General features: G+C 46.7%; 4 protein-coding genes, 1 long non-coding RNA gene and 1 pseudogene across 10 annotated transcripts; 4 read left to right on the forward strand and 2 right to left on the reverse strand.

Moving 5' to 3' along the window:
* The first annotated feature begins 794 nt into the window (after positions 1 to 794).
* On the forward strand, positions 795 to 76,220 carry Mxi1 (MAX interactor 1, dimerization protein). 3 transcript variants are annotated; one of them, XM_006992310.4, is made up of 6 exons: positions 795 to 1,201; positions 28,575 to 28,707; positions 46,060 to 46,089; positions 71,173 to 71,287; positions 71,986 to 72,157; positions 74,512 to 76,220. In XM_006992310.4, exons 1-6 carry the CDS (start codon positions 928 to 930, stop codon positions 74,673 to 74,675), a joined length of 888 nt encoding a protein of 295 aa, XP_006992372.1. In that variant the 5' UTR covers positions 795 to 927; the 3' UTR covers positions 74,676 to 76,220. The 3 variants fall into 3 exon arrangements, with proteins under 3 accessions (XP_006992372.1, XP_006992373.1, XP_042121121.1); XM_006992311.4 differs by lacking the exon at positions 795 to 1,201 and adding an exon at positions 26,908 to 27,134; XM_042265187.2 differs by lacking the exon at positions 795 to 1,201 and adding an exon at positions 27,392 to 27,411.
* Positions 76,221 to 77,917: 1,697 nt separating this feature from the next.
* On the reverse strand, positions 77,918 to 78,746 carry LOC121824462 (signal recognition particle 19 kDa protein pseudogene; annotated as a pseudogene).
* Positions 78,747 to 85,567: 6,821 nt separating this feature from the next.
* Positions 85,568 to 96,959, reverse strand: Smndc1 (survival motor neuron domain containing 1). 2 transcript variants are annotated; one of them, XM_076563289.1, is made up of 7 exons: positions 96,820 to 96,959; positions 95,579 to 95,698; positions 92,759 to 92,948; positions 90,793 to 90,935; positions 90,063 to 90,224; positions 87,888 to 88,041; positions 85,568 to 86,788 (listed from the first exon to the last, which is right to left on the reverse strand). In XM_076563289.1, the coding sequence occupies exons 3-7, from the start codon at positions 92,759 to 92,761 to the stop codon at positions 86,651 to 86,653; spliced, it is 600 nt and encodes a 199-aa protein (XP_076419404.1). In that variant the 5' UTR covers positions 92,762 to 92,948; positions 95,579 to 95,698; positions 96,820 to 96,959; the 3' UTR covers positions 85,568 to 86,650. The 2 variants fall into 2 exon arrangements, with proteins under 2 accessions (XP_076419404.1, XP_006992374.3); XM_006992312.4 differs by lacking the exon at positions 92,759 to 92,948 and having other exon boundaries at positions 96,820 to 96,953.
* On the forward strand, positions 96,204 to 121,826 carry LOC102905636 (uncharacterized). Its single transcript, XM_076563426.1, has 5 exons — positions 96,204 to 96,233; positions 96,352 to 97,434; positions 101,580 to 101,642; positions 106,773 to 106,853; positions 117,455 to 121,826. Exons 1-2 carry the CDS (start codon positions 96,204 to 96,206, stop codon positions 97,078 to 97,080), a joined length of 759 nt encoding a protein of 252 aa, XP_076419541.1. The 3' UTR covers positions 97,081 to 97,434; positions 101,580 to 101,642; positions 106,773 to 106,853; positions 117,455 to 121,826.
* Positions 121,827 to 210,579: 88,753 nt separating this feature from the next.
* Positions 210,580 to 222,052, forward strand: LOC143271178 (uncharacterized). Of its 3 annotated transcripts, XR_013048390.1 has the most exons (4): positions 210,580 to 210,679; positions 211,013 to 211,354; positions 219,494 to 220,116; positions 221,483 to 222,052. It is a non-coding gene; the product is annotated as an uncharacterized LOC143271178 (long non-coding RNA). The 3 variants fall into 3 exon arrangements; XR_013048392.1 differs by lacking the exons at positions 210,580 to 210,679; positions 211,013 to 211,354 and adding an exon at positions 211,513 to 211,599; XR_013048391.1 differs by lacking the exons at positions 210,580 to 210,679; positions 211,013 to 211,354; positions 219,494 to 220,116 and adding an exon at positions 211,390 to 211,599.
* A 26,816-nt stretch (positions 222,053 to 248,868) lies between these two features.
* Positions 248,869 to 261,989, forward strand: Dusp5 (dual specificity phosphatase 5). The gene is made up of 4 exons (XM_006995129.4): positions 248,869 to 249,396; positions 253,601 to 253,749; positions 257,371 to 257,590; positions 260,484 to 261,989. The coding sequence occupies exons 1-4, from the start codon at positions 249,018 to 249,020 to the stop codon at positions 260,888 to 260,890; spliced, it is 1,155 nt and encodes a 384-aa protein (XP_006995191.1). The 5' UTR covers positions 248,869 to 249,017; the 3' UTR covers positions 260,891 to 261,989.
* Positions 261,990 to 287,092: the final 25,103 nt, after the last annotated feature.

Genomic DNA, 287,092 nt, shown 5'->3' on the forward strand with positions numbered 1-287,092 from the left:
CTGAGGAGTGTGGAGAGATGCTCACATCTCCTCCCCCTTCCTGGAAAATAACTTTGCATTTGAAGGGTTGCAAAGGAGTGGGTAATCTGTAACCCAGAGAGGGCAGCCTTGAGATTTCATCGGGCTGTGTGAATGTAAACACAGGTGGGTGCGTGTGTGTGTGTGTGTGTGTGTGTGTGTGTGTGTGTGTGTGTGTTTGCGCGCGTGCGCGTTCATGTGTCAAACGTTTGTGTTGGGAGTTTCTAGTTACATGTGCTGTTTCGATTCTCCCCGTCAGAATTGGACTTTTATTATTTGATTTTGAAAAAAAGTCTTAATATTTAGCTCAGGCTAGCTTTGAACTAGCGATCTTCCTTTCTCAACCTACTGAGAATTGGGTTTTTATCTAAAAATAATAATTTTTAAAAAACCCTAGCAGCTGTCGCTTATTGGGGACCTACTATGTGCCAGGCATTGTGCTGAATTATTTTACTGTGAAGAAAATCATTTTTGTGCAGATGCACCCAGAGACACCCGGAGTATTTTTTTTTCCATTCCTGTTTAAAGTGCAGCGCTCTCTACGCAGCTGGGATTTGGGGAGAGAACGGGAAGGGTGCTGGGATCGGCAAGGGGCGGGCCCTGCCTCCCTAGTCTCCACCATTTATTTTGACCGGTCAGATGGCGACAGACTCGCACTAGGACCCAGGCGCCACAGCGCCTCCGTCTGTCCTGTAGGTTCATTCAATCTCCCATACACACAGACCCACACAGCGAGAGCGACACACACACTCACACTCACAACTGCACGCAGCGAGGCTCGGGAAGTCAGGCCCGCTCCTTGCCCGGGCGCTTCCTCGGCTCCAGCAGGCCGGGTCTCCCAGGGGGCCCGCAGCTCGGCCGGCCGAGCAGCCCCGGACCAGGACCAGCTCGCTGGACCCCCGTGCCTCCATGGGCAAACGCGGGCGGCCGCGCAAGGAGGCGCGCTGCGAGGGCTCGGGGCTGGTCCCCGTCGCGCCCCCGGCCATGCCCCCGGCCGCGGCCGCGCCCCAAGCCCCGGCGCAGCCCGAGGAGCCGGCGGGGGCCAAGCCCCGGTGCCCCTTCTCGGACATTTTCAACACCAGCGAGAACTCGATGGAGAAGCACATCAACACTTTTCTGCAGAACGTGCAGATTCTGCTCGAGGCAGCCAGCTACCTGGAGCAGATCGAGAAAGAAAACAAAAGTAAGTTTGGGGGCCCGGCTGCTCGCCGGCGCCCAGCTCTTTCTTTCGCCCCCTTGGGCGACCCCTGTCGCCTGCTCAGCTCGTCCCCCCCAACACACACGCACGCGCGCGCGCACACGCACACACACACACACACACACACACACACACACACACACACACACATACACACGCACACATGAACCCTCAGCAATAAAGCCGATGACACCGGAGAAAGGACACGCACGCACGCACAAAGCTGCTAAAGATGTAACAAAGACAGCGAGGGGGAGAGGGAGCCTGTCGGTGCCTTGGTCTGTCCGTCTCGAGCAGGCCCGGAGGACGGCCTGGCCGAGGAGTGGGGGAGTGTTGTTGTTTGCTGACAACTGAGCTGCGAGGCTGCGAGCTCGTCCCTCCGAGGTCGCCTTTCTTCCTTTTTTTCCCCTTTTTCTTTCCGGAGCCTTCTCGGGCAGACAAGTGTTGTTTTCTTGTCGCTCGTTTCCAGGGTTGGGTGGGGATTAGAAGCTGAAAGTTGGAAACGGTAAGCAGAGCTCAGGGCTTCCAGAAAGAAAACAGATACACATTACAACAATAACAACCACCACCACCGCCGCCGCGAAACAGCTCTCCACGCCGTGGGCCCTGGCTCCGGCTCTTCCTCCTGCCTACTTCGTTTCTCCTCCCTTCCCGCAGCAGGACTAGGCTCAGGCCATCGTGTCTACTCCATAGTTCCCCTATTCCTCCTTGGCCCTGGGATGCCACGGCCTCTGGTCCCCTCAAAGAAACAGGCCGGTGGAACCAGGCAGCGCCAGCAGCTCTCCCTGGACCTGTGGTCCAGAGCGCGCTGGGTGTGGGGGACTTGGCGAGGGGGATGTGGCTAAAAGCAAACTTTAGGATTCCACAGAAACAATAGTTGGGGAAGAAGGTGTGGGCTGTTGTGTGCGTTTTCTTTATTTTCTGAGAGACGCACAGGGTGAGCAAGGCAAACGCCTTACTGGGTACCGTCTGCCCCCCCCCCCCCGTGGCGACCGATGCTAGGAACCCCACCCCGGCCTGGGCTTCCTTTCTGTATTTGTTTCATTTTTTGTTCCTGCCAGTCGGGGCCCCCAGCTCTCGCCAGGCATTCGACTTAGCACCCTAAGGGGGGCACGCGTGTGCTGCGTCTCCAGCACCGTCCTCAGAATAATAGCTGTGAGAAGGAAGCTTTTATACGGGCCGAGGGGGTAAAGACTCACAGAGAGGAGAAAACCGAGATGTGTAATCTGCCAGAAGAAAGTAGGAAGATCAATGAAAAGGAGCTGATTGCAACGTGTCAGATCTTGCAAGACCCCACCACCACCACCACAACCATCAAAACACAAAAACACCTTCACCAAATACACCCGGGCCTTTAGGGTTAAAGTAACCGAGTGTTGGCAGCGCAATTGTGGGGACTTGGTAAGATCAAAACAAGGATCTGTGTCGGGAGGTCGATGGTGCGATCTTTTCTTTCTCTTGTCGCCTCTTTGCTCCGAGTGCCTGCCTGGATTGCGAGAGGCACATCGCAGTCAGGCTGTGTGGCCGAGTAGCTGAGCGATTATTCATTGGGGTGTGTATAGGGGGGTGCTTTCGTCTGGAGAATAGTTTCTGAAAAGCCCAGGCTAGTGGGGAGCTGGGTGAAGAGGTGGTTTTGTTTGGTGCGTTTGCTTTTGTTGCAGGGGGAGGGGCACGATTTCTTTAGTCGTCCCCCTCCCGGATCCCCTGTCTCTGGAGTCTGTCCCGTGGCGCCGACTCTGACTCGGGGGGTGCACCCAAAGAGGGCACCTTGGCAATACTCAGCGAACCTCGTCCGTCCCCCCCCCCACCCCGTGCAATGAGATATATTAGGAGGTGGTCGGAGATCCCCCAGCGTCTTGTGCCGCCCCCCACTTCATACCCGCAGACAATCGGAGACCTACCTCCCCCCCCCCCCCCCCCGCCGCGCGCACCCTGGCCGCCTCCACCTCCTTGTTTACCCCGTGTCGGGGCTCCGGCGTGGCCACCAGTCACGTAAGCAGAGAGCCGGGCGCGCCCGACTGGGCTGCCCCGCGCGGGGCGGGCCCGTGGTGGCTGAGCCAGGGCTCCAGAGGCCGGCACAGTTGAGGGGCTTCCTCCCGGGCCCTCTCCCGGGGTGTCCGCTCAACAAGCCCACCGGCCCTGGAGAGGGGCTCCAGAGCCTCTGCACCCCAGTCAAAGTCAACTTCATGTGCGTAATCAGCCCCTCGGCCCGCATCCCCCCTCCTCCGACCGGCTCCCCGCGGGAGTATTTTTAGCACTCTCGCGTCTTTTCGCCGCTGCTGTTTGGCTCGAAATGACGTGATGCCAACAGCCCCCAGATTTCCCCGAGAGCGTGGGGCGCTGCGCCGTGCCTGGCTCGGCTGCAGGGACTCAGCTCCAGGCCCTCGCTCCCTCCGCGACAGCTCACGTAGGCGGGGGTGACCCTCCCGCAAACTCGAGGAGACCACCCGTCGGACCCCCCAGATTATTCTAACAGAAGCAGCCCACTCTGCCCACTTTATCCGCTCCACTCTCCTCCTCCCCCTCGCAGTCAGGGTACCCCCCCTCCCCAGTACGGCAAACACCGAGCCAGCCCTACATCTGTCTCGCTTTATTGGGGGCGCTTCTTCGCGCAGCCGGCGCTCGCCGTTGTTTTCTGCTCGCTGCACACAATGCCCGCGCGTCACGGCGGTCCGCGTGTGCACAGCAATAACGCGAGTCGGGGGGCGGGTCGTGCGTGCGCCGGGCTCGGGCACTGCGGGTCGCTCCGCGCGCGCGGGGCTTGTTTTGCTCCAGAGCTCTGCTTTCCGAAACGCTTACATCATTCAGTTGTTGAGGGGGTGGGGGTGGGAGGGGAATCTGGGCGTTCTGATAGGATTCCAGCATTTCCCTGGCCCCTGGCTTTTTGGAAGAAGTAAAGACCCTCCCCACCTATGCTTTGTAGTTATTATGATGGGGGTGGGTGCCCAGGTTTTGTTTGTTATCTGAGTCTTTTTTTTTAGGTCACTACTGCAAAGGGCATGGCTGGCGGGTTCAGGTGCACAACCTCCCCGCCTTCATTTCAGCGAGTTCCCCTGTAATCACTTGATCTCAGTTTCTCCGCCTCCTCCTCCTCCCCCTCCCAGCACTAGACACATGGTTTCCACATGGAGACAAACTTCTTTCCTCCGACTGGACTTGACCTAGCTGCATCGTCCAGCCAATCGGCAGCATCCGCCTCTTCTGACGTCACGCGTTGCTGAGGCCGGAGGCTGGGGGGCGGGGTCAGGACGTGAGCCAGGAAATCACTAGGCGCTGTAGTGCAGCCAGCTGGTCCAGTCTTTTCTTAAAGGGACTCTCTTCTTGGAGACAAGCCGGCCCTTTCGACTCCATTTCGGGTTCCCTGAGCCCTTCCCGAGATGCGCCGATAGTGTCTGATCACGCGTTCACACGTCTGGTTTTCAGTGTTTGCAAAGTACTCACTTAGCTTATTTTCCACTCTAGCCAGAACTACTTTTTATTGCCTCTTTGAGGTTTCCGTACTGGGAGTGTTCACCAAGTTTTGGCCGCAATGATGAATTATTTCCATTAGATGGGGTGATTTTCTTGGGGGAGGAGTTCAAATAGTTACTCAGTGTTGACCATGCACTATGTGCAAGGGAAGGGTTCCCTAGGAAATGCAGGTACAGTCTTCTGAAATGTCACCTGGTGTGAATCTATGAATCTCAAAAGCTTCTAGAAATATTTATCACGTAGGCAGTGACCCTGTTATGACAGACCCAGAAACAGCCTGCGGCGTCATCCCTTGTACACCTGTGGAATCCAGTGGAAGGGTAACAGTTACAGAGTACTACTTAGAAAAAGGTATATCTCTACTGTGGCAAAGCCAAAAACTTACAAAATAATTGTTACCTGAATAAAAACTGGAAGTTGGGGGTTGGAGAGAGGGGTCAGCAGTTGAGTGTGTATTGCTCTTGCAGAGGACCTGAGTTGTGTTCTCAGTACCTATGTGAGCATCTCACAGCCAGCTGTAACTCCAGTTCCAAGGAGAACCAACACTTCTGGCCTCCAAGGGCACTTCCACAGATGCACACATACATACACATATAAATCCTAAAAACAAATAAAACACCTGTAAGCCAGAAAAAGTTAAGGTGTTAGCTAAGGCCCAGAGGAGAAAGACAGCTCCAGTGTTTGGGGCAGGTGCTTTGGAGGCTGCCTCAGCCAGGCACGTGTGACCAGATAACAACAGAAGCCGCAGTTTACTCTCAGGGAGTGGACTGCCTGGGTTGGAGGTAGGGTGTGTTCCTAGGGGCATGGACAGGCCCTGAAGCACCTTCCTCCTGTTGGTATAGAAAGCTTCAGCTGGAAGTTGCTGCTGTGAGGTGTTCTTTGGCCCCACCCTGTCTTCCTGACTTAATCTCCTCTGCTTGGCCATGAAACCTCAACTCCTGTCCAGCAGGTCCACCAGCAAACAGGCTTCACAGTCCTGCCCTTGTGCTTGACTCAGTCAGGACACCCTCACTCTCCTACTCCCCAGGGTTTCTGTGTCCTACCCTTCCTTCATGACTAGGCTAATGCCTACCTCCTCCTTGAGGCCTATGGGCTGTTTCAGCTAGATGGGTGTTAATTCTTGAGTCAGCTTAGTTGAGAGTCTGAAATGCTTTGCAGTCCGAAGGAGCAGAGGTCCAAATTCCTACTCTGTTGTTTGGACACAAGTTACTTAGACTCTCTGAGGCTGCATTTTGTAAGTAGGGCATGTGAACATAATGATACCAAATCCCTTACATCATCGCAGAATGACTGAATCACCAGTTTTGAGCATTTCAAGCATCTGAAATACAGTACATGCTCAATAACTAGTAACTTATGGGGCTGGAGAGATGGCTCAGCAGTTAAGGGCTTGTTGCTCATGCAGAGGATCTGAGTTCTGTTTCTAGCACACACATCCAGAGGCTGACAACTGCCTTGACTCCAGTTCTGGGGATACAGCACCCTCTTTTGGCCTCCTTGGGAGCCTACATGCACTTGAGTCTCACACACACACACACACACACACACACCACACTTTTTTTTTTAATAACTTACCTGAACTTGACAGTCTTCTATTTGTTTCCTATGTGTTAGCTGTATCTTTGCAGGGAAAATAACATCTTGTATGTAGATGAGTGTAGTACATACATTCAGTTGGGTATTGAATGTGTGTGTGCTTCTTTTTGTTGTTGTTTTGGGGTTTTTTGTTTGTTTGTTTGTTTTTGAGACAGGGTTTCTCTGTGTAGTTTTGGTGCCTGTCCTAGATCTCACTCTGTAGACCAGGCTGGCCTCGAACTCACAGAGATCCACCTGGCTCTGCCTTGTGCGTCGCCGGTCGCCACCCCGCTGTGTGTGCTCTGGAGAGGCCAGTGGTATATATATATATCTTTTTTTTGAGACGGTCCCTTTATGAACCTGGAGCTCACCGAGTTGTTCACTAGTTCACTAGAATGGCTGTCCAGTGAACTCCTGGGATTTGCCTGTCTGCCCCCAGCACTAGGGTCACCGATGAGCGACCCCCCACCTGGCTTGTACATGGGTGCTGGGGATCCAAACTCAGGTCCTCACGCTTGAGTGGCAAATGCTTTACTCCCTGAGCTGTCTCCCATTTGTTAGGGTCTCACAGGATCAGGCTGACCGTAATATTCCCATATGTGTCATCCGTACAGTAGGCACTTGCCAGAGATTTCTTGATGGGTTGTGTTTGCCATTCCTTGGCTATGGCATGTGATCCGATTTGGAGGTCAGAGGCATGACCAAACCTGGGAATTCTGAGTTCTGATTGTTTGGGGGCAATAAGTCCAGGGCCTGCCAGGAGATGATGGGTCAGGCCTGGATGACTGAATCTACATTCTGTCAACAGCTGTGATCTGAAGAATGAGTAAGTTCTTGCTTAGAAAGTAGGGGACTAGAATAACTTGTGCTAAAATGGAGGGTGTTAATGTTCAAACAGGTCATATTTCTGCTGAGGAGGCATCTTTGGATGAATCTATTGATTCCATAATAAGCATTGAGTGTCTACTCTATGATTGCTTTTTCCCCTGCAAACACTGTTGGTTGATTCACAATGGGGTGGAGAGGTAGGGGGTTCATTTTCAGAAGAGTTGTGTAAAGATATTTGCTAAACTGAGCCCCCATTTCCTCCATGTTTTAGACTGTCTTCTTGGATTTGATGGGGGTTTAAAATGTGGTAGATGCCAGAGGTAGACTGTTGAGAATATCATTATGGCTTTCAGAACTCCAGAGCTTCCTGGTGCTGGATCCCCTATAGGGGACCCAGGCCATGAAGACAGGACTGAAGGAAGTTAAAGCTGAATTGAGCTGTCGCTGCCGTGGAGGCTTGGGGAGGAGGGTCCATCAGCTACCAAGGCAATTGCTCAAACATCTTCTGTCTTTAACTCAAACATTCTTTCACTGGCACTCCCAGATATGGGGGTCTTCCTTTGGAAATGGCTGAGCCAAAGTCTAGAGGTGAAACAGGGAAATAGAGGTGCCAGCACAGAGCAGCTGTGGCGGCTGATCACACTGCATGATAGCAGTCCCGACGACCAGTTATTGAATACTGAAAATGGTTAGCATGAGACTAGCCGGGTCTTATCTTTCCCAGTCCACAGCCACCCCACAGCACGTGCAGTTTTATTACCTCTAGTTTGCAGTGGGGGTTGAGGGACTGAGGAGTGGGGATGCCGGGTAACTTCCCCAAAGGTCATGAGCTGCGTTTGCCAGCTCCACAGCCCATAGATCTTCACCACATACACGTGGACTCGTTTTACAGCCGAGGAATGAAGTCCAGACAGGTAAAATGACTTGACTAAGGTCGCCCAGCAACACGAAGTGGGGCTGGTATCTGGAACACCCTGTTGGTTTTCCAAAGTCTTCCTGGACACGCCTTGTTTAGAAAAGTGAGACTCAAGACGGAGTAGCCAATCAGAGAGGGTTTTCTTCAATTCCTAGTTATTCAGCTATCCTGGCCTTAAATTCAGGGCTCCTAGGAAACAACTCCCGCTCCCGCTGCCTTTCCCAAGTCTGTCCTCTGGGCATGTTAGAGGACTTGGGGCTGTTGCTATGGTACTGAGGCCAACAGCAGGTTCATCAAATGCTAAGTCTTTTGCCAAAAAAAAAAAAAAGAAAGAAAAAAAGAAAGAAAGAAGGAGAAAAAAAAAAGCTAGGCCCTAAAGAAGCAAATTGGCCACAAAGATTAAGATTTGCGTCCATCGCTGCGGCTTTTTTGTTGTTGTTTTAGAGTTCCCCCGACTCCCCGCCCCCTTCCTATTCCTGCCACCACGACTTTCTATAAATACAGTTGGATAAATATTGATTTAAACTGCATTTCTGGAGGAGAAACACATGCTTGCCCTGGCTTGGTCTTCACTTAGACCCCACCAGCACGTCAGGCCCGACACACCTAACCCCACACGCCCTGGCTCCCAAGTGACCCGTTTTTTTTTGGGGGGGGGGTGAGTTGTGGTTTTGTGGCTTTTCGGTTTCTTTTTCTTTAAGGGAGAGAAGGAAAAAAAAGAAGCAAAAAAGGCACCAGCTGAGTAAGAGAGACATTCTGCCGAACAGGAACCAGCGAGTGGTTCCCAGGGGGCAGGAATCCCGTCCGCTCTTCCCCTCCATTTTCGGTTTTCTGTTTAAAGGAGGCAGGTGGGAAAGCAGCATCTCGGCCACAGGGAGCCCCAGCAGCCACAGGGCGCTCACAGCAAGGAGGCGGAGGTCCAGAGAGGGACGTGGCTTGTCCACAGTGACACAGCAGAGGCAGAACAAGGCCTTTCTGTGCCGTGCTCTTGTCTGTGTGATAGGAGAATGGGTCATAGATAGAGCCCCAAACAGCTTTTGTTTTACAGGTCAGGCGCTTGTAAACCCAGCACTTCTCAAGCCTGGCTTACTGGGCCCAGGGTGTGTCTGGTTATTGCAAAGGTCATTGCAACATTCTCAGTCCTCTTTCAAAATGAAGCTAATTTGACTTTGCTGCCCTAAGAAAACTATTTTCTCATGGATGAGGGCTGGTGGGGAAGGAGAAGACAGTGGTGGCCAGTCTAAGCCTTAACCGAAGGAGGAAAATTCAAGTCTTCCGGAGGGGATCAGGGTGGGGTGTGGTTCCAGACGCAGAGTGGGGGAAGAGAAAGAAAGAAGTAGGGGAGAGAGAAGAGAGAAGCGGCCCAGACCAGTGGGCACCTGCCTCTGTGGTCCTGAGCTAGAGGCTCGGTCTTTGCTTCCTCAACTTGGCAGGATGTTGTGCTGGGCCCCTCATTTGTGAAACTTTTTGAAAGTTCAGGTGACTCTTTAAGTAACAAGTCAGCAGGAGACATATAAACATATTTTAGGTCAGAGAAATTTCTCTTCGAGGCTTTTATTTTATTTGTGATTTCCTTGTAAACAGGTTAGCCTCAAACTCACAGAAATCTGCCTGTCTCTGCGTTCAGAGTGCTGGGATTAAAGGCATGTGTCACCACCGTTTAAAGACTTTTGGGATAAGACACTGAGTTACATTGTGGACTTAATGTGGCAATTCCACAGAGTCCTTCTGATAGTCAAAAGGGATTTATTCTGGGTTAACTCACAATATGCATAAGGGAGTTGGTCGAAGCCTCCAGGAGGGGTGGGGTGCGGTCCAACGAGGTTCTCTGGAGAACTCTGTCTTGGGCCACAGCACCAGCATCCAGCATCCAAGACCACGAGGTGACCAAGAGAGCGAGCATGTGTGCATCCCAGGTATTAAGGGGTCCACCCACGGTCACGGGGTGTGGGGTGGCAGATATACCTAGCAGTTACCTGCTGCCTCCTGGGGTGGTGCTTCCGGGGTAGAGCACAGACAACCACCCCTACATACCGGCAATCTCCCTAAATCAGTTATGTGCATTAGTCCATTTGTGTGTTAAGGTGTTACTTATGGAGCTCGTCTTTGTCTCAAGTTTGGAATGGTGCTAGGTTAGCAGTGCGGTTGTTACCTTCACATAGTGTGAACTCTGTTTCAACATCAGGGTTATAAAATTTAGTTACAAAACAGTCTCATATAGCCCAGGCTAGCCATGAAACTCACTGTGACCTTGAACTTCTGATTAACCTGCCTTTACCTTCCAGTGCTGGGGATTATAGGCTTGCACCACCAAGTCCATTTTATGGGTGCTGGGGATTAAACACAGGCTTCATGGTAGGCAGTCCACCAACTGAGCTACATCTCTATTCAGAAATTCAGTTGTCTCAAAGTGAATCCCAACCATGAGTACAGTATCTGAATTGATATTTGTGTATTTGGCTCTATACCCCAATATGGACAGAATAAAAACTCATCCCAAGGTTCCAAAAGGCATCCCAGCCAGATGTGGTGGCACACACCTTTAATCCCAGCATTCAGGAGGCAGAAGCAATGGAATCTCTGAGTTCGAGGCCAGCCTGCTCTACAAAGCGAGTTCCAGGACAGCCAGGGCTACACAGAGAAGCCCTGTCATGGGGCGGGGTGGGGGTGAGGAGTTCCTTCCTGCCTGCTGCCCCACCCCTGCACACAGCTGAACCCCAAACATTGAAAAAGCTTTATGATTTTGTGTTTGTGTTTCTAACTTCAGCAGATCTAATGGACCCTCCTGCGCTCGGAGGATGATTTCCACCAGGTCACAATACCCAGTCCACAGCCCAGATAACATGCCCTTGGCCACGAAGCACCCGTGTCTCCTAAGAAATTGAAGCACAGCAAAATTAGAAAGATAAACACACTGTCCTGAGGGAGGATGAGATTAGGAGATTCTAATTTGAACCAAGAAGGAGAGATTTGGACTATCTAGTATTTGAAATGTTTTACTTTGTGTATTTATTGTCATTACAAGGCCACAGGACTGAAGATGGCTTGCGAGTTCCGATAGACAGGCTATTGTACCAAAGTAGAGGGCAGGCCCGGGCTAGGTGACTTCTAGCCACACGTGGCAAGCAGGAGCTGGGGTTGTTCTTGTTTTTATCTCTGCAGGGGCCAGAGCTACAGAACAGCCCCCACAGCAGCCTGGCCACCCCTGCCTCGTTAGGCCCTTAAATTCTGAGTGCCATGTGTACAGCTTTCCTTCATCCTTTTTAACCAGCCACGCAAAGAGAAATATCTCAGACGGCCAAGAGCCAAACTCCGTGCTTGGTGCTCTGAGAGTGAAGTGTGTCAGCTCTCCAGGTCAGGTGCATATTCCAGTTCAAGTATTAGCCAGACAGAAACCAATACCCAATTCTAGTCTATCTCCTGGGAGTCTGATAACCAGGCTCCAAGACAGAGCTGACAAGTAAGTGCTCTCTTGGAATGGTGCAAATGCCCCCCTTTTACTGGGCATTTACTATGTGCCAGCTCAATGCTAAGCACGCTGTGTTAAATCCTCACAAACATCCAATCAGCAGGTCTGTAGTTACCTTCAATTTTAGAGCTGCCCAGAGCTTCAGCCTTAGCAAGGCTGGCTCACTTTCCCAAGCCCACATGCTAACAGTAGTGGGTCTGGGACTTAAACCCACTGTTCTTCCTTAGGGGCTTGGGGAGAGCCTTATGAGCTGGAAGTTAACAAGAGGCAAGAAATGGAATCTGGAGTGTTTGTGGTATGGGTTGAAGGCTCCAGGAAGATATCTCCCTCCAGTGACTTCCTTTTTTCTCATCCTAGAGCGGAGAGAAGCAGCTAGAGAGTTCCAGGGTTTCCAGCATTGACACAGAAGCCATTCCCTGGAGACTGATGGTCTGGGGTAGTTTTGCTTGCTTGCTTATGCCACCTTGCTGGCACCCTCTGAGAAACCCGCCCAACCAGTAGGGCACCTGTGGTGCTACAGGTTGGCTGTCAGGGCTGTGGATCCACACCCTGTCAGACTCCAAGACTTCCTGGGACGCCCCAGCTTGTAGGGCAACTGGGCTGGGTGGTGCTTGGCGCCAAGGGCTTCTGCAGAAAGGCAGTGTGGATTTCTTTTTTATTATTAAGGAATTTTTTATTCATTTTACATACCAACCACAGATCCCTCTCTCTTCCCTCCAGACTTCCCCCCACATCCTGCTCCCCATTACCTCCTCCAGCATGGTAAGGCCTTCCATGGAGAGTCAGCAGAGCCTGGTACATTCAGTAGAGGCAAGTCCAAGCCCCTCCCCCTGCTTCAAGGCTGTGCAAGGTGTCCCACCATAGGTAATGAGCTCCAAAAAGCCAGCTCATGCACCAGGGATGGATCTTGATCCTACTGCCAGGGGAACCCTTAAGCAGATCAAGCTATACAACTGTCTCACTTATGCAGAGGGCCTAGTCCAGTCCTGTGGAGGCTCCACAGCTATTGGTCCACAGTTCATGAACTCCCACTAGTTTGGTTTGGTTGTCTCTATAGGTTTCCCCATCATGATCTTGATGCCCCTTGCCCATAGAATCCCTCTTCTCTCTCTTTGACTGGACTCCTGGAGCTCGGCCTGATGCTTGGCTGTGGATCTCTGCATCTGCTTTCATCAGTTACCGGATGAAGGCTCTGTGATGACAGTTAGGGTATTCACTGATCTGATTACTGGGGTAAGCCAGTTCAGGCACCCTCTCCACCACTGCTAGCAGTCTAAGCTGGGGTCATCCTTGGGGATTCCTGGGAACTTCCCTAGCACCCGACTGTGTGAATTTCCGAGATGAGCTTGATGTCCAGTTGTTGCTGGACAGTGTGGGCCAGGTGGTTCCTGTCAGACCGTACAGGCCCAGCCTCCCCTGTCCTGAGCAGAGCTCTGGAAACAGGAGTGGTGTTGACTATGACCGGGTTCATGTCACTCACTTGCTGGAAGCCCTTCCCACCTCACTTAGGATGAAAGCCAAACTCCTTGCCGTAACTTTCATCCCTGCTGTTCCGAGTATAGGGATCTCTAGGACAGGCAGTCTTACCTCCCACATGTCTTAGCTTCCCAGGCTCCATCCCATCTGCCAAGTTAGAATCTGCATTTACCATGGTTCTTTATCATTTAACCCTTAGCCCACTTACCATGATTTACAGTTTTACTTGCTTCTCATCAGTCTGTGTGGCTAGACTATAGGCACCCTGAGGAGAGGGAGCAAGCTCCGTTTTGTTCATCCCTGCATAGCACACAGTGGATATCTAGGGACTGTTTGCTGAATGGATCTAGTCACCGCCTGTATGACTTTCTGGGCCTCATCTGTGAAACAGGAATCTCAGAGATGTGCTGAAAGTTGAAAGAGCTGCCTGGAGAAGCAGTGCCGGTGTGCATACAGTTTGTGGTGGTTTGAATGAAGTGCCCTCACAGGCTCTTAGGAGTGTCACTGGGGGTGGGCTTTGAGGTTTCAGATGCTCAAGCCAGGCCCAGTGTGTCACTGTCTCTTCCTGCTGCCTGCGGATGCAGAGGTAGAACTCTCAGCTACCTCTCTGGCACCAGTGTCTGCCTGCACACAGCCATGCATCCCGTCATGACAATAATGGAAACTGTGCCAACCCCAATGGAACTTTCCTGTGTAAGAGTTGCTGCAAACACTGACTCAGACACAGTTACATGGTAGCAAGTTGGTAAATGGATTCATTTTGTTCTAGGCTCTGTTGAGACTCCTAACATTCTAGAATCAAGGTTGGAGCTCCAAGTGGGGTGAGGCGACATCATCCATATCTTCAGATGAGCAAGAGCCTGCGTTTTTTTTTTTTTTTTTTTTTTTAATTGTAAATGCTGCACCTGAGGCTAAGCCTGAAGACCTGAAGCAGAAGGGGCTAGGTGTGTGACTTAGTGCTATGGCCCTACTATGGCCCTTCACCAGTCTGTGCCATCGGGAAAGGGGTGGTGATATCAACAGAGGGCGGGGGAAGGGCCACTCCTGGCGAGGCTCCTGAAAGGGAAAAAAAGAGAGTGGCCAGACCTAGGGCCATAGCAAGAACGTGAGGCCCAGTCTTAGCAGTGGGGTTGGCCTCTGGCAGAGTTTTAGGTTTAAGTTTAGTTAGTTAGTTTGTTCTTGTTTGAGTCAGGGCCTTATTACATATTCCCCCTGGCCTGGAACTGCTATGTAGATCAGGCTGGCTTCAAATTCACAGAGATGTGTCTGCTTCTGCCTTCTGGAATTAATTCTAGTATTAAAAGTGTGTCCCTTGGGGTTGGGGATTTAGCTCAGTGGTAGAGTGCTTGCCTAGCAAGCTCAAGGCCCTGGGTTCGGTCCTCAGCTCTGTAAAAAAAAAAAAAAAAAAAAAAAAAAAAAAAAAAAAAAGTGTGTCCCAAGACACTCAGCTCTTTTTATTATTTTATTTCATTTATTTATTATTTTTGAAGGCTTTAAAATCAAATTGCTTCTAATCGAGGTGGGGCTAGTCAGTAGGTAATGGCCTGCTGCACAAGCTTAGAGCCAGGGTTCCTTGTGATCCCCAGCACTCAGGTAAAAGTCTGCATGATTGTGACTCCAGCACTGGGTGACTGCAGGAAGACAGAGAAGGGTTGCTGGTTCTGTTGGCCATTCAGCTCGGCTGAGGAGCAGCAAGCTCCAGGTTCCATCGGCGACCTTGTCTCAAGAGGACACGGCAGGGAACAACAAGGCAGGACACCCAGAGTCCTCCTCTGACCTCTGAATGGGCGTGCACTCATATGCACGCGTGTGGACACACACACACATTAATAGGAAGTTAGTTTAAAAAAAACAGGGGAAAAAAAAGAATCTTTACACTAGCAAAACCTGAAAAATGAGCTATCCTGGTATGATGGCACATGCCTGTAATCACAGAACTTGGGGAGGTGGAGGCAGGAGGATCAAGGAGTTCAAGGTCATCCTTGGCTACTTAAAGAGTTTGAGGCTAGCCTGGGCTACATTAGACCCTATCTTAAAACAAGAATTACAATTTATTTATTTGTTTGTTTTTGTGATGTTAGGGATTGAGTCCAGGACCTTGAGAAGGCTGGGCAAGCTCTTGTCACTGAGCCACACCTCAGCCTTTTCTAGTTTATTCCTGTCCTTGAATATAGGCAAAAAATTCTAAATAAAACATAAATTATAGGTTTGAGCAAGGCTCCGAAAAAATAGCATCCCCTGGTTGACCAGGTCATGTGCTCGGGCATCGTTGACTTGGTGAGATCTACCAGCATAAATGACTACAAAAACAAATGACAGGAGATCACATGACACATTGAACAGCAAAGATGAGATCTTGAGCAAAGGACTCCCGGCATTCCTAAGGAAGGCAGCTGTGTCATAGTCAGGGCCCCGGGGTAGGAACTGTATCGCTAGAGAGGGACCCTGAGTGGGTCTGAGGAAAAGTGATTTGGGAGACCCTTTAAGAATGTTACTTAATTGTGACATTTAAAGGACCGAGGTTGGGGCCCCTAGGACCTAAAGGATCTGAAAACTTACTCCACTTCAGAGTGTGTGTGTATCCCTTTTCCTTTGAAACTTGAGTCAATCAGGAAAGAAAATTCTAGAGATGAGAAGGGAGCATACAGCTTAAGGCCTAGGTTTCAGCTCTTTCTCATGGGTACGTCAACTGTGTGGCGTTTGGTATGTTGGTATACTTCTCTGAGCCTGGGTGTTCTGAACTGAAAAAATGGACTCTTGGGCTGAGAAGTCAGTTTAGTGATAGACTTGCAGGACACAGACTATGAAACATTTTGGAGGAACATTCAATTGGCATCAATCTACCCAATCCCTTTTGAATTCCTTACCCCCCCCATGGGGCCCCCCCACCAGGGTTTGGTTTGAGGTGTGTTCTTAGTAAGCAAACTACTTAGAAGTGCACATTAACAGAATCCTGCAATGCAGACTTCTTGGATCCAAGTTCATGCAAAGAAAAAAAAAAAAAAAGGAACAGTTGAGAGATTAGTACACCGTTAAAATCACTGAAATAGGCAGCCGTAATAAGGGCTATTTAATATAATGTAAAAAACCCTTTTCTAAAGCAAGAGATGGGGTCAGGATGGAAGTCAGGTGCAGCTGTCCGAGCCTTTGCCGGTTTTCTGATCTCACCAGAAAAACTGGAGTTAAAAACAACAAACTTCCAGATTCAGCGCTCTGGGATTAACCACTGCCTCCTCTGCCACTACCCCCTCCCCGCCCTCTCCCTTTCTCCCCAGCCTGGGCACCTGGGTCGCTTGGTTCGTTTCCATGTGGTTGGGAAGTCAGCCGGCAGGCAGCCGTGGCGACTGGAGCCCTGGGAGACGGCAGCCACCTCTAGGGTTTAGCATTACGTCATCCCTTTAGACCCAAATTTATCTCGGCTGCACACAGCCCCGCTGCTCCGAGCTGCCGCTGACTTGAGCGCTTATGCTCTAAGTTAGACAAGGCTGACTCACTGGGCACAGCCAAGGCTTTCTGTAGCTCTTCACGTTTGTGGACCCTGGAGGAAGAGGAGGCTGCTGCCTTCATATGGGAGTGGGTGTATCTGTGTGTGGAAAAATGGGTAACTGTTCGTGCAGTTGATTTCTAGGACCTCGGAATTCATGCTCCCCTGTCCAAACCCTGGTTCTCTGAAATCATTACAGATAATTGCTGAAAACTGTGCCTACAAGGTAAGCACTTTGCAGATTCAGAACCCGAACAACCCCAGTGTCCTCAACAACAACGTCTGTGCATTGTAACTGAACTCCACAGACTTTTCCTCCTTTCTCCATCTCACCTGTCTGAGGAGACTGTATGCTAATCAGCCTCCAGGTATGAGTTTGCAATATATCACTTGGGAATTGGCATCTACTAAACTGTACTCAGGGAGTGGAAGGGCAGGAAGGACCCTAAAAGTGAGAGCTTGGACTGCCTCTTCAGAGGCAGACTGTCCCCATCCACCTGCGATTGCGGTAGAGCTGGGGGATTTTTGCTATTTTCAAATGGAGAGGGAGAGGAAGACACACACACACACACGAGAGAGAGAGAGAGAGAGAGACAGAGACAGAGACAGAGAGAGACAGAGAGAGACAGAGAGACAGAGACAGACAGAGAGAGACAGAGACAGAGAGACTGATTCTCTTTAGTGATAGGGTGGACCCAGAGACTGGAAAGATCCCAGTTCTTATGTCTGGGGACATGGAACCCTTGCTTTCCTGTTTGCCAACCATGTTTGTAGTGCAAATTGGCTTCATCTGAACAAAAGCAGAGCCATGGCTGCCTCTGGGCTCCCCCTGGCTAACACAGAGCTCGGAGGGTGCGTGCGTGCGTGCGTGTGTGCATGTGCGTGCATGTGTGGATAGCAGCCTCTTTAATTGCACATGGAAAGGATGGAGGTTTCTGTCCATGTGTCAGCCACTGTCACCATTGACAGTGCTCCTCCACATGTGCAGGTGGCCTTCGGTGACTCTTGTCACAGATGTACCTGCCATTAGGTACAGTAAACTGTCACTTGCTATAAAAGTGACTTAAATTCCCAGAGTTGTGGGAGCCCGTTCTGGGGTTCCTCGTGGCTTTACCCAGCAGGTCCAAATAGAGGATGATCAGGACCACGGGCCTGAGTGCAGGTGTCTGAGATGGTCTGCACTTGGCTGTGCTGGGGGAGGAGGTCTTTTGCTCCACCCCTTGGCGTCTCTATAAAAACCCTGGACCAGAGACAGTCCGGCCCCGTTGGAATAGGTTCCAGGCCCTCTCGAGGCTATCCTTTATTTTCTATCTGTTTATCTCCGCAAGATTCTCCGCTATAAATCCTTCTATCTAATATTTCCTGCTGCTCGCACTCAAGAAAACTCTGGGAAGCTGTGGGGGTGGTGGGTAAACGCCCCACAGAATGGCGCCTGAACAGGGACTAAAGAAAAAAAGGGACTAAAGAAAGGGGAAAAAAAGGGACTAAAGAAAGGGGAAAAAAAGGGACTAAAGAAAGGGGAAAAAAAGGGACTAAAGAAAGGGGAAAAAAAGGGACTAAAGAAAAAAGGGACAAAAAAAGGGGGGACTAAAGACAAATGAACAGGGACTAAAGACAAAGTAATAGGGACTAAAGATAAAGGAAAATAATAGTTTTATTACAGAGTTTTTGGTGAAAGTGCTGAGTCAGCCCTGCCAGTGGAAAGGCATGCCGGTGTTATAGAATATATATATTTTATATATATATATTTTTTGGTGAGGCAGGGGTTTTATCCTCGAGAGAAAAGGAAAGCGGACTGGAAGGATGTCCGATGCTGCAGCGAAATTCTCTTCTGTCAAAATTTTCTATCTTCTATCCCTTTCTCAGTTTCTATCTGTGATAAGTATAAGATATAGGGTAGTAATATAGTTTAGGGAAAACTTAGAAGTGTAAGATTGTGTAGGAAAAAATAAGTAAGGCAACTAGACAGAAAAACTCTTCAATTTTCTAACTTTGGGGGCTTTGAAAGCAAACTGGGGGAAAAAAATCTTTCTTTGGGCTTTACGGGTAGTAAAAAAGCTCTTTGAGCTTATGGGGAAGAAAAAGATTCCTATGGAAGCTTTTGACCTGGGGACAGCTGAAATGCTAAGTCCAATCGGCAGGAGAAAGTAATTTCTCCCTGAGGCAAAAATGGGGGTGTAAGAAGTCAAAGTTTAAAGTTGGGAAGTTTTGGGAAAAGTTGGTCTCTCTCCTGGGGAAAAAAAAAAACTTTCTCTTAAACTAAAGCTTTTCTTGGAAAATTTGGGGGGAAAAATCTCTCTAAAAAGCCTTAATCTTTCTCTCTTAAGAAACTTAAAAACTAAAGCCTCTAACCTCTCTCAGAAAGAGGAGAGTAGAATCACCTGAAGATACTAGTATGGGGACCACCTGTGATTAGCTCTAAGGGAAAACAACAAACTTAAGACAGCAAAACCTCTAAGTTCTCTTTCAAGCTTTAAAAATCATCCCTGCAATGCAGGAGGCAAGGACAAGTTTCTAAAAACCCCTTCTAAGCTCTGTCTCTTCAAGCTAGTAAAAGACAGTGGGTCAGAGTACCCTGAGGGAAACGCTTGGGGAGAGTGTGGGTGAAGAGCTACAGAGAGCCCAAAAAGGGCAGGAAACTTTACCTGAGAAAAGCAAAATCGTCAAGCTTCACAGTTACAGTTGAGCTGAGGCAGCAAAGGTTTTGAGTGAGCATTTCAGAATGAAAAGGTGCTCCTAATCGTCCTATGCAAAGATTCCCTGAAACTGTTAGCATTGTATCCTCGCTTCTGAGCAAAAACCCAGAGGCGACTGGCCAGCGTCTCTGAGTTGGAGTGCATTTCGGGGATACTAGGGTTCCTGCGTTGTAAACTTCCTGGAGCACAGAGCTGAGGCAGGAAGGTGCAGCACCCAGGGGAAGATTGCTAATGAACAAACAAAGCTAAAGCCGGTGGGAACGGCACAGTTGTCCACTTTCCTACAAGTCCCAGGTTGATAGGTCCACAGCTGCAAAAAGAAATCTGAGAAAAAGCTTTCCTATCAGAGTAAGGACCTTTCTGGGAAAACAGTAAAGCTGAACTGTGTCTGAAGCAGTCGTGCTGCCGAGTCAGAACGCTGTCTGGGGAAAGAGCCGAGCCAAGGCAGAACAGAACTATCCAGGGGTAAAGCTTTCTTTTCTGTCAGAGAAAGCACCTCTTTGAGAAAAGCTTTGTTTCAACTGACTCCCATGAGATGAGGGGGAGTGTAGCCCTAAGGGGTGATTGCCTTTGGCATAAGCTCTGTCCTGAGCACCCAGACAAACACAACCCACTGGGGGACTGGGCCAGGTGAAGGCCTGATAGGCAAAACACCTGTCCTAATGGGAGTTTAGAAATGGCGAAAACCTCCCTTATTAGATTTTCAGTCTGTACGCAAACAACACAGACCCCGAAAACAAACGGACAAAAAACCCCTACCTTCAGTAGCAGGGAAAGCCGCCACTGTAGTGTTGGAAACTGTTTCTGGGGTAGAGGGATAAATTGAGACCAAACTGGGAACTGTCTGGGAGAAAGACTCTGAAGAAACAGAGAAGGGACATAATCCTCCCCAGAAAATGCATGACCTGACAAAGCTGCTAGAGTTTGAGGCAGATTCGGGGGGAGAAAAGCCCCTACCTCCAAAGGCAGCTAGCAGAGGTACAGAGCTGCAGACAGATAGCTGAAGCTCTGCACCTGGGGGGGGGAAGGAACAAGCAAAATGAGAATAAGATCAGTGGGAGAAAATCTCTCTGAAGGAGCTATGGAAAAGCTGTTGCAAATGTTTTTGTTTTTCACTGTCTGGCTAAGGCAAGCACAAGCCCCGAGGAAAGTTGCTATCAGAAATGCCAGCCTCAATGCGCGCTAAGGAGGCAGGTGTGGTTCTGATCCGGGGGCCAGTGTCTGATAAAGGAGAGACACCTGTTGAAGCCAGCTGAGAGAATAGAAACCTCCCAATGTGCCATAGCTGAAAATGTAAAATGCTTGTTCAAATCTCCCGTTGCAAAAGCAAGAGACTTTGTTCAAACCTCCCGGGCAAGAATTTGTAAACAAGTCTAGTAAAAGAGAACCAGTGGACTCTCAGACCCAAAAAGAACTATGGGAAATGAATGATATAAGGGAAATGATATAAAGGACTGATATAAGGGACTGATATTATTATGGACTGATATAAGGGAAATGCATTCTGGGAAAGGTAGTTTTTCCACTAAAGATGGCGACATTGCCCTGAAACAGTTTTGTCAGCTCAAAAATACGTTCATGGTAAACTTAAAATACAGCCTTTAAAAAGAATAAGGAGGAAAATCATCTAAGAGTTTGTGTCAGTTCCAATGAAAAATTGAAAGGATACGCAACTAGGTGCTTCGCGGTTTGGGGCTCCGTTGGTAAAATGCCTTATTTACCCTAATAGTTGTGCAAAGTTTTTACGGTAGTTGGATGACAAAAAGCTACCTTTAAGAGCAAACAAGTCACCTTAAAATCCTTAAAGCAAGGGAAAGCAGTTTATACACTGAACGTTGTCTTAGATATGAAGAAACTTACGTTGAAATTAAAAAAGTTCTTTGTCTTTTGGACAAACTGCCTGCCATGAGTAATTCCTTTGCAAATCTAATAAGGAGACAAGGAAACAGGCATTCAAAAAGAAATGACTGCTTTCTAGATGGGAAACAAACTTCAGAAAATCTAGCTGTCTTACAAAAGAGTTGCTTCACCTGAAAGTTCCTTATAAGAAATTAATGCTAAATATCACTGCTGCTAATAACATCAGGAGTTCAAGCTAATGAAGTGAAAATACTAAATCCTGAAACTCAAGTGAAATGGAAAGATCCCTGCCCGGGATTATGGAAGGGTCCCGATCCTGTTTTAATATGGGGTCGAGGACATGTTTGTGTTTTTTCACAAGAGGAGAATGAAGCTCGGTGGTTACCGGAGCGTCTGGTAAGGAGCGTGGAACTAAGAAAAGTCAGCTCCCATGATGTTCCTATAAAGGAAGCGAAATGAAAGTGGCTCGATTAGTATTTCTGAGGTTTTGTCACTGGTTAATGCAAACAGTGAGGAAATAAGAATTCGGAGCTTTGCCGCTTTTGGCTTTACTAGCTGCTTTAGAAAAATACTTTATATCGCCTAATAGCTGTGCAGTATATGGCGAAGAGCTTTACAGCATCTAAATATGATAATTTCACCCTCAGCGTAAAGTTTTTCAGTAGAACAAACCAAAAGTACTGCTGTTGATAGAAACGTTTGTTTGAATTGAAGTTCTTAGGGGAGCCATTATGAATTTGGGTGAAGGGACAGCCTCTAGTTAAAAACTGTCTACCGCTGACAGTGCATCTCTGCCGGTCCGGAACGGCTGAGAGAACTGGCAACTTTGGGGTGTGGCTTTGTCCTGAGAATGTTACAATCCCCTAGCAACAAGTATCACAACTCTATAATGACAACACTCACTAAATCCCAGTGCTTTATAACAAAGCTAACTATGAACTGTAAACTTTAGAAATGATGTACGTACTTCCTGTCTAGTTAAGAGAATCTTTCTGATAGATGGTGATAATAATTAAGAGTAAGAAGTAGAAAGACGAATATAAGATATGTGAGTTTGTAAAAATTCTGTCTTGTTAGATCTGTTAAGAAATCTTTAGGTATTTGCTAAGTTAGATATATGCTAATGGTAGCCTATATAAGTTTGTAAACTAGATCTATAGAGTTCCTTTAAGAATATAAGCTTGTAAGAAGTATCTAAGGTAGTCTTAAGACATGTAGTAATAAACTTGTAAGATGCTAGTTGTAAATGTAAGTTTAAATAAGAAATAAAATGGAATGAATATAAGTATATAAGAATAAATAAGAAATATATTTGCTAAAGTAGTTCTATAGTTTCCTTAAGAATATAAGCTTGTAAGAAGTATCTAAGGTAGTCTTAAGACATGTAGTAATAAGCTTGTAAGATGCTAGTTGTAAGTTTAAATAAGAAATAAGATGGAATGAATATAAGTATATAAGAATTAATAAGAAATATATTTGCTAAAGTAGTTCTATAGTTTCCTTAAAGTATAAATAAGTAGATGTTAATATGTTGTATGTGAGTTTGTAAAAACGTGTAAATGTTGAATGAGTCTAAAAAGCGTAAATGTTAAGTGTGAGTCTATTAATGTATATGGTGAAAACACCTGAGACACAGGAGATAGTGTCCTAGTAGACTGCAAAGTAGGCAGTCTAAATGATTTCAAAAGCTCCAGAAGCCGCTAAGAAGCTAAGAATGGCGGACGCCAGAACCAGCACAAGGCATCCGCAGCTGAGATCCGTGGAATATCAACGCAACACAGAAAAACCTGAGCTAACAGCAAAAACGGTGCGGTTTAAAAATCTTACTAGAACTAAAAAGGTCTGTCTGTGAGAACAAAAGTTGCAGAGACGCTTGTTTGAACAAAAATTATTAACTGCAAAAAGTTTTGGTTGAAAAACGTCTCTTCATATTTGGAAGTAAAAGCCTGATACCAGAATTTATTTGTTTGAACTTTTTGAACTTAAAATGAGATAAAATTACAAAAACATTTTGGTTATGGATTTCTTCAAATTTGGAAGGCTAGTACCAATATTTATCATTTGAATTTTGGTACTTAAATGAAATCAACAATAGAGATTTCATTGCAATGGGACAATTTTGAGCTTACTTATAGTAATGACCTAGGAACGGTTTTCTGGAATTGGGTTAAAAATGGAACTGTTTAAATGAAGAAATGTATTTCTACTTAGAATCAAGATGCAATTTTGTGTATGCATATATGCTTTATTAATTGGAGATTTATGAATTGTTTTGTGGGACTGTTTATTTAAAAATGGGATTACTTATGGAACTGGTTTTGTGTTACAAATGGAACTGTTTAAACAGAAAAGTTTGGGTTTTCTAACTAGGCTTGAGATTTTGCTTAAAAATTATAAAGAAAAGGAGGAGCTATGAGATTGAATTATGTTCTCAGAAACCTACTGATATTAATGCACCCTGGCTTTGTGGAATTGAGGAAATGTTTAAGTTTGAGAATACATCGAAGTTTTTCCTATGTTCTGTTAACAAGAAAATTCAAATGACTGAGTTAAAGTTGTAAGACGGAGAAAATTGTTAACTATATTTAGCACCATATATGCTAATTCTAATGGTTCTGTTAAGAGTTTGCTTTGAGTTGTAAGATTGAGAGAATTGTGACTATGTATAGCAATATTTATGTTAACCTGTTAATGGTAATGATGAAGCTAAGGGATTCTTTAAGTTTGTAGTCCCCTTAAGAGTTTTGGTTTAGAAAGGGCTTGAGGCAGCTAAGACTGCTGTGGTCACCTTGGACCTAATTCAAAAGAGAAATGCCATCTATATCATCCTCTACTCCCATACTGGGAGGTGTAACAGCTATGGAGATTGCTGTAAGCCATTAATAGTTATTTTTTTATATATTAAGAAGGGGGGACCTGTGGGAGCCCGTTCTGGGGTTCCTCGTGGCTTTACCCAGCAGGTCCAAATAGAGGATGATCAGGACCACGGGCCTGAGTGCAGGTGTCTGAGATGGTCTGCACTTGGCTGTGCTGGGGGAGGAGGTCTTTTGCTCCACCCCTTGGCGTCTCTATAAAAACCCTGGACCAGAGACAGTCCGGCCCCGTTGGAATAGGTTCCAGGCCCTCTCGAGGCTATCCTTTATTTTCTATCTGTTTATCTCCGCAAGATTCTCCGCTATAAATCCTTCTATCTAATATTTCCTGCTGCTCGCACTCAAGAAAACTCTGGGAAGCTGTGGGGGTGGTGGGTAAACGCCCCACACAGAGTCCTTGGAATTTGGAGTTGAATTTTTTGGTTTTGTTTTCGTTTTTTGAGACAGAGTTTCTCTGTGTAGCTTTGGGGGTTTTCCTGGAACTCACTCTGTAGCCCAGGCTGGCCTCGAATTCACAGAGATCTGCTTGGCTCTGCCTCCCGAGTGCTGGGATTAAAGGCAAGTGCCACCACCACCGCTGGAGTTGAAAATTTTAAGGGTTTCTGCAAGTGGTAAAAGTGAACTTTTAAACTCATCTTTCTTTTCTCTGCCCCCTCGACCAGACAGGGTCTCACAGTATAACCCTGGTTGACCTGGAACACACTAACTTACTGTGTAGGCCAGGCTAGTCTTGAACTCACAGAAATCCATCTGCCTCTGCCTCCCAAGAGGCTGGAGTTAAAGGATTGTACCACCACAGCTGGCCTTTAACCTTACATGTTTTTTTATTTCCAACTCAGGTGTTCTGAGTGAATGTTTGTTTGTTTGTTTTGTTTTGTTTTGAGACAGGTTCTCTCTATGTATTTCCAGCTGTCCTGGAACTCACTCTGGAGACCAGGCCTGCCTCTATCTCCTGAGTGCCGGGCTTAAAAGTGTGAGCCCACTCACCTGGCAGAGTGAGACACACACACACACACACACACACACACACTTTCTTCTTACCTCTATCCAGTAATGTCCTTGGCTGGGAAGGAAGGGCTATTGTTATCAGTACGCAATGGGAAAACCCTACACCTATCCAACAGCTGAAAAAGCACAGTCCCTTCTTTAAAGTCTAGAAAAGTCCCCCTGCCCCACTGTGGCTTGTGAACGCCTCTCCTTTTGGGTCTCCCTGAATTTGATGATCATCTATTTCTTAAATGTTGTGCCAAGTGTAATATTTAAAAGGGCCTGTGACCTCACTGGAGACACTGCTCATGAAGGAGGAGAGAGAGAGAGAGAGAGAGAGAGAGAGAGAGAGAGAGAGAGAGAGAGAGAGAGAGAGAGAGCATTAAACATACAGCACAAACCCATAACATTTTTGAGAGGGTAAGTGATCCATCCCAAGATGTATTTTTTTGCAGTAGCCATAACATGACCACAAGGAAGGGGACGTCGTCTCATCACCTGGAGGAGCAGGTGAACATGACCAGAGACAGGTCATGGCTGGTTTCCACAGCTCCCACTTGCTCCTGGAGCATGCAGCACTCCAATCATCTTGCTTGCTTTCCCCAGAGTTCTCAGCTGGTGTGGTTTTGTGTCTCATGGGACATGTGGCAATATCTGGAGGCATTTTGGGTTGTCATGCCCAAGGGGTGGTGGTGTGCTACTGGCATCTAGTGGGTAGAGGCCAGGGATGCTGCTGAGCATCCAACGATGCACAGACCAGACCCCAGCTCCCAGGAGGAACCATCCAAGTGTCAATAGTGCCAAGGTCAAGACATCCCTTAGACGGGGGCCTTGGAAAAGAGGGTGGTGGTTGAGAACAGAGTGGCTGGTTTTCAGTGTGCTCCCTGCTTTTTGTTCTTTCCTTTTGGTTTTTTGAGACAGGGTTTCTCTGTGTAGCCCTGGCTGTCCTGGAGCTAGCTCTGTAGACCAGGATGGCCTCCTGAGTGCTGAGTTTAAGTCGTGCACCACTACCTCCTGGCTCTCCCTGTTTTTTGAAGTCCCTATTGTCAGTTACCTTTCAGGAGAAGAGCAGGGGAGGAGCAATCATCATAGTTTCTGTTTACTGAGTGCTTAGAATGTACCTACTGATAGAATTATTTCATTTAGACTTCACAACGAAGCTTACTAAATATATATGTTTCCTGGGAACAAACTCCATGTCTGTTTCTTTCAGTACCATAAACACAAAGTCTGGTTCAGTGCCTGGCACGCTTTTGACCTCAACACCATGCATAAATGGAAGAATTAAACCCGTTTTATATAAGAGGAAAAGGAGCTTCAGAGTCCACACAGCCAGAGCTCCAGTTCGAACTGAGATTAGTATGATTCCAATATCATATCTTTATGTCCTTTCCTTGTAGCATCAGAACAGGTTTTCTGTCTAAAAACACTGAGATACCGAGGAAGAATACAGTCCAAAAAGAAGAGGTTAGAAAGCCTTTTGTCAGCATCGCCGCTGAGGGGGAGGGCCGCATGGACGTCCTCTCTGGCTCTCATTAAATGATCTCAAGTTTCTGAACAGCGATTTTTGGTTCTCAAGTGTATCTGTGACGCAGCCTTTGCAGATACGCTACTTTCCTGTTAGTGGGTGAGGAAACCGAGGCATTAGAGTTCCACAAGAAAGCAGTAGATAGAGGACAGATTCAGTTCAAGAATGAATGCTCTAGGCCCTGAGCATCAGCTAAGAAATGAGTCTCCTTAGGAGCGGACCCAAAGCTCAACCAACTCTTTTTCCTCAGAAGCAAAGTCATGTAAGTTCTTAGTCTTTCCATCCTTGAACGAGAAAACGAAAGCCAAAGAGAGACTACAACTCCCAGAGGCCATCGCGGAGTTTCCCCATGCGCAAGCGCACTGAGGCGGCCCCGTCCCTTGACTCCCGAAGTGCAGTGGCGGCGAGGGGGGGGAACTGGACTACATTTCCCAGGAGGCATTGGAAGGGGCGGTCCTCGCCGCTGCTCGGGTCCCTCCCCCGTGCTCGCGCGGAGAAGTAAACAAACCGCGCGCGGGCTGCAGGCTGCGCGGCGGGCGCGGCGGGCACGGCTAGGGCGGCGGAGAGCGCGCCGAGCCGGGGCCGAGCTGGCCCGCCCGCCCGCCGCACATGTCCCGGGGCGTCGTGGGACTGTAGCCGTTTGTGGCGCCTCCTATCGGCCGGGGGCGGGAGCGCGGAGCCCATGGAGCGGGTGCGGATGATCAACGTGCAGCGCCTGCTGGAGGCCGCCGAGTTTTTGGAGCGCAGGGAGCGAGGTAACGGCTGGGCGACAGCCGCCTCGGGCCCCGCGCGGGAGTGCTGCGCGGCTAGTGAGGGGAGGTGCGCGCGTGTGTGGAAGTGCGTGCACCGGTGAGGGGAGGTACGCGCCCGCGCGCGGCAAGAGGGGCACGCGCGTGTGGGAAGAAGTGTGCGTGTCTGTGTGGTGCGCGCGCGCGCGATGGAGAGAGAGAAGAGGTGCGCGCGCGGGTGGCGAGGTGGGCGCGCCGGTGGCGAGGTGGGCGCGCCGGGAAGGAGCTCTGCTCAGGAGTGCAGGTGAGTTCCCAAGTGGAGGCGTGTAAGAAGCCCGCGAGCGAGGGCCGGCAGGTGTGCTTGCGTGCATGCAAGCGTGCATGCGGTGTGAGCGGGAGCTTGGGCAGAGGAGAGGGGGCTCGAGGGGAGGACCTGCGACTCTGGACTGCGAGGGGCGGACCCGAGGAGAGGTCGGAGGGCGCTGGACGAGAGCTCTGGCAACTTGAGATGAGTGGGTAGGGAGCTGGGGAGGTGTGGGTGCTGGAGGCGGGGCCTGCGAGAGCCCTGGGCAAAAAATGTCCCCCTGGAGAGCTGCGGGAGGGACGCAGCGTTCGACGTGCTGTGAGATGGGATTGCATTAGAGGCGGAGACCGAAGGAGAAATGGAGAGACTGGGGTATTGGGGTGTGAAGAGCAGGAATGCTGTTGTCAGGAGAGAGAGGTCCTTCCTAAGACTTTGTGATCGAAAGAGTTGAGGCACTCAAAAATGCGGAGCCTCATCAAACGAAGGGTTTTTTGTTTGTTTGTTTTTTGTTTTTGTTTTTTATAAGGCAAGTGAAATCTTTTGGGGTGCATGGTAACCGGTGTTAGAAATTAGGATTTTTAAAAAGAATCCTTGGTGCTGGAGAGATGGCCCAGCCGCTTAGAGTCCTTGCTGCTATAATGGGGACCCACATTCGGTTCAGTTCCAGGAGAGCTATCGTTTCTTCGGGCTTCCCAGAAAACATGCATGCATATGGTGCAGGTACATAGACTCCTGCACACTTAAATACACGTCAAAATATTTTCTTTTTAAAGGAATTCTTGGAATAAAATGTTTTGGAGAGAAGGGCGGAATTTGGTTTAGACGAGGTTTCGATATACTCTCTTGGCAGCGGGTTGGGTCTGTGCAAACCACCAGATTGATGTTCAGGCAACGAATGGAATTTGTTCCTTAGGGTAGGGTCTTGTCGTATAACCCAGGCTGGCCTTGGACTCAGGATCTTCTTGTCTCAGCCTCCTGGGATTAAAGGGATGTACCAACATTGGCTGAACACTGGGATTTTATCTCCGATTCAGAAAGAGTAGAAAAATGTTACATTTTCTACTTTCAAAAAATGTGTTATTGCAGGACCTTGGATTTGTAGATCCATGGATTTGGCTGTCTGTATTCCTCTTATACCTTTCCCCCCTTCTTGCTGTTTTTAGAGTGTGAACATGGCTACGCCTCATCGTTCCCCTCCATGCCGAGCCCCCGGCTGCAGCACTCGAAGCCCCCACGGAGGTTGAGCCGGGCACAGAAACACAGCAGTGGGAGCAGCACCACCAGCACTGCCAACAGGTGAGTTTGGGGAGCTGAGGGAAGGGGAGGGAAGGAGCACAGACCGCAGGGCCGGTACCAACCCCAGAGCACTGCCACCCTGGCATTTCCTTTTTAAAAATGAAATGCAGAAACCATACCCTGGCTTTGTGTGGGGAAAAGAAGGAGTAGAATCTTAAAAAATCATCTTCAACCTAGAGGACAGGAAATTGAGACTTGGTAGGCTGTGCCCATGCTTGTAGCCACATGCTAAGAGTAGTCTTGGACCATATTTTATTTTTCTTTCCAAGTTTATGATAGTCCAAGAAGAATTTTTAAAAACCAGAAATAGCCCTGGTGAGATATAAAAGAGAATCAAGGCTTTGTTAAAGAAATGAAAATATTTAGATATGTTAATGGACCTAGTCCATTTGTTAAGGAGGAGGAGGGGAAGGACCATTCGGTGTAACATTTGCATCTTATTTAATGGAAACTGGTTGGTAAGAAGGTTTTAAAGCAAACATAAGGAAGATTCCTGCCCTCTAGGACGGATTTTTTTTCCCCAAAACATGTTTGTCTAGAGGTGCCGAGGCATAATTGACTTCCCCTTTTGGTTAGTGTCTGGCTGACACTTCAGTATTTTGGTTCCAGAAAGCCAGCATATCCCAAGGATTTATGTCGATAGGCAGTTTTCAAGAAACCTTTCTTAAGAGAAGGGTGTTTTTCCATTGATAAGAGGAAGTTAAATGAAACCTTTATTTCTCATCCTGTAAACATTGTCTAGAGAATAAAAAGATTAATTCGTTTGGCCAGGGTTGAGTAACTACAGATCCCTGCAGGCTGTGGGGAGCTCCAGCAAGGTAGCTTAGGTTGAGGAGGTTGACAGAGTAGCATCCAAGCTCTAAATGCAGCAAACCCTAGGTTTCTGGGTTTCTGTAGATAACAGTTGCAAGCCATGAGGTTGAATCTTTCTATTCTGCATTTTGACATCCTTGAGACAAAACTGGATTTATTTCCCCTCTTTAGTCACACCTGTAGAGCTACGTGTTTTCTCAAGACTGATACTTTTTAAAATTAATTTTTAAATGATAAAATTAGCCTTATGTTTAAGATGCTGTATTTGTGAGTCTAGATGTTCTCTTGTGGTATGATGTGTGTGTGTGTGTGTGTGTGTGTGTGTGTGTACATTTAAATATATAATGGTATACATTTAGAACACATACTTGCTTGTCTTTGTAATTTTTCTGGTTATACTGTTAAAAATTAAGATGTATTCAGGAATTTATCTTTCAATCCATATGTAGATTTATCATAGTTACTTTTCTATTCCTGTGATAAGAGCCACAGCCAAGGCAACTTACAGAAGAATTTATTTGGGGTTTCTTTACTGTTTCAGATGAGTCTATGACCATCACGGTGGGGAGCATGGCAGCAAGCAGGCAGGCCTGGTGCTGGAGCCTAGCTGAGAACTTACATCTAATCCATAAGCACAAGGCAGAGAGAGAGAGACATAGACAGAGGGACAGACATACAGACAGACAGAGTGCCTAACTGGGATGGTATGGGCTTTTGAAACCTTCAAGCCTGCTCCTCTCCCCGCCCCCCCCCCCAGTGACACACTCCTCCAATAAAGCCACACCTCTTAATCCTTCCCAAACAGTTCCACCAACTGGGGCCAAGCATTCAGATCACCACAAGATTTAAACAAAATGTAAGATTTTATTTTATTTTTTTTTAAATATATGGAAAGAGTGCCATATAGGAAACTGGGCCTCGGTTCTGTCATATTATGTGTTTGGATCCCTGTCTTCTAGAAATGAGATCTATGACATCATTGCACTTTTCTTCCATCCCTTACTGTTTTCATGTGTAAAATAAGCTGTATTAGATACTCACCAGGTTTCTCCCCCTGAGTGCTGATTGACAGTTCCAGGACCTGGTTACTGTAGGTAATTATGTGTATCACCTCATCATTGCACATATGGCATTTTTACTAAAACCACTCATAGACAGTAGAGACATTCATAAGACACGCATTTCTAAATTTTACTGATAATCATTTTAAAAGTGTTTGTTCAATTTATTTATTTACTTATTTACTTACTTACTTATTTATTTATTTATTTATTTATTTATTATGGTTTTTTGAGACAGGGTTCCTCTGTGTTTTGGTGCCTTTCCTGGAACTTTGTAGCCCAGGCTGGCCTCGAACTCACAGAGATCCATCTGCCTGTGCCTCTCGAGTGCTGGGACTAAAGGCATGTGCCACCACCGCCCAGCCCCTTATTTTTTTTTCACACTTAACACTGGCTAACTTGGGGTTTTGACTGAGATTTTTCATTCATGCTGCTGTTAATTAGGATTCTTGTATATTATATGAAGCTACAGTGTTAATTGTTGTGTCTTAGCATAACATGTCAGATACATTGTAAAACTGTAAGCATTTTAGGTTTCTGATAATATCCAAGAAAAATATATGTACCCTGGACCATTGAAGACTGAGAAGGTTTTTTGTTTCTGTTTTTGTTTTTCAAGATAGGATTTCTCTGTGTAGCCCTGGCTGTCCTGGAAGTAGCTCTGTAGACCAGGCTGTCCTCAAACTCACAGAGATCTGCCTCCTGAGTGCTGGGATTAAAGATGTGCACCACCACTGCCCTGCAAGAAAGGTTTTTTCGTGGGAACTTAAATAACAAGCAAACAAGAAAAAGAAATTGATTTTATAATATATAATCTTAAGGTAGGCCTAGGCCTATGTATGTTAGGTGACCTATGAGAACTAGTTTATTAAAGCAAAACACTAGAAATTATTTCTTCGTAGCCATTTATATAAAGTTTCTGCTCCATGGAGGTAGGGGAGCTAAATATAAATTTCTAATACCAGGTATTTTTGACATGGTCTGTTTGTCAGGGGTACTATAAGCTTCCTGTAATCTTCAAGCCTACCATTAAATCAGATTTTTTTTTATACTGGTGATATGAAACAGAAAGATGATGTGTAGAAATTTCAGTTTATCACCTCAAATGAGAGAACAGAGCACGTATGATACTATTTCCTGCTCAGTTATCTGTGTAGAAGTCGTTCCTTTTTATACAACTTTTATACAAAAGGTTGTTTACCTCTTCTTTTTCCTCTGTGTTTGGTGCTGGGTATTGACCCTCACTTTGCAAAGCTAGCTGAGGGCCCCGCCACTGAGCTGCACCCCCAGCCCAGCACTGATGTCCTGGGTTACCAGTGTTACCATGTGTCATGAGGCAGTATTGCTTTGATATTGTAGCATCTTAGAGATACAGTGGCTGCCTTTCCCCCTAATGTTCTCAGGTATACTGTGATATTCCTGATACAAAATGTTGTCCTATGAATTTATGTTTGGAGTTATTTGACTCACAGCATAAATTCCTCTTCCCCCTAAGTCTTGAAACCATACTTTTACAGAAGTACAAAGGGAAGAAAATGAATGATATAAGGTGGTATTATAAATCTGTACCTTGCAAATGCTAGTAATTTTATCTGGCAGTTGGGAGGGAGTACCTATAATATATAATTATTTTTTAAATACATGCTTGATTTTACTGTAATCTTGGTCATACCTTTTTGGCACATGTTCTAAAATTGAACTTGCTAAGATGTTACTTACTGCCATTAGTGAAACTTGTTACAGTAGAAGTCTGTCTCCTTGGGAGCAACAAAGCTCAGAATCTCGGCATTACTGTTTTGTCTCACAGCTGAGAAAAATCTCACATTTGTCATCTTTAAAACTCTACTAAGTGAGCACTGGTTTATTTTTAAGTATTTCTCAAATACATCTTCTTTTCTCTGGATTTTACTAGAACCCTCCTAGTCTCGACCATCATCTCAACCGAAGAAGTGTGGTAACTGCCTCCCTGGTGTACTTGCAGCTACGATCCTCATGAGTTACGTTGGCTGGCTGTTTTTCAGTCCTTAACATACTGTGTTTCCTTCTACTCCTTGCCTTTGTATAAGCTCTCTTCCCTGTTGGCAGTCATTTTTCTTCCCTCCTTGCCAGATTATCTCTCTCTATTATCAGTCTTCCTTCAGTGTACTCATGACTTCCTCCAGGAAGCCATTCTTCATCTGCTGTAGTAGCAGATCAGGTCTCTTTGAGACAGGGTTTCATGTTGTGTGAGTGGGCATCAAACTTGCTTTGAGGCCAAGGCTGTCCTTGAACTCCTGATTCTCCTGCCTCTGTCTTTCAAGGGCTGAGATTACAGGCATGGGCCAGCATGCTCAGCAGTAGATCAGATCTTTATATATCCCATGACACCCCTGCTTTTCTTTTATAATACCCATTATACTTGTAGAAATACTATCATCTAATTGTTTCTAATATTTGTGGCCCATTTGTTGGGCTAAAACATTCCATAAGGACAAGTGAAATAGGATGTCATGTAACCCAAGATGGCCTCAGATTTCTGATATTCCTGCCTGCACCCCCCACATACTGCTGAGATTATAGGTATGCACTGTTTGCCTGACTTGCTGTAGTATTTATCTCTACTGTCTGTCAACACATAGTAGGTATTACTCAAAGTATGGAAGACAGTCAAACTCCAGGTAGACAGCTTGTAAGGAAACTGAGTATTTTTTATGCCATATTAGACTGGAAGAAAAAACAATGTAAGAAAATGCAACTCCTACTTTGGCAAATTCTTTTATGATTGTGTTGTCAGAAATGTGAAGGATAATATGTTTAGAAAGGTAAATAGTGAAGAGAGATGGCTCAGCAGTTAAGAGCACTGACTGATGTTCCAGAGGAACCGGGTTCAATTCCCAGGTCGCCCGGAGTCTGATCACGCCAGGTTAAATAAATAAATAGAAAGGTAAACAGTATGTAGTATGTGAGGATTAAAAGTCTTCACATTTGAAACAAGTGTATTGTTCTTCCGAACAAGTGTTATTGTAGACTACAGAGTGTCACGTTGGATTTTAAAGAGCACTCATTGTCATCGTCATGAAAAATGCTGTGAGAAGAACTGTCAGTATTGGCAGAAACGTTGGTGTGAACCTGTGACACACGCGTGGTGCTTACATTGTCACTGTTTTAGAGTGAGCTGGAAAGAAGTCACTAGCCAGTTCCTGCTTGAACTTGGAGTTGATGCATGATCTCTTTATTATCATGTGGATATTCAAGAATGCCAAAACACCAGTAGTATTCCAGCTGCAACTGCTAAAATAAAGGACATTTTTAAAAGACCCGTTAGATTTTCCTGTACTTACAGGGTTTGGTTTAACGTTCTTTAAACACAAAGACATTTTTTTGTTCATCTTAATTTAGAAGGAATGATTGTATTTTTCAGCTTTATCTCCCTTCTGATTGTCTTCAGGAGTTTGTAGTTTTTGAGGAGAGTAGGATGATTTTTTGTTTGTTTGTTTTTTTGGAGATAGGGTCTCATTAAGTAGCCCTAGCTAACCTGAAACTCTGTAGACCACAATGGCCTCCAAATCACAGAGATCCACCTGCCTCTGCCTCCTGAGTGTTGGGTCTAACGGTGTATGGCATTATGCCCAGATCATTTTTAAAAAGAGATTTTTTTTAATGTGTATTTTTTTTAAATGCAGGTGTTTTGCCTACATGTATATCTGTGTGTATATACATGTGTGCAGTATCTATGGAGGCCAGATGAGGATGTTAAAAACAGTTACGAGCCACCATGTGGGGCAGCACTGACTTTTATAGAGTAGTTATAGAGGATTTTTCTCAGTGTAGTAACTTGAGTATTTTATCTTTAAGAATGTTCCTGATGTTTGGAGAATTGCATGGAGGCTTATTTTTATGAAATTTCTTTTCTAGTTTTTAGATTTTTCATATTAAAATAGCTTCCAGGTCTTTGTGCTGTAGAAAACTCATAAAGTTTTATGACAAAAATGCAGATTATTAATAGTTATATTCTTAGTGATGTTAACAGTCTTCTTCAGCACTTTCTGCATGCTGAGTGACAAACAGGTCCTTTGACATATGTTTTGTGATACTGTTTTCCACCAAAACAGTTAAATGAAAAATGCTCAAGAATTATGTGTCAGGATTCCCATTCAGTGCTTCACTGAAGCCCAAGTTTGCTCTTAGGTTTCGAAGACTTGAAAGTTTTCTTACAGGTCAGTAGACAACTGCTTCTCCCTGTTTAAAGAGATGTTTCTTTTTTTGTTCAAAACTTAAACATATGACATGGAAGATCACATCTTTAAAAGGTAACCCTAGGTTTTATCTGATACAGTTCTCTGCTTTAAATACATGTGGCCAAGAGATGCTGTAAATGATTTCCTTAAGACTTAGCTATGGCACAGGGAGTGATTAGTGTTAATAATGGAGGAAGAGTGCCTCCCCTAGACATTGTACAATGTCAAATAAAAAGTCCAGTACTGGGTTTAGGTGGCTGTAGTCAGAAGTTTTCCTGTGTCCCGCCTGGTCTCGCAGCTGCTCAGACCCAAGTAAACACAGAGGCTTATATTAATTACGAACTGGATGGCCTATGGCTCAAGCTTCTTACTAGCTAGTTCTTATAACTTAACCCATTTCTACTAACCTGCAAGTTGCCACGTGGCCATGGCATTACCGATCTGCTGGCATCTTGCTGTTCCTTGAGTGGTGGTGTGTAGTCTCTTTCACCCCACCCTTCTCTCTGTATCTCTCTTGGATTCTTCCACCTGGCTCCATCCGCCCTGCCATAGGCCAGTGCAGCTTTATTTATCAACCAGTCAGAGCAACACATATTCACAGCTTACAGAAAGACATCCCACAGCAGGTGATTTCTTCTTGAGTTGTTGGTCAGTGAGGTCCCTAGATTCCCAGCATTACAAGCTGTTACTATTGCTCTTGGTTACCCTTCAAAACTTGATGGTTAGACCTTATTGCTGAAGACACCACAAACTTGAGACATAGGACATGGAGAAATCAAGCAGGTAACTGACCTAAAAGCTTCTTCTCTCCTGGCTAGCTTTCATAAAGCTACAAGTTTCAGCAAATGCTACCAGAGGAAAAAAGTTACCAGCAGTCTTACCCTGATGTGAATCTTGTGAGCTACAATAATGGCTGGCCTAATATGATATGCCCACCTGTATAGTAGTGGCACAAATGTTATGGAAGTGACCAACCACTTTTTCATTGAGATTAAAGCCCATTCTACAAATTGAGCGCATGCCCGGTACTGTTAACTGTGGCTGGGTAGTTCATAAACCTAGGAGAGAACCTAGTCCTATTATTCTGTTAAATGGACATCATATTAAACTGCCCTCTAAGATTAATTCATCTTTCAACCCTCCTCAAAGATGCTTCTTTTTACAGTAGATGGTGACTAATACAGACACTCACAACTGGCTAATATACAGAGAATAAGGAGCCTGGAGTACTCAGCTGTAACTGGGACAGCTGTTCACATCTCTTCCTCCCAGGGCTCAGGAACTGTCACAGAAGGGTGGGAATAAAGGTTTTAAGAGCCAGAGGTAGTAGACATCTGTAGCAAAATAACATGTGAACTTAACATTGGCTGGGACTGCATGCACAAGACCTCCACAAGATCAAGCCAGCCAAAATCCCAGCATGGATGGAGGAGGGGATCAGGAAGTCCCGCCCCTCTCTGAGGAGGTGTTGGCAACTGATTCCTGCTATGGGAGGAAGTCAGTTTTCTTCAGGGTTTCTGACTCTGAGGGACCACCAATAGGCTAGTAGATGGACCCATACCTGAGCACACACCTAAGAATAAATGGATTCAGTGGACATGAAATTAAAAAAATAAAAGCACATGGAGAATTGTGAGGGAAAAGTGAGGGGACAGCAGTGAAATTGGAGAGGAAGGTAGGGAGGTGGATTTGATCAGAACACACTAAGTGCGTGTGTGAATATTAAAGTGTTAATAGCAAGCTGAGTTTCAAGCCATGCCCATCATCGTAACCTGGTAGAGTGGACTGTGATCTGAAGAACGCTTTCTCACCTTGAGTTCTTAGAAGTGAGGCAGCATTGTTCCATCATTTTTGATACACTTGGTCATTTTTTTTCTGGTGAGGGTAAATTTTCTAAATATTAATCTAATCAAAGGGGTTTGATAGTATGACTGACAAACTATATTTCCAGATACTATTTTTAGTTTGTTGTAGAGCTAATGTAATTTAAGGATGCATTATAGAACATCTCTCTCCTCTGGCTCTCGTTTCTTGGTTATGTATATACTTTTTATTTTGATTTCCTACTGCCCTTGCCCACTTTCTGTTGCTGTGATGAAACACCATGACCAAAAGCAACATGGAGAGGACAGGGTTTATTTGACTTACAAGTTACAGTCCATGATCAGGGGAAGTCAAGATAGGCACCGGGGCAGGAACTGACGCAGAGACCACAGAGGAGTGCTGCTTACTGGCCTGCTCAGCTCTCTTTTCTATACAACTCTGGATGAACTGCCCAGAGTTGGCACTGCTTACAGTGGTCTGGGCCCTTCCAATCAATCATGGATCAAGAAAATTACTTAATGACTTGCCTGCCGGCCAGTCTGATGGAGACATTATCTCAATTGAGGTTTCCTCTTCCCAGATGACCCCAGTCTGTGTCAAGTTGGGGGCGAGGGGGAGGTCAGGAATACTAACCAGCACATCTACATTTAAAAATGTTGGCACAGTGTCGGGCAGTGGTGGCGCACACCTTTACTCCCAGTACTCGGGAGGCAGAGGCAGGTGACTCTTGAGTTCGAGGCCAGTCTGGTCTACAGCGCAAGTTTCAAGGCTACACAGAGAAACCTTGTCTCAAAAAAAAAAAAAGCACATCCCCCACTTGGCATATGTAGGTGTATTTGTGTATTTATGTAGACACACTGTATTTCTATTCTCATGAAAATTACTATTGAATGAAAGAAAAACTCATGAATGTGTTACTTCAAATATGACGATGTTTGTCTAGGAAGTACAGAATCCAGTGAGGTTTATAACAAAGGACCTGGGATCTGATCCCCGAGGGAGAGCTTCATGGCGCTGAACCTATTATAACCTTGCTCTTACTTATCCCGAACATATAAAAAACGTACTCTCTTTAAAGGTTTCATACAAGGATGTGTTGTTGTGTGTTGAGTTCCCTCTCCTGTGCCTGCCCACCCAACCTTGGCCTCCCTCTTGCCCCCATTAGTACCTTTGTTTTCCTACAAGTTTCGCTTCTGCCCATGTCAGGCATAAAGATTGTGTGTGTGTGTGTGTGTGTGTGTGTGTGTGTGTGTGTGTGTGTGTGTGTGCATACGTACAGTGTCTAGCAACAACTCAAAGGAAAATATACTTGTCTTTCTGAAACTGGCTTAGTTCAATTACTATGGTATCTACAGTTGCATCCATTTTCCTGTAAGAATTTTCTTTTTCTTTATGGCTGAAAAGTCCTGTTGTTTAAACATTTTTTCATGTTTATGTATCTGTGACACCTTAAGTTACTGTAGGATGTTCTGCTTCATGTGTAGTGGTTGACTAAGCCAGTTGTCTTTTGATGGCATTCAGATAGTCTGAGGTGTTTCTTGTCATTGCAAGCAGGGCTGAATTGTGCTGTACTTTTGTATTTGTAAACATGGAAGCTTAGAATTGTGTGTCAAAGGGTGCGTTCCCGTGGGCACAGGGGTGCATGCCTGTATTCCCAGAAGGCTGAGACAGGAGGATTGTGAATTTTAGGTCAGCTTTGGCTACATAGTAAGACCCCATTTCAGAAAGAAAAAAGGAAAAAAAAAAGGCAGGCTCCATCTTATAAAAACAGTAATAATCATCACTTGCATGTAATATGCTAGTTGTACATTTATAAAGTCCACATCAATATTATCATCTCATTTTGACTTCAGAAAATTGTATGAAGTGAAATTATTTTATTCTACCTTTTTTTTTTTAAAAAAAAAATAAGGATTGTATTTGGATTGTATTTCAGGCAATATCCTAGGTAGAACTACAGGATGAATTAAAGTCCCTAGGCTTGTTTCTCTAGGATTAGCAAAGACTTTTTAGTAGCAATTTACTTGAAAATTAAGACTCAAACCTAGATTTTGTGTGTCAGTGTTGTGCCTTTCCGTCAGACGCCTGAATCACGTGGCCCATGGCTGGTGTCTGTGACGCCTCCCTGCCACCAGTGCTGTTTGGACCTTTATAGTTCATTTTCTTTTTCATTGACTATTGAAACTGCTGAATTTGGTAAAGCCGCAGACTGTCTTGCATTCTGAATTTAATTAACGAACCAATCTAGTAAGTGTTTGAATACTCGAAAGAAAGCACAAGGGCGTGCGCAGTAAGTTTGCCTTGCTATTAGGAAGAAATGTGACTTTCCAGGTGCTTGGGTTTGCCCCCTCCATAGTTCCGCCATCACGTAGGACAAAGTGACCTTTGCCCTTTATAGAAGCTCTGACCAGTGTGTTTTCATCACACTGAACATGCTAAGGTTAGTGTCTGTGTTTGGCCTTACCCTGTGGCCCAGGCTGTTCTAGGACCTGAAGAGATCCTATCAGTTGGGCGTCCCGCATGCTGGGATGACATCATACGTCATCACTCTTGGCAGCAGTGTGAGTTCTTTAACATCTGCACGTTACCCAGCTAGCTGTCCTCCGAAGGCAGCGTCGTTTTGTTTTTGTTGCTATGGTGAAGTACCCTGTCGGTATCAGCTTGGAAGAAAAGGGTTAGCCTGGCTCACAGTTCCAGGTTACGGTCTGTCAGTGCCCAAAAGGCACCGCACGGGCGTGGGACAGCTCAGCCCATCGCATCTGTCAAGAGGTAGTGCAGAGTGATCGAATGCCTGTGTACTGGTGCACAGGTCTCCGTCCTTACACAGGTCAGAATCACCTTCCTAGGGAGTGATGCCTTCCACATTCAGGGTGGGGTTCTCTGCCTCAGTTAACAACATTAATAAACCCCCTCACAGGTTTGTCCACAGGCCAACCTAATCTAGACAATTCCTCATTGAGACCCCTCCCTTCCCAGGTGACTCTGCATTGATTCATTAACAGTCATAACCAACCCTCACAGGCAGCTTATATTCCTGAAAATAGTATCATAAGACAAAGAAAAAATATTCAGTCTCATTTTCCTGTGGAATCATTGTTGATTGAGGATTTTAACATTATCAAAAGTTCCAATCCAATTTTACAAAACCATCTGGGATTCTTAACAGAGACTAAGATTTACTTATATAAAATATAAATATTTCATAATATACTTATCTAACAATATAAGTGTGTAGGGTATGTGGAAGAGGGTCTCACTCTGTAGCGCTGGCTGGCTTGGAACTCACAGAGATCCTCCTGCCTCTGCTGGGATTAAAGGTGTGCACCACCACAGTTGGCTATTTTTATATGTATGAGCATTTTACCTGTGTGTGTATATATTTGTATGTGTACTACATGTGTGCCTGATGCCTTTGGATGCCAGAGAGGTGTCTACTCCCCTGGAGTTGGAGTTGCAGAGGGTTGTGAGCCATCATGTGGGTGATGAAAACAACACAGGTTCTCTGCAAGAACTGCAAGTGCTCTTAACCATGGAGCCTTGTCTCCAGACCTCACAGCTAGTTTCTTTTCCTCTCCTCCTTCCTTCCTTTCCTTTTTTTCCCCTGAGACGGGCTGCAGTGAGTTTCTTACTGAGTCCTGCCTTATTTGCTGTTTTGCAAAGGTCAGAGTAAAATCTGAGCTCAGTGATAGGAGTTCTTTGTATTTTAGAGTACTCCTATAGATATAGATCTCAGGAAACATGGATGTGGTTGTATGCCTGAGCAAGCTCACAGAAAACTGTGGTTTTGTGAGATGCTGACACATCTTTGAGAAGACTTCCAGAGGAACTTAGGCTTAGTTAATTGCTCTACATGAAGGAAATCTAGAAATGTTTAAACATCTTCATTCTGTTTTGTCTTATTTAGCATCTGTGCTCATTGGTGATAGTTCTTTGTTTGTTTGTCTTCCTTTTTTAAACACTTGAAATCCAAAGCCGAGACAGGAGGATTTTTGGGGCTTGCTGGCAAGTCAGTATGGCCAAATAGCCAAGGGCCATGTTCAGTGAGAGACCTTGTCTCAAATGAGAAAGCTACCTCTGACCTCCATATGCACATGTACACACATGTGTGCTTGCACAAACACACATACATACACACAGAAGACCCCAACCTGTAGATTGGTACCATATTTAGGATGTGTTGGCCCATCTGAATAACCTAGTCATAGACGTGCCTGAATTTAAGTGTAAGAGCTAGTCAATAGTTAGCCTGAGCTAATGGCCAAGCATTTATAAATAATATTAAGCCTCTGTGTGTTTATTTGGGTCTGAGCAGCTGCAGGAATGAGGGACCGCAGGAGCCGGGTGGGACCAGGAAAACTTCAGCTACACCTGGGGATTTATCTTCAAGGTGATTCTAGGTCTATCAAGTTGACAGTCAATATAAATCATCACATTAACTTGTTTCTTTTAATGTTTCAAGAAAACATTTGTCTACTAAATACCAGTATGTGTCGCATATTGTTGGCCATTTTCACAATGGTAAAACTTAATGATAAAGTGTAAGAAGAAGGAAGCATAGTCCTTGAAGATGAAGATCTCTTCACTCAGAATGGCCCTAGCATGTCATTCAGAGTCACCAAAGAGCTGTGAGCAGTTGGCATGTCCACCAGCCAGTGAGTGGACCAGGACAGGGGTGATCACACAGTGAGCAGTTGGCATGTCCACCAGCCAATGGGTGGGCCAGGACAGGGGTGATCACACAGTGAGCAGTTGGCATGTCCACCAGCCAGTGAGTGGGCCAGGACAGGGGCAATCACACAGTGAGCAGTTGGCATGTCCACCAGCCAGTGGGTGGGCCAGGACAGGGGCGATCACACAGTGAGCAGTTGGCATGTCCACCAGCCAATGGGTGGGCCAGGACAGGGGCGATCACACAGTGAGCAGTTGGCATGTCCACCAGCCAATGGGTGGGCCAGGACAGGGGCGATCACACAGTGAGCAGTTGGCATGTCCACCAGCCAGTGAGTGGACCAGGACAGGGGCAATCACACAGTGAGCAGTTGGCATGTCCACCAGCCAGTGGGTGGGCCAGGACAGGGGCGATCACACAGTGAGCAGTTGGCATGTCCACCAGCCAATGGGTGGGCCAGGACAGGGGCAATCACACAGTGAGCAGTTGGCATGTCCACCAGCCAGTGGGTGGGCCAGGACAGGGGCGATCACACAGTGAGCAGTTGGCATGTCCACCAGCCAGTGGGTGGGCCAGGACAGGGGCAATCACACAGTGAGCAGTTGGCATGTCCACCAGCCAATGGGTGGGCCAGGACAGGGGTGATCACACAGTTAATTGCTGTGCTGGTTGTGGATTTTGTTATTAAGGAAAACATGAGACCCCCCCTCCAAATTTACAAAATTCAAAATTTGTCATCTTTAATGTCTTTTACTACCTTCTCTAAGAAATTAGATATATCTTTAGTGGAAACATGAAGAAAAATACTCTAAAAAAAGTAAAAACTGGGTGTAGTACATTAAAAAAACAGTAAATAGTAATAATAAGTATACTTTGAAGTTTTGCTCCACTGATCCCTGTAATTTTCCTTGTCAACCCTTTTTGGATGTAACTTCAGAGACCGCTTCACCATACTACAGCTGCAGGTCTCCAATTTTCTGGAAAAAAAAAAAAATATATATATATATATATATATATATGGGTTATAGACTGTAAGTTATGAGTTAGAAGATACTTATTTGACTTCATAGATAATATTTACCTCATTGCATGGGAGCAACTTGAAGGAGTTCATTGCATGGGAGTACTTCAAGGTTTGGAAAGCAAATGAAACAAAATGTGAACTAATTGAAGGTTGGTTCATTAGTGAACCAGCATCTGTCTCCTTTGCTCTGGTAACGGAGACTTTGTTTTCCTTTCTTGGCAGTGATACTCTGGAGTCGAACGTGACCGTTTTATGTAGGTTCATTTCTCTCATCTGTCCTGTGACTGCACCACACTGCACCCTAAATACTGAAGAGTTTGTGTGTTAGAGTGTAGTCAGAGAGAACACAGGGATCTACTTGAGATAATGGTGCCTGTTCAGATATGGGCTACACAGAGTGTCTCTCTTAAAGTGATGTTACTAATAAAGATTACCTATGATTCAGTGTGAAACTGAAGATGCTTTTCCATCCACCGAAGTTGATTAAGCAGAGGAGAGGCGTCTGAAAGGAGGAGTTCACTGGTGTTTGCTCTCAGAGTTGAATTTTATTTGAAGGAGGACATCAGCTAACCAGGCGAACAGCTGAACCTTGTGGAGAGCTTGGAATTGAATGTCTCGTGACACATCGTAAGGGCTTGGCTGGACACATAGGTTGTCAGAGAAGCACCAGGGTTGTTTGGGAGTGTGTTCATATGGAGTAGATTAATTTATTCAGTTATTACTATCATCATCTGAGCTACTGTTTTCTGTGTGTATATATAACCAGGCATCTTTCTCTGTCTCATACTGCTGAACCTTGTATCATCCGCATAGTTGGCTAAATAACCAAGTGTCTTTCTGTTTCTCTTTTCTTTGTTAGGATTGTTTATTTCCAGGCAGACTTCATGGGTCACTGAACACTTGTCAGTTTGTCTTGTTTAGAGTAATATATTTTTAGTTTTGTGAAAAAATAAATTACTGGGGCTGGACAGATGATTCAGTGGTTCAGTGTGTTGGCTGTTTTTCCAGAGCACCAGGGCTCAAGTTCCAGCACCCATGTGGTGGCTCACAACTGTCTGTAACCTTAGTTCCTGGGGACCTAATGCCGTTTTCTGGTCTCTGAGGGCACCAGGCACATAGGTGGTACACACACATACATGCAGGCAAAACACTCATACACATAAAATGTTTTTTAAAAATTACCAAGACAGAGTGGTACAACCTGTAGTTGTAGCATCTGGGAGGCTGAGGCAGGCAGATCAGGAGTTTCAGGCCAGGCTGGGCTTCATAGTGAGACCATGCCTCAAAACAATAAGGAGCTAATATTTCCTGAAAACTTACTAAGTTCCAAATGCTTTTGCATGTTTGTTTTTTTCCCCCTCTAGTTCTCCCTACAACCTAGCTAAGGCGTGATGATATTTGAGTTTTACAGAACTGAACCAGGTTAACTAATCCTCCCCAAGGTCACACAGCTAGTTTAAGTGACAGAGTTAGTACTGAGTGCAAGGTTTGTTGTCGTCTGACCCTGTGTGTCCGTGTGACTCCTGTACAGTGTGGGTCCCTGGTGTCTCTGCACTTCTCCACGTGGCTTGTTTCCTGTTCCTGTAATACTGTAAATAATCCCTCTAAGTAGGCTCCATGCTTTACTGATACCAGATATACTCATCATTTAAGCCCCACGTCAAATGCTACCTTCCCCCAGATTTTCTCAGTAGCCCCCTATGGAAGTAAACCCGCTGTCTTTAAACTCCCGTGACAGTGTGTATCTTTCTTTGTGAACTTATTTTACCTTTAGTTGCAATGACTCCCACACATGTGTGAATTTACCAGCCAGAAACCCTTTCATTCGCTGTATTCTAAGTCAGTGTTGAACGCTGAAAGCATTTAGTATTTGCTGTCTTAATATTATATGTAAAAGCCAAACAAAACAGGAGTAAACAAGGAAGAGCAAGGCAGTGTGGAAATATTAGTGGGTTTGTGATCGTTTGTTTCTTCTTATTTAGAATCATGTTAAATTCTGTGGTGGTATAACGAGATGTGTCATGGATTTCCTACTTTAGTGAGAAGGTTCAGATTCTTAGCATTTTGTTTTTTTTTTTTTCCTTTTAATAAGACAAATAATAAGTCTGTTCAGGAGAGGCAGAAGGGCCCTGCTGTTTTAATTTTGTTCACAGCAGTGGGTCCGATCCTGCTCCTTTGGTCCTAGCTTTTTATAATAGGCTCAATGTAGTACTGGAATTCCACCATTGGTTATCATTGAATGTATTATCCTTTGCGTTTATGGCCACCAGTGGGATTGCCAAATAGTTTAGAATAAGTTTATGGTAAACTGGCATCTACTCTTCCACAAATATAACATTGCTGTTGATGGTATACTATGGAATTTTATAGAGAGATTGTCTCTTATTCTGCTTGCTCTCAGTTTTATGTTTTAGAGGAAGGCAACTAAACCCAAACTTCCCTTGCCAAAAGGGCACAGGAAGTCTCACCAAAAGTTAAATTTCTAAAGTGCGCCTTAGGGGATTGCTGAGATGGCTTTCGCTGTGGAAGCGTGGTCTCCTGAGTTTGGTCTCTGGAACCCACATTAAGGTGGACAGAGAAAGCCTACTCCACAAGTTATTCTCTGGCTTCCATGTGTGCCAGGGCTCGTGTGCCCACACGTGCACACATGTATAGCATTAATAATGGTAAATAATTACATATGTCAATTTCCTTTTTAACTCTTCTGCTTGAGCATTTCACGCAAACAAAAAAAGCTTTGAATAAACACAGAGTGGTAGAGGTTTCGTTGTAACTTACTGAGCTTTAAGTGCTGAGTTGTTGAGTTACAAGTTGTGTGCTTTTCTAGTTTCTTCTGCCCGAACTGTCCATGTATTTCCTGCTCATTTAGCTGAACTCTTGAACCCCTGAGATATCCTGAGATTCTTCTTACTTTTTTTTTTTTTTGAGAGAGAAGTGCTTTTATTAAGATAATCTCTTTGAAATGACTGTCAGTCTTTTTAATCATGTGGAACTTCATGAAATTGCCAGTAAAGCAAAAGGTAGATAGACAGTAACTCAGTCCTCTGACTGTTGAACTCAAGACAGTAGTAAGTAGATTCTCACAAATTGAGAGGCTCACAAAAATACTCAATTTGTTAAGATTTATGGATCTAGCATTAAATATCCATAGGGGAGGGGGGGATAAAATTAAAGCTGTCAGTAATGTAATATTTTGAAAGCATTTAACATTAACAGGGGTATGTAAAATGATACATGGGGGTTGAAGATCATCTGGAGAGTGCTTGCCTAGCATGCGTGAGATTGTGGGTTTGGTCTCCGCGCCACATAAAACCAGGTGGGATGGTACATGCTTGTAATCCCAGCATTTGGGAGGTTCCTAGTTACACTGTGAATTGGAGGCTTCCAGGACTGCCTGAAACACACAGGCACTCACGCAATGTAAAATGATCAGTTTTAGTTCTCATAATAAAAACTTAAGTTCTCCTTTATCAAAGTCATATTTTAAATTCTGGATTATTACAATAGTAGCATACTTATTTAAGGGAACTAGTATAAGGTAATTCTGATACTTGCTAACTAGCTCATTGTATTTTGCTTTTTTATATAGATTTGTTAGCCCTTGTAACAGTCATTTGAGGCAAGTATAATGACTCAAGTCAGATGGATCGAGCTGTACAAGTCTGTACATTGAATTCACTGGTTGTGATATGATGAAGTTATTAACAAGCCTGGCTAATGCTCTCTCTTTTTTTCTCCTTTTAGATCTACACACAATGAGTTGGAAAAGAACCGGTGAGTCAGTGATGAGGTGCAGCTTTCATCTGTTTGAAAGCAAACTTACTGTTTTACCTGGAAATTAAAGTGATTGATAGTGTATATATAGTTGTTATTTTTAAGATGCATAGATTATTGATTTTGATATATTGTATTTTCTGGAAGAAATGATATATGAGGTAAACATGTTACTAAGCTCACTTGAATTTGAGTTTATGAGATGGCTTCTTTTCTGTCTTAGAGAACAGATTGACTGATAGGTTCATGGAGTAAAACATGGTCTTGCTAAAGGATCAGGTTTCTGGATTAAGTAAATAGTGCATTGAATCTGCAGTTTACTTATTTGTTTTCTTATTCATTCAATAAATGTTTATCAATCATGAACTATAACACCTCATTGCGAGACACACTGAGTAGTTTGCGTAGAAAATAGAAGAATGGTTTAGGCCATTTTTGTCCTTAAGGAACTCAAGTTTTGTGGGTGATGGAGAAACAGAAGGTACTTACTACAAGATCATTTGGGAAGGCTCTTCATAAGACAGTGAGTGAGCATTGACTACTCAGAAGACTGCGAGGTCGGTCCGGTGTGAGCATAAAGACGGTGGCATGCATGAGGCCCGGGTTCCTTCGGTAGCACTGCAATCAAAGAAAACAAAAACTTAGAGCACAGAGTGCCAGGCATGGTGGCACACATCTGAAAATCCCAGCGTTTGAGAATCTGAGGCATAGGAAGATCTTGAGTTCAAGGTTAATGTAGGCTATGTAATAAATTCAAAACCAGCCTGACCTGTTTCAAAGCGAGATCCTGTCTCAAAAACAAAATGGGATTGGAGAGATGGCTTAGCAGTTAAAAGAGGGCCCAGGTTCAGTTCCCAGCATCCACAACCACACATTACTCCAGTTTCAGGGAATCTGAAGCCCTATTCTGACCTCCATAGATACCAGGCACACACATGGTGCACATACATATATTCAGGGAAAACACTCAAACACAAAATAATACAAAAACAACAAAACAATAAGAAAATTAGAATATATTGTGGGCCACATGGGTTAAATACTGATAAACCAGTGGATTTTGTAATGATTTAATCCATATGGATATGATTCTCACTCAGTAGGCATCCATTAGAAACCTGGCAAAAAGTTTTTAACGTGAGTAAAGAGAGTCTTTAGTAACTATATGGGTGAGAACTTTCAAAGTCTTGAGTAAATTTTATTTATTAATGCATGTCATCTCTGACTTAATCACAGCATAAAAATGTGAAGATGGTGTTTGTCCGTTGTGGTATTGCTTTGCTATACCCTGTGAGTTATTTAACCAGTGTCCTGCTGTGACTCGGGTATGGCTTTGCAGAAGTCTCCTGCTAGGACCTTATTTGGGGTATGCTCCGTGGTCGCGCAAATGCTGACAGACAGCCTTCATTTCTTTTTTCTCTGATTATTTTTCCCCTTTCATGCTGTTGTTTATCTGCTTGCTTTATTCTCTTCCCCCATTCCCGGGGGGCCACTGTGAGGTAATACAGTAACCTTTCCAAGACATGTTCTCAAAGGATTCTTATCATTAGAAATACAGTTGTCAGCTGGGCAGTGCTGACTCACGCCTTTAATCCCAGCACTCAGGAGGCAGAGGCAGGCAGATCTCTATGAGTTCGAGGCCAGCCTGGGCTATGGAGTGAGTTCCAGGAAAGGCTCCAAAGCTACACAGAGAAATCCTGTCTCAGAAAAACAAAACAAAACAAAACAAACAAACAACAAAGAAGAAAAAAAAAAGAAAATTGTCATTTAGCAGCGTGTATAAGAGGACCAATGCTAAAAGAAAAATCAAATTTAATAACTTATGCCCTATTTCTGGAAAGCTACCAGCAAGACACAGCAAGGCAGCACAGGAACATGTAAAAGCTCAGCCCATATTCTTATATATTTTTAGCCCCTACCAAGTATTATTTAATATTTGTTATTTCCAAAGTACAGCTCTTATTTACACTGTTAATTTAAAATTATGGTCAGCCTGGGTTTTGAATCTTTTGAGGTAAGTTAATTCTGGCTTTACTTGTCATCGGCCTTAGAACATGCTCTCAGTGAGGAAAGTAACTCAGTATCCAAGCAGCAGTTCAGTGTGTGTTCATCCTGAAAAGGTATTCTTGGAGTAATTTGTATTCTTGAAATTTTGCCACTTTATATATATTATATTTATGTCAGAAAAAAAGTTTTCTTCTTAGTTCATGCTAAACTCTTGACATAAAGCTCTTGGAGTTGGTGTTTTTTTAACTGGGGCAAATGCAGTGAGAGCACCAGTATGTGGTGTGCAGTGTTAATGAACAGTAGAGAAGTGTCCGATGGTTCTCTTAAAACCCCGAGTTTGCCGAAGCTTGGGTTCTGGCCGTGAAGAGATAATAGCTAACAAATGTTGAGGTTCGTGCTCCTGGAGACTTGGGGCCAGGGACACCCATAGTACTTTGTTTAAACCTATCATTACCCAGATGCCTATAACTCACTCACTATGGAGCTTTCGGTAGTCTCAAACACTTTTCGGGAGGTCTCTGGAGCTGGTTTCCTCTTAGCACCGTGTTGGGCAACCTGAGCTGGTGCAGAGCTCGTTACTTGTGGAGTATCCCTGTTGTGTCGTCTCCACACAGGCCCTGACAGGTCCAGCAAGTGCACAGTCGGTGGCTCTGTTCCTCGGGAACCTGTGTGAATTAGCTCACGGTAAACCTAACGAGTCTCCGAGAGCCAGGTATTAGGGTTTACTTTGTCCGTTGGCTTATCCTAGGAGTTTGGTCCTCTGGCAGAGAAGAGACTGTTGAGTGCAGATTTGGATGCCACTTCACTGGTTTTCATTTTCTTAATTCAAATTACTGGTGATGTTTTCAACAGAGTCAACAACTTTAGCAGGACTTGAATGGTCAAGAACCTGAGTGCTGACTGCAGGGGAGGCCATTCAACCTTAGTAGCCGCCTTCGACTGAGACACAAGGCTCACCCTTGTTACCGCTTTGGCGAAGCTGGGAGGGGCCAATGAGGACACTGGACTAAGAAGATGCTTGCTAGGCAGAGGGGGAATGTCTGTGATAAAGAGAATTAAGTCCAGTGGATGGCAATAGGTGTCCTCCATACATAAAGACACTCACATCCTCCTGAGAGAAAGATGGTGTAAAAATTTATGGTTTTTATGGTTTATGTTGCACAAATCCTAATGGACCTTTTAATGAAAATCTCGAAGCCAGATACTGGGGTAAACACTGAAAGATCAGAGAGACAAAGGAATAAGACACTAGAGAAACTTCTCACCACTACCGAATCCTCAGGCCGAATGGAAGGCGAGCTCCTATCTCCACAAAGCCTCTGACTGAATTCCCGAGTCCTCAGCTTAAAAAGCTTCAGCTCTAGTTCCTGCCTCCTCACGCCTTATATGCCTTTCTCCACCCAGCTATATCACTTCCCAGTGCTGGGATTAAAGGCATGTGTGCTTCCCAAATACAGGCAGCAAAGGCATGAGATCTCAAGTACTGGGATTAAAGGTGTGTGCCACCACTGCCTGGCCTCTATGTTTAATCCAGTGGCTTGTTCATTCTCTGATCTTCAGGAAAGCTTTATTAGAGTACAACAGAATATCACCACGGAGTGCCTACTGTGCTCCCCATCACACAGTGCTCTTCTATGATTCCAGAAGATAGGAAAACAAAAACTGTGGGTCATAGTGTCTTTGAAAACTGGCTATCACAATAATTTGAAACAAGATGGATATGAGCATAAAACAATCCTGACCATGATCCTGTCTAATCATAAATATGATGGCTATGTTTATTATTAATCTTTTTCTTTAGTGATAATTAACAAATACTTGGCATTGTGATACATAAAATGAAGATATGATTCAAGCTTTATCCTATATCCTTAAGGTTAAAATCATCATGGTTTGGTATTCACAGGTTTATTTTCTAATGACAAGATCTAGTTTAGTGACCTGTTAATGTCTGGAAAGGAACACTAACGGTGTGTTCAAAATGAAAACTGAAACCCATTAGTAGTGTGTGATTTAGTGAGTCACTGTGAAGAGAAAATATAGTAGAAACTCTAGTTACATTTCCTTAAATAAATGTAGAATTGTAAAACCTGTTTAAACTCGGTCATGATGTTAAAATGCTGTATGGTATAGTAAGAGAGACTGCTGGGTCACCAAGAGGAATGTGTGCTGATCTGTGAGGCCTTAGGAAAATGGTCAGTGTGAGCAGATCTACAGAAGCAGGACACTGGCACAGAAAATTGTGTCCACGGGCCCGTGCGATGGCTCAGTGGCTACCAGTGCCTCCCAGGCACAAATCTGACAGCGTGTCCTCAAGTCCAGAATCCCACTGTGGAAGGACAGAACTTTGTCTCCCAGCACAACCTCTGACCTTCCCATGCACACCGTGGCACATGTACCCACACTCTCTCATGTACACAATGAGAGTTACGTCCAGAAAGGAAAAGACCACATTAAGTGGGGGAAGAGCAGAGTCTGTCACATTAGCGATGGCCGCTAAGACCAGAAAGGTAGTTTGCGATTGGACTGTGGAATGGTATTTGTACTTCATTTTGTTGGCAGTGATATTTGAGGCCTTTGTTTGTTTTTGTAGTATTGGGAATTGGACCCCAGGACCCCAGGTTAGGTAAGTGTGCCACTGAAATAATCACCCAACCAAGAAGACTTGAGGTTTTGTAGGAAAGATGAAGGCATGATTGGAGCATTGGCGGAGGAGGGGCCCTACCAGCTGGTGATATGTGCTTAAAATCCCTGCACTTGGAAGGTAGAGGCAGAAGGATCAGGACTTGGAAGCCAGCCCCTACTACGTAGCCAATTTTAGGCGAGCCTTGGGTACATGAGACCAGTTAGGACTAAATGATGAAATAAAATGTAGCTATAGAAGATGGGAGACTAGTTTGGGTGCTTTTGTTTTTTTTTTTTTTTTTTTTTTTTTGGTTTTTCGAGACAGGGTTTCTCTGTGTAGTTTTGCGCCTTTCCTGGGACTCACTTGGTAGCCCAGGCTGGCCTCGAACTCACAGAGATCCGCCTGGCTCTGCCTCCCGAGTGCTGGGATTAAAGGCGTGCGCCACCACCGCCCGGCATGCTTTTGAAGTGGTCCGTGAAGTAAAGGACATCAGAGCCAGCACTCAGAGGTCTGGGGACAGCAGAGGACAGGGTGAAAAGCACTAAAAGGAGAGTGTTGTTAACTGCTGCTAGTCTTTTCCTTCCCAGAGCAGTAAGTGCAATTTTCCTGAGTATAGTGTAGACCATGACATTTCTCTGTGTGCAGTCCTTCACATGCTTCCTAATTAAATGATGTAAAACCCGTGGCCTGCGAGTCCCACTACTCTGTCCCAGAGGAGAGTCCTCATCTCCTGTGGTCCACCCCCACCCCACAGAAGCACTGCCCTTGCTTCTGTCTTAGGACTTTGGTGCTTGCTATTTCTTCTGTTGTGACGCTTCCCTCGTTCTTAGTCATGGTGGAGTTCTTGTGTCATCTCCTCAGTGGTGGAATTCTTATCTGTCATGTGTGAGGCCCCGGGTTCAAACATACAGGCGTACTCTGTCTACCTAGTCAATATATCAAAATATAGTTATTAATGAAAACTGAGGAATATAGAAAAGACTCTTGAGATCTCAGCAGGAGTAATAATTTCATAGAGGGAAATGGAGAACTTAATGAAGTATTAAAATGTAAACAGATTATATGATCTAAATTTATAGGTGGGAACATTTTAAGGGATTTTTACCTGGCTGAAAATGTGTCACTTTTTTTTTAGATGCTTGGTGCCTCTTTTTGTGCACTGTGGTATGTGTTATGTACTCCACAAATAAGGACCAGTTATAGATAAAAGGAACCAATGTCCCTGATAAAGTTTATACTCTGCAAGATCTTACTCATTTTTTATTCTGTTTGCAGATGGCTAAATTTTGGTTTTTGGTTTTTCAAGACAGGGTTTCTTTTCTGTAGCTTTGGAGCCTGTCCTGGAACTCACTCTGTAGACCAGGCTGGCCTCGAACTCACAAAGATCCTCCTGCCTCTGCCTCTCAAGTGCTGGGATCAAAGGCGTGCGCCACCACCGCCCGGCTGCAAATGGCTAAGTATTTTTATGAAGAAAATCTGCATATGTATATTAAAAGTATAAAAATCCCAGAAATGATTTTAACTTTTCTCTTAATTTTTTAAATTTTTTTTTTTTTATTTTTGTCTTTTAGAGATGGTCTCACTCTGTACCCCTGGCTCGGCTGGAGCTCACAGAGATCCATTTGCCTCTGCCTCCCAAGTGCTGAGATGAAAGGCATGTTAGAATTTTTGATGTGTTCTGTTTATTACAAATGTTTGATAATGAGTAAGTTTTCTTCTGGACACTATCGTGTCCCCAAGGACATTTAGATAAATTTGATTTTTCTTTTGGCACTGGCTCTCTTTGTGCATGCTGCTAAATTAGAATTTTATTTCTAGAGCCCGTGGATCTGGACATTTCAACCAAGTGATTGTTTTGATCTGCCTTCATCATCTGACTGTTCAGGATCCCTCGGTGGGAAAAGCATTTCTTAACTGGTTTTAGCTATAGGTTCTTATGTGACATTTGTTAAAAAAAAAAAGACTGTACACTTACACACAGCAAACATTCTGGAAAAGTGAACACTTGTTTTATTACAGAACTTTGAGTAGTGCCTCGACTAATAGTATTTAAAGCAGAGTGAAAGTGGATTTCTCTAGTTCTTGTCATGTTTGCCTCACAAAGCAAAATGACGTGTTTGTGTATTTAAATTATGTATTGTGTATTGAGGAAGGCGCATGACTGAAAAGGACACTTGTCCAGCGGCACTCCTGTTAATGGGGGATACCATGCAGGCTTTGTTTTTGGTTGGAGTCCTCGTAGCAAGGCTACCTTAGTTGTGAACCTGTGTGTGTGTGTGTGTGTGTGTGTGTGTGTGTGTGTGTGTGTGTGTGTGTGTGTGGTTTTTAAAAGGCATCAGTAGTAAACCTATCCATACATCTCCCTAGATTATCAAGCTAAAAGGGGTGTTAGGAAACCGGCCGGCTGAGACTAGACCTCAGAGCCTAAGTCCCTCTTGACTACCCGCCCCACCAAGCTGGAGAAGGACAAGCTAGGGTGGAAACCTAGCTTCCTAGTCCCCAAGCTAGAGCTTACTCATGCCACCTTCCAGGCGTGTGTGAAATACGTGTTTTTCAGGAAGCCTTTCCTGGCTGCACATGGCGGCCTCCGCCCTCCTGAAAGTCGCCTTCTGGCTTGCTTCTTTGACGAGTAACCTGCGCCACTTCATCTTGTGGAGAGCACATGTATCCCTTCCAGACTGGACACACCCCGCGGGAGCACAGGCTCTCTCTGACAACACGGTACCTTGCACTCAGTTTTCAGGTGCCTTGACTGACAGGTACCCAGTGAATCAATAACTTTCCATAGCAGGTTACATCTCTTGTTAGATGAAGAGAAAAAGTTAAATGTCAAGTCAGATTTAGCTGTGCCTCCTCCTTTCTTCCTTTTCTTGCTCCTCCTCTTCATGAATCCTGCTCTTCAAGATAGAAAATATTTTAGGAAGACACAAAGTGAGATATTTGCAACCCTGCAAACATCTTCCCCTTCTAAAAAAATAGTTTTGTTCTCTGCTCCTGCTTCAGAGAGAACAGTGTGTCCCCATAGGGTATTCTAGGTAATATGACCCACTTAGGAGATGTGTGGTGACTGTGCTTCATAATGGGACCTCTGCTAAAGCGGACGTATCATGGGACAGTGCCTCTTGAGTGGGATGGCTTTACAGATGCCGTGGTACATTTCATGTTTCAATTGTAGAGCTGACCAAGTACTCAGTTCTAATTTGACTTTTACTATAAATGGCATAAAAACCAAGACTCATCTTTTTTGCTCTGAAAAAAAAAACCACACATACACATCTGTTCACATTATTTTATTTTTTTTGAATCAAGTCCAATTATATAGCATAGGTTGGCTTTAAAGCCATTATTTAGCCTAACAGCAGTTAAGTGTTTGGCTCATTTAAAAATTGATAGATTAATTTGTTTAAGATGAATTAGTATGGCTCAGTGGTTAAGACTCTTCCAGAGGATCTGGGTTCTGTTTAAAGCACACAAATCAGGTGACTGAAAATTGCCTGAGACTCCAGCTTTAGAGGGATCATGTGCTTTTGGTCTCTCTGGGCACCAGCACTCACGTGCACATTGTCATACACACACACACACACACACACACACACACAATTAGAATATTTTTTTAAATGAATTGGCATTTACCTATCATTTTACAGATTTTAACTGGACACTGGGAAGATAGCTGTGCAGGTAAAGGCACGTGTCTGCAAGCCTGACAACCTGAGTTCAATCCCCAGGACCCACGGGTTGTCTCTGACCTCCACATGCATGGCACGTGTGCACTCCACACAACACAGAAAAAAAGGGAACAAAATCAGTTGTAATTGGTCTTAGAGTTTACCACAGTAAAATAATGAAATTCCTTTTGTTTAAAAGTTGTCAGTGAAGTAGATGACCAGGTGGTTCAGCAGTGAAAAGCACTTGCTGAGAACTAAACTCAGATCTCCATGGTTGTACAGCAAGAGCTCTTAACCCGTGTGTGCGTGTGTGTGTGTGTGTGTGTGTGTGTGTGTGTGTGTGTGTGTGTACACACATATGCATACACGTGCCAATGAGCTTCAGGTATCCATTTGTCTCTGCCCACTTCTTCAAGCAAGGCTGGAGTTACAGGCATCTGCCACCATGCCCAACTCTTAACATGGGTTCTGCAGACCTGAATTCAGTGCCTTGTGCTTGAGCAGCGGGCATGTAAACCAAGCCATCTCCCAGACACCCTGGTGTTTAACATTTTTGTTATGTGTGTGTGTGTGTGTGTGTGTGTGTGTGTGTGTGTGTGTGTGTATGCATGCCATGGTGGATGTGTGGAGAACAACTTTCAGGAGTTAGTTCCCTCCTTCTGCCGTGGATTATGGAGGTCAGACTCGGGTCATCAAAGGAATAAGGTGGAAAATGATAGAGGAGAACACCTGATACCTTCCCATGGCCTCCACACATGCACAGGCATGTGCACCAGTACACACGTGTGCACGTAAACACACATGTCAGTATTTCATTTCATAACATTCTGGTGAAATAGAAATGTTTTTAAACATTAACTTGAGAAGAGAGCCGCTTAGCACTTCAGTTCTAAAATACTGTTTTTCAGAGGACGGCTTTTTATTGAAGAAACTTGTGGAAATGGTATAAAGATCTCTATTTTACTTCTGTCTAGGATTTTTTAATTTAAATTTGGGAAATCTGGATTGCAAACATGTCTGAATTTCACTTTGCAAAATGAACCCATATTTCTTGTGAAGTGGAGCTTCACTATCCAGGCTTTCTCAGGACTCTTGAGAGCTTGGAATCGTTGATTACAGAGAGGTTGGATGTCACTACAGGCCAGCAATGGGAAGCAGGAAAACAGAACTTTTCTGTTCCCAGTAAATACAGTTTGGTCTCTGCACCCAATTCCTGCCTTCACATTGACAGGTGCAGTCAGTAGGAAATACTAAAACTGCAGGTTTAAGGTTTTTCTCAGACTTCTTGGGTTTGTTTTGAACCTCCTTTGAACACTTCATCTATGATGACTAATAACAGGTAGTTGTCAGATGTCTGTGCTAGTGACTCCTGTATACCATTAACCTCAGGGTTGTGTTTTCTGATTTGAAATCTCTGGTGGAATAGGAGTTCATTTGAAGTGGTTTAGTTCCTGGCACCGACAGACTCCTCAGGGTAATTACAAATCAACCGACAAGCACTTATTAGGCATTGGACTCGGCCAGTTACTAGAGAGAGAATAAAACGAGAAGTCCTGGGTCCTACTCTTGATTATAACCTAACTAGGTAGAAGACAAAGATATTATTACAGAGCCCTTTTAGAGAGTGTAATTAAGTGCTGAGTTGTGTGTGTGGCAGATGGGAGTTACGGTAAACTCATTGTGGGGGGCTATTGTGAACTAAAGCTGCTGTGAACAGCCTGGTCATGCATACTTACTTCTGTGATCTGCATGGTATTCCACTAGTTTGCCAGAACTGGCCTGTGTGTCCAGTAGGTTTGTTTGAATTCAAGTGTAGTTTGCCACTTGCGCTGAGGTGAAGTCAAACCATCCAGCATGGGTAACATAGACAGGCGCCTGAGTATTTTCAGAGCGGTGCAGCCTTTTATCCCTTTAGTTTACAGTTGCTTCCTGCTGTGTCTGGGTCAGCTAAATACAGTCTTCTGGTTTTCTGAGACAGAGTACCACTGTGTAGCCAACAGTGGCCTTGAACTTGACATCTTCAGGCCTCAGCTTTCCAAGTGCTGGGATTATACTTTACTTATCTTTATTTTATGAGCATCAGTGTTTGGCCTGCATGTATGTCTGTGTGAGGATGCCGGATCCCCTGGAACTGGAGTTATAGACAGTTGTGAGCTGCTGTGTGTGTGCTGGGAATTGAACCTAGGTCCTCTAGAAGAACAGCCAGTGCTCTTAACCACTGAGCTCTCTCTCCTGCCCCCCAAGTACTGGAATTAAAGATGCTGTCATCACACTAAGTTTATACAGTGTCATTTTGTAATTGAAAATAAAATTATTCTGGTCATGGTTTCTCCTCCCTCATCTCCTCTCAGATCTTCCCCACCCTCCCAACTCCATGCCTTCTTTCTCTTTCTGTTAAGAAAACAGGCAAGCAAATAAAAAAGACAAACAAGGATAAAACAAAAGAAACAGCACAGAACTGCAGCACACACACACACATGTGCGCGCACACACACACATGTGCGCACACACGTGCACACACGCGCACACACGTGCACACACACACACGCACACACAAACTCAACGCAAAAGCAACGTACAAGCAAAACCTATCAAAACATAGAAGAGACCCATCAAAAGGCAAAAATCAAAAGACCGTGATATATAGGCAAAAGACAGTAAGTTTAAAACAGACAAACAAACAAACCCAGACAGAATATTATGAGGTAAAAAGAAAATCTCAAAAAATACCATTGAGTTTGCTTTGTGTTGGCCGTCTGGTGCCGGGCATGGGGCCTGTCCTTAAGTGTGGTCTGAATCTCTAGCAAGATTCCCTTGGAGGAACTAATTTTCCTTTGCAGGTGGTTGCAGTGTCATTTTTAATAGTTGCAGTTTTCCTGTGAAGAGTTCTCCTTGTTTTTGTGGTGGGAACGTTGGTGAAGGCCCAAATATCTTGTGAAAATAAACAAAAACTTGAGATTGCTACACTCCACTTGAAGATTTTAGTTCTTGGGACTTACTAGAATAAAATTAACATTTACAGCACTACTCCGAAACAGAATGATATTTAAGAGATGCTGGAGAACCAAGGAAGAGGGTAAACACGTATAATGGGGACTTGCCTCAGCCCCTAGAGTCTCCTGAGGACCGTTCTGTGTCAGACTAGTGGTGAAGATATTCATTTGAATCTGCAAGCCCTACATGATAGGGATTTGTAACTTAAAAACATGTCCAAACTTCTCTCTTAAGGAGTTTGCCTAAGAACTGATGTTGGCATGAGATGTAACATCAGAAACACACACACATTCACATAGAGAGACTCAAACACAGACACAGACACAGACACACACACACACACACACACACACATTCACATAGAGAGGTTCACGCGCACGCGCGTACACACACCACAGAATGCTCTGCTTTTCAGTACTTTGATCCAGGAGTAGTCAGAGCAAGTCTGGCTCATTTAAAAGATCCCAAAACTACACAAGAAAGATTTCCTAATCTAGAAATGCAAAGACTACATTAGAATATGTGAGTAATCCATAAATTGTAAAAGTACACATAGATTTCCTCACCAAAACCATGACTAAATTCAGAAAACTTTAAAACCTAAAGGAGAAATTTCAGATTTTTTTTAAAGGACAGTCCTACTTAATATAATGTATGTTAACTATAAAGGGTCTTATTACCACAAATAAAAACATTTAAATCCATTTTTAAACAATGTTTTTGGGCTTTATAAGAAGATGGACAGGTATATGTGATGTTTGGGTCATGGCCAGGTAGAAGCCTTTCTGAGCAGTCCCATCCATTGGTGCCACCGAAAAGTGCCAGACTCTTGAGCAATTGGATCATTGCTGTGAGTAGGATGATAATGTCTATGTCTTTAAACTCTTTGGCTCATTTTAGTCTAGCACAGTTCACAGTTACTCCTTTATAGATGGTTGTGAGCCACCATGTGGTTGCTGGGAATTGAACTCAAGACTTCTGAAAGAGCAGCCAGTGCTCTTAACTGCTGAGCCATCTCTCCAGCCCCCACAACTATTCCTTTGTAGAACAGCTTGTATTTTGCAAAACTAAAAAAAAACTTCAGTCACTTCCAAGTAAGTTTCTTTTTCAATTAGAAATTCCACCTTGACTGTCAAACATAGTGCAGGTCAGGTAGAGCCGAGTGACTTGTAAAGGAGAAGGCTCTTCCTAGAGCGGTTGGATGCTGTGTTCCTATAAATCTCTTGAAAGCATTTTTTTATTGCTGTATGTTGAGTCATATGAGGAGGAACGTAGTTTTCTTAGCTTGCAATGTTAAATTCTGGTGTTTTTTAAAGAAAAATTAAATAAATATTGAGTATTATCTTTTACCATATCAAAGGATCCTGTACGTATCTTTTGAAAATAAGAGCTGTTGGTAACCCCGAATGCTGTTTCAGGACTTTGATCCTGCATTATTTGAAAGGAAATACAGACAGTCTTGACAAACAGTCTCCAAAGCCTGTTGGCTTCTTTCGTGGGAACAATAGTTTTCCTTTCTTGTTGTAGTGGTATGTGTAGACCAGGTTACCGTCTCATCTGCTCTGCTGAAGTGAGCATTTCACCGGTAACGGGAAAGTGGAGCAACTTCCCTGCCACTTGGCTTTTCCTTTTTTCTCAGATCCGTGGAATTACATGAATTTTTCTAAGTTGTTCTCCAGAATTATTGATGTAATCAAAGTGTACAGTTATTATTTGTCAACTAAAAGTAAATAAAACCAAGGAAAATAGTACTCATAAAGGAAACTGTGTGTGGAAAATTAACAACATTGAGCTAAGAATGGAGTAACACAAGATTAATACTAGAGTTCCCTTCCCTCTCTCATTCTTATGCTCCCTGAGCTTTTCCAGAAGAGTCAAAATAAGATTCAGACATATGAAAAATAGAAGCAGGTCAGAATGCAGGGTTATGACAGAATGCTTTAAACCAGCTTCTTTGCCTTGAATCTTTTAGGGAATCATTAGTTCAGTGAACACCTTCCTCTTTTCAGAAAAAGCTTTTAAAAATACAGTTTTTAGGGCTGGAGAGATGGCTCAGTGGTTAAGGGAAGGCTGCTCTTCCAGAGGTTGTGAGTTCAATTCCCAGCAACCACATGGTGGCTCACAACCATCCGTAATGAGATCTGGTGCCCTCTTCTGGCCTGTAGGCAAACACGCAGGCAGAACACTGTATATGGAATGAATGAGTAAATAAATAAATCTTTTTTAGAAATAGCAGTTTTAAAAATACTCTTCTTAAGGCATATTCCATTCTATTTGCTTTAGAAGGGTTTTTTGGTCCGTCCCTGATACAACACTGGAAAACTTAACCAAAGGGGTGCTCCAGATTGGCACCAGGCGAGGCTCTGCTATGCTAGGCTAACTCCAAAAGAAATTCAGAAACTGTTTTTCATTTGGGCTCTTTGTGGTCAGGACACACACACACACACACACACACACACACACACACACACACACGACATAGGGTCATGGAAGACAAAACTCAGACAGTTACGTAATTTAGAAATAAGACAATATATCAACATATCGGTTCTATGCCATTAGCAGGGCTGTGGCATATCTTACATTCTGTGAATTTTATTTTCCCAGAGGTTCTAAATGGCCAGTTAAGTTTGTGAAGCAAAACACATTGGCCAGCATTTGTTCTGTGTTGTCCTTTTCCTGCCCCAAATTTCATCACCCCTCCTCTTCCCCAAACAAAACCACAACATTCTGATTTGGGGAAAATTACGATAAAATGGGACTTTAAAAATAATCCCTAGCTAGCTTGACTGAACTGGCGGGTGTCCAGCAGTGTCAAACCATTTGCCATCTGCTGAGAGTGAGCACGATTCCCATTGTTAGCCACTCAGCTCTCCATCTCAGGCTTCTCTTCCTCAGGGCAAGTCTAAGAATTAATGCATCCACGTTTTCAGGATGCATTAATTCTTAGACTTGCTCTTGTTCATTTAATAAATCTTGTCTTTCCTCCTACATGTATACACCCCCTCAGAATGAGCTGTTAAACTAACACATCTGAGAAGTGGGGCCGTTTTAAAGGACACAGGCTTCTGTTGCCATTGCTAGCTTCTGAACAGTTAGTTATAAAGCAGCCTTCCAGGTTGTCTGAGCATGTAAGGTCACTATTTTACTGAGTTCTGTAACAGAACTTGACTTCTCTGTCATTCTGCACGGTCATTTGATTACAGTAAAACGGTCGTGCCTGCCTCCGGACTGGAGTGGCAGTGTGAGAGTTAGATGTGAACCTGTGCAGATGAGACTTAGTTCTTGTATGCGTCTTGTGTGAGGAAATAAGTCAGTGTCTCACAGCAGCTTATCGCTGTGTCTGCCATCTGATTTGCCAGCACGTAGGAAGTTTGTTTTGGTTTCAAAAATGTCCTTTACCCCTTGGTTGCTGGCAGGGTACAGTCCTATTGGCATCACTGTGTTTCAGATAGAAAATTAACAAGTAGCTACTGTTGTGATTGCAGACTGCTTTCCCAGCCCCTGTGAGAGAATGCTTTTTCCTCTGGACAGTAATACTTCTCAGCCCCTTGGTACCATTAAATCAGCCAATGGGGGCTGCCAGAAAAGGGATGAACACCCACAAAAGACTGAAGAATAGAAAACTGTTAATAAGGCAGAAGTCTTTAATCTGTTTCCAAACTGATGTGAAAGATAATTTAAAAAAAAAAATCTCCTCCCCCTCCCCAGCTAAGTTTTGACAGTAGTCCAGGTCCAGAGCTTGATCCCTCCAGAGAGCACTATCCTTTCCCTCCACCGAAACCCTGGAGGCTTGCCAAAAGAAAATAAGCTATTTTGTATTTAGAACAAATTGCCACTGTTTTCTCCAGCGATGTAGCCCTATTTCCCAGACCTTGAAACCTGGAATACAGAAAGTTCTTGTGTGACTGAAGAAATATGCTGAATGAATGATGAAGCTAGTTTTTGTTTTTGTTTAAAGAAAAAAAGAAAAGGGAAAAAAAAAAACCCAACAACCCCAAATCCTTATAAACAGGTAGAGAGCGGCCGCATGCCTAGAAACTAGTTTTAGCACAGAATGCACACGAGTGAGCAGTTCCTTAAGTCCTCAGCTCCGGAGACTCCTGTTGGAGTTCCAGTGAAGAGCATTTGCTTCTAGAACAAGATCTTAATGATTTTTTTTTAAATGAGGGAGGCTGTCTAAAGTGAAATCTTGAGCCAGGCATGATGGCTCAAGTCTGTAAACTGAGCTGCTGTGAGATGGTGGTGGTGATGGTGAGTTCCAGGACAGCCTACGTAATGAGATTCCCAGTTTTTTTTTTTAAGTTAATTTTTCTTTAGAGATGAATACAGAACATTAAAAAAATAATCATTTATGTGTTCTCCCTGCCAGTCTTGTAAACTCCATGTAAAGCTAATGTCATCTGGGAGTGGTGGTGCATGCTGTTACTGTCAGCACTCGGGAGGAGGCAGAGACAGGTGGATCTGTTGAGTTTGAGGCCAGCCTGGTCTACAGAGAGAGTTCCAGGAAAGCCAGTGCTATGTAGAGAGACCCTGTCTCAAACAAAGTAAAACATAAGAAATAAAGATAAGATTAAAGCTATCAGGGTCTTATTATTGTTTTCTTCCTTTGCATCATGTAATATGAACTTTTAGACTTCTTTCTTATACCTGGGTTTCTGAGCTATTTGTGTTCTATGTTTTTCTTCATGGTTGCCTTTCTGCCATTATACTTGTAATTATTACTAGTACTTGAACTTAAAATTCTTTTAAAAATATGTTTCTTTTCATCATTGGTGTATGAGTCTTTCGCTTGCATGTATGTCTTTGCATCACATGCATGCCCGATGCCCATGGAACTAAATAAACCCTGTGTCCTCCGCAAGAGCAACAAGTGCTCTTAACAGCCGAGCCATCCCTCCAGCCCTTGAACTTAAAATTTTAAAGTTAAGTCCAATTTTCTGCTTTCTAGAAAATATAACGTCAGAAACGTGAAATTGACCCAAAATGGACTTTAGCAGACTTTAGTTTCTAAATTTCATTTGGCTTTGTTGTGCTAGCCTTATATCACTGTCAGTACTTTGATGGTCGTTCTATTCATGGGTGCTGTTTTCAAAGTAAGTGTGTGTGTGTGTGTGTGTGTGTGTGTGTGTGTGTGAGAGAGAGAGAGAGAGAGAGAGAGAGAGAGAGAGAGAGGGAGAGAGGGAGAGAGGGAGAGAGGGAGAGAGGGAGAGAGGGAGAGGGGAGAGGGAGGGAGTGAATGCGAATGCGAATGTGAATGCGAATGCGATGTGAATGTGGGCACCCACAGTAATCAGAAGGGAGCATTGGATCCCTGGGAGCTGGAGTTAAGGGCATGCATGAACTACCCAGTGCAGATGCTGGGATCTGAGCTCCTGGTCCTCTCATAGAGCAGTAAGCTCTCTTAGCTGCTAAACATTTCTCCAGTCCCTGTCATGAGTCCTGTTCTTAAACCTTCTACTGCTTTTTTTTTTTTTTTTTTTTTTTTTTTTGGTTTTTCGAGACAGGGTTTCTCTGTGTAGCTTTGCGCCTTTCCTGGAACTCGCTATGGAGACCAGACTGGCCTCGAACTCACAGAGATCCGCCTGCCTCTGCCTCCCGAGTGCTGGGATTAAAGGCGTGCGCCACCACCGCCCGGCTTTCTACTGCTTATTAAAAGAGATCTCAACTGTAATCAGGAGTTAGGTTGAAGATTGTCAGTTTCTCATGTCTTTGGTAAATCACATCTTAACATGTATGGTGATTATAATTGCATCAGAAATAACGCAGGTGTCTAGAGTTCTGGCATTTAGAAGCAGATCTCACAAATGCTGGCCTAACATCTAATTATACTGTTTATAGACTCTAGAATTGATTATTGGGTCAACTTTAGTGAGATAGAGCATTCCAGGTACATTTCCTAGAAATTATATTTCTTCTCCTTTCTATGTGTTCATTCTGTTTAATATTGGAAAAATTGAAATAATAAAAAGTATAAATTTAATCTCAACTAGAATATAATATGATTGGGGCTGGAAAGATGGCTTAGTGGTTAAGAGCACTTGGTGCTCTTACAGAGGACTGGAGTTTGGTTCCCAGCATCCACACGGTCTGGATCATAATGGTCTGTAACTCCAGACCCAGGAAGTCTGATGCCGTCTTCCAGCCTCTGTGGGCATTGCACAGGCATGGTGGTGCACTTACATACATGCAGGCAACGTACACACACAATCATCTCTTAAAAAACAGTGGAATTAATATAAAAACCTAGTATTAGTTATTGAAGTCATATGTAAAGGAAAGTCTCGCAAGGGAAACATTAGTTTGACTGTGAGTTGAAAATTATAACAGATGGCTGGGTGTGGTGGCACACCTATAATCCCAACACTCAGGAGACTAGGAACTGAGAGAGGTCACTGTGGTTTACATAGCAAGATTTAAAAAACAAAATCATATTAGATATTCACCATGTGGACAGTGGCGATGAGGGCTGTTCAGGTAATGGACAGGGATAAAAGCATGTTTGGGTGTGGATTAGATATATAGGGTGTGAATATGGGGAATGTGGGAAGGAGAGAACAGTTACATCTTCAGAGGAGCAAAGATTACTGTTGGCAACTTTAAAAATCTGTATAGTATCTAGCTCACGGCATGGCAGGTGGGGCTTCCTGCTTCTTGATGATCATTGTTTTTGACTCACTGGCACTTTAGGTTCTTCTTACCTCTGAATTATATAATGGCTAAGTAACATTGCAGCCTCCATGCACTCTTTCTTGAAAAAGAATATGTTTGTCAGTACTCAGATATCACTTCCTTTACACACACACACACACACACACACACACACACACACGCAACCCACACTCTTACCTGGTCTCTTTCTCATATCTTCTTAACTGTGCTCCACTGTCCATTCTTTTCTACTTTCCAGATCTTTGGGATACATAGTCTCCAAATACATTGGTCCAAAATGACATTTTCAAGTCCAAAACTTCACTTTAGCAGCTTGAATTTTTTTTTTATTAAGAGATTTTCTATTCATTTTACATATCAACCACAGATTCCCCTGTCCTCCCTCCTCCCACCCCCCAGCCTTCCCCCCCAAACCCATCTCCCATTTCCACCCCCTCCAAGGCAAGGTCTCCCATGGGAGTCAGCAGGGCCTGGTACATTCAGCTGAGGCAGGTCCAAGCCCCTCCTCCCTGCACCAAGGCTGCACAAAGTATCTCACCACAGGCACTAGGCTCCAAAAAGCCAGCTCATGCACTAGGGACAGATCCCGGTCTCACTGTCTGGGGGCCCCACAAACAATTCAAGCTAAACAACTGTCTCGCTTATCCAGAGGGCCTAGTCCAGTATAATGGGGGCTCCTCAGCTATTGGGTTCATGTGTTTCCACTAGTTTGGCTAGCTGTCTCTTTACTTTTTCCAATCACGGTCTCAATATCTCTTGCTCATATGATCCCTCCCTCCCTCCCTCCCTCCCTCCCTCCCTCCCTCCCTCCCTCTCTCTCTCTCTCTCTCTCTCTTGTCAACTGGATTCCCAGAGTTCCACCTGGAACCCGGCCGTGGATCTCTGCATCTGCTTCCGTCAGTCACTGAATGAGGGCTCTGTGGTGACAGTTAGGATATTCAGCCATCCAATCACCAGAGTAGGTCAGCTCAGGCACCCTCTAGACCATTGCCAGTAGTCTATGGTGGAGCCATCCTTGTGGATTCCTGGGAACCTCCCTAGCCCTCTGTTTCTCCCTATTCCCATGATGTCTTCATTTATCATGGTATCTCTTTCTTTGTTCTCTCGCTCTGTTCCCATTCCAGCTTGAACCTCCTGCTCCCCTAAGCTCTCATTCCCCTGTCTCTTGCCCTCCATTAACCCCTCTCACCCCCAGTTTGCTCATGTAGATCTCATCTATTTCTCCATCACTGGGTGATCCATGTGCCCTTCCTAGGGTCCTCCTTACTAGCTAGCCTCCCTGGAGCTGTGGGTTGCAGTCTGGTTATCCTTTGCTTTACATCTAGTATCTACTTATGAGTGACTAAATACCATGTTTGTCCTTCTGAGTCTGGGTTATCTCACTCAGGATGATATTTTCTAATTCTATCCATTTGCCTGCAAACCTCATGATGTTTGTTTTTCTCTGCTGAGTAGTACTCCATTGTGTATATGTACCACATTTTCTTTATCCATTCTTTAGTTGCTGTTACAAATAGTGCTGATATGAACATAGTTGAGCATGTGTCCTTGTGGTATGATTGAGCACTCCTTGGGTATATGCCCAAGAGTAGTGTACCCGATCTCTATGTGTGGGTATGTACACATGAATGCAGGTGCTCTTGGAGGACAGAAGACAGCATTAGGTCTTCGGAAGCTGAACTTAAAGGTGCTGGAGCAACATGACATGGGTCCTGGGAATTGAGCTCTAGTCCTGCAAGAGCAGTTTGCACTGTCAACTCCCTTAACCCCCGAGCCAGCTCTCCGGCCCCACTTCTTTTTTCATTGCATTTTGTATTATGTCTACTTATTTGTATATAAAATAATGTCTTCCTAGATTTTTTTTAAAGAAAAATATGACTTCTGGAAGACACCATGTTTAACCTTAGGTCTTCAAATACCTTCTGACTCAATGAGCAGTACCTCCAGGGGTGTACATACCTACCCTTTGAACTGCTTGCATTTACTGGGGGCAAGTGGTTGAAAGACTTTCCAGTAGGTATAGTGGTTACCCTTAGTGGGATCGGGAGAGGAGAACAGAAAGGTCATGAATTTAAGGCTAGCCCAGCTGCATTGCAAATTCCAGTGTATATAGATAAGTCCTTTCATGCCAAAATTGACAATATGGTATGTGTGTGCGTGCGCATGCGCATGCTTGTGCACACATGTTACAATTTCATTGTGACACTTGTTGATATTTTTATGTGATTATTTTATGATACCAGCTGAGAAGAATATGGAGTAAAAGCAGTTTCTTTCTGAGAAGCATGAAGAGGGTCCCAGCTCTTCTGTTTTTATTTCTGGTGTCATTGAGCCCCACGACCACCATAGTCGAGTATCACACTAGGGAAAGGCCACTTGCCAGGTTGCTACCTGGGTGTGAAGTAGAGCTGTGAGCTGTAAGTGAACCACAGTCACCAGATACTGGCTTACCGGAGCAGCTTGTTGAGCATCCTTGGTTCATAAACAGAATAAGGTGAACAGAATATGATCATATATGTTTTCATAAATAAATGCATGAGCAGAAGCAGTGTGCTTCATTTATCTGGGTCCATTTTTAATGCTTTTTTTAAAGTAAGCAGACAGATTTTTGTCTATCTTTAGAGATTCTCAATACATTAAATTGTAGAGAAACTTGGGTATATAGAATGTGTGGGATAGCAGCTAACTGCTGTCATATGCAGGAGTGTGTAGGGAGTGAGCACCTGGCCACTAGCCAGCGTAGCTTGAAGAAGGGGGCTCATGGAGGACTCCCAGCCCATTGCATAACGTCCGGCTGCGGCGGAGAGGAACATGCAAGCACTGTCCCTGTCACTCCACTTGGTTTCTGCTTTGATTTCGTTACTTGGCACGGTCTTGGCATCCCGTAATGGAAGAGTGAAGGGCTGTGCCTCCAAGGGCATCGAGCAGTGCTGGGTGTGGGCCAGGCCGGGTTAGGTCTCTTTGTGATTGCTGGGCAGGGGTTCGAGCTTCCAGAGAGGACTCAAGCACCAGAATCGAAAGCCCTGCCGTGGGATGTTGGGTGGTTGTTTCTGAAAGGGGATTCCTTCTTCTCCCAGCAGTGTGTGCTGCTGCTAGTTGACGCACCTGCCCCTTCAAGTGCCCTGTTTGGTAGGAAGTCCCTCCCGTGTTTTGTGGTACCCTGGTCAGCACTGAAGTTTATGTACGGCTTGAAATAAAAAAACGACATTGATTCTTCAGGGAAAAAAAAAAAAAAGGATCCCACCTGGCCAAAATAAAGGCAGACAGATACCCGCTGCTGCTGTTGGTTTGTTTGTGTTTCCCTGTGAGGGGAGGGCTTGCCCATTTGGAAGATGTGGGCAGTTTTGAATAGGACCTTTCTAATAGAGTTGTTGGCTAGGAATTGCTACTTGAAAAATCTCATTTTAAAACAGAGTTCAAAGTGCCTTTGAAAACAAGAGTACATTGTATCTCCCCGTCCTAGCAAGCAGCCTGAATTCCCCCCCCCCCAGCTGCCCCTTGTTGCGGTATCTGTCTCTCACCTTGCTATATGCTCTCATTCATGCTGGCTTACCAGAGATTTGAAACATTATAGTTTGGGGCTAACCATGTGTTAACAGAGTATCCGTGTGTTAAATAAAAGTTAAGTAAGTGCTAACCAGGAAGTTAACATTAAAAACAGCAACAAAGAAAAAACACCCGACATTTTCCATCAAGTCTAAGTCCATCAATTTTATAATGTGACATACAGGACCATACCTTTTACAAAACCTTATTCTGGATATCAGTTCTTAGACTTTGAAAAACATCGTTATATATTTGGTTTTCCTCAGTGAGTATGGATTTTCAAATCAAAGCAGACCTTCTGTGTCTCTGGTGGCCCACAATTTGGCAACCCCTAACAGGAGGTTTCTGAGCCACCAGTCCCAGGGGAGTGGAGCAAGAAAAGACCAGATGGCATCAAAAGATAGGCCTGTCTAGGTCGTTGGTGGCTAAGCTTGCAGTCTGGTACCAACAGAGACACAGGGTAAAGGGTACAGAGAGGCAGCATGGCAAGCTGGAGATGGGATAGCCATGAGGTCTTCGGGAATGTGCTGTAGAGAGAAAACTTACGCAGCAAGGAAGAGGTGACTCATGTTTATAACCGGAGAGTGTCCACTGCGCTTAGAAGGAAGTGGCATGTAAACATATGTGCAGTTCTGAAAAGCACATCTCCTGCTTGGTCAGCTGGTGTCCCTCAGCTGCCGCTGACTCTGTTACTTACTTTCCAGATGTCTGCTTCACTTTGAAGTACAGGAACTAGAACAGATGATGCTTAGCTTCCACAGATATGTCTCTTCCCATAGGAACGAGCATCCTTCATGCAGATACTTCCTTTGCAGAGCTGTATTCACCAGGCGTGGAGAACGCTGCCCTGGCCCATGGACCAGGCGTCTCTGAGTATGCTTTCTTGGCATATGCTCATCTTGGAGTGTATTTATAATTACTTGACTGAAGAAATAATGGCTATGAAAAGAACATTTTCAGAATGGAATCTTGTCTTCCCTGTTCATTTTGGGCATCAAACTTTGACTCTTGGCTTATTACTTAATAAATTTAATTTATTAAGATTGAGATTGTTGAACATAGTTGGTGCTTCCTTATAGAATACCTCCTCAGCTGTTTTCTCTTGTATGAAAGAAGTGAAGGCATTTATAATCGTACAGGTTTTATTTTGTATGGGTTTGTATGTTTAGCTGTTTTCAACCTTGGGGATTCAACCAGGGTCTGGTGTATGGTTGGTGGTCACTTTTATCACTGATCCTTGTCTCCAGCCCATAATCTCAGCCTATATACTTAGGTCCTTTTCCCTCCTTTTAATTACCTGGAAAAATCCTTGCTTCTTCATAGACAGATTGAATATCCTTAAATTCCCAAAACCAAGTTTCAACTTCTTTTAAAGGTCTACCACGCCCTGCAGTAAATCTCCCCATGTTCAGATTGTTTGCTTGGTGTTTCTGTAACTCTTTCAGTACGAGCTAAGTGGAACACTCTGGAGTCGGGACTAAAAACCCCTCAACGTTTTCATTTTATTTTAAGTTATTATTATAATTATTTTGCTTTCCTCAACCAAAGAAATGTCTGAAATAGTGCTGAATACATAAAAGTAACACAGTAAATAAACAATTGAATACATTTTAAAAAGAGGGGAAGATGAAAGTGTCTTTGAACTCTTCATTTAAACATATTAATATTAGCCCTTTTCCTGTTTTTCCCCTTTACATTTTGATGTTCTGGAGTGGCACTTCACTACTGAGTTATAGCCTCGGTTTTGTTATTTTCAATGTAGGTCTCAGCATGAAAAAACAGGGATTTTGCTTGTCCTTTGTTATTCAGTATAAAACTAGCTTTAAAACTAAAACATGAAAATTTGCTGCTTGCACCAGATTTCTGGCGTTGAGTAATTTAAACAGAACCAGCAGAGCTGTTCTCTGACATGCTTCCTGAATTTTACTAGTTGTTTTGTTTACTTTTGAAGAAGGCTAACTTCAGAGCAGAGCCTCTAATTATTAAGAAAGCCACTGGCCTCCAGTGCACCCTTGAGCCAGGTCACTCGAAGATACTGCTAGGTGGGCCCCACAGCCATCCCGCTGAAGCGTTTAAAGGCGTCCTCACCTTGTTCGTGGTTTTGATCTGGATTTGGTCTCCTTCGCAAGACGAGTCAGCTCATGTGCAGATCCTCCCCTGAGAGATTTAGGTAGTTAGCATAGTAGAGTAACTTTGAAATGGTTAAACATAGGGAGCTACAGACATTCCTTTATCTGCACTAAGTCTGTCCAGTTGCAGCCTAGCGTCAAGTATTATACTTAACATGATGAGCTCAGGCAGAGGATTTGGAATTCTCTTCAGATTGTTTGATAATTGTAGCTGGGTCTGTGGGTACTGAGACGGCCTGGCAGTTCATCAGCCCGACCTCTGCCTCACTACCCTTGATGGCCTCTGCTCTCGGACACAACGGCCATGCATCACCTTTTCTTACCCTTCTTTCGAGTTGCTGCCTTGGGAATTCTCACTTGACATTATCTCTTGTATGTTGAGACCCAGTGAACTAATGGAACTATTTAGTCCCCTTTGAGAGGAAAGTGGAGGGCTCATTTTATTTCTGGTACTGAGACTGTTGCAAAAAGTTCAGTTCCAGCCCCAAAGGAGTCCACACCCTGCACAGCTGAACTGTTACGCTTGGTAGAGCACAGACTCAGACATGGAGAGCAGTGGCATTTTAACGTCTCCAGTATGTGCATGCTCATAGTTCGAGAAGGTAAATCCATGAGGCTCCGGTAGCATTTCCAGGAAAAATTCCCTCTGATTTTCCCAGAGAGTGGTCTGTCAGAGAGTGAGGACTTTATAGTAAATAATTCTGCCGCCTCTTCTTCTTGTGTAGAAAATGTAGGGTCAGTCATGAGAATAGAAGAGAAAAACAGTTAAGCTAATGTCCACTCAAGATAGGAAGTGGAGGCCTTCAGTTTTGGAGTGTGAAACCCACGCACTCCGTCCTACTTAGTCACATAGTTCGGTTGTTTCTGTTGTGCTGGATCATATGAAATTGCCGTTTTTAGAAGTACTGAAATGTTTGAAGATCAGGAAGTGTTCATGTGGCTCCACCTACTACATAAACAACATCTAACCCCATAGGACGGCTACAACTACTGAGTAGTGCAGGTGTGTGTGTGTGTGTGTGTGTGTGTGTGTGTGTGTGTGTGTGTGTGTAGGTAATTAAAAGTTTGAAGGAAATGGAAACTGGGTGCATTTTATATCTCCTTGAGGTGCCATAGCTGGAACCCCTGCTCCAGCCTGTGTTTTTAATCATTCAGAAATCAAGTTCAATTGCTTTAATATCCTTATTCACTTTAACAATACAGTAGGAGTTCTGTGGAGTGGACTAGAGAACACACTATTCCATGGGGGTGGCAGCACATAATATAAAGCAACCATGCCTACAGAGAACAGAAGTGGTGGAGAGACTGGAAATCAGGCGCCCCTACGCTTAGTGATGAGGAGTGAACTGTGGTCGTTGGTTGGATAACTGAGAGTGACTGTCTTTAAACTGTGTGTCCAGTGGATACCTAGGCTGTGCTAATTTGATCGTGTCTTTCTTAGACGAGCTCACCTGCGCCTGTGTTTGGAACGCTTGAAAGTTCTGATCCCGCTGGGCCCAGACTGCACCAGGCATACAACACTCGGTTTGCTCAACAAAGCCAAAGCACACATCAAGGTGAGCCTCTCCACTCCAGCGCTGAGCCAGACTCGGGGTCCCGGGTTAATTATTAGCAGTGATTCCTAATGGGTGTTTGTGTACCACTCAGTAGACCATCCTCCTTCCTAACTGACCTCCAGAGAAACTTGTAAAAATCTCACTAGCCGATCCGGTGGAGCAGTGTAACATGATTCAATGAAATTATCTTTTTGACAGTATGGCTGGCTATTTAGACCTGGGAACACTAGGGCATGATACCCAGAAGGAAGGCCATTGTGCCCTCTTGTGGAGATGACGTTATTTGTTTGTGTATCTCAGTATTTTTCCATCAAATACCACACTGTGGGAGGTTTCTCTTTTGTGGAGGTTACCTCATAGACTTTTATAGTTCCATCTTGTTCAAATAATGTATGCAGCATTCATACACAAAAAGACACTATTTTTATGTTAAAAAAATAAATGCTTATCCATATTTACATACAAGGGTACATAAATAACCATATATGTATGTGTGTGTGTGCCATATTAATATATACAAGGGTACATAAATGCTGTGTGCCATATTTATATATACAAGGGTACATAAATACCTATATATATGTATGTGTGTGTGTGTCCATTCATACTTTCTCTGCCAAAGAAAAATGTTAAGCAGAAATCAGTTTTATTGGTTTAGACTGGACTGTATACAAATAAATAACATTTCATCGTCTTAGAAACTTGAAGAAGCTGAAAGGAAGAGCCAGCACCAGCTTGAGAACTTGGAGCGAGAACAGAGATTTTTAAAGCGGCGACTGGAACAGCTGCAGGGCCCTCAGGAGATGGAGCGAATACGAATGGACAGCATTGGATCAGCTATCTCTTCAGATCGCTCTGATTCAGAGCGAGGTAGGCAGTGTCTCTCTTCTGAGGACTCTAGAATCAGGGAGGGGGGCCTGCAGGCAGCGGGCGTTTGCTGTCATTCACCAGCACTGTTGTGGTGCTGGAGACCAACGCCAAGGGTAGCATGTGTGAGGACAGTCAGTAGGAATGACTCTGCCGTGGTGACACCTCTGACTCCCAGCTGAGGTCTGTGCAGCAGACACGGCCTGCTGCAGACAGACATTTCCTGTGTGTACATGTGCACTTTCTACTTAGAAAGAACGTTAGACTTCCAGAAAATGCCGAGTTCTCCCTTACGGTACAGTCAATGAAAGCACGATGCTGACATTGAGAAAATGCTAGGCTTCATCCAGATTTTATTAGGTTTGCCACTAATGTCTTTTGATGTATTTTGAATACTGACCAGTCTCTTTGTATAGCATTCTTCAATTAGAATTTTTTTTTTGGAGGGGGGGTGGTTATGTGCATTGGTGTTTTGCCATGGGTGTCAGGCCCCCAGGAACTGGAGTTACAGACAGTTGTGAGCTGTCATGTAGGTGCTGGGAATTAAACCTGGGTCCTGTGGAAGAGCAGGCGGTGCTTTTAAATCACTGAGCCATCTCTCTAGCCCCTGAAAATTTTTTTAATGGTTTCAAATAATTAGATTCAGAAGAAGAAACACCACAGGAATGATACTGTACCCTTCCATTCATTGTCAGGAAGAGACATTGCTGTTTTGTTGTTCATGATACTAATTTTTATCTGCATATTTTAGAGTATCACACCATTTCTCTTCCCATGTGTTCTAGAACATTTGTCTTTGACAAAATTCAGAACAGAAATCACCCATAAAAGGTTTGAATTTTACTGATCTGTTCATATCTTCAGCCACCTCAGCCTTACGCCACAAACTCCTAGAATTGAATACTAATTTTGTCTGTTTATTTTTGTTTTTCGAGACAGGGTTTCTCTGTGTAGCTCTGGCTGTCCTAGAACTCACTCTGTAGATCAGGCTGCCCTTGACCTTGAGATCCTCCTGCCTCTGTGCCCTGTGTGCTAGGCATTTGCCACTGCTGCCTGGTTGAATGCCAATTTTTTTGTTTTTTGTTTTTCAAGACAGGATTTCTCTGTGTAGCTTTGGAGCCTGTCCTGGAACTCACTTTGTAAACCAGGCTGGCCTTGAACTCACAGAGATCTGCCTGCCTCTGCCTGCCAAGTACTGGGATTAAAGGCGTACACCACCACCACCCGGCTTTTTATACTGATGATTTTTAACTTTACATTTGGAAAAGTAGAGCTCATGAAATCTTGAAAATTTTTAAGTAACCTTTTTTTGAAGATGGATTTCTTTTTCGCTTTTTTAATGGAAACTTCCACACATACTCAGAAATACAGAACAGACAATAATCAAACTCCCGAGTGTGTACCCATCAGCTGATGATAACAGATGTTAGCATTCTGCCATTATTGTTTTATGATTGAATGTAAAACAGCAGGCTTTGACAAATAAGACTATTGAAAAGTCCTGAGCTTTTAATTCTTCTTTAGGGGAAAAACAATATTTGACTTCCTTTTGTTTTTAAAATATGTGTTGCTATATATTATTATTATGAGTGTGACCATGGTTATATACCGTTTATTTCAGGTTGTGTTTGAGGACTGTGCACTTGATTGTCTTGAGACATTCGGTCCAGTTCCGAGCATCATGCGCGCGCGTGCACACACACACAGATATACACACCACACACAAGAGACACAGACACACACACTCTCACACACACAGACGTACACACAGATATACACACCACACACAAAGACTCACACACAGGGAAGGAGATGGCTTGAAATTATATTTGATGCAAGAAAATCAAAAGCAAGTCTCTCAAACTTAATGGTTGACTTATTTTAGTTACTAAGTACATAGAATTCCTTATGATCAATTGTAGAAATCTATAGAATCATTTGTAGAGTGATACAACCAAAAATTTGGATGCATAAACATTAATTTTCTGTCTTTAATTTCTCTCCACCCCACCCCCCTTTCTAAAGCAACTCTGATTAATAAACAACACTGTGAATTAGTTTTTGGTTTAATGTGAAACAGATGTTGTTAAACCACTTGGGTTGGGATCTTTTAATATTAAGCACTAATTCTCAAATAGGCCAAGTGCTTTCAGTGGGAGGTCCAGACGGACTGGCGTCAGAGGGTTTTAGTAAACTTGCTTCCTAAAATAAGACCACCTCTGTATACTAGAATCCCCTTTACAGAAGAGCCCTGCTTCCCAGAGATCTCTGATATCCTCCCTGAATAGCCCTTTTAACTTTTGAAAATGCACGTACAGATTATTGATGTCCCCCCCTTTCTTTCTTCCTTTTTGCAGAGGAGATTGAAGTGGATGTTGAAAGCACAGAGTTCTCCCATGGAGAAGTGGACAATATAAGTACCACCAGCATCAGTGACATTGATGACCACAGCAGCCTGCAGAGTATTGGGAGTGACGAGGGTTACTCCAGTGCCAGTGTCAAACTTTCCTTCACTTCCTAGAGCCCAGCATGACAAGAGTGCAGGGCGAGATACCCACTGGGCCAATTCAGTACCGTCTCTTCAATTGGGTTCCTGACGCAGTCTCCTTCAAAACTAACCAAAACTATACTTGAACAGAAGGGTCAGAAGACCTGTATTTAAGCAAATACTTAACAAAAGTGGGGTAGAGCCTCCCCAATAGAACAAATATTCACATATTGGAAAGTTCGTGACAGCGGCTGAAAACTTGGGTGTAATTATCTTGAGTTGACTTAGTTGACTTAAAAGAGGACAATGGAGACTCCATTCTCCATTTCTAGTTTGCTCACGCCTGTTGAGTAGACAGCTAAGGACGGGGTTATGAACCCTTCCTGAGCTTCTTGGCCCTAGAAACAAAATCAGACTTAGAGTAAGGAAAAGACAGGATAATCAGGCATTAATCTTGGATAGCTAAAGAGCTATTAAAACTCAGCCTCAGTTTATCATGAAGCCTGTGGATGATCAATTCTTTTAAAAAATGAATTTTTAAAAAGCTCATTTCGTGCTCTACAAAAGGAGAGACTCCCATGAAGCCTTTGGAAAGAGATCATCACGCAGCTCAGCTTTCTGTTGGATTCCATGCTAAGCCAGCTAACCTTACCTGCATTGTTAGCACTAGGGCACCTGCCCACCCACCCGCCCGCCCGCCCACTCGCAGCCCTCCGGCAACATAGGGCAGCCCATGCATGACAGCCTGTATCACAGAAGGAAAAGCTCCATGCGCCTCTGTGTCTGCGCCCATCTGAAGAGCTGTGCACGCAGTATAGCAGGCCAAGGTCTGAGCCACGGCAGCATTTTTATTTGAGATTTTGATAACTGTTTATATGTGTTGAAAACCAAAATGACATCTTTTTAAAGCTTGTCCATAAGTAAACATAGATGTCTTTTATAGTGGAAAAAAACATGTGGGGGAAAAAATCATCTATTTTGATGCAGCATTTGATAATGATAAAACACCTCATGCCTCACTCTTTATAGTGCACAGAATGAATGAGGTCTGGGCTGGGTAGACAAAGGTCAATGCTGTTTTTGTTTTCTTTTAGGATCATTCCCTTTTACCAGCTTTTAACCATCTACTATCCATAGTAGGCATCCTGTCTTAGTTAACATAGTTCGGTTCAGCACTTGTCTCGTTTACCGTAAGCCTTGCATTTCCACAGGCAGTCTCCTTCCTCACACACCCTCTGTGCAGGTGCTATTGTTGCTCTTTAAATATTTTCAGAAATGTTATCTTCTAAGTGAATTCTAGCCTGCACTTTGATGTCCTGTGTTCCCTTTGTCTTTCAGACTCTGAGGTTTCCCTCTGGGCCTCTGCTGTGCTCTGGAGACCTTACCCCCAGCTGTTTTGACTTTGTATTCTTTAAATAATTTAACTACCCTTAATTACTTTAAAAAAAAGCTTTATGATTTTCATAACTTATTGCTGATTTTAATGGGTTGTTAATTTCAGTCCTGTAGTTTTATTTTATGTTTAGATAGGGCTGGGCAAGGAAAAAGAAAATAAAAACAACCATATTTAGCAGTGCAGTCGAGTTGTGTGTTAATGTCATGGCTATCTTCTTGTGAATAGCCTGTTTCCTTACATGAAATGTACCATCGTGGTCTCATAAGGCCTCAGTACACACACAACCCATGTTCTTCCTGTCCTCCAAGAGCGCTTCTTCCTTGGGTGTGCTGTTTGGGCGAAGTTCTCTGAAGCAGACGCGGGTGAAACTGCATGTCCCAGATACTCAGTGTGAAACCTGCTGTACTTCAGTTGCAGGGGTTTCCTTCAGTCACTCCCAGCCTGTGTATTTGCCGCCTTTGGATTTCTCTTTAGTTGAATTGTGTCCTTACCTTGGAAAGTAAGTGGAAGCCATTGAGTGGCTTCTTTCTGTGTGTGTGTGTGTGTGTGTGTGTGTGTGTGTGTGTGTGTGTGTGTGTGTGTGTGTGTGTGTGTGTGTGTGTGTGTTGGAACTTGCTCTGTAGCCCAGGCTGGCCTCTAACTCAGAGATTGTCGACCTCTGCCTCCCAAGTGCTGGGATTAAAGGCATGTGCCCTCACACCTAACTATAGCTTCATTCTTCCGTTCCTATGGTGATGACTGGCATCATCTTGGGCCAGGACTGGAATCTGGAACATCACTCAGGCAGACTTTGCTTTGTGTATGTACAGGATGATGGGCGGTGAAGCCTTCGTCACAAACCTAGTGCCATATGTCAACGGGATGGTCCAACACTGCTCCTTCCCCAGGTTTGCTCTTGGGGACGGAGGATGCAGTAGATTGTGTGATCAGGTATTAACTCGACAAGACAAATTAACTTAAAGACAAGTTATTCGAGAAATAAAAACCAAATAATGAATACCCAAGTTATTTTTGTTAGTACCCTTCTCTGTGAAGGCAAAATAACTTGAGTGCCCACATCTTCAGGTAATTATCTCCTAAATGCATATCAGAAATGTAGAGGTAACAGCAGTGTGTATTAAAGCTGTTCCTGTTGTACAGTTTTAACAGGTGTCTGCCCCAGCTCCACAGCTCGACTGTAGTTCTTTCCTGGCATGATAATGGCTTTCAAGCGTCACAAAGATGTCCTCTTGGGGATCTCTGCAGCCACCGTATGCAAACTGAAGCCTGCCAGATCTCACTGAGCCATTGACCTTTAGGGTATTCTGATGCCTGTAAATTTTTTATTTTTTGAGACTGGCTGGCCTCAGAGAATGCCTGCCTCTGCCTGTGTTTTTATATGAAGAGATGCAGGTCACTCCCATACCTGTTTACATACCAAAGGGGCCTGACAAATTTTTGCCTTGGTTTCTGGTTAGCGGAGGGAAGGAAAGTTTGTTTTTTCCTCAAGTCTTCATGGCAGTTGCACCACCACCACCCAGTTTAGGATTACAAAAATTTTTTTTTTTTTTTTTTTTGTTTTTTGTTTTTTGAGACAGGATTTCCCTGTATAGTTTTGGTGCCTGTCCTGGATCTCACTCTGTAGACCAGGCTGGCCTGGAACTCAACAGAGATCCACCTGGCTCTGCCTCCTGAGTGCTGGGATTAAAGGCCGGTGCCACAGCTGCCTGGCAAATTACAAAGATTTTTTTTTTCCACCTTAAATTATTTCATTAACTTAAAAGGTGAACAAAATGTGTATTTCAAATTTTATTAAACTTATTTACCTGAAATATATGTTTACATGAAGGACAAACAGATACAGGATTTCAAGTAACTTATGGGACAGTCATTATCTGTTAAAAAATATTCTTCCGCACACACACCTTTCCTTTTAACAGTATAAAAGCTAGATGCAAACTTTTGATGTATCTCATTGTTAACTGTTGATGCAGATGGGAGACACATTGTTCAGTTAGTTAATTGACAGATGCAGAAAGCTGTTCCCTCAGACACAAAGATGCCCAGGTCTCTCACAGCAGAACTGCATGCTTCACGTTCACACCACATCATTTCTTCCCCTTCCCCTTTTACTTTCCTCTCCTTGCTGAAGACTTGGGTCAGCACCGCCTGTTTGGTTTTGTGTGTGTGTGTGTGTGTGTGTGTGTGTGTGTGTGTGTGTGTGTGTGTGTGTGTGTGTGTGTGTGTCCATGTCCTTGTTTTTAGCTTGGGAATCATTTCTGCTACATACAGCATCACTGACTTCCGCGATGGGAACTGTACATGACAGAGGCTGCCATCTTCCTGTTTGAGCTGTACCCGACTCTGCCTCTGTTCTGAACATCATGGTTCTATTCTCTGGAGTACATTTTGGTTTTCTCCAGAAATGCATTCAGTCCAACTGCTGAGCAGACGTCCTGAATCTCAGCAGCGGTAGGGTTTTCTACAGCCTTACTTACGGGAATCCACCTCCCCTCTGCTATGGTCTTATTATTATTAAAGTAAGCGGGGTAGATACAAATAAACCTGCCCTGGTCGGCTGGGGACAGGGCCGCTGCGCAAGCCATCTCCGCGGGAGTCCACACAGCCCCGCCAGCGCGCCAGGCTGAACACCTACAAAGATTTTTAAGAGCTAAGACTTGAGGCAGAGCCCTTAACTCTGGGCCATAATGTTTCCTGGTTCAACTATCCTGAGGGATGATTTAGCCTGAAACACTCTTAATGGTTTTGTTTCTTTCACTTTACCCCTCCACCTAAAAAAGTCCCAGGACAGCAGGGCGGTGGTGGCACACACCTTTAATCTCAGCACTCAGGAGGCAGAGGCAGGCGAATCTCTGAGTTCGAGGCCAGCCCGGGCTAGAGAGAGTTCCAGAAAGGCGCAAAGCTACACAGGGAAACCCGGTCTCAAAGAAAAAAAAAAAAAGTCCCAGGACAAAACCAAAGTAGTATCCCCAACATATCTACCAAACCAGCGTGACACAAGATATACAAGTGCTTTATTTACATTTTACTCTCGGTTCCAACCTGGGATAGACCCTGGGGCAAATGACTTGTTTCTCCATGGAGCCCATTTCCTACTACAGTTACTAATTTACTGTCTTGGTCTTGAGATGGCAGGGTTTAAACCGACATGTAAATTACTTCCATGCCGTAGAAGCTGTAATGTTAAAAGGAAACCAAGAGGTGATCATGTGCATATGTGTGTGGGTGTGTGCAGTTGTTTGTAAGCCATGCAACTTTGAGCACCATTTTTTTTTTTTTACTTTTATGTGCATTGGTGTTTTGCCTGCAGGTCAGATCTTTGAGATATAGGCAGTTGTTAGCTGCCATGTGGGTGCTGGGATTTAAACCCTGGTCCTTTGGGAGAGCAGTCAGTGCCCTTAACCACTGAGCCATCTTTCCAGCCCCTTGAGCACCATTCTTTAGGCACCATATATTTTTATTTTTTGAGACTTTGCCCCTCACTGGCTTGGAACTTACCAAATACACAAGGCTAGCTAGCTAGCAAGCCCCAGGATCCTCTCGTCTCCAACTCCTTGGTGCTGGGATTACTAACAATCCCCCATGCATGCGTGCATACAACATATGTGTGTGTGTGTGTGTATACATGTATGTGTGTATATGTATATATATATATATATATATATATATATATATATATATATATATATGAAATGTGTGTTTCCTTACATGTATGCGTGGTACCCATAAAGGCCAGAAAAGGGCATCAGATTCCGTGGAACCAGAGTTTCAGATGATTGTGAACAACTATGTGGATGCTGAGAATTGAACTTCAGTCCTCCAGAAGAACATCCAAGTATTCCTAACGGCTGAGCCATCTTCTCCAACCTTCTCCAGCCTACTGGCTTTTTAAAATTTTAATGAAAGTGTCTTTGAGATGGGGTCTCACTATTGGCTGTCCTGGAACTTGCTATGTAGACCAGGCTGGCCCAGAACTCAGAGATCTACCTGCCTCTGCCTCCCAAAGTACTGGGATTAAAGATGTGTGCCACCATGTCGGGCTCCCTGGATTTTTTAAATATGTGAAGATGGGGCTTGAACTTGAGTCCCTCTGCTTGCAAGGGAAACAGTTCACCAGCTGAGCTATCTCCCCAGCCTACCCACCTTTTCTGATAAATGCAACCTATTTTCTCCATCCCTAATGTCAACTTTTGTTATTTTGACTCAGTTTTACAGAAAAATCCAATTCCTTAAATATTGGTTCACACAGAAAACCTGAACTTGTATTTAGTTCAAATGATTCACCTCAACCTCCCAAGCAGATGTGACTATAGACTGTACTTCACCTGGCTTAATTTTTTATATCTTAAATACTTTTTAAAAGGCTATGTATGTAAAATAAATTTATTACATTTTAGTGATCATTTTTTTAAAAATCCAACCTGAGGCTGAGAATACAGTGATAATGACCACTGCATAACCGAATGTGCCTAGTTAATATTTAGTGACGTTTGGCTATAAAAGAAAACTGTCTTCTTGGCCTATGCACCAGATCTAACAATAAACTGCTTTTCTGGCTTTTTTGTCTTGTGATGCTAGGGAGTTGAACCTGGGTCTTTTAACACATATTATGTCAATGCTCCTCCACTAAATACATTGTACAGTTCCAAGGATATTTACTACCAATTTTACTTGGTTATTTTACCCTTTTCCAGCTGTAATTTATCATTAACAATAGCACAAGTAAAACACTACACTTTTATAGACTGCCAACTGGACTGTGTAAAATGCTTGCATAGTATGTACAAACCGCTGGGCTTGATTCCCCAGCATCCCATAAACTGGGTGGGATGATGTAGACCTGTGATCCCAGCACTTGTGAGGAGACAGCAGGATAATCAAAAGCTTACTTGTTTTCTGGATAGTGAGTTTGAGACAAGCCTGGGCTACATAGTACCGTCTGAACAAAGGAATCGACCAACAGACTTAACTGGAGTTTCTTCTGTTTCTTTACTAAGGAGAATGATTAGAAATCCCACTAAGGCAATAATTGGGATACTTTCAGTGTCCACAACAGGCACAAAAAAGCAGCATTGTTTAAAAAATGTAGCATAAGCCATAAAGGGTTTCTAAGACATACATTAAGAGAACTCTGAGAGGTGGTCTGTTTATAAGTGAATAGACAAGTGTCTCACACTTTTGAAGTTAAGTCCAACAAACCTACTGCTTTTGGAGGAACAAATTATAGGCAGAACCAAAGGGATACTCATTCCTCTGCTATCTGAGCCGTGAAAAACTGGACAGTTATCACCTATTAAAACTAGCCTAGCTGCTTAACTAGGGCTTAACTCTAGATTTTTGGCTGTATATATTATATATACTTATTGGATAGTTTTTCTTGTATTAGTTATAAGCTTTCTTTAATTTTAGACAAAAAGAGAGGAAATGTGGTGGTATTGTGTTCCCCAAAATATTGTGTACCTTAATAAATTTATAGGGCTTAACTCTAGATTTCCAGGATACAGGAGTCACTGTTTCCTCCAAGCCTAAATTGTAGCTATTTCTCTGGTCCCACCCAGTCCCAAGGTCCTGCAGCCGCTTATAATCATTCAGAGGCTTAATATTAATTACCAATTCTATGGCTCAGACATATTAGCTAGCTCTTATAACTTAACCCGTAACTATTAATCTATGTATCGCCACATGGTCCATGGCTTTACCTGCATTCCACTACATACTGCTCCTTGGATAGTGGTTTGGTGTCTCCTTTCATTCTCTTCGTTTTCCCATCAGGCTCCATCCTGCCCTGCCATAGTCCAATGCAGCTTCATTTATTAGCCAATGGGAGTAACACATATTCACAGCATACAGAAAGATATCCCACAGCACTGAATCCTTTTTCTTGGGTCAGAAATTCCACTGCATCTTTAGGATGGGTGTGGTGATGCAGGCCTCTAATTCCAGCCCTCGAAGAAAGAGACAGGCAGATTCTGAGGCTAGCCTGGTCTACATAGTGAGTTCCTACACCGCCAAAGAACACAGACTACAGAGAAACCTTCTCTCAACAAAACAAAAACTCTGCATAAAGTAAATACAGGGGCTAGAGAGATGGCTCAGAGGTTAAGAGCACTGACTGTTCTTCCATAGGTCCTGAGTTCAATTCCCAGCAACCACATGGTGGCTCACAACCATCTGTAATGAGATCTCGTGCCCTCTTCTGGCCTGTAGTCATACATGCTGTATACATAATAAATAAATCTAAAAAAAAATTTTTAAGTTTAAAAAAAATAAATACAGGGCTTTGAAGGAGGTGGGGACGAACAGCACATCAGTTTCACTAAGAAATGGGAACTGAACTAGCAAAATGACATGATTTTGCGCCTCAAGCTGAAAAAGTAGCTCTTAAAACAAGAAGTCAACCTTTCTAATGATTTTAACCACAGCTCATTTAGCTATGTTCTTAAAAGACTAATTTGGGCTGGGCAGTGGTGGCACATGCTGTGAATTTGAGGCCAGCCTGCTCTACAGAGCCAGCTCAAGGACAGGCTTCAAAGCTACACGAAGAAACCCTGTCTTGAAAAACAAAAAACAAACAAACAAAAAGACTAATTTGGGACACAAATTAAAAATTAAATATTCCAATGACTTATAGTGTGTTCATAAAATGAACTGTTAAGGTGCACAGTAGAAGCTAGCTACCAATGTTTACTGTGGAACTAAATGCCTAAGGTCTAAGGTAACAGTATGGTTATTTTTATTATTAAAATTAGTTTTTTTGCCGGGCGTTGGTGGCGCACGCCTTTAATCCCAGCACTCGGGAGGCAGAGCCAGGCGGATCTCTGTGAGTTCGAGGCCAGCCTGGGCTACCAAGTGAGCTCCAGGAAAGGCGCAAAGCTACACAGAGAAACCCTGTCTCGAAAAACCAAAAAAAAAAAAAAAAAAAAAAAATTAGTTTTTTTATTTTATTATTAAATTTTATTATTTTTTATTTTATTATTTTTTATTTTTTATTTTATTATTTTTTATTATTATTTTTATTTTTATTATTTTTATTTTATTATTATTATTTTTATTATTTTTTATTTTATTATTAAATTTTATTATTAAAATTAGTTATTTTAAGTTGTCAACCACTACAAACCTATTCTCAGAACTGCACTGGGCCACTCAAGAACCACCTTCGGGTAAGCTCAGAAGGCAACAGGAAAACCTCACAGAAGCGAAACCTTGTCTTTATTGAACACTGGCTAGACCAGACAAGTGTTTACAATGTCCCATCAGTAGTATCGGTTTCAGAACCACTTATATCTACACCTACACACGTATGTATGTGTGTGTGCTTCTTTAAAATAACAGGAAAGGAACAAGATTATTGGGTTCCTTGTTTGTTAAAACTACTCGATTCCCTGTTGTGCTCTCCCACCCACTGCAGTACGAGGTTTAATTTGCAACTCAAAAATCTTAGATAAAAAGAATATTTACATTTACTCTTGGATTTATAAATTACTACTTACACTGACTGCTCCATAGTACAAATAATACAACTGAGCAGATACTTGTTCAAACTCTGTAAGGATTTTAAACAAATACAAAACCTTGTTGGTTCAAACATACTTCTTCCTTTTTAGTATTTCAGTTATTATCCAAGCTAGGTAAAAATCCAAATCAAACTCTGAATAAATTTTTAGCTGATTTACATCATATTCCTCACCTCTGAAATGTCTGGTTGTAAACTGTGAAATCCTAACCCAAGTCATAAGACAGTCACCTGTCCTGTTACATAAGAGGTGCCCCTTGGTATTTTCAAGGGAAATAAACTCAGCACTCAACACTAGAACCATACTACACTGGACGGACACGCACCCTTCACAACAAAACAAGTCCTTTTAAAATTTGAGTTACAATAATTTGATGCCTTTTGATTTGGTACCTAGTCTTCATAACTAGACTAATTAAAAACACCACTAAATGTACTTTAAATTGTTCTTCAGAAATCAAAACTATTATATATTTAACCTACAGCAGTTCTCCGGCTAAGGATGCACAGCAGAATCATCTACAGTGTTTGTTACAGACTTATTTGGCCTGTAAGTCTGGGATAATACCTAGGCAGGAATTCTTTAGTTTGTTCTAGTGTGAAAATTAAGTCAGGATTTACTTGATGATGCTTCAGTAGTAGTTTTATGTACTGCTACTGTTTAAGGAAGTCAGACATTCACTGTCATTCCACAGTCAATGGCAGACATCCCTATAGCATCACCCCTACATCAGATACTGTTCCTCTTAATACACATTAGCTCGATTCTTGAAGAAAATGAGAAGTTACACATAGGTAGTAAGTGGTGAGTCAGGATGCAAACAGCCTGGTTTTAGTCTTAGCTCTTCTTTTATGTTCTATAGGTCTTGCCACATGTTATTTAAAACAGCATTTGCTAATTGTGATTATTGTTAAATTTCTGGTTACTAATTTTTAAGACTATTAGGTCAACTTCAAAAGTCAATCAGGTTTTGAGAAGATACTTGCAATCAGTATTTGAATTCCAGTTTGTCAGTTTCTGTTTTATATCACTTTGTAAGAACTCCACACTAAATTTTGTAACAAAACACAATACACCTAGGGTTCCTATTTAATTTTACAACATAGAAAGCTTAAGCACTTTCATTTGGAACGTGGTCTTTTTAACAGCCAATTCCTCACCTCCCCTGGTCCTAACTTTCAGTTTAGTCCAAAGAAACCAACATCATCAGTGCAAATTAGGATGTCCCCAAGGGCCACGTTTCATCGGACACTGAGCTGCTGCTTTTATGTCCACCTATTTTCAGAACACTTCTATTCCTTTCCTAAGACACAGCCCTTAAGGAAAAGAAACACAGAAAGGAACGTTGTTTAAGGCAGATGGCCCAGTTACAGCCAAACTGACAATATAAGCACCAAGTACAGTACTGTCTTAACATGGCAAGGCCCCAGCAAACCACACAATTACACCAAGTGACTTAGTTTTCACCAAGTGAAATTTTCTTGCCACTGTTACTGCACTACTTAAGACATCTGTTACAACAGCAAGATTAATTTAAAATTTCTCATTTAGGAGTGCTCATGCTTTAGGTACTTCTCAGCCCGCAAGCCACGGGTAGTGGGGATCTAACTGAAGGTCTTAAACACGCTAGGCAAACATTACCACTGTCCTAGGCCCAAGCAGCCCTTTTTCTGTTCTAACACGTGTCTTTCTTTTTGTCATAGGTATTTATGAAGAATATCCTGACCTCTTGAGTTAGGGAGGAAAAGAAGAATTCTACCTCACCACTGTCAGAAAAATTTCAGCTTACCAAGACAAAATTTGTGAAATCATTTAATTTACAAATAGTTTCATACACACCCATTAATCCTTTAGGATTCAATTTCTTATATTCAATGAAGGAATTCTTAAGGATTTATGAAGCATTTTCAGACTCCACATTCTCCTCCCTGATAGTTCTGTGCACAAGCCCAAGGCTCATTACACCAGAGCTGGCAGCTACAGACGCCACCCCTTTGTTAACACACTGGAGATTTTAAAAACACTTTATTTATTAAAGTTAAACATACAAAACTGAAATTAACACACACCCTAAAAATTGTCTTCTTCCAGTAACAGGAAGACCCTTTTTCTATCTGTGTTTTTGGCTTAAACTCAACTTGGATAACTGTGGTGCTCACTTATACCAACAAATGCTGGCAACTTGATCTAGTTAATAAAAAGTACAAACTCGGCTACATGAACATAATATACAGGGGAATTATGGTCATATTAATGCACAAGAAATACAGGAAAAATTTAATCATGAAACATTCAGTACTCTTGTTCATTAATTTAGCCTTGGTTTTTTACAAAAATAGTATCTACATTGTATACAGGGCTATACATCAGCTTTTTGTTTTCCCATATAAACATTACACATCCCCAAAATGGTACCACTACTACAAGTGAAAAATCAACAAAAGAAAAAAAAATACAAAACACCAAATAAACACCAGAGAAGGGGAGCGTATCCTAAACATGGTTTGTTTGTTTTTTAATATAAAATTCAAACTCAATGACAAAAAAATACAAGGTGAGTCAATTGTAGAAGTGACCTAACAGGCCCGGGAAACAAGTAATTCAAGGAATAACCTCAAAATAAACTTTGCCATTTATAAATTAACCTATACTCGGGCTTGTCTGGACAATGGCCAGGTTATCAAACTGAAGATGTTTTTAGCAGGCTGGCATTTTGCCATGATGTTCCAATAAAATGATGGGATATGTCAAGTGCAAAGCACCTGAAAACTCCAAATTAGGACTTATAAAATATCTACTTAACATTAGTTAAGTGGGGACCTGAAGTTCAGTAAGTCATCTAAGTGCTGATTTAAGCAGCATCTACCTAGAAAAGTTGTCTTGTTCAACAAACTCTGAGGAACTGTGGTAAGTAGTAATGAAAAGTTAAATGATAGCAGTTATCAAATGTCTTCAAGTTTCATTCTACCAAAGCCAAACAATGACAACAATGTATCTTCCTTACTCATCTAGCAAATAATTTACCTTTAGAAAAATATAAGGATAAAAAGGTAAATGTAAAGCCCTGCAGAGATGAAATCCAACAGTTCTTCTGATTACTGAGGCATCAAATGCCTGACATTGTATTTAGATGTATCTTGATACTGTGTCATAGGCTTGTCAGCAATTCCACAAGTTCCTACTCCAACTTTGCCTGTTACACTTTCTGGCGAAGCAAAAATACTCCTCTTTACCTGGGAACAAAAGGAAAACCATTTTTGATCAGTGTGTGAAAACAAATCTAAACCTTTTTAATGTTAAAATATATTGAAGTTCCAATATTTATAAAACACGTGGCTTTTGTAGAAAATACCACTACATACTAATATAAAGCTACCTGTCTCAAAATGTGAGGTTTTTCACTCCCAAATTCCTATTTAAAGCATGGGCTCTCTATTTTGGTCTAACAGAACTCTGGCTGTAAATGAATTCTATGGTGAAACATGCTCTGGTTCCCTGCCCTCTGCCACACATATGATATACTAACAAACTTTGCCCAAGGATCAGAGGACAGAGCCAGCCTAGATAGAGGCTAGGCAGTGGTGGCACACACCTTTCATCCCAGCACTTGGAAAGCAGAGATCCATCTGGATCTCTGTGAGTTCAAAGCCACCCTGGTCTACATGAGATTAACTCAGTCCAGGAGAGAAACAAGAGCCAGGCAGTGGTGGCACACACCTTTAATCCCAGTTCTTGAGATCTCCTGCCTCTGCTACGGTATTTGAGAAGCACACATGCCTTTAATCCTAGCGCTAGGAAAGAATATGGCTGGGCGGAGAAAGGTATATAAGGCGTGAGGAGACAGGAACTAAGGCCGCCTTTCAGCTGAGAAAGCCCTTTGTGGCTGAAGCCCCTTTGGCTAGAGGCCTTTTCAGCTGGAACTCTTCTGCTGAGGACTCAGAGGCATTAAGTCAGAGGATCGTGGAGCTGGTGAGGTGAGAAGTGGCAGTGCCTTGTTCTTTCAGTATTACCCTACTATCTAGCTCCGGATTTTTTATTAAAAGACCAATTTAGCAATTTGTTACAGAGCAGCTATCTTGACAACAGTGAAAACCAAGCTATGGGTAAGCATCAGGTCATCCTTATATCGAGTATATGAAATCTACAGTTATTTTCTACCCAACAAAGCATACCAAGAGAACTGATAAGCTCATTTTTTATTGCAGAAAGTGACTAATGATTTTGATAAATCAAGAATTGGCCCTTTGGAAAATCCACACTCCTTTCTTACTCTGAAGTCACTTTACCGACAGCTGCACTTTCAGATGAACCCAGTGATGAGGAGGTGCTCACCTGGCCCTTCTTGTTTTTGGAGTAAGCCCTGTTGTTGAACTGCTGCCACTTCACCTTCTGGTCCTCTCTTTCCTGCTCAAGCTCTTTTATTCTCTGCGCTTTTTTCAAAGCTTTTTTCTTTTTATATTCACGTTGCTGGGCAATCATTTCTTTTCTGTGTGGAAAACCCAGACATAAATACCAATAATTAACATTTACAATATGACTTCCTTGTAAGTGTACAATCAAAACTTACATACTAATTTATTAACAAAAGCACAACTTTTCATTAAAAATCAATGCCAAAATCTGGGTGTGGTGGCATGCCTGTAACCCTAGGTGGAAATAGGAGGATCAGAAGTTCAGAGTCCTCCTTGGCAAGCTGGAAGTCAATCTGGGATACACCAGATCCTGTCTTAAAGAAAGAAAAACAGAACTAAAGAGAAATGGCTCAGCATGTAAAGGTATCTGCCACCAAGCCATGCCTCATGAGCTAACCTGAGTTTGACCCTGAGAACCGGAAGGCAGAAGGAAAATCAACCCCTTCAAGTCCTCCTCTAGCCTCTACTCATGCTGTAGTGCACATAAATCCACACAATAAATAAATGTAAAACAGACAACGCCACTCACTGAGTACTAAGACACTTTCTTTTATAAAAGAAGGCCAGAAGTGACCTACTACTTGGGAGATGGAGGCAGATGGATCTGGAATTTAAGTTGTGCCTCTGCTACAGAGTTCAAGGTCAGCATAGGCTGCATGAAACCCAGTCTTACAAACAAATGAAAAAAACAATAAAATCAACATTAATGGCTGGCTAACCCTTTACCAATTTCTAAAAATACAGCTAGTGTACTGTATGCAACACCTGGGATGTAATGCAGATAAACTATTTCATCAATACTGAAGGAAGACAGCACAACCAACACTCTCTGTGATGAACAGCAAAAACCTGGGTTTCCCAAGCTAGGATTCTAAGTAGAACCAGGGCCTAAACTACCAATAACCTCCACTTGCTGACACCAACTGACAAGAAGAAGGGTTTTAAAGAAGGCTAAGTGGTCTTTGACAGAGAAGGCAAGAGTAAAACAATCTGATTTTCTTATTCAGGGAGTTTAAATGCTGGTATTTTTCTAAATTCAACATTTATGTAGCAACTTAAATTTTAATTCTTCCAAAATCATAAACATATTTATTAGACACACACAAATAAACAACAAAAAAGAGAAGACCAGACAGCGGTCTCAGCAGGTTGTGTTTACACACAAATAAGCACTTGGACTCAGAAGTGACTAAGTGTTGACCTTGTCTTCTGCTATCTAATATCTACTTTCTGGTCCCTAGTTTTTAACCCCAAGATTTTGTTACTTCTGTACCTCCCACTTTTTTTTCCCCCCTAAATCAGAACTGCCTCTAGGAAACTTATTGAAAAGTCTAAGAACCGTTACACACTATTTCACAGATCAGGCAGATGTTAGTTTGTTCAACATCAATTAGGGAGACAAGTCAAGCAAAAGTACCTACATAACCAATGTCACAGTGCTTTCATTGCGTACTTTGTTAACCCTTGTTTCTACTGTTAGTTTAGATGTTATTTTCCTAAGGAAACTGTCCTGGTAACCATAGTACCTTTTTTTTGTCCCCTTAAAACTACTGCCATATCCCTTCACAACTTCCACACTGGACTGTTTATGCCCCCCTCCCCCACCCCAAACCTTTTGTGGTACTAGGTTCAAGTATACTAGTTAGGCAAAGGCTCCACACCTAAGCTACATCCCCAGCCCTAGGACACTTCCTTGATTATGTGGTTTTTTTCTAAATACAGATTCAGCAGGGACAAGGCTCAAGGTGGTCTTCACTGTGGTCTAACCTTAGGACCTGACTTACAAAAATAGTGGATGCTCTTAGTGTAGTGCCTCTTTATTGATTACATTAGTATGAACAGTATCCACTTTACCTAGGCACACATACTGACCTGATGTAGCCAATGTTATAATGTTATAACCTCACTCCATGCAGCCTGCATGGATTCTCTTTGCAGATTACTTCAACTACCCAAATGGGAAACCCTAACATGATACATTCAAGTCAGTTACTTAAGCCAGACGTAGTGATTCAGAAGACCGAGGTAAGACTGAGGAGTCCAAGCTAGCCTGTGCACAGTGCGTTGTCTGTCCTGGGAAAAACACGTCACTTACTTTGACATGGGTTTGTTGCCACTGTCCTCTTTAGCCTTCCTTCCTTCTTCTACGGGTTTAAGGTTCAACAATGGTGTCACTTCGGCATTGCCATAACCAGCAAAGGTGATTGCAGCGGTGCCATTTTCTTCGTCTATCTCCTCAATCTCCGCTTCATAACACCTGTAAAGATATCATGGCTGTAAGCAGGTGAGTAAAGATCTAGTACTCAGCCTACAAGACTTATACTGTAGTGACTCAATTATCATGTCTCTAAAATAAACTTCTGCAATCAAATGGCCCTTTTGGCAAAAGAATAACCTGGTATCAAATGCCCTAATTAAAATTTCCACCACAAAAATCTCTTAAACATCTACTCACTGTACTTAATCTCTTTGAGAAAAGCTAATTCTTAAATGATTAATTTCAATGTATGCACCTGAGTGCAATGAGATTACCAGCCATTCACTTTTTAACTTGAGGAGACATCAATTTGGAACATTTAGAAACATTAGAAAACAGTCATTCATCTTTCTTTCCTTTAGGATCCAAACCACTCTTCTCCCAAATTTTAAACTAAACCTAAAATGAAGCTGTGTTAATGGCAACCACCCAAGAATTACACTAGTTTTATAAATCACATTACCGACACAGATGATTGAAATAGGGCAGTCCAAACTGAATAAAAACATCTTACCATTGTATCTTATTAATTCATGTTATAGTTAGAGGGTTGTTTTTCTACACTTACTGTCCATCTTCACTCCAGATTGCCATACATTTGTCCCCTACTTTCCATGAATGAGTGGGCTGAGTAGAAGCAAAACTGTCTGAACTTGCAAGAGTTTCTGAAGGTTGAGTTGACAGAAGATCTTTGGTCAATTCTATAACTTCCTAAAAAAGAAAGCAAAAGCCGTAACACTTGTAATTTAATACTGTCAACTACTTTCTGGTTTTATAATATTAGTAGTTCTCATACCACAAAGCAGTTATGCATGCTACATGTACAGTTCATAGCTACTGAGAAGACTGAGGAACAGCACTAGAGACTAATAGTGAAGCTGTGATCTAAGCCTACACAGGCACCTTCAACTTAACTGTAAAAACCATTAGAAATCACAGTAGACAAGTTTCTGCCGTGACTGACTTCTAAATGCCTTTTGTGACTGAACAGATTTCTCTACAGATGAGAAATAGAGACTGATTTTGATTCAAGGTTACTTTTATAACCATCTTGTATCTTTTATGCAACTAGTTTTATAGGGCATTACTTGGCAGAAATATCAACTGTGTAACCAACATACTTCTCCTCTATGAAGTCCCCAAAACACTGGAAACAGTCTCATTAGCACACAATGTTTCCACTTATACCCATTTCTACTAAAATACTGTAAAGCATAAATAAAAGTAACCAGGAATTTTTCACCCCATTTAAGTACTAATCATCAAGTTAGATTCAAAACTGTCTACACCTATTTATCAAGCACAGTAGCACAGCTTCATTTTAAAGGAAAAAATACAGGTAACCCACAGAAGCAGGTAGTGCTTCTCTGTATGGCAGATACCTTTCTAATTCAGGCTTCTCTGTATTAGTTTGACTGAGTGTGTTAGGGATGGTTAAAAACTTGCCAAAAATATAAACAGGTACTTAATTACTTATCTGCTACATTCTTACTCTAATGCAGACATACATTATCCATTACCTGATTTTCAAAGAATTTGCCTACTAGTTTCCCACGCAGTTGCATTTAAAATATATTCTATGTTTGGGGACAAATATAGCAAAATTAAACTCTTAGTTTCTTCAGGCATCCATTGAGTTATTGTAATAGTTGTTTTGGTTCAGTAGCCAAGGAAAGTTAAATATTAGTCTCCTAAAGATTCTAAATCTTCCTGGCTACTTTTAAAAAACTAGTGTTTGTACCAAAAAAAAAAAAAGAAAGAAAGGAAGAAAGGGGGGGAGAGTATTAAGTACCCGGAGAAAGGTCAGTTTTGTGAATTAAAAAAAAAAAAAAAAAAAAAAAAAAAAAAAAGCCAGTAAGCCTCGGATTTAGTTAAGAACTCAACAGAAAGCTACCTCTAAGGTTTGCCATGTAGACATCTTTTTCTTTTCTAAGTCACGGGAGGTGATGCACGGCTTTATATTCATTAGTTCTGCAACACTAGAGACTGAAACTAGGACCTTGTGCAAACCAGAGAGCGCTTCAAATATTTTTTAATTAGACAATTCTACGTAAATAAAGGAGCATTTCCAATAATAGTAATACAAAAAGAAGAGTAAATTACCCAATTTTGTTCTCAGTTAACCACCTCCAGAGCCAGGACTATAAACAGGCCTGACCTCACAAAGTCTTTGTCATTAAATGCCTGCATCTCCTTCCAGGGATTGTGTTTAAAGCACAAACATGTGTTCTACCTCTGTAAGAAGTCTCAGATTTGAGAGAACATTTCCCCACCACTTTCGAAAGGAAATATATTCAAAGAAAAGAATCCCGAAAAGCTGTGCATAATTTTCAAAATCCTGTGCCATGATGGCCTGTCTTATAAACAACAAAGTACAGAGCATTTACTCCTCAAGTCCTGTAACTCTTGTTATTCCACATGTCCCTCCCAGTAATTTCTAAAGAACCTTCTCAATTTTTGTCTTCACATGTGTCTATGGACCAAAGTATCAGAAAAACTATTTTATGTATGAGGGGGTTCTTGAAGGTACATACCATTAATTACTTTTCCTCCCCCAAGTCTGAGTTCTGAAACTGCTCCTTCATTGACAGATGGGCAGCAGTTACAGTAATCGGCAATTCCAGGAAGCATCAGGAGTTGTGATCTACATATCAGCAGGTCAAAGGGGGTGCACTCAAGCACTCTGCTTACTGAAGGAAGGCGTTTCGGGGATGCAGAGAGCCACTGTAATATATGAGACAAGTGACTTGACCCCTGCCTCCTTTAGAACCAGTTTATTCAGCAATACAGCCCAATAAATTGACCATTTTTGTGATTACTAGAAACTGCCCGGGGAACTAAAGGGCTAGTCTGATTTTACTATACCTACTTTTTCTTCTAAGAGAAAAAACGAATTTTTTATTCTATATGAAAGTCAGAAACATGGAAACCTTACTGAAAAAATAAACATAAGGAATTATGTTTATTTAGGAATTATGTTATTAAGGAAGCCATTATGATGCCCCCCTCAAAAAGAAAATGTAAAAGCCACAAGCTTAATAATCACCCTAAAGATTTAAGTAACAAGACATATGTCCCTAAGAGCAGCAAGTAGGTAAAAGGGAGACCCATACCAAAACAGAAGCTATTTCCTAGTCTCAATGCAAACAACCAGGCTGGAAGCATATATCCGAATATTTTTCTAATTTTACCTAATCTTAAGTGATGATTTCCATCTTTCAATAGTTTTCAGTTCAAACCATACCTAGGTAACCAAAATCAAACTTCTCATAATGGAGTAAGAGGGAAAGAAAAAAAGAAAAAAAAAATGATGAAAATTGGTCAAAGAATTCTATCCTGTCAATATTTATGTTACACTTAAGCTTCTAAATCTGCACCATCCAGAATTTAATCAATGGTAGTTATTTGCCAACAAAAAATGTTAGCTCCTCAGTTACCCTAGCCATATTTCAATTCTTCAGTAGCTATGTGTGGCTAGTGGCTGTGGCACTGAACAGCAGACAAAGAACACAGTTACCATCGCAGAGGCAAGTTCTAACAGACAGTGCTGTTCTAACTGGCTAAAGAAAAACTGTATATAAAGGACTTCAAAGTCGTTATTGCTTTGGGTTTTTTATTGAGACAGTCTCCCTAAGTCACCATGGCTGGCCTGGAACTCTACAGACCAGGTTGGCCTCAAACACATAGAAATCTGCCTGCCTCTGCTTGATTTGCTTTTTGTATTTTGTTGACTTTTCCCCACCCAGTGCTGGGAATTGAACCACAGGGTGTTGTGTATTCTAAGCAGTTACATCCTCAGCCTCCAGATCATTAACTGAGCCCCAGATAAGCCTTTTAGGTAAATACTGTATCTACCATAACGTTCTCCCTATCATACTTTCCATTATAGATTTCATATCAAAATAGCTGAGCCCATACTCTAAGACAATTGACCCTAAAAACATTAAAAAGACCTGGTAATAACGCTGTTGGAAACCCCCCCCCCCCCAGTTCCACACAGACCTCCCACTGCCCAGGAGGCACACAGAAGTGTTGTTCTTCAGAGACAAGGATAGGACTGTTTCTAAGTCAGCAGAGGTCTATGGAGCAGGTTAATTTGCTCTGTCACCTCAGGCAGACTCAGTGCAGGTGAGCAGATCCAGTGAGTAGGGAGGAGACACTGGGTTGTTGTCTACACAAGAGCTGGGGGTAAGAGAGGCTGTTTTCTAAATGCCTCTTCTTACTGAACGGCAAATGCACTCCACAGGCCTGGCTTCCAAGCACTGAAGGCGAGTCTTCTTCAAAGTAAAATTATCCCACATACTTTCTGTTTTTAAAAATAACATTTACACTATTGTAAGTCTAGAATCTGAGTTTGAAAATGTCCAACTCATTTTAAATTACAAATAAGATCTTTCAGACTTTCAAACCTATTAAGCCCTCTCAAGTAAGTTACATTTGAAACTTTGTGGAGGTTTCTGTTTTGAGATAGGGTCTCACTATGTAGCCCTGGATGGCCTGGGACTCAAAGCTCTGCCTACTTCTGCTTCCTGAGTACACTTCCTAAAGGTGTATAAAGCTGGCAAAATCTAATGATATTAATGGCCCTCAAGAAGGTAAAGGGAAGGACTGTTTAGATGGGGCATAGAACAAGCAGAGATCACCAAAACACCATGAAAACTTCTAAAGGTTCAGGTTCAGAATTTTTTTTTTTTTTTTTAGTTTTCTTCGAGACAGGGTTTCTCTGTGTAGCTTTGCGCCTTTCCTGGAACTCACTTGGTAGCCCAGGCTGGCCTCGAACTCACAGAGATCCGCCTGGCTCTGCCTCCCGAGTGCTGGGATTAAGGCGTGTGCCACCACTGCCCGGCTGGCATTTTTCTTAACCTGGTGTTCTGAGAAGCAACAGATACTGAGTTTGTCCTGAAGCCCCAGTGCATGTCCTTACAAGTTTCCTACTTCCTATCCTCCATGAAAAGTTAGATCTCCTTTTCACACCAATTCAACTTAGACAAGGCTCAACAACTACAAAGCCTAGTCTGAAGTTCAAATACTTATGTAACACCTACACAGACAGAATGTTATCTCTGTACACATTTTATGTACACACATTGTGAGTGCTGAAAAATAAGGTCCCATGTTATTTTCAAATAATCCTGTGTCACTAAAAAGGACCTTAATCTGGTTACACATTCCTCCTTTAATAGTGTTACCTTTTCAACTAAGTTTCCTTGTCAAATTTTTAAAAATAAAAGCATGTTGTAAGGAGTACCTTCTTCATGGGTGCTTTGAGTGCCTATGGATTCTGAACAATGCATGTTAAAAAGACAAATATTCTTTTCAAACCACATCAACTACAACTGTCCATCTATACTTACTTGCAAATCCTTCTTCAATTTCAGCAGATCTTCATTTTCTCCGTTTCCAGACAAAGCAGCTTCTACTTGCTGGAGTTGAGCTTTGTAGCTAGCCAACTGTTTTGCTAGATCCTCTGACATCTGAGGGACACGAAAGACCATACAAACTGAGTCAAATATCAAATTACAAAAATGTTCCTCTAACCTGCCTAAATTAATCATTTTTGCTCCCAACTCGAAGTTTTATTCGTCATCATTTTTACTTTCTTCAGATTTAGTCACAAACTTCAAAGGAATAAATTACAAACATGCCAGATAAATTCTATACAAAAAGATCTCCCAGAAAGTCTAAAGGAAAGGAAAGTTCTTTTAACTAACATAGGAAGGCAGTGAGTGTGTGGCTCAACAATACTTTGACATATTCTTTTTTTTTTTCAAGACAGGGTCTCTCTGTATAGCTCTGGCTGTCCTGGATCTCCCTCTGTAGCCCAGGTTGGCCTTGAACTCACAGAGATCCGCCTGGCTCTGCCTCCCCAGTGCTGGGATTAAAGGCGTGCACCACCACTGCCCGGCCAACAGTTGGAAAGGTCAAAATCACAAACATTAGCACGGACGAGCACTTCCAAAGTCAGATAAAACTACACAAATGACTACTTCTACATTCAACTCTCTAAGTGTGCGCAGCTCCTCGGAACACACATACTGTTCACATACAGGCAATCTTAGGAACCCGCCTTTGACAAGCGCAGCTCAATGTCCTAAAAAGTGAGCACCAGCTACACCCTCCCTAAAAGTGGACGCAAACATACGGGTCCGAGGACCATCCCCAGAACATTCCGGCCCACCGGAAGCCTGGAACCCGGGCAGCCACCTCCAGTCTGAAGGGTTCACACAAGGCAAGCGGCTCTCCTCCCAGTGACCCGGCCCCCCGAAGCCCGCCACCATTCTGCCCATCGTTTCAGGCCAGGAGACTCAAAGCCTCTCAGCTTCCATGGAAACTGCGGAGCCCCGCATCCTCACAGTGGACCTCTCGGAACGGCGCGGGCGGCTCCCCGACCCGACGGGTTCCCTGGGACGGCCACGTTCGCCGCCTCGGCCCGGAAGCCTCCCCGCCGGCCAGGGCCGCCCACTCGGGGTGCCAGAGCAGCCGGCTCCACACAGCGCCCGCGCCAGGACCCCGCTGCCAGGCCGGGGCTTTGGGCCTCCGTCTCACGCCAGGCCGCGGCCCGGCGAGGCCTGACCCTCCCGCAGAGGCTCGTTACCTTGGGCGGGGTTGGGGACGGGACGGCGGGCAGGGGTCGGGGACGCGAGCCCAGCGGCGGCAAGGGCAGCTGCAGCAGGGGAAAATACCCACGACGACGAGAAGATTCGGGCGGAGAAGGGAAAACGCCGCCGGCGGCCAGGGGGGAGGGGAGAGAAGCCGGGCTCCGGCAAGAGGGGAAGACAAGGCGAGGGAGCTCTCGCGAGACACACGAACTCTCGCGAAATGGCGCTTGGGTCACGTGACTCCCGGCGTCCTCTAAGCTGCCAGCGTCTGCGGCCTCAGGAGGCAGAGTGGGTGTGGCCTAGCCGGCAGGAAGTGACGTACCTGGGCTGCGCCAGGCGCAGCCGGCAGGCTCGTCTTACGTCAGTTCCGCCTTGTGGTGGGAGCGGCGAGCGGGTGGCTGGGCTGGGTGCGGGCCTCAGGTTCCCGGGGGCGTAGGCTCGCGAGCCTTCCCGGCCAGGCGTGATGAGATGAGGAAGGGATTCGAAAATGGGTCGGGCGTGATGGCGCCCGCGGTCCGCCCCCGGGCAGGCAGGGGCAGGCGGATCTGGAGCTGAGGCCAGTCTGGTCCGCTTAGCGAGTTTCAGGCCAGCCACGACTGCCTGAAGACCTTGTAAGTCAAGAGAAGGGAAGTGTTGTTGTTGTTGTACACGAAATAAACAGCCAATAAGGGTGGATGGAGTGATAGAACGGGAAAAGTGGCTATTCGAGGTGCTTAGACAACACCCATAGACGCTACAAAGCCAAGTGCTGAAAGGGAGGTTGTTTAGAGACAAGGTATCACACACAAGTATGAAGCATCATATCCCACAGATGATTAGTAATTACAGTGAAGAAATCTGGCGTTAACCTACTTACCCAGTGATCAACTTCAGCACCACCAATTGTGAGACAACCTGACTTTATGCACCTCTTGACTGATACACCGTGAGTGACTGTCACCTGTGAAGGACTATAATCAAGCCGTCCAGTTTAAAGGAAATAGATGCACAAAGGAACATGTTGAGTGGCTGTGAGGAAAGAACCACAGGTCCAGAATGTGGATGTTCTATTGACTCAAATTATTCAAGAGTAATGTGGATTTTTGTTTTTGTTTTTAGATTTATTTATTTACTATGTATACAGTGTTCTGCCTGCATGTGTGTTTGCACACCAGAAGAAGCCACCAGATTTCATTACAGATGGTTGTGAGCCACCATGTGGTTGCTGGGAATTGAACTCAGGACCTCTGGAAGAGCGGCCAGTGCTCTTAACCTGAGCCATCTCTCCAGCCTGAGTAAAGTGGTTTTTTAATGGAAAATATTTTCCATCGTCGTGGGCATTTGAACACTTGGTCTCCAGTGCTGTCTGTAGTGGGTTAGAGGTGCTTCCTGGAGAAGCATGCCACTGAAGCAGGCTTTGAGAGTTTAAAGACTTACATGCCACTTCTGGTTTGAGCTCTCTGCTCTGAGCTTGCAGTTTATGATGCCAGCTCTCAACAAACTGCTCCAGCCACCATGCCAGAGGCAGAGGTAGGAGAATCGACAGAAGTTTGGAGACCGCTGGGACTGGTTAGTGTGTTCCAGGTCTGCCAGGGCTACATAGCAAGAGCCTATCTGAAGAACCAACCAACCAAAAAGAGAAATAATAATGTGGTGTGTAAATGTTGACTGGACAGGCCAGGCTAGCGATGTTAGCACAGGTAGTGTGTTCACTGAGAAGCACGAGGTCCTGGCATCACCACCACCCACCCCCACCTACTCGCCACCCATCCCCATCCCCCCAAAAAAACCATATGTGTGGAAATTTGAACAGACAGTATTAGATGATGATTGGATCCACTGTTATATGATGTTAAATTGCTAGTTTTATCAGGTGTGAAATTTATAGTTACTGAGGGAAAGGCCCACGTTTAGATATTAAAATACTATATTACATGGCTGGGTGTGGCGGCACAGGCCTATAATCCCAACACCTGGCGGAGGGAGTTATGAGAAGGAAGCCGAAGCTAGCCTCAGCATTGTAGTGAGTTCAGTTAGCCTAGGCTACATGAGACTCTCAAAGAACAAAAATTATGTAAAATGTTTACACTACTTGTATATCCATATATATGAACATAACATATGTATGAGTGTTCACATGAAATTTAAAAAGCAAAATGTTAGCAGTTACTGAATTTAATAGAGAATGTGTTATAGTTCAGTTCATGGTACTAACCTCAACTTTGCTGTATATTTGACAATTTTCAAAATACAAATATGGGGAAAAGTATTCATAGCCTGGCTAGAATAGATGTTGAATGGTTTTGTGTGTGTGTGTGTGTGTGTGTGTGTGTGTGTGTGTGTGTGTGTGTGCGTGTTGGTAATGATAGAGAATGGAGGAAAACTCTGGGTGATAGCCACTGCTTGTTAAGAACAGATATAATGTGAGATTACAGATGCCCACATGGCCCTTAGAAACAAAAGACAGCAGAAAGTGCTAATCCCATTGGTCGAAAAGAACACCTCTACCACAGTTTAGAGCCAAATTAAATACTGGCCAGGTGGATGGGATCTGGCCAGGTCCATAGCCAGCTTCTTGGGAAATGGTCCCAAATTAAGTTTTGCAGGGGCTTAAAAAGGAAAACCCGTAATTCATTGCATTTCCCATCAGGTCCAATCAGGGACAAGCATACATCCTGATATATTTACTTGCTACATACCTCCCACCCACATGTGATCAAACAGCCAGTGTAGATGAGTCAAACTTGTTTAGGGGAATGAAAACATGTAGCTTGTTACCTCCCATAAATAGTACCCTCCAAGATCTGTAGCATGAATCTTAAAAGTTCTTATTAATGAAATCAAACCTGAGCCAGATATTGGGGTGAACTGGAAGATCAGAGAACCGGAACAAGCCACAGCTACCTCACCTGGCCAGATCCTCAGCTGTTCTTGTTTCCTCAGACTGGAGGCCTCTAAGTCCTCATCCAGAATGGGTCTCAGCTGAACTGCTGCTAGAAACCTGAAAGCTTAACCAGCCAAATGCTTAACCAGGCCAAATGCTTCTAGTTTCTGGTCCTCACGCCTTATATATCTTTCTGCTTTCTGCCTCACTCCCTGGGATTAAAGGCTCACTCTCTGGGATTAAAGGCGTGAGTCACCATGCTTGGCTGTATCCTTGAACAGAAACATGGATTTCTGCCTCTGGAATGCTAGGATTAAAGGCGTGTGCTACCACTGCCTATCCTCTATGTTTAATATTGTAGCTGTTCTGTCTCTGACCCCAGATAAGTTTATTAGGGTGCACAGTATTTTGGGGAACACAATACCACCTTAAAGATCTATCTTTCCTTGGGCAAGGGGCTTGCAGATCAGAAACATTTTTGTTTCATGAATCTCTAAGGCATAGTAATTAAAACTTCAAATGTAACTTTGGCTCTCACAAAAGGATGCGTCAGACATAGCAAGAAAGATGCAAAGAGTGGGAAGAAAAGCATGAGTAAGCCGGTAAAGCGTTACTTAGCCTTGCACTCAGGCAGGAGAGCCAGGTGGGCCTCACTGGCCCACTGCTGTATGCTGGGGCTCTGTGGCTTTCTGCTGTAGCCGTGGCAGTGGTCTTAAAGTGGTCTTTGTTTTTTTAATGTGTACGGGTGTTCTGCTTGCATGTGTCCCTACCATCTGCATACACTGCCCATGGATACCAGAGAGGGCGTTGGATCCCCTGGGACTTGAATTACAGATACTTATAAGCTGTCTGTGTGGGGGCTAGGAATTGAACCCCAGGCCTCTGGAAGAGCACCTAGTGCTCTTAACCGCGGAGCCATCTCCAGCTCCTTAAGATGGCCTTTGAAGGTGGAGTCACTGTATTCCTCTGCTATAGCTTATTTCTCTTAGAACAAAGACAAAAGGGAAAAATACTTCACATAATTTTTACTGCATGATATATAACAGGACAATCAATTTTTTAGAATTATTTGAACTGATCAACCACAAGTGACAGTGGATATGCTTTCTCACATAGAAAGGGAAAAAGGAGCCACTTGACTTTTGTTTTTTAATTTGTGTGTGTGCGCACACGCTTGAGTGTTTGAGTGTGTGTGTTTGGGTGGAAAGGGAGGCACACGAGGCATAGCATACATGTGGAGATCAGAAAGGCCTCAGGCGATAGTCCCGGTCTCCCGCTATGTTTGAGACAGTCTTTTGTTCACTTCGAAGCACCAGTCTTCCTGGCTGGCTTGATAATTTCCAACATTTTCCTGTCCTGGTCTCCCATCTTGTTAGGGAAGCATTGGGATTGAAGATTTGCTACCATGCCCAGCTCCACATAGGTTCTAGGAATCTGAATTCTGGCCATTGTATTTTCATGACAAATGATTTGCCCACTAGGCAAGCAGTTCTCAACCTTTGGGTCACATAGCATATATTTACATTACCATTCATAACAGTAGCAAGATTACAGTTATAAAGTAGCAATGAAAATAATTTTATGGTTGGGGTCACTACAACATGAGGAACTGTATTAAAGAGTCGCAGCATATGAAGGTTGAGAACCACCGCACTAAGCAGTCTCCCAAGACCATAGAAACTCTGATATTTACAAAAACCAAAATGAGCTCCAGAGTTTCACTCTTTAGAGATCAGTAGCCCATAATTTGATATGGCCATATTTAGCTATTTTGGTGAAAATAAAACAATTATGGGTACATTAATACTCAAAAATTCCACTAGGTGGCAGTCAGGATCCAGACATCTATATCTGATACTGATATATTTTTTTTTAATTTTTATTTTTTAACAGTGATGAAGCCATGGTGCAGAAACATTACCAAAGAGAGGTCTGGAGGAAGACGAGGAAAGAAAAGTAAATAACTATACTAACTATGGCCCAATAATAATAATAAACAAGTAACCAAATGATGAAGGACTACACACTACCTGTACTCATCTCTGATTGTAGTTTAATACACAGGTTTTTATGTGTGCTTGTTGTGATCCTTCAATGCATTTATGAATTCTTTCATGAAACCTTTCAGATCACCATGTATGGTTCATACCTTTGCGTTGTTAAAATATACACAGGAACCAGGCAGTGGTGGCAAACACCTTTAATCCCGGCACAGAAGCAGAAGTAGGCAGATCTCTGAGTTCAAGGCCTGTCTGGTCTAATGAGTTCCAGAACAGCCAGGGCTACACAGAGAAACCAAGGCTACACAGAGAAATGTGTGTATGTGAAACGTGGCTCACTTTGAGACCCTAATACATCTAGTACATTTAACACCTATGAGTCATATCTCCTGTAGAGGACCTGAGTTCAGTTCCCCTGCACCCATGGTGGGCAGCTCACAACCATGTATACCCTGATGCCCTCTACCTGGCACCTGCACTTATGTGCACATACCCCCATTCATATAATTAAAGGACTAAATCTTTTTTTAAAAAAAGAAATTGTGAAAGACATCTCCTTTTGTCATGTTTCCTTGAGTTCAAGCTGATGGGGAATGGCTGTCAGCTCCTGCCGATGACGCTGTTTGGTTCACAGCGGTCTCTGGTCTGTGGCTGTGCAGTAGAGGAGCTTGCTTGTGTATAAGCACCTCAGCTACGAAAATTAAGCATTTCCTCTGTTGAAGGATTTTCTTATTTTTAAACATAATTGGTGCTTGCCATCTTTGCTTTGTTTTGTTCTTTTGAGAAGGAGCCTTGATGTGTAGCCCTGGCTGGCCTGGAACTCACTATGTAGACCAAGCTGGCTTTGAACTCCAGAGACCCCCCTGCCTCTGCCTGACTGGGTGCTGAGATTAAATACATGTGCCATCACACCCAGTCTATGGTGGTGATCACTTCCTCTAGCATACCAAAGGCTGTGAGAGTGAGTTTTATGTTTTAAAGGGTGGGGAGCAATCAACTTTGTCTGAAAGCACCTTCTTGGCAGGTAGTAAATGTATGACTGACCATTTATTTAAAAGACTCTAAAACTTTTGTCTGTCTTTGGCTTCCCTTCTGTCCTGTTACCAATGATACTTTTCCTGATTTCTCTTTTTCCAATTTCAGCAGAGGGGACTGCCCCCACGACTCTAGTGAGCCCTAAAGGTCTCTTGCATGCATCCCTTCTCCTGTGCTCCACGATAGGCCATCAGCCTTTCCCACTTGGCCTGATGGTGTGTCCTCCACATTTGGTTGTCAGATTGACCTTCTGGAAACACCTGTTCGAGACATGCTTGCACCTGTTATATCACAGTTTGTGAGCCCAGCACATAGGCCATCAGTGATGTGGCCATGGGTTTAGCACACACAGGCCGTGTACTCCATTTGCAAGCCTACCCTGTCCCTTTGTGTCTTCCTACCTTTGCCTCTGATGTGTATTCTACCTCATATGCCTGGAAGAATGTCTTGAAATTTAGATGGACAAGGAATCCAGTGCACTGAGCTTCAAAGCTTGAGTTCCCACTCTGCTCCCTTGGGCATTTACATTTATTACAAGCACACTCAGTTATCAGTAGTAGAAGCAGGCCCCTCTACGCCTCATCTGTGGGGTAGTAATCACACTCCATTCTCTCAGCCCCTGTGAGTTCGAGGCCAACCTGGTCTAAAGAGCGAGATCCAGGACAGGAACCAAAACTACACAGAGAAACCCTGTCTTGAAAAACAAAACAGACAAAAAAATGTTGAAAAAACATGACTGGTGTGGTACATGACTGGTTTGGTTTGAATGCCCCCACCAAAACTTGTGTTGACATTCAATTCGCACTGTGTGGGGCCAGATGAACCTTGGACAATGATTAGGTTGTGAGGATTCTACCCTTGTGAATTAATGAACTACTGAGTTCTCTCTCCACTTGGTCTGTTGTAGAAGCCAGTTTGGCCCTCTCCATTGGATGAGCCCTTCTTACCATGTGATGCTTTGTTTCGCATCAGGATTCTGCAGAATCCCACTAAGACCAGCACCTACTCAGGCCCTTGAAGTCGGCCCTCCCACGCTCCAGAACCGTGGGGTTAATACACTGTCACCCTTTGTAAATCTCCAAGTCTGTATTGTTGAGTTAGGTAGCAGCAAGAACAGACTGAGGAAGGCTGGAGAGAAGGCTCAGTGGGTAAAAGTGCTCACTGTCAAGAATGAAGCCCCAAGTTCAGATCTCCAGCGTCCACATGGCCACACACATCTGTAACCCCAGCAGTGGAGGCGAGGGAGGAAAGCAAGAGGTCAGATCGCTGGGACTTGCTGGCCACCAGCTTAGCTGAAAACCTGTGAGCTCCAGAGTCCCTGTGTCAAGAGAATAACCCAGTGCACATGCACACACATCATACCACATGACACCACACACACACACACACACACACACACACATAAAAAACAGATTGTTGAAGACAAGTCAGAATCATGAGAATATATTTGTAATAAAAATTACTAACTGTAGGCCAGGCATGCTGGTACACACCTTTAATCCCAGTACTATGGAGGGAGAGGCACATGGATCTCTATGAGTTTGAGACCAGCCTGGTCTACATAGTGAGTTGCTGTCTCAAAAATTTTGCTAACCATAATAGTGTTAATTTAAATTTTTTATATAACAATAAGAACCTCAAATGGCCAAAAAACATGAAAAAATACTCAAATTTATACATAATCAATGCCATTCCAGCCAAAATATCATCCTCCAAATGGGAGAAGGTATGAATGGCAACATACAGACCCTAATGAGAGTACATGGGGCTGTGGTGGTTTTGTGCTCCCCAAAATATTGTGAACTCTAATAAATTTATCTGGGGTCAGAGAACAGACAGCCACTAGATACAAAGGCTAGAAAATGGTGGCACTCACACCTTTAATCCTAGCATTCCAGAGATAGAAATCCCTCTGGATCTCTGTGAGTTCAAGGCCACATTGGAAATAGCCAAGCATGGTGACACACGCCTTTAATCCCAGAAAGCCAGCCTTTAATCCCAGGGAGTGGTGGTAGAAAGCAAAAAGATATATAAGGCGTGAGGACCAGAAACTAGAAGATTTTGGCTGGTTAAGCATTCAGGCTTTTGAGCAGTAATTCAGCTGAGACCCATTCTGGATGAGGACTCAGAGGCTTCCAGTCTGAGGAAACAGGACCAGCTGAGGAATTGGCAAGGTGAGATAGCTGTGGCTTGTTCTATCTCTCTGATCTACCAGCATTGACCCCAATAACTGGCCTCGGGTTTGCTTTTATTAATAAGAACTTTTAAGATTCCTGCTACATGGGGCTCTAGAGAGCATGTTGATATTAACTAGTGAAGCTGAAGGGACCCAGAAATTGTACTCTACAACATTCTTGTCTATGTAATAAGGAGGCTCATAGAACTTATTACTCTCTTGATTTTAAAAACAAACAGCCTGAGTGATGTCTTCAGAAGAATAGAAGAGAAGGTGTGGTGTATTTATTCACTGTCTTCTTGATACCAAAATGAATGAAAATGAATAAACCAGAGGCTCATTTATCAACGTAGTTAAATGTCAACAGTGTTCAGCATAAAGACCAATTGCAGGGGAATGCATGCAGTAAGAGACCACGTGTGTAAAGTCATGCAATAGTAATTTATATTCTAATGAAAGTAAAAGACTAAGCATGAGAACGAAAACTCCCGAATTTGGAATAGTGGCTGTCTCCAGGGAAATGAATGGACATGGGACAGGGAGACGGCAATACAGGCAGCTTTTCACTCTGCCTCTCACAGGTATATGTGTGAGTGCATGTCCGTACATCTGCCTAACACGCACAAGGGGTGTGTGTGTGTGTACATACAACTGCCTAACATGCACAGGGAGTGTGTGTACCCTTGTGCACATACATCTGCCTAGCATGTTTAAGAGGAGGACTATCTTACTAGAATCTTCATCGTTATTTACCTAAAACATGTGAGTTCTAAATAAAGCCTTTCCCTAGATTGTAGGAAAAGGCACCCCTCCAGCAGATGTCCCCACCCCATATGCTGTATGTACTACAGTAGACAACCACACTCTGCTCCAGGTCCTGTGACTTGAGGACAGAAGGCTCCTGTTGGTCAGGAGGTGGCCTACAGGACATAGTCAGGACAGCCGTATGTAGCAGCCCTGACTGCAGCAAGCAGGCTGAGCCCTATTCTCTCCTTTTTGCCTCAGAGTCAAAACCCGAACTCTCCTCTGAGCTCATCACATCCAGTCTTGCCTCTACTCAGTGTGTTCTCAGGGCTTCAGCCTTGACTCCTATCTCACCCTTTCTTCCAGCCTCTGACTCTAAGTTCCTGCCGGACGTCACTTCATAGCCAGCTGTGGTCTGGCTTCTTCTGCTGCATCACCAAAATAATGTCACACTCAAAGTCACCAGTTCACTTAACTCCCCACGGCAGAAAGCCACTGCAGAAAGCCACCTCGGCCAATGTTCTGAATATTTTACATCTTCCTTTTGGATTGTGGTTTCTGTGACATTAATCTCTCCTAGACCTTTGGCTGTGGGGCTTCTGTCCATATTATAAGACCTAGTTCCACTGGGTGTTGGTGGCGCACACCTTTAATCCCAGCACTCAGGAGGCAGAGGCAGGTGGAGCTCTGTGAGTTCGAGGCCAGCCTGGTCTATAGCATGAGTTCTGGAACAGCCATGGCTGTTACATAGGGACTGTCTCAGGGGAAAAAAAGACCTTTTTCCTCCCTCACCAGGGGTCTCTGTCTCTGTCTGCCTGTCTCTCTGTCTGTCTATCTCTCTATCTTTCTGTCTGTCTCTCTTCCCATCCCTTCTTTCTTAGACAAGATTTCTCTCTCTCTCTCTCTCTCTCTCTCTCTCTCTCTCTCTCTCTCTCTCTCTCTCGATATATATATATATATCCCTGGTTGGCCTAGAACTTGCTATGTAGATTATGGTAGCCTTGAACTCACAGAGATCTATCTGCCTTGAGAGTGCTAACCTTAAAGGTTATTTAATAAAATAAAATTTAATAAAAGGTCATTTAATAAAAAAAATACTTACTGAACACCTAAGCTCTGCTCTTTTCTCAGGTCTGAGGCACAGCGTTGGAAAGGCCATATCTCAGAGATCTTACACTTCATGAGGGGAGAAACCAAAAGTTTTAAAAACAGGTCTGTAATCATTAGCAAACAAGTGTCATAGAGAAAAATGAAACTGTAGTAAGAGAGGGAGAGGTTGTAGAAAAGGAGCAAATAGGCTATATTCATTTTATAGCAAATAGGAAAGTCTCATCCAAACAATGACTGGGGATGAGACTTGGGTAAGAATTAAGAGCCAAGTGGCTGCTGGTGAAGGGCCAGCCTGTGCAGGAAGGTCAGCCCATGCAAAGCTGGGAGGTAAGAGTGCTGGCTTCTGATAGGTCAGTTTTGAAAGGCCTGTGATCAAATGGAAGTCAGAGCACATGGGGAAGATGGTAGATGGATGGTGGGTGGATGGACAGATGGATGGACGGATACAGACAGATAGAAAGATACTTGAGGAAGAGCAGGTATGCTGGAAGTGGGAAGTAGGAGAAAGAGAGACAATCCAAGGTTTAGCTTAGTCCTGGCTAGATTAAGTGTGTGGTAGCTACTAGAAGTAAGTAGAAATATAAAGTAGGATTGAATTTATCCAACAAATATTTATTGAGAACCTGGAATCCTATGTTTGTTAACAACAGAGTGGCTCATACTGGTTTAACTTTTCTGCAGATAACAACAGTGAACTCTGGAGGAGAAAATAATCCCAAGAAATCGAAGAGTAGACAGATAAGAAACAGGGAGTTGACATGTGAAGTAAAGGCAGGGCCTGGAGCCAGAGATGGCTGGTGAGGTTCAGATAGGCAAACAGGTGGCTGGTCAGCAGTTGAATAGTGCATGTCCACGGTGGGAGAGTGAGCTGAGCCGAAGCCCCGGAGACAGTCAGGAGTCCTCCGTCCTTGGTTTGCACATAGCTATGTCAGGTGGTGGGTTGGCGTGGGATCTGCTGTTGCAAGGTTAGGTGTCTGTCACTTTATGGGGCCCAGGTGATGGAGTTACTAACACTTTTCTTGGTGTCACTTCCAATAAGTTTCAAAATATGATTTTAATAGACTCATGGTGTGCCTACAATCTCAGTTCATCTGGTGGCTCCCTTTCTACTCCCAGGAATGAGTCACTGATCAATCACCCTGTGCCTGCTTGGCGGCACATGACAGATGGTACAATTTCTGGCTTCACCTAGGAATTCAGTCGCCTTGCTCACTCAAAGTGGAATCAAAAGCTGCTGTGGGATGGTCTGTATGTCAAATTGCTCTGATTGGTCAATAAATAAGCCACTGATTGGCCAGTGGCCAGGCAGGAAGTAGGTAGGACAAGGAGAGAGGAGAATTCTGGGAAGCGGAAGGCTGAGGCGGAGAGACACTGCAGCCGCTGCCATGACCAGCAGCATGTGAAGACGCCGGTAAGCCACCAGCCACGTGGCAAGGTATAGATTTATGGAAATAGATTAATTTAAGCTAAAAGAACAGTTAGCAAGAAGCCTGCCACGGCCATACAGTTTGTAAGCAATATAAGTCTCTGTGTTTACTTGGTTGGGTCTGAGCGGCTGTGGGACTGGCGGGTGACAAAGATTTGTCCTGACTGTGGGCAAAGCAGGAAAACTCTAGCTACAAAAAGCTGCTTGTAAAATGGAGCCTCTTAGGGCAGGGCACAGCCTGAAAAACCACTGTGTGTATAATATGGAGTAACTTAGAGTCAGACATCACCTGATCCCAACATTAACTGTTCAGTAAAACAAATTTGAAGCTCTTCAGAAGAATGTTAAAGGAAACTGTAGTCTATATATTAATCATGATGTGGAGATCACAATCTTTTTGTTTTGTTTTGTTTTTGTTGTTGTTGTTTTGTTTGTTTGTTTTTTGAGACAGAGTTTCCCTGTGTAGCCCTGGCTGTCATGGAACTCACTCTGGAGACCTGACTGGTCTCAAACTCACAGAGATCCATCTGGCTCTGCCTCCCAAGTGCTGGGATTAAAGGTGTGCACCACCACCGCCTGCCTTAGAATTATTTTAAAGTAACTACAGTAAACCAGATGGTGAAGGTGCATACCTTTAATCCCGGCCCTTGGAAAACAGAGGCAGGAAGGTCTCTATGAATTTGAGGCCAGCCTGGTTTACAGAGTGAGATCCAGGACAGCCAGTGCCACACAGAGAAACCCTGTCTTGAAAAACCAAATAAATAAGTAAATAAATAAAATAGCCACAGCAGCTCTGCTCAAAAACATGAATGAAACTATGTTCATCGCTACTGAACAAGGGAACTTCTGCAGAAGATCAGAACTTAAAAAAAGAAAAGAAATTCTAGAAGCAAAAACAGACTTAAGTTTTGGCAGTTTAGTGTGCCATGGAAGGTCCTTCCAGCTCAGCCCTGCCAATACTCCCAGCCTCAGCCACACCCCTGGGCTTCTTAGTGTCACCCTCTGTGGCTGTGCTAATGTTGATCAGCTTTTCTTTTCCCCTTGTTTTTCTGACTAATCTGTACTCACCCCTCAGCTCAAGAATCATGTCATTTTGGAAAGTACTCCCGAGGTGCCACCCTGGGAGTCCGTGTCCTCGCTGCCCCTCTTGGCTGAGGCTGTGATGTCCCTCACTTGCTCGCTCCTGCTGTGTCTGGTGTTCTGTTACCCTCTCCAGTGGTGTTCCTTTAGGTCGTGTTCATCTGTGGTGCTTCCAAACATGGCAGACAGAAGGTGATGGAGTTTGCTGAATGTGTGAGTCTAACAGAGATGGAACTGGCCCCCAGAAGGAACCTCTCCAGTTCTTAGCCACTAACTTCTGCTACCATAATCCTTCCCAGATCAAAATGCCCAGGTGAGAAAACCAGAAAAGAACCTGGACCTGCAGCCTAGAGAGGGGAGCCTTGCACATGTGCTTAGGAATTTCTTCAGTTCCTTCCCTTCTTTCCCACTTCCTCCCGATGACAGCCGACTCTCACAGAGATTAGGTTATGTCCCTTACTTGAAAGATACTCACATGGTTTCTTTTTATTTCCGAAGCTAATTGTCCCTCCAGTGCTCTCTGTAGTTTCCTTTTGACTAAGAGTTCTTACTTCATACATAATGCAAGCAAGGATCTTGAAATGTGGGAGAGACTCTATTCCTCTAGGTCAGTGGTTCTCAACCTTCCTAATGCTGTGACTCTTGAATACAGCTCCTCATGTTGTGGTGACCCCCAACCACAAACTTATTCTAGTAGTAACTTTGCTGCTGTTATGAATCATAATGTAAAAATCTGATATGCAGATGGTCTTAGGTGACCCCTGAGCATTCAACAACCCACAGGGGTCACGACCCACAGGTTGAGAACTACTGCTCTATCAAGTCCAGCCCATGCCACACACGGAGTGCCGGTTGTCACTCTTGTCTTTCTTAGCTGCAGGCAGACCCCTTCGTGGTTCACTAACCTGCAATTTATTATCTGCCACAGTAGCACCAACACAGCTAAGCCAAGGACGGAAGTCAGTTGCCAAGAACAGTGAGTAATGGTGGAGCTCAAAAAATCAATATCTGTCCACATATTTCTATGAATGGGGCGCATCCATCAAAATGAGTGGGTGACATTTGTCCCAGCCTAGCTGACATGAATCACTTTCAGTGTTATCGGCAAAGCTGGTCCCTGCCTGGTGGTTGGCATGCTCACTCACTGATGGGATCTCTGATCCGAGTCTGAACTAACTGAATCCTAAAGTGGAATCCAGGCACTAACGATGTACCAATGCCCCACACTCTCAGGTTGTTCCCAGCATCCTTCCTAATCACTTCTGTAGCCTTCTGGTTTTGACTGTTTATCTTTGTTGGTCATGCCTCCTAGTCTGAGAAGTGATTGGGTAGCATGCAGAGGTAACCTCACGGGGTTTTTCCACTCAGTGGATGGGATTTTAGAAACATGGGTGTGTGAAAGCCCCGGGTTGCCTTTTAAAACCCCCTTGTGCTCAAAGAGGAAGCTTAGTGAACAGTTTCACCAAAGCGTCAGGAATCTCAGAGAATGCTGAGTCACTGGGCTCTGGAAATGAACCTCAGTTTCTCTAGTTGTTGGTTCAAGATGAACAAACTTCCCTTTCCCATGAACTAATATGCCAACGAGCCAGAGATCAGCTCGTCCTCTGACACAGATAACAGAGGAATGTGACAAACGTTCCATCTCTTCCCTCCCTACTCATACTGTGTCTTTCTGGCGACACACTCCCCTGTGTCTTGCTCACTTCTGCGGTCCCGCCGTCTCCAAGCTCCTTCCTCTGTATTTGCCCAGTGGGGAGCTTTTCCTCTGAACTCCTTGAACATCTCTCAAAATCTCTTCATTGAGATTTGCTGTAGATGTTTCAGGGACTGTACTAGCTCCCACGTGCACACCCATTGGATGGTGCTGCCTAGCTGGCAGCAGAACCCCAGTGTGGCTCTTCCAAACCACGAATGTCCAGCCCCCATCACTCCGGAGAGTGATTTGGACTACCCACCGGGAGGAGAACCACTGCTTTTCTGTCACCGGGTGGATCACCCTACTTAACTACAGACATGCCAAACAAACCAACCTGGATCTCTAGATGTAATTCTAAACGGTCTTATTAAATAAGAAACACAGAGCCAAATAAAGAGTTAAAAGCCCAGAGATCAGACCAGTAGCCAAGAGCTAAGACCACCTTATCTTACCACTTGCTGCTGTCCTTCCCCTCAGAGAGAGACCTTCTTCCTGTGTCCTGCCTTTTTATTGACTTCCTGTTCTGTCTTCTCATTGGCTCTAAACCCAACCACATGACTTCCTCATCACTGCTTATCCATACAGACCTCCAGGCCTCTGTGGTTGGTACTGGGGTCACCATGCTGGCTGTGTCCTTGAACACACAGAGACTCTGCCTGCCATGTGATCGGATTAAGGGCATGTACTACCACTGCCAGACTTCTGCTTAATGATCTCCAGGCAACTTTATTTATTAACATACAAATAAAATCACATTTCAGCACAAATAAAATATCACCATACGGGTCCTAAATGGTGACTTGAGCAAACACCTGGGCTGTCTAAATTTGGCTGTCTTTTTGTAGGTGCTAATGCCAAGTTGATTACATTAGTCCTGTTACTTGTAGCCAAAATGTCTTCCTGGCTACCTTTTCTCCCATTCCTCTTATTTCAGGTGTTAACTGAAAGTGTTCTGCTTGAGAAAGACATGAATGAATGAATGAATGAATGAATGAATGAATGAATGAATGAATGAATTCAGTCATTGAGTGTGTCAGTATACTGAGGACTGAGGCTATCGTATTGACTGAATAAGGTCCCCGTCCCTGTAGATTCTATGTTCTTGTGAGAATAAAACTTCTCTTGAAGGTCAGATTAGCAACTTCTCTAGATAGATAAGTTTATGTCTCTCCAATTACAAGTAGGTCCCACCAGTATGAGAGGTTAGAATAGGAACCCTCGGGCCACAGGCTCGCTGTTCAGGAATTCCCCTGACTATCAGGATAACTTTCTTTAGTCAAAGAAAAAGGAAATGGCAACTGAGAGCTTGAAGAAAACTTTGTCTCCTGAGTTTATGACTCAGGAAAAGCTACAGTGTGCCTGAGGCAACATCTCTGTTCCCAGACCTAAGACAAGGAACTGTGGAACAGATTGGGGGCCACAACATGAAAGAGTTAAAAAAAACTTTGTTTCTTTTTACTTCACTTATGTTATTTTAATGTTTTGAGACAGGGTCATGTCAATGAGGTTGGCCTTTAACTCACTATGTAGCCAAGGCTGGTCTTGAACTCCTAATTTTCCTGCCTCTGTTTCTTAAGTACTGGGATTACAGGCTTATGCTACTACTACACCTGACTCTGGAAAACCTCAGATTTAATAAATGAGTGACACTGGGAGCAAAGGAAACTATTGGCCAGTCAGTGTTGATATTTGAGTCCATGTGAAGCTATCAGGAGTGATAGGCCCAACTCATGCTCAGGTCTTCCAGCTGCAGGAAAGCCGCCAGCATGAAGATGCCTTCTACTTAAAGATCATCCAGTCCCCCCTTAAACTAAGTGATGATCTCCCTTAGGGAGAACTGTACTTGGGACTCTTTTTAATTTTTTTTTAACTTTTTTATTTTTATTTTATGTGCATTGGTATTTTGCCATGGGTGTCTGGTACCCTGGAACTGGAGTTACAGACAGTTGTGAGCTGTCATGTGGGTGCTAGGAATTGAACCCAGGTCCTCTGGGAGAGCAGTCAGTGCTCTTTTTTTTTTTTTTAAAGATTTATTTATTTATTATGTATACATTGTTCTGTCTGTACATATCCCCACAGGCCAGAAGAAGGCACCAGATCTCATTACAGATGGTTGTGAGCCACCATGTGGTTGCTGGGAATTGAACTCAGGACCTTTGGAAGAGCAAGCAGTGCTCTTAACCTCTGAGCCATCTCTCCAGGTCCTACTTATGACTCTTATTTAATATCACTCTACCACATACTGTTTGCATAAGAGATGGGAGGGCCCGCTTGTCACATTTCCAAGGAACAGCAGATAGGAAAGTGTTCACCACTGGGATGAAGGAAGACTCACCTGGGAAGTGAGCCTATGAAGTGAAGGCAGGTCTGGTGGACCAGAGAGCAGATTCCAAGGAGCAGGGCCGGAAGGAGAGATCAACAATGGTGCAAGGCACTGGCTAAGGTCCAGCTGTGAAGCCTAGGCACTGGAGAAGCCAAGGTCTTTGACCTGGTCCTGATAGCCCGCTCTTGTCATAAAACTCAGCGTCAGCTGACGGAAAGGAGCCTGAAAAAGGTGACCTCTACAAGAGTAGGTGTCTGATAAACCTTGTGTGACACACCACACAGATGTTTTTCCATCTCAGAGTTGTTAAAGTCCAGCTTGTCCGCTTTACAGTGCTTTTTTGCTACAAGATGCTGGCCCGAGCTTGGCAGAGAGGAGGGTCCCTGCCCTCAAGGAACTTATATTTCAGTAGGAGAAGACTGTCATTTACAAGTCAGCAGTAAATTCATAGGAAAGATTTAGATCTGAGAATGAGCTATCAAGATTGATGAGGAGGAGCTGGAGACAAGGCTCAGTGGTTAAGAGTGCTTGCTGTTCTCCTGGAGGTCCTGGGTTCAATTCCCTGCATGTGCATGTCAGCTCACAACCATCTGTAACTCTAGTTCCAGGAGATCTGATGCCCTCTTTTGACTTTCAGGGATGTACACATGGTGCACAGAGATATATCCAGGCAAAAACAGTCATATAAATAGAATAAAAATAAATAAATTTTCAAACAAACAAATGATTGACCAGAGACACCTGTCAAAGCAGGGAGGTTTTCTCTATGGAAGTGAGTTTAAGTTGGGGCTGTAGCCATGTGACGAGAAGAGACAGCTGTTCAAACGGGCAGGGCACCCCAAGCAGACGGAAGACTCCAAAGCAGGAACAAGAGCAGACTGAGTAGGGCACAGAGAGAAGCCCTGTGACTACAGCACCGTGAATGAGGAGACAAGGAGAGAGACCAGGCGAGGGTCTGCAGAGGAGGTCACCTAGATGCTGTGAGAGTCGAGAGAACTCTGAACGCAGTGGGTCCTCAGTGTGTGGCGAGGACCTCGGTTATCTCTGGAAGCATGAGCCGGGCCAGAAGGTGAGGGTTGCACTGAAGACGGGGACGGGAGCAGGGGAGGGCTTGGGAGAGGTGGTAAGACATGGTGGACCAATGCCCGGCAGTGGTGGCGCACGCCTTTAATCCCAGCACTCGGGAGGCAGAGCTAGGCAGATCTCTGTGAGTTCGAGGCCAGCCTGGGCTACCAAGTGAGCTCCAGGAAAGGCGCAAAGCTACGCAGAGAAACCCTGTCTCAAAAAACCAAAAAAAAAAAAAAAAAAAAGACATGATGGACCAGAGCTGGGACAGGACAGATGGATGTGTTCAGGACACACTGGAGCAAAGGAAATGGGAGGGACTATGGGTTAGAAGTGAGGTGTGAGGAAGGAGATGATTCAAACATGACTCAATTTTAGCCTGAGCAGTTAAATGAGTACCAATGTCATTTACAAAATGAGAAGGCCCTCGCTGGGGTAGGAAGGAATTCATACTATCTCTCTCAGCCGTGTGAGACATCCAAGCCGAGATGACAAATGGCCATAGGACAGAGCATGCCTGGAGTACAGGGGTGGTGTTTAGTCTAGTACTGCTTATTTGGAAGGCATAGACAGAGATAGAGATGGATGGAATGAGGTTACCCAGTTAAAGGGCAGAGGGGATACAGTTACAGAGCCCTGAGTACTGCCCATTCTGAAAAGAAGAGAAGAAGAATGAGGAAGGGCTGTGGGCCCCAGATTCAATCCCTGGTATCTCCACCAAGATAAGAGAGTTTTTTCTCTAAATTTGCCAAATGCAAATGGGCTGGATATTGTAACTGTAATTCTTATATAACTATCTTGTTATATATAGTTTTACTATGTTGTGGTTAAAACCTTCCTTTTTAATTAGACAAAAAGGGGGAAATGTAATATTCCTATACACTGTGAATATATGCCACTATGAGTGGTTTAATAAAGAAGCTGACTGGCCAATAGCTGAACAGGATAAAGTTAGGCAGGAGAGCCAGACTAGGAGAATGCTGGGAGGAAGAAGGGTGGAATCTGGAGTCACTAGCCAGACTCAGAGGGAGCAAGAGGTGAATGTGCCATGCTATTAAAGGTACCGACACGTGGCAGAGCATAGATAAGGAATATGGGTTAACTTAAAATGTAAGAGCTATTTAGTAATAAGCCCGAGCTATTGGCTGAGCATTTGTAATTAATATTAAGCCTCTGGGTGATTATTAGAAAACAGCTTCAGGACAGGAAAACTGCCCACAAAGGGCCCATGAGGAAGGAAGAAAAACAGACTGCTATGGTGTCACAAAAGCCCAGATGTGTATCCAGAACAAGGGAGTTGTTACCCAGAGGGAATATTGCTCACTGGTTGGCTAAGAGGAGGATAGAGACCTAATCATGACCTTTGGCAAGATAACCCTGATAGGGTCCTGCTTGGTGGAAGGTTGAAGATAACAGCCATGTGCAAGAAGAGAGCCCAGGAAGGCAGCTTGTGGATCTCAGAAGACTTCCTGGCCAGGCCCTGCGGAGTCCTTAAGTCTGGGATGCACTGATGGTTCCTGGCAGAGATTAGCCATCATTTTCCAAGAGTGGGGTATTTTCAGTTTTCTTAGTTTAAATTTACAAACAATGAAACACATGTCTTAAGTGATGAGATTTTCTTTGAATTGAAATGAAATTTGCATAACACAGAATTACTCATTTAAAAGTAAACGTCTCGTGGGATCCAGTACATTGGCAGCATGATGCATTCACCACTTCTATCTATTCCAAAGCATTTCTGTCTTCCTGGAGACAGTCCCTCCTTACTAGGCATAGGGCTTTCTTTGAGGACATGCTTTTATGTGACTTGATTTTATTTTGTATTGAGGCACCGGGGAATGTACCTAGTATTACACACTGTAAATAATTGCTGAACCCTGAGCCCTGTCCCCACTGCAGCATGCTATCTTAGTGCCCCACCCACTCCAACGTGCTGTCTACGTGCTGGCTTTAATATGTTTCGTGACATATCTCCTCTGTAGAGGGAGAGGCCCAGTCCGTTCCACAGTAGTCTCTCCCACGTGTGCTGATGAAACGCAGCTGAGACATTCCCTGACCTTGGCAGAATCCGAGTCCGGCCTCCTTCCTGTCCCTCCTCTCAGAAACTAACGGTTGCAACTGACTTCTCTGTGGCCCCACTGTCCCCAGCAAGGCAGCTGTGAATTAATGACAGGGCAAACAAAAAGCTGGTGATAATTAGCGCTCTGATGTTCAAGCGTTATTGTTATTCTGGAAAAAAAATCAATTAGCTGAATAAGAAAGTACCCCTGAGACAAACATTAATTTTTCTCCCAGCATGGCTCCAGCTGGGTAGGTCAGGTCCAGAAGGCAAAAAGGTGTTTCTAGTGTAATAGAACTTTATATATATAAACTTTATTTGATGTGCATTGGTGTTTTGCCATGGGTGTCAGGCCCCCTGGAACTGGAGTTACAGACAGTTGTGAGCTGTCATGTGGGTGCTGGGAAATGAACCTGGGTCCTCTGGGAGAGCAGGCGGTGCTGTTAACCACTGAGCCATCTCTCCAGCCCCTTAAAGTATATTTTTAGGTGTCTGAGAGATGATGGGGGCTTTGGGGAGTTTGTTTGTTGTTCTGTGGAAGGGCTGGGGGTGTAGCTCCGTTGGTAGAGTGCTTGCCTGGCAGGGATGAAGCCTTGGATTCCATCTCAAGCAAGGGTGCACAATCCCTGTAACCCCAGCTTTTGAGATGGGAAGTGGAAGGTCAGAAGTTTGACAAAACAAGTCCTTATATGCTTGGCTATATAAGGAGTTTGAGGGCAACCTGGGCTACAGACCCTGTTATTGTTTTGTTGGGGGAAGAGTGTAAGACAGGGTTTCTCTGTGTAGCCGTGACTGTTCTGGAACTCCCTCTGTAGACTAGGCTGGCCTCGAACTCATAGATCCATCTGCTTCTGCCTCCTGAGTGCTGGAATTGAAGGCATGTGCTACTACCACCCAGTTTAGACCCTGCTTTAAAAACAAAACATCAAAATAAAAACAAGTTTCTGTGTATGTGTATGGGGGGTGCATTTGCCCATTTGGGTACATGTGGAGGTCAGAGGTTTTGTATTGGAATGGCTTCTTCAATAACTTCTCCCTTTATTTTTTGATACAGGGTGTCCTCATTAAAACCAGAGCTTTGGCAGTGGTGGCACATGGATCTCTGTGAGTTTGAGGCCAGCCTGATCTACAGAGCAAGATCCAGGACAGACACCAAAACTACACAGAGAAACCCTGTCTCGAAAAACAAAACAAAAACAAACAACCAACCCCAGAGCTTTGCTGTTTGGCTTAGACTGGCTTGCTGGCCAGCCCCCAGGGATTCACCTGTCTCTGTTTTCCTACCCACCCTGCACTGGAGTTACAAAAGCGCTCAGATTTGATGTGGAAGCTGGGGATCCAAACTCAGGTCCTCATGCTGACAGCCAACACTTGACCTACTGAGCCATCTCCCCAGACCCAACCCCCAAAGTTCCCTGGGGGTGGGGGTTCGTGATCCCAGAGCAATCATTTATTATCTGCACTCTGTCCCCTTGCTAACAGTGAGGCAACCCCTTTTCCTTGTTGGTAGTCACTAAAGTGCTCGGAGGCAGCCTGGGCCTGTGCATCTGTCAGGAGTGCCATCTCTGGAATGGAACCTTGATGGTGTAGAGAAAAACACAAATGAAGCGATTTCTCTTCACGTGCTCGTTAGTCAAACACCGGAACTCAGCCAAGCGGATATTCTCTCTCCTAAGGTTGTACATCGTGTTGTGTGTGTGTGAATAAGACGACAACACAGGAAGCCTCCTCCCAGTGCCTGGCCTGTAACAGGAACTCAGTAAATATTATCTGTTTCTGCTCCTTACAGCTCGGAGAAGGGGCCAGGCCAGGTGAAGCAGCGTGAAGTAGGTCTAACTGCACCTTCAGGGGGACTTTGGGGTCTCCTGCAGCTGAGGACTTGACCATTCTGCCTCCCCAAGACTCCAGCAGGCCTCTTAGCCTTCTGTGTTTATCAGCTTTCTGTCCTTGCTTGGGCTCTTAGAATCACAAATAGCCTCAGCAGAGGGAGTCAGATGTTCTGAATCTCCCTGTGCTGATGGATGGTCACCACACCCCCTGCCACCACAGCCGGTGACAAGGCCTTCAGCATAATGGAAGGCATTTGCGGATCTATTTTTCTCTCCTGGCAGAGAGCATTACTCACCTACTCCTGTGTGTCACAAGGAAGGAGAGCAGAAAACACAATAAACCACCAAGGATGAGTCAAATTTCAATAGAGGGGCTCAGCTCCAAGGCAGGAGGCAGGCTGTTTCTTCTGCATTCCTGAGATTCAAATGCAAGGAGTCCTGAACCTTCTGCTCCCTTCTTCTTCCCAGGAAGAGTGGCAAATGGAACGCAGCTCCATTGTGCTGCTTCAAGGTCAGAGAAAAGAGAAAGAAAGTGATGCTCAGAGAACTGGATCCTTAGGGCCGGAAGGCTGGATGGGAAGCAGGGAGGCCGGCTTCACTGTCCCCCCTCTCAGCTCTTTGTCTTTGTCCTTTCTTCCTTGGTGCTGGTGGGTTTTCAGCCACCTGTAAGTCGGAGTGTGGGAACCGCCTAAGGCCCTTCCAGCAAGCAGCCAAAACAGGCTGTGTTCATCAGGGGAGACTGGTCTCCCTGGAAGGGGCTCCACCACTGGCCTCTGGACGTCCTGAAAAGCTCTCTTCTTAAGGTGACCTGAGGATTTCCCCCAGAAGATGCCAAGAAAAAATTTTATGGCCATTTGGTGTTACTTTTACATTTTCATATAATTTTTTTTTCAATAGAAGGATCAGAAGAGGTAGAGGCAGCCACATATCTGAATTCTAGGGCAGCCTGATCTACATAGCAAGCTACAGTCCAGCCAGGGCTACATAGTGAGACCCTGTCTCAATAACAACAACCAAACCAAACCAGAAAGATCTGAAGAAGGTTGGGTTGGGTGTAAGATAGAGACAGATAACACATGCCTTGGAGGAGTTAGCCAGCTTCTGCCCTACATGAGGCACATTGTATTTGCACAGGCCACTGGAATAAACACCATAGAAAATACACATTTTGACATGATTGGCATACCGGAGGCCAGTAGTCCCCAAATTTGGGCATGACAGTCACAGTGAGCTTGCAGTACTATAAGCTCTTGCTATGTTCTAAGGAATTCTGGGCTCCTGGGTGTTGTATGGAAATCTCTGTTTTAGAAATCTCCCCAACTGGTTCTGATGACTACTGACTTGGGGAGCTATGGCAGAGGCCATGTTTTGAAAGGAAGAGATCACATGTCAGCTCCTATTCCCTGGGCCATTCATTTATTTTTTTAAAAATTGGTTGTTTGAGAGGCTGTCTCACAAAAACAAAAGTTGCTAAATTTAGTGTCTAGAGACTCCTTGGTCAAATATGTGCTTCTCTTGTAGAAGACCTCTAGCTCACAGGGGCCTGTCACTCCAGCTCTCGGGTCTGATGACCAATTCTGGCTTCTGTGAGCACCTGAACACACATGGCATACAGAGAGAGAGAGAGAGAGAGAGAGAGAGAGAGAGAGAGAGAGAGAGAGAGAGAGAGAGAGAGAGAGAGAATCAGTCTTTTAAAAATTAGAAACTTGCCAGACGGTGGTGGTACACACCTTTAACACAGCACTCAGGAGGCAGAGGCAAGTGGATCTCTGTGAGTTCGAGGCCAGCCTGGTCTATAGAGAGAGTTCCAGAACAGTCAGGGATACACGGAGAAACTGTGTCTCGAAAAAAAAAAAATTAGAAACTATTACATTTTCTTATTTATCTGTGTGTAGAGGGGTTGGTGGCATGTAAGCCATAACTCATATGTGGAGATCAGAGGGAAATTTATGAGATTTTTCCACTATGTGAGTCTCAGGGACTGAACTGAGGCTTGCTGTCAAAAGCCTTTATCCCCTGAGTCATGTCAATGGACCCTAAGCAGTTTTATTTTTAACTTGAAAGTGGGGAGGTGGTCTTTGTGCAACATGAAGATAGTAGTTGTGAGAGCAGCCCTGATGCCTTTGCTTTTACCAAGCAGTAAGAAGTCTTTCAATTAGGAATGCAGTCTTTTTTGGACCAAACTGCAAACCAAACAGAAGAAAGTTGTCTCTAGTCCAGCCCTTGGATTCCAGAAACGTGCAACCTACAGTGAGCGACTTAATCCCTTTGTGTTTGCCACACACATTTCTACATTTGTAGGCACACTTTCCACAGATCCACACACATGCACACACTCCACATTCAGTGACACACACTCACACCCAGACATTTCATACACATTTGAAACACCATCAATACAGAGTTAGACAGCTTAGTCCACCCACCTACCCACACACTGTCACCCACACTCAGCAGATACACATGTGCAACAGACACGTTCCAGACATAGGCTGCCCAACATACAACATTCTTGCAGAAGGTCACAGTCTCTGAATCTGTGATGCTGGGATTTCTTTGACTTTATTACCCAGCAATCTGAAAAGGTGACAACCTGTAAGGAGCCGGGAAGGACTACTGCCCTCTATGATGTTGATTTCATGTCTTATCTGCCCAGAGACTGATGGAAAGGATATAGGACAAGCAACAGTTCCTATATGTGAAGATGTAACCTGCCCTGTGAGTTCTCTTTTTCTACCTACCCCTTTCTGCCTCCATCTTTGATTATGGGAAAATTGACCCACTTAGCTCAACAAAAAGTTAACATGTACTATGGCTTTTAAAGGAGAAATGGGTCGTTCTGAGTTATCTCTCTCAGAGCTTAACAGTTTAGACAATATTCCAGAAGCTGCCTGACCATTTGAACAAATTAATTGACGTCAGCTGTTATAAACCCAGAATTCAACAAAGAACCCTGTTAGCAAGTGGAATCGATGGTCTTGTCATATCTAAAATTAATTTGCTTTTGTATCTGAGCTCTGACGTTAGCAACATTCTTCAAAAAAGAAAAATTTAAAAGCCCCAGAGAATTCTGGGTAATGGCATGCAAATGAAGAAGATCGCGGTGTTCAGTGTTCGCTCCTGGCTGGCACAAGGTTCTGGGACCATCTCATATGGCGAGAACTGTGCTGGGTAGAATGCATCCCCCTTAGTCGGCTGTTGTCAGAGTCTGCTGGCGAGGACTTGTTGTCCTTACCACGTTCCTCTTCACGAGCCTGCCAGCTTGCTCTCTTTTCTTTCAGCTCCATTTTCAGCATTCCAGGCCTGCGTGATATTTTGATCCTCTCCATTCTAGACTCTAAGCATCTGTTGAGTATGCAAATGTGTCTGAGGCAAAGGTGCTTCACTTCAAGAAAACCCAGGAAAGTCACATGGTTTCCATGGTGATTTAGTACTTTGTGTTGCTTTTAGTTTTCATATTGTATTTATTTTAACATCTTATTACATGTTACAACATACCAGTCTGCCACTATGGAAATTAGAATAGTAAACAAAGACAGGGATCTGTCACGTGATACGGTTTGAAAAACAATAAAATAGATGTTAAAAATGTAAAAATTCTTTCTATGAAAAGATGAGAAATGATGAGTGGAGATTTGTGATACACGAGTTGTCCAGGGAGGAGGGGGAAGGGAAGGGCAGGAGTGGAGGGAAGGAAGGGAAGGGACTCAAACAAAGTGGATAAAAACCAGGAACAGACACTGCAGGAAGAAGGAAGTCCTAATGCCTGGTGAGCTTCACTATATCTGAGAAAAGGGCTGGGGGGCACAGCTCAGTGGTGGAGTGCTTGTGTGGGTCAGGGCTGGGGGGCACAGCTCAGTGGTGGAGTGCTTGTGTGGGTCAGGGCTGGGGGGCACAGCTCAGTGGTGGAGTGCTTGTGTGGGTCAGGGCTGGGGGCACAGCTCAGTGGTGGAGTGCTTGTGTGGGTCAGGGCTGGGGGGCACAGCTCAGTGGTGGAGTGCTTGTGTGGGTCAGGGCTGGGGGGCACAGCTCAGTGGTGGAGTGCTTGTGTGGGTCAGGGCTGGGGGGCACAGCTCAGTGGTGGAGTGCTTGTGTGGGTCAGGGCTGGGGGCACAGCTCAGTGGTGGAGTGCTTGTGTGGGTCAGGGCTGGGGGTCAGAGCTCAGTGGTGGAGTGCTTGTGTGGGTCAGGGCTGGGGGCCACAGCTCAGTGGTGGAGTGCTTGTGTGTCGTGGGTCAGGGCTGGGGGCACAGCTCAGTGGTGGAGTGCTTGTGTGGGTCAGGGCTGGGGGCACAGCTCAGTGGTGGAGTGCTTGTGTGGGTCAGGGCTGGGGGCACAGCTCAGTGGTGGAGTGCTTGTGTGGGTCAGGGCTGGGGGCACAGCTCAGTGGTGGAGTGCTTGTGTGGGTCAGGGCTGGGGGCACAGCTCAGTGGTGGAGCGCTTGTGTGGCGCGGGTCAGGGCTGGGGGTCAGTTCGAGCCCCTCCAAACCAAGCCACCCACAACGGTAGCATTTTGGGATAAGGACAGCACGAAGCCAGAGCCTTGGGAGGAATGCTTGTGTTGGTATGGTAGTGGTGTAGTTGGTTCATTAAATCCAGCCCCTTTCCTCAACTTAACTTCCCACAGTGTCTCAGTGACTTGCAGGTCTCTGCATCATCTGTTCCCTTCCCGCTGGGTCTTAAGTCTCACTGGGCCCACCACATCCAGGCAGAAGTTCCCCAGTCTCCAGGAGCCCTTTGACTGGACTCTCCTGTTCTTAGCCTCTGCTAAGCTTCCTGCCCCCACTCTCTTCGAATTCCTTCCCCTGTGCTCTTGTGGAGACCCTCCCCATAGTTCTTTCTTTGAGCCCTGACCTCAAATCACTGACATTTAGTTGGATAGGGAAAATGGCTTTCCAAGGTAAGTTTTCTTTTCTCTTCTTTTCTCGTTTCTTTTCTTTTCTTTTCTTTTTTTTTTTTGGTTTGTATTGTTTGAGATTTAAATGGATCCATTGATTTTTCTGACCTACTCAGGAACATTGCTATTTTTAAATAAAAGTGGGATGTACCAAGTAATAGCAATCGGAAACCATCTCCACTGGTGAAAGTGACCTCCAGGACTGGCCACCTTCTAGGGCTGTGACAGTGATTAGAGAGACTCCATTCTGTGTATAGGAGATCTGGGGCTGGGCTACTCTATGCCAGCCCCTGACTGTAGCATCGTCAATGTCCATCACTGCCTTTCTCTGTACCCTTCTCATATGATCTATGAACTGCTCACCAGCTGACTCATGCGGGTCCCCTGAGTGCAGGGTTGATGGGAGTTGACTTTTTTCTCTGCAACGAAGCCCTGGAAATGTCCAGAGCATGGGTCATCATGTGGTAGAGTCTGGGTTTGCCCTTGCCTCTATAGGAGATGATCACCAGTCCTGTCTGTTAGGGGTGCACCAGGAAATAGCCAGAGAGGCAGCTGTTTGCATTCTGTAAGGGCTCAATACGAGCACACAATTCGTTTCTACCCGCCAGGCCTGATGCTCGGGGCAGGGCTAAGAGTAGGATGGAGGAATTTTCTGCATTCAGTGGATGTTCCACACTCCAGCTCCTGTCACTGATGACTAGAACACCTCAGGATAGTCAAATGTGATCTTTCTGTTCCCTGAACCCTACCAGGGCAATATGTTAATCCTTTCAGGGACATAGCTCGTCAATCCTTAGATATCCTCCAACCTCAGGGGTGCACACCACACTAAAACAGGAGAAATTCCTGCAAGAGTCACAGGTCCAGGGACACTCACAGCCTAGAAAATTAATAATAAGATGCCAGATTAATGCATCCCGGGAACAGACCACTAGGATCCATTCACCATGACCCCTAGAAAATAATGGCAATCACCCAGAGAAGCCGCGAGCTTTCTGGGGGCTCTGTGTTAGGCATGAGGAGAAACCGTGGTAGACCATCAGATGGAATGCAGGACTCCATGAGCAACTGGCAAGTCAAATCCATGTGTGTTTTCAAAATACCTACGAGGCAAGTAAGTCAAAACATTCTAAACCCATTTTGAAGGTGGATAAACTAGGGCTCCAGACCCCAGACTTGACTTTCCTTCTTTTTTTATTTTTGTGAGAGAAAAAAAAAATCTCATTTATTCCAGGCCGAATGAGGATGACTTTAAACTTCTGGTCCTCCTGCTTCCATCTACCCAGCCCTGTGGTATGCACCACTGTGGCCCATTCTATGTGATGCTAGCTAGTGACAGAACCCAGACCCAGACCTTGAACTTGGGTTTTTGCCATTTCACTAAGACCAGTGTCTGAGCGGAGGTTCAGGGTATTGTAGCAGGAATCTTAAAAGTTCTTATTAATAAAATCAAACCTGAGGCCAGTTATTGGGGTCCATGCTGGTAGATCAGAGAGACAGAACAAGCCACAGCTATCTCACCTTGCCAATTCCTCAGCTGGTTTTGTTTCCTCAGACTGGAAGCCTCTGAGTCCTCATCCAGAATGAATCTCAGCTGAACTGTATTGCTCCAAAGCCTGAAAGCTTAACCAGCCAAATGCTTAACCAGGCCAAATGCTTAACCAGGCCGAATGCTTAACCAGCCAAATGCTTCTAGTTTCTGGTCCTCACTCCTTATTTACCTTTCTGCTTTCTACCACCACTCCCTGGGATTAAAGGCTTGCTTTCTGAGATTAAAGGCGTGAGTCACCATGCTTGGCTGTATCCTTGAACACATGGATTTCTGCCTCTGGAATGCTAGGATTAAAGGCATGTGCTACCACTGCCTATCCTAAGTATCTAGTGGCTTTTCTGTTCTCTGACCCCAGATAAGTTTATTAGCATGCACAATATTTGGGGGAATACAATACCACAGGGTATGCAAAGTGAAGCTGCATGTCAGGGGTCTCTGTAGCTGGAGAGTTTTCTCTCCGGTTCCACCAAGCCCTGGCAGTCTGACAGCCTACTTATAAAATAAACACACAGATGTTTATATTATTTAAACTGTTTGGCCTAATGGCTCAGGCTTCTAGCTATCTAGATCTTACATCTTAAATTAATCCATTTCTATAAACCTATACCTTGCCACATGGCTCGTGGCTTACCGGTGTCTTCACATGCTGCTTGTCACAGGCTGGCAGTGTTTCTCTGCCTTCCTGTTCTCTCCATTCTCCTCTCTGTTAGTCCCACCTATACTTCCTGCCTGGCTACTGGCCAATCAGTGTTTTATTTATTGACCAATCAGAGCAACACATTTGACATACAGACCGTCCCACAGCAGGTCTCGGCAGGTTTCTTAGGAGAGGTAGTGTAAAGCAGATCTGGGAACAGGGTTCTATGGGATATACCATGCTAGCAGCAAAGATGGGCCAACAGAAAAGGTGGAACTCAGAAGAAATACTTAAACGTCTAGAAGGAAGTTGATTTCCGTGCAGATATTTCCTAGCTTCCGTTTTAGCTTTTTTTGTGTGTTGTATCACTGCTATGAGCAAGTGGAAATAGACTAAGAATTTCTTCCCAGTTTTAATCCGCAAATTCCCACTTCGTCATTTTCTCTTAGAGTAGGCAAACATTCAGACCCAAAGTCAAGTTTTATGCCAGAGGAGTCTGGTAAAGAAAGGATGGGAAACAGTGTTTGTACAAGTAGGGGTTGGCAAACTATGGCTTGGACAAACCTGGCCTGCTTTCTGTTTTTGTAAATAAAGTTTTATTAGAGCATAGCTTCTTTTATCATTTCCATCCCATCTGTGGCCACTCCACACTCCAACAGGAGAGCTGGGTAGTTGGGGTGGAAATTGAGACCTGTAAAACCTGAAAGGTTTGATGTTTGACTTGCTGCCCTCTCCACTAGATGGCTCCACTGGGGGCCGAGGAGTGGATGTCCACAAGGGAAGGAAAACGGGGCTTGGACAGATGGCTCAGTGGTTAAAAGCACATTCTGCTCTTGCAGACCTGAGTTCAGCTGCCAGCAGCTCACGACTGCCTGTGACTCCAGCTCCAGAACTCAACATCTCTGGTCTCCACAGGCATACACACATGCATATGTGCACATACCCACACATACATACATACTTAAAAAGAATGAAAATAGGTGCTGGAGAGATGGCTCAGCTGCTATGAGCACTTGCTAGTCCTCCAGAGGACCTGAGTTCAGTTCCCAGCATTCATATGACACCTCATAACTGCCTGTAACTCCAATTCCAGATCTGATGGCCTCTTCTGGCTTCCTTGGGCATTGCATTATACACATATATAGTACATATACATGCATGTAGACCAAACATTCATTCACATAAATTAATCTTGGGGGTTTTTGTTTGTTTGTTTGTTTTTTCTTTTCTTTTGTTTTTTAAGTCAGGGTTTCTCTTGTAGCCCTAGTTGTCCTAGAACTCACTATGTAGACCAGGCTGTCCTTCAACTTATCTACCTGTTGCTGCCTCCCAAGTGCTGGGATTAAAGATAGGCACCACCATACTCAGCCACATAAATAAATCTTTTAAAAAGAAAAACTTTTTTTGGAAAAGAAAAAAAAAAAAGAATCACACTCCTAGTTACAAGCAATGAGAAACTCTTCAGTGACTGTTAAATGTTCCCAACAGTAAATCCTACACAGTGTTCACTGAGTGCCAGCCAACACTTTAAATGTTTTACACATAAGAATTATTTATTATTATGATCACTCCATGCTATTCATGAGGAAACTAGGGATTCCAAGAGATCAAGTACTGGAGTTCCCACAACTAGTGACACGTAGCAGACAGAGAGAGGATTTCCCACTGGTCTGTCTAAGGCACCCTAGTGCCTCTATGTCTCTTACGCTTAGGAATCCTAGGCATTCAATAGTTCCTTCCACAAGACGGTGGGGAGCCATGCTGGATGCAGCCCAGTGTGGAATGCTGTAACAAAGAACCGACTGTTTCTTTCTAGGTAGGCATTTTCATCGCAGCGACCAACACACACGATATGTGACGCCTGCCACTCACCTAGGAACACAACTATTTACAGGGTGCTGACTCTCTTTTGATGCACTGGCCCCGGGAGGAGGAGAGCTATGACAGAGCAAAGCCTCTTCCGGAACAGAGACAAAGTGCTCGAGCCACGGCGCGGTGATCTAAGACGGAGTCACCAGCTGAGTAAGGTGGGGAGGGACGTTGTGGGTCGCTATCACGATGCTCAGGGACTAGTCAGCCAGGCCTTGAGGATGGCTCACGTCTACCCAGGCTGCAGGACTCTGCTTAAAGCCTCTCGTGATTAACTAGAGAGGCTACGACATGGGCAGTACACGCCCCGCTCCCATCAGCACCAATCAGCTGTCTTCGACTGCCTGAATATCTAATCACAGCTAATTTCTCATCCTCCTGCAAAGGTGCTTGGTGCAAGAAAATCAAAGACTTGGTATCCGCCAAGAGGCAAAAAAAACTTCCATGCTGATCATTCCACCTGAGGTGGGCGGGAGGAAGGAAGCGCTGTGCGGGAGCACACTGAAGAGGAGTCAGGTAGCGCCTAGGAGCAGACACCTACCTACTGAACTAAACTCACTTGCCCCCTGCACTTACTGTTCCCAGTTATCCGGACTCAGACTCCACCTCCCGCTGCTGGGGACCTGGGAGAGGAGAGAAGCCGACAGCTAAGAGGAGGCTGGCCCCCAGCAGTTGGTATCATCACTCTCCGCCCACACGCCCCCTCCCAGGTTCCGGAGAATACAGGCTGTACCTCAGTGCTTTCTTTGCGGCATAAATCTCTCACCTCCCCACTCCCACAATCCAGTACGGAGAAAAATAAGAGGAAGAAAGATAAAGAATATTTGGTCAGGGTTCCCTTACTCGTGAGAGAAAGTTATACATAGCAGCTGTCTTGGAGTTGCGGGTGTCAGGTTAAAAAAAAAAAAAGAATATATTCCACCCCAAATTAAATGGGGGGAGCGGAGGGGAAAAGGACCATTTGTGAATAACAGGCTGCTCTCTGCACAGCTCCATTATTTGGAGATGAGCCAGGAAGGCAGAAGGACCTGTTTTTAAGTTCCTTAATCATGCCTTAGCGCCTGTATCCCTAGGGGAAACCCATGCATATAGCCTTGACTGACAGCCCCAGCCCAGTAGCTAGTAGGCGGGTGGGGTGGGGGTGCGGCAAAGTGCCCCATAGTTCCAATGGCTGTTAAAAAAGAGCAGAAGACCTAGAACTCCAGAGAGTCCAGTTTGGAGGTCTGTCCTTGCTGGATGGAGCCTCTGCTTTGAGGGGCTGGGTACCAGTCACCATTCTCTGTGCTCTGGGTATGGAAGCAAGCACCCAGCTGCATTCAGGCCTGTCTAAGATTTCAGAAATGAGGAGTGGAGGGCATTCATTCCAAGAGCCAAAGCCCAAACCACATGTCTTAGTTAGCTTTAACTGCCAACTTGACACAGCCTAGAGTCACCCAAGAAGGGAGTCTCAGTTGAGAGACTGCCCAAATCATATTGGCTGTAGTCATGTCTGTGAGGGATTGTCTTGATTGTTAATTGGCAAAGAAGGACCCAGCCCTTTGTGGGCAGTATCATTCCCTGGCAGGTGGGTCTTGGGATGAATAAGAAAGCTCAGTTAAGAATGAGCCAGCAAGCAGCCTTCCTCCATGGTTTCTGCTTCACGTTCCTGCTTGAGTTCCTGCCCTGACTTGACTCCAAGATGGACCTGAAAGTGTAAGCCAAGTAAATCCTTCCCTCCACTGAGTTGCCTTTGGTCAGAGTGTTTTATCACAGCAACAGGAGGAAACTAGAACTCTGTTCCACGCCATCATTAGTGAGTGACTGTGGAGAGCACCCCGTGCCAGGCCAAAGACACCAGGGACCCAGGCCTTGCCACACAGAGCTTCACGTCCGACAGGGCACACGGGCCTGGAACCAATAGATACAAAACTGAAAGTCACTTTACTGTGACGGAAGAGGACCAGGTGGCAAGGGTGAGGTCCCAGAAGATCTTAGCTAGTGGCTTAGAGGAAATGGGCAGATCTGGGGAGGGGAGGGGTGGGCTGGAGGAGGGGAAGGAGTTCTCAGCACACCTGCAGAGCACACCGCATGAGCACCAAAGGCTCCCCAACCACCCACCCACACTGGGGAGGAGGGAAGAGAGCACAGGACTCAGCTTCAACTCTCCTGGGACTTCCCCAGGGCTAAGGTCTTTCTCTGCAGAGTTGTTTGTTGTTACCCGCCTCCCCCAGGCACTCTCATCTCTTAACATGTTCATAGACACAGGGGCATTCCTGTTTCCTGTCTGTGTGTTTCCATGCCATCATTTGTGCCCTCGGCATTACATCGGGCAAAGATGCAAGTCTGAAGAAGAGAACAGAAGACACAAGAAAGACCTTCTGAGGGGAGAGGGTCTATTTGAGATAATCTTTCCTCAGAGACCTCACTCTGCTTGGTGCTAAAGGCAGGGCAGAGGGGATGGAGCCAGGGTCCAATACCATCTTGATTATTGTATCCAAGCCTACTGGGTCACCTTGACCAAGTCGGGTGTGTACACACACACACACACACACACACACACACACGGTATGTGTTGCCTCGTGTGGCAGGAAAGGAATGTACTAACTAGGTTAAGGTTACCTACATTGGACCCACAGATATGCTTTAGAGGGCCTAAGGAACCCTCAAACTGTATGTGGAACAGTGGCCTCCAGGAAGGGGTCCATAGGTGTGGTTCAGCTCCCATGGAGAGTGAGGAACACCTCTCAGTGTGGTGATATCCACAAGCCCACAATGTTCAGGTCTCTGACTGTGGCATCATAAGTGCATTTACTGAAGAGATATGAGTGATGGGGCCTCAGGCAGCACGAAGGGGCAGAGGTGTCCTGCGGAAGGAACGTCATTTCCAAACAGGAAGTATAACTCTTTCGCTTGCAGTAAATACCTTCAGAGACATGCAAGTGAAACGATGTGATCTAAGGTGGCTGTGCTTTGCCTCCCTTCCCCTCCCCCGTCCGCAATAAATATTCGTTTAGCTTGCTTTGTTTCCATGATATATATTTATATATATATTATATGTTATATATAGATAAATTTTTTTTTTTTTTTTTTTTTTGGTTTTTCGAGACAGGGTTTCTCTGTGTAGCTTTGCGCCTTTCCTGGGACTCACTTGGTAGCCCAGGCTGGCCTCGAACTCACAGAGATCCGCCTGCCTCTGCCTCCCGAGTGCTGGGATTAAAGGCGTGCGCCACCACCGCCCGGCTTGGTTTTTTTTTTTTTTTTTTTTGATAAAATTTTAATTAAAGGATGGTTCAAACTGCAAGTCTTTGGACTTCATGAAACCTGTAACATCTACTCCTGGATCTGGGACTCAACTCAGGCCAAGTTCACAGAGGATGCCTGCCCAGGCTGTGGAGCCTGTCATGTCCTGTTCCTCTTCCTTTCCTTCCCTAACCCCTCCTTTCTTTTTCTTTTTCCTTTTCATGTGTATTTCAGAGACTGGGGAGGAAATGACCTGAGTGAACGGCCAGGGCCAGTGGGACAATGGGCCGGTACTGGGTGCTGACATGGGAGTGGCGCTCGCTCTGACTCAAGCCAGGTCAGCCCGAGCCCACACCTCCCAGCAACTCGGTCTTCTTTTCCGGCGGCCCATCTGCGTTCTGCATGACCGAATCCGACACCTCTCACTTCCCCCACAAACGGAACTCGGTGTTTGGATGACGTGCGAGACAGGTCGTTTGTGTAAAAGACCAGACTCCACCTCAGTCTTCAACCCCAACCCCAAACCCTGAAAAAGAAAAGAAACAAAAGCAACATCGGAAGGAGCTGGGCTTCAAGTACAGACTTTCTGAGTGCCGGTAGAGACTCGGGGACCATTCGAACCTTAAGCCACGCCCCCGTCTGTGTGACTTAGGCCGTTCTCCTTAGCATCTCGGGCCTTGAAGAGGCAACGCCATGCATGTTTTTATATGGGAAAACTGGAGCAGCACCAGGAGATACCGTGAATCGCCTTCTTCTCGGGGCACAAGATGGTGTAGACCACTGGCTCTGCTCTAGGGTGGAAATGCCACCTGCTGGCACCTTCACCCACTACATGACAGATTGGCCAATCGTCTATGCTCTGTCCCACTCTGAGAGCGACTGAGTCTCCCATACTGGAGGAAAGCTCAGTTTCACAAGAGTCCTGGGCTCCCAGCTCTCTAACTTCTCAAGACACACCCGAAATAGAAGAGTTCATCTCTGAGTCTGCCCATTTGCTTCCTGCTCACGGGCTCCGTAACTGGATTCCGTTTAATGAATACACCACCCAGGAATGATGCTCCTTTGCTGTTCTTGGCTGCGTTAAACAAAGCAGAAGGGACGTCATCTGCAAGCTCTGTGAGACAGCATTGGTTTGTATCGTCTGATTCAATGACCTGGAGTTCTGCCCCCCAGGTTTGATTTGTGAGGAGATGTTTGAAGATAAACAGGTGATGTGATAAAGAATTTGAAGTCAGAGTTCTAGAGCCTTCATATCCGGACTGTCTGAGCTTGGGTATGTCGTGGATACTCTTTGGACTCTGTTCCTGGTTAGGGGTGACCTCAAGGCCCACTTCAGAGACAGTTGGACATCAAAGTGAAGTCTTCTTACTAGAATGCCTGGCACTAATAGGTTGTTCATGAGGACTCAAAGCTCATCCTTTTCTTGCACTACCTCCTGGGATAGCAAAGTTTACCCTCTGGTTCCCCACCAGAACTGACCAGTGGACTACGCCGCGCCTCCCCCCCCCCCCCCCCCCCGCCACCGCTGCCCATATGCACATGGGACATCCTGGGGGACTGTGCATATTCATTCTGTGAGTCTCATTTCCTGTCCCCTTTGTATACAAGGGATGCTTTCAATGCCCCTGCAGCACAGTGGAAACTACAAGCCGTGCTTGGCTGTATCGGGGACGGTGTCTTCCCTGTATACACGACAGTTCAAATTAGAAATGATAAGAGATCAACAATGCAACCTGTAGTAAAATAGGGCAATTATAACAATATATTACAATAAATTATTTGAAACTATAAGTTGTTTATTTTTGGAATTTTGTTTTTAATATTTCTGGATCAGAGTGGACCTCAGATAACTGAACCTGTGGAAAACCCACAGCTGAGGCACACTACTGACTATTATCTATGTTTTTATAGAAGGAAACTGAGGCACAGATAGCCCTGGTGACTCGCTTGTGTTCAAACAGTACAAGTGAGGTGTCAGAGCTCCAAGCTGGCTCTGTGCTACTGGACGTTCTGCTTGGTTGTGGACTTGGCTGTTGGTTTACGTAGCTGCTCTCTCCCCGTGCACTGTGAGCTCAGGGCTCTTCTCAGCTTGGGACCTGTAGACCTACCTTGAGGTCAGTTCCCCAATTGCTCTGAAAGCCCCAGCTGAAGGCTGCAGCGGCTGTGAACCTGCTGTCACCACAGAGAATCTCCAAGAGTCCTCAGTGTACCAGGAGAGCGCACCAGTCCACAAAGTCAGCTGAGCCCATGGACTTCCTCAAGAGGAAGAGGATGAGGACCAGAAGGAGAAGGAACATAGGAGGGACCATCAATTTTGGAGGCTTGCTCCTAGGATGATCTGGAGGAAGGATCAGAACTCTGTCTTCAGTAGCCTTGTGCGAGACCTGAGGTGGATGAAGTCCCCATCTCCTCCACTCTCAGTCCGCCCTCTCCTGTCATCCATCACCTCAAGGTGGCTGTGAGCATACCTAGTGCTTCTTGTACCCTGCAGCAACCTCAGGCAAGGCTGTCTAGTATTAAGGCCACGGGGCTGACCTTGAGGAATGTGCTCCCTGCCTTCTGGAACTCTCTTCCAGTTTGAAGTTTCTGCCAAGAAAGCCTGTTTCAGCCCCTGCTCTTCTTCACAGTGAGGCTGGCCCAGGTGGCTGCCCTTTGGGTGATGGGTCCCTGGGCCACCAGCTACACTCTCCCAGCGGACATGTCTCCAAGACAGAGGTCAGGCTGAGGATACAGGGTGTAGCTAGGATTGATACTACAGCAATGGTGAGCAGCGGCTGGTAACCTTGACACAGCACATCCCACAAGTCAGGCTCGGAGCCGGCCCAATCCATTCAGGATCTAACTTAATCCAAGGAACCAACAGGACATTGACAACCCATGTTAACACCTGAGAGACAGGTGTTGTACAAGCACGGAACCACTGGCCAGAGGCCGCCCAGTGGCAGAGCCTCCGGGCCAGGCAGACAGGTGCCTTCTAACACTCATGGAAATGGGACGAAGCCGATTCTGAGCCCACACAGCAGTTAGAACAGCAGGTTTAATCAGCACAAATGGCTGAATGTGTTTGAGCAAGGCTGCCAGCAGTCTGTGGAGAGATTCCCCTCCACCACAACTCCAGGTGGAAAAATAAAAGGGAGGGATCACACTACTCCTAAGCCTGCCCCTCCCAGCACCCCCATTCCAACCCACTTTACTCTCCCACATGTCTTCCAACTGCCCTCCTGTCCTCTTCCATCTTCACCCCCCCAGAGGAAGAGAGAGCCAAGCTCACTCTCAAGCTAGTTTTTCTTTGTTGTCTGTTTAATGTGCTTTGAGATTGAGTGATGTTCCCATTTTGTAGATGGAGAAGTTGAGGCTTGGGAAAGAAAAGAAGTTGTATAAGAGGATGGTTTGGTTGGCAGAACTGGCCTTGAGATGGGAGACAGAAATGAACCCCTTAGGAGTTTTGGAAATAACTTTGGAACCTTGGCAAGCAGGACTGAGTCTGGCTGAGAGGGAAGGGATCGATGGTCTAAGGACACATTTGTCCTCTACTTGGCATAGCCCAGCCCAGACCTGTCCTTCTAACCAGCCAGTGTTCATTGTCACCACTAGAGAGAAAGATACTGTCCCTCTCATAAACAGACACCTGCAGGGTGAGCTCACCCACTGGCCACCCCTATGAGACACTAAGTGCAAGATACCAGGACACACTTACATAATAGGCTTCCAGATGCCACCAGCCCACAGGCCCGAGAGTGCTTGGCATCTTGCAACCTTGGGTGGCACACCTGTCATCCATGAAGATATCCTGCAACTCATAGAGCAGGTCAGAGGTTCCCACAGCCAAGCCGTTGGGTCCGACCTTGTGACCTCCCTTTGCCTTGCCTGGGGCCTCCCAGACTACAGGTGGCTCCTGTTGCCTCTTGGTGTAGAAACCGAGGTAGACAGGGACAGCCACCAGGGACAGATTCCAGGGAGCTCGAAAACCTGCAAGGAGGTGCACATAGCTGTGGCACTGGGAGGCTCGGGTTAAATCCTAGCACCTCCTCTCAAGAGTCACATGACCTGGGAAAAAGCATGGCACCTTTTCAACTCTGTTGATGCTTGTAGAAAAGAATCAATCATACTCCTTTAGTCCTTTTGATAGACCCAGAGAATGTACACAGTGTCCATCTTGCTGACGGTTGGATGCGGACTGTCCCCCAAATGTGCACGTGCTGGGGGGCTGGCTCCCAGTGTGTAGATGCAGAAGTGGCGGCGGCGGCGGTGGGAGTTTAGCAGAGAGTAAATCGATAAAGGGGACCGGGACCGACCCTCTTTCATTAATGATCAATGTCCGGACACAGGAGTGGGTCAGGTAGAATTTCTCTTTTACCTCCATTCTCCGCCCACTCCAGTCAAAGGGCAAAGGTACCCTTGGGAGAGAATTAGGCAGTCTAAGCCCTGGAACCTGTGAAGTGGAGGAAAAGTCGCCCCAGAACAGTTACTGCTGCATGAAGGGGAACATTCTCCTTGTGTCTTTATATGTCTTGGGCCAGTGAGGTGGTTCATGTAGTAACGATTCTTGTCACCAAGCCTGATGGTGTGACTTTGACTCTTGGAACCCATGTAGTAGAACGAGAGAACTGACTTCACTAGCTTGTGCATACATGTTTGCATGCATGAACACATGTGCATGAGCAGACACACACACACAGACACACACACATCTTTTGTCTGATTTCACCCTAATCTGGAAGGCTTGAAGTCTCAAGTCTTTTGGGTTTTTTTGTTTTTGTTTTTAGATTTTTTAAAAAATTTTATATGTCTGCATCTGTCCAACACTTGTGCATTTGGTATCCAAGGAGGTGGTGAGTCTCCATGGGTGCTTGGAATCAAACCCTGGTCTCCCACAAGAACAGTAATGCCTTTAACCACTGAGCCTACTCTTCAGCCCACAAGTCTTTTTGTTTGTTTGTTTGTTTTTTTGAGATAGGCTTTCTCTATTTTGTTTTGTGCATGTCCTGGATCTCGCTCTGTAGACCAGGCTGGACTTGAACTCATAGAGATCCACCTGGTTCTCTCCTGAGTGCTGGGATTAAAGGTGTGTGCCAGCGCTGCCCAGCAGAAGCCTCAAGTCTTAATGCTTCCTCGCTGCACAACTTTGGATGAGTTATAGAGCTGCCTCTGGGCCTCAGTTTCTCTCTAAAATGGCAGGTGACTATGTGAGCATTCAGATTCTGGGAGCCCGTGTATCGGGCCAGCCCTCTTATTTTGTAGATGAAGAAAATGACATTCAGGAACACTGTATTGTTCATGGTCAAATGCATAGAGACCTTTGACAGATCTACTAACTACTAAAATGCAGCTCCTCTGATTTCAGAATATGGCCCTAGCATCCATGAGCTTCATGGATTAAAAGCATTGCTTCCTCGTGCAGAGGGTAAGATGAGTGTGTAGGGGCCTGGTCCCCAACATGTGCCATTGAGTGAGCAAGCCAATTGTCTTCTCTGTAAATAACAGCCTACCAAGATGTGACTCTCCCACCAAAGCAGCACAACCCACAGAAACAGAAGAAGCTAACTGGCTCTTTCGAGACCGTGGAGAATGTGAGGGTGCTGAACTGTGTGCTAGTCAGTGGCAGGATGCTGGGACAGAGGACTGTAAATGCCACTCCAGGATGTGTTAATGAAGGCTCTGCATGCACAACACGAGAGGCAATTATCCTGTTCTCCCTGGCACTGGCTCCTCCTGGCAGGAGAGCTGCCCACAAGGCTGGAAGAAGTTCAGCAGAAAGTTCACCAAGAGAGCCAGATGGAGAAAGAACAGAACTCGCTGTCTGGATCTGCCGTCCCCAAACAGAGAGAGAGCTTGTCTGCACTCTCCTGATCCTGGAGGACATGAGGAGGAGGCAACGAGAGGAGGAGGCAGCCTCAGCTGTGATGGAGGGGAATCTAGGCTGCTTCTCTAAGGGTTTAGGGCTGCTCACCTTCATGGCTGCAGATGTCATTAAGATAGGGTGTGGAGGCCAGACATGGCACAGAACTCTAATGGCAGCACCCGGGAGGTTAGAGAAGAAGGGTTACACATTCAAGGCTAGCCTGGGCCACAGAGAAATAAGAAGAGGAAGAGGAAGAGAATAAAAGGAAAGATAGATGATAGATAGATAGATGGATGGATAGATAGATGGATGGATGGATGAATAGATGGATAGATAGAGGATAGATAGAGAGATATGAGGTACTGAAAGTCATTTCAGGAAAGACATGGCCATGCAGTTGAGTCAGGAGTGGTGGGGTGATGTGTGGTTATCACTTTGTAGATGTCTGTGTGGAGTTCCCTTCCTGGTGGTCCCAAACTCTTCCCAGGTTCCTGCAGAAGACTCTTCAAAGTTCCAGGAAAGAAGACTCTGCCTCCTTCCTCTTCCGGCTAGGACCAGGCCTACTAATGGAACTGTGTAGGCAAATCCTGTCCACTCCACCCAGATCAGATGAAGTCAGGTTAAAATAGTGCAGGGGGGGTGGGGGGGTGGAGAAGTGGCTCAGGGGGTAGGAGCACTTGGTGTGCAAGCACAAGCACCTAGCTGGACCCCCCAGCACTCGTGTGAAAAGCCAAGCATGGCTGCATGTGCCTGAGACCCCAGCCCTGGCCCAGGGGAGGTTTGCAGGGTAGAGAAACCGAGGGGATTGATCCTGAGCTTGCCGGCCAGCCTAGCGGAGATGATGAACTTCCACTGGTCCTTAGGATGGATCGGGGCAAGTCCTGGCCGTAGGAACACTGCCCCAGACCTCATGTAAGGACTATCAGTGAGCTAGACAGCCCAGGCTGGGACTGGGAAGCCGAATGGCTAGGCCCCAGCTAACACCGGCAAAGAGTGCAGACAGTGCCAGGGGCTTGAGGAGCTGGCCAAAGGACACAGAAGGAATTCCGCCCCTCAGCATATTTCCCAGGACCCCAGCTGCCAGGGCCTTCTTGTCTCATGTTCCACCCATCCCTTGTCTCCACACAGTAGACACTGACGCACACACAAGCGGGAGGCTTCACATTTATATGCGTAAGAACCACCTGAAAGATTGCAGTGGCCCGTTCTTCGAGGTTCTGATCCAGTGAGTTTGAGCAGGACCCTAGACATCATGTTTTGATCAGTCTTGGGAGATGCCACACAGGTGGTTTCTGGACTTCGCTGTGAGTGAGAGCGCTGCTCTCACAGCTCAGTGTGCAGACCTCTGAAGCCAGAGCAGAGCCTAAATCCCAGCTCTGACAGTCCGCAGCTGCAGGACCTCTAACTCTGTTCCCGATCTGTGAAATGGCAATGGGGCCATCCTCTTCCTCTTGCTGTAGGAATTAAATGAGATTCAGCAGAGGCCCAGCAGGCTGCCAGGGATTCAGCCTTGCTGACTACTGCTGGCAGAATCCCTGCTAGCCCCTGCTCCCAGCCCCTCCCCCACCACAGGAACTCAGCAGGCAATGAGAGGCATATGTGGCTCAAACTCAAAATTGTCTTCACACATGCTAGGCAAGTGCTCTATCACCGAGCTGTCGCTCAATCCCACCCTCCCCTTTTAGATTTAATTCTTTTAAAACAATTACTGGGAATTGAACCTAGGACCTTGGACATGATGATTAAGCACTCTGCTGCTGAGCTATATCCATCCACCAACAGTTTAATTTCATATATATGTGTAGATATGAATATATGAATGATATCACTAAGTTACTGAGGCTGGCCTCAAACTCGTGATTCTTCCTCACTGAGGCCTCTGATTCAGACCTCTGAGGCTGATCTAATTCCCCCTTAGAGAGCAAGGCCTCGTTACCGCCCTATTTTCTTACCCCAAGTAGAAATGAAATCACTTGCTGCACCGTTTCCTCATGAAGAAAGAGAAAAGACTGTTTCCTGCCCAGCCAGAATGAGTGCTGGGCAAGTCTCTGGCAGCCCCACGTCTCATTTATCGTTAAAAGGAAACAGAAAGCTGCTGGTTGACTACTAGACTTACCGTTATCTTAGAACTTGGTGGGTTGGGTGGAGTCGGGATATGTCAGGGACCTGGGAAAAAGATGAGGTCTCCCCGCAGGGCTGCTTGTAGCCGGGCCCTTCCTAGTCTGGGTTCTGTGGGCCGTTGTCCTTAAGCAAATGGAACTTCTGGGTAGCAGATTCACCGTCTCTGGGCCTCTGAAGCCACTGGCTCAGCTCTTCTTTATCCTCTCTGAGCTTTCGGGGTCCTCGTCTGCGACATGGGCTCCTCTCTGGGTTCTGGTGGGGATCAAGTGGAAAGCCTCCGTGGGATGTGCTGAACTCCAGGCTGTCTTCATGAAGGGCAAGCATGCCACCATGCCCGCCACCTAGCCAGCCTCCTTTCCCTTCAGTTCCCGTTCAACATCCACTCAGTTCAGCCCAATTTATTTCTACGTGATGGAAAAAGAAGAGGCCAACACTTGAGAAACATTCACGAAGGGCCTTGGTTTTCCGGCATTGTGTGTCATACACTGGAAGCCCCTGGAGGAACAGCTCAGGGTTGTTCGTGGGTGGCATTTACTGTGGAGGGAGTTATTTCTCCTCAGGAGAAAGGCTGTGTGAAGTGCCTTCTTCTCTTCCCCCTCATGTCTCAGGGAAGTGACATAGAGGAGCAATTCTCGGGTGAGTCCAGAGCTGGGTCATCACTGGCAGATCTCTAGGCTGACTCAGATTCAGGGCAGGAGCAGTCCCCTGAGAAGCTAGCTGCCCTTTTATAGAAACCCCCTGTGGGTGTGAGAAAAGTAAGCCGTGTGAGGGGAAATAGAAGCTCCTGGGTTTCTGCCTGATTTGTTACAGGTTCTCTCTTCAGGTTGAGGCTCCTTGAACATTATCTGTTCCTTCTGTCACCATATGTGCTTAGGACTTACTGTGCACATAAAAACACACAGAGGAAATGGATGGGTGGATGGAAGATGGGTGGGTGGATGGATGATGGGTGGGTGGGTGGATGATGGGTGGGTGGATGGATGATGGGTGGGTGGGTGGGTGGATGATGGGTGGGTGGATGGATGATGGGTGGGTGGATGGATGATGGGTGGGTGGATGGATGGATGGGTGGGTGGATGGATGGATGGGTGGATGATGGGTGGGTGGATGGGTAGGTAGATTGGGTGGTGGATGAGTGGGTGGGTGGGTGAATGAATGGCTGGCTGGCTGGATGAATGGGTGGATGGATAGATGGATGCACAGGTAGAGGAGTCTGCTGTTTCTCACAAAGAAGTCAGCCTCAGAAACCTGCTGCAGTCAGTTATGGGCTCGGCGAAGCCCTAGGGTGTTACCAGTCCCTAACCCCAGCACTTGAGAAACTGAGGCAAGAGGGTCACAAGCTCAAGACCAGCCTTGGGCTACAACACTTGTCAGTTTGGGTCATACACAGCAAGACCCTCTCCCAGCCCACTACTCCTAAAGCCACAGATTTCAGAGCATAGAGACCACACAGAGTTGCACTTTCTATAGTCGGAGGACTATGAGAATCATTCCCATTGCCCTTCTCCACACAAGGCAAAAGGAGGCCATGTGTGGCCATGTGCCTGGAATCCCAGCACTCAGGAGACTAAGCAGAGATTTCAAACTGCAGGCTGGCACGAAAGGCTGCCTGAAACAAAGAAATAAGAAACAAAGAAAGGAGGGAAAGAAAGAAAGCTCAGGATAAGTAAACATAACCGGAAGGAAGGAAGGAAGGAAGGAGAGAGGGAAAGAAGGAAGGAAGGAAGACCCTTTTCAATGGTTTCTACTAGACAGAGAATTTGAAGCCGACCCAGACCGCATGAGATCTCACCAGCCGAAAAGGAATGAATGCACTTTCCTCATTCCCACTCCGGGTCTGAATCTTGGTTTTGCTACATGTCAGCCATGGCACCTAATCGAGTTTCTTAGGCTCTCTCCTTCAGCTTTGATTTTCTCGTCTGTATCTAAAAAGTTATGTGACAGTTGGGCACCATGAGAGGACACCCTTGGGTGCTTGGCACTGAGCCTGGCATGCAGCAGTGAGTGACAGCGGCACCGTCCCGTGAAGATGGCAGCGCTTCCACCCACACTGGAACAAGCGGTCGTGGCAGGGGTTGGCACTAGCGGCCTCCAGCTGCCCCCTGCTTGGAGGGAGAAGCTGTGGTTGCCCTTCGCTTGGTTCTTCCAGCAAACCAAGGAGGCTTTTACATCTCTGTCTTCTCTTCCCTCCCCTCGGCCTCCTCCACCCACTCTTTCTCCCTCCCCTCCTCCCTTCCACCGTTCTTCCTTCCCTTCCTTTTCATTCTTGACAGGGTTTCCCTATACAGCTCAGGTCTTGAGTCAAGACCCCCACTCCTGCCAAATGCTAAGAACACCATGCTTGGCTAGACCATATCTCTTGGTATTCAGGGCAGTGGTGAGGGTCCAAAAGGGTGATGGACACGGAATGCCCATGAAGCTGTAATGACCTGCAGCCAGACCTGTTCAGATCCTTAGTGGCTCCCACTGCTGGCAGGAGCAGAACTTTTCATTGACACCGCTAAAGGAAGCAGAGGAGAAGAGAAGCCATCGCCCCAGGAATGCCCAGGCATGTTGCAATGGCCCCCACAGCGGGAACACAGGACAGCCTCAGTCTCTCCCTAGGAGAGTGTAAAGGGCCGAGATAGAGCAGAACTGGAGTTGAGGACATTCTGCCAAGACCTGGAAAAGTCTCCCAAGGCTCCCACCTCCCCCTTGCCCTCCACCCCCACCTCCCATAGTCACCGGCTAATGTACCAGAAGGCGCCTCCCCTTAGGAAGGGGTCTCCAGGGCTCACACCTTGTCACGTGTTCAATCCTGTTCCTGATGGTGTTTGCTTTGTTTTGTTTTATCCAAGGAGGGTGTGTAACCCTGGCTGCCCTGGAACTTATTCTGGAGACCAGGCTGGCCTGGAACTTACAGAGATCTGCCTGCCTCTACCTCCAGAGCGCTGGGATTAAAGGTGTGCACCACCACAACCCAGCTCCATGATGGTAGGTTTTTTTTGTTTTTGTTTTTGTGTTTTAAGATAGCGTAGAGAATCCAGGTTTTAAAAATGATTTACTTAACATATGTGTATGGGTGTAGGCATGCCATGGCTTGCATGCAGGAATCGGTTTTTTTTCTTTCCACCGCTGGTTCCAGGGATCAAACTCAGGCCATCAGGCTTGGCAACAAGTGCCTTTACCTGCTGAGCCGCCTCACCTGCTCAGAGCCAGGGCCAGATTTTTAAGTTTCCTGTTTTGTATTCGTAGAATGTTACAGATTAACGGGGCAGGAAGCAGCACTGGGAATTTGTTATCTATACAGGTCTCTGGTTGATGAAGTGGCCTCATTCAAGGGGCAGGTAAGAGATCTTCCAAGGAGGTAGGAAGATTGGGGTTACCGGCCTGATGTGGGAGGGCCTCTCTCTCCACTGCTAACCTGGACTTGTGCATTCAAGCTCTAAGAGCTGGTGAAACACCCCCCAGGGACAAGCCCACTGCCCCTGCTCTGACCACGTGTCTGAGCAGGGACACAAACAACCCTTAGAATAAGTGTCAGCCATCATTTCCCATGTATTGGCTCATTTCTTTTTCACAGTAGCATATTACCTTTATTTTGCACACAAGGAGACTGCAGCATAAAGATCTTAAGAAAGTAGTCCAAGATCGTGTGGCGGTCGGGTGGTATCCAGGCTCAATGAGCCCAGGACAACAAGTTGAGTGTTCACGTAATTGGCCGTTCTGAGGGCCTGTCCGGCAAGAGACACTCTTGTTACTGAAGCAGGCAGGAGGCATGAAGCCCTTGCAAACACAAAAGCAGCCATGGTGAGAACTCTAGAGGCATTCCCTGAGCTCTTAGTTAGTCTTAGCTGGCTCACCAACACTGTGATAGAGTAGGTACTACTGATATCATTGAGAAGACCATCCATCTGTGATGGTTAGTTTGTCAACTTGACACAACCTAATCACCTGGGAAAAGAATCTCATCGAGGATTGTCTACATTGGGCTGATCTGTGGGCATGTCTGTGGTGACATTAAGTTACTTGATGTGGGAAGATCCCACCCACTGTGGGAGGCACCGTTACCTAAGCAGAGGTCCTAAACTGTATAAGAAGGGAGAAATTGAGCTGAGTGCAAGCCAGCAAGCAGCTCTTGATTGTGGATGTGATATGAGTAGTTATTTGAAGTGCCTGCCTTGACTTCCCCACGGTGATGGACTATAACCTGGAATTATAAACTGAAATAAACCCCTTTAGCTCTAAGTTGCTTTTTGCCAGGGTATTTTTATCACAGCAACAGAAATGAAAATAGAACATATCCATGCAGCCCTCCATCCACCCATCTACCCATCTACCCACCCATCCACACATCTATCCATCCATCCATCCATCCATCCATCCATCCATCCATCCATCCATCCATCCATCCATTCAGTTCTTCATCTAACTATCCACCCATCCACCCATCTACCCATCCATCCACCCATCTACCCATCCATCCACCCATCTACCCATCCATCCACACATCTACCCACCCACCCATCCATCCATTCATTTCTTCATCCAACTATCCACCCACCCACTCATCCATCCACCCATCCACCCATCCATCCACCCATCTACCCATCTATCCACACATCCACCCACCCACCATCCATCCATCCACATCCATCCATCCATCCATCCATCCATCCATCCATCCATCCATCCATCCATTTTTTCATCCAACTATCCATCCACCAACCCACCTACCCATCCATCCATGCATTCATCCAGTCATCCACCTACCCACCCACCCACCCACTAATCCATCATCCATCTATCCATTTCTTCATTCATCTATTATCCATCCATTTCTCCATCTATCCACCACCTGCCGCTTCTGGAGCTCACACAGTATGGTTCCTCCTGAACTGTGGTCCAGATACCCAGAAAAACCTGCTCTGCCCTGGCCCAAGTTCATTAAAAAGGACCTTCTGTTGGCCACTTCATAGTGGGTGGCCTCGGTTGCTCAAAGCCCCAGCTGCACCTCCGTCCTTGCTCTTTCTAGGCTAACTGTCCTCCTAGCTCTGAGGCTCCCTATAGCTGAGCACTGTTGTCAGAGCATACCCTACCTGCACAGCCTGCTCACCTGTAGTATGTATGGGCCAACAGCTTCATCCAGCCAGGCTAGCCAAGAAAGACTAAAGGCACATGGGAAGGCTTGGGGTCAAGGGTCAGATGGACCTCACCTCCATGTCTAGCACATGTACCTGCAAAACAACTTGTGCTTAGGCTTTGGGCCAGGTCCAGAAATAAGGCCCGAAGAGACTGTTGCCCGAGCCACATTATGGTTCCCGTTCCCCGGGCTCAGTGTCCCAGTGTCTGTCCAGGAAACGTGTCCTTCTTCTCTGGGCAGCTTGGCCTTGATCAGGGAGCATCCCACAGTGTGATTTCCGGCCCACTTTGTCTCCTGACTGCTAAGCCATGCAACACCACCCTCCACCCCACTCCTGCCCCTGACACCCTTCAAGGCCGCTTCCCCTGCCACCTTCCTGCTCCGGGAGGACAGTCATTCCCACACAGCCAGCCCGCTCTCCCTTCCTCCCTGTCTCCTCGTCCCTCCCACTTTCCGGGAAGGAAGGCAGGCTCCACAGTTGATTAAGAGCCCAGCTTTCACTGATAATTCCTCACTGAAGGCCCACAGCACAAAGCTTTGAGTAAACACAGCGATTTGCTTTAAATAAACATCCTCCTCACAAAGTGAAGTTGAACCTGCAGGCCGTCTGACCCAGAGACCATTTTCACCTCTGTGTCCTGCTCCATGGCATGTGTGTGGGAGGGAACAGCCTGAGAATCAGAATCCTCCACGGACCCTCTTTCTATCTCACTATGACTGCCCTGTACCCCCTTTTCTGCCTATGGAAGTTTCACCTCTGACCCGTCTGCCACCTCTTACTGACTTCTCCTCAGTACTCGTCAATGGCTCCTTTAATTGGTCCCACCCCAAACCCACCCCCGCCCCCAGCAAAGGGCAGATCAGACCAGCCCTGTGTTCCTCCCTTTTGATCTCCGACCTCTGACTTCGGATCTCCGGCCTCCACCCTACTCCAACTCCATGATGGATTTGGACCCCACTTCCCCACTTCGACTCTTGTGGCTTAAGTTTGACAACATCTCTCCCAGTTCTGTGCCGGCATCAGACATGGAGTGGAGGCCTGGGAATCTGCAGCACCAAGTAGGAACCAATGCCACCAGTGCAGGGACATGTGGAGGACCAGTGCCTGCTGCACCAGCTCGTAAGACTCAGCTATTGAGTGGACATACTGAAGAACAGGGTGGCCCTGTGCCTGTGGCCTATCAGGGACCCTGGAGTCGGGCTGTCGCCCTGTGGTCTTATGCTGAGCCCATCACATCAGTTACTACAGGATAAGTCACAAGGCAGGGTATTTTGAAATCTCTTTCTTTCTTTCTTTCTTTCTTTCTTTCTTTCTTTCTTTCTTTCTTTCTTTCTTTCTTTCTTTCTTTCCTTCCTTCCTTCCTTCCTTCCTTCCTTCCTTCCTTCCTTCCTTCCTTCCTTCTCTCTCTCTCTCTCTCTCTCTCTCTCTCTCTCTCTCTCTCTCTCTCTCTCTCCTCTCTCTCTCTGCATCTCCATTTCCTCTCTCAGAGCAGGAGTACTTTGAGAGTCTTGCTGGGTCTTTGGCTGCAAAGATGAAGGACACCTCAGGGATTTGCAGAGCAGATAAACAGATTTACTAGGATGAACACAAACTTGGGGGTGGGGTGGGGGATGGGGGACAGTTTTCCCAGCATTCCCCTGCTGTGAGACCAGAAAGCTCCCCTGGCAGGAGATGGGAATGTCCCCAGCAGTTGCTCTCCAGGGCCACTTCCTGCAGGGTGTGTGCAGTCAGCAAGACCCAAGGAGTCGCCCCCATGGTCCATCCTTAGTGCAGGGTCTCTGGCTTTGAGAGACTTAACCAGACAGGGCCAGTGGCACCTCGGCACACTTGGTGGAACCTGGAAGCTAACTCACTCTTGGCTCAGTGTATTGCCTTGGAGTGTCTTGCAGTCTTAAAAATGACTGGAGATGGGCTGACATTTCTACTTCAGAGGGTTGGGGCTCAGAGTTAGATGTGAGCTTTGCTTGCAGAAAACAAACAAACAAATGCCCCCTTGAATTCAGGGTGTGGTGGTACATGCCTGTAATCCTCAACACTCAAGAAGTAAAAGGAAGATGTGCAAGGCCCTGGGTTCTATTCCCAGGACTGCAAGAAGAAAAGAAGGAGAGGAGGAGGAGAGGGAAAGGAAGGAAGGAAGGAAGGAAGGGAGGGAGGGAGGGAGGGAGGGAGGGAGAGAGGGAGGGAGGGAGGGAGGGAGAGAGGGAGGGAGGGAAGGAAAAACGATATTAGTAAGACAGCCTGTGTTATATAGAGAAACTGTCCAAAACAAATAAACAAAAACAAACAACAACTCCCCCAAAACAGACTGGGTGTGGCAGTCCATGCCTATAATCCCAGTATTTAGGAAGCTGAGGTAGGAGGATTGCTACAACTTTGAGGTCAGTCTGGGATACACAGTGAGTTCCAGGCGAGGCTGAGCTTTAGTCTTTTTTTTTTTTAATTTTTAAAAATTTAGCATAATTCCTTTATTGATTCTTTGGGAATTTTACATCATGGACCCTAATTCTACTCATCTCCCATCCCCCCCATATCCTCTCCTTACCCCTGCAGCACCCCCAAAAGAAAATTTTTAAAAATCAAAACAAAACAAGCAAGCAAAACCAAAACCAAAACAAACAAAAACATCTTCGGTCCTCCATCTTTCCCGCCTCTCCAATGCCTCTTCATTCATCCTGCATTGGGAGTCCAGGTGAATACACAGTAGACCCTTTTGTCCAATCAGCTTAGTAGCCAATGTTCATTGCAATAAACTGACCAAATGCTCATTGGTCTGGTTCAAGACCTCTGGTTTCTAGTACACCGTCAATACTGAATCCTCACTGAAACTCTTCTCAGATATCCCTTGGCCACCCTGAATCATGGAGATCCTGCGGGTATCGTTCTACAGGACCAGCCCCTTCATGAGCTCCAGCAGGTCTTAGATTGTGGGAGCCCGTTCAGGGGTTCCTCGTGGCTTTACCCAGCAGGTCCGAATAGAGGATGATCAGGACCACGGGCCTGAGTGCAGGTGTCTGAGATGGTCTGCACTTGGCTGTGCTGGGGGAGGAGGTCTTTTGCTCCACCCTTTGGCGTCTCTATAAAAACCCTGGACCAGAGACAGTCGGGGCCCGTTGGAATAGGTTCCAGGCCCTCTTGAGGCTATCCTTTATTTTCTATCTGTTTATCTCCACAAGATTCTCCGCTATAAATCCTTCTATCTAATATTTCCTGCTGCTCGCACTCAAGAAAACTCTGGGAAGCTGTGGGGGTGGTGGGTAAACGCCCCACAGAATGGCGCCATGAACAGGGACTAAAGAAAAAAGAAAAAGGGACTAAAGAAAAAAAGGGACTAAAGAAAAAAAGGGACTAAGGAAAAAAAGGGACTAAGGAAAAAAAGGGACTAAGGAAAAAAAGGGACTAAAGAAAAAAGGGATAAAAAAAGGGGGGACTAAAGACAAATGAACAGGGACTAAAGACAAAGTAATAGGGACTAAAGATAAAGGAAAATAATAGTTTTATTACAGAGTTTTTGGTGAAAGTGCTGAGTCAGCCCTGCCAGTGGAAAGGCATGCCGGTGTTATGGAATATATATATTTATATATATATATTTGGTGAGGCAGGGGTTTTATCCTCGAGAGAAAAAGAAAGCGGACTGGAAGGATGTCCGATGCTGCAGCGAAATTCTCTTCTGTCAAAATTTTCTATCTTCTATCCCTTTCTCAATTTCTATCTGTGATAAGTATAAGATATAGGGTAGTAATATAGTTTAGGAAAAACTTAGAAGTATAAGATTGTGTAGGAAAAAATAAGTAAGGCAACTAGACAGAAAAACTCAATTTTCTAACTTTGGGGCCTTTGAAAGCAAACTGGGGAAAAAAATCTTTCTTTGGGCTTTTCGGGTAGTAAAAAAGCTCTTCTTTGAGCTTATGGGGAAGAAAAAGTTTCCTATGGAAGCTTTTGACCTGGGGACAGCTGAAATGCTAAGTCCAAGCGGCAGGAGAAAGTAATTTCTCCCTGAGGCAAAAATGGGGGTGTAAGAAGTCAAAGTTTAAAGTTGGGAAGTTTTGGGAAAAGTTGGTCTTTCTCCTGGGGGGAAAAATCTTTCTCTTAAACTATAAAGCTTTTCTTGGAAAATTTGGCGGAAAAAATCTCTCTAAAAAGCCTTAATCTTTCTCAAAAGCTCTCTTAAACTTAAAAACTAAATTTGTCCTTCTGGGAGATGACAAAAATTAGAATCACCTGAAGATATTAGTATGGGGACCACCTGTGATTAGCTCTAAGGGAAAACAGCAAACCTCTTAAGACAGCAAAACCTTTAAGTTCTCTTTTAAGCTTTAAAAATCCTCCCTGCAATGCAGGAGGCAGGGACAGTTTCCTAAAAACCTCTTCTAAGCTCTGTCTCTTCAAGCTAGTAAAAGACAGTGGGTCAGAGTACCCTGAGGGAAAATCTTGGGAGAGTGGGTGAAGAACTATAGAGAGCCCAAAAGGGCAGGAAACTTTACCTGAGAAAAGCAAAATAGTCAAGCTTCACAGTTACAGCTGAGCTGAGGCAGCAAAGGTTTTGAGTGAGCATTTCAGAATGAAAAGGTGCTCCTAATCCTCCTAATGCAAAGATTCCCTGAAGCAATGCAAACTGTTAGCATTGAATCCTCCCTTCTGACCAAAAACCCAGAGGTGACTGGCCAGCATCTGAGTTGGAGTGCATTTCGGGGATACTAGGGTTCCTGCAGTTGTAAACTTCCTGGAGCACAGAGCTGAGGCAGGAAGGTGCAGGACCCAGGGGAAGATTGCTAATGAACAAAACAAAGCTAAAGCCAGTGGGAACGGCACAGTTGTCCACTTTCCTACAAGTCCCGGGTTGTTAGGTCCACAGCTGCAAAAAGAAATCTGAGAAAAGCTTTCCTATCAGAGAAAGGACCTTTCTGGGAAAACAGTAAATCTGAACTGTGTCTGAAGCAGTTGTGCTGCTGAGTCAGAACGCTGTCTGGGGAAAGAGCCCAGCCAGGGCAGAACAGAACTATCCAGGAGTAAAGCTTTCTTTCTGTCAGAGAAAGCATCTCTTTGAGAAAAGCTTTGTTTCAACTGACTCCCTGAGATGAGGGAGTGTAGCCCTAAGGGGTGATGGCCTCTGACATAAGCTCTGTCCTTGAGCACCCAGACAAGCAAACACAACCCACTGGGGGGGACTGGGCCAGGTGAAGGCCTGATGAGGCAAAGCACCTGTCCTAATGGGAGTTTAGAAATGACAAAAACCTCCCTTGTTGGATTTTCAGTCTGTACGCTAACCGCACAGACCCCGAAAACAAACGGACAAAAAAGCCCCTACCTTCAGTAGCAGGGAAAGCCGCCGCTGTAGTGTCGGAAACTGTTTCTGGGGTAGAGGGGATAAACTGAGACCAAACTGGGAACTGTCTGGGAGAAAGACTCTGAAGCAACAGAGGGGACAGATTCCTCCCCAGAAAAAATATGACCTGAAAAAGCTGCTAGAGTTTGAGGCAGATTCGGGGGGAGAAAAAAAGCCCCTACCTCCAAAGGCAGCTAGCAGAGGTACAGAGCCGCAGATAGATACCTGAAGCTCTGCATCTGGGGGGGAAGGAACAAGCAAAATGAGAATAAGATCAGTGGGAGAAAATCTCTGAAGGAGCTATGGAAAAGCTGTTGTAAATGATCTTGTTTTTCACTGACTGGCTAAAACAAACACAAGCCCCGAGGAAAGTTGCTATCAGAAATGCCAGCCTCAATGCGCGCTAACGAGGCAGGTGTGGATCTGATCCGGGGGCCAGTGTCTGATGAAGGAGAGACACCTGTTGAAGCCAGCTGAGAGACCAGAAACCTCCCAATGTCCCATAACTGAAAATGTAAAATGCTTGTTCAAATCTCCCATTGCAAAAGCGAAAAACTTTGTTCAAACCTCCCGGGCAAGAATTTGTAAGCAAGTCTAGTAAAAGAGAACCAGTTGACTCTCAGACCTGAAAAGAACTATGGGAAATGACAGATATAAGGGAAATGATATAAAGGACTGATATAAGGGACTGATATTATTATGGACTGATGTAAAGGAAATGCATTCTGGGAAATGTAGTTTTTCCGCTAAAGATGGCGACATTGCCCTGAAACACTTTTGTCAGCTCTAAGCTTAAAATACAGCTTTTAAAAATAAGGAGGAAAATCGTCTAAGGGTTTAAGTGTCAGTTCCGATGAAAAATTGAAAGGATACGGAACCTAGGTGCTTCGCGGTTTGGGGCTCCATTGGTAAAATGCCTTATTTACCCTAATAGCTGTGCAAAGTTTTTACGGTAGTTGGATGACAACAAGCTACCTTTAAGAGCAAACAAGCCACTTTAAAATCCTTAAAACAAGGGAAAGCAGTTTATACACTGAATGTTGTCTTAGATATGAAGAAACATGTTGAAATTAAAGTTCTTTGCCTTTTGAACAAACTGCCTGCAATGAGTAATTCCTTTGCAAATCTAATAAGGAGACATGGAAACAGGCATTCAAAAAAGAAATGACTGCTTTATAGATGGGAAACAAACTTCAGAAAATCTAACTGTCTTACAAAAGAGTTGCTTCACCTGAAAGTTCCTTATAAGAAATCAATGCTAAATATCACCGCTGCTAATAACATCAGGAGTTAAAGCTAACGAAGTGAAAATACTAAATCCTGAAACTCAAGTGAAATGGAAAGAATCCCTGCTTGGGATTTGGAAGGGTCCGGATCCTGTTTTAATAGGGGGTTGAGGACATGTATGTGTTTTTTTCACAAGAGGAGAATGAAGCTCAGTGGTTACCGGAGCATCTGGTAAGGAGCGTGGAACTAAGGAAGGTCAGCTCCAATGATGTTCCTATAAAGGAACCAGAATGAAAGTGGCTCGATTGGTGTTTCTGAGGTTTTGTCACTGGTTAATGCAAACAGTGAGGAAATAAGAATTTGGAGCTGTGCCCCTTTTGGCTTTACTAGCTTCTTTGGAAAAATGCTTTATATCACCTAATAGCTATGCAGTATTTGGCGAAGAGCTTTACAGAAGCTAAATACAGTAATTTCACCCTCAGCATAAAGTTTTTCAGTAGAACAAACCAAATGTACTGCTGTGATGGAAACGTTTGTTTGAATTGAAGCATTTAGGGGAACTATTATGAATTTGGGTGAAGGGACAGCCTCTAGTTAAAAACCGTTTACCGCTGACAGTACATCTCTGCCGGTCCGGAAAGGCTGAGAGAACTGGCAACTTTGGGATGTGGCTTCATCCCGAGAATGTTTCAGTCCCCTAGCAACAAGTATCACAACTCTATAATGACAACACTCACTAAATCCCAGTGCTTTATAACAAAGCTGACTATAAACTCTAAACTTTAGAAATGATGTACGTACTTCCTGTCTAGTTAAGAGAATCTTTCTAATAGAGATGGTGATAATTAAGAGTAAGAAGTAGAAAGACAAAAATAAGATATGTGAGTTTGTAAAAAATTCTGTCTTGTTAGATCTGTGTTAAGAAATCTTTAGGTGTTTGCTAAGTTAGATATATGCTAATGGTAACCTATATAAGTTTGTAAAATAGATCTATAGAGTTCCTTTAAGAATATAAGCTTGTAAGAAGTATCTAAGGTAGTCTTAAGACATGTAGTAATAAGCTTGTAAGATGCTAGTTGTAAATGTAAGTTTAAATAAGAAATAAGATGGAATGAATATAAGTATATAAGAATTAATAAGAAATATATTTGCTAAAGTAGTTCTATAGTTTCCTTAAAGTATAAATAAGTAGATGTTAATATGTGAGTTTGTAAAAATGTGTAAATGTTGAGTGAGTTTATGCTTAAGCACATGTTATGTGAGTTTGTAAAGTGTAAATGTTAAGTGTGAGTCTATTAATGTATATGGTGAAAACACCTGAGACACAGGAGATAGTGTCCTAGTAGACTGCAAAGTAGGCAGTCTGAATGGTTTAAAAATCTCCAGAAGCAGCTAAGAAGCTAAGAATGGCGGACGCCAGAACCAGCACAAGGCATCCGCAGCTGAGATCCGTAGAATATCAATGCAGCACAGAAAAACCTGAGCTAACAGCAAAAACGGTGCGGTTTAAAATATTACTATAACTAAAAAGTTCTGTCTGTGAGAACAAAAGTTGCAGAGACGCTTGTTTGAACAAAAATTATTAACTGCAAAAAGTTTTGGTTGAAAAACATCTCTTCATATTTGGAAGTGAAAGCCTGATACCAGAATTTATTTCTTGTTTGAACCTTTTGAACTTAAAATGAAGAAATGTATTTCTACTTAGAATCAAGATGCAATTTTGTATATGCATATATGCTTTATTAATTGGAGATTTATGAATTGTTTTATGAAACTGTTTATGTAAAAATGGAATTACTTATGGAACTGGTTTTGTGTTACAAATGGAACTGTTTAAACAGAAAAGTTTGGGTTTTCTAACTAGGCTTGAGATTTTGCTTAAAATTATAAAGAAAAGGAGGAGCTATGAGATTGAATTATGTTCGCAGAAACCTATTGATATTAATGCACCCTGGTTTTGTGGAGTTAAGAAAATATTTAAGTTTGATGTAAATACATCGAAGTTTTTCCTATGTTAACAAGAAAATTCAAATGATTGAGTTAAGGTTGTAAGACGGAGAAAATTGTTAACTATATATAGCACCATATACGCTAATTCAAATGGTTCTGTTAAGAGTTTGCTTTGAGTTGTAAGATTGAGAGAATTGTGACTATGTATGGCAATATTTGTTAACCTGTTAATGGTAATGATGAAGCTAAGGGATTCTTGAAGTTTGTAGTCACCGAGTTTTGGTTTAGAAAGGGCTTGAGGCAGCTAAGACTGCTGTAGTCACCTTGGACCTAATTCAAAAGAGAAATGCCATCTATATCATCCTCTACTCCCATACTGGGAGGTGTAACAGCTATGGAGATTGCTGTAAGCCATTAATAGTTATTTTTTTATATATTAAGAAGGGGGGACCTGTGGGAGCCCGTTCAGGGGTTCCTCGTGGCTTTACCCAGCAGGTCCGAATAGAGGATGATCAGGACCACGGGCCTGAGTGCAGGTGTCTGAGATGGTCTGCACTTGGCTGTGCTGGGGGAGGAGGTCTTTTGCTCCACCCTTTGGCGTCTCTATAAAAACCCTGGACCAGAGACAGTCGGGGCCCGTTGGAATAGGTTCCAGGCCCTCTTGAGGCTATCCTTTATTTTCTATCTGTTTATCTCCACAAGATTCTCCGCTATAAATCCTTCTATCTAATATTTCCTGCTGCTCGCACTCAAGAAAACTCTGGGAAGCTGTGGGGGTGGTGGGTAAACGCCCCACATTAGATGCAGTAGATGTTAGCGTGGGTCAACCCAAGGCCTGGCTGTGGGTATAGGTGGTAGCTGAGGTGATCAGTCCAGGCCACTGGACCGCCCCCCGCCCCACTCAGATGATGGGCAGAACCAGCTACCCTACACCCATGCCATCAAGTCAGTTCTACATCGTCCATGGTGAGGGTGGGGCCATCTCTGGGGGGGCAGGGATGCAGCTCTCCTGTAAGGGGCAGGGTCATCTCTCTTGTGCAGTGTCTAATGAGGGCAGGACCAGCTATTTCAGGGCCAGTGAAGGGCAGAGCCGGCTCAGCGTGGCCCTCTGATTTCATCACGCATGGTTCCTATGGCCCCTGAGGTGACACAGGCCACAGACATCATCACAGACCCCAGCTGCAGCAGGACCACAGACCCAGACATGGCCCTCAGCAGCAGCTAGGGCCCAGATGACATCCTGGAAGCTCTGGCCACTCAGATCATGATGTCTCTGGCTGCAGCCCGGCCCCCAGACACCAACAAGGCCATAGGTTGTGGCCCCAACCTTGGGCTTCTGTGTGACCTTTGGTGGCAACACAGGCCTAGGACTTCAACACAGACCCCAGCTGCAGTAGGACCATGGGCCCAGATGTGGTCCTTGGCAGCAGCACAGGTCTGGATGTCACCATGGCCCCAGGTGGCAGCAAAGGCCACCCAGATTAGCATGGCCCTAGCAAGGCTTTAGAGTCTTAAAACACACACACACACACACACACACACACACACACACACACACACACACACAAGACCAGAAACCTTGTAGTTGCCAGAGTGACATTATTTTCCCCCTTTATGCTGGACATTCCACATTGTTCCCTCCATCTAGAAAGCCCGTCCTCCCCAGTTCATTCACTGACTCCTGATGGCCCCTGGCCATCTGGTTCAGGTGGTTCCTTCTCTTTAAGAAATACCCACAGAGGCATGAAAGCCCAGGCCCTGAGTGCTGCAAGTATGTCAACATGACATAAGCTATATTGTCATCTGGGAAGAGGGATTTCAACTGAGAAATGTCCCCAATACATCGGCCTGTGAAGCATTTTCTTGACTAATGATTGCTGTGGGAGGGCCCAGCTCACTTTGGTGGTGCCACACCAGGGCTGGTGGTCCTGGGTGCTATCAGAAAGCAGGCTGAGCAAGTCCAGGAACAAGTCAGTAAACAGCACCCCTCCATGGCCTCTGCTTCACTTCCTGCCTTGATTTCCCTTAGTGACAGTGTGATCAGGACATGTGAGATGAAATAATCCCTCTCCTCCCCAAGTTGCTTTTGGTCATGATGTTTATCACAAAAACAGAAACCTAAGATACCCTGCTCCCCACTCTGTGTGCTACTTTTCCTCCACATGGTTATTTTTATATTTTGTATGTTTCTGTATCTTTTCTTTGCATTAAGATGCAACTCATAGAACACAACACTTGCTCTTTTTAGTATGCAGTCCAGCGTTTTCAGCATAGCCAAAAACTTGCACAGCCATTACCCTACCTAATTGCAGAGCAGGTTTATCATCCCCTAAGCAAACCCAGAACCACTAAGCAGTCACCCATCTTTTCCTTCACCCATAGACACCAGCCACCACTAACTTAGTTATCACATGACGAAGAATAACCACTGTTTTGGGATGTGGCTCAATGGTAGAACACTTGCCTAGCTGGTGCAGGGCTCTAGGTTCCAGACCCAGCACTACAAGAAGAAAAAAAGAGGAAGAGAGAAAAACAGTAAATTCTTACTGAATAACAAGTTACTCTTATTTAGCAGGTGTTACTTTTATAGACAAACTATGTAGGACAAAGTGCTGTGGGATGGTCTGTATGTCATATTGCTCTGATTGGTCAATAAATAAAACACTGATTGTCCAGTGGCTAAGCAGGAAGTATAGGCGGGACTAACAGAGAGGAGAAATGAGAGAACAGGAAGGTGGGTGGAGACACTGCCAGCCGCCACCATGACAAGCAGCATGTGAAGATGCCAGTAAGCCACGAGCCATGTGGTAAAGTATAGATTTATGGAAATGGATTAATTTAAACTATTAGAACAGTTAGCAAGAAGCCTGCCACGGCCATACAGTTTGTAAGCAATATAAGTCTCTGTGTTTACTTGGTTGGGTCTGAGCGGCTGTGGGACTGGCAGGTGACAGAGATTTATCCTGACTGTGGGCAAGGCAGGAAAACTCTAGCTACAATGAAGTGCTAAACGGTCTTATTAATAAAAACCTGGAGCCAGATATTGAGGTAAAAAGCTGAGAGATCAGAAAAGCAGAAAGAAGACAGCCATGTTCTCATCACTTAGAGATCCTCCACCAAAGAGAACTACTTCCTGTGTACCCAAGCCTATATGCCTTTCTGTTCTGCATCTCACTTCCTCCCTCCACCCAGCTACATCATTTCCTCTTCCTGCCCAGCTCTGTCACTTCCTGTCTCTCTATACAGACCTCCAGACCTTTATGGTTAACTAGTGTTGGAATTTAAGGCATGTGCCACCATGCCTGGCTCTGTTCCCAGTGTGGCTTTGAACTCACAGAGATCCAGACAGATCCTTGCCTACCGAGTGATAGGATTAAAGGCGTGTGCTACCATCGCCTGACTTCTAGGTTTAATATAGTGGCTGGCTTTTTCCTCTGATCCTCAGATAAACTTTATTGAGGAACACAGATAAAATATCACCAAAAAACGAAACATCACACTCAAGTTTACACATCATTGCCCACCGTTTTACCCTTTTTAACAAAGGCAACAGTTTCCTTGTTGTTGGTTTGGTTTGGTTTTGTTTTTGCTGTCCATAGAGTCGGTGAGATTGTTAACAAGCAGGGTGCAATCCGAATTCCTGGAAACTGCTCCTGATTTTGAGGTCCGGCCTCTTGTTTGCACATGTCTTGTTCTCTGGGCATTAGTCAGCAATACGCTTCCTCGTGCATTTCTGAATCCATCTTTTTCTGAATCTTACAGGCAGGATGTACAGAAGACAGGACATGTTTGTTTATAGTTAAATAAATTAAAGTATAATAAAAAAAATCTAGTGCAGTTTGCATGTATTTAGTGTATAGACTGAATAAATAGCGATTTTTAAGGATTATACCTCATTTTCTTCTGCCAAAAAGAAAACCAATGCATTGGAACGTAAAGTCTTTGATTTTGTTTCTTTTCAGAACTCTAACTCATTTGTAATTTTCATTTCCTGTTTTTTTAAACTTTCATTTTAAGAGGTAACTGTTGATCACAGCTGCTTCTTTTATATGGCCACCAGCTGTGTGTGAGAATTCCAACATCCCCACCTTTCCTGGCAGTTGTCAGAATCCGTCCGTTCTTGACTGGTGGGCTTGAAGAGGTGTGTCACTGTGGTTCGGTTTGGATTTGCATTTCCCTGTTGAATAATGTTGCCTGCCTCTTTTTACATACTTACTGGACATTTATATATCTTTGGGGGAATGTCTATTTGAATTCCAGCCACTTCTAAGTTCGGGTTTTTTGGTTTGTTTTTTATTGTTCAGGTGTCTGAGTATGTTTCCATACATATACTACTCACTGTTCAGTGGTCCATTTTTACATGTCTGAGTTCCCAGTTACACTTTGGCCAAATGTGGACAGAGCCCAGGTCAGACCCAAGCCCTCCTCTTGAGCCCGGTGCGCTGCCTGGCAAATGAGTGGGCTGGACACCCGGGCTTTTGATGCTATCCGGTGTTTCCTTCCGAGGCCTTTTTAAGTGCCCACGTTTCCGGTCACCTCTATGTGGAGGACCGTGGTGGATATAAGGGGACTTCCCAATGAAACTTAGCTAAAAAGTCTGAATTCTGGAATATTCTGGCATGCTACCTAAAGAACCCCTCCCTTCCTCCTCCCCGGAGCACTCAGTCTCCCCTCTCCTCTTCTTTGGTGGGGCTCGTGGGAATTAGCAATGGTTACTTTCAAGCCAAGGTGGACACAGCTTGGGAAGGGTTGGTGTCCATCTGCTTTCAGAGAAAGGTGGGATACTTTAACTGGTTTCCATAGAAACTGCCAAAAATATTGATGCCCTTGCAGTACGTGACCACCGCCTTCTGCTCAGCATACTTTGCTTGGCCTCAATGGCTGCCAGGTGACCTGGAACACAAAGCTAGAATCTGCCCTGCCATCTTCCTAGCCCTCAAGCATGACCTTTAGAACATTCTTCTCTGTCCATACCTGGAAATGGAGTGCAGGACCCTACAATAATTCTATTTCATTTCTTTTCTTCCTTCCTTCATTTCTTAAAGAAAAATACTGTATTATATGGAGGTAGTCACTTCCACCCCCACCAGCAGTGCCCGGGGCATCCTGCCAGCACTGGTTATCTCTTTTTAAAAGATAGCTCGTGATGGGTGTGAAGTAGTATCTAATTGTAGGTTTGATTTGCATTTCTCCTGTGAATCATGCGTTGAGTTCATGGTTATTGGCCCTCTTTATGACTTGCAGAGAAAAATATCAAGTCATTGCTTATGTTTGAGTTGGCTTGCTTTGGTTTTTGTTGCTGTTGGCGGTGGTGACTTGTAGGAGTTCTTTGTATATCCTGGATATTAGTCCTTTATCAGATACACAATTTGCAAATATTTTCTCCCACTCTGTGTGTGGCCTCTTTACTCCATGGATCACTTTTTAATGAACAAAGTTGACATTTTAATGACATATAGCTCATCTAATGGAATGACCTAAAATATTTAAATAAAGCATACGGAAGATAATGAAAGGAAAAGAAAACAACAAAAATGACTTCTGCGTTTGCCCCCTCGAGCTGATGACGTCCTTTGCTCTGGGGAAGCCCCAGCTGATAAAAGGGAGGACTTGGGAACTAGCACCACGTGTGCTATTTCAAGTCCCAGGAAGAAGCCTACCCGATACCCGATACCTGGGCCCGGGTGTGGGTGTGGGGAACGGGGGCGGTGCTGTGGCGGCGGGGTTTCCCTGAGATCTGTGAAGGGGTGTGGTGAGTGGGCTCAAAGGCAGGAAGTTCGCTGTCGGGAAAGCAGTGGGCACAGCCACCTGCCTCTCAAGCCTCTTTGTCCCTGTAGGTCAGATAGCAGCCCCAGAGGCAGGTTCTGAAGAACGCTGCCTCTCAAGCCTCTTTGTCCCTGTAGGTCAGATAGCAGCCCCAGAGGCAGGTTCTGAAGAACGGCTGCCTCTCCGCCCTTTGCTCCCTGTAAATCTTTCACCACCTTTATTTTGTTTCGTGAGATTTTTTTTTTCCTGATTCTAAAAATAATTATGCCGATATCCAACTGACTGAAGTATAAAAGGAAAACATTAGCCATCAGCCCACCCCCGGGGTGGCAGTAGCAACAGTGATCATTCATTAAACACGATTGTGTCAGAAATTAGGCTTCATGTTCCCCTAGAGAACCCCAACCACCCACAGCCCTTCACATCCCTACCCAGCAAGGACTCTGAGCTCTTTAGGGAAGGGCTAGTTCGAGCACAACTGGGCTCGATCTGTCTGATTTCAGATCTGTCTGATTTCAAAGCCCATTTCTACTACAGTCTCTATTCTGCAACCATTAATCTTAGCAATATACTAGCTAGCCGGGCAGTGGTGGCACACACCCTTAATCCCAGCACTTGGGAGGCAGGCGGATCTCTGTGAGTTCGAGGCCAGCCTGGTCTACAGAGTGAGATCCAGGACAGGCACCAAAACTACACAGGGAAACCCTGTCTCGGAAAAAAGAAAAAAAAAAAAGATATGCTATCTATGGTTTCATTTTCTCATAAAATGATCTCATGGGTGCTACTACCACAGTTTTTGATTTTTTTGTTTGTTTTTTGAGACAGGGTTTCTCTGTATGTAGCCCTGGCTGTCCTGGACCTCACTCAGTAGACCAGACTGGGCTGGACTGGAACTCACAGATATCCACCTGCCTCTGCCTCCCAAGTGCTGGGATTAAAGCATGTGCCACCACTGCTGCTGGGCTGCTACTACCGTGGTTTTAACACAGGCATCGCCTTAGGCTGCTGTGTTTGCGCCCGCCCCACCCCTGCCTGCTGGTCACCTTGAACGGCCCTCCCACTTCCCATACTTGAGCAGCTCAGCCAGGTTTGGGCTTTTCTGATTGCCAGTAATAAAATGACACCCCCTTTTCCCTTCACCTTCTAAAAAGGAATGACAAACGGCTTCTCCAGCGACTGCTGGCAGGGTAAGCACTACTGGACCACATTCCCACCTTCATCTCCAGACAAGGGTCTGTGGACAATCCCAAACCATCAGTGTCTGCCTTGGTTCAGAGCTAGCGACCCTACTTGTCACCCCAGATTTGAGAAGGGACAGAGGACACGGTGATGGTTAACCTCAGCTGCCAACTTAGTGAGACCTAGGATTACCTGAGAGATGGCCTCTGGGCACACATGTGGCATGCGGGAGGTCATCTTGATCAGGTTAATTGAGATGAGAAGACCTGCCCGTTATGGGTGGCACCACTCCCTGGCCTCGGACCATGTGAAAATAGAAAGGGAGCTGAGCACAGGCGTTCATCGCTCTCTGCTTCCTGACTGAAGATGTGGCGTGAGCAGCTGCTTCAAGCTCCTGTTCTTTGATTTCCACACTGAAATGGTGCATGCCTTAAACTGTGAGCCAAATAAACCTTCCTTCCTGAAACTGCTTTTGTTGGGATGTGTTGTCACGGTAACAGGAAGTAACTGGGATAGATACCCACTCCCAAGACTAGGGATGAGACCCCATTTCTCCCTTACTACATGAATAGCATATATAAAAAGGTTAAATGAGATTCCTCTGCAATCTCCCGACTCATGACCCCAATACATGTGTTTTGTGGTACTTATATGTATACATATATGTGTTTTAAAAAAATGAAAACATACTGTGAGTACCTTTTTCTTACTTGCATCTCTCTTAGCAAAGTTACTGGCTTCATTGTAGCTACTAGCTGTATCACCTTGGTTATATTAAACTCTGTGCCTCAGTTTCTTCACAGAGACAGTGGGGATGCAGTGGAAGTTATTGTGTGTGAAACACTCCGACCTGGGCCTGGATCTTGTGTTCTCTATTTGGTTCTTACTTTTGTTCTTACTCATTTTCTTAGCTGTTTTTCTATTGCTGTGCAGAGACATCATGACCAAGGCAACTTTAAAAGAAGTGTTTCATTGGGGCCTTGCTTACAGTTTCAGAGGTTTAATCCATGATCACCACGGCTGGAAGCAGAGCGGCAGACAAGCAAGGACGGCACTGGAGCCATAGCTAAGAGCTCACATCTGACCCAGAAGTTCTTGGCAGAAAGAGAGAAAATGACTGCACCTTGCATGGGCTCACCCTCAGCGACACACCTCCTCCAACAAGGCCATACCCCCAATCCTTCCTAAACAGTTCCACTGAACATTCAAACACCTGAGCCTGGGGGAGCCTTCTTACTCAGACCACTCATCATTCTTTTTGTTTTTAATCTTCATTTTGCTTTTAGATAGGGTCTCAAACTATAGCCCAGGCTAGCTTATAACTCACTATGTAGCCCAAGCTGGCCTTGATCTCAAAGCAATCCCACTGCCTCAGCCTCCTGAGTGCTACGTTACTGCTTTGAGCCATCATAACCAGCTTGAAACACTCTCCATACCCAGACTTCTGCCATACACACCATTGGCTCTGGTAGTTTGTCCCGGAGCCATGTGTGGGGACAGTTTTGGTTGTCCAGCAGGTGGGCAGGCAGCTATTGGCAGTTAGCTGATGGAGTTACTTAGGTTAAGTATCCTACAAGGCCCAGGCAGGCCCCACAAACCCCAGCATTGAGACAGAGTGAACCCAGTGGTTCTGTGTTTCCTTAGTCAGCTCCCTCCCTGTGGCATATCTTCTCTGGCTTGAGTGTTCTCACACTGCACTGCATTGAGATACACACCAGCGGAGATCTTAGGCGAGACCGAGACATGGTCCTGGACAGAGAAATGTGACAGGGTAGCGCACACAACAGATCGAGGTGCACAGTGGATAGGCGCAGTGGTACACATGTATGACTGTCCCTATTTTCAACTCCGGACAGTGGGGCGGGAAGGAGTCCGAGACTGGTGGCCCTCAAGACATCTTGCACCTCCTGTGACCTTTTAGCAACTGTAAACAAGGCTCCATTGTGTCACTGGTGGTAAAGTGCCCGGGTTAAGGAGCCTGTGTGTTTGTCAGGGAGGGGACCTACTGTCATGCTGGCCCAGAGATGTCTGGGCGAGATTAAAGGGTCCTTTATGTTAGGCCTCTGGTGCGCCCACAGAGGCAGTGGTAAGTCTTCCCCAGTTTTGTCTCCAGATCATAAACTGAAAAACCCTTGAGATTGACCTAAAGACACACTGCAATGACTAGCTTTGCTTACTGTTCAGAGGAGACCAGCGTTATTGTGAAGAGTGCTAAGAGGCTTTCCACCCAGTTTCAGAGAGCATGGTCTCGCTGGTGAAGGAGGGAGACACTTACTGCTGGCCCGCGGGGTTATACCTCCCAGACCCCTCCATCACTGGAGCTACTTGCTGCACGCCTTCTGCAGGACAGCGACCCTGCCTACAACATGGGACAGCTTGTTCTCTTGCTGTCTGGCTCTATGGGCCCAGGCTTCTCTGCAGCAGGCACTGGGACAAAATCAGGAGGACAAAATAAGATAAGCCACAGACTCTAGACATGGAAGCAAACCAGAAGCCGTCCCCTATCCCACAAGCTCTGCAGCTAGTCAGAGCACAGATCTGTCTATGGACCTGGAGACCCCTGAAGCCCAGCAAGTCTGAAGAGCAGCCTGGCTCGGTTCTGTAGCCAGCTACTGCTTCGGGGGTGCCTGCCGCGAGTCCGGATTCCTGCTGTTTGATAGGCTTTGGGTCTTGTCTTCGACTTCTAGCCCGGCTCTCTGGCGCACAAGCTGAGTCTTTGCTCTCTCCTCCACGACCATCCCCAGTGAAGTTGGCTTTTCCAGCATCCCGGCTGGAAAAGATGCCTCAGAGAGCTCATCATGTGCTCCGGGGCTCAGGTCTCCTAACACCCACACAGCGGTCCAGCATCCAGAGGACAGACTCTCCCTGACTCTTACTAATGTTTTTTCCTAAGAGGTGGGCAGTCTATGGGAGGGCTCTGGCCCTGAGCTGCTGAGGTGCCAGCCTCAGCACAGGGGTTCCAGGTATCTGTGAGCTTGGCAGAGTTTCCTGCTTTCTCTTCTAAACAGAGGTGATAATAGCATCCTTAAGATGTGCCTAAGCGCTGCTTAACAGTATTTGGCACAAAAGCAAATAGTAAATGTTGCTATTATTTTATGAGCCACTGGAAAGCTAGCCTGAGTCGATCTACAGGGTACTGAGAGGAAATTTATTTCCTCAGTTTCCCTCAATGGAACTTGAGAGGGGAAAGGCATCTGGCATCGCTTTGTCCAGAAAGACAGCAATGGTGATGGACAGGCAGCCTTCTTTGCCAAGCTGGACTCTGTGTGTTAAGAAGTGGGACTGGAATCCCTATAAGTCACAGTAGCATTTCTTGTTCTGGTGTTGACCATCCCTCCCAGGTGAGATCCCGTCTCTCTTTCTTGGCAAGGGTCTGTCCCTGGCTGAGGATGAAGGGATGGAGCACGGTAGGAATGATACATTGGAGGATCTGCGGCAAGCTGTCACACACTTCTGGCAGTGGAGCTCTTCGTTCTAGCCTTGCTGGTCCCAAGAAGATGAGCAGACCTAGAAGTCAGGCACAGGTGTCCAGCCGTCTGCCTGCCGTGTCCTGGCGGAGGCTTCCTGGTTGAGTGTATAAACTCTTCCACTTCCCTAGACTGAGAAGACACACAGTCCTGCCTCATCTGTGGGCGGCACGAGCCATGTCTCCGTGTCTCTGACAGGGAGCCTCCTCATTCCCCCTTCCTCCCTGCACCTTCCCCCTTCCTCACTGCCTTGCAGACTCAGCCAAAGCTCTGAAACACGTGATGCTATTATTCTGACATTCCCCAGATTCATAACAAGAGTGCTGAGGAATCCTCAGAGGCTCCGCAGTGATGGTCTTGGTGTAAGGATACATCTGAACTAAAAGCTGCTGTCTGGGAGTGGAGGGCAGAAATGTCACCAGCGATTTTATCTCTTTTAAAAAAAGTGGCAAGTGCAATCCAGGGGCTTTGTGCTTCCAAGCGGCTGGCAGCTTCTTCCGCTCTGAGAAGACAGTTGACTGGGAGGAAGGAGTTCACAGGGGCAAACAGACTCTCCTAGGTGTGGATATTACCCATGATGAACTGGGAATTAACCAAAGGACAATCTGAGTTCTGGGATAGGAAATCCTGCCTTTGGGGTAGATGGTGAGACAATGGCCTGACTCTGGAAGGACTCAATTTGCCCATCTGCTTATTGGGCACACATTTGACACCCTACCACCACATTACTGGGAGGGCTTACTCCTCCCCTCCCACCTCTGTTATCTTGACATATACATGGATCTCACCACCAGCAAAATCCTTCCATGGCTCACATAAAGCGCCACCATCAGTTTGCCACACTTATGCCAAAACAGACTCTTGGGTGGGGCTGGGGGTGCAGCTCAGCGGGTAGAGTGCTTGCCCAGTGTGCAGGAAGCCCTCGATGTGAGCCCCACCACTAAACAAACTGGCCGTGGTAGAGTGCACCTGTAACCTCCATGCCCTGAAAGTGAAGTCAGGAGGAGACGTTCCAGGTCCACCTCGGACACACAGCGAGTTTGAAGGAGCCTGGGATGTGGGAGACCCTGTTTCAGAAACAGCAACACACTGAGGCAACCTCCCAGACTCTCGGAGATAGTATCTCCCATTCGCAAGCCCCATCCCTGACACAGACATGAACGTACACAGACCAGTCCCACAGGCAGCAGGATTCTCCGCTCAGACATCCCATAGTGCACTCACATAGTGGGTTCATAGATGTGAGGGCCACTCCTGACTTGCTCTCTCACACAGTCAGCCTGTAGTTCTCTCAGCTCTCACAGTTTACACCCACCAGCTTCACATGGAGCATATCTTTCTCTCACTCCCTCACACAGACACATAGAGGAGGGCACTGCACACACAGCCATAGGTATTCACACTCAGGTCTGGATCCTCTGGGTCCCTCACTCACAGAACTCCAGGTCCAGCCTTATGGAAGGAGGTGTTCTGACTCTCCCTGGCCACATCCATTGCCCACCCACCATCCCTGCTTGTTCGGGTGCAGGCTACAGAAGCCTCAGAGAATAGGGTGGCCAGCTCATCTGGATATGCCAGCGTCCTGGAACCTCTTTAGTCTTAATAAAACCCAGAGGTCGGTTACTCTCTAGGGACCTAATTTCAGCCCCGCTGTGCCCAAGGAACACCCAGCTAATGAGCAGCACATTTTCTGAGGCAGCTGTTTTCTGAGGTGCCCTGAACAGACACCCCGGGCTCCGGCCTCTGCTCAGCCACTGGTCACTGCCTCCTCTCTCTTCAGACTTCCAGCCGGAAAAGGATGCTGCTTAGGCACAAAGCCTGAGGGCTGGGCAGAAAACCCAAGACAGGCAGAGCCTGGATTCCAGAAAACACTTCCCCGTGTCTGCTTTGAAGGGGAGTGCAGGCAGGACCACCTACCAGAAAGGCTGTCCTTGGCCAACTGCCCCACCTTAGGGCTCTGGTGTGTAGGTTTTGATTTTAGCCATCATGTGCCATCCCTCACCCCTATCCACCCTTTCAGGGGGGCATGACACCACATAGATGTACCCTGCCTGGTTAGACCTACCTCCCGTCCACCTCATTCAGGCGGTCACCACGTAAGTGCTGTTCTTCAGGTCTTAACAAGGATTGGGGGGGGGGGTGGCAAAGGGTCAGTCTGTGAAGGGGAAGATGAAGCTGGAAGCTCAAAAGGTGTGAGCAGGAGGAACTTTCTCTGGCTGTAGCACGTGGCAGCGCACGTCCCAGCGTAAGCGCATCCTGGATTGGCTGTCGTGGTAACCAACGCGGCCCCCAGCTCAGGCTTCCATCCTAAACTGTGGAAGGATACGCATGAAGCCAGCACCTTTGGCCCTAAGCTCTGCAAGTGAGTACCAAAGGCCATCGGAGCCAATTTAAGAGTAGATCAGTCCCTATGCTGTGCCTGGAGCTAGAGTTGGGGGAGATGCACAATCCTCTTAGAGGAAATAAAACCTCCCCCTCCCACCAGAGGACTGGAATAGACCCAGGACAGCCAGAACAATGCCCCAGAAGTAGCGCTCTTCAAATTTTAATGAGTGCACAAATCTCTTGGGGTTATTGTTAAAATACATATTCTAGTTTAATAGTTCTTGGACAAGGCCCAAGAGTCAGCTTTTTAAAACACACACATTTATTCATTTATTTTTTGGAGGTGGGGGCATGGGTGCATGTATGTAAGTGTAGGTCAGAGGGCGAATTTCTCCATAGTCCGTTCTCTCCTTCTGCCCTGTGGATTCTGAGGGGATTGAACTCAGGGCATTGAGTTTGACAGCAAATGCCTTTACCACTGAGCCATCTCACCAGCCCCCGAGAATCAGAACTGTTTGCACCACTCCATGCTGGTACCGCCCACTTGGGAACCACATCGGGGTACCGAGGATCTCACAGCTAACACCTCTTCCCAGATGCCTGTAATGCTTGTGCAGTAAGGAAGGGCAAGCCAAGGAGCTGATGGGGCTCAGTGCCACAAGCCTTCCCGCACCCCAAGGCCGGTGGCGCCTCGGACTGGTCCTCCCTGGGTCATGCGGCAGGCGGGGCAGAAGCTCCTTCTCATCCCTATTGTACAGATGAGAGAGTGGAGGCTCAAACAAGCGTGTGGCCTCCCTGAATCACCCAGCTGTTTTGAAAGACAGTACAGGGACAGGCAGGACTACATCAAAAGTCCTCACGGGTCCCCCTCCAGGCTTCTGGAAGCTTCTGAAGGTCTGCCAGGAAAGGAGAAAGAGAAGTAAACCACACATATGGTCACACTTCCCCAGGGCTGGAAATTTCCAGGGTGCCAGCAGAGAGCTGCGTCATCAAGACCTAGTGACCTTCTGGCCCTGCTGTTTGAAAACCAAAGTCGCAAAGGCCAAAGGTCATCTAGGCACACTCCACCTACCCCTGCTGCCGGGGCTATTTTTAACCTTCTGTCCCTCCTGGGTTCACCCCTCCGTGATCTCCCAATGGCTGTTCTTCACAGTTACCCTCTCACCCAGGGTGGGGCCAGTCACACACCTGAGCAGCAAGTAAGATAATGTGCTGCACCCCCCACCCCCACCCCCCACCCCCCACCCCCACCCTGCTGCCCTGCACCTCCTCAAAGGGCTGGGTGGGACAATTGCAAGTAATTTTCAGGAGGACTCCTTGGGGATCTCTGGGCAGGCATAAGAAGATTATGTGTAAGATCCAAATGTGGAACCGGCTTCTGGAGGCGGAACCTTAATTCACAGACTGAACTCCTAGCCCTCGGCACCTCAGAATGCAGCCTGGCTTGGAGACAGGGTCTTTGCAGATGTGGTTGGTTAAGAGGAGAACAGGACACTAACCAATTGCCTGACTTCTCTATGAAGAAGACAAACACAGGGGCACACACTCCAAGGACAAAGACAGAGTGCCGGTGATGGCAGAGAGAACACACTGACATAATGCATCTCATTAATGTTTCAACGCAGAACCTAACTGCTGGCCAATCAGCAGAAGCAAGCCGGGAGTGTAAAACAGTCTCCCTCAGAGCCCAGAGGGAACCAGCCCTGGGGCCATCTTGACCTCAGCCTCCCGACCTCCAGAGCTCCGAGACACTTCGCTTCAGTTGTTCAAATCTTCCATCTTGTTTGGCTTAGCTGTCCTTTTGAAAGTCCTGGTGAACCAAGGGAGACTCACAATTGGACATTTAATTGCTCCTCCAATTGTGCTGTTGCTGTGATTGCGGTTTTAGGTGTCTTGAGGACTAGGCTGTCTCTCGTTTTCTTTGGTCTGAGAATCCCAGACCTATTTACTTAGACAACAAGCCTGCATTGGCTTGGCCAGACTTCATGCAAGTGTGGGTTAAAGGCACATGCAGGTTAATTTATTGACACACACCTCCCAGAAGTACACTGAGAGGTATCCTCCAGGCAGCAGAATCCCCGGCTCACACTGAAGTAATTGTACTTCAAAGCCAGCTCAGGAGAGTAGAGTTTCTAGAACTTTCCAGAAAAAAAAATAAAAGTTCAGAAGCTGGGTGAAGAGGGGTTTTCAGCCATAGGTGAGGAAGGTACTGAGTTATGATTACTGTGAGTCCGTATGTAGTTCCCAAGGTAAGATTTGGGGTTGGCAGGAGACTGGAGCCCCCTCCTCTCTCTGTCTCTCTCTCTTGCCTAGATGACATTTTCTGACTTGTTTACAAGTTGCACCCCGATAGTGGCTGGGCAGGCTGGGAAGGGTAATGAATCACCAGCACCTCCATGGGAAATACACCACACAGCCCAGCCCAGCCACTCCTAACGCCTGGACCCCACCCCTCAGCACACACACATCAGCTGAGCCATGAAGCCGCGGAGCCTGGCCCAGGAAGAGGACTGCTGAAATGACATGTCCTGTGGGCATACAGAGCCTTGCCCCCTCCTGCTTCGGTAGCTCGCTCCTCTCTTCCCACCAGCTCTCTGACTACGATGTTCGCCACCCAGAGTCTGAGGGCAGCAGTTGCTCCCCACAGCAGTTCTGAGGTTCACACCCACAAATCTTCCCTGCTCCTCACTAATACCCTGCCCCTGATCTATGTCTCCCAGGCTGGCCCCAAACTCACTATACAGCCGATAATGACCTTAATTAAACTTCTGGTCTTCCTCCCTCTGCTCACCGAGTTTCGGAACACAGCATGGGGACATTGTGCCCAGTCTATGCAGTTCTGGGGATAAGCCTGGGACTCTGCATGCTAGGCAAGCATTCCACCAACTGAGCTACAAACATCTCCAGTGCTCCACCTGCCCTCTTCTCCTATGCAGGTACAGATCTAGATTTGCACCTGACTCTGGCATTGACTGGTTGTGTGGCCTTTGAGAAGTTACCCTCTTTGGGCCTCAAATTCCTTAGCTATAAAAGAAGGCCAGCCATAAATACGCAGCCCGTCCTGCTGCGATGGCGTTTACATGAGACGGCTTACGTCGTCGCCATGCTTGGCACAGTGAGGCTTCTCTCAAGCACACATACCGTTGTTCTGTGGTGGCAGGTGATGAATATCCTGGGCTTGTATAGAGTGGCAGAATGCTCATTGGCAAACCGGAATGGACATTCCAATCTATTGCAGAGCTCGGAGATATGACATCAGTTTTACCTGCTTTATTGAAATTTCACAGCCTGTGACTTTTTGCTGAGGAATTTGCACTGATACAAGGCGACTCATTCATTCTCCAAATATGTTCTGAGCACCTGCTAAGGAGGTGACGTGTTCTTGGCAATTCTTAGAGCAGAACTGGAGGATGTGAAGGAGAAGCAGTGACTGGCAGTCGCCCAAACTCACGAAGCTTCCTTTTAAGCTTTTTCCTAGGTAATGGCAGATTCTTCACCTACCTCCACAGACTGGCCTAGCATTGCCTCAGGGAATGCCCAAGAAGCCAAGGCAGGAAAGGCCTGTGCCAGGGAGTTGGGCCAGCCTTGGAGCTGGGATCCCGACTTTTTTTTTCTCCTAACTCTTGTGACCATAGGAAAGCCAATTATCCCCATGGAAACTCAGTTTCCTTTGCTAAATAACTTCATACCTAGGGCAGACTTTCTAGGCTGCTTTCATTTCTATAGCTGCCTCTTGGTAACCGTTTTTCATCCATTCATTTATCCTTCAAATATCCTCCTAACCATCCAACATTGTTTGGATGACTATGTTTTGGGAACTACAGAAGGGGTTGAGGGGATAAGGGAACACCGAGAAACGCTCCCTCTAGGACCCCAGAATGCAACATTGAAGAAGCCTCAGTTTCCCTTACACTCTTCCATGTGCCGGTGTGAGTCCAGCACTCAGAAGCGATTGGACATGATCCTGGCAGGGGCTGGCCCTTTCTCAGCCCAACTTAGATGATATGGGACTCCTAGGATCCAAGCAGCATGTAGCCCTGCCCCTGGGCAGGTGCTCGAGGCAGACTTCCCTCTTCTCTGAGATCACAGCCAACCGGGACCCAGCCCTTCTACCTGAGCTCATGACCCTGTGTTTCCTGTCTCAGTAGGAGATGGGCTCTTAGGGGGCTGGGTGGGCTCCCCAGGGCAAACTCTCAGTTCAGAAAGGAAGTAGGTGGGAGACCTCCCAGGCACATCCCACCCTTTGCTTTGGAGCAGCAGGGCTTTGTACCAGTCTCCCCCGCAGATCTCTGCTTAGTGCTTTGGGGACAGAAGTAGAAGAAGTGGCCACTTCTAGCTGCAAGGAAGCCTGGGGGAAAGAGAGAAGTATCTGGTAACTAGCCTAGGTCAAAGGTCAGAAAACTTTTTTCTGGAAATGGCTAAAAAGTAAATACATTGTTTTCTACTCAATGTAAGCCACACCTGCTCCCCTCTGCCTCTGTGGGTTGGCAAGAGCCATATGTAAACATGTGTGGCTTGCTTCAATAAGTGTTTATGAACATACACACACTTGAATGTCTGGTAGTTCCCATGAGTCACAAAATATTAACTTTCTTCAAAAATTTAAGTAATGTTAAAAATCTCTTTCCTGTGGCTAGAGAGATGGCTCCCTTCTGGAGGACCCAAGTTTTATCCCCAGCACCCACCCATCTGGTGGTTTATAACCTTCTGTACCTCCAGTTCCAAGAGATCCCATGTCCTCCGCAGGGCACTGAACACACATGGTGCACAAACATACATTTTGGCAAAACACTCATACACATAAAAAAAAATCTAAATATAAAAAACCCCTGTTTTCAGGGTCTGAGGCATGGCTCAGTTGGTAATGTGCTGGTCTAGCATGCACAAGGACCTGAGTTCCATCCACAGTGTCACATAAACATAAATGGGGTATGATGGCACAGCAGGTAACCCTCAGCTACGTAGGAATATGAAGCCAACCTGGAGCAAAAAAATAATAATAATAATAAATAAAAAATAAAAGGCTGTTTCTTGGGTGTAGAGAGGTGTACAAAAGGAGCATTGGGCTGTGGATGAGCAGATCAGGCTTCATTCTGTTAATGGACTGGACATTGTTAATGTAATTCTTGACTGTATATATTGTATATACTTTATCTTATATTAGTTATAAGCTTCTTTTATTATTTAGACAAAAAAGGGGAAATGTGTCCCCCAATATATTGTACACCCTAATAAACTTATCTGGGGTCAGAGAACAGAACAGCCACTAGATATAGAGGCCAGAAAATGGTGGCACTCACACCTTTAATCCTAGCCTTCTGGAGGCAGAGATCTCTCCAGATCACTGTGAGTTCAAAGCCACACTGGAAACAACCAGGCATGATGGCACACGCCTTTAATCCCAGCACTTGAGATCTTATGTCTTGCTTGGGAAAGACACACGCCTTTAAGCTCAGGAAGTGATGGCAGGAAGCAGAAAGGTATATAAGGTGTGAGGACCAGGAACTAGAAACTTTCAAGCTTTTAGGCTTTTAGCAGCAGTTCAGCTGAGGTCCAGAGGCTTTCAGTCTGAGGAAACAAGATCAGCTGAGAAGTTGGCAAGGTGAGGTTGGATGTGGCCTGTTCTGTCTCTCTGATCTTTCAGTGTTCACCCCAATACCTGACTACCTGGTTTGTTTTTATTTAACAAGACCTTTTAAGATTCGTGCTACATCATTCCACGACTTAGGACTTAAATTCTTCCCAGCTTTGGTTTTTCATTCTTAAGCGAGACTCTCCATCCGAGGCTCTCGCTTACCCAGGGATCCTTGCTCTTCTTTCTCTCTCCCGGCGTAGCTGGGCAAACCACCACTCTCCACACACCACACACCAGCATCTAGCTGGAGAGCCAGGCATCCCCACCCACACAGCATTCTAGAAATACATTGTTCTCCATGCCCAAGAAGAACCCCCAAACTTTCCCTGTACATCCTGTTCTCCCTGTCACTTTCAATCTGGGTAATTAAACTCAACACCTCAAAGGTGATTAAAAATTAATTTGGCATTCAACAGGCCCGGAAATGAAATTCAGGAGGAAGCACACTTGGAGAGCCGGGCTAGAAGTAATTAGAAAAATGGTCCTGCTGGGTGAGAAGAGTAACTAAGTCATTGCCACAGCCACGGAGGGGACAGTGGAGAGGCAAATGGTGACTGCTGAGGTTACACGGTAACAGGTCACTTCCCAGGCCTTCACGGGTGAGCCTTCACGGGTGAGCCTTCACGGTGGGTGCCGCTTCTGCCCAAGCCTGTGTGCCTCCCCACTCGGCTCTCCTGCAGGTCCTGTCTGCCCCGCCCCCACCCCAGCAGCTGTTGTTACCTCTTCCCCTCCTTCAGTCTTCCTGTTTGCACACGTCCCCCTGCGCTTTGGAACCTGGCACTGGTCCAGCATTCCCTCACCTTTTGCTCCGTGTCCAGTGCAGCCTGCTTATCTTTTTCTGTGGTCTGTAACTACTGCCCTCCAAGAATGGCTCTTGATGTAGCCCCCACCCTACCCTGGGTGTTCTTTCCTGTTCCTTGTCTCCCAGGCAACAGTCCCACTGCTTGAGATGCCAGCCTGGAAGCTGATATTCCAGGATGCTGCAAAAGGGCATTTCCTTTTCCCATCTCGGAAGCCACCAGGGGCCTTCACACCTCCAGTACCATCCAACTTTCCCATCTGGTGTCTTTGAACATTGTGAGCAGCAGGAAATAGCTAGTTAACCCTCGAGGGCCAGAACATCTTTTTGGTGGAGCTCAGGAGCCTACTGGGGAAACTGTTTCACTCAAGAAGATCCCTGAACCCATTGCAAACTACTTTTAATGAGATGATGCAACTCCTGGGTCTTTCTATGGCCTTCTAAAAGACTGGGTTGTCATTAGCTAAGTGTGGTTACTGAATTTAAATTTAAATTGAATAAAATGAAAATCTCAGTTCCTTGGCTGTTTTGGTGGCCAATGGCAACCGTGCTAGGGAATGCAGATAAAACACATTCTTACCAGAAAGTTCTACTGGCTGGCTGGCGCTCTGCTAGAGGATATGTTTAAGAGCATGGGCTTAGAGGTCTGACAGATGTCTGTGGCCCTGGGCAACTCAATTTCCTGAAGCCTCCCTGGTTTCTCATCTGTAACTGTAGCTATCTCAGTGAGTCATGAAGTCCAGAAAAGGCGATCCAGGTGAGTGCTCGTTCTGTGCAGTGTTGTATAAAGAGAGACCTGCTAAGAGCATCTCTTGACGTCAGAGAATGGGCTGAAGGAGAGTGACCCCCTCCCTCTCTGTGAGGCATGCCTGAAGGCTGTAATCTGTACATCACTACTTCTTAAACAATAAATAAATAAATAAATAAATAAATAAATAAATAAATAAATAAATAAATAAATCAGCAAAAAAAATCAAGATGACACGAACTGGAAAACTCTGGAACAGATCCCTCCCATCCCCCTTGCCTGAGTTCCAGGCATTTCAAGTGCCTAGTGAGTAACTCCAGGCAGATGCTCTTCAGTGTCCCATAGTCAAGAACCCCAAATGCAGTGGAGCATCTTGCTTCCTAAATCCCCCTGCTCTCCCTTCATGTCCTAGCTTAGAAGTAGGGCCCGGTTTCTAAGAAACCAGAAATTATATTTGCTTGATCTCCAGAATTTTTAATGCTATGATTTACTGCTCTATAGACAAGAAAGCTGGCTTCACAAAGACGAGGGATCACGAAGGACCTTGCTGCCTAACACATCTACCCACCCACAAAGACACCTCCCCGTATCTGCTCCGTTCCCTTTTCTCCAATTCTATGCCCAACACACTATTATGGCCACATCATCTCCTGTCTGGATCACAGCAAAATCCCTCTATTGTTCCTTGGTGTCCAGCCAGGCTCCTTCCCACATCCTCCCCAAGCCATGGTCCTCTGGAAGAGCTAGGTATTAAATGTCACCACTTTTCTGGTCAAAGTCCCCAAAAGTGTTGTTCCCCTGGGTGTCTCTGAAACCTAGCACATCATGAACAATCCCCAAACACTTAGCTACGTGAATGCATGAATCTCTTAGAACACCTCAACCTAAGAGACATCCAGAAGTCTGTGATAGAGGTGAATGGGGGACACCTAGACTCTAAATTTGGGTGCCACCTCTGAATGGAGAGATGGAAGACTTACTGTAACTGAGAAAACGTGGGCTGATAAGTAACCCAGGGTTCCTTCTGAGAAATGATGTGTCCATGAGGATGGAGGAAACAGATTGCTCTACAAGGTTCCTGGGAAGGAAACCCGGCCACAGCATGGGGCACGGTGCTTCCCCAGCTGTGTGGGCAAAGGTGTGCGGAGTGGTTCCATGGAAGAAGAGAGGTCTGTTCCAGCCAGTTCCACACCCACTACCATCAAGCCAAGGGTCCCAGTTTTCAACTTGGCCAGTGTCCAACAAGTTCAAGGTGGAAATTGCTTCTGGGTTCCCTCATTTACTTTTTTTTTTTTTTTTTTTTTGGTTTTTCGAGACAGGGTTTCTCTGTGTAGCTTTGCGCCTTTCCTGGAACTCGCTTTGGAGACCAGGCTGGCCTCGAACTCACAGAGATCCGCCTGGCTCTGCCTCCCGAGTGCTGGGATTAATGGCGTGCGCCACCACCGCCCATCAAATTACAGATGGCTGTGAGCCACCATGTGGTTGCCGGGAATTGAACTCAGGACCTCAGGAAGAACAGCCAGTGGTCTTAACCTCTGAGCCATCTCTCCAGCTGGGTTCCCTCATTCATCAAGTCTGGTTATGCTTCAGGGAATGCACCCTGAGGCGTGGGCTCTTTCAGAGTATAATGTCAGTTCTCCACCTTCCTGGGCTGCCAGTCTGGGAGCCAGCAACAGGTAATGGGTTCTCAGACAGGTCAGTTCAATTCTTTGAGCCTCAATTTTCCCTTCAGAATACTGGGACTAGAAGACTCCTGTTTTAGTCTATTTTCTGTTACTTTAAAGAAAAAGAAAGAAAAAAAAAAAAGAAAATGGGGTGAGGGGCGCATTACTGCGGCACGCCTTTAGTCCCAGCAGTCGGGAGGCAGAGGCAGGAGAATCTCTGTGAGTTTGGGGCCAGCCTGGGCTACATCAAAGCTCTAAGACAGCCAGGACTACATTGAGAGGCCCTGTCTAAAAACAAAACAAAACAACAAAAAACCTCAACTAAATTAAAATGTTTTCTTTCTCTTTTGAGAAAAAGAAAAGGAAAAAAACCTGGAGAGTGGGCATTTTATAACTAGAAGTTGATTTGTCTTGTGGTTCTGGAGCCTGGGTATCTAAGACAAAGGTGCAAGCACGTCTCAGCATCCATCCGGAGAGCGCTGCTGCCCCAACACTGCAGAAAACCTCCAAGGTAAGACAGAGTTGCTGTGCCAGCTTCGATCTCTTCCTCATCCAATAAAGCTGCCGAGGTTGTCCTGAGGACCACACACGGTGACCACTAATTCATAGATTACATCTGCCTGCGCTTGTAGACTGGGTCAGCTATGGGCACCTGCTCAAGTCAGCACAGTCAGAGACACCGTGACCCTATTCCAAGTGTAATCCTGAGCAACTGAGGAGCACTGAGAGCTGAAGCTGTGTGTCCTTCTGCTCTGTGGAGCCTAAAGCCCCAGCCTGAAAAGGTTTCTTTGTGTAGACCCGAGATCTAGAGAGAAACCACATAACAGCATTATTTGAGCTCTAAATCCAGCCTTACATGAGACAAGATCATCTGGGTGTAGAGGCCACTTGAACCAAAAATCTCCATTTATTTATTTATTTGTTTGTTTGTTTATATTTTCCTTTAAACCTGCTTAGGACAGAGGTTTCTTGTACTTACAAGTGAAAAGTATCCCCAGTTCAGAAAGTGTCCTGGAGGAGATGTGAAGGAGGAGACCCAAGATAACTGATGGATCCAAGCCAGGGAGGGAGGCACAAGGACATTCCAGGTGGAAAAGGACATATCGACCAGGTTCCCATCTGGATGTGATGGCTGGGCCTCCCTCCATTCCATGCTGTCTGTACAGCCCAGTGGCTTCTTAACACTGCCCTCCTCCCACGCCTAGCCACAGCGGCTCTTCAGTCATGGGAGATAAACGGTATCACCCTCACAGGCTTTGAAGCTCAAGATGGGTCCTGTCAGGCGATGGTGGCTCCCAACACGTGATTGCTTAAACATACAGTCACTTTCATGGAGGGAGATGAGGTATGGTGAACAGATGGGAAGGTCTGTCGGAACCCTTCCCTGGGCTCTTTGCCTCTTCTCTCAGTCTTCATAACAACCATGTAGGACACTGGCACTGGGATTTAGAGGAGGAAGTAGCCTGTCCAACATCAGAGCCAACAATCAGCGCTGTAACCTATATCCAGGTTGTTTCAAATGCGTGTTTTTTTCTACCACTGTGGCTATTCCGAGGACTGAGGTTTGGGCCTCTGTCAGCTGAGCACAAACGACTGTGAATAGGGGCAGGCTGCCTGGCCAGCACAATTATGGAAAGGAGAGCATCCATGAATGAACACGAGGCCAAGCATGGCAGAGAAAAGGCTCTCCAAGCAGCCAACTGTCCAAGATTCAGAGTCCAACGTCACACAAAGCCCTCCCTGGGTAGGGGACAGAGGGATCCCAGGATTGAAACATCATGAATCCGAGCCACCCACAGAAGCTGGAGGAGACCAGGGTCTTGGAGACTTAACTACATTCTCATAAACATGCCGTACTTGCCCACTGTGCCTTGCAGGGTGGGCTACATGGAGAGGCCAGCGAGGTATACGATGGAAGAATGAGAGAGCACTCCTCCAGAGCAGAGGGAGGACGACGGTCCTCTGATCTGTGCCTGCCTGTGGGAGGAGGTTGTGTTGTGGTTCATGTGAGCCTTTCTGTCTCCTTTTAACTTCTCTCTGTCCATGACTAGTAGGGCCTGTGCAGCCTCTGCCTGCCTGGTCCCTTCCTCCGACTCAGTGACAAGTGTAAGGATATTCCAGAGAGCCACTCACAGCGGGAGCTAGGCTCCCGGATTCTCTCCACACCTACTTTCAAGCTCCCTGGCTCAGCCTCATTCCCAAGCAGGTGGGAGGTGTCACTCAAGTTTTATAGAGAAGTGAAGGCCTGGAGAAGGAGTCAGATTGCCCGAGGTCTGGAGTAGGGAGTGGTCTGGGATGTCTGGAATGAGCCCCAGGCTGAGGTTCTTTCCATGCAGTCCATTAATATCCCTGTGGCAGTACCTGAGTGCTCCCGTCTGAGAAGATTTCTTGGCTAACTCAGCCCTTAGTCTGCCTGGGCACTCTGGAAGCCCCCTGGCCACCGGACACACCTCACGGCCAGTGTGTTCTTGCTTCTACTCTTTATTCATGTTCTCTGCTAAGGCAGGGACTTTTGCCTCTTTCTTCCCATGTCTGAGATAGTCTACATCTAAAGTCCTTGCTTCTCAGAGTTGATACCTCGTGCTGGCCGGTGTGGCCTGCCCTTGCCACCGTGAAACAGTTATGTGCTCTCCACAGAAAGACAGCAGACTCTTCTACCTTATCTGTCTCCCATTTTGCAAGCAGGTCCCAGAGAAGCCAAGCTACGTCGGAGCAGGGACTTGATAAAAGAAAGCTTGTAAGTAGGGTACCCCGGTCCATTGGTTCGCTGGCAGAACTTGTAAAGGTCCTGTGAAATACCGGGCTATGGGGTGCTGCTAAGCGGCCACTGTGATTGGTATCTAAGGAGCATGGGACCAAGTCTGACTACAAAGGTGGGTAAGTTAAGCCTTGAGTGAGGGAGAGAAGGTCCAAGGGCTGGAATCTCTAGCATCCCAGAAATACAGCCAGGACCAATGGGGAGGTGCTGACTGCTCAGTGGACCGTCACCCCAAAAAGCAGGGCCAATGGGCTCAGAGCCGAGTGAGACACAGCCTTCTGGTACCAGGACTTCAAGAAAAGCCAGAAGATGAAGACCGTGCTGGAGAAACAAAGCCTCATTCATGGGAAATGGCCGGAAGTGGGGGAGCTTACCAGTCGTTGGCGCTGTCTGGAGAGTCCCGGCGATCTGATAGGTGGGAAAGTAGACCTGTTGCAGGCAGACCAGGTTCCAGGGTCCTGGCGCGTCTCAGACTGCGACTGCCGGGAGAGCCTACCTGAGTCAAGTCACCAAAAGCTGTAATTTAAAAGTGACTCGAAGGAGTCAAACCACACAACAGGGTTTTACTGAGGGGAGGGGAGAGAAGGGGCAAAGAAGGGGACAGAGACCAGTCCCTGGGGACAAGAGCGAAGGGAGAGAAAGAGAGAGGGATGGGGAGGTGGGCAAGGCCTGTTATGATATATTGGGGGGCGCGGAGGGGGGCGGGGAGGACAGGACACCCTGGCTGACCAGGGTATCCTACGTGTGCAGGGAAGCATGCTGGCATGCCGGGCAGATGCAGTGGCTGGCTGGCTGGAGACTCACTCCATGCAGGCAAGGCGGTGGGCGGTGGGTGGACATTCACAGCCCAGAAGCTGCATCCGCGGGGAAATGGTTTATCATAATAGAGAGACAAAGAGAAGATGGGAAAGAGGGAGAGAGGGAAAAGAAAGAGAGGAAGAGAGACAGGGAGAAGGGGAGAGGGTGAACACCTCGTGGGAGGAAAAGCAGAAGAGAGAGAGGGGGAGGGGAGGGCTTTCCCTTAAAATGAAGCTTTTGCATCAGGACGCCGGGCAGCGCCGAGGGGCGGGTCAGAACACTAACACTGGTTTTCAAGGGCTGGGTCAGAATATCGACAATGCCCTCCTTCAATAAGGAAATGTTCCGAATGCGCACAGGGGGTGCTCTTAGTGACTGTAGCTGAGATATATCCTGTCAGGACCCTAAGGGCAGGCCAGTACAGATGCCTAAATGCTAACACCCCAACTTTTCTTAGCGCCCTCCTCTCTAAGCGGAGGGGAGGAAGGGGCCAGAAAGGAGCCTGCCCCTGCTTACACATCTGAGGTAAACGCCTCAACTCAGTTCTGACATGCTCTGTGATTAAACTCTTGCTGTATACCCCTCTCTGCACTCTCCTGGGGGCAGATCAGGAGATGCCAAAATCATCTGCCTACATCAGGGATTGAAGGGATGGAAAAGTGTCAGGTCGGTCACAGCCAAATGGAACCGGGTGTTGTATTACAGACGTGAGTCCGTCCTCCATCCTGGCAAAGACTGGGAAGCCTGCACCTTCCGTGTGCATCTGGCCCCCGTGGCGTGGAACTAGCCCGAGACAGAGCTGTCTCTGGAGAAGAGCTGAAGTAAAAGGCCACAGGGAACAGGAGATCTTGGGGACATTGTTCCTCCCCCCACCCCCATGGAGCTAAAACTGGCCACACCCCTTAGACTTCAGTTTCAAGGCCGATAGCTTCTGTTGTTACTTTAGACAACAAACAGAAAGGCGCTCTTTCAGCTGCAATCAAACATCCAGGCGTAGCATTTGGAGGCCTCGCTTCCCTCCCACATCATCCCTACCCTTTCACCAGACTTCCTCCTCAGAGGCCCATCTACCCACATGCAAACTGACCGGTAAGCAGACACCGAGGCTGCCCGGGACGAGCTCATGGGCATCTTTGTGTGGTAACAGCCATGTGTACTATACAGAAAACTGGTCCTGAATTCAGTCCACATTTGAGTTAGTGAGGAGACAAGAGGGGAGAGACAAGAAAGAGAGTCAAGAGGACGAGGCCCAACAGTAAACGGGTGCCCTCCCCATCCCCATGCAAAGTTATTCCGAGCCCCATATAATTCTGTGTCTCTGGAGAGATGGTGCCCACACCACGCCCAGCCAAAAAGGGCTTCCACTCTGACTTAATTTTTGGAAGTTCTTTTTGTGCCAATTGAAAGGGTGGCCTGGAAGAGAGGAGAGACCTCTGACCACGTTGCTGTTTGTTTGTTGATTGATTATTTTTTTTAAATTGGCCGCTGGCCCAGGATGATTAATCCTTGAGCTAAGAGGCCTCTTGCATACTTTGACCTCACTTCATCTTTCACCCTTTTCCTGCCTCAGCAGGGTCTAGATGAGGGTGATTCAGGCCTGCGTTCTCCTCACGACCGCTGCACTGTTCAGCCCTTCCCTTGGCCTGCATGTCCTATGGGCCCATGTCATGTACAGCCTAGGTTGTTCCCACCACCAACTCAGTCGGTGTCCCTGGGTGTGTTGGGGAGGTAGATGGCTCAGTTCCTAGTGTCTCCTGACAGAGCCAAGGCCTCAGAGTATGACTACTGGGCTTCGTCCCTGATGTATCAAAAAGACATCCCTGGGCCTCACGTTCTTCCCTGGGTATCGGCTTCATTTTTGTCTTTCCCAAAGAAGAGGATGAAAATTGGAGAATGCCTACTGTCCACGGGCCCCACCAGAACTCAGAGTTCTGGCCATAATCTTCAGCAAGGTCACCATTAGCCACCAAACAGAACCACAGGGTGACCCAGCCCAGGCTGTTTACATCCCCCTTCCAAACTCTCTGCCCACGACAGCGGAGAGTCCAGTCCCCTCTCTCTATCTTTACCCCATAAACTTTTATTCAAACTGGAGGCGGCCAGGCCACCAGCCAAACATAAATTCTTTGGTTCTTTCAGGTCTAAATCAAGCTGTGCTGAGCAAGAACCTCCCACCATGGGCCTCCAGCCATATTTGGAAGTAGGGCCGGGAGCCAGATAGGAAATGGTTACCTGTGCTTACAGGCCAGCCATCCAGCAAGTGCTGACTCACAAAGAGGGAGCTCCGTGCACCCATGCCCCTAGGCCCCCGAGCAAGGAGACCAGAAAGAGAATAAAGTGGAGGGACTGTCTGCCCTGGAGCAGGGCAGAAGCCTACACAAGACGGTCACTCTCTATCTGCTTTTGAAAGAATATGCGTTATTATTGCTGTTGTTGTAGTTCATAGTAGTAGTGCTCTGACGTTGTGGATCAAATGTGGAGGCATACTCTATTTTAAAATAAACAAAAACTAAGGGGACATGGGAGACTATGAGGGACTCTAGGGAGCATTCTCTGGGAGGGAACTCCACGAGAAAGAGGTTTTTAGAGTCAAGCCATTCAGGTTGGGGATGGTGGCTGAGCAAAAGCATACCTCAGCCTCTGACCCAGGGCCTCAGCTCTCCAGTGCAGAGTCTCCAGGATATTAGCGGGGACTCTGGACCATCCAGATCTCGGAACAAGTCCAGCCTGATGGTGACTGAAGTCTGACCTGACTCTGACCTGTAGACCTTGTAGGAATAGTTCTCAGTTCAGTACCCCACCCTTCTGCCCTGTGACCGCACCAAACACCTGTTTACCCCAGGGCACTGAATCTATTGGTATTTATTTCTGTTTCTTTATTTCCAGTCCCCTGCACAAACCATGAACTGGATGGAGGCAAGAATTGGATTTTTTGGGTTCTATGCAGCATAGCGGGAGTTAACTGTGGACTTGAAGCTTACACAGCCTTCTCTCCACTCCCTGTTCCTTACTCACATGTCCTTTGACCTTAAGCACGTGACTCCTTTTCCTTGGCTTCAGTGTTTCCCTCTAAAAGCAGAGATTAGAATTAATAACTACATCACATGGTTGGCACAAGGAACAAATGAAGATGTACATAACACTTGACATTGTCCTTGGCACATAGGAAATAGTTAATAGATGTTAGAGAAAACCACTTCCAAAACGTAGTAGCTAAAAATGAAACAAGAAATAAGCAAACAAACAAAAACGCTCAGTGTAACCAGGGCTGGGGATATGACTCAGCCAATAAGGCACTTGCCTCGCAAGGGTGAGGAGCTGGGTTCTGGTTCCTAGAATCCACATAAACATTCAGGTGTAGTGGTGCACATCTGTAATCCCAGCAATGGCAAGATGGGAGACAGAGACAGGCAGGGCCTTGGAAGCTCACAGGTTAGTTAGCCTGATGTGCCTGGCAAAGTTCCAGGCCAATGGAAGCCCCTGTGCCTGAGGACCCACACCTAAGGTTAATATCCGACCTCTTTATGCATGCACCATGTGCATGCTCCTCTACCCACACACATAAAACAAACAAACTGTAGTCACTTCATTTTTCACAGTTCTATGGCTGACACCTTGTTCAAGGCTCACCAGGGCGGCTCATCTCTGCTTCAAGCAATTTAGGCTGAACTCACTCAGAGTTTTGGTCTATTGGCTCGTCTGTGGGACTATGATCTCAGTCTTTCAGCTGGTCACTGGTTGAGGTTATCACTTGGGACACCACCATTCTCCACGTGCCTTCTCCAGCAGGCTAGCTAGGGCTTCCAGAAAGCCAAGTATCACTTTCACAGCATTAGTCAAAGCAGGTCAGTCCAGGGACTAAACACGAAGAAATGTGGCAGCTTTTATAAGAAGACAGTACCAAGACTGTAGGATGACATCACCACCACCACCACCACCACCACCAACACCAACACCACCATCACCACCATCATTACCATCATTGTGTATGGGAGAGAGTAGTGTGGGCACATATATCGTGGGCGTATGTGTGGGTAGCATACAGGACAACTCTTGAGAGTCCATCCATCATAGGATCCAGTGATAGAACGCAAAGTCATCAAACGTAAGTGGTAAGTGCTTATACAACCAGCCATCTCTCGGGCTCCATATATGTGTGATTTTTTTCTTTCTTTTTTTCTTAACTGTTTTTAATTACATGTAGATGCATGTGGATATGTGCTTGTCAGTGCAGGTGTCTGGGGAGACCAGGTGAAAGTGTTGGATTTTCTGTGATGTGCCTGATGTGGGTGCTGAAAATTGAACCCTGGGCCCTCAGGAAAAGCAGCCAGTGCTCTTACCGCAGAGCCATCTCTCCAACTTACATAGGTATTTCTTTTCCTTTCTTCTTTCTGGTTTCTCAAGACAGGGTTTCTCTGTGTAGCCCTGGCTGTCCTAGAACTCACTCTGTAGCCCAGGCTGGCTTCAGACTCACAGAGATCCACCTGCCTCTGCCTCCCGAGAGCTGGGATTAAAGGAGTACGCCGCCGCCGCCAGCCTGGCTGCCTGTTTCGTCTTCCATAGTTGTTGTTTTCCCGCCTCTAGTAAATATACATAGGTACCTGGCCCAGTATGCATTAAATTCATTTTTATTGAAAAGATAAGTAGAGATAGATATATAATCCTAGCACTTGTGGGATAGAGGTAAGAGGATCTGGAGTTCAAGGTCAAGGTGAACTCATATCAAGAGCAAGTCTCAAAAATACAATACAGGGCTGGGCATGTAATTTAGTTGTAGCAGATCATTGTATAATATTCTAGGTTCGATCCCTAGCTACAGAAAAGGAAAAGAAAATGACAAGTAAGTAGGAAAATGGAGGAGAAACTAGAGACCAGAGAGAAGAATTGCCTTGTTCAAGGTCACATGACAAGAAGTAGCAGAGTTAAGACCATAAATTAAGTTCCTCGGTGCTCAGCATAGCCTCTTCTCAGGGTGCCAGCCTCTCTCTCTGGACAGCTGCTGAGATGAGGTGAAGATCCATTCTCCGAATAGTTGCCCTGCTCCTCAGCTTCTGTCGAGGCCCCAGAAAAATACCTGGCACCCAAGATAGTGCTGCTTTCCAGAGTCCAGGGTAAAGAGAAGGGAGTGTTTCTCATTCCCCAGGGCACAGAACAGCCCAGAGCAGGATCAGAGCAACAGCGACCCACCTCAGTGCCCACTGTCCATGGGTGGGAGCCAGGGAGGGAGGTCAGAGACCAAGGCAGTCCTCGGGATGGCCACTGTACAGCCTGCTTATTTCCTCACCGCCAGATCTGTACAGACGCATGGGCACTTTCATAAATACACACGTGCACACAGAGGCATGCTCCCTTGGTCCTCTCTTTAACCTCTCTCTGTCAGTTAGATGGTGGACTGTTCAGCTCCGGGTTGGCAAAAGCAGAAATTTCATGGTTTTGGAACTCTTGGTCTGGGGAGCAGAGCATGAGAAAGTCAGCCAGCTGGCTCAGGAAGTTGTGAAACGAAGCGACATTTCTGTTATCAGTCTCTTCCTGTTGTTGTGGCACCTGGGGGGAAACCAGAGCCCTTGAGAACCCCACTTCCTCCTAGCAGAAGTCGGGCTGCTGAGTCACCTGCTGGGGGGAACACACCTATTTTCAGCCTGAGGTAGATGAACTCTGACAGTCACCTCGAGCACATTCTCTTGAGTCTTTTCATCATTGCTGGTGTGACTGGGTGAAGCCCATAAAGTAGAGGCTCCCATCCCCCCTTCTCTTTTCTCAGAGTAGCTTTCTTTGTGAGGAAGTCACTCACAGGACCACAGGAAAGAGTGTGGCAGGGCAACCATGGGTGTCCTATAAGATGGAGGCGCAGTGGGAGCAGCCCAACCCTTGGAGCTGAGTCTTTCATGATTTAATTGTGGGGGCATTGCTCTAGTTAATTTATTATTATTTATAGTTTTCCTGTAGACCATAAGCCCTCTTATTATGCCTGGGTGGACCATTGACGGTCCTGATCTTGGATGATATCACTGTTTGGGAGCTAAGATCATAGTGGCCTTGGAGCTAAGTAGCCTGGCTAAAGGTAAGCTTAACCATAGTGAGTAACTTGGGCCAGACTCTGAATTCCTCTAAGATATGGCCTCCTAGCTCCTGGGCTCTACCCAAGTCTCAGAGGCAGGGCAGTTGATTCCTAGGATATCAAAGCAAGGGGAACAGCTAGATGTCCTTAAATCTAACCCCTAACCACACACACACACACACACACACACACACACACACACACACACACATACATACACACACACACACACACACACACACACACACACACACACACACACTTTAGTGATGGGAAAATGGAAAAGGAGGAAGGATCAGGGATTCACCTGAATCCAGTACCCAAAGACCCCTCCAGCACATTTTTCAGCCAGAACTACCTCTTAGGTAAAACCAATGAAAAGTAGGTGCAGGATAGGGATGGGAACAGGAAGGAACAGGTGGCAGGGGGCTTGGAGGGAGAGAGTATTGGGATAGACGACTCGAACGGAGGGGCATTTCAGGGGCACGGTAGAAACCTAGAGCAATAGAAATTCCCAGGAATCTATAGGGTGACTAGGGAAAACTCATAGTAATGGGGGATACAGAGCCTAAAATGGTCATCTTCTGTAACCAGGCAAGGCTTCCAGTGGAGGGATTGGGACACCAACCCAGCCACAAAACCTTTGATCTACAATTTGTCCTGTCTGCAAGATGTGCTGAGGTAAAGGTGGCATAGACTTGTGGGAGTGGCCAACCAATGACTGGTCCAGCCTGAGACCCATGCTATGAGAGGGAGCCCATGCTTGACACTGCCTGGAGGACTAGCACCCAGAGGCTGGACAGCCCAGAGACCTAGGCTAGAATATATCTGCCCCCCCCCCCCCAAAAAAAGTCAATGAAATGATTCCTAATGACATTCTTCTATACTTGTAGATTGTTACCTGGTCCAATTGTCGTCAGAGAGGCTTCACCCAGCAACTGATGGGAGCAAATGCAGACACCCACAGCTAAATATTAGGTGGAGCTTGGGGAATCCCACAGAAGATGGGTAGAAAGGATTGTAGGAGGCAGAGGAGTCAAGGACAGCACAAGAAAATCCACAGAATCAACTAACCTGGGCTCACACCAGCTCACAGAGACTGGACTGGCAATCAGGAAGCCTGCATGGGTCTGACCTAGGTCTTCTGCATATGCTATGGTTATGCAACTTGGTGTTCTTTTTTTTTTTTTTTTCAAGACAGGGTTTTTCTGTGTAGTTTTGGTACCTGTCCTGGATCTTACTCTGTAGACCAGGCTGGCCTCGAACTCACAGAGTTCCCCCTGCCTCTGCCTCCCAAGTGCTGGCAACTTGCTGTTCTTGTGGGACTCTTAACAGTGGGAGTAGGGGCTGTCTCTGACTGTTTTACCTGTTTTGGGGACCCTTTTTCTCCTATTGGGTTTGTCTCATCCAGTCTTAATATGAGGGGATGTGCCTAGTTTTATTACACATTATATGCCATGTTTGGTTGATTAAAAAAAATGACAAAAGTGGGTTCTAATAAGAAGATCTCTATGGATCAAGACAACTTAAACCTTTGTATCTCAGTACCTGCAAGACAGCACAACACAGTGATGTACTCCAAAGAGTGTGGTTTGGGGACCATTTGCACCCATTGCCCCAAAGATTTACAAATACAAGGAGAGAAATGGAAGTGTAAAATTCCTTGTGTAGATATGAAGCACACGTGCATTTAAGAGTGGATGTAAAGCATGGAGTCCACAGGTTGGAAATGAGTCATTAGTACAGGCAGTCCTCCATGTCTGTAGGTTCTGCATCAGTGTATTCAAACAGCCTCAAGCTGATCAGACTTGGGGAACTAGGTCCAATCTGCAATAAAGAGGTATAGATATTTTTTCTCACTATTACTCCCCAAACAACACATTTTACAAATACTTACATTATGATTTGAATACAGAATACCCCCCTTCCCAACATAGGCTCATTTGTTAAAGATTTTCAGATGGCGGTAGTTTTGAGAAATGGAAATTTCAGGAGATGGGGTCTAGCGGGAGAAGTATGTCGCTTGGGTAGTCCTCTTTTCTTGCTTTCTAATTCTTGTCCAGCATGAGGTAAAGAAACTCCTCTGTCATATGCTTCTGTTATCATGACGTTCTACGTGTGTGGGAGACTAAGAAACCACAGACTGGACCCTCAGAAGCCATGGGCAGAATATTCCTCCCGTAAATTGTTGCCCAGGTGATTTGGTCATACTAATGGAAAATCAGGACCAGGAGTGGGGTGCTGCTGTTGCTAGTCCTAAGCATGTAGTACTTAAGCCTTTGGAATTAGTTTGTTTTAGAAATGTAGAAACATTTGGAGACACATGCTGGAAAAAGCCTAGGATGCTATAAGCAGAGCTCAGTGCTGTCCTACTGGGGGCCGGGAACATGAGAGTTCTGTTGGAAATGTGGACAGTGGGGATTTCGTACTCGGCGTTCAGGTGAAAATGAGGAATACATTGGGAATTGAACTAGAGGCCATTCGTGTTACATTTTGGCAAAGGAGTAATAGGAAAAATGGCTGGAGGGTATCTCAGGAATTGTCTGTATCCAATTGTCTCCATCCAACCCAGGATGGAGAGGGTAAAGGTAGCCAGATTAATGCAATTAGATCACATAGATCTCTGAGTTCAAAGGCAACCTAGCAAATTCTAGGACAACCAGTGTTGCACAGTCAGACCCTGTCTGAAATAAATAAATAAATAAATAAATAAATAAATAAATAAATAAATAAATAAATAAAGGAAGGGAGAGAGAGAGAGAGAGAGAGAGAGAGAGAGAGAGAGAGAGAGAGAAAGAGAGAGAGAGAGAAAGAGAGAAAGAGAGAAAGAAAATATAGACTTTAAGAAGGCTTTTTGACTTGGCAAGAGAGCTCTCAGGGTCCCTACATATAGGGCGGATGCCAAGGGAAGTGTTTCCCAAGCTGAGCTGTCCAGGCATTCAGAGGCAACTGTTCAGGGACTGCAGCTCCATCTTAAGCTGGTGGCAGTGCTAGTTTTTCAGACCTGCAGAATGCAAGAGGTGGAGGATGATTTCCAAAGGAAGGCCTGGGAATGCATGGTCAGAAGTAGATGTTATAGCTTGCCTGTGCAGGAAGCTGTAACAGAGCAGGTAAAGTTTCAGCATACAGCCCAGAATGTTGGAGATGTCAAACGCATGAACTGTCTTTGAGGAATAAGGACAATGAGTGAAACCAGACCAGGAGAGAGGCCCTGAGGGTGGCAAGCCAGAAAGGCTACTGAGGTGGGCTTGCCTAAAGCCTTGGTAACTCATATTACACCACAGTGTGTCCCCAGTGCTGCATATGAAACCTCAGGGTTAAATGTTTACCCTGCTAGATTTGATTTTTATTTGGTCCCATTCTCCTATGCTCCCATTCCCCATTTTTGGAATGGGAGTATTTATTCTATACCACTGTGTTTTGGAAGTATAGAAATTATTATTATGATGGTGCTTGCTTGTTTTGAGTCTTTGAACTTAACTTTTGAACAACTTGGAATTGTTGACTTTGGAGGTGGACTAAATGCTTTTAGAATCATAATAGCTTTGTGGGTCATGGTCAGAAGCAGATGTTATGACTTGACTATGAATGTCCCCTGTAGGCTCGTGTACCGAGTATCATCCATTGCTGGCACCTTTGAAGGAAGTGGGGCGCCTGGCTGGAGGGAGCAGATCACCAGGAGTATGTCTTCGGGGCAGCGTCATGTCCGAGGCACTGCTATCTCTCACACTTGTCTCGCTTTCCCTCCTGTTCCCTGCTTCTTGACAATCATGAGATAGAGAACTCCTCTGCCGTGTGCTTCTGCCCATGTGCATGGGGCTGAGCGAAGGCTGAACCCTCCGGAACCATGAGCCAAAGTCAACCTTTCCTCCCCCAAGTTGGCTCAGGCATTTTGGTCACAATGACAACAAAACTGAAGGGTGTAGTTTTCACAGTCATCATAAACCATCAAAAACAGCCTCAAGTATACAGGAATGGTCTGTCTGCTGTAGATAAATATTAGGCCATTTGTGGGGGTTTGAATAGGAATGGCCCCCATAGTCTCCTGGGTTTGAATGCTTGGCCCACCCAAAGTGGCACTATGAGAGGTGTGGCCTTGTTGGAGTAGGTGTAGCTTTGTTGGAGGAAGTGTCACTGTGGAGGCGGGCTTTGAGGTCTTATATGCTCAAGCTACACTCAGCATTGTAGCTAGAGTTTTCCTGCCTGGCCCACGGTCAGGACAAATCTCTCTCACCCGCCAGTCCCGAAGCCACTCAGACCCAACCAAGTAAACACACAGAGACTTATATTGCTTACAGACTGTATGGCCCTGGCAGGCTTCCTACTAACTGTTCTTATATCTTAAATTAACCCATTTCTATTCATCTATAAGTTGCCACGTGGTTCGTGGCTTACCAGTATCTTAACATCTTCTCATGGTGGTGGCTGGCAGTGTCTCTCTGACTCAGCCTTCCACTTTCCAGAATTCTCCTCTCTCCTTGTCCTGTCTATACTTCCTGCCTGGCTACTGGCCTATCAGTGTTTTATTTATTAACCAATCAGAGCAACACATTTAACATACAGAACATCTCATAGCACAGCGTGGCTCACAGTCTCTCCCTATTGCTTGTGGATCAAGATGTAGGACTCTCAGCTCCTTCTATAGCACCATGTCTGCCTGTATGTCACCATGTCTTACCATGATGATAGTGGACTAAATCTCTGAAATATAAGTGAGCCTCAATGAAATGTTTTCCTTTGTAAGAATTGCTGTGGTCATGGTGTCTCTTCACAGCAATAGAAATCTTAACTAAGACACCGTTTTATACAAAGAACTTGAGCCTCTGCACAGGGTATTTTTGGCCCTGGTCAATCCCTTGTAGATAGAGGGATATCTATACACAGAGAAATAGCTGTATTTATTTCCTATCCTAAGACCTTGGTGACTACCTGATGGCTCCAGAAAGTTCCTAGAAGAATTGGTTTCATTTGCTGTGGTACTAAAATCAGGTCTTACTGTGGTGATATGTTGTTTACCCCAATAAAGCTTGCCTGGGGATCAGAGGGCAAAGCCAGCCACTGTATTAAACATAGAGGTCAGGCAGTGGTAGCACACACCTTTAATCCTAGCATTTGGGAGGCAGAGATCCATCCAGATCTCTGTGAGTTTAAGGCCACACTGGAAACAGAGCCAGGCATGGTGGCACACACCTTTAATCCCAGCACTAGGAAGGAAGTAAGAAGGCAGAAAGGTATATAAGGCATGAGTAAACAGAAAGTCTCTCTCTTGAGGCTGAGGATTTCATAGAGGTAAGAACATGGCTGGCTTGTTCTGTTTCTCTGATCTTTCAGCTTTCACCCCAATATCTGGCTCTGTGGTTTTTTTTTTTAATTAATAAGACAGTTTAGCAATTCCTGCTACACCCTACCTCTTCCAGAGCAGGCCTGTAGCCCTCATCTGTTCCCAGCAGTTTCAAGGATGAGATGGCAGAAACATTGTGACAAAAGCCAGGAGACACCTTTGCAGGTGGCCAGGACTTGTAGTAGGTCTGAGGTCAGGTTGATGGCTCCCTAAGTCCTAAACACCCAGGGCAATGGAAACGGAAGGCCACTGAGCCCCACGTCCCCAGCCAGCCCAGCCTGGTGACTGTGTGCAGCTCCTGACTAGGAGCAGGAGGAGCAATACTGGGTTTGTTTTGCCTCTACTTTAGCTGCTTAATTTCAGGGAAATTATTATTTTTATTTTTTGTATTAGTTATTTAAGAGTTCCACACAACATGTTTTGATCATATTCACTCCTTACCCAGTTCTTTCTATTCACCTCCACCACACCTACTCAGCTTTGTGTTCTTCTCTCTCTCTCTCTCTCTCTCTCTCTCTCTCTCTCTCTCTCTCTCTCCTTCAAGACTGTTTTGTGCTGTCCAAATATTCTTGCATGTGTGGGTTTCCATTGGAGAGTAGTCAACTTATCTTAGAGAGATCTTGGCAAAGTCTTACTTGTGAAAATTACCTGAATTCTTCAGTACTTTGACATCCCAAGACTCCAAGGAAAGGGAAAGTATTACCTTTTTTTTGGGGGGGGGGGATAGTAAATGAGATCATTTCCAAGGAAAGGAAAAGAATTATCATCATGCCAATTTTACCCTGGGATGGCAATGTGTTGGAGTCTGTCCTGGTCATCTTTTCCTGGCCAGAACCAATTGGCTGAGTCAACCTGGGTCAAGGGGCACTTCCCACCCTAAGAGAGGTGCCTAGTAAAGGTGTCTCAAGTCCCTATGTCAACAGGTGATGGTCCACCTTCTCCAAGGAGCAGCCATCCCACCGTATGTGAAGAGCCAGAAGTGGGGACTGCTGGTGAGGACTCCTGCTGGGAACCTGCACCACAAGCCTCAGTAGACCTACATCCTGGCTGAGTGGGTCCAAGTCCACCTGCAGGGGTGGCATTGAGGGGTCTTGTTAGGTCCCCCTCAGGAAGTTTTCTTTTCTTCCCTTCCTTCCTTCCTTCCTTCCTTCCTTCCTTCCTTCCTTCCTTCCTTCCTTCCTTCCTTCCTTTTTCTTAATTCCTATCTTTTTTTTTTTTCTGAGACAAGGTTCCTCTGTGTACCCCTAGCTGTCCTGAAACTCACTACGTAGACCAGACTGACCTTGAACTCAGAGATCTGCTGGCCTCTCCCTCCCAAGTGCTGGGATTAAAGGTGTGCACCACCACATGAGACCTTAGCTTTAAAATACATATCAACGGAACCTCATCATCCTAACACAGAGCTAACCTCACCTCGACAACTCCTCATCGGATCCTGTTTCCATGAATCCTCAGACTGAAAGCTTCTGAGTCCTCACCCGAATGGATCTCAGCTGAACTGCTAAAAGCCTAAAAGCTTAAAAATCTAAAGTTCCTGGTCCTAATGCCTTATATACCTTAATGCTTCCTGCCATCACATCTTGGGATTAAAGGCATGTGTCACATGCCTGGCTGTTTCCAGTGTGGCCTTGAACTCACAGAGATCTGGATGGATCTATTCCTCCAGAAGGCTAGGATTAAAGGCATGTGCTACCACTGCCTGACCTCAATGTTTAATATAGTGGCTGTTCTGTTCTCTGATCCCCAGATAAGTTAATGGGGTGCACAATATATCAACCACAGAGCTTTGTTTTGTTTGGGTCACAGGACATTTAAAGACAGAGGAAAAAGTCAGAGACTCAAGCAAAGGTGGTGACCGATGGCGTGTCCACCTCGGTTAGACTGCTTTCCTTGTCTTAGGACTCAGAGTGTGGGGGTGGGGTGTGGCTCAGTTAGTGGGGTGCTTGCCTACTCCACAAACCCCAAATTTGACCCCTAGCACCGCATGAGGTCAGCATGGTGGTGTATGCCTGTAACCCCAGCACTCCGTAGGGAGAAGCAGGAGAATCAGAGTTCAGATTCTCCTCAGAGTCTTAGTTTGTACACAGCCAGGGATGCATGAGAACTGCCTAAAAAACAAAAACAGATTTTGTCAGGGAATTTTTGCCCATCTGGCTTCCCCTCCTTCACCCTCTTCAGCCATCTGCCCACCTTTCATTTTATGGCATATTCCCTTAGACCTCTGGGTCTGGGCTAATTGCTAATAGGAAGGCATTGGGGGAACACAAAGAGGAGGTAAGGAGCAGGCTCAAACCTACCCTCCTCAGGCCCGTGTTCAACAGGAAGACAATCACGTAAGGAATGACGTAACAACGCACAGTGTTGGGGTTTGGATATGAATATGAGTCTGCCATAGATGCATGTGTTTGACCATTTGGTCCTCAAACGGATGGTGCTGTTTTGGGAGCGTGTGGAAATTTGGGGACATAGGACCTAGCTCGTGGACAGAGGCCACTAGAGGCCAGCCCTGCTTCAAGTTCCCTGCCTGTTTCCTGATTTGCCAACATGTAATCAAGTCACAGAGAGTGACCACTGCAGATGCTGTAGCCATGGTGCCCTCTAAAATCAACCCCCACTCACTGAAGCTGATGCTGTGCCTGTCTGATTCACTTTTCTATTGCTGTGACAAATCACCGTGACCAAAGCCACTTATAGAAGTGGAGGCTTTGCTTGGGGCTAAGGGTTCCAGAATAGGCTCCCCTCACCATCATGGTGGGAAGCAGGGCCACAGCCGGCAGGCATGGAGCTAAAACCACAGCTGAGCGCTCACATCCACATACAGGGAGCAGAGAGCACACAGGAGAGTCATGTGCCTTTTGTTGTCTTTTAACTATTATTTGTATTTATTTTTCTTTGTTGTTGTTTTTCTGGAGCTGAGGACCGAACCCAGGGCCTTGCGCTTGCTAGACAAGCGCTCTACCACTGAGCTAAATTCCCAACCCCTTTATTTTCCTTTTTATTAAGAAAATAGATTTTTTTCTACACAATATAATCTGTTGATGGCTTCCCCTCCACCTCCAGATCCTCCCCACTTCCTCATCCACTCAAGTCCACCTCCCCCTCCTCAGAAGAAACAAGCAGGCATCTAAAAAATAAAATAAGAACCAGAATAGGACAAAACAAACAAACGAACAAATAGAAAATAAAAGAGTCAAAGAAAAAGCACAAGAAACACATACAGGCACAGAGACACATATATTCACACACAGAAATCCCATAGAGACACAAAATGGAAGCCATAATCTATAAGGAAAAGATCTGTAAGGAAAAAACAACAACAAAAACCACCAGACAAAGCATAGTGAGACAAAAAAATAAAAAAAAAAAAACCTCCAAAAATATCTCTGAGCTCCTTTTGTGGTGGCCATGTACTGCCGGACACATTCCTGCCCTTGAGTGTGGTTTATATACCCAGTGAGATTGCCCTGGAGAAAACTAATTTTTCCATTGAGAGCAGTTATCATTGGAGACAGCTTCTGGATTAGGGATGGGGGCTGGAGTCCACTTCCCCTTCTCAGTGCTGGGGCCCCCCTGTGGCTTAGACCTGTGAGGGGGGGTGGCTATGCATGCTGCCATAGTCTCTGAGTCCATCTGCCCGTCAGTCCTGCTGTGTTTAGAAGGCCCTGTTTCTTTAGGCTTTCTTCCCCCTGGCTCTTAGAACCTTTCTACCTCCTCTTCCTCAGGGTTCCCTGAGTCCTGAGGGGAGGGATTTGATGGAGACAATGGAGACATCCCTTTAAGGGCTGTGTTCCAAGGTCCCTCACTCTGCACATTGCCAGTTGTGCGTCTCTGCATTTGTTCCCATCTGCTGCAGGAGAAGCCCCTCTGAGGATGGCTGGGCTGGCCCGAGTCCTTTGAAACCTCAAAACCCACCCCTCGTCTAACAAAGCCGTACTTCCTAATTCTTCCCAAACCAACCCCAAGTATGCAAACATATGGGCCTGTGGGGACCCTTCTCATTCAAACCACCACACATACCCAAAAGAACCTGGAAAGTTAGCCATATGCACTAGAGATTTCTCACTAAGAGAAAGCGGGGCAGGAGTCCAAACAGGGCAGGAACCTGGAGTCAGGAACTGATGCAGAGGCCCTGGAGGATGCTGCTTACTGGCTTGTTTTCCATGGCTTGTTCGGCCTATTTTTTTTTTCTTCTTTTTTTTTGGGGGTGGGGTGGGGTGGGGTGGGGGTTGAGATAGGGTTTCTTTGTGTAGTCCTGGTGGTCCTAGAATTCATTCTGTAGACCCAGCTGGCCTCAAACTCAGGGATCTGCCTGACTTTGCCTTCCAAGTGCTGGGACTAAAGGCGTGCGCCACCATGACCAGCTTCAGCCTGCTTTCTTATACCACCCACCCTAGGGGTAACACTACACAGAGAGCTGGGCCTTCTCACATCTGTCTCAATCAAGAAAATGCCCCATAATCTTGTCTACAGCCCAATCTGGTGGGGGCATTTTCTCTATTGAGTTTTCCTCTTCCTAAATGACACCAGCCTGTGTCAAGTTAACACAAACCGGCCAGCACAGCCTCTAGCATGCCTTGGTTAGCTATTCCACCTAGTTCTCCACTCCCAGCCTTGTGAGTAATCAGGGACTTGATACTTAATGTCCACCCATCCATGAACATCACAATGTATCAAACACTGGGAGACAAAGCAAGGAAAAGCCCCTGCTCCCCTCTAGTAGCTGGGTTTGAGTTAGATGATCTTGGGAAGCAAGCCCATAACATAAATGTAGACAGAAAGTTCCACAGTGCTAACAGAAGGAGCTTTCCCACAGGCTGGGCTCTCTCAGAGACCTCTCTGAAGCAGGAGCCCAGACCTGAAGGAAGAGCAGGATCTCAGGTGAGCAGCATTTCCAGCACAAAGGCAAAAGGTAAGAGGAGAGGTGAGGAGAGGAGAGGAGAGGAGAGGAGAGGAGAGGAGAGGAGAGGAGAGGAGAGGAGAGGAGAGGAGAGGAGAGGAGAGGAGAGGGCCGTCAAGGGTAGGACAGGCTCAAGCACTGTGACTGAGGGTCAGCTGGCTGTAGACATCTTCTATTGGCCAAGAGAAACTATCCTCTTTGTTAAAACCACCATAGTAGCAGCCCAGCAGTGGTGGCACATGCTTTAATTCCAGCATTTGGGAGGCAGAGGCACGAGGATATCTGTGAGTTCCAGTCCAGTCTGGTCTACTGAGTGAATTCCAGGACAGCCAGGGCTATATACAGAGAAACCCTGTCTCGAAAAACAAACAAACAAACAAAAACACCCAAACCCAAAAACTGTGGTAGTAGCATCCGTGAGATCATTTTATGAGGAAATGAAACCATAGATAGCATATCTTACTGTTGCTAAGATTAATGGTTGCCGTCAGCCCACCCCCGGGGTGGCAGTAGCAACAGTGATCATTCATTAAACACGATTGTGTCAGAAATTAGGCTTCATGTTCCCCTAGAGAACCCCAACCACCCACAGCCCTTCACATCCGTACCCAGCAAGGACTCTGAACTCTTTAGGGAAGGGCTAGTTCCTGCCCAGCTGGGCTCAGTTCAGATCTGTCTGATTTCAGCGCCCATTTCTGCTACAGTTTCCATTCTGCAACCATTGTGAGCCCGTCAAACAACACTGCCGATGTGTGACTGGTGTGGGCAGACTTCCACCCCATGTTGCTGACATTTTTTTAAAGTGGTTTTTTTAGATGTATTTGTTTTTATTTTATGTGTATGGATGTTTTGCACAATGCCCAAGGAGGTGAGAAGAGGGAGTTGGATCCCTTGAAACTGGAGTTACAGATGGTTGTGAGCCACCTTGTGGGTGCTGGGAATCAAACCTGGGTCCTCTGGACGAGCAGCCAGTGCTCTTAACTTCTGAGCCATCTCTCCAGCCCCCGGACATTTTTTAAATAGTGGGTTTGCTCTGCTTTTGCTGTTACAAAAACTGATAGGATGAGTGTTGGGGATGTAGCTGAGTGGGTAGACTGCTTGCTTAGCATACACCAAGCCCTGGGTTCAATCCCTACCACCGCATAAACCAAACATGGTAATACAGCCTGTAATCCCAGAACTCAGCAGTCAGAAGTTCTAGGTCATCTTTGAGTACACAAAGCATTCTATTGTGAGCACACAAACCTGAGATATATGAAATCCCGTCTCACAAATACAGATATGGGTTATAAAGCTGTTAAGGCTGATTAACCCGAAGAACAGTTTAGGTCATGGGTGCAGTAAGGCCTGAGAGCCGCTGTGAGTATGAATTGTGCTCAGACAGGTGCGGCGGGGTGGAAGTGGGCTTTGGGCCGGAAAGCTGCATTTAGGATATACTGCCTCTGTCCCCTGGGAGGGTACATCTCTGTGTTTCCTCCGTGCCTGGAGAACCCGATCTTCCAAAATGTCCAAGAGAAGAGGGAGGATGAAAGGAGAAAAGCCAACCCAGTATCAGCAGGAGCCTAGGCCACCTCCCATCCGGTCCTACCTCCCGCTCTGAGCATCCCTGGTCGCTGCTTCTCTCCAGGGAGCCTTGCTCTCAGAGGGGAGTGCTCTGTTGACAGTGCTCAGCAACCAGGGCTGAGAATCAGCGGGAGGCTGGAGTGGAGTCCCCAAGAGGAAGGTCCTGCTAAAGAAGTTCCCAGCCCCATGGCTCAGAGGGATACGGAGAGGAGCCTAGGGTTGAGTCTTTAGCAGGTGCTCCATATCTCCGCACACACAGCCTGGGAGTCTGCCTTCACCTCCAACAGCGTGGAGCCTTGCAGGGCAACCCCGGGCGGATGGGGGAGTAGAGTGGGATCCCCATGTATCCTTTTCCTGGATCCCGTGGCCAGCAATGGATTGTTCCCTGGGAAGGAAGCCAGTGTTCCTCAGAGGACCCAGAAGAGCGGGAGGCGTCCAGCAAAACGTCCACTCGAGCAGGGCAGGGTTTAGGCCACTGGGCGCATTATGCTTTCCTCGGGGCCCCCAAGCAGACAAGGGCAGAGCAGTCAGATCTCAGATAGCGGAGGTTATGGAAAGAAGTTTAGGCAAGGCTCAGGCATCTCTCAGACCAGTCTCTTCACTTGGAAAGTGGGGTGGTAGAGCCTCTGCCTCTCACCGAGGCTTCTGGGACCCGATGGGTTAACTGGGAGCCTGCTGCATGGCTCCCCTCCCCCACCCTGTGACCTATTGCCTGTACTACACTCCACCCACACCTTTCCAATGTCTAGAGACCTCAGCTCAGGGAACAGTCTCTAAGTAGGTCACTTCCCTCTCTGGATTCCAGGTTCCTTGTTTTCCGAAACTGAGACTCTGTGCAAAGGTCAGAGGCAGCGAGCGGTTCAGGCCTTATGGGAGATGGGAGGAACGCAGACCTGGGCCAGGACTGACAGCAGTTGGAGGAAGGGTTGGGGATACTGAGGAGGCCAGGGAGTGTCATCATCTGGAGGGCTAAACATCCCACAGTAGTTCTCAACTTTCCTAACGCTTTCACCCTTTAGCATAATTCTTCATGTTGTGGTGACCCCCCAACTATAAGGGGGTCACCTTATTTTTGTTGCTACTTCATAACTGCAGTGTTGCTACTGTTAAGAATTGTAATGTAAATATTTCTAGAAATAGAGGTTTGTCCAAGGGGTCATGACCCCCAGGCTGAGAATCACCACGAGAGCTCCATCGGGGGTAACTTCTGAACTGTCCTCCTCATCTTCATGCTGCCGACATCTTCCTAGGTTTCTGTTCAAAAACGTTGGCACAAGCATGCAGAGATACACCCCAGAACATATGCACCCCAAGCCAGGGACCCCTGGTTAAAATGGAAAACTGGGGGCAGGAACAAATACAGCACACTGCAGAGGTGTTGAGATAAGTCTGTCTGTGGAATGGTAGGATGCGGAAAAGCAAGTCTCGGAGAGGAAGGTCTTCTGTGATCTCATCTGTCACTATACATGTCTCACATACACGTTCTACAGGCAAGTGTGACATCTGCACCATACACACATTTTGAAGCCTAGAAGTGAAAATCCTGAGTTGCCTGTGCTAATGGAAATAACCCCTTACCCATGCTTATGTGAGCAAGTCTAGTTGAACTTCCTGGGTCACCAAAACAGACAAGAAGCATGAAGGTAGGAGAGAGCAGGCTGGGGAGACGGCTCAGCTGGTAAAGTGCTTGATGGACAAGGTCAATGGCACCTATGTGAAAACCAGGCACGGCACCACGTGTCTACCACACCAGAGCCCGGGGACAAGACAGGCAGACCCCAAGCGGTCTCTGGGCAGACAGTCTAGCCTAAACAGGGGACTCTAGATTCAGTAAGAAGCACTGGAAAAATAAAAGGAGAGCAGTTGAGGAAGACACCATGGTGCAGCCTCTGACCTTCACTCAGGCCTGCACATGTACACATACATACATGCATGAATGCACACATGCACGTGCATGAAGAAGAAGATGGGAGAAGAGGAAAGAGGTAATTTTTGGATTGGAAGTAACAAGAGAGGGAAATAGGGTGAATATCATCAAGGTATACTATCTACATGTATGAAAGTGTTATAAAAAACCCATCATTACACCTAATCAATATATGGTAATACATTTTTTTTGAAGACAGGTCTCATTATACAACCTAACTGACCTGGAACTCATTATGAAGACCTGACTGTCCTTGAACTCACAGACATTCTCCTGCCTCTGCCTCCCAAGTGCTGAGATTAAAGGTGTTCACCGTAGTATCTGACCCCAAAGTCTTTATTTTTTTTTTCTTTTTTCTTTTTTGTTTTTTGGTTTTTCGATACAGGGTTTCTCTGCGTAGCTGTGCGCCTTTCCTGGAGCTCACTTGGTAGCCCAGGCTGGCCTCGAACTCACAGAGATCCACCTGGCTCTGCCTCCCGAGTGCTGGGATTAAAGGCATGCGCCACCACCGTCCGGCCAAAGTCTTTATTTTTATTTGTTTGTTTGTTGGGTTTGGTTTGTTTTTGAGACAGGGTTCCTCTGTGTAGCCTTGGCTGTCCTGGAACTTGATCTATAGACAAGGCTGGCCTCAAGCTCAGAGATCTGCTTGCCTTTGCTTCCCAAATGCTGGGATTAAAGGTGTGCACCATCACCACCTGGCAAATCTTTATTTTTAATTGAAGAAAAAGAAAATCTTGGAAAGGTACATAGCCCTTGTTGAGAGTAATTTTCTCTAAGGTGGAAAACATGTGAAATCTTATTTTTTACATTTCCTCACTCCTTGATTTTCTTAGATCTAGCACGTATTTTCCCTGAATTAAAGGAGTCAAATTGTCAACATTCTCCTTATAGCCACAGGAAGAAAGTGACACTAAAGACAGAGATGTGACAAGGATGACCAGTCCCTTTCCCTGGTGGTCAGTGTCTCTGTTCATCCACATGTCTACTTTGCTGTGCCTGGCTGAGACCTCAGCAACTCCTGCACTGGGAGAAGACGGCCCAGGTGCGCTGGACTCTCAGACATGGACAGATGACATCTTTGGAAGTCCTGAACAACTTGAAGCATGCTCTTTGTGCATTCTGGGATACTCACTAGAGAAGTTCCTATGAGCAAGGAACCCTACACCATGCTGATACCCAGACTGCCATATTCTCCACATCACATATCACTTATGTCGTCCTGTTTTACCTCAGTACTGAGAAGTAAGTGGCTCCGACCTTTAATTCTGCCTTGTAAATAAGGAAGCTGAGGCTTGGGGTGGGGGGAGGATGTGCAACTTGCTGAAGGTCACATAGCCACAGAGGGCAGAGGCTGAGTTCACACCACTCCCCCTGATTCTGGAATCCACCCGAGAGCCCCCATTTAGTGGTCTCCTGGGACACATACAGCAAGGATGTATGAGCAATGTTTTTAGACCATAACTTCTTGCTGAGCTATCATTAGCCTGACCACAAATGCTTCTCTGGAAGAGGCCGAGGAGTTGGAGGTGCAGGGAGCATGAGAGGTCCCTAGGTTCCATTCTTGGCACTGAGAGGGTAGGAGAAAGAGAGGAGAAGATGGAAGAGGAGGAGAAGGGGAGGGGAATCGAGAAAGAAGTAAGGATTGGTGATGTCTGTGACTGCAGGCAGTTGAGCCATATTTGGGGGATAATACTGACCTTGAGTGACAACCGTCTAAGCAGATGTAATTGTTTAAACATTTTGTGTGTGTGTGGGGGGCACCATTCATAGTACAAACTTTTCCTGTGCTCACCTGGCACCAAAGTCCCACAGCCACTTATAAAATTCCTGTGTCCTGCCTGGTCCTGCAACCACTCAGACCCAAGTAAACACACAGAGGCTTATATTATTTTTAAACTATGGCCACGGCAGGGTTTTTGCTAGCTAGCTCTTACATCTTAAATTAACCCATTTCTATAAATCTATGCTTTGCTACATGGCTTGTGGCTTACATCTTGCTTCTCCTGGCAGTGGCTGCCAGCGTCTCCTCTGCTCTGTCTTTCTCTTTCCTCTTTCTCTAGTTAGAATGTTGGGCCTAACCTTATTCTTCCTCACCATTGGCCAAACAGTGTTATTTATCAACCAATCAGAGCAACACATTTTCATAGCATATAGAACAACATTCACCCTTGTGTGTGTGTGTGTGTGTGTGTGTGTGTGTGTGTGTGTGTGTGTGTGTTCAGGCCATAACACACATGTGGAGGTCAGATACAACTGTGGGAGTCAGTCCTCTCCTTCAATCATGTGGGTCTCAGATACTGAACTCAGGCTTGGAAGCAAGTACCTTACTCACAGAGTCCTGTCACAGGCCTGAGAGCTGCCTAACTAGAGAGGAAAGGTGGGGAAAAAATCCCAGTCTACCATGTAGCTCAGCTCACCAGGGTTTGTGTGATTCTAAAAGGTCAGCACTGAGCCAGCATGCTGGTCCTCGGTGGGCTGGGGAAGGAGGGTCAGACCTGAAGGCCAAGGCCGGTCTAAGCTACTTCTGGAGACCTTCTCTAAAACAACAAACAACCCAAGGAGTTGAAAGTAGCTACTTCTGGAGAAGGATCAGTCACTCATGAATAACTTTGATCTGTGCTCATATATAACTTTGATTTACATTGGAAATTAAACAAAATCCAACGTAAAATCAAAAGAATTCTGGCTCCAGCCAGGGAGGAAGGGAAGTGACCTGGTGAAGAGAATGGAGACCTAGGAGGTAAGTCGTCTTTGTTCATCACACAAAGGGCCAGGCTAGCCGGGCCTGAAGCAGGAGTTGGCACTGGTGGCCAGGACATTAGAGTGGAGAGTCCTGGGCTGGGAACGTAGCTCGAATGATACATGTCCCCCTATTTTCAAGGTCCTCCTGGGATCAGTCCTCAACATGGTAGAAAACTGGACACAGCAGCAAATGCCTCCAACCCCAGCACTCGGGACGGAGCAGCAAGGGGTAGGGATAAGGTCATCCTTGATACACAGTAAGTTTGAGGCCAGCCTGGACCACACAAGATGGATTCAGGAGAATAAAGGGAATCTGGGGAGATGGCTCCGTAGGAAAGTGCTTGCTGCATAGGTGTGAGGACCTGAGTTCTGATCCACAGTACCCACAGCAAAGCCAGCCTCAGCAATACGCTCCAGGACTCTCAGAGCTGAGAAGGCAAAAAATGAGAGATCTCTGGAACTCAACAGGCAAACCAGTGAGCCTAGTGAGAGACTCTGTCTCAAAAAATAAGAGAATGATAGGGGAGACACCTAACGCCAATGTCTAGCCTCCATGAATGAATATGTGTACCTGCACACACACACACACACACACACACACACACACACACACACACACACACACACACACACAAGCTTCCCTTAGTACTGATGAGGAGAGTTGAAATAGTGTGTGTGTGTGTGTGGGGGGGAAGGGCTATTCAAAGAAGAACCAATTGGAGAGCTGAAGAGAAGGCCTGGTTATTCCAGAGCCAAGGACAAGCTTCCTTGAGTTCCAAACAGTCAAGTGGGCCTTCTTGAGCACAAATGTAAAACAAAACTGTGGGCTCCTCTCCAAGGGGCAGTTTCCACCATAAAACTGTGCTTTCATTGAGCAAGGTTAATGGCTGGTCAGACCCGCACTTTGGATACCTGGGGGCAGTGGGGCAAGGGTGTGGCGTCTGTCTGTTCTTGTGAGCGATTTTGTGTTTGGAGGAGGGTGCACACACGCACACAGGCCACAGTGACGCTCAAGAGTCGGTCTTCTCCTTCCACTGCCGGTCCCGAGGGTTAGACTCCAGTCATCAGGCTTGCACGCTTTACCCACTGGGCCATCTTGCTAGGTCTATAGGCCCTTGTTTTATACTAGGCTCCTGAACTGGGCCCAACAGATTGAATTAAAATAAAAACTGAATCACCCAGGCTGAATAAACTTCTGTGTCCTGTGAAACCCAGTTTCCAAGAAAGCAAGAGAATGAGAAAACCGAATTCTCCCAATGGCTGGCTGGTGTGGCCGAGGAGCCCCCAATATTATAACCTTTCATCCTCTAATCTCTACAAAATGCAGCCAGATGCCAACCATCCAGTTCTCTATTGTTCTGTCTTCCTGTCCCAGCCCTACAAGGAAGGTATCTTGCAGATGAGCAATCTGGTCTTTGTTTTTTGTTTCTGCCTCTTCAGCCGGTCAATCCGTGAGACCAGCCTGGCGGCCCCAACAGAACCCTTACCGCAGTCTGTGGAATACAGTGTCGCCCGACTCTAGAATCACAAAGACAGTCAGGATCTTCAAAGCTGCGTAGTCTTGTCCTTTGACAGTGGTGTGTAGAGAAGTCGGGCTTTAGATCCAGGCCTGAGGCGTGGAAGGGCCGTCGCAGCCTTCACTGTGTCATATTCCTCAGATGGGCTGCAGTGTCCTCTAAGACAGAGCTCCCAGAGCTCAGCACACTAAGAAACTCGTTATGTAAGGGCAAGGCGTATGCCGGTGAGCTCACCAGGGAGCATCTCTGGCAGAGGAGTGTCATGCTGTCGGAGGGACAGGCACTCCAGGCCCAAGGGTTGCTCATTCCTAAGGGGTGGATTTTCTAGAGAGGCTCAGGGTTTGCTGCTGAGAGAGAGAGTCCAGTTCCTTCCTCCTACACAAATTCCTTCCTTGGGAGCTCTGGATTCAACGTGGACCTTGTGGGGAGAGAGGACAATGCCTGGGTGTTGAATAGCAAGACAGTCAGTCAGAGGAGGCCCAGGGCTCTGTCCTGATGTGTAGGCGGGTGTTTGGTCCTCACAGGCCTGGAGGAGCACACCCAGTGTTGAGACCCTCTAGGAAGATAGCACAGGAGCAATTCCTGGCAAGGCATACATTTAGATTGTACACACCCCAAGGTCCTCTGGACGTGCCCCTGTTTCGGGAGCCCAGGAAGCCTGAGCTCTGCTGGTTACAATTTCTTCCTTAATCATCTCTGGTCTGGAGAAGAGGCTGGGATGGGTTGGACAAGACACCAAGGTGCTGATTCACCATCGGCACTGTGAGGATGGATGGGAACCAGAATCTGCCCACTGGGCCCTTTCGGGGGGAGAAGCAGATGCATCTGTGGGTCTTGAAGCCCTGGAAAGAGTCCCCTGCCTCTTCTCAGTTCAAATGTAGATACCTCTGGGGAACTAAACCTCTTCTATGCAGGACATATATTTTCTGTAATGCCTCTGTGTCTTGTAGCCATGCCACTGGAATCTCCAGCTAGCGTGCCTTATGGTCACACGGTGCCTACCACCCACCTACCCCCTTTCTGATTCTGCTCACCAACACTTTTTCCATTTCTCTTTTTGTTTTATCTTCACAGAAACCTGGGGCAGATATTGGGTAGAATCAGTAGTCACCATTTTAAAAACGAACAAACTGACCCAGAGTAGAGTGACTCCCTGGGTTGTCCCCAGGTCCAGTCATCTCCTAACTCAGCTTCCGCCAAATCTATCCAGCCTGTCCCCACCCCCCAAAGTCAGATCAGCCTTCTTGTTTTCATGTTGGATTTCCCAGGCTGCTCCCCAATGCCCACTGAGCAAAGGAGCCACACAACCCTTTCCTGTGTCCCCAAGCACACCCTACACTGTGACCACGAGACCACCTGCTGTTCCTGCCACATTTCCCCACTTCCGTGGCTTCCCCCAAGCTGTGTCCTCTGGTAAGCGTTCTTATTTGTTGGCGGACATTTAAACACACGCTTCACTTTTTCCTTCTCAGAATGTCAAAACAGAACTTGACCTATCTGAGTCCAGCTCAAGCACTGGCCCCTTTTTAGCCCAGCATCTGAGTACCTTTCTCTGCACCTGCTGAGGGCTTTGCTTTTATCTTTCCTGATGCTTCCAGTCCATTCTGCCCCAAGCTAGTCAGTCTCTTCAGGGTCTATGAGCCTTTGCAGAAACCCAAACCAGGTGGAGTATCAACTCAGTCACTTTTCCCTATGACCTTGGGGGGCAAGTTGACCTTTCCTGGCTGTAAAGCTGGGGTGGCACCTGCTTTACTGGGCTAGGTGAGGATTAAGTGAAACACCTAACCCTATGCCTCAGGTACACACGGGGAGAATAATGAAGTAATGATTGTGAGAGGAGCTGGTTGGGACCAGTGTGGCTGGGTCTGTTGAGTCCAGGAAACTCAATGCTCCTATTTACCTCCTCCCCAAATGCCTAACACCCACCTAGAGAAATTAGATTGTTGGGAGTGTGTGTGTGTGTGTGTGTGTGTGTGTGTGTGTGTGTGTGTGTGTACCTCCCTGCCGGTCTGAAACTTATGCTCTGCCTCTGCCTTCAGGGGTGGAGATGGCAGGTGTGTACCACCATGCCCAGCTTGCTATTGAGCTTAAAGGCAGCTAAGCCTTGGAGTCATAGGCAACCTGTTGCATAAGTTCCCCTTGGGCAGCTTGCTGAAATACAAATTGCTGAGCCCCACCCTGGACCTTCTGAATTAGATTTCCCTCAATGAGGCCAAGGAAGCTGCATTTAAAAATTAGATATATTTATTATATTTTATGTGCATGAGTATTTTGCCTGTATGTGTATATGTGCACCATGTAAATGCCTGGTGTCTCAGGGGGTCAGAGGAGGGCATTGGATCTCCTGGAACTGGAGTTACAGGTGGTTGTGAGCCACCATGTGGGTGCTAGTAGTTGAACTCTGGTCCTTTGCAAAAGTAAGTGCTTATCATCACCGGACCAGCACAGGAACTTTCATTTTTAAACAAGTCTGGAAGGAGGGAGCTGAGGCAACAGACCTAGCCACACTGGGCAGTGGGAAACATGGAGGGCAACCGAGATGGGACCAGAAGGACCAGCCTTCCCCTTGAGTGCAATGGAGGTGAAGCTGAAGGATGACAGTGTCTGTGAAGAGTCCCACTTCAGCTCATCGACCTGCTTCTCTTTGAGCCTTGGCCTAAGAGTAGATAGAGAGCCAGTCAGCAGCCAGACCGGGTGACCAGATTCACTCTCGGCTCTCTCCGGTCATTGACATTCAGCAAATATTTGTTGAACCAAGTGAATTTCTGAAGGGCCATCTCTGACAGAAGACCAGAACCCAGCCTGCTGCCCCAGATTCCAACTCCTGCTTTTCCCTCTGGGCCTGAACCAATGGGATTGCTTGACTATTCATGGGGGCGGGGCGGGGGTAGGAAAAATGTACAGAGAAGCACATTGGTCCTCAGCCCAGGGAGCCATGTCATGAAGAAAGAAAGCTGGGGATGGGAGTGAAACTCTGAGGGTCCTTTCTCTGCCCTTGTCTATCAGCAGCACAGTTGGACATCAGGCATCAAGGGTTCACTGAACTGAGAGCAGATGGTCTGCTTCTGAGCTCTGCCACAGTATCTCAGCCCCAGACTCACACAGAAGAATATCTCAGGTTTGAAAGATTCCATGCTCAGGCCACCCACCTTCTGAGCAACGGAGTTCAGAGGTCAGAGGTCAGGGTGACAGCTATAAAACAACACAAGTGAGTCTGTTGCCTGTGTAGCTGAAAAATTGCCTGGTTGGCCCAATTTTTCTTCTCCTTTTGCCTCCTAATGCTTGCATCCTGATGATCCCAGAAATTTAATCTTAACAATCACAGCTAATAATTAGTGAGGGCCTATGCATCTGGCAATGGCCTTCACCAAAGCCACAGGCTGCTGGGGAAGACAGACTAGGAAACAAGTAGTTATGATGCATGGCATGGGAGTGTCTGGGAACAGCCCCCACCTCAGACCCTGGGGGTCAGCAGGAAAGGAAAGAGGTCTCTGGAGACATGGAGTCTGAATGGAGGGTGGATGGACAGACGGAAGAGTGGGAGGGAGCCTGGGGAGACATGAGGGGGGAGGGGGAGGGAGGGAGGCCTTAGAGAGAAGAAAGTAAGCAGTCCTTGCACAAGGAAGGGGAAATGAGTGCAGAGACCCACCCTAACCAAACAGCTGTTTGCAACTGACCCTGTCAGGAAAGGGAAAATCCGTTCTCTCCAGTGGAGTGTCACTGTGTGTATCAACCACTCCAGGGCAGGCCACTCGTCCAGGAGCCACTGGCCAGCACAAACATGGACTCCATACTTCTGTGCACTTTTTGTTTTGATTTTGGTGGTTTTTGTCTTCTTGGCCTATTTGTTTTGTTTTGCTTTCCTGTTGTTGTTTGAGAGAGAGAGAGAGAGAGAGAGAGAGAGAGAGAGAGAGAGAGAGAGAGAGAACATGAAGTTGGGTGGGTAGGGAAGTAGGGAGGATCTGGGAAGATTTGGGAGAAGGGAAAGAATATGGTCAAAATATATTGTTCGAAAAAAAATAAAAGCAAAGCAAACAAGAAATAGTTGGATTTGTGGAAGGGGTGAAAAAGGTTAAGGCTACCTTCCACAGGAGGAGGGGGATTCACACGAGAGACCCTCATGATGGAAGAGGGGAGGGCTAGACGCAGGGTTTGTAATCCACGTTAAGGAGGCCAGTCTTGATCTGAACACGTAGAAGCATCCAGGGATAGATCTGCAAGATGGGTGAGTAGAGACTGATTTGAGTCACTCCGTAAGTTCTTCTAGTCGGGACTCCAGGAGATGAGGGACACCCGAGCTTGTGGACAGTGGAAGGACGTAGATGCTTCAAGAGACACAGAGGAAGTGGTGTGCACAGGACTTAGTGATTCATAGGCTAAGAAGTAGAGCAGGGGTGTCCATCACTGTGGCATGTCCTCTGTGTTAGTCAGGCTGATGACTGTTATGACAAATACCTGAGAGACAGCTTAAAGGGAGGATTCATGCTGGCCCAGAGTTGGAGAGATTTAAGTCTGTTGCTGTGGGTCTGTGACGAGGCAGACCATCATGGCGGTTTGAGAGGAAGCTTGGCAGGCAGGAGAAAGAATGTCAGAATGTACTGGGGACGGGGTATGTCTTTCTGCAGTGTGCTCACAGTGACCTTCTTCCATTACCACACCCTAACAGTCCACTGAAGTTTTGAATCCATCACTGAAGGCCAAATCCAATCCAAAGTGTTACCCCTGAACTAAGCTTCAAAACATGAGCCTTTTCAAGGAGTGTTTCATATTCAAGCCACAACACACACTCCCAAATTCACAAATTGGAATTCTAATCTGCAGTACCCCAAATACCACTGTATTTGTGCTTAAAAGAGACAGTTCAGTTAAAACGAGGCTGCTATTGGGCTCTAACCCAGCCCAGCTGGCATTCTTACAGGCAGAAGCTTGGGTGCAGAGAGACGTGACGCATATTCATGTGCAGAGAGAACACCACGAGGAAGCAACAAAGACGAGGCTGAGGTTGGAGGACTTAGGAGAAACCCACTTGCTAATGCCTGGACCTGGGACTTCCAGTCTCCCAAAGACGATGACACACACTTCTGTTGTTTAATCCAGCCAGTCTGTGGTCTCATCAAGGCTACATTACCAGGCCTAGTCCCTGCATGGTGCTTGAGTGTCTGTTTGCACAGCCAGGTGGGTGGGGGCCAGGTATTACGTCATGAAAATGTGCTAGAGGAGGAAGGAGATGGGCAGAGTTGGAAACCTGTGGAGTTTGAGAGGTTTGCCACTACAAGGGCTATAGCTGTGTCCCACCTGACAGGAGCGGGCAGGGACGAGTGGGAATGAGAGGCCATGGTCTCCGTCCTCCCTGAAGCACTGTGTGGCCTTGGACCTGCCCTGTACCTTCTCAAAGTCCCTCTGGAACACAGGGCTGGCCTTCCAGGTCCCAGGGGCAGTTTACTTCAGAGACTGAGCCTACCAGGGTGCTCTTGGGACTGTGCCTCAGTGCCTAGGGGAAGACATTGTTGTTCTTGGGCCTCCCATCCAGGATGTTAACCAGGAAGGGGGCCTGGTCCGCAGGGTGTTCATGAAGTGCAAACAACTTAGAGTTGGCAGTAATGCCCTGCTCCTCCTGAAGGGCCTCCCTCTGAGAGGCAGGTTCCAACAGGGCCCTGAGCAACCTCACTTCAGACCCAAGAGGTTCTGAGAGCCCAGTGCCAGGGCCCAGGGAAGGCTGGAACACCCCAGGAACACCGGCTCCTGGTCCTGGTTGGGCCTTCTCCTTCCCACACCCACCCCATCTTTCTTTCTTACATGCCCCAGAGACAAGAATACCAGATTTAAGAGGAAAACAAGCTGGATGGTAGTAGCTCACACCTATAATCCCAGCACTAGAGAGACATAAACAGGTGGATCTCTGTGAGTTCTAGGCCAGCCTGGTCTACAAAGGGAGTTCCAGGACAGCCAGTGCTGTTACACAGAGAAACCTTGTCTCAAAAAAAAAAAAAAAAAAAAAAAAAAAGGAAAACAAATAAATAGTTGGATTTGAATATTTAGGGCATACTTATAATTATTCAGTATTTGTCTGAAATCCAAATGTATCAGGGAATTCTGTACTTTGTCTGGCAACCTTACCTGGAAGAGACCCCAGGATCCAGCCAGCTATCCTAAAGGAAGACAGAGATGTTTTCTCCGCCCCACGCTGCTTTGCTTGCTCCTCCAACCAGAGGCTGAGGAGAACCTGCCATTGCCCAATTCCCCGGCAAGCTGTAGCCTCGTCAGACATTGGTGCTGGCATTGGAGCCATAGGATCTTTGGAAGAGTGTTGCATCTAATTAATCTAATAAGTAGGTTGTAAGCTCTGACCGGAAGTGGCAGAGGATTCGCCCTGACAGATGGGCAGGAGCAGGCCACACCTGCTTCAGGCACCTGCCAACAAGCCGCTGGCTGCAGCCTGTGGGAGAGTTAATAGGGTGCTTTGGCTCCACATCAGATACGTGACAAACAGAAGTCACACCAGCATCATATTAACAGTGTCATAGCTGCTGTTTATGGAGCCCTTGCTGTACACCAAGCACTGAGCAAGCATTATCTCATTTAACCCCTGTAACAATTCCAGCTGGCAGAAGCTACTATTATCCCCATTTAACATATGACAAAACTGAGGCCTAGAAGGTTGAACAGGCTGCCTAAGGTCACACAGCCAGAGTAGGATAGAGATGAGGATTCAAACTCAGTCATTCAAACTCTGGAATCTGTGCTTTCTGCTGGAAACTCTTGGTTCCTTCCTCTCACCCCAAACCATTTCATGTTGGTGAATGGCATATATTCAAGAGACAGAAGGACACACCATGTATCCCATGAACTTTATCAAGTGTTTTCTGTATGTGGCCCAAGCCTTGATCTTAGAGATATTATGGCCTGGGGAGAAAAATTGATCTCAATAAATTATTGTTAAAGAAGTACAACAGAGGACTGATGATGTAACTCAGTGACAGGACTCTTAACTGCATGTCCAAGGCTCTGGGTTACATCCCCAACAAATCCCTCTCCTCTGTCCCGAAGCATGGTGACAGCTGTGGCATGATATTGCGATTGAGACAATGGAACTTGGCAATCAAACGCCTGGTTCCCGAGCCTCCCTGTAGTAGGTGTTAGATTCGAGGTCCATTACATTGTTTCTTCATGCCTCTGTGTTTCAAAGTGAGACTATTACCCATTTCATAATGTTGTTAGAATTAAATGACTAATGCTTCAAAAGCACAGTAGCAAGATTGTTCAGCAGGTAAAGGCACTGTAAACCTGACGGCCTGAGTAGGATCACTGGAACCCATGCAAAGACAGAAAGAGAAAACTGCTCTGTAAGACTATCCTATGACTTCTGTAATCAAGTGGAGGAACATGTAAACCTCCCATCACACACACACACACACACACACACACACACACACACACACACACACACACAGAGTCTTAAAACACTTGAAAAGCATACATAGTAAACATTTTATTTAACAAATACTTAGCAACTGCCAGGGATGCACCAATCACTGATCAGGCTACTGAGATGATTTTGGTTTTAAAAATTGACAAAAATACCTGCCCTTGTATGATTTGTGCTGTGGCTTATAGTCTAATGATAGCAATTATTTTAAGGAAACTATTATTACATAAGTAATGCTAGCTGTTAGTGTTTTAGAATTACAGTTGGCCAGCCTGATCAACAGAGTAAAATAAATAAATAAATAAATAAATAAATAAATAAATAAATAAATAAATAAATAGTGTGATTGAAAATGATCAATCATCACTTACTAAATCATCTTCTTGACCTAAAGGGACACAAAGCAGGGAGTGTTTCACTTGGAATTGACCCACAGATATTTCCTGTAGTTTCAGAGATGAGTGACTTTCTTTAAATTCACACTGGGTTTGGGGATGGCTTTTGATGATCATGACAGCCTTGGGATGACAGCATGACTGTAGTCTGGGTCATCTATAGACCCTGTGAGAAGATGTCATTTTTGGAGATTACTCTAAAAATCTGGTCCATGAAAAAACCTGGCTTTTTCAGAGTCACCAGCTGAAGTTCCTAAGAGCAAAGTAGAGTACAGATCTGACCCTGGGGCAGGGAAGGAAGGAAAACCAGCCAGCCGTGGACCCATAACATCTCAAGGTCCTTCTAGGAACTCCCACCCAGCCTTAGCCTCCTGGTGCTGCTCCAAGCCATGGGGCACACTAGTTCTAGAGAGAATAACTTTTGCTGTTTCAGATTAGTGTTTGGAGGTAGGCTCTCATGTAGCCCAGGCTGACCCCAAATGTTAGCTGAGGGTGACTCTGAACTCTTGATCCTTCTGCCTTTACCTTTCAGGTATTAGGACTGTGGGTGTGAACCACCATGCCACTGTACTGTACCACTGTGCTGGGACTCAAAGCAGGCTGTCATGCATCCTAGGAAAGCGTTCTACCAACTGCTGCACCCAGAACCCTGACTTTTCATTGGTCATTTGCGATGCTGCCTACCCGCTCCAGGGAATGGGGAGAGACTTGAAAGTCCCATGAGAAAGATGGGGCTGTTGTGATATTGAAGGAGATAAAGAAAATGGGGCAAGAATCATCCCAGGAAGCCTGGAAGATACAAGAGCAGTTGCTGGCCCCTAATATTCTCATTGTCCAGTGGAAAAACGGTACTGGCTGAATATAAGCTGAAGCATGTGTCTAGCAGGGCCACCCTCCCACAATGTGTTCAAATTTAGGGTCTCCTGGTCCTGACTTCAGGGTGTTTAGTTTTAGTCACTGGGATCCAGGAAGTCTCCTGGGGATTGTTTATATCCAGGAACACACATTTAACCTTTCAATGTCCTTGGGTCAGGGTATGGGATAAATTCTAGTTCAGCCCCACAAAAGTCATCTACCTTGACTCTTTAATGCCTGCATATCTCTCTCTATCTTGGTAGGCATGTCTATGTGTGTGTCTGCTGTATATGAGTCACATATCTTCACATATATGAATGTGGCTTGTGTCTATAGGGGTAGGCATGGGGGGCATTTGATGGAACAAGTCAGAAAAAATCGATTATCTGGGGTGACCTCTCAGTAGGCCTCTTAGAGAGGGTGGCCTCTTGGAGAGGGCTCTCTTTGCTCTGTGAACCCCTGCTTCACAGTCTGATGGGCAGGCTATACTAGCTGGTCTTGGGGACTCTGAGAGAGCTGGTTTCTTAATGTCTTGGCCTGGAGTCTAGAGAGGATCTGGGACTCAGGGAGCCTCAGCAGGAGGCAACTCATGACTAACTAATTGATCCCTTGGCACCACTCTGAGGCACCATCACCTTGGCACTGTGGTGACTGTTCCCTGCCATGCCCTCTCAGCTTATGTTGCAATGTGTACAGGAGTGCTCTGTCAACTCTAGAGGCCACGCTGTCCACCAGCAGCCAGGCCAATGGAGCAGTATGCAGTAGTCCGCCTGCCTACCAGCTGCAGTGGTCCTGTCTGTTGGAGCCAGCCTGAGACTCCCTGATCTAGTGGTGAGAAATGGCTGTTTTCTAAGAACATGCCTGGGATGCCCGCAAACTGCAAGGGGGCCCCCTGAGTCTATTTTTCTAAGCAAGGTCTGCAAAAGCAAGACAGACAGTCCACGCCACCCCTCTTCCCTGCTCAGGTTTCCTCTGCCTTCATCTCTCCCTTTCATTTCCCACTGGAAAACCCCTGGTGCAATGTGGCTGCTAGACCTTTCTGTGATGACGGACACACTCAGTCTGCCTGTGTGCTAGCCACCAGCCACATACAGCAAGTGCATACATGAAATGTGACTGAGGTGACTCTAGAACTGGATTCTAAATTGAGTTTGGTTTCTCCAGGTACCACTGAAGAGACCATCAATGATGTCATCATAGAGAGGCACTTATTTGACATTCGGCTGGTGACAAAACCTGTTTGTGTCCATGGGTCCCTGGAACTTCTTAGCAGCTCTTCCAAAGGACAGGGCAGGACAGAACCCACTGCACAGCACACAGGCAGGTCCTCCAAGGCCTCCCAGACAGCAGGAGGAGGAGCTGAGACTGCAGCCCAGGTCTCGAAACTCCGAAGTTGGCCTTGACACACCATCCTTTTCTCAGTCCTGCAGCCTGAGAGCTCGGCAAAAAGCAATGGCTGAAGCTTGGATTTTAGGTCCACACTTGACCTGTGGGAAGGTTTTAGAGGTGAGTGGTGTAATCATTCATTGGAGCCCGAAGTTGCTCACTCTGTTTGCTGTGGGATGGTCTGTATGTCAAATTGCTCTGATTGGTCAATAAATAAAACACTGGCCAGTAGCCAGACAGGAAGTATAGGCGGGACTAACAGAGAGGAGAATTAAGGAGACAGGGAGGCAGAGAGAGACACTGCCAGCCACCACCATGACAAGCAGCATGTGAAGACGCCGGTAAGCCACGTGCCACGTGGCAAGGTATAGATTCACGTAAATGGATTTATTTAAGCTATAAGAACAGTTAGCAAGAAGCCTGCCACGGCCATACAGTTTGAAAGCAATATAAGTCTCTATGTTTACTTGGTTGGGTCTGAGTGGCTGTGGGACTGGCGGGTGACAGAGATTTGTCCTTACTGTGGGCAAGGCAGGAAAACTCTAACTACATCTGTTTGTAGGTAAGAAAAGGACAATATGTTGACATGTGCCGACACATATATACTAGGCAGTGTGTTTGTTTTTGCACAAATGGGTTTTTATTCACCTTCATAGGGTTGGGTGATTCCTCCTCAGTTTGTTTTCTGAGACTGTATATATATTGAGAGAGAGAGAGAGAGAGAGAGAGAGAGAGAGAGAGAGAGAGAGAGAGAGAGGTTTTGAACTCACTATGTAGCCCAAGCTGCCTCAAACTTGAAATCCTCCTGCATCAGCTTCCAAAGTGCTGGGGTCACAGGGCTTTACCACTCTGCCCAGCATGTAATTCTCCTTTTAGAGATAAGGAAATAAAAGGCTCAGAGAAGTGGCTTGAGTGTCCAAACCCACACAGCAAACACGTGGTAGAACTAGGGTTTGAACCAGGCGCTTCGGCTATGAGGTTCTCTACCTCCAAGTGGCTTGGGATGAGAAGGAGGCAGCTACAGCACCTGCCAGACTCTAGTGGAAGCCGTACAGCAGCAGAGAGGACTCAGGTTCCTCAGCCTTGGCTCCAGGGAACCCGATACTAGGTCTCTGGAAATAGACATGTGTGGTTATTAATGGTGGCCGAGGGGCTGTGGGATGACTCAGTATGGAAAGGTGCTTGCCACATTCACTTGGTGATCTTAGTTCAATCCCTGGACCCATATAAAAGTGGAAGGAGAGAATCTACTCTACAAAGTTGTCCTCTAATGTCTACAGACACACTCTGACACATGCTCCCTTCCCTCATTATGCATAACACATACAGACATTTTTTTTTTTAAACAGGACTGTAGGCAGAGTTTTCTGTCCCATAGCAGCTCTCAAATAAACACACTGAGGCTTATATTAATTACAAATGCTTGGCCAGTAGCTCAGGCTTATTATTAACTAACTCTTACATTTTAAGTTAACCCATATTCCTTATTTATGCTCTGCCATGTGGCGGTACCTTTATTAGCATGGCACATTCATCTCCTGCTTCCTCTGCATTGAGCTGCATTTCCCTCCACTGACTCTGCCCTTCCTCATCCCATCATTCTCAGTTTGGCTTTCCCACCTAATTTTATCCTGCTCAGCTATTGGCCAGTCATCTTGTTTATTGAACCAATCATAGCTACATCTATTCACACAGTGTACAGAAGGATTATTCCACAGCATAGGACTGGACAGAGAAGAGTGATGAGATTGGGAAGGGTGAGTGAGAGGCACCACCCAGGAAGGTTTACTTGACAAAGAGAACAGCATTCTGTGGTGATATTTCCTTTGTGCACCCCAATAAAGTTTATCTGAGGATCAGAGGAAAAAGCCAGCCATTGTAATAAACATAGAGGTCAGGCAGTGGTAGCACACGCCTTTAATCCTATCACTCGGGAGGCAGAGATCCATCTGGATCTCTCTGAGTTCAAGGCCACACTGGGAACAGAGCCAGGCATGGTGGCACATGCCTTAAATTCCAACACTAGTTAACCATAAAGGTCTGGAGGTCTGTATAGAGAGACAGGAAGTGATGTAGCTGGGTGGAGAGAGGAAATGAGATGGCAGAACAGAAAGGCATATAGGTGTGGGTCTCTTTGGAGACTGAGGTGTCAAATGAGGTGAGGTTGTCTGTGGCTTGTCCTATTTCTCTGATGTCTCAGATAAACTTTATTAGGGGGCACAATATATTGAGAGACACAATACATCACCACAGCATTCTGGACTGGGCTTCCTTCTGTGGATGCTTTCATTTACTGAGTATCACTAAGGCCATTTCCCCTGTTTCAGTATCAACTGCTTCATTAAAACACCCCAAAACTTTGTGGCTTCAAGCAAGTATGTGTCCACGATTCTGCCACCTGCACAGTGAGCTCACTTCTGCTTCCTGTGCTGTTACCTGGGTGGTCTTCCTGCTTCCTTTTTCTGGGACCCTCAAGTGGCTGCATGTGGCTGGCTGGAGGGCCAGCTCAGGCCAGAGCTCCGCTGGAACATGGCATGGATAGGCTTCTGTTCCCTTCCGTCAAGGCCACCTGCTCTGCATATGACTTTTTCCAGCAGAGAGACTGGATGGCTAACCCAGAAGCTCCAGGCTTGGCAAGGACAGTGTAAGGCCTTCACAGTGAGACCTGAACAGAGAGAGCAGCAGTGTGAATCTCAGGTTGCTTGGAAGGACACAGCCTCTCTGAACTGGTTCCCAGGCACGGCCCGGGCCTCTGTGTCCCAGTCCCTCACCCAGAATTCTAGCTTGATGTGCCACAGAGCCCTGAGGACACGTATGGTTTAGGGAGGCCCATCCCCACCCCACCCCCAGGGTAGGCCGGCCATCCCTTCTGTTGCTCATGGCAACCTGGCTTACCTCTCTGAACCTCACTTGTCCTTATCGGCTAAGTGAGAGTGAAGTTGGAACAGCCGAGTAGATGGTTACCTGTAAGGTCCAGCATTGTAGCTGACGCTCTCCACCGTGCATCCCAGGCCACCTCTGCTGTCTCCGCTGCACCAGTCTGCTCCAGCCAAGGTCTGATTCCTTGCTCTGACTTCTTCATAGGGCAGGGCATAGCTCTGCTGGCAATAACCGGGCTACCGTCTGGACCCAGAAGATGCTGAAGACCTTTGCTATGACCCCATGCCCAAATGCTGGGGTCACACGGGTGTTAAAATCGGAGACCAGTGACAAAAAGGGAGGGTAACTGGGCCCATTTATCATCAGGGACCTCTCTAAGCCAGGGACAGATGGAGTCAGTCTTAGAGTCTGGACTGCTGAGGGTTGGGTGTGACCCTGTCATCTCCCGTCAGGGGACTCGATACTCTCCTTTCTGTAGCTGGAAAACTGCAAGTGTCACTCTGAGGGACAGCTATTGGCAGGCCATTCCGTGACATCTATTTAGAGCTGGCAGCCCCTCCCCCACACGTAGGGGTGAGGGCAATGCTCCAAGAACCAGAGCTGATGTGAGGCCAGCCCCTTTCAGGTCCCCATCACTGAGCCCTGAAAATGATGACTTTCACAGTGAGAAAGGCTGAGGCCAGAAGGAGGTAAAGAAGCCAACTGCTGAGTCTCAGCTGGTCTGAGGCAGCAGGCAGCCCCAGAAAGTGGGTTCTTCCTACATTTCAGTCATGACAGGACAAAAAAGCATAAAGCTACATTATCAACGCAGAGAGAACCACTCTGGAAGAGCCTTTTAAGAATAGGAAGTACCTCATACATTTATAATGTTGATAAATGCATTAAGTATTTTCTGGAGGGCACTGTATAGGAAACCGCTAACAGCAGGAACTGGGAGGAGAGGCATGGGAGTGGATGGAAGCAGCGAGAAAAGTTTACCTCCCATCCTGTTCTCTCCAGACCACTTGAATTGTTCTCCAGATGCATTTGGAAAACGAAAATGGGGGCTTATCTGATGGTAGGAGGATCATTCTCATTCTCCACACATCTGGCTCTTTCACTGACCTGCTACTCAACCGTTTGACTAGGCTGGGATAGCAGTCATCGGGGACCACATCCGGCTTCTGTGTGGGCGCTGGAGATCCAAACTCAGGTCCTTATGCTTGAGTGGTAAGAAATTTGTCAACCAAGCCAAATCCCCAGACCTAAAAGAATTACATTTAAAAACAAACAAACAAACCAAAAACCCCCTGAAGGGGCCAAGGAGATAGTTCAATCAGTGAGGTGCTTGCCACACAGTTTGGGGACCTGAGTTCAATCCCCAGGATCCATGTAAAAGATGTGTGGTGGTCTGTAATCCCAGTACAGTTTCGGGGAGGTAAGTCAGGAGAAGCTCTGGAATTCTCTGGCCAACCAAGCCTACTCTAACCAGCAAGCACCAGGTCCTAGTGAGATCCTGCCTCAAAACACGGGGTAGATGGTTGCCTGAGGAATGATGTGTGAGGCTGACTTCTGACCACCCACCCATGCACGTGCATGCACCAGCACCTACAAACACACCCACTACATGAACGTGCACCCACATGTACACACACACACACACACACACACACACACACACACACACACACACACACACACTACTGTCGGCTAATCCCAATAACTTTTCAGAAATACGTTTATTTATGTAGTTAAGAAATCTTCCTGGGAAGCCGAGCCCCAGCAAGAGCTGCATGACTGGAGGTCGGAGACACTCTGATACCTATATTGAGACACTGCTATCAGTGATTTAAAGAGAAAATCGAAAACCTGTGTTGGCGTGGTTTCCGGAAGGGAGTATCTAATTTGGCTTTGAGCTCTGTGCCTTATACGGAGAGCTGACCACACTAAATGCTCACAACGGTTCCTGTGCTAATGGATATTAGGTTTGGCTCTCGTGGATCCTGAAGCAGGTGCCTGTCAACACTCAGCAACAGAAACCAGTAATCAAACGCCACTGTCCCTGGACATGGCTGGGAGTACAGACGGGCACAGGACCTCTTTGTGAGACTGGGGCTCCCGTCCCCCACACCAGGGCAAGGGTGACTGAGCACCAACCCACCGCTGCTGGGGGTCTGGAAGGGGTGAACATGGGCAGGGGCCTCCTCTCTTGATTGCAGAGGGTGCAGGCACAGGGCCTCACCATTTTCTACACAACCTGGGCATCCTGCCCTCTGGGTATAGAAGCAAGCCAAGCCAGGGATGAAACTGTTCCCAGCATCTCCTTAGGAGCCGGGATCCACCCCCAGAGAATTTCTTCCCTCAGACCTAGGGTGTGAGACGCTGCCCAGAACATTCCAAGTGCCACTTTGACTCAGAGGTGATGTGTCTCCACGGGGCATGACATTTTCCTGTAAACCAGATGACTTCCAGCTCTTCCTAGCTCCTGTTTCTCTTTCTCTCTCTCTTAAAATTAATTGTTTGGTTATCATACAAAGAAATGGGATTCACTGTGACATTTTCTCATATATATATATATATATATATGTATATATGTATATGTATAAGTATATATACATGGTATATATACTTATAAGTATATATACATGTATAAGTATATATACATGTATATAAGTATATATACATGGTATATAACTGCTCTTGCACGTTCCCGCTTTCCTGTCCCCTCTGTGAATCCCCTTCCTCCTCAATAGCCTGTGGTGATATTGTGTTCCCCAAAATATTGTGTACCTTAATAAACTTATTTGGGGTCAGAGAACAGAAAAACCACTAGTTAGGCAGTGATAGCACACGCCTTTAATCCTAGCATTCCAGAGGCAGAAATCCATCTGTTCAAGGATACAGACAGGCATGGTGACTCATCACACCTTTAATCCCAGAAAGTGAGCCTTTAATCCCAGGGAGTGGTGGTAGAAAGCAGAAAGGTATGTAAGGCGTGAGGACCAGGAACTAGAAGCATTTGGCTGGTTAAGCTTCAGGCTTTTGAGCAGCACAGTTCAGCTGAGATTCATTCTGGATGAGGACTCAGAGGCTTTCCTCAGGTTGGCCTGAGGAAACAAGACCAGCTGAGAAGTTGACCAGGTGAGATAGCTGTGGTTTGTTCTGTCTCTCTGATCTACCAGCATTCAGCCCAATAACTCGCCTCAGGTTTGATTTTATTAATAAGAACTTTGAAGATTCCTGCTACAATAGCCCCTTCTCCTTTCATGACATGTAAATCCATTTAACCCCTCTTGCCCATCTCTTTAGGCCTTTTCCTCTCTTTTAGTCCTACTTTCATGTTCTGCGCACACACACACACACACACACACACACACACACACACACACACACACCTAGGTTTTCCATATGAGGAAAAGTACACATTATCTGTCTTTCTGAATGGTTTATTTGCTGAACTTAATTATCTCCAGTTCTATCCATCTTCCTGCACATGTCATCATTTCTTCCTTTACTGAATAGAAATCCATTGTATTTATGTTCCATGTTTTCTTTATCCATTCATCTGCTGGTGCATATCTCAGCTGGCTCCATATCTCAGTTGACAATGAACATGGGTGGGTGGGAATGCTGACCTAGAACCCTTCCGGTTATCCAGGAGTGGTGTAACTGGGCCAAATGATAGTTCTGGTTCTATTTTTTTTTTTTAGGAGGACATCCATACTGGTTCCCACAGCGATTACACCAGTTTGCATTCCTGTTAGTGATGTACAATGGTCCCTCTTAGTAGAGTATGGTGGCTTGTGCCTCGGGAGACTAAGGCAGGAGGATTTCTATGAGTTTTAGGCCAGCTTAGTCTACAGAATTAGACTGTGTCTCAAACAATCAAAGGAACAAAAACAAATAAAAACTGTGTGTGACTAAGGAGGCAGAGGCAGGTGGATCTCTGTGAGTTCAAGGCTAGCCTGGTCTACAGAGCGAGTTCCGGAACAGCCAGGGCTACACAGAGAAACCCTATCTTCAAAACCAAAGAAACAAAAAACAAAAGAAAACTGGGGAGGTGGTGGTGGTGGTGGTGGTGGTGGTGGTGGTGGTGGTGGTGGTGGAGGTGGTGGTGGTGGGGGAGGTGGTGGTGGTGGTGGGTGGGGGAGGTGGTGGTGGTGGTGGTGGTGGAGGTGGTGGTGGTGGAGGTGGTGATGGAGGTGGTGGGTGGGGGAGGTGGTGGTGGTGGTGGGTGGGGGAGGTGGTGGTGGTGGTGGTGGTGGAGGTGGTGGTGGAGGTGGTGGTGGTGGAGGTGGGGGTGGAGGAGGTGGTGGTGGTGGTGGTGGTGGAGGTGGGGGAGGTGGGGGTGGTGGTGGTGGTGGTGGTGGTGGTGGAGGAGGTGGTGGAGGAGGTGGTGGAGGAGGTGGTGGTGGGGGAGGTGGTGGTGGGGGAGGTGGTGGTGGTGGTGGTGGTGGTCGGGGAGGTGGTGGTGGAGGAGGTGGTGGTGGGGGAGGTGGTGGTGGGGGAGGTGGTGGTGGAGGTGGTGGTGGTGGAGGTGGTGGGGGAGGTGGTGGAGGTGGTGGTGGTGGTGGTGGGTGGGGGAGGAGGTGGTGGTGGTGGAGGTGGTGGTGGTGGGGGGGTGGGGGTGGAGGTGGAGGTGGTGGTGGTGGAGGTGGGGGAGGTGGTGGGGGAGGTGGTGGTGGTGGTGGGTGGGGGAGGAGGTGGTGGTGGAGGAGGTGGAGGTGGTGGGGGAGGTGGTGGTGGAGGAGGTGGAGGTGGTGGGGGAGGTGGAGGTGGGGGGGGGGAGGAGGTGGGGGGGGGAGGAGGTGGTGGGGGAGGAGGTGGTGGGGGAGGAGGTGGTGGGGTGGGGGGGGAGGAGGTGGAGGTGGGGGGGGAGGAGGTGGAGGTGGTGGGGGGGAGGAGGTGGTGGGGGAGGAGGTGGTGGGGGAGGAGGTGGTGGGGGAGGAGGTGGTGGGGGAGGAGGTGGTGGGGTGGGGGGGGAGGAGGTGGAGGTGGGGGGGGAGGAGGTGGAGGTGGTGGGGGGGGAGGAGGTGGAGGTGGGGGGGGGAGGAGGTGGTGGGGGAGGAGGTGGTGGGGGAGGAGGTGGTGGGGTGGGGGGGGAGGAGGTGGAGGTGGGGGGGGAGGAGGTGGTGGAGGTGGTGGAGGTGGTGGGGGGGGAGGTGGTGGTGGAGGTGGTGGTGGGGGAGGCTGCTCCTCTTCCCACATCCTCACCAACATTTGTTGTTGTCTCATTTCTTGATGACATCCGTTCTGACTGGGATGAGATAGACTCTCAACGTAGTTTTGATTTGCATTTCTCTAATGGCTAAAGGTGTTGAACCCTTTCTCAACTATTTGAGTCATCTGTGTTTCCCTATTTGAGATCCATTCACCTCATTAGCCCTTTCCTTCCTGCAGGGTCCTGAAACATCTGGTAGCTTCCTGGTGCCTTTAGGATGGAGTTTCACCTGCTCACCAGCGTTCACTTAATTTAACCACTCCTATAATGTTAATCATACCACAATCATGGTAGCACACCCCAGTGATCTCCACACTTAGGAGGCAGAGGGAGGAGGATCAGAAGTTCAAGGTCATCCTAAGCAACATAGCGAGTTTAAAGCCAACCTGGGCTATAAGAGACCCTGTCTAAACAAACAAATGAAAGTTAGTGTAGCAAGAATCGTTAGGTTTTATTAATAAAAACAAACCCAGAGCCAGGTATTGGGGTGAACGCTGAAAGATCAGAGAGACAGAACCAGCCACAGCTAACCTCACCTCGCCAACTTCTCAGCCGATCCTGTTTCCTCAAACTGGAAGCCTCTGAGTCCTCATTCAAATGGATCTCAGCTGAATTGATGCTAAAAGCCTAAAAGCTTAACCAGGCTCTAGTTCCTGGTCCTCACACCTTATATACCTTTCTGCTTCCTGCCATCACTTCCTGGGATTAAAGGCGTGTGTCACCATGCCTGGCTGTTTCCAATGTGGCTTTGAACTAACAGAGGTCCAGATGGATCTCTGCCTTCAGAATGCTAGGATTAAAGGTGTGTGTGCCACCATTTTCTGGCCTCTATGTCTATCTAGTGGCTGTTCTGTTCTCTGACCCTAGATAAGTTTATTAGGGTTGTTCTCTGGTCCCTTTCAGCTCATGAGTTCTGTTAAATACATAGAGAATGCCTCCCCCAACTCCTTTTCTCCTGCTAATCCCCAGCCTCTGTCAAGGTTAAATTCCTTTCATCTGCCCTGTGCCCTCCACATACTCCCAAGCCCTGACCTAAGACTGGGACTGTAGTCTGTGATGTCAAACACTGCATGTGGTCCTGAGAGACTCTATCTTCCCTGAGGCCAAAGACACAGCAGTTGCAATTCCTTCATCTGTACCCGCCCCCCAATAGCCACTGGCAGAGAGAGCTGGAGGGCCTGATGATAGAGGTTACCCCAAGCAGGGACAAGAGTTAGTCAGCTAGGGTAGGGTTTGGGTTCTCTGGGGCAGGACCAGCAAGGCCCTCTCTACCTCCTGGTCTCCCATCTCTGACCCTTAGGAAGCTGCTGGTACTCTGGCTGCCTCATCTGAGCTAGGCACTGGTGCCTCGGGATGCTTTTATTCCAAGGTACAGGGCAGATGCTAGTCCTCAGGAAGGAGTCACTTTCTCTTTGCAGCCTTTCCTGACTCTCTCCTAGTGGCAGCTTTCCTTCCTCTCCTGACACTGGTTCTTCCGCTTTAAGTACCTATCAGTTCCTTTAGATGTTTGACTTAGGATTACCACGCAGTTATGAAATACCGTGACCAAACCTCAGGAGGAAAGGTTTTATTCGGCTTATGCTTCCACATCACAGCTCTTCACTGAAGGAAGTCAGGACAGGAACTCAAGCAGGGCAGGATCCTGGAGGCAGGGGCTGATGCAGAAGCCATGGAGAGATGCTGATTACTAGCTTGCTCTCCATGGCTTGCTCAGCATGCTTTCTTATTAGAATCCAGGACCACTAGGCCAGGGAAGGCACCACCCACAGTGATTCCCCATCAATCACTAATTAGAAAATGCCCTACAGGCTTACCTACAGCCAGATCTTACAGAGGCATTTAACTGAGGCTCCCGCCTTCCTCTCTGATGTCTCTAACTTGTGTCGAGTTGACATAAAACTAACCAGGACACTATTTATTCTTACCCTGTTTCCCGGTTGCTTTACCACTCCACCTAGAATACAAGTTTTATAAGTTGCGTCTCCCTAGCAATCCCCGGAATCCAGTTAAATTTACCACACTCACCAGTTTGTTGAATGAAGGAACACAGATAAGGCTGGGTACGATGGTGACTGAGCTCTAGTTCCAGCAACTCTGAGACAAAGACAGGGGTAGCGAGTTCAAGGGAAAAGTGTACAAAGGCCCTCTCTCCCCCTTCCCTCCTCCAGCCCGCCATGACAGTGATGCTTTCCATCCTGATGAAGAAGGGAACTGACTCCCAAATTCTCCATTGTAAATGAGAAGATCCATTAGAAGACCTGGAGGATGTAGTGCTTGCTTGTAATACCAGCTACTTGGAGCTTGAGCCAGGAAGATTGGAAGTTCAAGACCAACTTAGTCAACTTGTCAAGCCCTATCTCAAAGTAAAAGTTAAAAAGAAGAAGAAGAAGAAGAAGAAGAAGAAGAAGAAGAAGAAGAAGAAGAAGAAGAAGAAGAAGAAGAAGAAGAAGAAGAAGAAGAAGAATCGGGGAGCCCAGTGGCAGACTTGCCTAGCATGTATGAGTCCTTCGATTCAGTCCACAGAATTGGAAAAGAAGAGGCACTCAACTTGCAACTACCATTTCAATTTTGGGGGCGGGCACTGTGACACACTTCCTCCAACAAGGCCATACCCACTCCAACAAAGCCACACCTCCTAATAGTGCCACTCCCCGTGAGATTATATTGGCCGATTACATTCAAACTACCACAGAGTGTGACCTGAGAGTTATAAGTCAAATAAACCTTTTTCTCCCCAAGTTGCTTTTGGTCCCAGTGTTTTAGCACACCAATAGAAACCCTAACTAAGACAGGCCCCTATTCATCTTTCTACCAGGCTCTCACTATTGAGAACATTATAAGTAAATGTTCGATCTTGGAAATATGGCAGACTCATGCCCTCCCCTAGAAGTGATGCTGAGCACAGAATATCACCTGTCTAGACACAGACTAGAGGGAGCCAAAGAAAAAGAGGGTTGAGAGAGGCAGGTAGCAATGCAGTGTTCCTGGTTCACAGCACCCCCAAACTCCTCTCCTTCCAAGACCTCAGAACTTGGCCTCGTTTTGGAAGTAGGTTCATTGCTGATGTGATTGCCCTTAACGCCACATGACTGGTATCCTTTATCTTAAAAAAGGAGATGCTGGGATGCTGAGCCGGCTCAGTGGGCAAAGCTGCTGACTGCCAAGCCTGAGGACCAAGTTCAATCCATATACCAACATGGTGGAAGGAGAGAACTGACTCTATTAAGTTGTCCTCTGATCTGCATGGCCACGCTGCCGTGGATACGCATCCTCCCTACACACACTAGATAAACACACAAACAAACAAAGGGAGTAAAAAGAAAAGGAGTTGCTGGGGGAAGAAGGCTATGGGAAGATGGAAGCAGAGGTTGGATGTCCAACCAAGAAAAAACACAGATTTCTGGCAGCCATCGGAAGCCAGTATAGTGTCATGGCGTTCTTCCTGGGCCTCCGAAAGGAACCAAGGATGAATGCACCAGAATTGGGAGAGTATTTCTATTGTGTTAAGCCACCCAGCTTGTGGCAGCTTGTTACTGTAGTATGCCACTTGTGGTGGCAAAGGGCAGATGTCAACAGTGCTTCTGAGAGCCCGGAGTCCCCTGAGTCGCCAACTCCCAGACGCTGCAAAGGCTGGGCCTCTTTGGGTCAGAGTCCAGTGCTGTATCCTGTGTCCCCTGCTCCTTGGAGGCTGTGCTCACTCAGGTGTGCAGACAGCTCCCAGCTGGAGAGACTTCCCCTCATGAACAGCCAAACCAAACACGGTCCCTTCCTAGGTCCCAAGTCACCTGCCACTTGGCAGTGAGTGGACGTCAGCCCAGTTCCTGGCTGGCAGCATTGACAGGCGCCCATCTGCTCCGGAAGAGCGTGGCCTGGATAAACAGAGCCAGGTTCTGCCTCCCACAGCCAGCCCAGCTTGGTGGGCGGAAGCCCTGGGCATCGGGCTGCAGGCCCCACGTCTTTTCCATCCTTCTCCACTCCAATCCGGCCACGGCTGGTTGCTGCAGCAGTGACAAGCTTCCTTGGGAATGGGAGTGAGACAGTAGAAAGGAAGAGTTGCTTGTAGCAGGACTTGGCCTACCTCCCAGGTCACCTCTTTGAATCCCTGCTGGGTCCAAGGCCACTGCCCCCTCCATCTGCCTCTCTCACCCCCAACTCTACTCAGAGCCATCTGTCACTCTCACCCCCGGCAGGCACCACGGTCTTATGACTCAGCACCCAGCCTGAGCTGCTCTGTGGGTGGCCACTCTGGAACTCTGAACAGGAGGGGAGGAGGGTTAGGAAGGGGCACGAGTTAGGAGTAGGCAAAGGGAGAAGGCGCGTGCAAACCCCAGCTGGCCTTTCCCAGAGCACCAGGCCCTGACAGTACTGGCTTCATCCAGTCTTAAAGCAGACCAACTCCCAGGCAGAGATGTAGCCTCGCCTCAAATGCCAGAGCCTAATGAAGTACACCCAATTCTCACCTCTCCACCCCTCTACCCCAGCCTGCCTCTGCCAGATTCCACCACCTGCTCTGCAGGTCTAGACCCCAGGCTGGATGGTGTGTCTCTCTGATCCTTCAGTTCATGTTTCTTCCTGTGTTCTCAGCTCCTGCAGCATATTCACTCCTCCCACGCCCACCCCGAACTCCACTCCCCACCCCCTCCGTCTCACCGTGTAGCTCCGGTTGGCCTCAAATTTACAGAGATCTGCCAGGACTAAGGCTGAGCACCACAATATCCAAGTCACCCACACGTTGTTTTGAGTAGGACATAGAGATTCCATGTCACCTCTAATGAGACACCACCCCAGTGCTCACTTCAGTGGATTAGGGAGTGATGAGGGATTAGGGAAAGGAGAGAATGTCACCACCACCATCACCCCGGTGATGGCTAGAGTCTGGTCCCCCAAGCTGGCATCCTGAGGAAATGGCTCCCAGTCTGTCTTGAGTTAGAAGCTCCTTGTACCTGTGGCTCCCATTCAAAGTATTTGACTTTCCAAGGAAACCTTGCAGGCTGGGCTTGTCCTGCAGTTAGAAGATCAGGAATTGAGGCCAGGCCCCAAGCCCAGGGTGGGTGCTGTGGGATGTTCTGTATGCTGTGAATGTGCTGCTCTGATTGGTTGATAGGTAAAAAGCTGATTAGCCAGCAGCCAGGCAGGACATATAGGCGGGACAAGCAGAGAGAATTCTGGGAAGAGGAAGGCTGAGTCAGGGGAGACACCAGCCCGCCATCCAGGGAGCAGCATGTAATGGCACACAGGTAAAGCCACGGAACATGTGGCAACATATAGATTAACGAAAATGGGCTGAGTTTAAATATAAGAGCTAGTTAGTGGCCGGGCGGTGGTGGCGCACGCCTTTAATCCCAGCACTCGGGAGGCAGAGGCAGGCGGATCTCTGTGAGTTCGAGGCCAGCCTGGTCTCCAAAGCGAGTTCCAGGAAAGGCGCAAAGCTACACAGAGAAACCCTGTCTCGAAAAAACCAACCAACCAACAAACAAACAAACAAACAAAAAAAAAAAAAAAAAAGAGCTAGTTAGTGGTAGGCCTGAGCTAATGGCTGAGCAGTTTTAATTAATATAAGCTTCTGAGTGATTGTTTTATAAGTGGCTGCGGGGTCTGTGGGGCTGGGCAGGACCAGAGAAAACTTCAGCTACAGCAGTCCCTGTCCTGCAGGAGCCTGCCTGGGAAGATGGCTTCATTCTGTTCCTACTGAGTTCTCCAGAGCTGAGGCCTCTCAAGCCTAATCCCACCACTGCCTGGCTTCAGAGCAACTTGAGACTTATCCTGGTTCTCTCCCTTCCTGGGTGGCCCTTGTGGGGTCCATCTTAGATCCCCTCACAGACATTAGTGGCCCTACTGCTTCGTGGCCCCATTGTCCCCAAATTAACCCGCAATACCCTCTCTTTTCTTTGTGGTTGTTTTATTTTTGGTAACCACCAGGAAATAAGGCAGGGCTAACCAAAATAAAGAATCCTGGGAAGGTCCTAGAAGCCTCAAAATTGTAGCAGAAAAACCTGAGTATGATTGCATCCTCTGTAGCTGAGTGAGACCTTGGCATGATCCCTTCCTGGGCCCAGGTCCTCTCGACCAGAAGAAGGGCATGACAAGAGTATTTGCCCAAGCTGGGAAAGCTGGCACGTCCCGATAGTCTCAGCTGCTTGGAAAGCTGAGGTGAAAGGATTGCTAGAGCCCAGGAGTTCAAGACCATCTTGATAACATAGCTAGACCTTGTCACAGGCAGGAGGATGGGGGGGGGGGAGGTTATAGAAGGTAAATGAGGCAGAGAATGCGGTCTGAGGTAGTCTGGCTTGTTCCATTGGAAATGGACAAAACCCGTTTATACCTTCTATGGTATGATCATGGTGACCAGCCATTCACGTCCTCTGTGTGCATACAGTGAGTTTGGGCACAGGATTGAGGGGTTCACCTGAACCAGATTTCCTGATGTCTGTCTTCTCTGGTCTAATCTTTCACCTTTTTCTAGAGAGGTCACCTCTCCCGAAAGCATCCCTTCCCCTCCTCTCCATCTTCCCTCTCCCCCTTCCCAGGCACTGGGCTATTTTTCCTGGCCAACCCTTTCTCCAGGGAGAGTCTTTCCCAAGAACATGTGTTACTTCCCAGAACAGGAAGGTGGGCAGGAGACAGCCCCCGCTGGAAAGCCAGAGGACGCGCTTCTGCACAACTTGAGAATAACAGACTTGTAGCAGAGCTGCTGTTGCTCCCCGCAGCTTGCCCTGTTTCCCAGCTTCAGAACATGTGATTTTCCCCAGAGGCACACAATGAGCAGCCGAGATTCTGCCGACACGGAGCACCTGCTGAGTGCTCCATGTGGTTACCACCCATGCCAGTGACATCCTCTCCAGGCACAGGTCAGGGCCCTGAAACACATTCATGAATGTTCTAGAAATAAACCGGGAGTAGTCAGAACAGAAATAACTTACACGCCTTTCCTTTCCTTTTTTAAAATATTGGTTTGTTTGTGAGAAAGATTCTCCAAAATGTAGCCCAGGCTGGCCTTGAACTCTCTGTCCTCTGGCCTCCACCTCATGGGTGTTGAGATTATAAGTATACATCAGCACACCAGGCCTGCTCACTCTCTTTTTCCATTTTAAAATTTTGTTTACACCGAATATATCCTCATGATAAAAGTTTCAATGTACAAGGGCACACAGTTTCAAACACTCTTTCCAATCCTATCCCCTCCCTGGAAAACATTCTCTGCTTCCTGCTTATTTTTCAGTTGTTTCCAGAAATAATCTCAGGGTATGCACACACACACACACACACACACACACACACACACACACACACACACACTCACACTTACCATAAAAATTCCCTGAAATCACTTGCCATCAGCCCATAGCTGTCCCGCGGACAGAGGCCAGACCCAGCACTGCTGCAGCGACCCACTCACCCTATCAGAAGAAGAGCATTTTCATGGTTTCCAGTTCCTGCTATGTCACCAACACTGTTGCAACAAAGACATGTGCCTCTTTGTTCTCTCTCCTGGCTGAATTCCTAGAAGGAGGATTCCTTGTTCCAGGATAATTATATTATATTTTCTGCTTTGATAAGTGTTGATCCATTGCTCTTTTGGGGGGCAGGGAGCCTGTTCTCTCCCTCCCCTAACCCCAGCTTGCTGAGAGAGGCATTCACTGTGTCAGTAGGAGCCCTGAATAGATGTTTCGTCTGTGCCGTTCCATAACCTTAAACTTGCACTTTTTAGTGTGCGCACACCCCCATTAATTCTGTGAGTATCCTCACCTCAACTCTGCAGCTCAGAAAGCTGGAGACACAAAACCAGCACCCCAGCAGGACTTTCAAGCAACAGAGAGAAGACAGAAGCCACAAGCTGGAAGACCATAGGACAAAGTGGAACAAAAAAAACAGGCAGTGCAGAAGGGAGGAGCGGCCGTCTCTCAGACTCTCCGACCCTGGCTGCCCAGATGAGCCAAGGTCACACAAGTCACAAGCCAAGGGCCAGGGCGGGTCTGTGAAACCACTGCACCAGACTCCTGACAAGACACTGTCTGGTCACACTTCTGTCTGGGCCAGCCAGAGGTCTGGATGTGAGTGTACAAAAGTCAGAGGAGGGCCCCGGGAAGTAGGTCACGCGCTGGAGGAGCAGGCGCAGAGACGAGAATGGGTGCTGAAGTTGGCATTGAAAGCCGAGTTTCCTTCCCCATAAGCAGGTTGGCAGTTGCAAAGCAGGGGAATGCAGGAGTCATTAAGAGGGGGCGGGGAGCGGAGAGGCCCGTGGATAAAATCAACTGCAGCAGCTAAGTCAGTCCTGGTTCAGCAGAACTCTGAGTCCGTTTGGAAGTCTCCCTCCCTCCCGACTGCCCGTTCTTCTAATGGGCTCTACTTCCGCACACTCGAAGGTAATGGAATGAGCATCAGCAAAAAGAATGTTCTAAATAAAGAAACTCAATCAAAGCTACTGACCTTCCACAGAAAATTCTTCTTACAGGCTTGGAGTGAAAGGATGGGAAGAATGTGAGCCTTGAGAGAGCGAGAGAGGGAAGACATGCTTGTTCTCTCTCTCTCTCTCTCTCTCTCTCTCTCTCTCTCTCTCTCTCTCTCTCTCTCTGTGTGTGTGTGTGTGTGTGTGTGTGTGTGTGTGAGTGTGTGTGTATCTAAGGCATGAGTGTTAACAGTAAGAAACTCATACCACATTACTAAGAGATGCTCCTTTAAAACACAGCTTCTAGAAGGGTTTGGTACTCATATGCTCAGCACCCAGGAGGCTGAGGCTGGAGGATCAAGAGTTTGAGACCAACCTGGTAAATAGGGATACTCTCCAGGGTTGGAGGACAGGTTAATCTGGACGTTTTCTAAGAAAATCATACAAATTGCTTTAAAACTTTTTACACCAAGAAATGATGTGCAAAACACTAGATAATGGTCTGGTACATCTAGATCTTGGGCTACATAGTGTATTACAAATCCCAACCCCAGCCCCTCAGACAGGGTCTTACTTTGTAGCCCAGGCTGACCCAGAATTTTGGCACTCTGTCCAACTGCTGAGATTAAAGGTGTGAGCGATCATGCCAAATTTTTTCTTATTAATTACCTTGGTGGTTTGAATAAACTAGTAAGTGGCACCATTAGGAGGTGTGGCCTTGTTGGAGAAAGTGTGTCACTTGGGGTGGGCTTTGAGGTCTCAGAGTTCAAGCCAGACCTAGTGTGTCTCACAGTTTCTGCATGCTGTCTGCTGATCCAGACACAGAACTCTCAGCTCCTTCTCCAGCTCCACGTCTGCCTGCATGCACCATGCTTCCTGTCACGACGTTAAGGACTAAACTTCTGAACGGTAAGTGTCTTCGTTAGGGTCTCTATTGCTGTGAAGAGACACCATGACCATAGCAACTCATATAAAGAAAACATTTAATTGAGGTGGTGGCTTACAGTTTCAGCGGTTCAGTCCGTTAGGATTATGACAGGGAGCATGGCAGTGTGCAGGCAGGCATGGTGTTGGCTACATCTTGACCAGAAGGAGGCAAGAAGTCGACTGTCACACTGAGTGAAGCTTGAACAAAAGAGACCTCAAAGGCCACCTCCACAGTGACACACTTCTTCCAACAAGGCCACACCTCCTAATAGTGCCAGTCCCTTTGGGGACTATTTTCTTTCAAATCACCACAGTAAGCCAGCCCCACTTAAATGTTTTCCTTTATAAGAGTTGCCATGATCATGGTGTCTCTTCACAGCAATAAAACACCAAGACAATTACCTACAATCTTTCATACCCCAAAACAAATTTCTGGGCATAGTGCCACACATCTGTAATGCCCATGCTTAGGAGGCAGAGGTAGAAGGGTTACAAAGTGAGATCCTCTCTCACAACAAACAACAACAATGAAAGAAATTTAAAACAGGCAATAAAAACAACAAAAAATTGATTTTAAAGAAATGCTTCCTGCCTCCTGCTCTGAAGGGGATTGTGTCTGTTTAAGAAGACAGTTGGACGCCGGGCGGTGGTGGCGCACGCCTTTAATCCCAGCACTCGGGAGGCAGAGCCAGGCGGATCTCTGTGAGTTTGAGGCCAGCCTGGGCTACCAAGTGAGTTCCAGGAAAGGCGCAAAGCTACACGGAGAAACCCTGTCTCGAAAAACCAAAAAAAAAAAAAAAAAAAAGAAGACAGTTGGATCAAATGCATTTGATATGTCATCACACAAGATCCCCACTCATGACTGTGCATGTTGGGACTTTTGATTGCAAGTGACTGACACCAAAAACTAGTCCAGGCAAAAGTAACAAGTAAGCAAATACATTAATCTGGCTCAGTGACTAAGGGAAATGGCATCACGGATGCTAAAACCTCGTAAGTGAGCTGCTTACATTTTTACTCTTTCTGTCTTTCTTTTTGTATTAGCCCCAGGTTTTCCTACGAACGACAGCAGTCCCTCTCTGGCAAGGTAGGAGAAAGAACCAGCAGCTTGTATCCGGCAGCCAGTCAAATCCAAAGGAATGCGGAAGACCTTAGGCAAAACCCAGGCCAGTTCTGATTGGCCTGATGTCTCTCCCTTGGCCAATCATGATGGCTGGAAGAAAATGCATTGTATGATTAGTGGCCCCACCTATTCTCAGGGAGTTGGGGCTGAGCAGTGTCTCAGGGCAATTAAATGCTCCCATCAGAGAGGATGGGAAGGATGCTGGGCAGGCAATATGGCGGATGTGTACCCTAGTAGTTCAGACAGCTCGGTGGAGTCAGGACAGAGACTCTGTGGACGAGAAGATCTTAATAGTGAAGCTGGAGGAGAGGCTGGCTCCTTTGGGGATGAAGGAAGGAGGTCCTTGTCAGACCCTGGAGGCAGGAGAATGTGTAATGCAGAGATGGCTCTGGGGTACCTCTGGGGAGCCATTTTAATTGTTCTGTGGGCTGTTTGGCTCCTGGGTGAAGAAGAAAAAAAAAACCCATGGGAGGAATTCCCTGGGAATGGAAACTAGGTATGCAGAAGGCAGAGCACAGGATGTTGCCGAAGACCAGAGGACGCCCCCACGCAGGCCTTGTGCTGACTCAAGCGGAAGTCTGGGGCTGTGGAGGGGGCAGACTGACTGGAGGCAGGATGGGAACAGAACACAGCTCTGGGCCAGGAACTCTTCCTTCTGCACAAATTGCCCAGCTGAGCTTCAGTGGCTCACCACTCCCAAGCCATAGCCCTCAGCAGTCCACGCTGCTCAGCAGATGTGTGTGTGTGTGTGTGTGTGTGTGTGTGTGTGTGTGTGTGTGTGTGTGTGTGTGTGTGTGTAAGGCTCCCAGTGGGAACCAGCAGCCACAAGGCCTCGCTGTCATTCTCATGGCCTAAGGGTACAATGTGACCTCCAGACCCAATAGTTTCTGCTTAAGAGAAATTAGCATGGAGAATGGGTAAGGGATGGCAAATTATATCAAACCAAGAGTATCTTGTATCAACTGATTATTTGGGAAGTGACAGTTTGCCCTGAACTCAAATCTATGTTCTGCCACTTGATAAGCAAGTGTCCTGGGCAATTTGCTTTATCAGAGTCAACCTCCCAGTCAGTAAAATTCTGTGAGGGTTAATCTTCACTGTCAATCCAACGAGAGTTAGAATGCTGAGGAGTCTGGGGTGTCTGTGAGAGTATTTCCAGAGAGATTTAACTGAGGTGGGGAGAACTGGCCTCATTGAGAACAGTACCATCCTGTGGCTGGGGTTCCAGGACTGAATAAAAAGGAGAGAGTAAGTAGAGGGCTGGGCATGTGGCTCAGTCGGCATCACTAGCATGCACATGGCCTTGGGCTGGATCTCCAGCAGAACACTGAACTGCACACACCTGCAATGCCAGCACTTGAGAGGTAGGCACAGGCGGGAGGCTCAGATGGTCAGGTTACCCTTGGCCACATAGCCATAGCAAGTGTGGGGCTAGCCTAGGCTACATCTCAAAAAAAAAAAAAAGAAAAATATGAAAGATGAGAAAACAAACACTGTGATACTCAAGGGAGGCAGAGCTGGCATGTCGGCATTTGGTTCCATTGAAGTGTGCCACAGTCACAACCACTATTTCATGATTACAGAGTCCCTGAGATTAGAACTATGAGTCCTCAGATGATACAGGCAAATACCCAGGGACACAATTACCTCTTGCTTAGGAGTATCTTCCTACTTCAGGACCTCTGGGGCTGCTGGATCCTCAAACTCAGGCGGAGCTTAAAGTGATTAAAAAAGAGAGACAAGAAAGTAGAAAAAGCCTACTCAGGGGCCGGGGGAAGATGGAAATGAGAGAGGGGAGGGGTGGCATGATCAAAGTACATTTTATACATGTGTGATAATATGACAAAACCATAATTTCATGTGCATAATTATGCTAAAAATATCCTGGGGCATAGTGGTGTGTACCCAGGGGGCAAAAGGGGACCAGAGATTATCTTCAGCTACGTCTGGGATGTGCAAGACATTGTCTCAAAAGAAAAGAAAAAGAAAAGAAAAGGAAACTACCCACATATATATGCTATTAATAAAATAAATTCAAATCAGCATTGTTTGAGAATAAAAAAAATCATAAGCCAGGTGTGGTGGCGCATGCCTTTAGTCCTATCACTTGGGAGGCAGAGGCAGGCAGATCTCTGTGTCTACATAATTAGTTTCAGGACACCCAGAACTATGTAGAGAGACCTTGTCTCAAAAATAAATAAATAGCCGGGCAGTGGTGGTGCATGCCTTTAATCCCAGCACTCGGGAGGCTGAGCCAGGCGAATCTCTGTGAGTTCAAGGCCAGCCTGGGCTATCAAGTGAGTTCCAGGAAAGGTGCAAAGCTACACAGAGAAACCTGTCTCGAAAAACCAAAATAAATAAATAAATAAATAAATAAATAAATAAATAAATAAATAAATAATAATAAAATTTTAAAGAGAAAAAATTTTTAAAAAAAGACATCTTTGCCCAGTGATCCTCACTGAAAAGGAACCTCCCTGCCTCCTGCCCTGTTACTCGGTTATATTTCTTTCATCATCTCTAAAATTAATTCTGTATTTTGCATTACTGTCTGACCTCCCCAAGTACAGACATCTTGGTACCCCTTGCCTGGCTGGGCCCATGGTAGTTGCTTAAGTACTCTTTTTGTTTGTCCCTACATAAAGTTTTATTAGTACACAGCACAAATTCAAGTAACTATGATCTTGTGGCCACAAAGTTGAAACTCTTGGCTGTCAGGGCATATGTAAATACTTACTGAGTAAACCACAATGGCCTGTAGCATGCAGGCCTTGCATTTCAAGCCAGGATCAGAGGGGAAGTCTGTTCAGGCTGCAGAACCACCACCACCCCCTCTCCCAGGACTCCCATCACCACATACACACTCAACACTTCCCATAGCCTCCTTTGCATCTGAATTCTCTAGGCTCCTGGCTATGGAGTCCTTATTCCAGTCAAGCCACAGAGAAATCAGAGTTGGAAACCATCTCCTAGACTCCCACTCTACCCTATTCCTCTGGGTTCATGTGGACCATTTAAATCCTTTCTATGGAGTTGAAACTAGCCAGCCGGGGGGGGGGGGGGGGGGGGGGGGGCTAGAAAAAATCCCTGTGCATTCCCCATTTATCGGTACATAATAATAAGGAGCCTCCTGCAGGTTCACTCCAGGCCTAAAGATGAATGTCATCTGTCATTGGAGAATATCTGGTATGACCTGGTGGAGACATGGCCTGTAGGATGGATGGCCTCTTTGGTTATGCTAAGTCTTCTCCATGGCACTTACAGAGTGGCTTAATGTCTAACCTCCTGTGGGGGTTAGAACGAGAATGACCCATACAAGTTCATATATTTTAAGGCTTGATCCCCAGTTGGTAGAACTTTTTGAGCAGAATTAGGGGTGTGGCCTTGTTGGAGGAGGTGTGTCATTGGGTCAGGCTTGGAGGTTTCAAAAGCCCATGCTATTCCCAGCTAGCTCTCTCTTTCTCTATGCATCATGGTTGTCTCAACATGCCTGCCTGTCTGCTGCCATGCTCCCTGCCATGGACTCTCCTGCCCTCTGGAACCATGAGCCCCAAATTAAATACCTTCTTGTATAAGTTGCCTTGGTCATAGTGTTTTGTCACAGCAACAGAAAAGTAACTAAGACACCTTCAGTCACAACTTCTGATTTCACATGTGACAGTCCAGTGTGCTGGTCAGCACGGCCCCCTCTGCCTGCTGGCCACTGTTTTTCAACGTGTGCTCTGTGGGCCTTCTGCAAGTAACCTGAAGACACTTGTGAAACTTCCGATTCTTAACCAGCCCTGACTTGCCAGATCAGAATCTCGGCACTGAGCAGAGCCTAAGCAGACATTTCCATCTGGGTTTCACCTTCCCCAGTGGGACAGCTGGGATCAGTGGTGAGGTCTCCTGTGTACCAAGGCTGGAGCCAACCTGACATTTCATTCTCACCCTTTGCCACGATGCCTGATCCTGCAGAAGCCCACTCTAGTCTCCTGGGCCAAAGGGTCTCTCCTTAGAAGCCTGCCGCTTTCCACCTGGAGAATACAGAATCCTGCGAGTGATTGGCAGCCCATCTCCAGCAAATTCCCACTGTGTGGTGGAGAGTTTACAGTTCCAGCCTCTCTGTGTGCACTGGGTTCAGGTCAGCACCTCTCCAGGTGGACGCCTGCTTCCTCCCACTGTTGAAAGAAGGCGGAAAACAGCACCAACGCATTATCTCACAGTTCTGGAAGTCCCAAGTCCAAAATGGGGTTTATTGGGCTAAATGCAAGGGCCACAAGGAGTACCCCTCTGCAGGTTTCAGTGAAGAAAAGGGTTCTCTTGCCAGCTCCTAGATGTCTGCATTCCCTACCTTGTGGTTCCTTTCATTAATTCTTGTTTTTAGACATGGGCTCACCGAGCAGGCTGGCTGGCAGGCCTCAAACTATGGCTCCCCCCACCTAAGTCAACCAGTGCTGAGATTACAGCCATGCTCTGCCACACCTGGATTTCCTCCCTCTATCTTAAGTAAACACAGAGCCAAGCCAAGGGCAATCCTCTCATCCAACCACTCTGTCCCTCCCTCTTTGGTTTTTAAAGTCCCCATGTTTACAGTGACTCACCAAGATAATCCCAGATACTTTCCTGCTCTCCAAATTCCTGGCTTAATCACATCTGCAAAGTCCCTTTCTCCAGGTAAAGTCACGCGTTCAGGAGCGCCATCGTTGGGGCCATCATGCAGCCTGCCACTGTCAACACGAGCGCACTGGAACTCTTGATTTTTCTCTGCTCATTCTGCTCTTGCTTTATTTTCAGCCTCAGACAGTTTTCCTCCCATGAATCTTGGAGACCTGCTTGATTCTCGCTCCCCTGGGGCCCCTGCCTGTCACTGCTGTTGGAAAGGCTTGCCGTCCCCCTCTCTCAAATTCTTCCTCCTTCTTCCCAAGCCGCCATCAGGCCTCATCGAGACCATGACCGTGGCTCCTGACTGGTCTCTGCTTCCACACCGTCCTCTCCACTGTGGCTTTCCCAAGCAGCTCGTGAGCTTCCGTTCTCGGCTTTGCTTTGGTTTGGTTGGTTTGTTTTTATGTAGCCCAAGCTGACTTCAAACTCTCTATATGGCCAAAACAATTACCTGGGGCTCATTTTCCTTCCTGCCCCTACTTCCTAAGTGCTGGGATTACCGTCCGACCTGTGCCACCATGCCAGTCCTGGGCCATGCTGAGGGTGATCCCTGGCCTTCAGGCATGCCAGGCAAGTGTTCTATACAATCAGGCCTGGCTAGCATCTCCTGGTTCATCCTCCCCACCCCTTAGCTGATGCTGATCTGCAGCCATATCAGCATCCATAAATCCTAAACATGGTCCAGGCCCAAGGACCTGCTAGCTCATCTTGGTCAATCTATGATCATTTCAGAAGCTGTCTCCTCAGAAGTCTCTGTGGCCTCCAGTTCTAATGGGCCTCCCCAGACATAGGCCCAGAAACCAGTCTTGCTGTCTTTCCCACCACACAGAAGCTCCAAGACATCAGGAAACTCAGTTGCCTTGTTTACTATTGAATCCCTAGCACTTGAACCTGACACTTAGTACTCAATAAATTAAATACAAATAAATGTGAGTCAGAGAAAAAATATATACAGAGTTCTTGATTTATATTTAAAGAAGAAGTCTGGGATCTTTTTTGTTTTTGTTTTTGTTTTTCGAGATAGGGTTTCTCTGTGTAGCTTTGCGCCTTTCCCGTGGAATCTTTTTTTTAGGGGTGGTGGTTTATGTATGTGTATGCAAAAGTGTGGTCATATGCGTGCAAGTGTGGAGGTCAGAGGTCAATTCAGACGTCTTCCTCAAGTGTTCTCCACCTGAATTTTTGTCTCCTTCTGAACCCGGGGCTCACCAATTTGACTAGCCTGGCCAGTGTGCTCCAAGAGTCTGCCTGCCTCCACCTCCTCAGGGCTGGGGTCACAGTCATGGTCACCACACCTGACTTTCTGTTTGGGATTTGAACTCAGGTCCTTCCTCATGCTTGTTCAGAAAGGGCTTTACTTACTGCGCCATCTCTCCAGCTCCTAAGGCCTTCATGCTCAGGAGTCGGCTCCCCGGGAGCTACTGTGTGTTGCTCTGGGGGAGACAGCTCTGGGGAAGTGGGCCCCATTCCTTGTAGAAACTCCCAGCCTGGAAGGGAAGGACTTGTCAAAAGGAAGGGAGAACTGAGTGTTCACACGCAAGGACCTTCTGGAAAGTTCCACAGAAGCTCCACAGGGCAGAGGACTTAGGACCTGGGTGCTCAGCCCAGTTCTCTTTCTGGGAGATAATCCCAGAAAGAAGCTTTGATCTGTATTCACAGCCATGAACTCAACTTTTGCTCAAGTAGTTTGAGGACAGGCAACAGAAAGTCCAATAGGTCATTAGGATCAAAGCAATTCAGGGAAATGCCAAAGAGCTTGGGTTTGGGGTCAGATAAACCGTCTATCTACAGGCCTGATTTACTCATAAGAACTTTAATTCCTTCATCAACTTGGTTTTGAAGCTTAAAGAAAAACATTAGAAGTAAAACTGTCAACCTGGAACACTCCAGCATAAAGGCACATTATAGTTAAAATACATAGATGTGACACCAGGCTGAACACCTAGTGTTTTTGAAAATCTAGGGGTTGAAGGCTGGTTCAGTGTGGCCAAAGGTGTCTCCATCACAGACTACCCAAAGGCCAGCACAGTCCACAGCCCAGCCCCGGATCCAGGAGGCTGAGAATTGAATGGGGAGCGGTGGGATTCAGACAAGTATGCTAAGAGGCTCTTCCAGTCATACCTGGGTCATACGTGTGTGATGTGGTCGTGCAGAGGCTCTTCCAGTCATACCTGGGTCATACGTGTGTGATGTGGTCGTGCTCAGAAAGGCAGCTTCTTCTGGGGTTTGCCTTTCAGCACTGGGATTTCTTTCTCTTGGAAGCACCATGCAAACTGGGGTGCATGACACCACCTGCAATCTCCCTGGGCTTTGCAACGTGTGACCAGAGTATCTGCTTTGGAAGTCCCGAGGCTGTGTGTAACATACCTTCCAAATAAGTGTGACAATTTGCTAGCAAAACAGGTTTATTTATTTATTTGTTTGAGGCAAGGTCTCGTGTAGTTCAAGATGACTCGTAAATTTTTATATAGCCAAGGATGACCTTGAATTTCTCATCCTTCTGCCTCCAGAGACCTCCCAAGCCTTGGGATTATAGGCATGTATACCCAGATATTACGGTGCTAATACTCTACAGGCAGCCAATACACAGTCCCTGGATGGGCAGATGAATGTGACAACTCTTCCCTTGCCTACTTCTGATGCTTCCAGGCAAGAGAGAAGACAAACTCCTGTCCTTCTTCGGTCTTCCCAAAGGCTGCTAACCCATCGTGGGAGTCGAGACTGTCCGCTGGGCCTTTATGGCCCCCATCAGTGTTTCCCTTGATTGTCTTTCTGGAGGGTAGGGTGGCTTTTCACAGCTGGTTTTCTCCAGCACCCATTCGTTTCTCCTTTTCCTTCTTTCTAACTCTCTTTCCCTCTCTCAAGTGTAGTGCTAGGGATCGAAGCGATGGCTTTGGGCACACTAGACCGGGCTCCACCACTGGTCTACATCACAGCCCCTTGTCCGCTTGTTCTTCTGTGTGTGCATGTATGCTTGTGTGTGAGTGCAAGTGGAGGTCAGAGGTCGATGAAGGCTGTCTTCCTCAATTGCTCTGCTCCTTATTTTTTGAGACAGATTCTCTCATTGAACCTAGAGATCATTGTTTTGTATAAGCCGGCTGGGTGCTCCTGTTTTAGTTACTGGTCTTTTTTTTTTTTTTTTCTTTTCCGAAACAGAGTTTCTCTGTATAGCTCTGGCTGTTCTGGAACTCACTCTGTAGCCCAGGCTGGCCTCAAATTCACAGAGATCTGCCTGTCTCTGCCTCCCCAAGTTCTGGGATTAAAGGTGTGCACCACCACCACCCAGCTTGTCTACATGTCTACTGCTGTGAAGAAACACCATAACCAAGGCAGCTCTTAAAAAAGAAAACATCTGGGGTTGGAGAGATGACTCTGTGGTTAAAAGTTCTCACTGCTCTTCCACAGGTCCTGAGTTCAATTCTCAGCACCCACACGGCAGCTCACACCTGTCTGATGCTGTCTTTTGGTGTGCAGATGTACATGCACACAAAGTACTTATATACATAAAATACTTAAATAAAGAAATTTTAAAAATAAATAAGGAAAACAAAATACATTTTTAAAAAAGAAAACATTTAATTGGGGGTTTGCTTAGAGTTTTAAAGGACTAACCTATGTCATTACCGCAAAAAGCCAATAGTTGCTGAGGGGTTTACATCCAGATACTTGGGCAGAGAGAGAGACACTGGGTCTGGCATGGGCTTTTGGAACCTCAAGCCCACCCCTAATAACACACCTCCGCCAACAAGGCCACACCTCCTAATCCTTTCCCAACAGTTCCACTATCCGAGGACCAAGCTTTCAAATGTATCGGCCTATGGGGGCCGGTCTCATTCAAACCACCACTCACACATATATTTATATATATTTGCATCTGTACGCATGTGCAAGCATGAGTTCATGTTACCACATGAATGGACACCTGTTTGCAGGGGCCAGAAGTTGATGCCTGGGGGTCTTCTTCCACTGCTTTCCACTTTATGTACTGAGGCAGAGTCTCACTGAACCCATATCTAGCTGATTAGCTAGCCAGCTTGCCCTGGGGATCCCCGTCTCTGCTTCCTGAGAGCCAGGATTACACAGGCACTCTACCTGCCCAGCATTTACCTGGGTGCTGGGGATCCGCACCGCAGCCCTTGAGTTTGCACGGCAAGGACATTGTCCATTAAGCCACCTCCCTACTCCTGTAGTTTTATAACTGTTCTCACTGTGTTGTCTAAGTCGGCCTCTAACTATTGATCCTCCTGCCTCCATCTCCCACATGCTAGGATTACAGGCATATGCTGCCATGCTATATAATCCAGCTACACACACACACACACACACACACACACACACACACACACACACACACTACACACACTTACATTTTCTTTTTGGTGATACAAGTAATATCAGTCCATTTTTGCATGTTGACTGAGTGGCAAACATTTCCCTAGGTGTACAGATCCGCTTCTTTCGCCTGATGAACAGCCGTATGAGGTCAGTTTTATTATTGCTGTCTTCTTACGTTGTGCTGCACCGTCCAGGGAATGGTCCACAACAGCTATACTTTGGGCTGTGAATGAGCGAGTTCATTAAGTATACAACAAGCCAAAGTAAGAGAATAAAAAACAAGGGCAAGATGGATGGATGGAGAGATAGCAAAACATCACCGAATCAGGCACTTAAAGCGTCCAGCAGAAAGCGAGCAGGAAAGTTGGAGTTCCCAAGAGAGAGAACCCAGGGCAGAGGGAACTGTCCCATCTGGTGAGGTCTCCACATAAAAGAACAAAAAGGGGCAGATAGAGATGACATCATCAAATCAGGTACTCACAATACCCAGCAGACACTGACTGGGGAAGTTGAGGCAGTCTAGTCTACTGGACTTCCCACTTAAGCTTGCTCTCCACGGCTCAGCTTCCTGTGGCTGAACTTCTAGTTTCAATTTCTTGCTACAGGCACTTTTATATCACAGGATAAACAACAATGGTTTACCTTCTAGATGTTTTCAGGAATGCAATGTATTTTTTTAATTTCTTTTTTGTTGCTGTTAAAGATTTACCTTGATTTTCTAATCATGCATATGTATGTGGGTGGTGGTGTGTGGCCCTCAGAGGTCAGAGGCATCAGATTCCCTGGAACTGGAGTTAAAGGTAATTGTGAGCTGTCAGATGGGTGCTAGGAATTAAACCTTGGTCCTCTGGAAGAATAGCCAGTGCTCTTATCCAATGAGCCATCACTCCAGCCCCTTGTTTTCAATATGAAACTCAGCTGGCCTTGAACTCCAGGTAATCCTCCTGCCTCGGCCTCCCAAGGGAATACAGGTGTGTGCCACTACCCTGACACTCAGCTTTTGTTTCTAATAACATATCTTGAACACAATCTTTAAAGTTCACTGAGTTGATGCTTTTCCTCTTACCTAAGAGGTATAGATTGGCATTCCGGCTGCTGATGCTAAGCGGAAGAGATCGATGAAGATAAAAGTGAAAAGGAGATGGGACACAGCGTGCTGGCCAGCGCAGCGGCAGGACGGGTTTGGACTCCTGTTTGTTTAGGAGCTGCCTTCAAAACAGTGTTTGCTTATGGCCCACTTTGTCTTTTTGCTTACGTGGCTTCAAGCTACCATCTCATTGCCTGAAAAAATGAGTAGACTTTCCAACCTGGATCAGAGGTTCTCCAGCAGAGCTCTCTTAAAAATCAAGGAACTTCCTTCCTAGGATCCTGGTGGATCGGATCCATGACTCATCATTTATTCTCTAGGTGTAGACAGAATGTTAGCTGAAGTGCACAGTGGCAGTTCATTTACTCCATACAACCTTATCAGGCAGCTTCCGAGACCCCTACTTATAGAAGAGAAACTGACTTGCTCAAGATCACACAGCCTGCCAGGGCTGGAGCTGTGACTTTCTTATAGGGTCTAAGGAGTGATAGCCGAAGGCCTGAGTTATTTAAGACCTCTAACTCCAGCCTCTTCTTTCACATAATTCAAGCAACAGTACAAACCCCCCGCCCCCGCCCCAACAAAGCTGGCTGCCGGCCACATGGCAGGTGTAAGGAATTGGCTGAGGTTCCCGGATTTTCAAATGACATTTGCTTTTGAAACACCTCCAGGGGAAGAGTGGATGTGAATGAAGTGGAAACACGTTTGCATCCTGGTGCCCTGTGGGCAGCAGAGTAACTGTCTTCCTGAAGAGGATTAGCCCAAAGCTAAACAGAATCAAGCTGCTTCGCTGGGCATGGAGGTACATCAGTAATCCCAGCACTAGGGAGGCTGAGGAGGATTGCCAGGAGTTCCAACCAGCCTGGACTGTGTATGGAGTATCAGGTCTTTGAGGGCTGAACAGCAAGATTCTGCAAGAAAAAAGGGCTGGGGATGTAGTTCAGGGCTAGTTTATCTGCCATACCCTGGTTTGTTTGGTGCCTGGTGTTACCATTACACACACACACACACACACACACACACCAGAACCCTATGCTAGTATCTGTCAAGGGGTAGCTTGCAGGGATGGGATGGGGGATCTGATCTATAACTTCCCTTAAAGAGAAAAGCTCTAGACATGCCCTGGTAAGTCTGTAGGAATGCTCTGAGGGGAAAGGTAAGGGGAGTGTGCGGGGGATGGGGTGAGGGGGATACTGATAGAGAAACTGCTCCCTTGACCACATCCTCACTTTCACTGGATCCTGGTGATAGAATCCAGGGTGTTTGCTATACCACTGGCGCACCCTAGACCACCATTTTTAACCTTGCTGACTGTTTTTCCCATGCAGATCCAGCAATTAAATTTCTGCACCCTCAATCGGTGAGAGCCCGTCTTTTCTGTGAAAAGCAAACAATTCCTTCTACCCAAAGGGGTTCGAACATGCTCTTTGCTGGGCTGCCTGTATGAGTGAAGGATTAGAGACCTTCTAAGCTAGGTGTGTGCTACATGCTTGTAGCTCCAGCATTTGGGAAGTGGAGACAGACGGATCAGGAGCTGAAGGTCATCCTTGGCTACATAGGGAATTCAAAGCTAGCCTGGACTACTTGAGACCTTGTTTCAAAAACCCAAAATAAATCAATTAAAATTTAGAAATCTTCTAAATGCCCTTCAAGGTAAATAAATTCTGCCAAATCCATACTCGATACATTCTGTGCTTCCCTTAAACTCCGTCCACGAAAAGATTAAAGGCAGCAGAGGATGACAATGTCACCGAGACCTATAGGTAATGGGACAGGTAAAGCTAGCAGCAGGCTGATAAGCTTAGTCGATAACTGGAAATTGGGAAAGGGACACAAAATATATCACCATTTCATGAGGAAAACTTTAGAAAATTGGGCCAGCAAGATGGCTGAGGGGGTTAAAAGCAGTTGCATTGCACGCCTGAGCTCATGAGTTCGAGTCCCTTGAACCTAGGTAAAGGTGGGAGACCCAATTCACTGAGTTTCCCTCTGACCTCTACACACACTGCACGGTGTACCCTCCTCTCAGAATAATAAGAAGAAAAATTAAAAAAAAAAATTTAAAAAATGAAGAAAAATGGGGGGGGGGGCGGAAATTACCCCTCCTTGTCCCTCCTATTCCTAAGAAAGAGCCGTTGTTGTAGTTAACGCTTTTCTCCCGGCGTGGGGTGGGGGTGGCCTCCCTGCCTCTGGTCCCACCGTGGAAGGTAATGATGGGAACACACTGCTGAAGTTCAGGCTGGAGCTGCCACGTGTTGGGTAAGCCGCAGTCTCTAAATCTGTTACATGCAAATGGCCCCACCCTGTGATGTGATGTGATGTGATGTGATGTGATGTGATGTGATGTGATGTGATGTGATGTGATGTGATGTGATGTGATGATGTGACGTGAAGGGGACACTCTATGGGAAACACCCTGTCAGTGCAGTTGACAACATCACACAATGAAGGACCGCTGCTGTTGTCCTAAACTGTCGGCCCCCCAGCGTGTTAGCATGATTGATTCGGGGTGCTCTGCGGTTTCTGAGGGTGTCACGTTCAATGGCTGCTGAACACACTGTTTTCCTGTAGATGTGTCGGCTGCTTCCAGTTCTACCTTTTTATAAATAGCTCTGCGATAAACACTCCTGTGGAGATACTTTTACCTCCCTCGTATTTAGATTTTAAGATTACTTCCCAGAAGTGAAATTACTAGGAGAAAAGGCAATAAACACTTTTAGGCCTGGGTGGCACACAGCAGGTGTCATCTCTTCTGCCGCACCTCCCCCACCTCCTCAGCTTTCTGGAGCCTCCCTGCCCCCCACCAAGGAGGTTTCATCCTCCCAGGAAATGACACAGGACTGCTTCCTTCCTCCCACTCCCGTGGGATGGCGTCTCCTTCAGTTACAGCCTTTCCCCCTTTCTGCATGAGCAAACTCTCCGCGGTCCAACCCTTCTCCCAGCCTTCCCAGGTCAGGACCGAAGTCTTCTGGTCTCTTCTTTGTCACTCAGCACAGGGTGCTAAGACTTAGTCCTCATGTTGTGCTTTTCCTGGGCAGACTGTCTTCTTAGGCCGATAGAGACTACACTAGATATGACTGAGAAACTCATTAGCTGACTCCGTGGGCAGTGGGAGAGAGTGAAGCGGAACTGACCGTGAAGGACAGGGCCTTTGCCACAGTTTCCTGACAGGAGAGAGAAGGTCACTCAGCTCCTTGGTGTTCGTTTTCGGGGTTGTACTGGTCAAATGTTGTGTGTGATGGTGAGCAAGTCCCACGGGTTCTAAGAAAAGGAGCCATTTCACAGCAGTGACACACTCCTGTCTTTGTTCAGTTCTAAGATCCAGGGGACAAGAGGTGGGGATGCCACAGGGAGGGAAAGGCGTACACACTATAAATAGCAGAGCGACGATTAAACACAGGGCAGCAGAGACTTGATAGCAATCCAGACCTTGGATTCCTAATGCAGTCCCTTTCCTTCCTCTAAGGTCAAAGCAAGTGTCAGATCTGGATCTGTTAGCTTGAAGAAGCTGCACCCGAAAAAACAAAACAAAGGCTGGAGAGATGCCACAGCCAGTAAGGGTGCTGGCCACCAACCCTGACAACCTGAGTTCAACCCCAAGAACTCCACATGTGTGCTGTGACATGCTTGTGTCCATCCCCACCGGTAAATAAAAATAAAATTCCACTCATTTTTCCCTTCTTTGAATTTTCTACTTCATTGGCAAGCACATACTACTCTGACAATGCGCACCAAACAAGTGAATTACATGGAGTTGGAGGGGGGGAAGTGAGGGGGATGTGAGGAAGCCCCCTTTCCAGGAGGACTGGAGCTTGTAGAGACCCTGGGCTCATCATGGGATTGCTCTGAGCAATGCACTGTGGACACTCGTTAATCCATTCCCTCTATCTGTCTGGCCCACATAGGGATAGGCAAGAGGCCCAGGGGCTCCGACTGAGGATGCAATGAGCCCATATCAACCATGAGTCCAGGAGCTCCCTGAAAGTATTATCTGAATACAGTGTGTGCTGTTTTCCAAAGAGAGACCCAATGTTGACAAAGGCCTTCCAAGTGCAAGGCACTGATGAACAAAGCATGTGACTCAAACAAAGGTCGGAAACCCTCAGAAAACACAGGCTCACTCTGAAGATAACTGGCAGAGGGGAGAAAATAACAAACGGGACGAGACTCTGCCTTGTGGCTTCATCGTAGCATTCTGCTTCTGCCCTCAGTCTACCCTCATCCCGTTCCAAATCAGGAGCAGGGCAGGCATGACTAGTATGCCATTAAGCCTCTCCTGTCTAAGACACCTCTTCCCCTTCCCCTGAGACCTGGGGCTGTGGACTATGGATCCTCCTCTTGCCTCTTTCCCAGTGTCTGGGGCTCTGATCTTGTTGCTGCCAACTTGCTGTCTGGGTGCCTCCCCAAGGGCCAGCTGCTCCATGTCTCTCAGCAAGCAATGAATTCCATTCCACCAGCACTGTCTGGCCCACACCATGTGAGAGACACGCAGACATCAGATAGTTCCTGAATGTGGCAAGAGTGATAACACTCTTTATCAGGCTGGGGGAGGGGAGAACTGAGCTGTGGCTGCAGCTGTGTGGAGGTGAAGGATCCTCGTACAGGGACAGGGGGAGAAAAGAAGGCTGGATGGCATCTGGATTTGTTTTTATTCGAGACAGGCTCTCACTACGTAGAGCAGCCTCATCTCAAACTCACAGACACTTGACTGCCTCTGCCTCCCAAGTACACCACCATGCCCAGTGGAATTTGGGGTTTTATCTGCATGTCATCAAAGGTTTTGAGACCGAGCAGGTGGGCTCTCTGTTCACATTCATTCTTAAAACCAAGCCAGAGGATAAGAGATCCAAAAGGATTAGGAAGTGGGTCATAGAATGCTAGTCCTGTGGGGTCTGAGGAGGGGGTGCTCCAGCTCCTGTGGGGTCTGAGGAGGGGGTGCTCCAGCTCCCGTGGGGTCTGAGGAGGGGGTGCTCCAGCCCCCGTGGGGTCTGAGGAGGGGGCGCTCCAGCCCCCGTGGGGTCTGAGGAGGGGGTGCTCCAGCTCCCGTGGGGTCTGAGGAGGGGGTGCTCCAGCTCCCGTGGGGTCTGAGGAGGGGGCGTTCCAGCTCCTGTGGGGTCTGAGGAGGGGGCGTTCCAGCTCCTGTGGGGTCTGAGGAAAGGGTGCTCCAGCTCCCGTGGGGTCTGAGGAGGGGGTGCTCCAGCTCCCGTGGGGTCTGGGGAGGGGGTGCTCCAGCTCCGAGAGGCAGCAGCTGTGTAATTTATGGGATTCAATTGCAAAAGAAAACTGTGGGGTTCCTTGCACGAGTCTTCAACATTTCAAGATGACAGCATAGGATTAAACCTCTGGGGCGAGCTTTTAGATGCAAGACTGTATGGGGCAACAAGCTGGATGGTGAAGCCAGCCCCGGTGACAAGACAGAAGAGGGCAGGTCAAAAGACAGACCTACACCGCAGTCCCAGGACGCGGGAAGAGAAGAGACAACGCAGCAAGGCAGATGACAGACCTCTGTACCTTACTTCCTAGGCAGACACCCCTAGAGCAGCCGTGACAAGCTCCAACTTGTTAGTGTGTCCACACAGCATCCCCTCTTTCCCTCCAATCCCTAAGCTGGTGCTGTGGGGTCTCTGTCGAACGGTGCTACCATCCATCCAGTCACACTGAAAACCCCCAAGTCCCCTCCCCTGGGCGTCACCCACCCCTTGGGCCTTCATCGCATCCCTTTGGGCCATTTTCTTTCTACATCTCTCATCCGTGTGGCTTCTTCACAGCTGTGATCACTGCCAAGTTCAAGCAAGTCCTTAGCAGCTCAAGTCAACTACCTATAGCAACCCCGTGTGCCTCTCCCTAACCTCAGTCTGGATCCCACTTCCACTCGCAAGTAAATCCTCCACCCTCCGGGGCTGCTTCTGTTGTATATCGGGTGTGGGTATAGGTTCACTGGGTCCGTGGAATCAAGAGACAGAGGCAGCTCAAGGATGAATTCTCCCAACAGCTTCACTGATGACCCCAAATGCTAATCCACTCAGGTCACTATGGCCCAGCGGATAAGATCCAAATGTCTTTTTTTTGTTTGTTGGTTTTTCGAAACAGGGTTTCTCTGTGTAGTTTTGGTGCCTGTCCTGGATCTCACTCTGTAGACCAGGCTGGCCTCAAACTCACAGAGATCCGCCTGCCTCTGCCTCCCGAGTGCCACTGCCTCCCGCCGCCACCACTGCCCGGCCGATCCAAATGTCTTAATTCTTCCTAATTTTTAAGAATGGGACGAGTTTCACTGAGTACGGTGGAAGAAGGTAAATGGGCAGTATGAAGAGCAGTACCTGTGTCTTAGGGCAATGACCCCGTAGGGCAGGGTAACAGGACGCCTTCTTACATTAGGATGTGCAGCTTTGGGACACATAATCCATGCCACTTGAAGGAGGGCAGTCCAGATTGGCTGGTGTGAATCCTAGGACCTTAGTGTGAGCCAACCTGAATTTAACTTCCGGTCGAGCAATCTCTGCTGGGCAAATCAGGGCGCACCGAGCCTAAGTGAGTGAGGGTCTCGGGGCTCTAGGCTGCAGCTCTGTGGTGCCCTTCAAACCCAGCCTGGCCTCCATCAGGACCTCCAGGGCAGCCTGCAGCTTTGTAGGGAGAGAGCACCACCCAAAACACGTTTTCATGGGCTGAGGAGATGGTGGGCGAAGGCTCAGAGCTGGAGTTTGGCCCCACATGGTGGAAGGAAAGGAAGGTTCCCTTGTAAGTTGACCTCTGACCTCCACATATATACCCTGACACACAAACAAACCAAGAAGTGAAGAAATAGAAGTGCAATAAAATACAAACAAAACCATGTATTTACGGAAGTCAGTGTTGGGTGGGGCTTGGAGGAGCCTAAAATCCTGGGAAGCTGGAAATGACAGCTTGATCTTCCATCCCGGTCAGGAAGTGGGGGGGGGGGAGGGACAGAACTGACCAATCAAATGATCAGTGAGACCCTGCCTCAACAACAAAAATGATAATAATAAATACAATTAACAAATCATAAAGTAAACAACATAAACAAAAATCAAGGAAAGGAAAGGAATCAAAGAGAAGAAAAAAATAGGGTTCATGCCATCACTGGGGAGGCAAGGACAGGCAGGGAGTTTTCCATGCGCAGTACAAGACGTCTTCCTGTCCAAGCAAGCACAGAAGGCCACTTCCTTAATTCCTCTCTTTTGAGATTTTGCAGCAGTCATTTGAGCACCTCCAGCACATAGCGTGCTGGGTTGCTTGGTATTTTGTGTGTTTGGTTGTCTTATTGTTTCCTTAACATAAAGTGGTTTCTTTCTATTCATTCTCACAAGTTTGTCTTAGCTCTCATCTCTTGAGAAACTTTCTCTAGCCTCCACCCCAGCCCACCCACCATGGGTGAAAAGACACAGACACCTAGAGGCCTGTGACTGGGCCAGGCCTCATGGGCTGCTGGAGAGAATCCTGCAGACAGTGATGTTACCAAGCACCTCACAGAGTCTGGCCCCTGTGGGGCTCCACGTTATCTGCGAGGCCCTGGAATGAAATGCTTGTGGGTGGAGACCGCTGATAATAGAGGCAGAACCCTCTGGAAGAAGAGCAGGGTATGGGGAGGCTGCAGCAGATAACCCCAGACAACAAAACCCATCTTATGACATCAATGTGACCCCACCGTTAGGGTTAGGCCAGCATCTTTTGTTTCCTTGTCTATGTCACTTAGACTGGCCTTGATTTTGTGATACTTTTTTTCTCAGCCCCTCCAAATGCTGGCATCACAGGCCAGCCACTGTATACTCAGGACAGGGCTTCTGACTGAAGACAGCTATGACCTGGAAGCAATGCCAGCTATTACTGTGGTTGGGATTGATTGATTTGATCTCGGAAATTGATTTCTGCTTTCTCTTAAAAATCCCATCCCCTTATGTCAGTTGTAAATAAAACCCTCTCTAATGGACAGACGTTTTTTCATCAAAAGATAACAGGAAAATGGTTGGCCAAAGGGCTTGGAGGCAGAGATGCGTTTGCAGCCCACGTGTCCTGGTAGCTGACAGAGCGCTCAATAAATACTTGCAGAAGGGACGAATCACACCTAGCTTTCCGGGAATGGGGGCGGGCCGCATGACGCTCCAGAGAGAATGGCCGGGGTAGACAGCCCGGGATTACACTGATCCACCATAATCCCCCCAAATCCAGAAGCCACCTGGACAAGTTTACTGGTCTGAGCCCCTCTGTTGGGTCCATGTGGATAGTGCTGCCACTGGGTTCAAAACAGGCTTCCCAGAACAGCTCCTAAATTGGTGTATTGTTCTTGTTTGTTTTTTGAAACATGGTCTCATTAGCTCTGGTGTTACATTCTTATCTAACAGATAAGAGAGAGACAGAAGAGGGCTGTCAATTCTGAGACAGAATCCTTTTGATTCTGCCTTTCCTGTCTCACCCATTCACAATTTCCCCTTGGGATTCTGTTTGTCTGTTTACTTTCAGGAACTTTTTATTAAGGAAAATTAAAACGTGACAAGAGTGGAGAAACCGTGTTAGAAGCCTCCAGCGTTTAAGGTGACGAAGCCATGCCCCACCTCGGCCCGTTTCAGATGCTATCTGCTTAGGACTGGAATCCGTTCGGGATTCACCCGGAGGCCCCAGGGGTACCACAGCGCGGCCCCCGGGTCGGGTGCTAACCGAATTTGCTTCCTCCTCTTCCCGCACTGCGTGGGTCACCTCGGCCTGGTGGCGTTCCTGACAACCCACCGGCAGTCCCGGGTGATGTGTGAGTGAGTCTCTGCGCGCTGGGCCCCCAAGAGAGGCAGCCGGCGCCCGCCACTTCCTCTTTCTCGCTCTGACTAAGACACCCTCCCTCCATCCCGCTCCTGGGGTGGAGGCGGGTGCCCGCACGCCCCGCCCAGGAGGCGTGGCCAACGCCGAGGGGCGGGGAAACACCCATATTTGGCCTTATATGGGCAGTCACGTCACAGGACGCGCACTCATTCACATAAAACGCTGCGCTGCCGGCGGAATCCCCGGCTTTCTGGGGCAGCGAGTGGCGGGGCCTGGTGCTGAGATCGCGGGGCGTGAAGAGCGTCGCGCGGCCCCTCGCGCCGGGCACCGTTTGCAAGGCCACAGCCCCGCGGGGCGGCCCGCCGGTCCTCGGCCGCCCGCACGCTGGCCCTGGGCAGCTGTGGGGCGCGCAGCGCCGGGCCGCTGGGTGGCAGCGGCATGAAGGTCACGTCGCTCGACGGGCGCCAGCTGCGCAAGATGCTCCGCAAGGAGGCAGAGGCGCGCTGCGTGGTGCTCGACTGCCGGCCCTACCTGGCCTTCGCCGCGTCCAGCGTGCGCGGCTCGCTCAACGTCAACCTCAACTCGGTGGTGCTGCGGCGGGCCCGGGGCGGCGCGGTGTCTGCGCGCTACGTGCTGCCCGACGAGGCGGCGCGCGCCCGGCTGCTGCAGGAGGGCGGCGGCGGCGTGGCGGCGGTGGTCGTGCTGGACCAGGGCAGCCGCCACTGGCAGAAGCTGCGGGAGGAGAGCGCCGCGCGCGTCGTGCTCACCTCGCTGCTGGCCTGCCTGCCCGCCGGCCCGCGGGTCTACTTCCTTAAAGGTGAGCTCGTCCGGGAGCAGGGGGGTCCCTTGCCACCCGCCCTCCTTCCCCTGCACCCTGTGCCGGGACACCGGGGGCCCCAGGGATCCCTCGCTGCGTAGGAACTCGGGACCGGAGAAAGTCACAACTTGAGGGAGTGTGCGCCCCGGGGTTTCGCGTGCGCTTGGGAGGTCCTTGCAAACGTCAGCGTCCGGGGCTTCCTTCTCCCCACCCGCCTTTCCTCGAAAGCGTCTGGCAACCTGTCTGTCCTCTGGGCTGGGTGGGCTGGGGAGGTGCTGCGGAGGGCGCGTGCTGGTCTGGCGCCGTTTGCAGACCCACGGGGGTCGGGATCTTTCTTAACAGATCTGGCGCGATCAAACAAGTCGAGACCCTCCCCCGGGAGAGTGGCGCCGCGGTGTCCCCTTTCTTCCCGCCTAGACAATTACAGTACGTTAGGCAGTGTCTTGGTGGGCCTCTTGCCTTTTTGACCCTGGCAAGTCCCTCCCCTTCCTCTCCCTTTATTGCTTTTTATTGTTTTCCTCCAGCCTCCTTCTCCCATCCTAGGCCTTTCTCAAGCTTAATTTGGAGCTGACAGCTTTCCCACCCCTTTCGTCCTCTCTTCCCCAGCAGGGGATTATCCCTGGGACTGCCGCCTCAGAGACTGCCAACAGGCCAGCCGGGTTAGGAGAGGTGCTGCAGGGGCTGTGAGATACGGAGGAGATTCTGTGGCCTTTGATTTTAGGCCTTCAAGGGCTGCCTCCAGGCCCGACCATTTCACCTGCTGCGGAGATAACTCTGGCTTCCGGTTGTGGGTGGGTGAATTACTCTCAAACCCCACATCATTGATTTCTGGGTCATTTCCTGTGACTGCTCTTGCTGTCTAACCTCAAAAGTGTGGGAACCCTGGCCTGGGTGCAGAGGTGAACTCGGATAGGGCCCCAGAATTCTTTTAGCTGAACAGCTTGTACAAGAACACGATGTGGTTCAGAATTCAGGTACAGTGAGCTGAGACCCTGTTTCAAAGCCATGCAACTTGGAATTTCACATACTGCAGGCTAGGAAGATTCCAGAGGCTTGTGAGTAGCTCCCTATCTACTAACACCTCTTGCTAACTGTCCCTTGTTGATCCCATTGGGAGATAACAGGAGTGGATGACAGCTGCAAGGTGTGGAGGTGGCCTTCTCTAAGCTCTGCAGAAGTCTCTCACTTTTAAAAAACGAAGTAACATATATCCAGGTAAAAATGAATAGCACAAAGTGTGTATAAGGAAATGTCTTACACCCTAAAACCTAGTTCCTCTGCCCAGAAACAGTACCAGTGATTTCTTGTCAGCCTTCAGATAATTCCTCTTACGGATAGATTTTAAACAAATGGAATCCATCTGTCTCTCAATTCTGCCTCTTTCACCCAACTGGATCCATGCTGCTTCATGATAGTGCCTGGTGATGAACACTAGGTTGCTCCCAGCCTGGCTGTGTGAAGGAGAGGGTAGATGTCCTTGTAAGGTGCTCTGGCACGTGCAGTCTCGTCTTTCATTCAAGCCGTGTAAACTCCAAGATCAAAAGTGATGTGCATTTGGGACTTCAGTAGAAACCTGCTACCCTTATAACACTGCTGAAGTTCACACTGTTGCAGAGGAGAATTCCTTTATCTTACATAGCACATGTCCGGATGGGCATTCGGGGTTTGACCTGGTGGCATCCAGATGTTGGTACCAGGCCTTTTGCACTTCCCACTGAAATGAGGCGATGAAGACCAGTCGGGTAGCTGGTGCTTATTTATATACAGTGCTGTGTGCTGCCTCTCCTGTGGCAGTACAGTGAGGATTGAAAGTAGACTCACTCTGGAAAAGGTTGAAGCAGCCTTGGGAACTGCTAGCACTCTTGCAATTTGAGTGAGACACAAGTGAGACATCAGAGAAGAATGTTCTGTCTCCACACCTCCGATGGGAGTGGGTGGAGGGCAGAGACCTAATCTCCTGACCCCAGTTTGAAGAGGCAAGCCCTGTTTATCTGTCCTTCAGCTACACTGAGACTCTTTGCCTGTTTCATTTTGTTAACTGGCAAGCAGTCCCCAGCCCTAACCAGCACCTCTCTCTGCCCTTCTGCCTGCCAGCTCTTAAATGGTCTATTTAAGGCCTAAAGATGAAGTGGCCTGAAGGCTTCTCTTCTCAAAGCCTTGTCCTCAAGTTTGGGAGTGCCTGGGCTATCTTTCTCCAGATGCCCACAAACCTGTCATTTTTTGTTTCTTGGAACCCAAACTATTGAACCCAGATCTAGCCTTGTGATTTATTGACTAGGAAATGCAACCCCACCCCCTGCCCTCGAGGCTATGTGGGTTAGTGTAAATCTGTAACATTCCCTGTGCCTCCTCCAAGGGAAGGGGGGCTGCCTGGGGAAGCTAGGCCACCAAAGCCTTCACCTCTGCTCCCTAGTCCTTCTTCATGACAGAGAACATGACCATTTGTGGAGGACAGAAGTTTCTCCCGGGGAGCCGGTGGGCTCTTTGTCTAGTGACCACAGGGGAGATTTGGGAGTACTAAATGGGGGCAGAGGCAGTGGCAGAAGCTGAGAGGAAGCCAGAATGACAAGATGACTCATTCTAGGAATTGGCTGCAGCTCCTGGGAGGGAGTTGGAGACTGCCATGCAATCCATTAACCATTTGCTGACTGCAGGAGTGAGCCCTCCACTGTTGGGCTATCTAGTACCAAAAGACAGAAGCCAAAGGAAGCTCTATGAAAGGCCCTTGTCCCAGGATGCTTACATAACTGATAATTTGACACCAAGTGAATCCTTGAGGCTAGTGAAAGACAGTTGGGTTTTCTGGAGGCTCTCAGATGCACCTCAGGTTGCTGGTTGTGAAACAGAAGGTTCCTAAGCAAGAACGTGTCTACCTACAATGTCTTGGCTTTCTATGGGCCTCCAGGCCAGATTTACCAGTTCTTCCTCACTGATCCTGAGACCATTGATGTGGGTGCAAATATTTCTGTTACCTGGTCATTTTTACCTTTTTTTTTTTTTTTTTTTTTTTTTTTTTAAGAGGGGGAGTCTTGCTATATAGCCCAGGCTGGCCTTCAACTCATGACCCTAATTCCTAATTCAGTCTCCAACTGCTAAGATTATAGGCATGTGCTACATTCTCAGCTTTAGAGGATCCCCTTTAACCTAAAGTGAACCTTCTGGAGGAACTGAAATGTAATACCAGCATTCTTACATGCCCAGAAGTGTGCATTCTTCCATTTGGTTTAGAATGTATTAACTTGATTTATGACTAAGTTGTACCTATAGAAGGGGTTGTCTGTGACCTTAGGACCTTAGGAGTGAGAAAGGACATGCTTCTGTGAATGGGAGAGGGTACAGCTTTAATTTTACCTAGAGCAAATGGGCCAGGGAAAAAACAGTTACGGAGTCTTCTTAGAAAGTAATGAAATTTTACATACTCACACCTTTGTTTTAGGTAAACAGGAAAAAAATTGCTTTTGTTTTCTGAGGGGATATGGTTAATATTTACCAGATGCCAGATAAGTGGCTTCTGATAGATACAAAAAGTTAGGCATTGTCCCTCATTGAGAGACATCTAAAAACTTTATCATTTCTTATTTGTGTATGTGTGGGTGTATGTGTACCGTGTATGTACAGGAACCCAAGGAGGTCAGAATAAGGTGCTAGACCCCCGCCCCCGGAACTTGAATTACAGGTGTTGTGAGATGCCACGTAGATGCTGCAAACTGAACCCCAGGTTCTCTGCAAGAGCAGTAAGTGCTCTTAACTGCTGAGCTATCTATCTCTCTAGCCCCAAATGACAGAATTTTAGGGGTGTGTGTGTTGGGTGTGTGTGTGTGAGTAAAGTTCATTTTTTTTTTTAATTCTAAAACTGGTGGTTTTGTTCAGTTTTCTTGAAATCACATTTATTTACTTACGTTTTTATTGAGCATGCATGTGTCGGAGTGCACATGTAGAGGCCAGAGGATGACTTGCAGGAATTGATTCTTTCCCTGTGTTACATGGTTCTCGGGTGGAATCGGGTCGTCAGGTCTGGTGGCAGGTGGCTTTGCCCACTGGGCCAGCTCAGTTGCTCTTGTTAGTTTTTCAGTTCTCAGAAGTTGTTACTTCAGCAGGCTTGTGTTGTGTTAACTGTCACACAGTCGGGGTGTACGTTTTCTGACAGTCCGAGAGCCCAATGTCGTTTCCTGTCTCACCTCCATTTGTTCATTTCTCTTTGAAGGGGGGTATGAGACTTTCTACTCACAATATCCTGAGTGCTGTGTGGATGTGAAGCCCGTTTCCCAAGAGAAGATCGAGAGTGAGAGAGGCCTTCTCAGCCAGTGTGGAAAGCCGGTTCTCAGTGTCACCTACAGACCAGCCTATGACCAGGTATGTGGGTCCCCGCTCCTGCCTTTGTGCCTCCTCAGCACCCTGACTCAGCTTGGGTCTTTGGGACACTATTCTTCAGAGCGCTGCCGTGGTTTGCCCTCGGGTCCCACCGCAGAGTTAGTGGGCAGTCTTCCAGCACACACACAGCTAACTAGGGTCTGGGGGCCACAGGATGCTGGGCAGCTTCTGGAGAAAAGAGGAAGTGAGAGGGGAACATTGTTATTAGCTGCCGTGGGCAGTTCAGGGAAACTTGCACATACTGGTTTAGCTTTCCCTGAAGACATTCAGAGCTGACTTTCAGGCTTCCTGTGTTGTTTGTTTGTTTGTGGCTGTTGTTTTATTTGATGTGTGTGACTGTTGCCTGCATGTATGTGTGTGCACCATGTGCATGCCTGCAAGGTCAGAAACTAGACATCCCCTCTGTTAGGAGCTGCCATGTGGTGCTGGGAATGAAGAACAAGTGCTCTTAGCTGCCTGGCCATCTCTCCAGCCCCATTCTCTCTTGTTTTTTTGGGATAGGCTTGCTATGTAGCCCAGGGTAGCCTTGATTTAGGATCCTCCTCCCTTAACCTCCCAAAGGCTGTGGTTGTAGGCTGGCCTTGAACTCACAGAGATCCGCCTGCCTCTGCCTCCTGAGTGCTGGGATTAAAGGTATATGCCACCACAGCCCGGCGAACCTTCTGTTTTCCCTTTGGCCTACACATCTGACTTGGAAGCAGTTTTTCAGTCTTTCCCTCAAAACGAAGAACATAGCAAAGCCTAATAAAGAGCCTTCTAGATATATAGAAATGCAAGTTCCCTGCCCTGGGCAAAACTCAGCCCCTGGAGACAGAGTTCTAAATACAAACAGGTGGCCTTGCTTCTAATGGGGTTCATGGTCATTGGAAGCCTCTTAACCTGGCCAGATGCCAGAGTCATGGGTTCTATTTGTTTTCTTTCAAAAACAACCCACATGTGGGATGAGCCTGCATCCACAGCCTGTGTCTAAGCTGGATGTGTGTGTGTGTGTGTGTGTGTGTGTGTGTGTGTGTGTGTGTGTGTGTGTGTGTTGGGATTGTGTCCGACCCCTTTCTCAGAAAGTGAAAGAGAAGCAGGAATTGGCAGCAGGTTGTGAAAGCGCTCCAGCCCTTTGGCCCACTGAGGGTGGGGTGCTCTGATGTGTCTTCAGCACCTGGGGATCCCCGTACACTGAGAGAGGCTGAGTGAAGCTGTCATAGCCTCTGAGTTTTCTGGCAGCTTTGGTGTCTTCCTCTGGAGTTGAACAGAAGATTCGGGAAAGGAGAGAAATAGGATTTCAGAGGTGTGATGGGCCAAGCGGCAGGGGAAGTTGGATGGCGTCCCAGGCTGGTGTATCAGCAGTTTCCAGACACTCCGAGGTTTTAGGCAGTGTCCAGCCTGCTTCTCTGAGGGGGTGACTGACATTGGTGCCATGGGGCAAGGGGGTGGGGTGGGGCTGTAGCCGACCAAAGGTAGGATGGCATTAGACTTGAGCCTCTGACCTCTTTCTCAGGAAGGGTCTACCATCTCTACCGTTTTTCTAGTTTCTAACCAGTGAGGAGCTTGGGCTGGGCTGGGCTGGGTACAGGGGACAATCTGCCCTCCGGCCAAGACCAGGCCTGTTGGGATTGCTGTCAGGATCCGCCCCGTGTCTTCCCCAGGGAGAGAAGCTGGGTTCTATTTACTCGTTTTCAGCTGGACGAAGGTGGCAGCTGCATATATACAAGTTGATGATCCAGCCAGTATTCCTTTCTGTCTTACCAGTTATCCCAAGAGGATAGAAATTATCACCAGTTCTCATTCAGGGCGTAGAGAAACTGCCTGAGCTCCTCTCAGTGAGAAGCGAGGACTCCGCCCAGAGCTCTTATTCCTAGACAATTTCTAGAGAAATACAAGAAGGAAAGTATTTTCTTCCCATTTTTACCTGAAATACTGAAATCTAAGCCGGGTACACACCCATAATACCAGCACTCTGTCAGGATAAGGCACCAGGATTGCCGTAAGTTCAAAGACCGCCCGAGCCACACAGTGAGTGCCATCCAGGCCAGCCTGGCACGTGCAGAGACCATGTGTCAGGGAGGGTAAAACAGAATTAGCCGTTTTCTCATACTGAGCTGCAAAGCAAGACTGGGGAGACCTGCCACTCACGCTGAGTGACAGGTTTCAGTCCCAGCTCTCCCTCTGACTGTCTCTGACACTTTCATCCCTTCGGAGCCTCAAGTAACTGTCTGGAAAATGGCATTGTTACTATCTTACAGGTCTGTTTGAAGATTAGAATATAGGTATCTCAAGCCCTGGAAATTGTAGGTGCTAATAAAAATGCTGGTTGTAGATCTGTAACTCAGTTGGTAGAGTGCTTGCCTACCAAACACTGAACCCCTGGGTTCAGTCTCTAGTACCACATAAACTGGGTATGGAGGTACATGCCTTTAATGCCAGCATTTGGGAGATAGAGGCAGGAATATCAAACTACACCCTGTGCCCAGCCCAGCTATGGGTATAGTTTGAGGCCAGCCTGAGCTACATGAGATCCCATCTCAAAAAGTGTGTGTGTGTGTGTGTGTGTGTGTGTGTGTGTGTGTGGTGTTCCCATGCTGGTTACTATTAACCTTACATAATTATCTGTTACTTCCTTCCATGTAGTTAAATTGGCTTTTGCTTAAACACCCTGAGTGCTGGGTGGGTTGAGACATGCCTGCTGCTGACCCCCCCCCCCCACCCTCATCTCTTGGTCCCTTACCTTTTTCCTTACTATGGGTCTGACTAAGAATTTCCTTCTACCCCTTTTCTGGGGCAGGAAATGGGGGGCTCCAAGAGTCTCTGGCCTTCGCTTGGCACCTTAGAACCCTGTAAATGCGCAGATTACTACATCTGTTTAGCCCAGAGCTCCATTTCAGTTTCCCTTAGGGGGCAGGTGCTCTTTGGCCCCGCCTTTGTAGGGAGCTTCCGCTAGAAGCCTGTGGTGTGGGTGATGACCTCAGCCTCCAAGTCCTACACTCCATGTGAAGGTCGGGGTGGGGAAGCCCCTCTGCTGTGGTCTAACAGCTTTTCTGAGTCTAGATTCTGAGTAGGTAGATTCTAAGAAACATACTTTTTTTTTTTTTTTTTTTTTTGCGGGGGTGGGGCGTGGGGTGGGGGTGGGGTGGTACTTCTACCATCCCTAAAATGTAGATCAACAGTGTGTCAGGGTTTATGCAGTACGTGATATAAAATGCTGTAAAGGAGGAGACTCTGACAAACTCTTTTCCACGTTAGCTGTGGATTAGGAACCTTTCCCTGGTTGTCTCGGGGGAGTTCGAACGGGAACAAGAGCCCTTTCAGTTCTGACCATTTCCCACCTGGGAAGGCTGCTAGGACTTCTAACCTCCTCGATCGATCGTGCAGCAAATGAAACTGTGGTCCCTGTGAGTTTGGCTGTCACAGAGTCACAGGGGTAGAGGGTTTGCTGGGATGGAGGTGCCCCCCACACTCCTGGCTGAGTTGTCCTGGCTCTGAACTCTACCTGGGAACCAGAAAGGGACCTCCCACCTTAGGACACAAATAGGTCAGGGTTGTTGTTTTTTCTTCCCCCAAATGAGCAAGCTAATCCAATATTTCCTGGTTGTCCTTTGTTCCTGCTTCTAGGGTGGCCCCGTTGAAATCCTTCCCTTCCTCTACCTTGGAAGTGCCTACCATGCATCCAAGTGCGAGTTCCTCGCCAACCTGCACATCACAGCCCTGCTGAATGTTTCCCGCCGGGCCTCCGAGGCCTGCACCACCCACCTACACTACAAATGGATCCCTGTGGAGGACAGCCACACTGCTGACATTAGCTCCCACTTTCAAGAAGCAATCGAGTTTATCGGTAGGTTCAGCCATGCCCTCTCCGTTGTTTGGGAATCGCCGTGGAGTGGAATATATATTCTTATCTTTTGATACCTTGGTATGGTTACCTCCTTGGAGAGAAAGGAGTCTGTTTTTGAAAACGGCAACTTCTGTAGCTCTGGGTGGCCTCAAATTTGCTACGCAATCAAGAATGACTTTGAAGCCCTGATCTTCTTCCACCTTCCAGCTGGTGGGATCAGGAACCAACCACTGTACCAGAAAAGTGTCCTGTGTATGCAGCCCAAAGAGTTGGGACCAAGAACAGGAGCTTTAGCCATCACAAAGGCAAGGGGAGGACTGATTACTATTATTAAGAGTTTTTGTTTCCGAGATAAATGAATTAATGTCACTGTGTGTCGGTGCTTTGCTGCTCTGGTTATTGTTTGGACCAGTCGGAGCAGAGTGCATCCGTGTGTGCTGTTCCGCAGGAGGAAAGCAGGGGACGAGCCTCCTTCTACGTAGGTTAGGCTATTTTTAAAGCAAACAGAAGGCTGGAGGGAGCGCTCCTTACGCACCAAGCCTCCAGGGCCCGGCAGCTTTGCACAGTTCTGGCAAACGGCTTTGGAGGCAATTTATTTTGCATTTTCAGCTAACTCTGGATTACAAAGATAGCGCTGGACTCCAGCCCTGCGCCCTGTGCGCAGGAAACTTGGCATCTTTTGCATCCCTGCAGCCTTGTGAGGCAGCTGTCATGTTCCACCGTACAAGCCTGAGGACTGACCCTCGGCCTCTAGTCCCTCCGCCCGGGAGAGCCTGGGCCCTGGGGTGTTTTGTTACTCAGTGTTGCCTTGGTTGCCCTCACATTCTGGATCTCTTTCCCCCATTGTGTTTAGCCTGACTTTTCTGTTTCGAATGTACAAATACTCTCGTGATCCTGGCCTCTTCCTTCTTTCTCTTTAGCAGGCACAGTTGTTGGGATTGAGACATCATTTCCTGTGTCTTGTTAAAGGCAGGTGTTAGGCAAAGGGTGATTACTTGGCACAGGCAGCAATTAAAGGCCCCTCAGCCACGTGGAAGGGCCTGCTCACCACACAGTGTCTGTCCTAAGGAGTCTTGACAGACCAGAGGCACGGACTGCGGCTTTCCTGTCACCAGAGTCACTAGGCTGAGAATCAGCCAAGGGGGTGGGTTCTAGGTGGGAACGCGTGACTTTTCATGCCCTTGGGAGGGCTCTGCCCTTCTCAGCCTGTTACTTAATTACCTGGATAGCTGTAGAGTGAGGTCATGCAACCTGCCCCTGTCCAGTTCTGGGAAGCCTCCCTCCACATCCTGTGTGTATGTTGTGTCTGTTTGTGGACACAGTCCCACAGTCCCGTTTCAAAAGCACCTGATGTTTTTTAAACCCGGACACAAGCCCTGCTGATAAGCGCTGACCCTTCTTTCTAAGGGAGGAGGATGCTGGGGGTGGCAAGAGCCTAAGGTTTGGAGAGAGTTCCTGAAACAGTGCATTCCATATCCTTTCAGGGCTTGAATGTGCCAGTGGCCCACTAAATGCTCACAGCCAGTGGAGGAGCCAGGGAAAACTCTGTAATTGCCCTCAACCCCATAATCCCAAGGACTGGGGGGGGGGGGGCAGTCTCTCCTTTGAACTGACTTATAGGGACTCTTGTTGGGGGCCGGCTCTTTATTATTCCTTTTGGATTGATGAGTCTCAGTACCTCCAGTGAGCTCCTCTGGGCGTGCTCTGGAGTTTCATTGTTGTTCCGATTGGAAATCTCAACGGTTCCTCCCTGACCCCTTAGAAATTGGATCTTGTAAACATAGAGTCGTTCTCGGACTTCTTGAACTTTAAGCACATGGTGGAAGGTGGTAAGAGGAGTAACATTTTCCCTTCACTTTTTTTTTAAATACTGTGGTCTTACACAATACCAGTTATAGCTACATCTAACTTCCTGTGAGGTAATTACTTCTTCACTATCAAGAGGGAATTGAGGAGACCTTTTGGGTGATTTTGATTTGATATGTGTTCATCTATATCCTTTCCTGTTTTTGGCAGTTGTTTTGCTGGAAAGAGTAGAGCAGGGACAAAGGGACTCTACACACACACACACACACACATACACACACACACACACACTCTGTCATAGTAAGCAGAAGAATGCTAACTGATGGTGGGAACTTTATAGCAGTGACTCCCATTGTTGAGCAAGATGGAGTTTGCAAAAGCCATTTATGTCCTCCATCTAGTAAGCGTCACTTAGCCAGGACTATAATTAGTGGCCGGGCACTGTTTGTTGTGTGTTTGGTGATGAGAACCCTGGAACCTCACCAAGCATCCCGCCCTGTCACAGCAAGACAGTGTGCTCAGGGAATCCAGAAGACCTCTTCCAGGATAGGGCTTATGTCCTCACCATTAGTATCAGAACTGGAGAGGCTAAGTTGTTTTTCCAGGTCGATCTTTGAGCCTCCAACACTCAGGAAATTACATATTACCCCATAAAGAATACATATGATTTTGAGGATTTTCCAGTGTCCCTTTGAATCTGATCTAGAACACAGGTTAAGATGCTGTCTCTAGACAGGACGTTTCCAGGTCTGTCACTTCCAGAAAGGATCTGTGCAATTGTCCTGGGAAACAGTTTCACGGATAAAAGTCCTACATGGGGACATATGTCATTGGAATTTCAAACTCTATTACAGAGTCTCATTGCGTAGCCCAGGCTGGCCTTGAACTTGTGGTCCTCCCATTCATCCCTCAGATGTTGGGATTACAGACTGTAGATATAAACCATGCTCAGCTTGAGGACCATGGCCCTCGAACTTGCACAGTGGAGGACCACTAGGTCACGGAAGTTGTCCTGCGTGTGCCCTGCATTTGGCACTGCCTTTAGATTCGAGTTCTGACCCTACTGCCTTTCTCTGCTTCGTTCCAGACTGTGTCAAGGAAGAAGGAGGCAAGGTCCTCGTCCACTGTGAGGCTGGGGTCTCCCGGTCGCCCACCATCTGCATGGCGTACCTCATGAAGACCAAGCAGTTCCGCCTGAAGGAGGCCTTCGACTACGTCAAGCAGAGGAGGAGCGTGATCTCTCCCAACTTTGGCTTCATGGGACAGCTTCTTCAGTATGAGTCTGAGATCTTGCCTTCCACACCCACGCCCCAGCCTCCGTCCTGCCAAGGGGAGGCAGCCAGCTCCTCCCTTATAGACCACTTACAGACACTGAGCCCTGAAATGCAGGGTGCCTACTGCACATTTCCTACCTCAGTGCTGGCGCCAGCGCCCACCCACTCCACAGTCGCAGAGCTCCACAGGAGCCCTGTGGCCACAGCCACATCCTGCTGAGACTGGGATTGGCTCCCAGGGAATCTCCAAGAGCAACTGTGATTTTTGTTTTTTTAAACTCGTGGACATTTCAAACCCGTGCAATACTGAAGACCTCTCTCTGTCCCGCTGCCCCAGTGAGATGGCGACGGTCACCAGGCTTGCAGGTGCACTTCAGACCGACCCCGAGGACAGCGTCTCGGGACCGTAGGAAGGCCAAGCCATGACTCCGGCACAGCCCGTGCTGACTACTGTACTTCCAGAACCCTGCCCACTCAGGACCTCCCCATCCCTGCACCTCAAGAAGTTCGCCTTTTCATTTCAAGCATAAGGCAATAAATAACCCGCAGCAAAGTGGGAGCGAGACGCCACTGGACTGGGGAGAAGGCAGAGACAAGCCAGTTCATTTCGAAGGAAGCACAATTTTCACTCTGTTTTTTGAACGTTGGCAAACTGTCTGTCTCTGTCGCTTCAGGGAATAAAGCTGGTCACCACCCAGTCAGAAAAGTTACCCCAGCTAGATCTGTCAAGGCAGAAGTACCTGCCAATCTGAACCCAGAAGTGTTTCTGAGATTCTGTCTTGGGTCCCATGAAAGCTACTGGCTGAAGGAGAAGATGCTGAGCCATCAGGGTTTCCTTCTCACCAAGGGTTCCTCCGTGACCTCGGACTCCGGCATGATTTTTATGCATACTTGAACCTGTCCCATTGTATCTCTCTTTCAAGCAACTCTGGTATCATTCAAAGAGTTTTTGGACCCTAGACCAAAAATCACCCCTTTGAGGAGGTGGCAGGAAGCGCCCCGAGAAAAGGGGCATGCGCTGTGTTCTGGGTCAGTGGTGGTGACAGCCCTTACTCAGCTTAGCGTCCTTCTGTGTGCCGACTTGTCGTCCACTGTGACACTCGTTCCCCTCCCTGCCCCTGAGGGGGGTTGTCTTCAAGCTACTGATTCTGGGATTTGCATCTTTTGCAATGTGGTACTACTTATGTTCGTTGATAGGTTATTTCTCCAGGGGAAAGGCAATAAGTCCCCCAAACCCCATGTGAATGTGAAGAAAAGCAGTATGTTGCCGGTTGTTGTTTTTTTACATAGTGCAAAATAAAAATAACATAAAATAAAAAGTACTTGTTCTTGTTAGTGATGACTTGGGATAGGAAGGAGTACTTTTGAGGAGGGACTTAAGCGTGCCTTACTGTTTTCTGTGTTTATTTTTAAATTTTTGTTTTATATGTGTGGGTGTTTTGCCTCTATACCACGTGCACACCTGGTGCCTGCAGAGGCCAGCAGAGGGCGTCGCATTCCCTAGAACTGGAGGTAGAGACAGTTGTGAACTGCCATGTGGGTACTGGAAATCAAACCCAGGTCCTCTGGAAGAGCAGCCAGTGTGCACTTAACTGTTTGAGCATCTCTCCAGCTCCATTTTATCCAAATGAATGGTAGGGTGAGGTATGGTGGATGTGAAACACTATGTTTGCTCTTGAGTCTGATTTTAGCAAGGACATAGACTTGCTAGAAAAGCCCTCAAGGTAGCCGGACCTCCCACCTTGGCTCTCTCTTTAACAGCCTGCTTTAACTTTTGGTTCCTCAGCCCTGAAGTGGACTGAAAGGAGCTAGATGCTCTGCAAAGTTCCTAGAAATGCACAGCCCTTTTTTCCAGAAAACCCAAATGCCAGGCTTGTGGCCAGCCTCCCTCTGCCCTGCCTGGCACATGGTAGACTCAGGAAAGACTGTCTAGAGATAGTTGAGGGGTAAAGGTTCCCCTTAATGGCCTGCCCCCCTCTTTTTACCCTTATAACTAATTCTTCCAGATAACTCCCTCTGGAGTTTTCCTAGTAAATTTTCCTAGGTAAATCTCTGAGTGGGTTTCAATCCAAGTGAAGCTCAACCTGCCTCCTGAGTAATTTCCTGTGCGTAAGTGGAGGAAGGAAAAAGAATCAACTGTGGGGCTGGTGCGGACTAAATTGCAGAGTCAGGGCATGGTCCCTAACTCGGGCCAACAGGAAAATGACTGGCTTTTATGCCATCCCACTCAGCTGATGCTTCCAGCCAAACCTCGCACTTAGAAGGGTCCAAAGAGCTCTCCAGTACCCCAATGTGCCCTTTGCTGGCAATAGCAAGACAGCAGCAGAGTAGCCCAGTTTTCTCCAAACACAGCATCCTAAGACTGCATGCGACCTTGCTGTCTTCCTTTCCTTTCCCCAAATCAAGGTCCACGGGCTCCTGAGAAAGCCCACAGATGGGAAGGCCACGCAGACCAAGAAGACCCAATCACTTTGAGTCACTCCCTTACCACATCCAAGTAAGTCTTCCTCTGTGTACAGCGATGGACAGGGAGGAAGAAGTCCTCACCTCCCACTAACTCCTGTTTTGAAGCTAATCTGCAACCAGACTGAGGCTTGGCTTGCCTGATTCATGACCCCCTCCAAGTCCCACATCCCTTAAGCCTCTGCTGAGCCCTGGAGTATCCCCTGGAAGCACTGTGCAGTTTCGTCCAGGTGCCGAGTGGCTAGAGGACCTTGTAGGGACAGTTGGGACTAGGAAGCCAGCTGCAGGCTGGACTGCTGTGCTAAGCTGCAGCCCACTCGCTGTCACTTGCTTTATTGCGTTAAAGTCTGCCTCTAAAGGGTGAGTAAGTCCTCTAAACCAGGCATATGAGGATTGCTCATAAGCCCCGTGAGTCATGGTGGGGCAGAGGAGGGCAGGCCAAGTGAAGCCCCACAGCTGGTAGGTGCGGGGACTGTCACTCCGCTTGCTAGTCTCTGTTAATCACACCTCCATTTCTGCCCGATCAACCTCACACTGGTGTCCAGCACCAGTGGAGAATTCAAGCTAGTGTTATTGCCAGTTAAACTCCAGGGTTTGAGGAACCACGATCCGTCGGTCTCCAGCATTGTCTTATGTGAAGACGCATCCCAGTCTGAGAGGATAGGACATTAATTTCCCAACTACATGTATGCACAAACCTCTCATGTTCACCCGAATTTCTGAGCTGGGTGTTATAGGAGGGTGGGGTTACACAAGTACCCAGAGTATGTCTGGAGCCCTATGCATCCACGGCAAGGACCCTAAGGAAATGTCTCCCCAACTTCAACAGCCTGAACAGTGGTACCTGTCTGAACTAGTAATTTATCTTCTGAGCATCCTGAAACTCATGATTGCCCGTCTCTCTCAGGCTATGTGGTAGTTCAGAACTAAGCTTTTAACCTACAGGAAAAAATGACATGCTTTGCTTTTAGTTCAGTCTTTCATTTTTGTTTTGTGACAGAATGTGCTATGTAGCCCAGACTGGCCTCAGACTCAGTCCACCTGCTTGGATTTTCTGAGTGTGGAGGTCAGGGAGCACACCACCATGCCCAGTGCAGAGATGATCAGGGAGCACACCACCATGCCATGTGCAGAGATCAGGGAGCACACCACCATGCCCAGTGCAGAGATCAGGGAGCACACCACCATGCCCAGTGCAGAGATGATCAGGGAGCACACCACCATGCCCAGTGCAGAGATCAGGGAGCACACCACCATGCCCAGTGCAGAGATCAGGGAGCACAACACCATGCCCAGTGCAGAGATCAGGGAGCACACCACCATGCCCAGTGCAGAGATGATCAGGGAGCACACCACCATGCCCAGTGCAAAGATGATCAGGGAGCACACCACCATGCCCAGTGCAAAGATGATCAGGGAGCACACCACCATGCCCAGTACAGAGATCAGGGAGCACACCACCATGCCCAGTGCCGAGATGATCAAGGAACATACCACCATGCCCAGTGCAGAGATGATCAGGGAGCACACCACCATGCCCAGCGCAGAGATGATCAGGGAGCACACCACCATGCCCAGCGCAGAGATGATCAGGGAGCACACCACCATGCCCAGTGCAGAGATCAGAGAGCACACCACCATGCCATGTGCAGAGATCAGGGAGCACACCACATGCCTAGCACAGAGAATATATTCTTGTTATTCACTCAATTTCATTTCCACAAAAAAAATTTCCCAATTTTCTTTTTTTTTTTAACTTCCATTTTCTCAGAGACTTAAAGCAACCACAAACTCTTTAAACCCATTTAAAGACTAAATCTACCATTTAGGGAAAGAGGTGAGGAATACATACCTATGACCTGTGTGCTGCTGTCTATAATTTGAACTTGGAATGCCCCCTTTCCCCAGGCTCATGTTTCAAATGTGTATTCCCAAGGCAGTGGATATATTTGAGGCAGTTGTGGAATCTTTAGGAGATTGAGTCTAATGGTTTGAAATAGATCCCTCGGGGTGGGCTTTTGGGTGCACTGTCCTCTGGGTCCTGTCTGTTCTCTACTTCCTGGTCCTCCCTACTTCCTCCTCAAGAACTGAGTTGATGTACCATCCCTTCCTCTGCCATGGTTTCCCCGTGTGATGGACTGAAACCATGAAGCAAAGTAAATCTTTCCTCCCTTAAGGTCTGCCAGGTATTCTGGTTCCAGAATGCAGAAATAATGGATGCTCTGTCCTCCTCTCTCTGAAGGATTCATAGGTGGGACAGGCTTCCTTGGTGAATATATTATCTAAAAGGTACTTATTAGATGGGTTTACATTGATAAGGGCAGAGTAGTCCAATAGGGGATGTCTTAGGGTTTCTGTTGCTGGGATGAAACACCATGACCCAAAGCAAGTTGGGGAAGAAACCGTTTATTTCAGCTTACACTTGCACATTGTGTAGCCCATCATTGAAGGAAGTCAGGACGGGAACTCAAACAGGGCAGGAACCTGAGGCAGGAGCTGATGCAGAGGCCATGGAGGGGTGCTACTTACGGGCTTGCTCACCACAGCTTGCTCAGCCTGCATTCTTAGAGAACCCAAGAACACCAGCCCATGGGTGGCCCCACCCACAACAAACTGGGCCCTCCTCGGGATCTTATGGAGGCATTTTGTCAATCAAGGTCCTCCCCTCTCACCCCCAACTCTAGCTTATGTCGAGTTGACACAAAACTAGCCAACACAGTGGCCAGTTTAGGGATGGATTTTATATGTCTCTGATGAGACATGGAAGCATGGACCATTCAAGTGGACATCATAGAAGGCAAGCTGCTCACCGCTTCACTGGAACTGGCTTATTGAGGGCCCTGGTCATTGGATCTGAGTAGACAGGTCTCTGAACTGAAAGAAACGGATTGGTCCCAAGGTGGACACCTGACTCAAAACCAGCCCACCCATAGGCTGACCAGTGAGTGGTGTGGTACCATGGGTTCTGATTAATGAGACAACAGTTACTACTGGAATTCTGTCTCTGTCACTCACCAGCAGTATGGAGATGGACTAATTATTTCATGTCTCTAAGTCCAAAGGGGATTTTGTTTTTATTTTTGTTTTCTTTTGTTTTTGTTTTGAGACAGGGTTTCTCTGTGTAGCCCTGGCTGTCCTGTAACTCGCCCTACAGACCAAGCTGGCCTCAATCGAACTCAGAGATCCCTCTGCCTCTGTCTCCGGAGTGCTGGGATTAAAGGCATCCGCCACCACTCCCTGACTAGTCCAAAAGACTTTATAGCCTTTTGAAATAAAAGAAATACGCCAATGTACTTTGTAGATACAATTGTGAAAGGTAGATGTGCTGAGGAATAACTGCCTCGTGTGAGGTTATGAGGTCAAGGACAGCAGGTCCCCTGGGAACAGCAGCTGTGATGATCGACTACAATAGTTACAGCATTGGAGTGGGGTTTGGGCAAGCTTGCATACTGCCAGAGAAGCTGCAGCGAGGATTACCCGAGCCCAAGATGCTAGCACGCAGCCCCTCTGCCATATCCCGCTCATTTGTGGACTTCCTTTGGACCTCACTCACAGTTTTCCTTCCTCTGAGAAATTTTCTTAGGTTTTAGGATTCCATATTAAACACCTTTCCCAGTACCTGTCTGCGCCTTCTCTTCAGAGCAACGGCACAAAGGGAATTAAGAATGGATTTTGAGAGTTGAGATGTGGCTTGCTTAGTGGTGGCTTGCCTAGCTTGTGCAGGGCCCCGGTTTCAATCCCCACCACAGAAATAATAAATAATAAATAATAAATAAACATTTAAACACAGCTTGTATTGAGGCTATAGATCAACTGAAGGGGTACGCCATCTTAATAACAGTCAGCATTCTGTTCCATGTATATGGAATGCCTTTCCATTGAGTTAGGTGTTCCGTGTGTGTCTGCTTGTGTGTGTTATGTATGGAGGAGGGTGTTCTGTGTGTGCCTGGGTGTGTCTGTTATATGTGTGGAGGGAGTGTTCTGTATGTGTTTGCATGCATGTGCTATGTGTGGAGGGGGTGTACTGTGTGTGTCTGTGTTTGTCTGCATGCATGTGTTACGTGTGGAAGGGGTGTTCTGTGTGTGTGTGTGTGTCTGCATGTGCTGTGTGTGGAGGGGGTGTTCTGTGTGTGTGTGTGTGTGTGTGTGTGTGTGTCTGCATGCATGTGTTACGTGTGGAGGGGGTGTTCTGTGTGTGTCTGAGTGCCTGTGTGTATTCTGAGTGGAGAGGGTGTGCATGTCACAGTGCACTTGAGGAGTTCAGAGGATTCCACATGGAGTGGGTTCTTCTCTTCCACCTTCATGTGAGTCTTGGGGATTGAACTCTGGTCAATTGCTTTTTCCCACAAGTGCTTTTCCCCCACGGGCCACTTTCCTGGCCCCTGTTTAGGTATTCTGGAACTTGTTCCGTCAACATTCTGCAGTTTCTACTGTGTGAGTCTAGGACTATATTGTCAAACTATTCCTAAGAGTTATCTGTTTCCTTATTTCCTTTGCAGTGGTGGGGAGCGAACCCACGGTCCCTTACATTCCAGGCACACTCTGCCACCAAGTTACATCCATAGCCCTCCAGCGCTTCTGAGGACACTGTAGAGGAAATTTTCCTTAGAGTTAGTACATGGATGTATTTTTACTGGAAATTATGTTTGTTTATTTATTTGTTTTGGGGGTGGGGAGTGTGCATGTCCATGGAGTCAGTTCTCTCCTTCCACTAAGTAGCTTCCAGGGACTGAATTCAAGTCGTCAGTCCTAGCAACAAACACCTCTTCCTTCGAATTCATCTAACCAGCTTGCCTACGTGAATTGGTGTTGGTTTGTTGGTTTGAGACAGGGTTTCTCTGTGTAGCCCTGGATGTCCTGGGACTCTTGGTGTAGACCAGGCTGGTCTCAAACTCAGAGAGATTCGCCTGCCCCCTGCCTCCTGAGTGCTGGGATTAAAGGCGTGTGCCACTATGTCTGGCCAACGGATTGGTTATTATCATCATCATCATCATCATCGTCGTCGTCGTTTTGAGACAGAGGACAGAGTCTCACTGTGTATCTCTGGCTGGTCTGGCACTCACTATGTAGACACTGTGTAGACCTCACATAGATCTGCCTGTCTTTCTTGGTAATGCTGCGATTAAAGGCATGTGACATCAAGCCCAGCTGTGCAGTGCTTTTTAAATACTGATCAAATCTTATTGGGGGAAACCCCCGCTGTGGTGTGTGTGTGTGTGTGTGTGTGTGTGTGTGTGTGTGTGTGTGTGTGTGTTTTAACATATTGCTGATTTTAGTTTGCTAATATTTAGTTAAAGATTTTGTGATTATGAAGGATACTCATCTCTAATCTTTTCTAGAGATGTATTTGTCTTGCTTTGGTACCAGAAATAATGCTTCCTTCATAAAATTCTTAGAGATTGTGTGTATTCATCTTCAGGGGGTTTGTTGTTCCTGCACATTGCTGTTGGTTTACCAAAAGTGAACCTGGGTCCCCATGCACGCCAGGCAAAGGGTCTTACACTGAGATAGATCCAGGCCCCCAGAGTTGTTTATAAGTAGCAAACAGTATGACTTCGTGTTTCTCTTTGGATCTTCTATGTTAAATTAGCTTTTATATAACAATCAACATAACTTCAATCTACCCTTTGCTGTTTTTCTTCGATTTATCCCTTATTTGTACTTACCTTCTTTTGGATACATTGGGTATTTTTAGATGATTTCATATTTTTCTCCACTTCATGCAACAGCCCCGGATGATCCTTATGCAGATCAGGCTGGCCTTGAACTCACAAGTGCTGCGATTAAGATGTGTACCATCATACCCAGACTTATTATATTTCTTTTGTTGTTAATAGTTTAGCTGAGATTTATAATATACCCCTGATCATTACCTTTAAACAACGTCATTCTTATATTCTGTGAGAGTGAAAGACATAATGATTTACCTATGTGACTCCCTTCTTTAAAAATACATGCCATTGCCAGGTGGTGGTGGTGCATGCCTTTAATCCCAGCACTCGAGAGGCAGAGGCAGACAGATCTCTGTGAGTTCGAGGCCAGCCTGGTCTACAGAGCGAGATCCAGGACAGGCACCAAAACTAGACAGAGAAACCCTGTCTCAAAACACCAAAAAAAAAAAGTGCTATTGTAATTAATTTAATTTTAATTCACTTTGATATGTTATAAACCCGCAGTGACTTATTATCATTGCTACAAACAGCTGGTTATAGTTAAGATAGATATTTAATGCAGAAGAAGCAGCCTCCCTTGACCCTTAACTGGTTAAGTGGCTGGTGGAATCCGGATGTGACCTCTCAGCTCCTGTTTGGGGTGGGGGTCCTTCTACCGTAAGTGTCCCACAGTCCTCGAGTCCCCAGCCCGCAGCTTCACTCTCCACACCCACACTCTTGGTAGTGTACTCTCCTGGTCACTGCCCATGTAGCAGACAGGGCTGGCCCAGCACACAGATGGCCCCCTTCTGTCTTCTCTAATGGACGTCCGCTGTGACTTCAAGCTCCCTTAGAGGTTACGGGACAGAGCCTTCCTGCCGGAGTATGAATAAACACGGTAAACTCATGCTTGCTCTTTCTACATGCAGACACGCGGCTGCATCTTCTGTGTGTGCTTTTTCCTAATTCTCACTGCAGTGCTCAAGGCAGAGATGACTGCTTTCCCCTTTTTCAGATGTGGAGATGAAAGCAAACTAGAGCAGGCCTCCTTCCTTTCTGTTCCGCATGCCAGTGTGGTGTGACTGGAGCACACAGACTGTAACTAGTGCGGTCGGTGTTGAAAACACTAACTGGGAGTCGGGCTTGGGTTCTCAGAGACCAGCTTTTACAATGACTTTCCCCATTCTCTTTTCTTTCTTTCTTTCTTTTTGATTTCTTTTTATTTTTAATTATGTGTATGTGTGTATCCACACGAGTGCAGGGGCCTATGGAAGCCAGAGACATAAAACACCCTAGAGCTGGAGTTACATGCAGTTGTGGGCTTCTTGACATGGGTGATGGGAATAGAATGTGGGTCCTCCAGAAGAGTGTTGTGTGCTCTGACCCATCTATCCATCAACCATCTCTTCTTTTTCATCTTTTCTTTTCTTTCTTCTTTTCCTCCTCCTCCTCCTCTTTCTTCTCTTTCTCTTCCTCCCCTTCTCCCTCCTCCTCTTCTTCTTCCTCCTCCTCCTGTCTTTAGTACTAAGGGTTGACTCCAGCCTCACACTTGCTGGGCAAATACTCTTTCACTATACTATAGCCCCAGCCCCTTTTTATGTCTTTTTGAGTCAAAGTCTCACAAAACGCCCCAACTGGCCTCGAACTCACTCTGTAGTCTAGGCAGGCCCTGAAGTTGTGACTCTCCTACCACAGCCTCCTGAGTGGCTGGGGCAGCAGGTTATGGGCCTGACTGTGCCACCAGCCCTGTGACATCTCTTTAGTGTATTATGTAATGGCCTTCGGCTTGTAGCTTCTCAGGAGGAAGGTAAGGGGATTGAGTTCCATGACCTCAATGGCTCCTTGAAGCACCATGGTTCCAGGAGTCTTCATTGGTGGCTTTGCTCACAGAGCTAATGAGTACCTACCCTGGCAGCACAGCTAAGATTTATTTACTTTAATAATATTTATCAAAACCACAGAGCTCACTTCACATCCATACATCATTCCTACCTTCCTGTTTACCCCAAAGGTTATCTTTTCCAACTGCCCTTTGGGCTTATAAAAGCACCTTTATATTCAACACATGTAATTAAGTGAGCAAAAAGCAGGTTATAAAACTATGTCTTGGTTAGGGTATCTATTGCTGTGAAGAGACCATGACCAAGGAACTCATATAAAGGAAAACATTTAATTGGAGCTGACTTATAGTTCATAGGTTTAGTCAATTATCATCATAATGGGAAACATGGCGGCATGCAGGCAGACATGGTGCTGGAGAGGTAGCTGAGAGTCCTACATTTGGATCTCCACGCAGCAGGCAGAGAACTGGCTTGAGCTTCTGAGACCTCAAAGCCCACCCCCTAATGACACACTTCAACAAAGCCACAGGTATTCTAACAAAGCCACACCTCCTAATAGTGTCATTCACTCCCTATGAGCCTACGGGGACCATTTTTATTCAAACCACCACAAACTATGAATCCCATCTTACTAACAACAGTGTATACATACACTTGTGTAAATATTTTTAATTTAGATTATATATAAGTGTATGGAATATATTAAATATTTTCATGTGAATGCAGTTTATAAATACAAGTATTCGTGATTATGTTTATGTAATCTGAAAGGTTTTACACGTTAACATTAAAATAGCTTTTTCTTTCCCTTTGAGACAGTCTCATTACAGAACACATAGCACTTGGACAGAGCAGTCTGATCCCTGCAGACACAGCCTCAGCTTTCCAGACACCTCACTTCCCTCATGTAGCCTCACATTTCCTATGTAGCCAGGGACAGCCCTGAACCCTTGACCCTCTTGCCTCCACCTCCTGAGTACCTGGATTACAGGTGAACATCATCTGACTTGCTGTAGGCAGTACTGGGACCTGAACCCAGGACCTTGTGCATGCTGGGCAAATACTCTATCAACAGAGCTAGACCCCCAGCTTCTTTATCTGAATGGTGAAGTAACTGTTTAATCCCCCTCACCCCCCAGCACTACCCTGGGTACTGGGGATTGGTTCTAGGGCCTCACGCATACTGGATAAGCATCTGTCACTGAGATATGCTCCCTAGTCTGTACTTGTTTGTTTGTTTTTTGAGACAGTGTCTCACTAAGTTGCCCGGGCTGGCCTTGAATCCATTCAGTAGCCTGTAGCCTGAGAAGGTTTTGAACTTGTGATCCTCTGCCTGTGCCTCTACCCCTCTGTCCCTGCCTTTGCCCTGTCTTTGCCCCTCTGTGCCTCTGCCCCTCTGCCAAGGAGCTGAGACTATGGGTCTGTGACACCAGACCCAACTCTTTTGTCAATGTTTGTTTGGAATAGTTTTATTATCATGCCAAGGTTGGACTTAAAATTTGTATTGTATTTTATTATTAGGTTTGTATATGTGTATGAAGATGTTCACATTAGTGCTGGTGTCCTCAGGCCAGAGGCTTCAGATCTAGCATTATAGCTGGTTGTAAGCCTGGGTGGATTCTGGTAATGGAACTCAGGTCTGCAGAATTAGAACATGCTCCTAACTGCTGGGCCATCTCTCCAGCCCACCAGGGTTGGCTTTGAACTTGGGAGCTGAAATGACCCACGAACCTCAGCCTCCTGAGTAGCTGGGATTAAAGTATACCATCATACCCAGCTTTGTAGTTTTTTTTTTAATTTATGTATTTTTTGTCCTTTGCATACTAATTTTTGCTCAGGGGAACTGGTTCTTTTCTTAGAAATAGTAAACTCACATAAACTATAAATACTATTAAAGGAATAGTAAAGGAATTTGGACTCAGAATCCTGGTGCCCCTTCCACTTTGTCTCTGATATCCTCCCCCAGGTTACCTATGTGCTTTTTCTGCCTGAAATAACTAGATGATGGCAGAGGGAACACATAGCACATGGACAAAGCGATCTACTCTCTGGGGAGTCAGCCTGGGCTTTCCAGCCTCACCCACTCTCCTCATCTCCATTCATTTGCCTTCCTATGGTTTTCTGTCTTTTGGGGTCAGTGAAGACCAACATTCTCCTCAGCTGCCCTTCCGACCTCCAGTTTTCCCCGTTGTCAGTCTTGTACACAGCAGTCATTCATTTATCACAGAGGTTGGGTCAGTGGGAACTGTCATGGCCAAGGCTCCAGGGCCCCATGGGAAAACCATGAGGCAGATCCTCTGCCCAAGGAGCTCGCAGTTGCTAGGGAGGGCAGAGGCTGCACACACAGGCAGAGGGCTGGGAGGGAAACAGAAACAGCACATCTAGACAAAGAGATGGCCGGATTCTGCACAGGAGAATGAGTCAAGCATCACCGTGGGGCTTGGGGCCCTGGGACAGAAATAGTGATGCCATCATTCCATTTATCAATCTATCTATTCATTCCACAAATACACTCACAGCATCTGCCATTAGCTTGTCACAGGTGCTGGAGAGGCAGCCGGGAACAAAACAAGCTAATGATCCCCCACCTACCCTATTTTGTTTATGTTCTGTGGGACAGGCAGCACAGGAAGTAAGCAAGTGTATAAACGGTCGTTGCTGAGGGCGTTCAGTGCCATGAAAATAAAACTGGCTGGTGTGTCAGAGAGCAGGGGGAGGTGACAGGGAGCTTGGGGAGGTGACATCGGTGCCGATGTGTCATCATCGGCTAAAATAGAAGTTGGGTGGTTTGAGAAGGAAGACGACGAAGAGACTCATCTCCTGGAATACCTCATCTTCCTCTCAAACTTACATCATATCCCCCTACGGCTCAGAGACTTTGCAGGGGGTCTCTAGAATCTCCTGGGCAAATCCCAGATCTTTGACTTGCACTTCAGGGCCTCCGTAGTCTTGCCCCGCCTGCCTGTCTGCCAGCCCCATCCTCTCGGAAATGGGTTCTTCCATTCTGGCCGTGATGGGCTATCTTGACAAGGTCCACTTCAGCTGCATGCCTTTGGGCCTCCACACCTGGAGCCTGAGACAGTTTCCTGACTTCTCCAGTTCAGAGCACAGGCCAGTCTCCGCCTAACTGTCCCCTTAGGTGGTTAATTCAGTCTTCTTGGGGGAGGGGCTGGAGCCTTCAAGATCCTCTCTTACTAGGTATGGTGACTGTACCTATAAGTCCAGCACTCAGGGGCAGAGGCAGAAGGATTGAAAGCTTAGGTCAACCTGGGCTATAATGCAAGACCCTGTCTAAAAAAGAAGGAAACAAAAAAATTAATTTAAAAAAGTATATAAAAAGCCAGTATGGTGATACACACCTATAATCCCAGTGCATGGAGGTGGAGGCAAGGTCAGGGACTCAAGGCAATTGGTCAGCTACCTATCAAGTTCAAGGATAGTCAGGGGGCTTCTTCATGAGACCATGTTTTAAAAAACCCAAATCAAAACAAAATTTAAAAACAGTCAGGCATGGTGTTGAACACCTTTAATCCCAGTCCTGGGGAGGAGAAGGCAGATCTCTGTGAGTTCAAAGCCAGCCTGGTGCAAAAGCAAGAGCTAGACAATGAGAAGCTGTCTAAATTAATAAAGAAACCAAAGACCTCCCCCCACATTGGATTCACCCTGTCTACCTGGCTAGAGAAAACTTTCCACGGTTTCACAGATCATCTGTCATCATGTATGAAATGAAGATGGAAAGGCAAAAAAAAAAAAGAATCGAGAAAACCAGAGTTCTCCAGGAAGCAGGGGCAGTGGGACTCAGTCTCGTCGTCGGCATTCAGAAGCCATCGACAGAGTCAGTGCGGTTTGCTGGAGGAGAGGCATTGCAGTGGACGCCATCTGATGTCAGCATGGGGGAGCAAGCTGCCCAGCAGTGGCGAGGCCAGAGCTAGAACATTCTAGAATTCCTCCCATCCTCAATTCTAGAGAGTGGCAGGAAGGAGGACTAGCTCAGAATATCCCATAATCCCTCTCTGCAAGCCTCCCTTCCCTGGCCTTGCTGCAGTCCTGGGAGAATGGAGCACCTGAGTTCAGCTGTCTGGAACACAGGATGTCACCTGTCTTGTGTCCTCCCCTCCCTCCTCCCCTCCTTCCTCCCTGTGTTGGTGCTGATTCAATTCTGAAGCTCGACCTTTGACACTTTGAGGCAGTGTGTCCGGGCAGTGGGAGGCTAGGGGAGGGACATGTGATTGTCATGTCGGATGTTTAGGATGAAAGTCAGTACCGTAAACACGTATTCATCATGAGTCTCCTTCTGCTGGGTCTTTCATCTGGGGAATCTCAAAGTTCCAGACAAATGGTAATTAATTTTCACAACAGCTTCCATAGGATTATGGTGCCAGCCCAAGGCCAGGGGGCATTTTCCTGCATCCTTCCCAACCCTTCTACTCACCCCCAGTGGGCCGGCAGCCCTAAGGGGACAGTGCCACATGGGCAGGAGTCTTTGACTCCTTCAGTCTAGAAGGCTCCAGGGCCAGAATGAAGCTCCTTCCAACTAGCTTCCTGCCCCTGCCCCCTGCCCTGATCACCCAGAGGGTGACTAAGAATGACCTAGCCAGAGTGGAGCATTGCTCGCCTCCACTGGCCAGCTGAGGCTGAGCAATGTTAGGTGACCCAGCAGAAACCTCCTGGCTTCAGGACTGTGGCAGCCTCTACCCTGTCCACTCAGTCCACACAGTCACTTGTCTGTCGCGGCCCCCCCCCCCCCGCCCCCTGAAGGGGAGAAGCTACTTGAAATGACTTTTGTCTTTAATGCACATTATCAAGGAAATAAAAGCTAGTTGTGTAAAGCTTAGAAAAGACTGAAAAATACTAGGGTAGTTGTGGTGGTACACACCTTTCATCCCAGCACTTGAGGCAGGAAAATATAAACAATATTTCAACAATTCCACCACTGCCAACAGAACCACGACTGAGATCTTGTTACTTTATTTTTGTCTATTTGTTGTCTTTTTGTTTTGTTTTGTTCAAGACAGGTCTCTCTATGCAGCTCTGGCTGTCCTGGAAGGAACTCACTGTGTAGACCAGGCTGGCCTTGAACTCACAGATCCATCTGCCTCTGCCTCTGCAGTGCTGGATTCCAGTGTGCACTACCATACCGAGCGGTCTGGTTTTTGGCGTTCGTGGAAATATTAGCATAGGCTCACAGTGGAGCTGGAGAGCTGGCTCCGTCAGTAAAGCCTCTGCCCCTGAAGCGTGAGGAGCTGTTTGGCTCCCCAGCTCTCACCAGGCAAGGTCGTGTCTTGTAATTGGAGCTTTGGGGAGGCAGAAGCAGGAGATCCTGGAGACTGATTGCTGGTCAGCTAGTCTTGATGAAATCAATGGGCTCCAGGTTCAGTGAGAAACCTTGTCTCAAAAACTAAGGTGTGGGTAGCTAGAGCGAAGGCTCAGCAACTGAGAGCACTGGCTGCTCTTCCAGGGGACGCAGGTTTGAGTCCCAGCACCCACCGGGCAGATCACAACTGTCTGTGACTCTAGACCTGGGGATCTGAGGGCCTCTTCCGACTTCTGTGGACACCAGGCATGCATAACAGTGCACATACATACATTCAGGGAAAATACTCCTACACATAAAAATAAATAAAAACAATAAGGCGGGGAATAATAGAAGACACCCAAAGTGGACCTCTAGACTCCGCACAAACATGTACATGCATATGCCACATACAAACGTGTGTATACACACGTAATAAAACAGACACATACGTGTGTGCACACACTTATAGTAAAACAAAGACATACGTATATACACACACAGAAAAACATAGACATATGTGTGTTCACACCTACCATAAAGCACAATTATACACGCACACCCAAATACAAACAGAACAGAAGGCTATACAGTGAGAAGTCAAATTCTACCTTTTGCTTTCCATAGAAGGAAATCACTTAGAGTTTCTTATAGACTCTTCCAGAAGTTGTCTGTTACATATACAAGCATAAGTATACACAGTATAACATATATATCCTTACACATACAAGCCTAAATATGCACAGTATAACATATGTATCCTTACATACACAAGTGTAAGTATGCACAGTATAACATATGTATCCTTACATATACAAGCGTAAGTATGCACAGTATAACATATGTATCCTTACATATACAAGCATAAGTATGCACAATATAACATATGTATCCTTACATATACAAGCATAAGTATGCACAATATAACATATGTATCCTTACATACACAAGCGTAAGTATGCACAGTATAACATATGTATCCTTTAGCTCCTTTTCCACCTCACGTGAATACACATTTTCTATGCCATTTCAAAAAAAAAAAAAAAACCACTGGTCAAACCTTTTATCAACTGCTAATATCTTTTTCTTGTCTTCTGGTAGGCTCTAGTGTACTTAACCTTTGCCCCATTTCTGGACTTTTCCTCAGGTGCGGAACAGGAAGGAGTAATTGAGTCAGAACGAAGTGTGGGAGAAGGACGTGCAACCAGCCTGTCCTCAGGGCCCACCAGGCACAGGCACTGTCGTATCTGTTCTACCCCTCTCTCCAGATGAGGAGAAGGAGGCCCAGGAGAGGCTAAGCAGGAGTCTGCTTTTGGGTTAGAAGCCAGAGTTCCAAGCAGTTTATCAGTGCTAAAGGCCACGGCTATTCGACCTAACCAGGACTTGTTGGAAAATCCTAGTTTAATGGTGGCGCAGCTGCCCAGCTGGAGATAGGGAGCGCCCTCTGTGCATTTACCTTCCCATTCACTCTAATAACATTTTGTGCCAGGCATCAGGAAGTCGGGGTGGAAAAGGCACAGTCTTTGTCCTGTAGAAGTTAACAGTTGCATGGAGGTAGACATGTAAACAAGCTGCCACTCTCTAGCCTAGGAGGGGGGCAGGCCAGGGGCCCTGGGGTCCCAACCCACCAGGGCTTCCTCTCTCAGATTCCAAAGGTCAAGGAAGGCGGGGAGGAGGCCTCTACTGAGTCAGGCCTCTGGTGCCAGGCAGGAAGTGCCAGGGAGGCTGACCCACCCCTGCACCCTCTCCATCCTCTGCATCATGCCCCCTAGCCTCCTGACCTTCACAACATGGCTTTCCCTGTTCCCACAGTAGTAGAGTGGGTGGTAGGTTTTCAGCCTCTGGAAATGTTTTCAAGAAAACGATTCTGGTTTATTTTCTAGAAATTTCCATCACACTTAGGACAGGAGTGGGAGGCAAGGGTACTTGAATGCATGGGACATGATGAGTATGTCTGATTGGAGCCCTGCTCTGGAATACTGGTTAGTGGCTGACAGGGATCAGGACTTGAGTTAACAAGTCATAGAAACATAGCCTGGCAATCTTAAACAAGAGGGTCCACTGCATAGAATTGTCAGGGACCTGACACTCGACAGTCTTGAAAAATAAGCAATAGGAGGAGATGGGCACTCCATTACCAAGCCTTTGAACGGTTGTGATGGTCTGTGTACCTAGCTGTGTGCACACAGCCTACCCTGTAGTATTTGCACTTCCCTGTGTTAACTCTTGGTAATCACCATTCCCTAACAGCTGGATGGGAGGAGGGGATCATGGAGTGGGATGAGTGTAGAAATTACAACTATCTTTTAACAAAAACAATTTCAGATTCAGGAATTATTGTTTGAAATACTAGCAGATACTTAATTGACATTTGACCTCTGCTAAATTTTATCTCTAGGGGCTTTGGGGGAAGCTGTTTGCTTCAATTCCCACAACCCAGAGTGGGTAAGAGGGGAGTGCAGGTGGCCCCCCTTCCTCTGCCCGGGGTCCTTTTGATGCCACCAAGGAGGGCGTGTCCACAGGCCCAGGGTCATCTTGATTAGTCTGCCCACTGCTTTCTCACGTTCTCAATATGCTCAACCACTGATTAGGCCGGAGCGGTTTTTCCAGCCTGTGAAATTACCTGCCATTAGTGGAAAGTGTCCCAGCCTTGGCTCTTGCCAGGCTGGGACTTCGGGCAATTTTCTTAGATTTCTCAACCTGTTTTGGTAAAATAAAGAGTCGTGTATCTCTGCTAGGATTAAAGAGAAGCACGCTGTGCTCAGATGGCAAGTTTTTCTACTCTGTCTTCCATTCTCTCCTCTCCTCCTCCCCAATACACGCCCCCAACCGCCGCCCACCCTGACCTGCCTAGGCCCCTCGGTTCCGGGAAGTGGCTCTGCCTGAGACTGCCTGGGAGCAGCTGTGGAGTCAGGTGACCCGGCTCCTCATCGAGGTGACTAAAATACCAGCGATGCCGATTATTTGGACTTCCTGGGCAGGGCCCGCCACCGCTGTGACTGGTGGGACCTTGGAAGCAACAGTAATTAATATTTTGTCAGGTGACATTCCAATGGCCCCCGCCAAGCCAGGGGTCCCACCCTGAGAAGGGAGCCGTGGGAACTGCCTGGGCTGCATTCCCTGGCCCGTGATTGTGCCACGTGCTCCTGGGTTCCAGGCTGCAGGCAAGCAGATGTCCCTAGCTTTGCTCCGGGGGTTCAGATGCCCAGCAGGGTGGAGCATTCCACCCCCGGCGTCCCCAGTCTCCAGGAGGGTGCTCTGAAGGAGTTCCCTCCTGGTCCCCTGCAACCTGTCCCTGTAGCCTCCAGGGTAGGTGTCCTGCTGACCATGGTAGAGAGGTTGCAGGAGACAGGGGTGGGGTGGAGTTTCACCCTTTCTCACACACACCTTCCAAAGCTACATTGGAGCTGGAGACATGTGGAGGGCTCAGGGGCCATACTCTCTCCATTGTCCTCCTTTTATAGAGAAGGATACCAACATGTTCTACTTAGGATTCTATGAGAAATGACCAAATGAGGACAGTGACTGGAAGTTGCTTTTTTTAATGTCTTTTTAAAATGTGTTTGACTGTTTTGCCAGTGTGTCTGTGTGTATGTGCATCACCTGTGTGGGGAAGGAAGTCGGAAGAGGACTTCAGATCCTCTGGAACTGGAGTTAGGGATGACTGTGAGCCACCACATGGATGCCTCGAATAGAACCCAGGTCCTCTGCAAGAACAAGTGGTCAGCTGCTGAGTCATCTCTCCGGCCCCTGACTGAGGTTTTGAAAGAGCTGCTGTTTTCAGTGAAGTAGAAAGCACCCATACCTAAGTTTTGTTATCCCCCAGTTCCTGAAATTCCTTTTCACTCCCTTCATTTTAAGCCCCGTGCCTTCAAAGAAAGGTTTCCTGTATAGCCCAGGCTAGCCTTGAACTCACAATCTTCCTGCCTCAGGCTCCTTAGTGCTAAAATTACAGGCATGGTGTACCGTATCATACCCAGGCTAAACTACCATCCCCCAGCTAAACTTCAAGGCTTTGCCGCCAGTTCAAGCATAAGCTTAGGTGGTCTCCTGGCAGGGACCACTTTCCACATCGGTTAAAGTAGGTGTTTCTGGAATGATGGAGGGAGGGAGAGTGAACTCATAACAGTCAGAGCTGGCAGGGATCCTGTAGTAGCTCTCCGTGAAGGCTGATTTTAAGATCACATACTAATCTATCACCTTGCAGCAACATGGAGCTGTTGGTTGCAGTCTTACCCAGCAGAAGTTCAGTAACTTTCAGAGAAGTTAGACAGCTAGTAAGTGCCCCATAGAATTAGAATCCTAGCAAGGAGCTGTACCCTCAGCCCAGCACCCATGTGCAGTTAGTGTTCATACTTTTAGTGGCCGATTTATAAGAAATATGAAAGCAATTCCATCTTTGGGTGTGGAGGGATCTTAGAGTAAACAGTGTATGACATTTATCTTTTCTTGTCAAACATCACAACAGTGCCCAAACACACAATTTGTCAGGGACAAATGCCTAAGTTCCCTCAAATGTGACAACATGTTTTCCTGGGGATGAAGCACACTTATCTAATTACCCCCGGTAGAGAACCCACGAGAGACCAAAGTACGGGTATCACCAGTGAGTTTTATGGGAGTTATTTACAGGAGCAGAAATGACTCAAAGACAACTATATCACCAATACCCACCAAACCTGGGGCACACTGCACAGCCTACAGGCAGCTTCACAGGCTGGAGATGTCCTCTCCGAATGCCGTAGTTTGTCTAAACCTCTTCTAGGTAGTGGGGCTGGTTTCTGGGTCTCCCAGGCAGCCCATCAGGAGTCAATCTTCTTGGCAGCTTTTCTTCTGAGAGTCTTGTGTGGTGCTCAGCTAGCTCTTCTTCCTCTGACGGGGACTCCCGGCTGTTTACTCTGGGGGAGAGGCCTGGTGAATCCCATCAGTTTCAGGGACTTCCTGAAGCTATTTTTTAATTGTTTACCTCCCTGCTTAAGGAGCTCCCATGCAGGATAGAATGTTTTAATCTCAGAGGAGGTTAATACAACAGTGAGCGGCTCCCAGGGCAAGGTGCCATCCGGGGTCCATCTCACCCTGTTCACTCCACAACTGTAGCTATGGATGTTGCAGTGTTTGCAGCAAGAACAGACCACGGCGTTTTTTCCACCAGAAAACTGAGGCTGACAGCAGTGACTGGATACCACACAGTGGCAGATACCACACAGGACTAGACTTCCTCATTCCCAGGTTGGTTTCCATCTGTTCATCCACCTATGGAAACAGACCTAACACACAGAGGGACTGTGCTGGACTCTGGAAATGCAAACTAGAGAGTCAAGGCCGAAGGAGGAACAAGTGGAGTGTTCGCTTAGGGCACAAAGTCTCCTTGGAGGGGGCCAAAAAACCCTAGTCATCACAGTAGATATTACTTTGTTATTTTTTTTAAAGATTAATTTATTTATTATGTATACGGAAGAGGGTGCCAGATCTCATTACAAATGGTTGTGATCCACCATGTGGGTGCTGAGAATTGAACTCAGGACCTCTGGAAGAGCAGTTGGTGCTCTTAACCTCTGAGCCATCTCTCCAGCCCCTACTTTGTTATTTTTAAAATATATTATCACTGTGTGTTTGTATGATGTATTGGCTTGGGGCATGTGTGTGACCGCACACCTGTGAAGGTCAGGGGACATTCTCTCCTTCTGCCTTTCTGTTGGTTCTAGAGGTCAAACTTCAGTCACTAGGCCTGAGTGGCAAGTGCCTTTATCTGCTGCTGAGCCATCTTGCTGGCACAATGATGTTTTCAAGCAAAATTATATAAAAATAAATAAATGAATAACAAATACACCTACAACTTGGTTTTGAGTTTTGTTGCTGAGACAGGGTCTTGCTATGTAGCCCAGGCTAGCCTCAAACTCCTAATCCTGTCACGAGAGCTTGTGAGAAAACTCAAGTAAACAAGACCAGAGTCTTGTGACCTCTGTTCCTCCAGAAAGTGGATTTGTTCCTGGAATGTGCTTCCCCGCCCCTCCCAGGTAGAGCACGTAGGAGTGGGTTTGCTCAGATTAACCGTGGTCCTCGTCTTACTTTTGTTCAAAAACGTCTCTAAGCTCAGGTTGCCCTGTGACTGTATACAGCCTAAACTCAGGTAACCTTTGCTCATGACCTTGATTAACCCTCAGAATATAAACTGTCTGATGCTCTGAATAAAGTTGGCTGTTGCATGAGACTTTAGTCCGACTCATGTTTAGGCTCTGCTCTCCCTGGTTCATGCTGCCAACTGGATGGTAGCACTAATCCTCCTAATGCAGCCTCCTAGATGCTGGGGTTACAGGCATGTGGCACACAACCAGCTTGTAGCCTGTTTTGTTGGTATTGTTTTATTTTTTTAATGAAGTTATTCTGGTTATTTTCAATTTTAAAAATATTTTTTTAAGTTTATTTTATGTGTATGGGAGTTTTGTCTGTCTGTATGCCTGTGCACAGCCTGTGGAAGCCAGAACATGGCATCAGAGCCCCTGGAACTAGAGTTACAGATGATTGTGAGCCACCCTGTGAGTGTTGGGAATCAAACCCTGCTCCTCTGGAAGAGCAACCAGTTCTCTGAAAATTTGTGCCGCTACCGCCTCTTCAGCCCTGTTTTTGTTTTTTGAGATGGGGGTCTTGGCTTGCTAGGTTTTTGTCAGCTTGATACAAAGTGGAGATATTCAGGAGGACTGAGAGAATACGTCCCTCAGACTGGCCCGCAGGCAAGTCTGTTGTGCATTTTCTTGTTAGTGATTGACGTGGGCGGGCCCAGCCCACTGTGGCTGGTGCCACACCTGGGTATACAAAAGCAGGCTGAGCAAGCCATGGAGAGCAGGCCAGTAAGCAGCACCCCTCATGGCCTCTTGACAGTTCCTGCCTCCAGGTGCCCTGCTTGAGCTTTTGTCCTGGCTTCTCTTCCGGCTGGACCGGAAGCTCTAAGAGGAAACAATCCTTCCCTCTCGGAGCTGCTTTTGGTGTTTATTGCAGTAACAGAAAGCAGGCTAGGGTCGGGTCTCGTGTAACCCAGGCTGGCCTTAAATTTTCTATGCAGCTGGAGATAGCTTTGAACTTCTGATCCTCCACTTCCCAAGTAACTTGCAGGCATGCATTACAAGGCCTAACTTCAAAATAAAGTTGTGTGTGTGCATTCATGTGTGTATGCATTTGTATGCAGGCACTCGTGAGTGTGTGTTTATGTGTATACATGTGGAGGCTGGAGCAACACCATTGGATGTCTTCTTCAATTAGTTTCCACATTATTATTATTATTTAAAGATTTATTTATTTATTATGTATATTGTGTTCTTTCTGCAAGTACTCCTGCATGCTGGAAGAGGGCGCCAGATCTCATTACAGATGCTTGTGAGCCACCATGTGGGTGCTGGGAATTGAACTCAGGACCTCTGGAAGAGCAGGCAGTGCTCTTAACCTCTGAGCCGTCTCCCCAAACCCTTCCACATTATTTTTTGAGACAGAGTCTCTTACTGTAGCTGGAACTCACTGATTCTGCTGAACTGGCTAGCCAGGAAGCCCCCAAGGATTCCTCCTTCCCCAACTTCTCCAGCACTGAGATGGCAGGTGCCAGGGACGGAACACAGATCCTCACGCCTGTGTCCAAGCACTGTATCACCTGAGCCATCTCGCCAGCTCACTAAATAGAATTTAATTAAGACTGAACCATGGGAGGGCTCAGGAGACGGCTCAGCAGTTAAGAGCACTGGTTTCTCTTCCAGAGGACCAGGATTCAGTTCCCGGCACCCATGTGGTGGTTCACAATCATCTATAACTTCAGTTCCAGGGGATCTGACACCCTGCATCTCTGGGGACTGCATGTATGTGCTGCACAGACATACATGTAGGCAAGGTACTTATACACATAAATAAAAAATTAAGTTAAAAAAAGACTAAATCCTGAGAGGTGACTCATCAGTTAAGAACACTTGCTGCTCTTGCAGAGGACCCCAATTTGGTTCCTAGCACCCATATGGTTACAAGCAATTGTCTGTAACTCCAGTTCCAAGGGATCCAATGTCTTCTTCGGGCCTCTGTGGCACAGGCACACATGTATCACACACCTATGCAAGCAAAACAGTCACACACATCAAACAAAAATAACAAATCTTGGAATAAAAGGTGATTAAATTTCAAACTGGGTTTGGTGGCCCAGGCCTGTAGTCCCAGCTGCCTGAGAGCTGAAGTTCTAAGACTGAAAGTTCAAGGCCTGTCTGGGCTGAGTTAGTTCAAGGTCACCCCAGGCAGCTTAAGGAGACCTTGTCTCAAATAGAAAGTAAAGAAGAGGGCTAGAAGCCCCATGTGGTGATGCATAGCTTAAACCCCAGCACTGGGGAGGCAGAGGCAGGTAGATCTGTCTGAATTAGAGGACAGCCTGGTCTACATAGCAAGTTCAAGGACAGCCGGGACTACACAGTGAGAACCTGTCTCACAACAGCAAGAGCTGGCTGGAGAATAGCATTTGGGAAAGTGCTTGTGTAGATCCAGCAAGGCCCTGGGTCCAATCCACATTACCGTTGAGGGAAAAAACCCATTCTCTGCTGTAAGAGCTTGAATCTGGGGAGCCAGTGCTGCAGGGGGATAGAGGAGAGCTGTTCAGAAGCCCCGTCATGTGACACACCAGTTCACCGGGCAGGGGCAGCTGTCCAGAGGCTGCTGATGTTGGAGTCAGGAGCCAAGGGAGGAGGTGGTGAGTGTTGACGACAGAGGCCACAGGGCATGGAGGAGCAATGACGAGCCCACCAGGTCAAGAACAGCCTCTAAGGGTTTAGACGCTAGAGGTCAGGCGAAATCCAGGGGGAATAATAGCTGAGGAGGAATTCTTGCTTCCCGAGAAAAAGATAAAGATGTTTCACGGACAGCACTTAGAAGGGGGCCTGACATAAAACAGAGAGGAAAGGATGGCTGCTTAGAATTAAATTCCTTTTCATAATTTTTGAGAGGGCCATGACATGAAGGATCCTCCTACAGGCTAGGACACTGTCCTCTTCTGCAAGTGTGTGTTGGCTGTTGGTTGGTGAACTTCCTGGAGAAGGCTGGGTGCAATGTGTTGAGCTGGCATGGTGTTTGGGTGGTAGATCAGTGTCCTGGGAGGAGACAGCATCTCAGAGGACTGCCCCAGAGGTAGGCTGGAGACAAGGGCTTGGGAGGGTCTTGCTGTCTTGGAGATGAGGTCTTTCCATGTTGTCCAGGCTGACCTGCTTACCTCAGCCTCCTGAGCAGCTGGGACCACAGGCGCCAGCTGCCATGCCCCAGCTGGAGACAGCTCTCAGCAGGATTGCTGAGAGGAGCGATGGAAGCATTTTGAATGGCATGGAAGCCTAGAGATGGAGCCGCCGCTGTGCAAACCTTGTGTGGGAATTAGCTGATAGCACACACGTAGGAGATGACTGATCTACGGTAAAGGGGAGGGCAGGGGCAGGAAAGAAAGACAGAAAGGGCCAGAGTTGCTCTTGGGTACAGCTGTGCCTCTGTTTCACTACCTGGAGACATCACAAGCCTTTTATATTTCATATTGTTTTTCACCTGATGATTTGGACTAAGGCTTCCACTTCCGGGAGTCTCTGACTATAACACAGTAACTGCCATTGTGTACAACTTCCACCTACCTTAAATCTTTATCTCGGGGTGTGCGTGTGAGTGTGGCGTGTCTATGTGTGTTACTTGATTTTCACAACAACTCTACTAGTAGCTAGAGATTTGGTATCTCTTTAAAAAATAAAACAAACAAACAAAAAATAGAAGCCTGGAGAAGTAAAGTGACCTGTGCAAACAGTAACTCTCTGTCAATAAGGCCTGCGATTCAGGAAAGCAGTGAGAACCTGCCTTTAGGGACCATCCTTCTCTTAGAGAAGGATTTTCTCCGTGACTGAGGCTGAGGCTGGCCCCAAGGTCCCGGAAGATGCCCACCCACGTAGCAGGAGGCTGTACTCCTTCCTGGTTTCACTGCCAAGTTTCCCTCGTCCACCCACTCTCCGGTTTCTGCACAGTGACTTTCTCCAAGGCCTGTGTCACTCTTGACAGTAACATTGCAAGAAAAGCTTGTGGCTGAATCACAGTGACCACTTCCTGTCCACTCAGGGTCCCCTGTTCTCCAACGCTCTTACTTTGTCACTTAGCAGCAAGTACCACAAAGATCGTAGCCTCTGGCTGGCTCTGGAGGACTGGACAGCCCTTCTGTAATCTCCTGTGTGTGCTGAGAGACGTACTTTCCGCTTAGTGCGTTTCCACAACCGTGTCTACAGGGGGTCTGGTGGGACAGCCTCAGCCGTGAAGTTAAGGAGGTAGTCACTGGCTGTGGGTTCCCCAGGGGTGCCTACTCACCACTTCTCTTGTCTCTCACGCATGTGTCAGGACACATGTGGGAAGACAGATGTCAAAGGAGTGTGTGTATTTTGGGGAAACCCCAGTTCTCTCCTATTTGCTCAGAAAGGGCTTCCCAGAGGCTGAGAACCACCAGGGGTGCCTGAGAGGGGAGGGAACCACGAGCTCCTTGAGGGTCAGATGGGAAGGAGGCTTCCCCGGGGTAGATCGGCCAGGGGGAACCTAAGACCATCGGGCTGCACTGAAGCCTCTACAAGTCTTTTGTTGTTTCAAAACAGGGTCTTCTGTAGCGCAGGCTAACCTTAAACTCACTCTGAAAGTGTAGATGACCTTAAACTCCTCCTGATTCTCCTGCCTGCACCTCCTAAGTGCTGGGGTTACCGCATCCAGCTTAGAACTCTTAAAATTCTAAAGGTTAAGGTATTTCTTGCCTCAGAACCATCCTCACAGACAAAAGGAAACTATCTAAATCCTAAAAAATGGCTGGGAATGGTCGCATGCACGCACCCCACATACACAGCCTACACATGCACCCCCCTACAAGCATGCACCACACACACAAACATGCACCATATACACACACACACACACATGCACTCCCCACTACACATGTACCCACACACACTACACATGCACCACACACACACACACACACACACACACACACACACACACTCACAGTCCCTCTGTCATCTGGGTCAACATGAGCCTGCTGACCCTGGATCATTACTCAAACTCTCTCTTGCTTAATTTCCTTAGTATCTATCTTAGTTAGGGTTTCTCTGTGTAGCTTTGTGCCTTTCCTGGAACTCACTCTGTAGACCAGACTG

The sequence above is a fragment of the Peromyscus maniculatus genome, chromosome 1, assembly GCF_049852395.1.
Source record: "Peromyscus maniculatus bairdii isolate BWxNUB_F1_BW_parent chromosome 1, HU_Pman_BW_mat_3.1, whole genome shotgun sequence".
NCBI lineage: Eukaryota > Metazoa > Chordata > Mammalia > Rodentia > Cricetidae > Peromyscus > Peromyscus maniculatus.

What these genes read in the sequence shown, in the direction of transcription:
- LOC102905636 (XM_076563426.1), top strand. Translation starts at nt 96,204, where the DNA reads ATGACTACTTCTACATTCAACTCTCTAAGT. An exon ending in CTACATTCAACTCTCTAAGT is followed by an intron (nt 96,234 to 96,351) that starts GTGCGCAGCTCC and finishes CCTCCCTAAAAG; the next exon opens with TGGACGCAAACATACGGGTC.
- Smndc1 (XM_006992312.4), bottom strand. Translation starts at nt 95,698, where the DNA reads ATGTCAGAGGATCTAGCAAAACAGTTGGCTAGCTACAAAGCTCAACTC. An exon ending in AATTGAAGAAGGATTTGCAA is followed by an intron (nt 90,936 to 95,578) that starts GTAAGTATAGAT and finishes TTTCTTTTTTAG; the next exon opens with GAAGTTATAGAATTGACCAA. An exon ending in ATCTGGAGTGAAGATGGACA is followed by an intron (nt 90,225 to 90,792) that starts GTAAGTGTAGAA and finishes ATATCTTTACAG; the next exon opens with GTGTTATGAAGCGGAGATTG.
- Dusp5 (XM_006995129.4), top strand. Translation starts at nt 249,018, where the DNA reads ATGAAGGTCACGTCGCTCGACGGGCGCCAGCTGCGCAAGATGCTCCGC. An exon ending in ACAGACCAGCCTATGACCAG is followed by an intron (nt 253,750 to 257,370) that starts GTATGTGGGTCC and finishes TCCTGCTTCTAG; the next exon opens with GGTGGCCCCGTTGAAATCCT. An exon ending in AGAAGCAATCGAGTTTATCG is followed by an intron (nt 257,591 to 260,483) that starts GTAGGTTCAGCC and finishes GCTTCGTTCCAG; the next exon opens with ACTGTGTCAAGGAAGAAGGA.
- Mxi1 (XM_006992310.4), top strand. Translation starts at nt 928, where the DNA reads ATGGGCAAACGCGGGCGGCCGCGCAAGGAGGCGCGCTGCGAGGGCTCG. An exon ending in ACCACCAGCACTGCCAACAG is followed by an intron (nt 28,708 to 46,059) that starts GTGAGTTTGGGG and finishes TTCTCCTTTTAG; the next exon opens with ATCTACACACAATGAGTTGG. An exon ending in TCGCTCTGATTCAGAGCGAG is followed by an intron (nt 72,158 to 74,511) that starts GTAGGCAGTGTC and finishes TCCTTTTTGCAG; the next exon opens with AGGAGATTGAAGTGGATGTT.